Source organism: Opisthocomus hoazin, chromosome 5 (genome assembly GCF_030867145.1).
Source record: "Opisthocomus hoazin isolate bOpiHoa1 chromosome 5, bOpiHoa1.hap1, whole genome shotgun sequence".
Taxonomy (NCBI): Eukaryota; Metazoa; Chordata; class Aves; order Opisthocomiformes; family Opisthocomidae; genus Opisthocomus; species Opisthocomus hoazin.
Window position 1 is genome coordinate 15356714 of NC_134418.1, and position 248469 is coordinate 15605182.

At 41.1% G+C, this 248469-nt stretch overlaps 7 protein-coding genes across 12 annotated transcripts; 5 read left to right on the top strand and 2 right to left on the bottom strand.

Moving 5' to 3' along the window:
- The first annotated feature begins 19827 nt into the window (after window positions 1-19827).
- STX18 (syntaxin 18) lies at window positions 19828-88550 on the top strand. 2 transcript variants are annotated; one of them, XM_075420524.1, is made up of 11 exons: window positions 19828-20270; window positions 55560-55627; window positions 63953-64068; window positions 65184-65261; window positions 65363-65429; window positions 69591-69706; window positions 74161-74249; window positions 84107-84165; window positions 84928-84997; window positions 85566-85646; window positions 87295-88550. In XM_075420524.1, the coding sequence occupies exons 1-11, from the start codon at window positions 20109-20111 to the stop codon at window positions 87388-87390; spliced, it is 1002 nt and encodes a 333-aa protein (XP_075276639.1). In that variant the 5' UTR covers window positions 19828-20108; the 3' UTR covers window positions 87391-88550. The 2 variants fall into 2 exon arrangements, with proteins under 2 accessions (XP_075276639.1, XP_075276640.1); XM_075420525.1 differs by having other exon boundaries at window positions 19841-20270; window positions 74140-74249.
- A 1057-nt stretch (window positions 88551-89607) lies between these two features.
- Window positions 89608-111282, bottom strand: NSG1 (neuronal vesicle trafficking associated 1). The gene is made up of 5 exons (XM_075420526.1): window positions 111032-111282; window positions 110410-110560; window positions 106843-106959; window positions 95618-95728; window positions 89608-90438 (listed from the first exon to the last, which is right to left on the bottom strand). The coding sequence occupies exons 2-5, from the start codon at window positions 110536-110538 to the stop codon at window positions 90238-90240; spliced, it is 558 nt and encodes a 185-aa protein (XP_075276641.1). The 5' UTR covers window positions 110539-110560; window positions 111032-111282; the 3' UTR covers window positions 89608-90237.
- A 19765-nt stretch (window positions 111283-131047) lies between these two features.
- On the bottom strand, window positions 131048-150811 carry ZBTB49 (zinc finger and BTB domain containing 49). 2 transcript variants are annotated; one of them, XM_075420522.1, is made up of 8 exons: window positions 150726-150811; window positions 149246-149419; window positions 145799-146904; window positions 139335-139381; window positions 135482-135555; window positions 134641-134723; window positions 134389-134550; window positions 131048-132398 (listed from the first exon to the last, which is right to left on the bottom strand). In XM_075420522.1, the coding sequence occupies exons 2-8, from the start codon at window positions 149395-149397 to the stop codon at window positions 131725-131727; spliced, it is 2298 nt and encodes a 765-aa protein (XP_075276637.1). In that variant the 5' UTR covers window positions 149398-149419; window positions 150726-150811; the 3' UTR covers window positions 131048-131724. The 2 variants fall into 2 exon arrangements, with proteins under 2 accessions (XP_075276637.1, XP_075276638.1); XM_075420523.1 differs by lacking the exon at window positions 149246-149419 and having other exon boundaries at window positions 150726-150809.
- A 34-nt stretch (window positions 150812-150845) lies between these two features.
- LYAR (Ly1 antibody reactive) lies at window positions 150846-160689 on the top strand. Of its 2 annotated transcripts, none has more exons than XM_075420528.1 (9): window positions 150846-150930; window positions 151345-151533; window positions 152462-152576; window positions 154932-155039; window positions 156438-156521; window positions 157405-157741; window positions 158012-158116; window positions 159005-159090; window positions 159405-160689. In XM_075420528.1, exons 2-9 carry the CDS (start codon window positions 151412-151414, stop codon window positions 159537-159539), a joined length of 1092 nt encoding a protein of 363 aa, XP_075276643.1. In that variant the 5' UTR covers window positions 150846-150930; window positions 151345-151411; the 3' UTR covers window positions 159540-160689. The 2 variants fall into 2 exon arrangements, with proteins under 2 accessions (XP_075276643.1, XP_075276644.1); XM_075420529.1 differs by having other exon boundaries at window positions 150915-150976.
- An 11706-nt stretch (window positions 160690-172395) lies between these two features.
- On the top strand, window positions 172396-180193 carry TMEM128 (transmembrane protein 128). 3 transcript variants are annotated; one of them, XR_012763965.1, is made up of 6 exons: window positions 172396-172533; window positions 173599-173740; window positions 175442-175603; window positions 176789-176897; window positions 177526-177599; window positions 178495-180193. XR_012763965.1 is itself a non-coding variant. In XM_075420530.1 (5 exons), exons 1-4 carry the CDS (start codon window positions 172413-172415, stop codon window positions 176886-176888), a joined length of 525 nt encoding a protein of 174 aa, XP_075276645.1. In that variant the 5' UTR covers window positions 172396-172412; the 3' UTR covers window positions 176889-176897; window positions 178495-180193. The 3 variants fall into 3 exon arrangements, 2 of the variants coding, with proteins under 2 accessions (XP_075276645.1, XP_075276646.1); XM_075420530.1 differs by lacking the exon at window positions 177526-177599; XM_075420531.1 differs by lacking the exons at window positions 172396-172533; window positions 177526-177599 and adding an exon at window positions 172687-172843.
- Window positions 180194-182583: 2390 nt separating this feature from the next.
- OTOP1 (otopetrin 1) lies at window positions 182584-195933 on the top strand. Its single transcript, XM_009936364.2, has 6 exons — window positions 182584-182869; window positions 188105-188241; window positions 190131-190189; window positions 191736-191866; window positions 194211-195157; window positions 195546-195933. Exons 1-6 carry the CDS (start codon window positions 182584-182586, stop codon window positions 195714-195716), a joined length of 1731 nt encoding a protein of 576 aa, XP_009934666.2. The 3' UTR covers window positions 195717-195933.
- A 12986-nt stretch (window positions 195934-208919) lies between these two features.
- DRD5 (dopamine receptor D5) lies at window positions 208920-211003 on the top strand. The gene has a single exon (XM_009936363.2). The coding sequence runs from the start codon at window positions 208920-208922 to the stop codon at window positions 210396-210398; it is 1479 nt and encodes a 492-aa protein (XP_009934665.2). The 3' UTR covers window positions 210399-211003.
- The last annotated feature ends 37466 nt before the right edge of the window (window positions 211004-248469 follow it).

A 248469-nucleotide genomic window follows, 5' to 3' on the forward strand; every position in this document is an offset into this window, starting at 1 on the left:
TGAAGTTTTTCTTTCCTCCCGGCTGACTTTTCTGTGTACTTTCTGCAAGAGGGTAGCTATAACAGCATGTCCAAAGGAAATTCTTTAAGTCTTGTGAATTTGAAATATCTCTTTTTGTTATAATGTAAGAAAATGTCTTGGGGAAAAATAAAAAGAATCTAGCACAATCAAAGCTAACATAGTTAGCCCCCTTTGTCACACTGTTGCCTGCTGACAATGCTTCCAGTGGCTGCTATTGCTTTCTGCTCTACTATGCATTTCTCATACTGATTTGTTTTAACGGTTGTATCTGTGCAAGTCTTTGAAACTGATCCTACATTTCTCGCAAGAAGACGCCGAGGCCTGACTGGGAAGTGATTTGGAAGGGAGAAGCTAACCATGTTAAAGCCCTTTGTTGTTGCTCTGGTTTTGTGTTGCAGCAATACCTGTATCTGAGATTTGTACTCTGTTTTGTCCAGAAACAGCGCTATCTTATGACTTTATTTCAAGTAGATAAAGTAATCAAAGGATGCCTGGGGAATTAAAAAACTTGCAGGACATCATGACTTGCCAAAGGCACAGCAGGCCAGCAGCAGCAGGGCCAGGATTCTGGAGATCTGTTGTGCTTCAGCAGCATCAAATGCAGAGGAAAAACTACAGTTATCAAGTCAATGGCCTACAAGGTGGAAAATTCTTTTATGGCATCCTTCTTCCATTCCTTCTGGCCTATTTTTTAATTAAGACAGGTTTATTGATTTAAAACCAGAAAGAAAGCCACAACATCCTTGTGTAACCTCGCACCCTTGAATAACCTCTTCCAACGGTTCATGGCTCCCAGTTTCTAAAATGCATGATTTATTTTTATTTTGAGTCTGTCAGGTTTCAATTTCCAGATGTTGAGCCTTGCTAAGTATTTGTCTGACAGATTAATATCTCCCAGCTAAATGGATGGTTTTGAATGGTCTTCAGGTTCTTATAGATAAATTCAATAGATTAGGATTTTCAGTCTTTCTTTGTAAATATTTTGTACATTTCTTCTACTTGTCAGTATTTTCTCTTGGGAGAATGAATATCCAAACTTGGTACAATATTCTGCTTCTGCAGCAGTTTCAGAAAGACCATGTACAGTTGTAGCATTTTCCTTGTGTTTGGCCAGTCCTAAGCTGACACAGTCAGAGATCTTCTTGCCGTACCACATTCAGTTCATTATTTACTGTGACAACTGAAAGTAGATAACCTGTACATGCCTCAGACGTCTGTCCACACAGTCTTGCTGGTCTCCCACTGCCACAAGTGTCTCCCACTGCCACAAGATACTGATATTGCTTGATTATTCAACCACCACATTTAACTGAATCCCCTGCTCCATCAAGTTACCTTGCTTCCCAGTACCTAACCTCACAGCTCCATAAGTGCTCCTAATTCTTTCCTTGCTTGGGCCTTCACTGAACCCCACCAACTCCACAGAAGATTTTTCACCCCTGTTGTGAGCACGTCCAACAAGATGTGATCAGTGCTAGCAGTAGGGAAATGATTTACCTCGGAGACAGTTCAAAATGAAAAGTCCCAGACATCTGTTCGGAGTCCCCAAAGTCTTTCTCTGTTGTATGGAACAGGTCAATGGGAAGTCAACAGAAGAGGAGAGGAAAGCAAAACATGTAGCACTGATCTTTCAACAAGCTACCTAGTCTACATTCATATGCTGTATGTGCATATACTTTTAAAAATTTGCAGGGCTGACGCGCTTCCAATTCTTTGCCCATCTCATGGAGACATTCTCAGGCTTATTTAGCCTGCCACGCTCTTCGAGCTCCTCAGGTCACAAAGAAACTCGAAGCATTACTTTCTCACTGACAATTCACGCAAAATTGCAAGAGAAGTCTCCACACTCCCAGGGTGACGAAATCACAAGTAACATTAAACAGCCCTCAGCCCACCAGGACTCTGCAGGGACCTCCTCTGAAGCTCCATGGCAGCTGCTAGACTGACCTGTCCCATCAGCGCACCCTGACCATCTCTCAGGCTTCGGTGGCTCCCAGCCGGCTCATTCCTCTGATCACTCTCCTGCTTTCCGAACTTTCAACGCCAGCGCTCTCTCCGGCGGGCGTTCGGGAAGACGACGGGCTGTACGCCCTTTGCCGAAACGGCACGGCTCACATCGGAGCGGGAATTTGACTTTCTCTTCCCTGTTGGCCGCGACCCCGCTGCGGAGGGTTTGGAAGCGCGGCCAGGCGGGCTGTTCCCCCGGGGAGCCCCTCGCCGCGGGAGAGCGTGTTGGCGGCGAGCGGCTCACGGACGGCGGGGCCCGGCCGGCCGGCTCTGGCGGGGCCCTGTGCCACGGCACACCCTCGGCTGGGCAGGGTTCCTGCGTGGGACCGCGCCACGCGTGGACCCCGGCCAGGGCGGGCCCGCTTTGCGCGGGCCGGGCTGCGGCCCCCCCCCGCCAGCCCCGGGCAGCGGAGGGGCCCGCGCCGCCCCCCACGGCCACAGCGGGCGGCTGCCGGGGGGCTCCCCCGCTCCCCCCGTCCCTGAAACCGGCCGGGCTGGCACAGACAAACAAATATTGCGTGTAGCTGTTATGATTATTGTCAGTAACTGTCCCCATTGTTCAGGCGCAGGAATTCCTTTGGTCTCGCAAAGGCTAAGCCGAGTCCTCCCCTCCCCCCTGAACTGTCAGATAATTACACAGTTGGCTTTAGAGTTTAACTTGTCAAAGGAGTTTCATTACTTTGTTCCTTTTGGGCAGCGTCCACTATTGTGCTTTCTGAACACTAAACAGAACCTATATTAACTGTCAGTTAATTACACACCGTTTTTCTTCAGTATTTACCAGTCAAAGGGGCAGGTAGGCTGCAATCCTATCATCTCAATCACTGTCTCTGCTCACAAAAGAATCAATAAAGATGAGTCACTTAGTGTCACCCAGTGTCTGATACTCAAAGCCACCCATTCCTAATTGCCTTTAGAGATGGATGATAATACAAACTTTGAAGTGATAATCAGCCTAATGAGTGGCCTTGCTGAGAGGGTAGATCATGTGTCAGAACAGTTTGCAGATGCTTACAGGCAAACAAAGCCAGCTTTCCTTTTGGGGCTGAGAGGACCACGGCGAGTCTGGTACCCAGAGCCCAGCACAATGGCAGAGACTGGAGCACAGCAGGACGCTGCAGCCTGCTGATCGCAACTGACTCCATCCATCTTGCTCTTTGCCTTTAATCAGCGCAGTCAGAACAAGTCCTCCAGATCTCTGCATGTTTATGCTGGATGTTTAGGCAATAACTGTGTAAAAGATAAATTCTCCTATTCTGAGTCATTGGATTTAAATAATAGTGATTGGACTTGATAGGTAACGGCCGGGGATCCCGGCTAGAACTACTGAGTAAATGTAATTAAATACAATCGGGTGCAGCCAGCCAGGCAAAGGCAGAGACCATAAAAGGCTCATTCAGACAGCAATGAAAACAAACAACGTCAGCAACAAAAACAAAACCGGTGTTTGGTTTGCTAATAAGAGCACGATCTGAGGCCTGATCTACACTCCTTTTTTGCACCCAACAATTTGACCAAATCAATAATTTGGAAAAAAACCAGCAACAAACAAACAAACAACGAAAAGACAAATTAAATTGTTTTAATCCCTTAGGCTGGATGCAGTTATATTATCATAAAGACATTTTCTTTTCAAAACAGTTAAGCTGTCATAACTCGGTCAAGTGTGAACAAATAGGCTATGACCATGTTTGTACTAACACGACTGTCTCAATGTAAAAGGGTTGTTTTGATTTAACAATCCTTTACCAATTTAGCTGAATTTTGACAGGAGCTGACTGTGGACATGGCTTCAAAATCATCACACACAAAAACTGAGAATCTATAGGATTACACCAATTTGATTTCAAAGTGTAAATGAAATATATGAATGTGCATAAACGGATGGTTTAACGTGTTTAGCAATTTGGATATAACAATTTAAAACTATTTTTGGGGACAAACGCTAAACCCTGTATTCACTTTCTTAGCAATAGTTTTCAGCGATCCACTGATTCAGGGAGAAAAATGTGGTCAAAAAGTTGAACAAGTGGGTTCAGGATTTGACACTGTTTTAACAAGAAACTGTCAGAGGTTTTAATATTTTGTAGTCAACTATTTTGCTTGTAAAGCCTGTCATGCAAATAAGGAATTTTTGCAATAAGCAAATGAGAAACAGAAATTGTCCCAAAAGCAGACTAACCCTTTGAAATAAAAAGCAAGATTACTGCTGCCTTTTGAAAAACTACAGAATGAGGACTTTTTCAGACCAAAACCAATCACATTTACATATTTTTTCCAGCTTTACATCTGCCTTGCTTCCTATTTTCAAGTCAGTGAGAAGAGTGCGCTCTTTGGGATGTGAATGGACAGAAAAGATTGCTTTTTTTTTTTTTTTGTAGTTCATGTATGAATATAACAGAAGTGCCAGTGGAAAGGTTTTAGAGCTGTCTGATTGTACTGGAGTTTTCATTTTGAGGCAGCGTTCTCTAGTAAGTGATATCTTGCTGTATGTTCATACGGGAACCTATGTCTTCAAGCTCTCTGCTATAATTAACGTTAGTAATTAGGCCAACCTATCACTGTCTGAATTCAGAAGAAGGAGGTAGTTTAATTCTTCTGGTAAAGAAAGAACATTAGAAAGAAGATACTTTACTGAATTCATAAGTGGGCCCCAGAGACATGTGTCCACCAGCGGTAATAGGCTACCAGTGATCACACAGGATACCTAAGGTTCCTGAATTCACAAAGCTGGAAACACAAATGCCTATCTGCCAGCGCTGTGCTCTCGGTCTTGTCATAGCCAGGCTAACTCAGCTCTGCCGAGTTCCCTCCATGGCAGCTGTGAATGACACCAGAGTTTTCCACGTGTTGAGGCTTGCTCCCTACAGACTGACAGAATCACAGAATCACAGAATCACAGAATAGTAGGGGTTGGAAGGGACCTCTGTGGGTCATCTAGTCCAAGCCCCCTGCCGAAGCAGGGTCACCTACAGCAGGCCGCACAGGACCCTGTCCAGGCGGGTCTTGAATATCTCCAGAGAAGGAGACTCCACAACCTCCCTGGGCAGCCTGTTCCAGGGCTCCGTCACCCTCAGAGGGAAGAAGTTCCTCCTCATGTTCAGACGGAACTTCCTGTGCCTCAGTTTGTGCCCATTGCCCCTTGTCCTGTCACTGGGCACCACTGAAAAGAGCTTGGCCCCATCCTCCTGACACCCACCCTTCAGATATTTGTAGGCATTTATAAGGTCCCCTCGCAGCCTTCTCTTCTTCAGGCTGAACAAGCCCAGTTCCCTCAACCTCTCCTCGTAGGGTAGATGTTCCAGTCCCCTCACCATCCTCGTAGCCCTCCGCTGGACTCTCTCCAGTAGCTCTTCATCTTTCTTGAACTGGGGAGCCCAGAACTGGACACAGTACTCCAGATGAGGCCTCACCAGGGCAGTGTAGAGGGGAAGGAGAAACTCCCTCCTCCTGCTAGCCACACTCTTCTTGATGCACCCCAGGATCCCATTGGCTTTCTTGGCAGCCAGGGCACACTGCTGGCTCATGGCTAACCTGTCGTCCACCAGGACACCCAGGTCCCTCTCCGCAGAGCTGCTCTCCAGCAGGTCCACCCCAAGCCTGTACTGGTGCATGAGGTTGTTCCTCCCCAGGTGCAGGACCCTGCACTTGCCCTTGTTGAACCTCATTAGGTTCCTCTCTGCCCAGCTTTCCAGCCTATCCAGGTCACGCTGAATGGCAGCACAGCCTTCTGGTGTATCTACCACACCTCCCAGTTTGGTGTCGTCAGCAAACTTGCTGAGGGTACATTCTAACTCTTCATCCAGGTCGTTGATGAAGAAGTTAAACAAGACTGGGCCCAGTACTGACCCCTGGGGGACACCACTTGTCACCAGCCTCCAACTAGACTCAGCGCCGCTGATGACAACCCTCTGAGTTCTGCCATTCAGCCAGTTCTCTATCCACTTCACCGACCACTCATCCAGCCCACACTTCCTCAGCTTCCCTAGGAGGATATCATGGCAGACTGTGTCGAAAGCCTTGCTGAAGTCAAGGTAGACAACATCCACGGCTCTCCCTTCGTCTACCCAGCCAGTCATGCCATCGTAGAAAGCTATCAGATTGGTCAGGCATGATTTCCCTTTGGTGAATCCATGCTGACTACTCCTGATGACCTTCTTTTCTTCCACTTGCTTGATGATGGCCTCCAGGATAAGCTGCTCCATCACCTTTCCCGGGATGGAGGTGAGGCTGACCGGCCTGTAGTTCCCTGGGTCCTCCTTCTTGCCCTTTTTGAAGATTGGAGTGACATTGGCCTTTCTCCAGTCCTCGGGCACCTCTCCTGTCCTCCAGGACCTCTCAAAGATGATGGAGAGTGGCTCAGCAATGACATCCGCCAGCTCCCTCAGCACTCGTGGGTGCATTCCATCGGGGCCCATGGATTTGTGGACATCCAGATCACTTAAGCGATCCCTCACACAGTCCTCCTCAACCAGGGGAAAGTCGTCCTCTTTGTAGGCTTCTTCGTTTACCTCCGGGGCTTGGGATTCCTGAGGGCCAGTCTTAGCACTGAAGACTGAAGCAAAGAAGGCATTCAGTAGCTCTGCCTTCTCCGTATCCTCCGTCACCAGGACACCCGCCTCATTCAGCAGCGGCCCCACGTTGTCTCTAGCCTTCCTTTTGCTGCTGATGTAGTTGAAGAAGCCCTTCTTGTTGTTTTTGACATCCCTTGCCAGCTTCAATTCCAGGTGAGCCTTGGTCTTCCTCGTCGCATCCCTGCATGCTCTCACCACGTTTCTGTACTCTTCCCAAGTGGCCTGTCCCTCTTTCCACATTCCATGGACCTTTCTCTTCTGCCTGATCTCCGCTAGAAGCTCCTTATTTAACCATGCAGGTCTCCTGCCTCCTTTGCTCGATTTCTTTCTCAGGGGGATGCATTGCTCCTGTGCATGGAAGAAGTGTTGTTTAAAGAGTGACCAGCACTCATGGACCCCCCTTCCTTCGAGAGCCCTGGCCCACGGGATTCCTGCCAGTAGCTCCTTGAAGAGGGCAAAGTCAGCCCTCCTGAGGTCCAGGGTTTTGATCCTGCTTATCGCCCTGCTTCCTCCACGCAGGATCCTGAACTCGACCATTTCATGGTCACTGCAGCCGAGTCCACCTCCAACCTTCACATCCTCCACCAGTCCCTCCTTGTTTGTTAACACGAGGTCCAGCAGCGCACCTTTCCTTGTTGGTTCCTCCACCACTTGCATCAGAAAGTTATCATCGATGCTCTGTAGGAACCTCCTGGATTGCGCCTGCCTAGCTGTATGGTCTTCCCAGCTGATGTCAGGGTGGTTGAAGTCCCCCATGAGAACCAGGGCCTGTGACTGTGAGGCTGCTTGCAGCTGCCTGTAGAAGGCCTCATCAACCTCCTCCTCCTGGTCAGGTGGCCTGTAGTATACACCCACCGTAATGCCACCTGTGTGAGCCTGTCCCTTAATTCTAACCCACAAGCTTTCAACTCCTTCTTCACTTGCCCCCAGGCCAAGCTCAATGCATTCCAGTTGCTCCCTCACATATAGAGCAACTCCCCCTCCTCTCCTTGTTGGTCTGTCTTTCCTAAAGAGTCTGTAGCCATCCATGACAGCATGCCAGTCATGCGAGTTGTCCCACCACGTTTCTGTGATGGCGACCAAGTCGTAGCCGTCCTGTTGTATAATGGCTTCCAGCTCCTCCTGTTTATTGCCCATGCTACGTGCATTGGTGTAGACACACTTGAGCTGGGCTGTCAATCTCACCCCTGGCCTTGGCATTCCAAGCCTAGGCTCATCCCTAGTGAGCTGGGCAATATCCCCTTCCCCCTTCGAACCTAGTTTAAAGCCCTCTCAATGAGCCCCACCAGCTCGTGGCCAAGAATTCTTTTTCCCCTTTGTGATAGCTGAGCTCCACTTGTTGCCAGCAGGCCCGGTGCTGTGTACACCTCCCCATGATCAAAGAAGCCAAAATTTGACCGATGGCACCAGTCCCTGAGCCACCTGTTAACCAGGTGAGTTTTCCTGCCCCTTTCAGTGCTGTTCCCTGCCACTGATGGGATGGAGGAAAACACCACCTGCGCCCCTGATCCCTCAACCAGTCGCCCCAGTGCCCTGAAGTCCCTTTTGATGGCCTTGGGACTTCTTTCTGCTACCTCGTCCCCGCCAACCTGCATTACCAAGAGGGGGTAGTAATCAGAAGGCCGCACCAGACCAGGGAGTTTCTTCGCAACATCCCTAACCCGGGCCCCAGGGAGGCAGCAGACTTCCCTGTGGGATGGGTCCGGTCGGCAGATCGGGCCCTCTGTTCCCCTCAGAAGGGAATCACCTATGACAATTACCCTCCGTTTTTTCTTAGTTGAGGCAGTTGTAATACGTGGGGCTGTCTGACTCGTTCTAGGCAACCCCCTGGATGGAGCCTCACCTTCACCCACATCCTCTGTGGGCAGTCCCTCACATTCCAGAGCCCCATACCTGTTGCTTAAGGGGAACTGGGCAGGTGAGGGAGGCCGGGGGGAGATTCGCCTGCCCCCCCGAGCTGGGACCCGCTTCCATTCCCCCCCATCTCTCAGGCCCCCTCTTTCTGCTCGGTGGCAAGAGGGTTGGGGGTTCTCTGCTTTCTGTGGAGCCGCCTCCTGCTGCCTCTGCCTCAGGGAGGGCAGGGTGCGGCTCCTTCCGGGGGGTGACTGCCCCTTCGTCTCTGCCCACGAAGCACCACAGAGAACTGGACTTCTCTAACAATGCTACCACAGAACTTTGGGAAGTGGTTTTGAGCTTTGAAGGCAGTTGACCTTCCTTCTTACCTGGGGAATCAGCTGGGAAAATCACCCCAGCCATACTAACATAATATTCTTCTCCAAGGCAAATTCTAACCCACAGTTATATTTCTCCTACAGATAATATTCCTTTAAAATCCTCTTAACTCAGACATTTATAGCTCATATGATTAAAATTAATTTTTAAGTAATAAAGTTGCTAAACATTTTTTTTAAATCACTGAATAACCCCACATGCATATGCATTGGACTATGTGCACACCATAGAGAGCTTCATGCTAATTTAGTTAAACACAAACGTATTCACAAGCACACGAATCTAAAAATGCCTTTTCAAGCAGAAAATATTGCTATCATTACATATTTTGTCACTTATAATCACATTGAAATCTCCATCTGAGCTCTAAAGTGTGTTGGAGAAAGGGAAAACTTACCTGTGGCCAGACCTACAGAACTGAAGTTGATAATTTATGATTAGTTAATGGAAATGTGTTGACACACGAATTACAGTTGCAAGTTTAAGCATGTATGTTGCAGGCAGCTATGGGTGGGAAATGAAAGGGGACAATGAATTGAATAAATGGGTTTGGCAGTACATGACAGCTGACACCCACTCAAGTAATCTTGATTAGAAATTTGGATTGTAGGTGGAGATGTTAAAATCTATGTGACATGATACACTGCAAGGAATTTACTAACTTTTTTTTTAACCAAAACAAATAGGACTTTTAACGTGTCTTTGAAATCTACTCAGTTAATACCAATCTTAAGATATGAGTTTACTTTTATTTTGACAGCTCCTGTTTGTATTATTGTACCTCATAGTCATAAAGAAGGGTTTTCTGATGCTCAGTTCTGTACAGATACCAACCAAATAATCTATGTCTGTAAGATTCTCCTAGATACAAACGCATAATAAAGGAAATTATAAATATGATTTTCAGAAATTGTTTAATTTTTGGATGAGCTCAACCTGAGCACCTGGTTATCAAAGAATTTTGAATTTCAAACATTCTGAAAATATCTTAAATTGGATACCCAGAAATAGAGGCAGCCATAATCACTAGTGATCTTTAAAAATCACAGTTGTGGTTTCTCCATCCATTTATGCCACTCTTACACTGGGCCATTGCTGAGAAAGGATGTCCTAACCTCCCAGTTGCCTCTAGTTATGTACTCTCACTGCATTAAATGTGCTGGCACTCATGGTCATAAGCAAGCCAATCTGATGGAAATATAAGCCTACAGAAACTGTCAGGTGATCTGGTTGACTGGGCAGCCACACAAGTGGTAATGACAGCACATGGGCACAGGCTGCCAGGGCCGGCAACAGGCAGGATGCGTCTTTCAGCACCAGCGTGCACTCACATTACCTGAAAGAGACGATGTAACTGCGCCCGGAGTCTGCGTGCATCTGCTTTTTGTACTGTGCAAGGAATCTGCTGGTGCTTTGCCAATAAGCAAAGAAACACAAACAATGCAATAAACATTAACCTTTAATAATAAAAGTACTTTAACTTCATCTTAGAGTGAGAAGAGCAGAAGAGAAAAAGACTGGAAAACTTACAAAAGAATATAAATGAAGTCTGCCCTTGCTTTAAGCTTTTGATTTAGATATTGAGATTTACAGCGATCAGTTTAAACCAGCATCTCCAAGCTTTTTTACCAATAAGTAGCTCCAAGTGTTTCACAAATTCCTATAGAATTCCATAAAACTTTCCATGAGGCAGTGAAAGTTTACCAGGAGCTAGTCACCTGCCAGCGGAAGGCAAGTACATCTTGAGGAAAACACAGCAGGGACAGTAAAACCTACCAACATTATAAATAATGGAAACCACAGGAAGAATTCAAGGTGGTTAAAAATACTTACTGGAGATGAAATTTGGCCAAGACATGATTGTGTACAATCCTTTTTCCACTCTCAATCCTATTAAAAAGTGCCACGGAACTGCTAATGACAAACAGGAACTGGAATCTCCTTTTGTCTCATCTGAGACATATCTTCAGAGCAAGTCAGAAACTTGTTTTCTAAATGGCTAGCCCTGTATTTATTTCCACTGAGCCAGTGTAAATTTTACCATGATTTTATTTGGACCAGATCCTTGGTGTGTTACTGAATAAATTACCAAACCCACTTCCTACTTTTCTTGGAAATGTCTCCATTTCCCATATGCATCCAGTCCAGCTCTTCTCTAAGCTGCAACTCTTTCAAGTCTTAGAAACTATGAGGGCAGGAGAGAACTGTAACTGTGGAACTCTTCAGCAAATTTCAAACATTGTCTTTAACACATGCTGTACGGTAGTATAATTTTAAGCAGATAAGCTGTGTGGCAAAAGCCACACTCTCAAAATCAAACGTGGCTTTTGTGAAGTATTTTCATGTTTAAAAAAAAAAATGCAGTATCTGATCAGTGGTATGTTAAAACACAGCCTGATTCAGCGCTGGACTGTATTGCCTTCCCTCCCATTGACTTCAAAATGAATAAGCTCAGCCTGGGTGTTTGAGAATTCATTGCTGCTAAGACATATTCTGGCAGGTCAACACAAGCATTATTCATAGGCCTCAATTCAGCCTGTCATCTGAAATGAAAGGGACCCTTTCTTTAAAAAGCTAAAATCCTTCTTTAATTTGTTATCCTAGTAACAGTACCAAAAACTGCTTAAAAATAAATATTAAAAATGAAAGCAAGCTGATGAGCAATTGAAAGAGAGTGAAATAGATTTGGAAGTGACTGCAGGGCCACCAAGTCCATCCGCCAGATATTGCAGGCAACCAGCTCATATAATCCTTTTCATAAATATATTAAGCTCTGTCTCAAAAGCAACTAGTTTTATTTCTTCAGTTACTGCTATTGTGCAGTTATTTGTATTTCTTCCAGTTTGAGTTACAGATTCATAGATTATACGCCAGAGGGGACCGCTGTGATCATCAGGTTTGACCTCCTTATAACATAATCTGTAGGATTGCCCTGAATTCATTTAAGAGGCCATTGATTTGGTAGCTATGAGTTTATTGGGGAAAGGGCACAAGAGCCATGGTACCGGCGTTAGACTGATGGGATTAATCCGCTCATGTTAACACACTGATTTTCATATAGTAAAGGGAAATGTTTCAAAAGAACACTCCAGTCTGAAATGTAAAGTGAAATTATTTGGACTTCCAGAGAGGTCATGGTTGAAATATCACAAAACTCTCTTTACTCAAAGCAGATGCTTATTAAGATTAATTTAGTGTGAAAAGTGAACCAGAATGCATATAAAAGACAATGCCTCCTCAATTATGTAATAGGACACCTCCTCATTACATTGTATTCACTGAAGATGATGGTATTTTCCTAAGGGATGTATAACTACAGTTTGCCAAAGTCTCTCTCCCTCATTTTAGATTAAATATCAAACTGCAGAGCATGAAGCCAAGTGAAGAGAAACAAGAGAACTCCAATAAACATCATCAATTTAAATGTAAAAGAAAAGGCCTGTTATATGTGTTTTGTAAATATACATTTTTCAAAATAGGAAGTTACAATGATGCCAGGATACAAAGAAAAATTACTAGCATTTAATATAAGCAAAAATACCTCTTTGTTACATTTGTACATGGATTGAAATGAGAGGCAGTCTATAGGTGTAAATATTCACATAAATTTTCATGTAACTGAAAAAACTTTCACGCCACCTTTTCTCTTTTCTTCCTGTCTCTTTCTGTGAGCTCCCTCCAGTGTCCTCAAGGAAGTATTGAATCATTTCATTTTGCTATATTCCATTTTTACCACGTGATACTTCATGATAAGAAAGATTGCGTTCATCCAACCTAGAATCATCTGCCTCGAAACTAGATGCCCCGTCTAACTGAAAGTCTAGTCTAAACTAGACTGTGACAATAGGCACTGCAAGAAGAAGATGCATCCCACCCACCACAAGTGTCCCTTCAAACGAATGGCACACTTTGCCGAAAGGACCACTGGCTGTAAAGATGGCTAGAGAATGAGCTGAGACTGTGTACCAGCTCTGAGATGATTTAGAGTTAAGGCAAAGTCTCCCTCTTTCCCCTTAGGGACTGACAGGAAGAATTTCTGCTCCAAACTGGAGGTTCATCAGTTGGAAAAGACAGACAACCAGGAAAGCCCAGACACTGACTCTCAGTCATCGGCATGAAAAGAACAAGCTGGCTCTAAGACGCTAGCAGGTAAGGTACATTCTGTATAGCAATAATAATGCCTTTGTACAAGTCTAAGCTAAAAGGCCAAGGGGATACGATTACAGTCTGGCAGAAAATGTTCAGGGCACTGAATCCCATACGCTGTGGACATGCTAGCCTGCTTGGACCCAGCTCAGGGATCTCCACACAGTGCTGCTATGCAGGCTGCAAACGTGCCGTAAGTGCTCTGACGCCTATTTACAACAAGTTGAACTCCTGTGTCTACTGAGACAAGCAGCAACACAGTCAGACAGTATATTTTCTATGCCTCTTCCACCGGCTTTGTGGAATTGCTAAATTGAGCTGATACAAAGGAGAATAAAATTATTCTCTGTAAAGCTAGTCTGCCTGGTTCGTTTCTGCCGGTTCATTTTTTGGGTCTGTTCGCTGACAGAATAAAGTAATGTAAGGTGGGGCTGTTGCAGTCCCTTTCTACCCTTTCTTCCCCAAGCTGTTTATTCTCATCCCTTCCCTTGTACCCACACCAGCGCTTTGCGCAACTGGGCCATGAAAAGTGCAGGGAGCTTAGCTGTAATAAAACTAGGCAAATATTGTGAGAACATACATAAGCTTAAAGTCATAAGCAATAGAACTAAAGAGAACTTAATTTTGAGTACTGCAATGTCAATTAATTTGGTGTCTTTACTAGTGCTCTATTTATTGTGAAAGCCACTATGACAAGCCACCGTACTGCTAATCTGGATGATATTCAGCAGATACTGAGCCATGGCCTAACCTCAGAAATGTCAGAATGCAGCTATGGAATTACTCCAGTCCTTTGTGGGTTTGGCAAATACTTTGTAGGATCTCTAATGACGTACGCTGGTCTTGATTCAAATCCCAACAACGGAAATGTCTTTGATTTGGCTTATTGTTATTTCTGACCCTATAAATGTGGGGACCACTCGGGCATTAAGAAAGAGACTGTTCCTCTGACATATCAGTTGGCCATTGCAGTTAGCATCAAACAAAACAATGAAAATCCCAGTCTGTTTTATCCCTCTTTTACTTTTAAAGCACTCATAATAACATAAATTCGATGCCCATCCAACCAGCGTGGTTTGTCATATACACACTGGGATTTCAGTTTCTTGTGAGAAAATTGAACAAATTGGTCCATATTTCACAATTCCCTTTCTTATACCATTGTCTGTAAATAACTTCAGAGAAGCTCCTTTTTTTTCCTCCCCTCCTCTCCTTTAAAATAATTATTTAAACAGATTCTTTTCACATTTTAATTTTTCTACCCTTTTTGCATTTTCATTCTACCTGTCCTCTTGCAAGAGCCACTCCATCATCACTTCTGCATGTTGTTAACATGGAATCAATGGAAGACCACATTTAAATACAGTTCCTCTTTAATGCAAGACATCAGCGTGCTCTTCACCGTGTTCTATGACTGAAGTTCATCTTCATATTTCATAACAGATTTTTTTCTTGTTTGTTTTTATTAACGGGTTTGAATTTTAGAGACTAGATAGGTTGGTTTCACTCCTAAACACATGAATCTTGAGAAATAAATTGGATCTGGACTATGTTATGGGGAACTGCTGCGTCTGTGCTGCTTTTCAGTCTTCATAGTATAACGGTTCCTGAAACTTTCAGCTTCCCTCCCACTCTTTTCACAGCAGTCATATCAACATTATTTTTCTTGGGGAATTTCTAAAGGATCTCTTGCATATATGCTTCTAGCTCTGTTCACTGCCAGTAACTCAGAGCATGTGGGACAATGTAAGCATCCCACATATACGATATTTATTGCATACATGTTTTCAAGCCGTATCCTCTTGTGTCCAATATGGTGGGCAGTGGTGCGCAAAATCCAGGCCTGTCTGGTTTGTGCTCATTGTATCCCATTTCTAAGGCCCCATAGGCTGACAGCCACATATGTAGTTGTTAGGGATATTTATTCTCTTCACTACCTATATTAAATTATATTTGTAAGAACTCTGCACTGAGATTCCTTTGTGTTGGCTGCTGCTCAGTTTACAAGGGTTCATCTACTCAGGGAAGCTTATGATCAGCAAACTAGGCTATGAATGCACTAGGCACTAAACCAAGCTCTACCTAAAACATTTGGACATTCCTATGCTTAACCAAAGTTGCCTAACATTCACCAGTGCCACTTAGAGAGTGTTCAAAGGGTTCACTTTGTCTCAAGCGGGTTATTGCCACATATATCTCCATAATTCTTAAAATTCAGCTGCATGGAGTTGTCTGTGCTCTGCCCTGAGACCTTCCAGTCCCATATTTATTTTACAAACTCCTAATTGCTTTTTGCATTACATTTTGCTCCCAGCTTGAATTTATTGTAAGGTTTGAATTGGTATAGACCTCATGTGCATCTCTTCATCTTTCCTCTAAGCTCATCATATTTCTTTCTCATTCTTTAATTCCCATTCTTCTAACTGCCATCATTTTTCCAGTGAAGAAGTTCTTCAGATAGCAGTATGTTAAACCATGGAATATGAAAATCTGCATATGTTGCAGGTCTGGTAGCAAAGAGATGTGTGGGATTCTTGTATATGGAACATAGAATTGGTCTGAGTATATGCTCAACAATTTTTTTCAGGATTTTCACAATCAGTGGTTTTGCAAGGTCTGAATACATTTTTCATTCACAAAATGCTTTTCTTAAAAATACATGTAATGTGCCTGCTACTCCTGGAGACCAAAATATAATGTTTTCAATGCACATGAAAGATAACACCTTGGGGTAGTGACAGTGCAAGCTCTCCTGTAATATCTTGCTAATGTTTTAGTGACTGTTCTCAAAAGTGGCTTCACTGATGAAAATTAGAAGGTAATCCAGCTGTTTCATCAACTATCTGCTAAGATTATCCAAGCACATGGGAAACAATGCCTGTTTCTATTGTGTGTATATTTTTTGTTGTTGAAAAAATATCTCCATTTTTATTGCTCTTTCTTTTTGTCTGGTAGACAACACATGGCCTTGTTCATATATGTAAAGACCAAGCTTCTTTTTCAACTTCTCAGACAAATGTTGACTGACGTTGTTGAAGAACCGAGAAAGAACAGAGTTTGACTTTGTGAGTCTTTGCGGTAGTGTCACTACAGAATTCATCAGCCTGAACATCTTTGTGTAAGTGCCAGCTGTACTCTTTTCCTGCAGAGCTTCGTAGAAGAAACCATTCAGTCTGCAGGAGTCTAGGAGGGTATGGGAAGTTCCCAAAAGAGCGAGGCTTTGAACAAGCTAAAATCTCTTCAGCAAAATGAACGTTGTCTCTATTGACTCTTTCCAGGTTTGTATGCTGGTTGTGGGAAATGATGGCCATAGGTATTACCGACCTTCTTTGTTCTATTTGTGACAGTCATAATGACGATTTTTAGGTGTCCAATGTCAGGGCAGAGTAAGGACCAGCGGCTCCATCAGGGATGAGGTGCTGGTTGCAATACCACAGCCAGCAGACCAGGGCCTTGCCTGTTCTGCTGCCCCAGAGTGAGGGCAGCTAGGGGCACCCCCAGCTTCTCCTTTTGATTTGTCTTGATTACAAACATGCACTGTAAGAAAATTGCCTTCCTTGCGATATTTTGTTCAGTTTGTAACATTGCCATCACATGAAGAAAGTTACTGGTTTTATGCCAGAAAAAATATAAACTGTCTAAAATGAACCACAGATAGCTTTTTATTGTCCATGCCAAATTAGGACCTTTGTAGCTGGAGTGCATTGGAAGGGAAGAAGTTCAGGAGATTTATCTCTTCCATTTACCTCTCACACAAAAGGAACTTAAAAGGTGAGGAGTTACCTGTCTGTAAGTGGAGGTGAATCCCACCAGCCTCTTTTTAATGTGCACATTGATTGATAACCACAGGGAAGCATTGACTCCTCTGACTGGCACGTTTGCCCAGGACAGTTTACTGGACATGCCTGTTAAGACCTGAAGATCAGCATGCTGTCCTCACACTGCACACAAAACTGTTGTAGTTTGCAGACTCCTAATTCCTCCTCTTCCAGACACGCTCCTGCTGAAGTACGACTGAGTGCACAGCGCATGCCTTCTATGCAGATTTATCTGCATTGCTCTTGGTGAGACTGTAGTCCTTTGTGTGTGTGTTTTGGAAATTTACTCCAACCTTAAAATCTTAAATTTCAAGGTTAGCCTTTTTAGCAATTACAGGAAGCTGCAGCATGCACTATTGAAACCTATCTGCTCCAAAGTAAGCTTTAAACTTTCAAAACAAGGTGGCTGTGGAAGTGCAAAAAACTACCCAGTAGATGCAGTTACTGTATACAGGAAGCTAGGATCAAGTTCAAATAAAAGCTCTGGGCACCAGTTCTTAGCGACTGATTTTAAAGCAGTTGTAATCTTCAAAGCTATCTATTCATCTCTGCAGCAGAGGCCCTAGGTATTATGTACCTAATGAGTTAGACCATTTGAGCAACCTCCTTTCACGTTAAAAAGGTACTTTAACTTTTTCCTTTGCCAGATTAACTGTCCAGCCCATTTCTGACAGATGAGATCAGCTATACGGAATTTTAATACCGTGTTTCTTTTAAAATGTGTCTCTGTTTATTTCCTTGTGCCCGAATGGAAGTTTTAAGACTGTGGAGGTTCAAAATCCGTTGAGCAATATCACTATTACTGTTTAGGGGCATTTTTCAGTAACTACTGGTCACATACATAAAGCACAAATAAATAACTAAAAGCAGAAATAAAGACACAATCTTGTTCCCAAACAATTTCCACCTAAGGTCCAGATCTGGTAAAAGGGTTATGTCCTTAACTGTATGTGCCATGTGTGGTTCCATTGACCTCAACGGCAGTATTCACAGTATTCATAGTGGTTTACTAAGTGTGTAAGTCTTTGCAAAGGTAGCAGGTAAACTATAGTATGTCTGTTAAAACTCACTTTGCTTTAACAAACTGTAGTTTCTTTTTTTCATCCAAAAATGTATAGAGTATTCTACTCAAAGTACCTAAATTTCACTAGAAAATGCGTAAACTATAACATGACATAGGGACCAATAAGCTGTTTTTTTCTAAAAGCAGGAAGGGAAGGTGGTATTCAACATTTCAAAACAACTTTCATATTCCTACAGTTTAAATGTAAAGAAGCAGCACTCTAATAGCAAAAATCTATAGATGCCCACTTACATGTGAGCACTTCAAGAGAGTGTAAACGTTAGCTTCATTAAATGTCGGAACAAACTATGCAGCTGAATGTGCACAAAAGCAGAGGTTAATTCTATCACCTATATTTTCAGGAGTGTACGACTGTGGGCCACGCTGTGAATCTCTTATTCCTATTGGCAAGAAGTTACCTGTGCAAGTGCTGGCGACGTCACGTGTTTGTGGAGTGAGGCATTAGTTACCGTAAGGGTGGTAGAACCACAGTGCGTGAAAACTACCGTAACGCTTCGCATTGTCAGAAGTGTCTTCAGGGAGTTTCAGATCGATGGGTGTCAGTGGGATCAATAAGGCATTCCTGGAATTTTATTACCTGTGCTTACTTCGGTTTTGGTAATGCAAAGAAAAGGAAAATATCCAATTTTAGGAAACGTGCCTGAAAGTGTCTCATTTACTACGAGTGAATTCCACACGGCTTTATTCAATATGTCCTTTGTTAAAGTGTCCTTACACGGAATTTCTTGATCTTGAGAGAGCAAAGGCATTTGGCTCGAGGTTCAGTCAAAAACCGCTGGCATTCCTGGAATGAAAAGTTTAATCTCCTTTGTTGTCCACTTTTTTAAATACCTGACACGTATTTCCATGGTAAATCCAGCACCGAGGACAGGGACGTAGAACTGTCTGTCCCTGTCACTGGGACCGTAGAGCCAAACCACAGCAAAAACACAACTTAAAACAGAACCATAACAAGGAGGTAGGAATGAACACTGATCACAACATAGCTATGAGGGAACAACTGATCTGTAACTAAGGCTGAACTGATGAGAGCTGAACTGAAAGCAGAGTCACAATCATAAACGGGAGAACGCCTGATACTCTGGAGCGGGCAGCAAAAACAGTCGCGGCTGATGAAGTTCCAGTCCCCCGGGGGAAGGCAGGATTTTAGAATTGGGTTCTTTGGAGGCTGTCTCAGGGAGAACGCTTCTCATTGGTGAGGTCACAGTCAAGAACTACACGGCATCTGCTGGATCCCAGAGTGTTATATGGCATATTTTGTGTGTGTGTGTGCGTGTGTGTATATATACATATATATATATACCAAACAACCAGTGGCAGTGGGGTGTGTATACATGTATATAACCACCGCCACTGGGTATTTGGCCAGACGTTTTCCCCTCTGTGGCACGCGGCTCCATGTCTGCTGCACCGAGCGTGGCACCGAAGTCGCCTCAGCAGCACAGGTTACGTCACGAAGCTTCCTCCGGACGGGTGAGACAGCCAGCAGTGCTGTGCGGCACCCGGCTGCGTGGCTCAGCTCCCGGTGCCGGATGGCAGCAGGCCGGCGGGCCTCAGAGGTCCGCGACATGGCGGGACGCAGCCAGGGGCCGTACCCGCAGCACACACGTAACGCGGGGTGCGCAGCCGGGGCCGTACACGCGTGAACACTTCCCAGGGGAACCCCACGCCGGCGCCGACCCCAGGCCCCAGCACGGACCCGCAGACGCGCACTAACGGACTCCGTCAGCCGAACTCCGTCAGCCAGTCCGCCCGGGACTGAGCCGCCACCTGCCCCGCCGCCATGGCGAAAGGTGGGGGGGATGACGTCACGGCCCTGCCGGAAGATGGCGTTCCCCGCGCCAGGCCGGCGGGAGGAGGCGCGGGGCGGCGGGCACGTGCAGGGGAGCCGCGCGCCGCCCTGCCCCGCGCCCGCCCCAGGTGGCGTGAGGGGAGCCGCGGCGGCGGGAGGCGAACGCCGCTCCCGAGGCCGAGCGCCGGCTGTCCGGGCTCGGCGCCGCTCCCCAGGCGGGCTCCGCGGAGGCTGGCGGGCAGCTCGGCCCCCCCGGCGCAGGACGGCGGCAACGGCTTAGGCTGGGAGCGCAGAAACGGGCGGCGGCGTGGGGACCGGGCGCGCCCCGCACCCCTCCCACGGCCCCACCCGGGGCGGAACGCGCTGCGCGGGGCCGCGTTGCGCGGGGAAGAGTGCGCGGCGGCACCGGCCGGCGGCTGAGGGGGCGGATCGCCATGGCGGTGGACATCACCCTGCTCTTCAAGGCCAGCGTGAAGACGGTGAAGACCCGCAACAAGGCGCTGGGGGTGGCGGCGGGGGACAGCGCCAGGGACGAGCTGCTCAAGCGGAGCGCCGCCCGCTCCAAGAGCGATTTCACCAGCCGGGCCCGGGAGGTGGTGAGTGCGGCGGCGGGCACCCGGGCCCTGGCGTGGCGGGGGGGGGAAAGACGGGCGGCAGCCGGGCCCGCCGGCGGCCTGCGCTTGGCGGGCGCCCCGTCAGCGGCTCCGCCCGGGCGCCGCCGCGGGCAGCCCGCCCCCCTCACCCCCGCCTCGGAGCGGGCCGCCGCCTCCAGCTCTCCCCGGGGCGGGCGAGCGGGCCCCGGCGTCGCCCGCAGGCAGCCCCGGGGCAGCTCTTTCCCACACGGGTGTGGGCTGGAGCGCAGCGTGGGAGCCGGGAGCCCGGCGGCCGACGTGGCGGCCGGGGAAGGCTGCGAGCCCGCCTGTCGCCCGCGCTGCCCCCGCCGCGGCTCCTCCCGGGCGGGGACCGGCAGGGCCGTCCCGGGGGGCTCTGCCGGCCGCGTCCCCTTCCCGCGGGGGCCGGCGCGTCTGACCGCGATAACCCGGCTTCCCTCCAGCCCCCGCCGCCCTGCGTGCGGTCGCACCAGCGTTTCCTCATGCCGGTTGCCACGTAAGAGATCTCTTCCGTAAGAAATAAGAGCGCAAGTGTCTGTGATGGTGCACCGTATACGCTGTCTGTGGTATTGACAGTGTGGCTGTGAAGTGCAAGTTCTGTGCAACTTACACGTACAAAGGTAGTCAGAACGTTTTAAGGCTTGAAAAGACAAACACCGAGAAGTTAAGGAATCACAGAGCTGAAGGCTGACCATTATCAATTATAGTCCCCAGTCCATGGTCGTGCTGTAATAACGAATTTGTGGCAGGTTATTTTCCTCCATACCGAGTAAAAGGTAGGAAAAAAAGTCTGATACCAAAGCAAGGTTTGATTAACTCGTGTTTAGTAAGGCACTGGACCATATTTTGAAAAAAATAAGAAGACTGCTCAGTATACTTTCTGAGGAGATAGGCTTACAGAACGCATATGCAAGTTTAGGACTAAATAAAGAATGCACAGGTAACCTTTGTTCTGTCATTTTCTAGCACGAATAATGTAGTTTGCAAGCACAAACACTAATGTCACGTTTCTGTGCTCGTGATACTTTTCACAATTCAGAGAGAAAGTACTTAAAAACTGATGTGTTCTGTAACACTTGATGTTTGATGTTCAGTAGCTCAGTGATTGCTTTGAGGCCTAAGCAGAGGGTGCCCAGTTAGGTACCTGTTAAATGAACATATAATTATTAACCATTACAAAAAGTTGATTTAAGTGACTTGTTAACCGTGAGTTCTGTGGTAATGATAAGACCAGTCCAGAAAACTACATTCAGGATCTTTGGCCATGAGATATACTTTTCTTCTCCTGATTTTAACTGAAGATATTCCGAATTGTGCAGTGTTAGAGAGAACAGGCTCCTTCAGTCTTGCCCCAGAACAGGGCGGTCTTTTTAATTTTTAGCACAATTTATATGTGTGTGTTGGTGTGTAAATTCCTAGAATTCTAAAAAGGGTTGCAGATTTATCACAGGGCATCATATTGACATTTATCTGCGTCATCAGCAGGGCTGCAACTTTTAAATCTGCCATTCAGAACTCCAGCACCTGGGCTGATGCTGAGGGCAGGTTGTTACCCTCTCAGGGTTTGGCACTAGATGCTAACGTGTTTCAGTTATTTGCAGCAGCAGAGGAAGCAAGAGGAAATCTGAGGTTTTCAGGTTCTGTTCTGGATATTCTTGTGTTCATTCCCTCCAAAGCTTTTTGCCTTCTGCCCCATTGACTCCATTACTTTCTCTGTCTGTGTTTCCTTCTGCGTTTCAGTGTCTGTATTCCAAAAGAATTCATAGCCTCAGACTAGGCTCACACCCACACACCCATGAATGCTCCCCCTTGCTTTAGCTGCCTCCCAGTTTTGGTTTTCTTTCTGAAGTTCTGTTCATGCTCAAGCCTAGCCTCACCTTTGCCCTGTTCTCAGTGCCGCAGCTACAGTCCTGTGCAGTGATGGCAGGCTATAGCTATGGCCTTCTCCTCCTACCTTAGTCCTTCTTTTCCGCCTATTCACAGCTGCTATTTCCTGCTGGCCCCAGTCTTCTCTCTGAGCGACTTGTCCTTTCTGAGCACTGTCCAGGCAACAGAAAGAAGGGCAGAGATGCAGATAAAAATATCTTAATGACAAGAACTTGAAGTGAAGTAAACAGCGAATGCCACAGTGACTGAGCTGAATGGTCGGCCTGAGGGAGCGAATGGGATTAGGTAATGGTTCTTACATAAACAGTGACTGTGGAGAAGGAGCCAAGGCTAGCAGTGTGTTGCTGAAACATGTCTGAACATGACTTCTGTCAGCACGCTGATCAGTGAGTAGGGGTGAAATGGACTGGGCTTGTTCTGTCTCTGCTCCTGTAACTCGTTTACATTTGTGACAGTGGAACCTGCAAGACCAGAGAAGGCTTTATAACATTTTTTAGGCCTTCTTTAAGAAGGTCTGGTTTGAATGTGTGAATAAAACATTGAAACTGCAGCTAGAAGAGAAAGCTTTGTAGTAAAATAAATGATTGTTTTAATTGCTTACTTCAGCCCAATACAACTTGATTTGATCGTGTGTGTCAAACTCTCTTTCAAATACTTTGTTGTAGCCTCGCAATTAAAAAATTAGCTGCTTCTGCCAAGGCTATGCAACTTAATTTGCAAATCTCACCTTTGATAGATGCATTAATTCTTTAATGTATTTCTGTTTTTAAAAAGCCACCCAAAAGCCAGTGAATTCTTCCATATCTATGTATAGATTTTCTTTGTTTATTTTTTAATTTGAGGAACATATCAAATGGTTAACTACTATTGTGTTGTCATGAAAGATGCTGGTCAGAATCCATGTAGGGTAATGATGGAGACCCTGAGTAGTCTAGACCCAGTCACCACTTTTATTATGCCTTGTTTGGTTGCGTAATAGTTGAAGATCTCCATTTGACATGCAAATACAGAAATGTTGAAATACTTACACGGACTCAGTGCGCAGACATACTCCTTGCAGTGTTGTATTCTGGGTGGGTTTGCCTGGCTTCTTAAGTGGTGCTTGAGAAGGAAGATTGAAGGTGCTTAGCATTTGGAGAAAAAGCTGGCAAAGTTGTAATAGTTCCTTATTTTCTGTTGAATTTCATTTTTTCTTTCTTAAGCTCTGTGTCTGCACAGTGGGCGTCTGTATTTACAGTAAAGTTTCACTGCACCTGGGAGGTACAGTTATACAGTCCTGTTTTACATTGTCAAACTTAACGTGTTTTTTTTAGGTGTATTGAAGTGGAGACAGAGAATGTGCTATAGAAGAGCTTTGACTTGAATCAATGGTGTGTGGGGAAACCAGTTTAAGGATGAGAGGATACATTTTGTGTGCTCTTGGTATTTTGCGTTAGTCACAAAAAACACTTCAACGTTCTGTATTAATTTGTATTTTTTCAAAGCTGTTTTATGCTCAGGTATACTGTATTGCTGCAGTCTGTGGGGAGCTGGTGAACGTTTTTGTAGTTGAGACTGAGTTGGTAACACAAGGATGTTACAAAGCTGTCTAAAACCAGTGTAATGTTAGATGAGAGACTGCTGTTGATGGTGATGTTGTTAAACTGTGACAAAACTGGTCCATTTGCCTATGGATGCTTTTCTGTATCCAAGGTGACTGCTACAGCCATGAACTTCTGAAAGGATTTTCTTTGCCCCAGCATTGAGCCATCCCTGGGGTTTTTTGTTTGGTTTGAGTTTGTTTTGGTTTGTCAGCTGCGTTGTAGGACTATTGGATTGTCTGATATGTAATGAAAGATGATGAATGCTGTACGCATGGTGAATGTTTTTGGCATCTCTCCACCTGTTCACCAGTTGCAGATGGGCTAGGACCAAGTAAGAAATGATCGTTGAGGGATTCCCTACAAGAAAGTTACAGTAACAGTGACAAGACTTTCTATTGCTTGCAATTTATAAAAGACTGTTAGAATTCATAATGTGTATGTTAGTGATTTTTTGGTCAACTACAACAAAAGCAGCGGTTTTTTTTTTCTTCCTTTTGGTCCTTAGACTTTTACAGTGACACAGCTATTTAAAATGTAGTATGCAGGGACATTAAAGTTTGCATTTCATCATACTTTTACAGGCTTATGTAGTTCCTTGGTATGGTGTCAGATTTGAGATTCACAGAATGGTAGGGGTTGGAAGGGACCTCTGTGGGTCATCTAGTCCAACCCTTCTGCCGAAGCAGGGTCACCTACAGTAGGTTGTAGAGGATCTTGTCTAGGCAGGTCTTGAATATCTCCAGAGAAGGAGACTCCACAACCTCCCTGGGCAGCCTGTTCCAGGGCTCCGTCACCCTCAGAGGGAAGAAGTTCTTCCTCATGTTTAGACGGAACTTCCTGTGCTTCAGTTTGTGCCCATTGCCCCTTGTCCTGTCACTGGACACCACTGAAAAGAGTTTGGCCCCATCCTCCTGACACCCACCCTTCAAATATTTGTAAGCATTTAGAAGGTCCCCTCTCAGCCTTCTCTTCTTCAGGCTGAACAAGCCCAGCTCCCTCAGCCTCTCCTTGTAGGAGAGATGCTCCAGTCCCCTCACCATCCTCGTAGCCCTCTGCTGGACTCTCTCCAGTAGCTCTTCATCTTTCTTGATTTGGGGAGCCCAGAACTGGACACAGTACTCCAGATGAGGCCTCACTAGGGCAGTGTAGAGGGGAAGAAGAACCTCCCTCGTCCTGCTGGCCACACTCTTCTTGATGCACCCCAGGATGCCATTGGCCTTCTTGGCAGCCAGGGCACACTGCTGGCTCATGGTTAACCTGTCGTCCACCAGGACACCCAGGTCCCTCTCCGCAGAGCTGCTCTCCAGCAGGTCCACCCCAAGCCTGTACTGATGCATGAGGTTGTTCCTCCCCAGGTGCAGGACTCTGCATTTGCCTTTGTTGAACCTCATCAGGTTCCTCTCTGCCCAACTTTCCAGCCTGTCCAGGTCACGCTGAATGGCAGCACAGCCTTCTGGTGTATCCCCCACACCTCCCAGTTTGGTGTCATCAGCAAACTTGCTGAGGGTACATTCTAACTCTTCATCCAGGTCGTTGATGAAGAAGTTAAACAAGGCTGGGCCCAGTACTGACCCCTGGGGGACACCACTGGTTACCGGCCTCCAACTAGACTGCGCTACTGACGACAACCCTCTGAGGTTGAGTTAATGTGCTAAGTGATTGAGGAATTTTAAGGATTAGAGAAAAAGTAATGAAAAAGTAGTGAAAAAATTAAGATTGAAGTAAGTGCTCAGTGACAAACATAAGCAGTTCAGATACAGCATAGGCCCAGTTCTGTGACACTTGTTTTCAGCTTTACCATGATCTTAAACCTTCAAGTCTGGATATTTTAAAAGACTGTCAGTTTTGGAAGGTGTTTAGTGCTCGAAGTTCTGGATTAGGGCATATTTTAGGAAATTATTTAAGCCTTTCCTGTTATTCTTTTTTTGTGGCAAGTATGAGCTATTGGTAATATCATCTGTCAAATACGCTTCTTTTTTAGTTATTTGAAAAAATTGAAGGAATGAGGACTGCTGACTGTTAAATATGTGTTGAGGAAATGGTGTCAGGGCTGATACAACCTATTAATAGAAATAAAATAGATTAACAGTCAAGCCGAATTTCATGGTGGACTTGATTGCAGCCATGAATCAAATCTTGTGATTTGCTAGGGAGATTCTCTTTAAGTTTTTGTGAAAAGCTGAAAAATGAAGTGCTGGAGCATGAATTCTTCAAAAGCAATACCAGGCGTATCTGAAAACAGATCCTAGAGAAAGAAACAGTTAACCTTTCAGATTTTCCAAAGTCTTTAAATGCAAAATTTCAGAATGATCAAATATCTGTGTTTCAAGCTGTTGAACGCATAAGGATGCCAGATTCATGAGGCTACAACATCTGTTATTCGTAGAACTTCTGTGTATGGATTCTATAGGATGATTAAATGATTATTCAAAAAAATTGGTACGATAGGCCAATCTTCACATCAGGAATGTGTTTGGCTGCTCTGTACAAATGTGTAATGAGGAAGAAAAATTCCCACATAAAACTCGCCTCCAAAACTACTTCTTGTGAAAGCCAGAGCAAATGACATTGAATATCAATTTTGAGCAAACCTTTTAGTTTTAAGGCCACCTGACTTTCGTAGTGTACTGCTCTGGCTACACGTAGATCAGTGGTGACTTGTTTATTTGTTTTAATTTTACATAGTCTGAATAAAACAGCCTTTTCATGCATACCTGCACAAGTTCAACGTATCTTATTGTTTGGATGCAGCCCATGGGACAATTCAAAATAGCATTGCTATTAGAAGAGGTGGAGAGCTGATGTTTTGTCCTTCGTCCCAAACATGGGATCTTCCTGTGCATCGTTGCACAATTTGGTATTTCAAGCATTCTCATAGCAGAAAAAAGGGTTCAGGGTGCTTGTATATGGTGTTTACAATGGCTTAATCTTTGCCACTGTCACTGTATTAATAAAGCCTAAAAAAGTATGGGGAATGCCCAAACCAGTAGCTGGTCCCCCAGATTGACTGCATAGGACCACCTTGAATAGCATGGCATGTTTATTGACAGACCATAATTAAAAGTGACTGTTTTTAAACATATATACTTTCTGATCCTTTTCAGACTATGCAGGATTGTTTGAAGAGGTACCAAGAATAAAATTCAGCCACTGAAATTGTGTAATGGGTCTGGTTATAGTATATAGTCAGTAGCCAGTATGTGGCACTAATAGAGAAAGACAAGTCTGCACTCTCACTGGAAAATTTCTAGAGGTTTACGAATCAAAAAAAGTCTGAAAAACATTAGGAGATTATTAGATCTAGAGTTCAAACAAAGGACTCCTTGTGCTTAATACCATTTTAGTATCATAAGACAAGAGTTGACTTGTGAATAGGGAAGTCCACAGGCTTTTCCACTGCCTACTGTCGCATATATAGTCGCTTCAGTGGTAGGCATATACCAATCTCCTGATGCAGTGAGTAACACCATCCCTGTTCTAAAAGTAAAAGGTATAAAAAAATAAAAATGCAAAGTATCAAATGTTTTATTGGAACATGGCAATAATTATTATGCCGCTGATTCTGAGTCAAGTTCAGGCTGATGTCTGCAGAACGTATCAAATTACATCTAAACATTTTAAAAGGCCAAGAAATATCCAAAATAATAAAATAAACAGCACGTTGTATTAACTTTTTACAGGATGGGACATGTATTTGCCAGGTCTAGAATAGACCTGAATGGGGCTTAATCCTGAAAACTTCCTTATCCTAAGTGGTACCATGAAAGTCCATGGCAGAACACAAGCAGTGCATCAAAGACTGCGTGGTCATGTGAACTACTTCTGTTGTAGTTGAATAGTTCATGCTACCCAGTGCCATGCGGGAAATGGCCAAGAATGGTTAAAGTAGTGTGCTTTAATTTTTTGAATTTTATACTCAAATGAAAAAGTTCTGACCTGATTTACTAAGCTTAATTTGTACGATCATTTTGACCTTAATGATTGCATAAGAATAACTCCCATGAGAGAATATTTGGATGCAAGGGAAATATATACTGCTTATGGTACAGCCAATTACGGTCTTTATTAGAAATTAATGACTGTGTGAAATTTTGGACAGCAAGTGATATTTCAGCTCACTTTTTAACTTTTAATGGGCGGTAAATTTGAATAAATTGGAACCATAGCTGAGGTCATCAGAATTAAGTCTGACTTCTCCCATGTACAGTTACGAACAGTCACTTTTTTCCTCAAAGTTCTCTGATTGTGCTGCATTTTGTACTTGTCTATGTGCATGTGGGTTTCCCTTCCCCATTTTCTAGGCAGAAAAATACAATTCTAAGTCACACTTTTTCAAATGGGGAGTTAACACTGTACTGCTTTCTCATATTTCAGGTTTATCTCTTTGCCTCTGCAAATTATGGTTAATGTTAGTTTTTTAATAACACCATTTATTGTTTTTATCTCTCATTTCCTTCAGCCTTGTTAGAGAAGAAATTCAGCCTAAGAGGTGGAAGCGAAAGAAGTTGATAATTAGTGGAGGAGAAGCACATAAAAAGCTGGTTAAGGAAATAGCAGAGGAAAGATTTTTTTTTTTTTTTTTTTTTTAAATTTTGGAGAGGAATGAAATGCTGACCATGTTTAATACAATAGGATTAAATGCCAGATCACTAATGTTCCCCATGTGATGCTTCTGGTTTTAGCAAAACTCACATCAGTAACAGTGGTGAGGGTGTAGGTTGGCCTTGGGGGAAGAATTGTGAACTCTTGTACTTTGGGAAATGTCTGTGCAAAAGTCTGTCATTGTCCTCCCCTGCTTTGTTTGTTTTTAAGTACATTCTTAACTCCATGGGAATTATTTTCTGAACGTAATTGAACAGCAGGATTGAAAGTTGGCTTGGGAGACAACTTTCCTTAGTTGCCTATTAGTTTTGTTTTGACTAACTGGACCTCATGTGGTTCTGAGGAGTCCAGAAGTATCTAAGGCTGCAGCTCCCATTTTGAGGGTGTTGTCTTTGTCCTCAGCTCCTTTCAGGTTGTTTGTGGGAGGTTCTTTCCTGACTTAACAGTTGTTGGAGGAATTGTTATATCAGGTAGCTGGTCAAGACCACTTTCCCGACTATGATTGTCCGTTAAACTGATGCATCCTGTAAGTTCTTGATTTGTCATCTTGCCACAGATAAGGATAAAATTTATGGAAGTTTGTAGTGTATATGGAAGTGGAAGAAAGCTGAGGTTTGTCATACGTAGCCGCCGCCTTTTCTCAAACATAGGTTCCATTAGCACGACATCTGAAGGAGGAGAAAGGTGGGCTAGGGGCAGGGTGGTGGGTCCTGTGGGATCTGAAAAGCTGGAGAGATACAATGGAAAGTGAGCAGGCTTAACTTGAAGAAAATAGGATTATATGGGTTGGAGAACAAACATCCTAACATCAGAGGGTGGAAATACGGGTAAAAAAGAAAAAGAATGAAAACTGGGAAATTATGTGGAGAATATTTTAGAATACGTGTAAACAGGAAAGAAAGGAAGGGAAATGGAAGAAGGAAGAGTGACAATGAAATGCAGTACTTACTGGTTGGTGAGTTTAATAGATGTGGTTATGCTTTTCAATGCTGAGTTCTTTATCAAAGTTTTTTGGAGCAAGTACAACACACTAAGCACTTAGATACACTGGGGTTGCTAGAAGATTTGGGCTTTCTATTAATATTTTAAAATCTATAATCTCTTTTCAGGGCAGAAATGAACTTAAACATAAGCAGACCCGAAAGAATATGTGTGATTTGTCAGATATTTAACTGTAGGGATTTATTTTTCCAGGTATTAGCAGTGAGGCCAAAATAAAGCTAATTTCTCTGGAAGTTAGTAACTTTAAGGGTCTGATTCCCCCTTCTCCTCTTTAAAATAGGACATGTTTGGTGGATAGTAGTTCAGAGATGAGCTTGCCGTTGCATCCTGTAGTTCTCAGTTTCTGTATGCCTGGTATATCCTGCTTGTTAAGTTACGTAGAGATGGGTGTTCCTTGTATCTTGGACGTTTGAAAACTACTACTTTCGTTAGCTTCTGCTACATCTAGAATTGGACTAAGGAGTTTTCTTCTCTGTGACAACTGACGAACAGAATTTGAGTCATCGCACATGTTAATTGCTTTGAACTCTGAAGTGTATTGAAATATTAATAAAATGGGGAGGTATTGTAATTTAGGATGCTGCCTATGCTTCGTGTGATCAGCAAAACAAGTTTAAACCCTCCTAATGTCAGGGAACAGCTATTTGAAAGCACAAAGATTTTGCAGCTTCTCATAAAAAACAGTAATGAATCATTGCTTTCAAGGTGTAGCAGTGATACTTGTGTTTTGCTAATTTGGACTGGTTTGGTCATTAGGATTAGTTATTGCTGTAATGCTGAGCTGATTTCTTGTGACTTTTGGTAATGAGTGGATTAAGTTTTTGCTTGTTTTACCATAGACAAGAGGATATAATTTTTCAGTGAAAGACTATGTAATTATATGCTCTGTCTTTGAAACTTCAGACCACTATACTTGAAAATATTTTTCAGACTGGCAAATATTAAAGTCTGGTACGATAGCTTTGGTAGTAAATGCAATTAAAGGGTGAAAATGGGAGGTATGAATAATTTCCAGCAATTTTGGGAAAATGTTCTTTAATGTTGAAAGTATTACAGTGTGATATGATTGTGTAGAATTCTAAATGGTGGATACTGTATTGAAAATGTAACTTTCCTGACTTCAGGGTGATGTGTCAAAGCTTTGTCTGCCAAAAAATGATGTTTTATAGTGATCGGGTACCAGCCTCAAGGTGTTTGTTGTCTCTTTTTACCCTTTCGTTCTGACTCTGCCTTCCCTTTTGACAGAGGGTGGTGAGAGTGGTAGAAAAGCAGATGTACTGCATCTGGTCAAGTTTATATCCGTTCTGTTTCCATAGGTATTGCCCAGTATTTGAAAAACAAACAAACAAACAAAACAAAAGCCAGACACAGTTAAATGTAATCCAGCTTCCCTTCAACCTTGCTTTTCCACTATTAATAGATTGCTTAATGTTTCCCACTGGATATTTCCTTTTTTGGTTGACTTTTAAATGGTTTTGAATGTGGGTGCAATCTCACTGATTCTGAATTGAATATCTAATTTCTGTAGTGCAAGATGTAACTGACTCGTGTTTCCCACCTCTCCACGTCTCAGTTGGATAGCAGGTATGAAATGGGTTTCACGTGAATGTTGGCCGAGGTTCTGTGAGGGCATCCAGCAGCTCTTAAATGTTATGTTGGTCTGTGGTTGAAAAGAAGAGAAGGGGTCCTGGTTTGTGACTCATTGGAAAAAAAAAAAATGGAATTGCAGTAAGTGTATTGAAGTATGGAGTAATGTTCTGATATTCTAGCTAGAATTCTAATATGGTTGTACCCAGATTTCTTTTTTTATGGAGAAAAAATTAAATCCTCTCGTGTTTAGTACAGGTGAAACGTTAGTGATACTTTACTTTAGAAGACCAGGAATAATCTTGCTGTGGGACTCTTGGGGGTTTCTGGAACAAAATACACACCCGAGGCTTGGCAGGTAAAAGAGGAACTGAGAACAGAGTGCGTCGTTGTACAGCAGCCCACCATGAGTGCAGTGGGGACTCTCTGCACCAGCTCCGGGGAGCACAAGACACCCAGAGTCCTCAGTCTCCCAAGAAGGGGAAAGTTGATTAAAGGGGCAGGAAGGGCAGGGGAGTTCGTCAGCGATGTGTTGAAACCAAGGTGTTCTACAAAGCATTGGTATTTTGAGTAGGAAAAGCATGCTTCTGGAGTTTGAAGTTGTTCTAGAAGTATTGTATCATCTGCTGTTTTTCAGACTGACGTGTAAATTACAGACGTAATTGCATTATGGGATATTTTTTTTGCCTCTTTTCAGGCAGTTTGGATGTTCTTACAGAGTAGAAACTATTTTGCATTCCCAGGCTTTTTGAGATTTCTCATTCTTAAAGAAATTCTACCTTTCTTTTGAGAGATTTTGGCTGAGCTAAGGGTCTCGTTTCCCCCCCTACATTACCTCCAGTTCAGCAGGTTTTTTTTCTTGCTTTTACTCGTGCCCTTTCCTGGAAAAGGAGTAAAACATGGTATGAGCTGCAGAGGAACATACTGCTTAGTCTAATGACACTTTAAGTATAACATAAGGCATGTTCACAGAATCACAGAATCACAGAATAGTAGGGGTTGGAAGGGACCTCTGTGGGTCATCTAGTCCAACCCCGCTGCCGAAGCAGGGTCACCTACAGCAGGCTGCACAGGACCTTGTCCAGGCGGGTCTTGAATATCTCCAGAGAAGGAGACTCCACAACCTCCCTGGGCAGCCTGTTCCAGTGCTCCGTCACCCTCAGAGGGAAGAAGTTCTTCCTCATGTTCAGACGGAAATATATGTTATATATTATATCTGTCTTTTTTATAACTAGTTCATTTCTTTTGAAAATAAATGGTGATAGCAAGCTGACATGTGAGAGAGAAACATGTAATGGTGATGAAAACCATTTAGTGATTAGTAGGGAAACAAATATTTATTGAAAATAAAAACCATGTCTAAAGGCTTTCTAATGCTGACTTTTGGAAACACAACCATGTTGTGGTATTTGTAATACCGTATGTCCTGTACAGTAGATATTGTTTAAAATTGCTTGGGAACTGGAGCTTGCAATTGTGAGCTTGGAATGTCCTGCAGATAATTAAGTTGTGGTCAGGCTTTAGAAAAATAGAAAGTTCTCGAACTATGATTTTATAAACATGCTACAATAACATTTCTTTATATTTAACAGTTTCTTATAGAAAGCTGATACTCTCACAAGGCATTGACTAAAGGTAAAACATCAAGTAAGAAAAAATATTAAATTAAAACTTCACTTAGGATGTTGACAATTGGCTTGTAATATTAAACAGATGTGCATGTTCTTGGGCTATTCTTTCAGAACCTTGTTGCATACCCATTTTCAAGGGACAGCTACAAATTTATGATTAATTTAGAATTCTTCTTTTTTCAGTTGTCTTTGTTATATATTATTTGGGTGGATTCAGGTGGACAGTGTGATGCATACTGTAGTTTCTGCTGTGTTATTCAAAGGACAGGGTTCCTTTATGTAGGCTGAAATTGAGGCATGGGTCATTCAACGGTATAGAAAAATTATTACCTGTATTCAAACATTCTTGAGCATGATACTACCTTTGCATGTGTAAGTAGGGTATTTGTTGGTTCTGGCTGTGGATATGGTTGGGCATAATTTGGTCACCTTGGCTCCTAGTCAATACTGCACACAGGAGTCAATACAAAAATAAAGAGACTGAAGTTTTTAAAAGATGTGGGTTTAATGAAACGCAGAGGGAATTATCAGTTGGAAAAGAGCATATCACTGCTAAAATGACAGAATGTTGTGTCCAGTTCTAATGTCAACCTTTATCAGAAGTGTGGTGGTGGCAGATAGTTTGTTTGGTTTTGCTTTTTATGTAAGGGAAGTACAAAAATGATCTAAAGTCTGAAAAATCTACCTTGTGGTAAGAAACTTTCTCATCTTATTTTGTTAGGGGTCATGATCACAGGGAAAAGTCTCCGATTGTTCATGGATCTTATGAAAAAGCAAAAGTAAGATACAATGCTTAAAAAAGTACACGTTATTTGCGGTGTGGTTCAGCTGACTCTTGATTTGGTAGATTCTGTATCACTTGAAATGTCTAAGTCAAGTGCATATATTGCAAAATACATACGGTGCACCGCAAGTAATGCAGGAGTTAACGCATAGGGATGGCTCAGGAATTCCTTTTTACACATGGGACACTGCTTCGTACCAAAGGAAAGAATTAGATACCGGTTTCCCAAATCCCAGACTACTGCTCCAGTGACCTATGACTCTGATCAGTCTGACCTTAGACTGTGCGAATGTATGAATGTTCTGTCTTCATTTTTAACAATAAATTAACTTACAGGAAACAACGTGTTAATGTATTTCTAAGATAATAGCCATGTTAGACTTAACAGGGTGCTTAATCTAGTTACCTACTACAGAAGTTACTGCAAAGTAAACAATTTTTTAATCATTTTTTCTGTATTTACAAAGACAGCTAAATGATTTTATTTTTTTTTAAGAATAAAGGAAACATTAACGAGTGTGAGGTATTCAGTGGTTAAACTACAGGAATGTAGTATTCTTTTTATACCAAATCAGTTTCGTGTATATGAATTGGATATTACCTGCCTTTGTTTTTTTAAAGATTTGTGTAAAGGCACAATGATACACCATAATGTGAGTGAGATTAGCTTACTGTAAGAATACACTTGATTTGTCTTCATGATGTTCTTTCCAATTCCAAAGATTTTTAGTTTACTGTGGAACCCATTAAAGTATAGATACTGTTTCTTATGTTTTTGAATATGATGTAAAGGAGTGTACATCAAAGACAGAAAAATAAATTTTAGAGATAATCAAAATGTGAGGGAGAAGGAAAAAATATCAGAGTTAATTAGTTGGTCTAAAGTGTGACCTAGTATAACTTATATTTATATTTTCTTCTGTGTTATGTCATAGAGAATATAAGGTGCTATGGTCTGGCTGTTACTTTATCATTGCTTCACAATTTATTGTCTGAAAAATTACAGTAGTTTCAGGAGTGGTTTGTGGGTTCACAAAATACACTTGAAATACTTATGATAATCTTGTTTTGTAGGGAAAATAAGGCATGTGCGTTTTTTTTGAAGGAAATTTTTTTGCTTACAATGAATGAAAAGAAGCCTTTTCTACATAGTTCTTAAAGATCAATTCTTATTTTATTGATCTAAGCATATGTGTCCTATGTAAATTCCAATCTGAATATTATTCCAGTTTTAAAGAAAAAATGTAAAAGCATCCGTTAGAGATGTGGGAAGGAAGATAATGCAAATATTACGTGGATTTTATCTTTTGAATGAATTTACATGCTTGTTTTTGACACTAATAAGAATTTTTACTTCAAGGATTTTTTTTATTATTTGCTTATGCATCGTTATTACTAATGCTTCTACATTTAAAAAAGAACTACTATTACAAAACCCCATAATTTGTGTGCAGGCATTTTATGAATTGAACTGTTTTGAGCAAATGGATTTGCATCAGTCGGTTCGTCAAATATAGTGGAAGAAATATCTTCTTTCAGTGAGACTTGTGAGTTGTAGTGGGAATTCTGCACAGCCTGATGATGATAGGCACCGTCTTCTGTCTGAGCAGGCATATGAATAACTCCGTGATTATCCTGCATCTCTCTGCTGGGGCTTTGTGGTGGTTGGTTCTGACGACAGGTTTTGTCCCTTATGTAGAAGGCTTTGAAATAATATGAATAAAATGTTAATCATGGAAATCACATGAAATAACTTGCTACGCTCTTAAACCTTTTTCCTTACTGCACTTGGAGACAGAGGGAGATCATATTAACGTATTTCCTATTATCCTACTTACTGGTGCTTAATACTAAATCTCTGGCAGAGCAACTCTGTAGGTGTGTGATCCTATAAAGATAACTGAGGCTGTTGCCAGTGAGATATTGTTGTTGACTAAACACAAATGTATGTTGTAACAAAGATACTTTCTTATTGGAATTTTATAAGCAAAAAGACTGTTGTGATGCAAATAAACTGAAACTCCTGAATAGTAAGTTGTTTGGAATGAAGTTGCTTACGTCTTCTAAGACTATGAACCGAACTATTATATTGCCTTCTGTTTTCATGGTGTGTTTTCTGCTTTAAATTGCCATTACGGTAGCTCTGAGAGTCGCTAAGTGAGAACAGAGCTAGATACCCTTTGTGGAGCATTTGAACTTGTAACTAAGCAAGACATTTAAGGGTGCAAGATTATATCCTAGTTGTAGTGAAACAGGCTGCAGAGTTATGGTTGATTTAAATGAAGAAAAGATTTTTGCAAAAAAATCTTAGCAGAGTGAAAGTTCCACATTTTATCTTGTGAGTGAGAGTGAGGATGAAGGCTCAAGTAAGAGAGTGCTAAAAGAGAAGTTCTCTGAAATGCTTTTTAGGATTTTTTGTTCAGGTACGTTCCTCACTTTTTTGGTTTGTAAGAAGTAAACTGAATTCCTTGGGACTATTCTTATGTCCCAATTCAATGTATGAAAGTGTTCTCGGAAACTTCTGAGAAATGGGAAGGAATTAAGAGTGAGGACATTTCTAACTTGTGTTATATCTTCATATTTCCAGAGATATTCTGTACCCTAAACCAAAATAATTCTACAAATATTTATGTATATCAGTTGTTGGGTAAACCTTGCAATTTTTCAAAAAAAAAGTGTAGTTTTGAAAATATGTAAGAGTTGTAGCAATTAACCTACATGCACATTTATAATTCTAGAAAATGGACAGCGTATTACATTCAAAGAGTGGATCTGATAGACCCAAATTGCTTAAAACATCAGTTATTGAAGATGTCCCCCTGGGACTTTGAGAAACCATTTAACAGATGAAAGTACATTTTGAAAAGTTTGACCTTACAGGCAATCATAAAGTGAATCAAAACAGTTCTTTCCTCCCTGAAATGTACAGAGCCCATCTGTATCTAATCCAGTAATTATAGACTGAGTTCAATTACCTTTTCAAACTTGGAGCAGACTGGAGACTAGGCAGTGAACAAACATAGGGTTTTGTCTAGACCTCAATTGACCACAGTCTAAAACTTGATTTTATATCTCATTTTATTTTTAGCTTTGTTTGATAGTTTTTAAAGGATTTATTTTGCTACCTAGTTGCTAGATCATGAAAGTTTTTACTTCTTGACCTAGTGTTTGTGGCTACATTTTTATCCCAGAGAAGCTGATAAAATGACACCGAGTCCTAAGAGTTTACTGGATAAATAATTTTAAATGTAACAAAAGTGGATTAACCAGCTCTTTTGAGTTTTTAGTATTGCTACAATGAAATTACAAAAGAATCTGAACAAAATTATGTAGTTTATTCTCCGTGCCTGTATCTGTAGATTTAATGTTCAGGTTAAAAAAAAAAAAAAAATTGTGTTCTTTTTTGCTCTTTCACAAAAATGAATTGAAAACCTACCTGACAGCAATATTGCCAGTAGTTGACACAGATTAGAAACTGTGCTGAAAATATATTTTTTTAGTTTATTTCAGTTAGAGCAAACAGACTGTCCCTTCAGCCATAGAGTGTTAAAGAACGCATACACAGCTACAAGTTGCAGCAGCCTAGTACAGGTTATCCATTTGACTGCCAAGTTGAAGCCCAGGCATCTTTTGATATTATCCCACAAACGAAACAAACCACATAATATATGTCTGGTTGGGTAGTATCCTGTGCTGTGTTCAGTGTCTGACAGAGTAACATTGCCAACGTGATGTTCTCGTTCCTTGTACGACGGTTTATGTGCAGCCTTCGTTTGAAAGGCATTCTTTGCATTGAAGATGTGCGTAGTTTGCAGAAAGCCACCGCAGTGTGCAAGGATTTTGTTGTTACAATAGTACATTTCCTGTCTCTTGGGTAGCAGTGGAGGAGCAATGATTAAGGACAGAATAAACACGATATTTTTAACTTTGGTTTGTGTGGTGAGCTTTTGATAGGCTGGTGTCTCTTGGCAAGTGAAGGCTATGATAATTGGTGTCTTTAGTTTAACTTACTGATTCTTAATAGTAATCAGTATTTTGTAGCAGTTGCTGTGATTAGTTAAGAATGTGGTTCATCGTGACTTCCAAGTCAACACTTACTTAGCTAATAAGGCATACTCTTCCAATGAATAATAAATTTGATATGACAAGCAGGAATCTTTTGATGCTTAATTGGTTTTCCTTGTAACACTTGAGAAGAAACTGATCTAATGAAATGTTGCGTAACTGAAGCTGAAAGGCCTAAGAGATTGCATTGATTATTCTGAATGTATTTTGTCCCTATATTTTATAAGCATGGGAAAAGTTCTCTAGTACTCGTTTTGTTTTTTTTGTGGTGTATATTAGTTTTCTGGATGAATGAGAGTGTTCTGAAAAGGTAGTATGGAAATGTATCAAACTATTTTCATAATCATAATTGTAAAGCAAAGTTTGTAATAGTACATGATGAGGAAATGTAGTAGTACTTGGTACGTGGCATCCATATTTTTTTTTTCTTTCAAAAAAGAACTGTCATTCACTCAGAAGTTGGGAAATCCAAGTCTTCAGTTTCAGTGCTTAAAAAATTGTATTTACAAAAGCACAGAGAGCTTGTTGTTTGCTCCCTGCCTTAACTCCGCATCATGAGCTAGTAAGACCTTTCAACTATTGCTAATGGCAAATGTCCGAACCTGTTGTACAATCATATTTGTATTAGTAGATTTACCATAGAAGATAGGACCATATGCTGTCTAAGAACAGTGAGCTCTTCCAATAAGCCCATAGCAATTTTTTTCTTCTCTTTACCATAATGGCCATAGGAAATAAACAATTCACCTGGAAATTCTGGTGAAGTTTATGCTGCCATTCAACATACCACCAGACTTTGCAGTTGAACATCAAGAATGGTTGATAGAAACTTCTGAATTTTTTCGTTTGGGTAATAGAATTCTGTTATAGCTTCATAGGAGTTAGAAAAAGGCTACTACACCCAGGATGCTGAATCTGTTCCTTATGCTCCATTTCATTTTGTAGGGCTTCAGTGTTGCACAGCACTTCACAAACTGAAGCATTTTAGACCAACATCTGAAATGAGTATGTTCTGAGAGTAAACTAAGGCAATGCCTTTAGTCTGTGTGTTACTTGAAATGAGAAGTCTAGATTTTGCACTGGGTTTAGTCTGATCTAGGTAATTTGAATTCTGAGGTTTAGTGATGCTTCTTTCATGCCAAATGCTAGGGCTACTAATAGTAATTGTTAAAAGAGTAGTGCCTGCTACAATAGACAAAAACAGCATTACAGTAAAAGTGGAAAAATGACTTTCATAGTCTCTCAAGATTTTTCATTATCTCATCAACTCTGTTTGTCCCAAGTGAGGGTTGGTTGGTATAGTTCTACCTCTACTCACTAGCAAACTCAAAAAGGAGTTTGTTTTGTGACTGTTGCAAGAAAATACTGGATTTCAACTGACACTGCCTAATAGGTTTTCTGCTATGTGCATTGTGTAAACTATATGTTTGTAATGTAATAGAAAAACAGTCAGTATTATTTTTTTAAAAAACAACTGTTTTCTCAGCTGAAAGGAAGGGAAAATTTTAAAAGTGAAAGTATTTGTCCTTTGTGCTTCAGTGGATATTTTTTGTGTTAACTATTTTCAAATCGGATTACTTAAGTCAACTTTTACAATTGCATGTACATCCTCTGCCCTGGAGCACACACTCCAAACTGGGTGGAGAGCACAAGTCTCTTAACTGCCTCTGTTCAAGTAAATGTATTTACATTCCTTGTCGGATCATCCTTAAATCTAAAGGGCATAGTAACAATGTTATAGTCCCTGGAACTGACTTTGGCAAAAAATAGTGGCTCTGCAGGAGTTGCCCTGTTTTCTCCCGTTTCACTCATTTAAAGGAGTAGCTTTCTTTTGCCCTCATATGTTACTTCGAACTCCTCTTTTTTTTTTTTTTTTTTTTTTAATGTGTGCTTTTATTTCTGGCTCTACGTGTCATATTTCATCATAGCTCTTTGCTGAAATCTGTCACAATTTTAGTGTCACTGGTTTCTTATTGTTGTTATTTTCTTCTTCGTTTGTACTCCATTTGATTTCTTTGTTACTGTACTTGTTTCCTGATTTTTCTACCAGCACCTATTACAGAATTAATAGTTGCTTGTTTATTTAAATGGTAAGAAAATTTTAGCTGCAGGAAGGATAACTTGATTGCCACAAAGTTGTTTTACTTTTTTCCTGTAGCAGAAGGTAGACAGATTCTTTTGATTGCCGTCTAATTTGTTTTATAAGACAGAGAAATGAAAAGGGCAGTCCATGTGAAGCTCTAATCTATAAAACTTATTTTTCCTTGGTCTTTTTTCCCTTTCTTGTTCAGCTCTTGTTCTTTGGACTTTTTCTTGACTCCATATCGTTAATTAGTATTAATAATGGCTACTAATTAAGCAATAAAAAGATGCACGCAGTCATTACAGCTATGCTTTTTTATTTTCTAAAGTGCAAATTCCTCAAATCAGTTTAAAGAAAAGAAAAATTATATTGTTACCTAGACTTTATAGAGTCACAGTTCAGTTAATCTGATACAGTGCAACTAAATACAAGGTTGCATTAGTAAAACTTTCTATTTAGACAAGGCTTTTTTATCTTCCTTCTCTATTTTTCTATCATTAGTCATATTTGTCTGTCTCTTCCATGCTTATTGATGCTGTAGTCATGTCAGGCAGGCACTTGAGTTGCTTATTGCAGAAACAGTGTTTAAATCATTATGAAGGGGACTGGAGAACATTCAGGATAAAAATGAGAAAAAAATACCTTCAAATTGGTTTAGATAGCTTTCAGTATCTGCTGCTGTACAGTTATACAGCTATGCAGTGCATTCAACAATATGCTTTTCCATTGGTATAATATTAGAGCTTCAGGCATTTGAAATTGTTGTATGTTTCTGTGGGGGGAAAAATGATAGTTTTGAGATGTTCTGGTTCTAGTGTTGATTTGTCGAGGAATGAAACATGCTGTTAAAATCATGAGGTCACCTTAACCCTCTCTTTGCTTTCATTTAAGTAGCATACAGTGTTTTGTTTAGGCTGTTTCAGACACTTTCAAGGAGAATATTTTGCATCATAATAGATTTTTTTATAGGTTTGGGGGGCTTGTTTTTTCCCGCTATTAAGTGTGAGGGTTTTTTTGTGTTATTACTGTAAATAAGGGCCCCATTCTTCCCAAGTACATGCTAGCTCTTGTGTCTCTGGTATCTGTCTCTGTTTGCACTGAAAATGTAATTATTGTTTTAGCCACAATGTGTCTTACGATGTTTTGGGTTTTTTCATTCTTTACCTCAGACCATGCCCTTCTGCTGCTGTTTTTAATCTGTCTTCCATCTTCTGTTCTTCCCTTCCTTCACTTTTCAGTGTCGCTCTTATTTTTTCATCTCTATGCCACAGTGAGCTTTACCAACTCCTGTTCTGTCTGCTCATGTAGTCTAATATCTGCTTGACATTTACCACATAATCCTGACCAGTCTCCTTATGGTAAATTCTCTTCCCAGTATTAAGCTTTCATGTTTGAATTCTGATCCCTAGCCTTACAACTTTTATCTTGAAGTTGCTAGTGAGATAGCTCCCCAGTAGAGAGGTACCTCATGTTACCTTACTCTCTTCCTAAGTACATCATGCCTGTGCCTGGGCAGAATACTGAAATACTGATGAAACATATTTCAGTAATACTGACTCATCTGTAGCGCAGAGCTGACTGGGGAGCAGTGGTATGACATCTGTAAATCAGGTGTTTGTAGTGCAAATAAAAATTGGAAAATGTAGTGTCACCTCTGCCCTTGACATGAGAGGCTGTTCACAGAATTCATGTAAGAGCTGTAAAACATTGGTGCGGCAAACTGCAGTAGCATTTTAATCTAACCTTCAGTGAAAATTGTATGCAAACCACTGTCCATCTTGAACAGACAGTCCTGTTTCCTGGGCAATCTAGTTGTTATGGCAAAAGACACAGAGGTAACATTGATTTATTCACTGTGTACAGCTTGGTAAGACACAATGAAACTGCTTGATAGACACTGAAGCTTAATGCAAAACTTCTTAGTAACTCTTGTGGCTTCATCTATAAACGTAGTGCCTTTCCTCCGACTGGACGTTAACATGCTCTTATCTTGGTGTACTTAGGTGCTGGATATCTGCAATGTGCTCTCACTGCAAAGTGCTTGTGAACATAAATCTGTCAATAGATATAAGATGTGTCAGTGTGTGTTTCACCATCTTGCTTTTTGACATGGTCTCACCCCTGGCTGGGTGCTCAATTGTACTTACAGTCACTTAGTAATTTCAGAATGGAGACTGTGTTGCTTTCCTGAGCACCATGAATATAACTTGGTAGTTTACAGCCCTTTCTTCTTGGAAGCCGTTTGGCATTGACGACTGGCTGAAACCTCAGACTCGATGTGGCAGTGTACAGTGGTGGTATGTCTCAGTGCAGATGCTGTTTCCTTTTTTCAGCCAACCCTTTTCTCTCCTCTTCTTGTGTGTCTGTGCTAAGTTCTTACCTTAGCATTTTTGGGCTTGTTTTTGTGTTGTATCCCTATTTGCACATTGTGTATTTTCTTTTCTGTGGATGCATACCATCAAAAAGCTACTTACTACGTTAAGTTGTGGGTTCCTATGAGTTTGAGGCTTTGTAGAGATAGACATAATGCTTTCAGAATTGGGAGAGGTAGCCTATTACAGTAAACAAGCGAGTCAGCCAGAAGATGGGAATGGACTGTTGTATTGTCGTGTCTTGAACAGCCTTGCAAAGTTCATTTCATTGAGTCTCTTCGTTCCCCTTTGTATTGCAGTCCAAGTGTTCTGTGTGTCCATGTGAGCCTTGAGTTTGTCTGAGTCTCCTAGATCATTATCCATTGTGGGCTGGGGTAGGAGAAGGAGACCAGGAGCTTTTATCTCCCATGTTAGCATTGATTAGAATGATGCATATTCATGTGTCTTATTACACAGTTGCTTAGCTCACCCCGATCACATCCAAGTTTATTTTCTGCTGACTAATGATAGGGACATTGCAAGCGCAAGCATTGCTTTGGGCCAGCATGCTCCAGGCACTAAATGTGTGCAATTTAGACATATTTTTGCTATTGCTGCTAAGGAGCATTGCTAGATACAGAGGTTTTCATAAATCTCTCTGAGGTGCTGGTAGGAGGAGCATGTGGTACGTTGAATGTCATCGGGCTTTGGATGCAGTGGGAAGAAATAGAGTTTTTTTTCTTGTGAGGGTGCATGAGTGTAAAGGCAAGAGTTGGGGGGAGGATAACGGGAGCACACCATTTACCTTTTCTGCAAGACAGGGGAAGGTTACTTTGCCGGGAAAAGTCACCTACGTTCTCTGAGAAAGATGACTTTGGAGGGAACTCATGTAAAATGTTGTCAGTGTGCCGTTGGATTACCTCTGTTTTCTTTCTGGTAATAGTTAAAGCTGTTGTGAGTGACACTTTGGTTTCTGGCTGTGAATGAAGAGCCAGGTTCAGGTTTTGCTCAGATGAGGTTTTACAGGTGGACCTACAGACAGAAGCTTGCTGGTTTTCAGATTGTGAAGCTAGACAGTAGAGGGGCTTCATGAGGACTTCAGAGTTGTTACTGTTGGATATGAACAGTTACTGTCTCTTTACAAACTTCTGGCTTTTAAGCAGCTTAATTTTGTTTCTTCTTCAGTTAGATATCTGTCATTGTACAATAGACAGAATAATTGAGTTTAGAGTTCAGAGTTTAGCTTTCTAGTTGTATATAAGGCTGATTTTTTTTTTTCTGATATGGTCTGATAATATCCTATTGATAGAATTGAGGGAGGCTTAGGAGAATGCTTTATATACAGGAAATGTAACAGCTGGAAGTGCCACATAGTATTTTATCATAATACATATGGGAATTAGAGAAATGATCTGGTAGTTTGTATTTCTCTTGATAAAGATTCCTTCTGTTGTATACTTTTTCACAAAATCTGTTAGATTTTTGTGGCTGTTATGGGTGTTACCACAGGAAACTATTTCAATCTATTGTGATGTGAAAAATTTTTCTAGATTTTGGGCTACAATTTCTTGTTTTGATGGTATATTGTGAAGCATATCAATGTTTCCTCATGTGAACTTCAAGTTCTTTTCTTTTTGAAAGTACAGCAAATACTGATGATCTTTTAGCTTTTACTGAACTGAGCTTTAAATATTTTAAACTAGAAGTTCTTTATGCATTATCATTGGTTTTGAGGGTCTGCATGCTCAAATGTTTCATGCAACTTTGTAAATAGTCTATAGGAAACACTGTTTTTTCTGGACAGAATGTAATTTTTTTTAACTATGTTGATGTATAAAAATGGTTTCTCAGTTTGTGCTTTTTTTAATTCTCTGCTATTCCTAAACTTTTATATGAAAAACTCATAAGAATTCTTGTGCTGTCATCTTGTTGGCTTCACAATGTCATGGCAGATTGCTCTTATCATTAAATATGTTTCTTGCATTTAACTTCAACTCTTTTTTTTTAATCTGAAAAGTCTTTAACTCTTTTCTAACTGATTGACGTCTATCCCAAGTAAAATTAAAATACTCAGAAATCTGAATGCATTGTTCAAATTGGTTGAGTATGATTAAGTTGTAAGAAGTAGCCCATCAAGTAAAATCTTACGACTGCATACAAAGCTCTCTGTTGAATTAAAAAACCAGAAACCCAACTTTCATTTGCAATAGCAGTGTTCTGATTTTCATTAAATAAATTATGTTTTACTCTATTTTGTTTAAACTCAAGATTAATTTCTTTGGTTACAGAGGATATAAATCTCTAGATTGCTTTTAAAAGGGATTGTTTATTCAGAATAGGGCTGACAGTCTCTCCTTAAGAGAAGCTATTACTTAATTTTATTTTTCTAAGTTTAAATGCTTAAAAAATATTTGTAATGATACCCCAAAGGCGTCATAAAAATGTAAAAATAATTATACTCTAAAATTACCAAAATTACAGGAAATAGACATTTAAAAAATCTTACTGAGGTTCATGGCTGAGAAAAAGTGAGAAAGGAAAAGTGCCTTACTTCACAACTTAAATTCTTGTCAGGAGTTTCTGCTTTCAGTGATTAAAAATATACTTTTGAACTGTCAGCATTACTCAGGTGCAAAAGAATAGCATTGATTTCCCTTTTAATTACAGCTGAAGCCTATTGGTCCCAAATTCTGCAAGCACTTTCTCAGGAGAAATTTCTACGTGACTATCTACTGGAATTTTTCCAAGTAGAAGTTATACTCCCCCATGCGGGGGGGGGCACATTTGTTTTCATAGGCCAAACCAGTTGGCAAATACCCTTAGGGAGATCAAAACCAACACGAGTAGCATTTTGTGGTGAACAAATGCAGGGGTCTAGAGACAGTTTTTTGTGCCACACCATACATTACCTTGGGAAGTTGGTGGTCATTTGGCAGTGAACTTAACAGAAATACAACAGAGTGATGAACTGTGAAGGGAGAGATTTTTCTCAGGCATTACAGCTGGATTGCGGTCATGTCAGAAGATTCTTGAGTGGGGACAAAGTAAGGTGCCTTTGTTCTCAGTGATGTTTTTAGGCCAGCTTGTGCTCTGATAAACTTCTAGCCCTTGCTGTAGAGTTGAGAACCTGTCATAGTTGGCCTTAATTACCATTTTATAAGGCATTTCTATTTCTTAGAAAGTGGCTGGGTGGAGGGAACAGGATAATATTAGCAGACTGGATTTCAGACTGTTAGTATCCCTGTTAGGTCCCCAACGTTTATTAAAAGGATTATCCTGGATTGTCCTTTTTTTTTTTTTTTTTTCCCTTGCTACTGTTTTTTTCCTCATCTCCGTTTAGCTGATATTCTTCCCATTATAAGGACTAGTGGAGAAGAGTTATTTTCCCCCAGGGATGGAGGAAGAATTTTGTTTGTTTGTTTGTTTGTGATTCCTAGGTGCTACCACAGAGGAATAGTAGCTTGCTCAGAAAATGCAGCAAAGCAGTCCATTTGAAGGGGGGGGGGAGCTCAGAAGGGATCTGCGTGCCTGATTGAGAAGCATTGTCTAGATTTACTGAAGATACAAATAGCCTGTATCAGTGCGTCACTCCGCATCAGCCACGTAAGGACTTACAATGACCAGGGCCCAGTAAGTTCCTAAGATTTAGAGCAGATGGTCCAGGTCCTGGGGTTTCCTGTTACATGGGGTGGGGGGTGCGGGGAAGCACCCTTTGTCTTAATTTTTCTGCTGATACCACCATAAAGCACTTTGATCAAAATCTTAATGTGTACAGAATTAGCTCCTTTCCAGTGTATTTATTTATTTGCTTTTGTGCCTGATCTATATGTGTTATTAGATAAAGAATCATAAACTTCTTGTTTTCAACTGGGTATTTTTTTGATCCGGTCCAGTGTTGTAATGGGGGAGAAACTTACTATTTGGCATAAATGTTAGAGCAACCACTAAAGGAATGTTTCATCTGCATAATACAAATGAAGGTGTTGGAACATAACAAAAGGATTTTTGCAGTAACAACACTATTGTACTGATGATGAAAATCCATAAAAATACTTGAACTCTGAAACAGAATGGTGCTTGTCCCCCTGAATCATGTTTGACACAGTGGTAGGATTCTGAGACGGAGTAAGGGCCGTGTCAGTTCGTGCTGCATCACTGTATAGGTATGTTAGTGTAAATACACCAAAAATGTAGAACTCTGAATGAAAAGGGCCTGGCAGAGGAGCGTGGGACTGCAGCGTGTGTAAGGGAGGCCACAGCTTCAGCAGAGAGCGTGTCGGCACAGCTGGTGCCGTGGGCTGAACTGCTCTGGTGCCCTGGGATGGCTTCTGCTGAAGTGGGTTCTGTTTAGTCCCAAAGTGAAGCACATGCATGTGTAACTGTGAATTGCGCTGCAAAAACTTGGATTCTGAATTCCATAATGATGATCAGACAGAGTGACTTTGTATTACTGTATGTCTGTTAAATGAGACTGGAAATACTTTTATATAGTAAAACATCTATGAGTCAAGAAAACATAGCACTAAACGAGTTCAGACTGTGAGAACAAGGGACAAGAGAAATATCTCACAGAAAGACACAAAGTTGAATGTAGTTACTGAAAGATTGTAAATGGAGCGTTTTGAACAGCAATGGTAAAGGCCAATTATTGCAAATATGTATTTTGACCAATTTACTTTTATCTCTCAACCAAAACATTCCCCACAATTGTTGTGGGGTTTATATTTTAGTCAATGAGGTTTTGGATGATTGTGTAAAAAATATAAATGTTAAAGAAAGTTATGATTATACTTGGACAATAAACAAGAAAAAGGGAAATAGTGTTTTATTAAAATCAGATGTTGCTTTTTTCTTTTTTTTTTTTTCCCCCTCCGTTTGAAGTATTTGCTGCCACAGAGAATAAATGAAGACTGGTTAGACATTTAGCATGATGTTACATTTAAGAAAGCCTACCGTTATTTTTTTCTGGAGGTCACGTTATGTTCCAGTTGACCCTCTACAGACCATTTTCAGAATCTTTAGATGTGCTTCTGTACATGCAGGTTATCAAACCATTGTGTTTCCACAAGACCTAAGAAAACAGCGACAAAATTAACACAGATCTCTTTGTCTTAAACTCTACATGTATTGCAGTTTTCTAGTTCAGAAATGAAATGCACTGTTTATAAGTAATTATCCAATAATTTTTTTTTCTGTATTTGTAAATACCTGAAATACAAAGAATTGAAATGGTTTTAAGAATATACAACATGCTTTAGGGTAATTTCAGTCTTAAAAAAAAAAAAATTATGTGGCTTCAAAATAATTTTTCTATACAGCTGGAGTTTGCTGTAGGTCCCATACACATTTTTAAAACATAGAGCAACCCCACCCCTGAATAACACACCAGTAAAACCTAAATCCAGTGGTAAATACTGGATACTTTCAGTCTTTACTGTGATCAGTGGGGAACTGGAGTTTTTGAACTGTTATGTCTTAATTTTGCTTTACTCTTATTAGAAGAGTCTTGAATGAAAAATGGTTTGCAATTGTGTCACAAAATTCCAAAAATAACCTCTTCATCATGCACTTGACCAAATTTTATACAAACTCTGGACTATTTTTAAAGAAATCATGTTAAGGTGAAATGTGAGGCTTTTAGGCTGATCATGAGTTATTTACTACCAAATTTTCCACTTTGTATAATAAACTGTCAATAAAAAAAGATCAGAATAACCAAGTGCAAATCTGAAGTGCACTTTAGAGACTAAGTATTTCAGATGTGAACTGATAGTAGCAAAAATCAAGAAGAGGAAAGTTTTGAACCATAGGCGGTATTTATAAATATATGCGAAGTAAATAAGGAATTAAAAAACAAAAAATATTTCCTTTAGAAGCAAGCTGATTTTTTTTCCTTACTGTGCAAGGTAGTGCTTTTTTACTTTTTCCTTTTTGCCAGTTTGATGTTAAGCAAAAGGAAGCATTTTCTGCTCCAGACCATGTGGTAGGAAGTTGGCTTTACTTCTCACTGCAGTTTGGAGCTTTCTTAATTGGTTTGTTAATGATCAATGAATACTGCCTGCGATATTCTGCAAACAGATTTTATCTTCCAATATCCCACAATGGCTAACGGAATTTTTTTGCAGTGATTTCTTCAAACTTTACTTTGGTTTTACAAAACAATATTGTGTTATTTTAAATTAGAATAATACTGATAACGTTACATGTTTTTAAAATATTTTAAAATTTTATACCATCTTTACCTTGAAGAGTCAAAATGCCTCAATCTTCACTTTCATGGCTCTTAGTTAATTAAATTTTGAGTGTTCTTATCCCATGTACCCCACATTTTATTGATACAACACCCCCATTCTTGGTTGTGTTAATTCCTTTGCTCTGAAAGCAAGACTACTAATAAAATGCAATTAAAATGTTTCCCTGCCCGTTGCTGCTGCTGTAACGTATGTGCTGATGTAAAGCAGAAACTGAACAAAGTCACAATTTTCCCGAGATTAGAGGTAGCCAGGCTGGCTGTCTCCTCGCCTCCTGGTCCCCGCTTCCAGCGACGGGCCACCCCCACGCCGCAGTTTAGATATTATTTGCTCTTTCGGGTTTCAAATTACGAGAGCAATTGATCTGCATGACCTATTTTAGAAACTTTCACGTTTGCTGGGGAAACCTAAACCAAATGTATCCCCCCAAGAGACAAATCAGCTGAAAACCGGCCAGCTGACGCTTGGAGGCAGCCAGTGCTTCTCGGCGGTGAATTTTGGTAGGACAGCTCCACCTCATGGCCTGCGAATAATTCACCATCCAACCCCCTCTAAATAACAGTTTTCCCGCTTTTAAATTCAGAGCTAAAGCTTCAGCTCTGGATGTAATCTTTGGTTTAATTCAATTGGTTTAATCTTTGTTGCATGGCACCGTATCAGGGAACTGTATCATTTCGCCTTTTGAAGGTTCCAGGTTTTGAAGTGTAGAATCCAGGCTGATAATATTTTAAAAACAAAAGCTTATCTCTTCTTACGCAATATCCTGCAGGAGCCTGGGTGAATTCAATGGGCTGACAGTGCTTAAAATATAACCTAGAAGGAAGCTGTGTGGGATCTGGCCTTTCATGTGTTGTGTTTTTTTTTTTTTTTTTTTTAAAAAGTTCATAACTCTTGTCTAATCAAAGGTAGTTTGTAGTGGAAAACTTCTCCATAGGAGTAATTTATGCACCAAAACTTTTCTAACTGGTCTTTCCCAACTGCAATAGTTTACGTAAGAGTCCACGATGTTAATTTTATTTAAAATAAATCGGGTTTCTGTTTATAGTATCTGTTCTGTTTGGGTTTTATTCCAGATTTCTGAAAATGCTTGCCTTCATTACATGCAGCAACCATGGAAAATTTCCTCTTTTTTTTTAATATAGTTTAGATATTGGAAACAATTTTTTTTTGTAATAAAACCAAGCTTATGTTCTTACACCAATTACTCTGTCTCCTAGTACTGAAACTGTACTTTTTTTGGTCGGAAACATGCAGTCCCTGTATATCACCTAATGTCTGATTGAAAATCTTAATTTCTTCCAGAATAGGCAGTTAGTGTGTTTAGGTTGACTGCACGTTTAGAATTAAAAATGTCATAAGTGTCCAGATATCAACATTACAACAATCCTAAATTTTCTGCTCATTGCAGAGGAGATTGTAGAATGTCACCTTTTAATGAATCTGTAGATGGGATTTATGTAGGTCTATTTAGGTAAGACATTTGAACATCAGGCCTTTGGAGATACTGAAAAATTAAATATATGATTTTTTTTTTTTAATTTTTGTGGTTAATAAGACACTTCCATCAACAGTGCTTGTCAGTGCTGCTGAATCAACAGTAAATGCTGTGTCTCTTATGACTTTTGCAAGAGCCTTTCCACTGTGTTTTGATTTTGAGTATTTTTTTAAACTTCCTTTAACAAAGTACATCTTTTAAAAATTCAGAGTGGCAATTTAGTGTGAAGTGTAACAATCAGTTTTATATTGTAATAAATAGTTGCTTATTGTTCTAATGGAAGAGTAAACTTGATAAAATGCTGGTTTTGTTCAATGAAAATGACTATTCAGTGCTGTCGAATTCTCCCTACAATAAGTCACGGGAACTTACTCCAATCACTTTAATCGTAAACAATGCTGCTGCTTCTTGCAGTGGGTTAAACGTATGCAAATTGGAACCTACTGTTTCATGAGTGATCAATTCTTTGTTGGGAGTGGAGAGAAATGTTGTACGTATTGCTAAGATACTGAAGGAAGCAGAGTCAGCGTCTGTGTTATAAAGTATATGCGTCTTTTGAAGATGTGCTTTGGAGGCAATGCTTTCCTGTTTCTCTGCTTGCTCAAAAATATACCATGCTCTAAAATCATAAGAACATCTACCATTTCTAGTGAAGGCCCCAAGTAATAAACAGAGCTGTGCATGCCACCTGTGGTAGCAGATGGCAGCCATTCACAGCTTCCTTTTGTGTTCGACCTCCATTATATGCAATATTTGCTTTTATGTTTTAATAAGAGTTGTTTAAAAAAACCTACAGTGGCAACAAAACATGAATATGTGCCTTAAAGAGGTAGTTTACAATGAAGATAAACTTTTTAAAGTGCAAACTGGAACGTGAAGTAACTATTAAAAAGTTACATTACAGGCTTTAACGTGAATTTATAGAGCTTTTTTTACTTGCGTGATGCTGATGCTTTTGTTGCCACCCAGTGGAAAACGGCTGTTGCTTCACTGTGGAGAATCAATTGGGTTTTCATGATCAGAACTACACTTGGAAGTTTGTGAATAACACCTGGAGTCTCTAGCTTTGGTATCTGAGCTCAGGAGGTTATCCTGTAAAGTTTCTTAAGTTGTATTTAAATATACCTCCTTTCGTGGCAGATGAGTCTTTTGGGAAGTTCCTTACTGGTGCTCTCCAGCTTCTGCTCTTCCATGTGCTGATGCAGGTATTTGTGGAGCTGAAATAAAAGAAAACAATTCTTTATATTTGGTCTTAAACAGTATTATCCCCCATTTCCAGAAGAGTAACTTTAAAAAAGCCATTTTGGTGTGTGGTATTGACCCTCAAGGCAATGCCAGTGGGAATGGGAAGAGAAGAGGAAGAGCTTGCAGTTTTGTAAGCGATCTTCATTGTCAGAAAGAACATAACCCTCCATGGTAGTGAACAGAAGCTCGAGAACGTGCTGTTAGTATGGCAATATAACTGGTGCTGGCAATACTGGGAGGAAATGTATTTTTTTTTTCCCCATGATTCTTATAAAAATGTAATTTCTGGAAATTCAGTAGTATTCTTCCCCATAAGATAAGTTTAGTCTGCATGTAGTGCAAGAGTGCTGCAACTATGAAGGACATTTCTCTTAAGTCGTCCTATCCCTTCAGGGGAAAAAAAGGAATTATTTCAAGGTTTATTTCAAGGTTGAAGGAGAGGCTTATTTCTCTGTTCCAGACTCTCGGAGAAGAAAGCTAATTTCCAGAGGCAAAGAATGGGAACCATGACAGAAGGCCAATACTCAGATGTGCTTGTGCTTCATCTCAGATTGCTTTCATCTGTCCTTTCAAAGGCTATGTCAACTGGTGGTGTAATTGTTTTGAAAACGGGCATATACAGCAAATAAGAAGTTGCAGTTATGATGGATAGGTAAATGGAGTGGGAAAAAATAGATATGCTGAAATGAAAGTGGGATTTAAAATTGTTCTAAGTGTACTTGATGATTAATTAGAAAAGATACAAAAAATCAGCCTGGAGCAATATGAAGCAGGGGAGGAAAGACAAAGAGAGACTGACCAGCCAAGAAAACTTTTGCAGAAAGGAAGGCTTTCTAGAAATAAAATCAAGTTTGGCAAAATTAACAATGAGTTAACGCTGTTAAAATATTCTTTAGCTATGTAAATAAAAAGAGAATTAGCTAAAAAGGGGATTCGTCATGCAGCTGGAGTATAAATTAAGAATAGTTTAGGCATGGTCTCCAGACTAAATTAATAAGGAAAAAGCCAGCAGGGTAAAAAGCAAGATAGGTGCTTGGAACCAGAGCATGGAACTGGAAATTGGTACAAAAATCTCAGAACTTTAATGCAGTCAAATTGTGGTTATCGGATAATCTCTGGGTTGAGTTCAGACACAGTAGATTTGAGAAATCCCAGGTTCTGAAGGCAGCTATTTTTAATGAGAATACATTGAACTGAAGATGGTACCATTTGATCAGAGGGCAGAAAACTTAATGCCTGTAATTAAGTCAGCAGAGGGGACCTAATAACAGTATCAGCAGGGTCCGACCCAGAAGTGGTCCAAGCTTCAGAAAAGTTTTTAAGGAGAAAAAGATAAATAGAAAGCAAGATACAATGCAGTATAATTTACGTTGTACTAAAAAATAAGATGTGCCTAACCAACTTGATGCTGCTTTTGCTTTGTTAAGAAGGCCTGGTGTCTGATGGTAAAGTGTTTGCTAAAGTGCTGAAAGGAAGTCTGGAGGAGATGAGCAGAGACAGTATTGACTGAATAACATGAATAAGCAGAAGCAATGCTTCGGTGTTGAAGGAAGTGTTGGCTGAAGAGAGGTTAGTAGTGGAATTACTTTGGGATTGATTTAAAAACTCCTCTTGTTTAGTATTGTTCGTATTTTGGAGAATGCAAAAGGTAAGATGAATTGGTAAAATTTACTGATGAGGGAATGCTGAAAGCAAGGAGCGTGATATGTTATGGCAAGTGCTGAATGACTTTGGAGTTGTGGGGAGAAGAATGAAATTCAGCAGTAGAATATGCGTTTGGAAACCGAAACAAAGAATAAGCTCCAAACTAATCAGTGGAAATGGTGGAGAAAAGAGATTTCCAGCTGAGTTAAAACAGCTGATGCCAGTGAATGCCTTTCTAGTCATCTGCAGTAGAAAAGGATGGATGTAAACTGGGGCAAATGCAAAGGAAAGTTATGGGTTAGGCAACTTCAGAACTGTCTTGTGAGAAGAAGCTGAAAGCTTGGGATCGTTTGTCTGGGGCTACAGAAGGTAGAGGGAGATAGGATTATTGACAATAAACTCACGCATGCAGGGAAGCAGAGCTTTTAAGGGAAAGCACTGTTTTGAAGCAGGAACAGATAGACAGAAGTTGGTAATCAGCAAACCTGGAAATTCGACGGTTCTTATTCGTTATAAGAGCAGCAGGATTCTAATAAAGCTATCCAGTTGGAGTAGGGAGATGCTTTATTACCTTTGGGATGGAGCTTGGTAACTTTGTAAAAAGCATACAGTGCGCCTCTGATAACCCCAGAACAACTGTAGGTTGACCCTGGAGATATCTTCAAGATTTATATTTGTGTAATCAGGGTATTTTGTGTCTGCAGAAGATTAACCATTGTACAAAAAAAAATACCTTTTTTTATAAAATTCACGTTCCCTTTAATGCTAGTGAGACCTTTTTTGTAAAAATTATTTCATTTTGTTGATACGGTAATGACAAATCAAATTCAAAACTATGCGAGCAGTACACAGTAAGAAAAGGCAAGAGAGAAACAGCAGCAGTGCAGGGTCGCAGAAGATGCTGTTAGAATTTGAGGGAAAGTAGAACAAGAAGTCTCACTTCTGATGCAAATCTTGGGAACTAGGAGCTTGATACAAGTATGGGCATAATGGTGTCATTCTAAATTCATGAAAATAGCTTTACAAATGAAGGAGAGGCAAAGTGGGGTCAGTGCAATTCAAACACACGATGACAATTTTAGCCTAAATAGAATGCTCTTTGTGACTAGATGAATTAATTACTGTAAGACAGTGTTCTTGCTTGTCATTCTGATTCTTTCTGCTTGTTAATCACTCCTAAATTGTATCTATTGCAATAATATTAAGATTTATTACTTACAAAATTTTGCTAATCTATTTTCTGGTTTAGCATTTGTTCACATATTAATGTAAATGTTTTTAAATGTGTTTCTTATTTTACATTTCTACTCTTTGTCCTCTGTAGTACTTTCTTTCTGCCTATTAAGTATTATTGTTCTACTGAAACACTGTATGACTGTTTTAAATTTTTGCTTTCATAGTCAAGCTTAATTTACCTATTCAGCAAATTTCATGACATACCAAGTCTGAGCTGAGAAAGAGATCAGTACACAAAAAATAAATTCCAGTGGCCATGAGAAGGAACATCTGTAGAATGGTTTAGCCTATTCTTTGTGCCTCCTTGATCTTGCAGAGATATCAGTATTTCCCTTATTGCTTATGACAGTGCTAACAGACTTTAGGAAACTTTGGATCTACTGGAGGTACTAACAGGACTTAGATTGCTGTGAATGGTGTGAAATTTTCTATGATCTTAATCGCATGGAAAACTTTAAACATGAAAACTGGGAAAATTCTTGTCCAATACAGTGAGTTGTAGTAACGATGTAACGGAGCAAATAATAATAGGGAAATGTATGCGTATTTATTTGCACAAGGAAACACTTATTTCTGGTTTTACAAATCACTGCAGTCTTACTAAGTCTATTTTTTTCCTCCTACTTTTTTTCAAAGAGCTGCTGATCTTTTGAAAAAAAAAATAATTGGGGGAATTAATCTTCTATTTATCCAAACTATTCTGTGTTCTTTGTCTGTGGTTTTTTTGTTTGTTTAATTACAAGGAACATTTGCATGAAAATAGGATTTTAAGACTTGAACAGCTTCTGATGCTTTTTCCCATATACATGGAGTAAACTGCATTTATTGTATTTGTAAACTCAAACAACTATTGTTTTGTAAAATTCCTTGCATGCATTTTACACTGAATTACTAATGAATATTTGAGAATATGCTTTAGAAAGGTTCCCCCTGCCTCCCTCTTGAAAATGTATACCACTAATGTATAGAATTCACCCCTTTCTCCACTCCATCATGTCTCCTTCAAGACCTGCCAAAGAAGTCATATTGGTAGTCATCTCATTTCTGTGGCCAGTTAAACTAGATTTCTGTAGTTCCTCCATTCTCTAGAATAAGCAGTGTTTTGTGCTACACCAAATCTTTTAAATCAGACTAAAGTTTGCAAAGTTCTTTCAGATTTTTAGGAGGTTTTTTTGCATATTTTCAAAGGATCTTTGTAAAGACGTTTGATAAAGCAAATTAAATGGATTTATAGTAAAATGTGTCCACAGTGAAGTGGAAATCCAGAAATAGAAATTTGGTAGGAATGTATACTCTGTCAAAACTTACGATAAAAATCTGACTATCAGATGATAGAGATACTACTTTAGTTTGAGCACAAACTGGTCACTCTGTTATGGCAAAAATAGAAAGAAGAGGGATAGCACCTTACTCTACAAGTTCTAATAATTGAACTTGAATATTTGTATCATATCTCATCAGTGAAATGTTTAAAACTTTCTTGTGTGATCTTCTGTAATGAATTTATATTCTAAATGTTTAATATTGTAGTTGTATTTAATGTATTTAGTAGTCTTTAGTGTTTAGCTTACGCTTTTTGGATAGAAAACATGTATTTTTGCTACTTTTCTGAGTTATACTTTCATACAACAGATATTTTTAAGATTATTTTTATGTATTGCTTGCAAAATGTGGAAATTCTGATATAAAAGAATAAATTTTATGATTCTGTTTAATGACAGAACAAGTAATTTTACAAATTCATGTTTGAAGTGTGGAATACTGAACTTTAAATGTAAAAGTAATCAGTTATCTAACTGAAGTTTAATTATTGTTTCTGTTCATTTAGATTTCTCATATTGGAAAGCTGAAAGATTTTCTTCTGCAGCACAGAAAAGATTACATTAATGCTTATAGGTAAGTGTGTGTTGTGTTTAAATAGATTTATGTATTTTCAGCTTTATGAAGTGAACTGCTAAAAGATCTATAGGCATAATGTCTAAAGCCAGAATGTAGATTGCTTATTAAACGGCTTACTGTAATTTACTTAAGTTGAAGAATAAAATAATCTTAAAAAATAACTTGTGTTTTGGTGAACTGAGTACAAATGATCATATCATTTGAGAAACGGAAAACTTGCTTTTTAATGAAACTCATTATGTGCAGATTTAGTAGTCATATTATAGGTTGCACATTATTTCATTCCAGAAATAGAAAGTACTTCATAGGTATCTCCACTTAACTAATTTTGCTTTTGTAAATAGAAGTTTAACAGTTCCAGCTGAACTAATCACCAGTTTATTTTATTTCGTATTGTAGAAATGGCTTTGTGACACAGTTATGATGGCTATAAATATTTGTTTGAAAAAAAGTAGATATTCTCTGCATGTTTTCATAGCGCAGACTCCACATTATCTAACTAATGATTCCTTTCCTCCCTTCTCAGTCTATAGGTACGTCCAAGATAAAAAATAAGCAGTATAACATAACAGACAGTGAGTGCTGTCTTTCGGAGAAATATATTTGTGTGGGGAAAAATGCTCACCAAAACTGCCTGGTGTTCGTCACACTGTCTTTTAAAGCGGATTGATCTGCCATCCTGGTTATGCATAGGGAAAGAGGTGTTCTCCAGGGTTCCGGGACACCATTTTATTTTGAGATTTGTGGGTCAAAACCAAACTTTTAAAATTCCAACCTTATGCAAAATTGGAAGAATGTACAGTGTGTGCAATACAGAATGCATCCCAAATAGGATACATTAAAAAACTGGGATGCACTCTTTATAAAGATGCCATGATGAATTTCTACCAAGTGAAGTTTCCACTTTAAGGAGGAATATCAGCAAGTTGTTCTTGTGGTGGCAAAGGTGGAGCATTGTGGCAATGACCTTCTTGGAGAAGAGGAATATCACTTAAAACAACTAAACATCTTTTTTTTCAGTCAGCTGAGAAACACACAACCCACTTAGTTGTTTTTTTTTGTGGGTGGGGTGTATAACCAAATGAAACACTGGGTAAGCTTTTGCTTTAAAGGATCTTCTGAAACTTCACAATTTGCTGTGTTGTGTTTCTTCAGTCCCTCAACATAGCTGCAGTATTGCATGAGGTGAGTCAGCGCTGTCTGCATTCTGATTGTGCCACAACCCTTGACTAAAGCTGAGCTGTTGCTGTGATCAAGGTAGAGAAAACGCAGTCTGAAGTCATCTTGGGTTGAAGACACTGAGTCCCAAGTCAGTTTAACACCCTTCTCCAAAAGGCATCACAGATAGCAAATAGGAACGTTATCCAGACAGATATCCATCCCCCAGGAGAAGACAGTAGGAATAGATGAGCCATCTGCTGTTCCTTGGGCTCGGTCCATGTTGGAGGAACAGTCTTTCTGAGTAAAAATTTCTAGGCCTGAAAGGGTCTGTCACAGTAATAACAATACTATACAATCAGCAGTATCAAACTGTGGGCCTAAGGAAGTTGCCAGAAGAATGCTGGCACCTCTTTTTGTCTCCTTGAGACTTTAAAAGCAGTATTTTGTTGTTTCAGAAATGGAGCAACAACAACAAAACAATATTTTGGCATATTTTAGAAGTGTAACACCATGAGAGCTGTTCATGGTCAGTGCCGGTGAAAATGAAGCTCAGGAGTGTGGGTGTCAGTTCTGTGTGCAAGGTGAACATGGAACTGCTTTTCCAAGCAGCAAGCAAAAGTAGCATACAGCTCTGTGTTATGACTATCTCTGTGCTTTTCAATTCCTGTTGGAATAGGCCGTGAACAACACTAGGTGGAGCTCCCAATTTAATACTGAAATAACTGTTTTTACTGTGTGAAAACTTCATGTGGATGCACAGGCTGAGAAACTGCAAATAACTGCAATAAGAGCAAACAGTCAGTAGCAGTTAAATTTTGGGTACTACTTGTATTTTATTAGCAGTAAATTGTGCATAAAATTGAAGTGATAAGAGGAGTAAAAATCTGGTTTTGGTTTCTAAAAGTTTTAAATGTTCTTTTTGTAAACTCTCTTAACCAGTTATCATGGTAGTTCTCAGTGATTTTCACTACACCCCCCCCCGAGGTATTAACTAAGAGGAGGGAAAAAGAAGTGCCATTTCTGTTATTAAACTGTAAAATAATCCTCTAAATATCATCTGTGATTGCAATTGATCCTGTCCTTAATGGTCAAACTTAAAAGAGATAGTACTGTCAAATTCCATGCTAGATTGCTTATGCTGTTCTACTTTGTGGATGCAAGGAGAATCGTAGCATCCGTGCTGTCTGTCTTACAATCTTAGCAAGCACCTTATTCAAGACAGCAGTTTTAAAAACTCTTCAATACTTAAGCTATGGGGAAAATTTTTTAAAAACTTAATGCTAAAGGGCTGTCCTGGAATTTATGTAGGAGGCTTAATTTTCTTCATTAAATTTGACTACTCTGTATTTTGTTGATCTTGCTATTTGTTTTTCCAACTATAGCACGATGTGTTGGTGAAATTCAGCTTTTGAATTACCAAGTTGGATTATTGTATGCCTTTTAAAACTTCTTCATAATGTGTTACATCCAGGTTCTTCTTTACTTCTTTGACCTTACTTTTGTAGACTATAATTTTTTTAATAATATAGCTTTTATTTTGGCATACAGAAAATATCCTGCTGCGGAGGGGATGTCTTTAATTCATATTTAGAGGAAGATTTTTAGCAGTGAGAAAGACGACTGAAAGAAGGGTTAATTGAAACTAAGGCCCTGACCCATTTTATCAAACTTGAAAGATTTAACTCAGATACCTAAATTGAGTCCAAAAAGCTCAAGCATTAATAATTGCTTATTCACCTTTTTTCTTCCTGATTTGACTGTTAGCTATAAGATGTGCGAATAGCAAAACATATGAAACTAGTGATGCAGTGATCTAAGCTTCCTGACTTACAAGCAATTGCATCTTTATCCTCTCCTGTTTATCAGGATGCATTTGCTTTCTCTTCCACCTTGGTTTTCAGCTTTCTGTGATAAGGAACTTTTCTGTTTTGCCGCCTTGCCTGTTTTATCCTGTCTACTGTGATTCTGTCCTCTGGATAGAACTTCTGAGAGCCTCAGCAGTACTGGAGATTGTGGCATCCTCATCCACTGACAGCATGAGTTACGATGGAAAGAAACTTGAAATGGGCCCATCAGGAAACTCTGATTTACAGAGGGGCACATATAGAAGCTCCTTCTTCAAGCTTCTCTCCAAGTGTGTGGTTATGTCTTGTCATTTGCCTTAAAAATTGGGTATTGTATTCCTCTCAAAATCTATGGCAAAGATAGAAAAAACTTGGCCTTTCTCTACAACGCACATTTTAAGGAAAAATAATAAATAATGAAAACACTGAGTAGCAAATGGTGTGAGTGACTCATTATTATTGGTTAGACCTACTAAGGCAAGGACCAGTAGCTTTATATGTACCATTGCTTTTGTTTAACATTAGAGCCCTGTCTTAAAGAAAAAGAACTTAAATAACTTTAATTACTTTCTTGCTGGCTTCATATACACATTTCAAACCTAATGCAGCCCTTTGGGTATCATACTCATGATCAGTGAACACATTCAGCGGCAGGGTGTTTTATAAGAAACATGTAGGTAAATCGTGGGACATTGCGTCGTCGCTGTTCCTGCTAATAGAAGCTGTCTCTGAGCTGTCACTTGTGATGTTATTAGCTGCAGTCTCTCTCTGAGAATCTTTGGAAAGAAGTGAAACTCAACAATCAAGAAATACTTTAGGACATCTCAGAATACTTGAAAATTAATTAGTTCCTATTGGAAAATGCTCTGACAATACTGTTTACCATTGCTGTTTTTAAGTATTTGGATATTTGTTCATATCCAGTTTATGGTTTATCTCAAGGACTTCAGCACAGCTTTTTAAAGTAGGCTTATTAAGCTTCAGAGTGGTGTTTAGAAAGCACATATGGAGTGTAGTCCTTGAGGCAATGTATAAGAAAAAGAACCAAGGACTCTTCCTTAAAACAGAATCAATTAACTTATTGTTTAAGTTTACTTGATAATCACAAAAGTAATTTTCAATTGATCAGTAAATCTGGTAAATACCAGACATTTACATATTAGAAAATCATCCCTGCTAAATTGGAGGACTCTGAGGAAGAATACTTAAGGACTTTGCCAGCAATGTTGCATTTGGCTAACGTGTATCTTTGATTAGTGATGAACAACACCTTAAAAAAACCAAACCAAAACAAAAAAACACACACCAGAAAACCCCACTTGCAGCCCCTTCCTGACTCTCTGAGGTCTGAATACTGGATTCTTCTCTCATAAGTGATATGCTGATAAGACTTTATTGACTTTAGTGGAATAATTTCTCATTTGTGTTGCCATAACAGAAAAATGAATAGTACCTTTCCTTTTTTCAGTTCTGTAGAGAATTAGCTGTAAGGGTAGGTGGCTGTTTCTTTCATCTCCCTTTGGTCATAAACTGTTTCCAGCAGAACAAGTTGGTTGCTCTTCCTGGAGAGCAGAAGGCAGGAACTTTTGGTTCCTGGAGATGTTAGTAGTGTGTGGGTGCTTTTTTTTTTTTGCTGATGAAGCAAACTGTGATCATTCCTTTAGATGAGGATTGTTACTTACCTTCCCATTTTTAGCGTAAGAGTGCTATACGTTCTATGTGTTCTTCCTCTCCATTTGCTACGTGCATTCCTACGTTGCTTTCTGCACTGTGCTGTGTGAGATCCTGTCTTCAGTCTTTGCTAAATTGTCTGTTTCATCTGTGAACACCTTGTGCATTTGCTTTTCATCATCGACTCTTGCCTGGTTTTGGTCATTGAACCACCAAGACAGTTTGTATGTTTGTGTTAAATATAGTCAAGGAACTAGCTGTAGTTCCCTAACGCTTGGAAGCTTGAAATGGTCCTCTTGGGATTCCTCCACAGCCTCCAGTTTACCTGAAGGATCTTTCAAGGTTTAGACAGTTTAAAGACCAGTAGTTATTCCTACTGTTTTAATCAGACATTGGAAATTGGAGACTTCTAGATTTTTAACCACAGAACACCTCATACTTAAAAGGAAAATCTTTGAGAGAAGAGCTTTCCATCTGGGATCTTCACACATCAAATTTATTTTCTTTTGGAACTGCAGAGATTCTTATGTAGTTCATCAGTGTAGTGTAGATTGGGTCTGAGTAGAAAGGATGCTTTTTCCACAGGAAAGGCTGGATGGGTGGCATCTGTTGTGTCTTCATCACATGTTTCTGTGGTCCTTCTGTACAGTTAAGTGTTTGAACATTTCATATGTTGTTTATTGCAAATAATATACTTTGAAAAAATTCTTAACAAACTATCTTTGTCTTAATAATGTTGGTGGCCAGTAATTATGCCTCTTGACCTAGCATTCATCTCTCCAGGAAAGCTGGGGCAATAGATCAATTACATGTTTGCCACCTAATAGAATATCACTGAGTGCTACCTCTGTGTTTCGTGGAGAGTGTTGCTTTGGCTTAACCATAAAAGAAGTCGCCGTTAAAGGACTCTAAAAATAGTGTCTTACTGGTTTCCGTACAATGCCAGACTGCTTTCTTGTTTTGACTTAACCACGTTTATACAAAAGGCAAGGCTTTGTGTGTTATACTAAGATAGTAAAAGATGTAGCTGATATGTAAGAACTTTCTTCATGGAAGAGCATGTAGTACTTTCTTGTTCTCCAGGGAATTACTTTCAAATTATTTATCTTCTCTTTTGAGTGTACAAAGCTCATATATCACATTTTAGAAATAATAATTTTTCGTAGCAGTATTCTGGAATTTCTCAGCAATATTTTGCAAAACTGAAAATATTGTTTTGGGTATGCTTGTACTGCCTGTTCTAGTAGCTGAAGCTTCCCCATAGACTTAAAAAAAAAAAAAAAGTTCTAAATATGTTGCTGTGGAATGTTTTGTCATTTGAGTAGACGGGTTTTTAATTTGGATTTATGTCAGACAGCATTTGGATGGAAAAAGGCAGTAAATAAAAGTACGTGAAACATAGTAAATGATGTTTAAATTTAGTAGTTAAACATAAAATAATTTAAAACATACTAGATGCCCAAAGGGAAGAAATTTTAAAATGTCTACTGTATTTACAACTAAAGTTATACATACATGTACATATGTGCATATACCTACACACTTACATGTGTGTGTGTGACCATTTATGTATATATTAGTAATGCAATAGCTGCAGGTAATAAGTTGCGTATATCTCTACTAAAACAGTACATATCAGTATTTTAGAACTGATTAATTTCAGCTTATTGCTTCTTTCTCTCTCTTGTAATATGTTGTTGGAGAAAAATCAAGTTTTTCTGCTTGATTTGGTGTCTTTATTGAATCAGTAAGCAGAAAATATTTTATGCACCAGCAGAAAGAGTTACTAATTTCAAAAGCTGGTGTAATGCCTGCATCAGCTCTGGTTCCTTGTGCTTTGCCAGCAAAATAGGATCATAGAAATGATAGGCTGGAAGGAGTGTGGCTGACACGTTCAGAAAGAGAATGACTAGGTCATTCTACCACCGTATTTTGCTTGCTTTTAAGTATTTCTTTCAATGGAGATTCCATATTCTCCCTCCTGCTTTTTCCTGTTTCCTTATCCATGCTACTAGAATTTTTTTTTTACATTAACTTATTTTGTTTTTTCTCAGTCTCTTCTAGATCAACAATTACAGTGTATTTGGTTTTTCATATGAGTTCTCTTTGATCATACTTTTTCCTTTCCTTTGGACACTGTCCCAGTTGGTGTTGCAGTGAGGTGCTGAAATGAAACAAAACTCTGGCTGAGGCCTTGCCCAAAGCTAGGCATAGCAGAGACTGCCTTTCATTCGTAATGGATTATACAGTATTGACGCCTTCCGTTGTAATGATGACTTTTTTTAAATGCAACAACATGTTGTTGTTATGTTTGGTTTATGATCCAGTATGATCCCAGATGGCTTTCTGAAGAACTGTTCCCTCATCAGCTGTTCCCCATGCTCTGTGGGTTCAGATAATTGTTCCTGCTGCAACAAAGAGCTTCTGACCATTCCTTACTCAAATTCTTCATGTAATTTCTCCAAGTTGGCAGTGTTGAAACTCCGAGTGGCTTGACGAGCTTTTATTCAAAAGTGCTGGTACCAGGCACTACGTAAGCTGTAAGCAGTTATAAAAAGAAAAGTATTCTCTTTTTTTTTAAACTGGATTAAGCTGCATTTTGCTACCTCTGAAGCTGCGAAATCCCTATTTAAGAACTTAATCTACGGTATTTTTGTGTTAGCAACTATGAAAAGTAACTGAACAACTTGTTTCCCAGTGTTGAAAGTGTTACAATTATCCTCAGTATATCACCATATCACTACTAGTTACACTGTTAGTAAAAAATCAAACGTGTTTGAGGCAGCTTTTTTCATATGTGTTTATAAGTCTGATTTAAAATTGATGACTATCACCAGGAAACCCAGGATGAGCATAGGATGAGCTGCTGTAGCAAAGTTTTATCATCCTGTCACCTGTGGCTGTGGAAACTGTTAAATATCTTTATATGGTATGCTTTTCTGGTGATTATCTACAGTGTGTTAATATTTTACTGACAGGCCTCCATTTTTATTAATTCTGTAACAAAAAGATATATTCATCGTATTAGAAAACATTAAATACATAATGTGTCATCTAAAATAGAAATAAAAAATGGAAAGAGATTTTAATAAATCTTATAATTGACTTGATATTAAATATGTACATTATTTTCCAGTATTATTCTTTAGTCTGGTTTGAATTCACAGATCTCATAGTACAGCTACTTTAAAAATGAAGGTCTGTGTTTAGGATAATGAAGACATACATTTAAGTAAAATAAGTTCCAATTTTTTGTACTACTTTCAACACTTGAGCTGTTCCTTTATCCTACTTGTTTTCATGTTTTTAGAATTGAAACATGCTTCACTGGAAGACGTACTGAGGTTAATGATATATTTTTCTAGTATTTTCTTATCTGCTCAGTATTTGGTTATGTAGAAGATGATAGGATATATTGCTTTTTCTACATCTTTTACTAGTCAAAAAAGTTTTAAAAAACTCCACAGTTTTATAGAAGTGGCATTTGTATCAGAGATGGTTATTGTACTTTTTACTACTTTTTCTGTGAAAATCAGAATTGCAGAAAAGCTTCTGTGGAGATGGTGAGTGGGAAGAAGGTCTAAGTTGTGTAATTGTTGACTTTATGTTGGGGATTTCTTAAGTGATAGTTTGTCTTGTTTCTCAGCCATATTATGTCTGAGTATGTGAGGATGACAGATACAGAGCGCGATCAGATAGATCAAGATGCTCAGATATTTATGAGGACATGTGCCGATGCCATTCATCAGCTGAGAACAGAAGGTAAACTGAGCAATTCTTAAATGTCTTTTCTTAGTCATTGATAAAGGCTAATAGAATACTGAATATTGGATGGTGAACATGAAATGCTTTTTGCAAGAGAGATTGGTGAAGTCTCATTGCCTTGCTGTTTGCACCTGTGTAATTCCATTGACTGATTAGTACTGTAAATTTTCTTTAATGTTAGTGGAAGGAGAAGCAAGAGCATAGAATTTTATTTATTTGTTCAAATGCACAAATTAGCAAGTGTAAAAAAAGATAGTCTTAAATATTTACTACTTGAATAGTAATTTAACACTGTGGCACAGACGCCTGAACCAAAGCTCACTAAATTCAATGACTGTGTCTTTCTAGCTCATCCACCTGTAAGGTATTACAAGTATAATCTTTCCACATTTGAGATAATTAATTAACTTTAATAGAGTCCTGGTAAAGTAACAGCATTTTTGATGACTTGAGTATGGAATCATATCTTTCCAACACTATTTTATGAGAGTTGTAGAGATAACTTCTGTTTTGCCATTTTTAAGTTGACTTTCTGTATATGTGTATGTGTTATCAATATACCAAACATTTTCATCAGCTTTGAAATGCCATCTAAACACAGTTATAGCATTATTCAGAGTCACTGAAAGTCAGTCATGCATGAGAACTTCATAGTATCAAAATAAGAAATATTAATATATGTGAATTAAAACAATGCGTGACAATAAATCCTAAAGATTTCTACATAGTTTGTACACTGGAGAATTTAAAGTGTTAGAAGTTCAATATTCTAAGCAAGTTAAGTGTCAAGATCTGTTTTGCTGTGCTTAGCTTGGTTACATCTATTTTTGTTTAGAAATTTAAATGATGTAATATTACTCAGTGGCATATATAACGAATCAATAATATAAGTATCATAAAACAATAGCTGCTTTCAGCTTTTGCTTTGTTGTAATGATTTGCTGTTTTACAGAAGCTATATTCAAATATCGCTTAGTTTGAAATAAATACTAATATATATAAAACGTTAATAGGCTTTTGAATATAACTTGCATATCAACTGAAAATGGAACTTTCTGTGTAACTAAGTAAAAAGTTAAAAGATTGTCTTTTATCTTTCTTCTGTATTTCAGCACACAGCGGTGTCCAGTCTGCTCAGGTAAAGGAGCACAGAACAGCTGTCTTGGACTTCATTGAAGATTACTTAAAAAGTACTTAGTATTTATTGAATGGCTAAAATGGAATGATTGTATTTTCCAAGAAAGAAATCATGCTCTTCTAACCTGAAATTTTGTTTACTTGTCTTGAACAGGAGTCTGTAAGCTATATTCTGAACAAAGAGCCATCCGAGTTAAGCGAGTGATAGATAAGAAGAGACTGTGAGTATCATCAAACAGTAGTTTAACTGTGCCTTTTGTTTGTAGGACATTCAACAAAACCATTATTCCTGTTTAGATTCTAAGGAGTTTGTTTTAATAGAAATCTGTAGTTGGATGAGCAACTTCTGCTGTCAGCAGGCGCATTCTAGGGCATGTCAAGTCTGTAAATGGCAGAGTGCAAATAAAGTGTTGTACGTTCCATTTATGTAAATAATTAAAGCACCAAATCAATAACATGGGGGTTAGTAAATCTTTTGGACTTCTACAAATGCAACAAAATATTTTTATGTGTTCCATTAAGTAATATTCTGCACAAAATAATTTACGGTGAAATCCTGCACATCGGTAATATGTCTCAAAGATGCTATTGAGAATACTGTCTGTTTAGGTACAAGAGATGTTCTGTTTTCTCTCCTGTTCTCTTTCTTTTTGCCTTTTTTTTTTCCTTACTTTTTAAGCCACTGTCTGCTAAAGCCAAGTGATTATGTTGTACATAAATGCTACTTGAGATGGCGAATCTTCATGGCAAGTAGAAACATGATTAAAATAAAAATCTTACACGTAGCTTTTTAATTGAAACAAAAGAGTTTCTGCTTCCTATCGTGGCATACGTTCAGGCTGCTAACAGAGGTAAAAATGTCTAGAAGTTAATGATGATGTATGTGTTGGCTTTTTGGTGTGGGGTTTTTTTTTTTTTTCAGTCAAGTATCAAAAGTTTTACTCTTTCAGGTTTTTTTCTGCATGCTCCCAGGTGTAAGAATGACAGGGAGATTGAACAGGTTTGCAATTTATTTAATACCTGAAAGAGTTTCCATGTATTCTCAATTTGCGTTATTTGAATTCTAACTTTAGGTTTGCTATGTACATTTTAATTTAAAAATAACAAATTCTATAACATACACATCAATAAATAAATTGAGTGTTCTTCCATGACTTGATGCTACTTCATCTGTTTGGTGTTTGGCTCGATCAGCTATTTACATTGAAACTAGAGAGGTGTTTTCAAAAGTCTGTAAGTACGTTTTATTCAGAGGGATTCAGTGTGATTAAACACAATTAGATTCACTGAAATATGTGCTCCTGAGACATAAATAGTAGTACAAGCTAAAGCCAAGTAAAGAAAATACCCAAACCAGTTCTGAACTATGGTAAAGAAGTAAGGAGAGAAAAGTAAGGCATTGGTATTTTTGTAACTCCCATAACTTTTCAGTAAAAACATACAGAAACAATCTGTGTGATATTTTTCGTGTGTAAAAAATACATAACCTTGTCAGTATTCTTCACACTAAAGAACTTCAAAGAAAGAAATCATAGTTTCTGCAGTTGTAGAATTGGCTAACAAATACCACCTCTTGTGTTTGTTGTACTCTTATGTTATTGTTTCCATGTGAAATCCCAGGTTCAAGATTTCTCAGATGACTGAAAACAACCCAGTTAGGTGTATGCTAAGCATGGATCAATGAAGGAGCTATTTCAGAAGTTAGAATACCGCTTAATTAAAGAGCAAGAAGGCATTTAAAAAATAACCCAGAAGATGCAGTCCTTTTATATAATATTGGAGGATACCTCTCTGCCTCTTTTTATGAATGTAAGAACTAGAAAACAGATGTTGACTAAGTGGAGCCTGTATTGCAGATGTGATGTAATGGCTAAATTGTCATTTAAATTAAAATTCAATTTAAATAAATCATAGGGCAGAAACCAATCTTTATGATGACTTGAAGGAAAATTGTCTCTTTTCATATGCCTTCAACTAATGGATTCATAGTATCACTAAAGATTTCAGCAGATGCTTTATGTGATAATGAGAACGTTGCATCACTTAAAAGAACTGGGGGTTCTTTAAATAGTGCATCTTAGGTATTTTGTTCGTTTTTAGTTGAAAACTTCGTATATTAGCATGCTGTGCAAAGTAAGGACAACAAACAATAAAGGCATACTTTTCTTTAAAATTAAATTAATCCTACTACAGATCTTCTTTCCTGCGATTTAATGAACTTAATATATGTGCTTGTCAGACAATACTGAAAGGTTTGCAGTAGAAATATACTTTATCATGTTTCCTTTTGTATTGATAAACACCCTAAGCTCTTCAACAAATTGCCTGAGTGTTACAATTTTCTACATAAATTGTGTTTATGCATTAACTCATATTTTTGATTAAAAAGTTCTACTGATTACGTAGGACTAGTTCCCTAGAATGAAAAGCTGAGAAATAGAAACACAAGCAGCTTTCTCTGTAGAGGTACTTGGTTGTGATTTTCAGTTTTTATGTTCAGTGGTATTCAAAATTGGTTTTAATTTCAATTTTAAATTTATTTTTCCATTAGAATATCTTGTGAATTATGTATGCAGTTATTCAAATCAAGCTGATATTTTTATCATCTGGGAAATTGGTTTTATTAATACCAGAACTATTATTTGAACTGCATGGACATCCAGTTAAGTCTTTTTTTCCTCATTGTTAGGCAAATTTGGCACTTGAGAGGGAGGAGACGAGAGAAGAGTTCTTTTTTGTAAAATTACCAAAAGCCCAGTACTTGCAGAGTTTTTAGAACTAAGAAAGGTTCCCTGTTACTGTTTTTTCTTGTTTAAATAACGTAGTCACTCAGTGATGACTAATGCATTATACTCTGTTTTTCTCAGAATTTTATAATTATGGGTTAGAATTTAGACACAATACAAAGAAGGAAAGGAACACAAAATGTAACACCTTCTGTTAAGCAGCAGGGGTAGATTGCAGATCATAATGAGATTAACTGTTGATTATATTTGAGAGGGGAGGAAGTGATGAAGGCAGCACAGCAAGTGAATCAGCCTGTTCCTTTTAGGCTTTTTGTTCTTTAGCTTCTGTAACAGCATAATTGCTAAGCATTTAACCATCTACTACATAGCAGTTACAGAATTCATTGTGGACAACAATAAACCATAGAAGTTTGCTGGAAAAAATGTGCTGCCACTAATTTTAAACTTTTTTTGGTGACACAGTGAAACATACTTGACAAGTACTTAATATATAATCACTGAATATGCTTCTCATTTTTTGCATTGCTTTTGTATTAAAATTACATAGCAGGGACTTAGATGTAGTATGTGTCTGTCCACTGCATACAGTTTTTTCTTTTGCTTGCTTCTAAATGGTCTATTTTGTCTCTTGGTAGACAAGGTAAGGATCACTTTCTTCCTCGTTAAACTATTCTTTAAAGCTAGTTAAATGAAAATACTTGTTTCAGGAAAAAGCTAATTCTGTTGGGGTTTTTTCTTACTTTTCCTTTATGATAATTCATAAATGGATTGGGTTGGAAGGGACACTATAGATCATTGAGTTCCAACCCCCCTGCCATGGGCAGGGACACCTTCCACTAGACCAGGTTGCTCAAAGCCCCGTCCAACCTGGCCTTGAACACTGCCAGGGAGGGGGCAGCCACAGCTTCTCTGGGCAGCCTGTGCCAGTGCCTCACCACCCTCATAGTGAAGAATTTCTTCATTGTATCCAATCTAAATCTACCCTCTTTCAGCTTAAAGCCATTACGCCTTGTCTGGTCACTACGTGCCCTTGTAAGAAGTCCCATTCCAGCTTTCTTGTAGGCCCCCTTCAGATACTTGGAAGGCTGCAAAAAGGTCTTCCTGGAGCCTTCTCTTCTCCAGACTGCCCTTCAGGTGCTCTCCTGCTGACCTGTGATCCTTCTCCAGGCTCTGCGCATCTACTGTTGGCACTGGCATGACTGACAATATAAAGTAAAATTGTAATTATTACTTGAAAGAAAATAAAGTAGTGGTGTTGGCTGTTGCTACTGAAAAGAATTTTCAGTATGACCAAAGTGGTGGTTGGCTGGGGTTTTTTTAAATATATATATCTTAATACTCTGGCTTTTTGAAAGAACATTTAATAAAATGACTGTATTTTCATGCTATAGACTTCAAAATTCTCCTCAACTCTGAGCGTGTAAAGTGTTTTGTTCAGGAATGCTATCCATGCTTTCTTTGCTTTTGTAATAATATTTCAGTAAAAGTTGCTAAGTACATTTTGTATCTTGCCTGGGAAATCTTTAATGTGAAGTTTGCAAGACTTTGTGTCGAATTTAATAATCTGTGGTTGTTCTCATTTTAGAGAAATTCAGTTGTGTCATATCAGTTAAATATAGGCTCTTGTGCTTCTAGGTCCAGACTTGAACCTGAGCAGAGCAACGTGTCCAAATCACCTCTTTCCCCTGAAAAAGCTTCACAGACTCCTTTAGACGATTCTGAAGAAAAACTTTCTGCTGAGGAAAGCAAAGGTAAGAATAAAACGCAGTTATATTTTACTTTTTGTGGCAAGGCCTGTCTGGTCAATAGTGCTTCCTTCACATTACAAGGGCCTATTCCTGCATCTTGCAGCTTTTCTATTCTCATTTTCCTGAGCTAATCAGGCTTTTGTGAAGCACATTGTGAGACCAAGGAAGCAAAATCTTGGACTTTTTGGCATGCTTTTTCCAGCTAGCTAAAAAAAGTCTTATGCCTTGCTGCATTCCTCATCCTCTCAGTAAATTCTGCGTGAACTCTTTCCTTTTTATTTATTTTCTTCAATATTCATCTACTTGCATACCTTCTGAGATCTGTCTGATTTTTCCACATTCTTTTTACTGATGGCAAGGTATTGGAAAGTAGCTCCACGACTTTCTGGGAACATGTTCTAGTTTTTAAGCACAGAGACCTTGAGTTGGACACCTCTGCAGCAGGAATTCGAAGGTGGAATATGCTCAGGGAGGGGAGGTGACTTGTTGGCAAGATCTTGTCATTCTGGGGATGTTCTTCTCCATAGCGTTGAGTTTCCCTGCTGGAAGGATTGCATCTCATCTTTTGGTGGACAGCAGATAGCCAGCAGTCCAAAGCAGTATCTCTGACCCCAGGATCGTTTCAGCTGGTGCTATTCTTGACAGGACTTGTGAACATTGCTTCTGATTGTTTGGTGGCCTGTTTCTGAGGCCAGGGGATGCCAGGTCTCTTGTCTGAGCCGTTTTGGTCTGTCCTGGGAGGTATACACGGGCAGAACTTCACTGCAGAGTGCCTCTCGGAGTACCACTGCTATACAGATAATTTCAGGTTGCATACCTAAAGAGAAATCTGTTTCTGTGATTCTGGAGTTGCTTTCTCTGGCTTGAGTTCTCCTGCTCATGCCGTCTAGAGGAGTCCCAAGGTACCCTGTGATTTACAGTATGAAAATTAATTTTGAAAGAAGCAGAAACCATGAAATGTGAGATTACCTTAGGATAATACTTCATCAAGATAGAAGAAATGCACTGGATGGCGATATTATTCTGATAATCAGTTATTGTTTCTTTGGTGATTTTTATTAAAAGAGTGAAGTTCCTCTGGTTGGTGACTTTGGGGCCATACAAAGAGTGGATTCATGTGCAGTGGGTACTCCATTTCTGGATGAAGACTTTAATACTGAAATACCTCACAGCGTGTGACGGTTTCATTTTCTGATACGGCATTGCTTATCTTCCTAACCAGTTTGTACTTGAGCAGCCCTATCAGTATGATTTCCACACCCCCCCCCCCCGCCGACACTGAATTTATTGTAAGAAGTAAAGGTTTTGATTATGTGTCATTTCTAGTGCTTACTGTGTTTTTTTGTAGTATGTCTTAAGTCATGCACACACAGGCACGTAGATGAGTTTCACCTTAACGCGTTATCAGCGTTTGGCAGCTGTGAGCTCATGCCAGCAGAGAAGCGGCAGCGTAGTAGCATCTTTGTTGCCCTGTGCCCTTTCCTTGCTGCTGAATGTCTCCGCAATCTCTGAAAGCGTGCACTCCCACCACAAAGTGTCATTACAATTTTTAGCTCCAAAAATCTGTGTCACACTGCGGAAAATGCTGCGCTTCGGTTGCCTTGGACACTGCAATAAACAGAAATGAAGCTTTGTTTCTTGCATTAATTTTCATTACTCCAGTTTTCACTTTTATTAGTTTATGCTTTAATTTCTTGTGAGAAAGTAGGGTTCCTGTCACAGAAGTGATGCTGATGCAGTACTTATGAGGGATTGCTTACTAGTCTTTGAGAAAACTATGAAACTTGTGTATCAAAATACATCTGTCTGAAAGTTTGTAAATGCACACAGCCTCACATAAGTGCTGGTTGCTGCTGCTTGTAGAAATCAGCCTTGTAACTTTGCTGGTAGGTGGTTGTCGAAGCAAGGGAATAGCATGAATAAAGTGACTAGGAAACAAGAAGCTTGGTTTAAATCTTGTAGCCTTTGATAATTGTTTTTTTTTCTTACAAGTAACTTTTGAAATTTTTCAGAAACTGGAGAAATTACCATGTTTAGAAGTAAACTATTTTGTCCTCAGGACGTTGGTAGTTTAGAGGATGGTGATCACTTGTATTTATAAATTAGCCATTGTCAGCGTGCCTGGGTCCCTTGCGTAAATATCTCATCTGTAAGGATAGTTCTGAGAGCAGCTTGTGGTCCTGTCCTTAAAATGAACGTTATGATGGACAGCTGAATGTCCTACTTGGCGTGCTGAGGCAGAAACCAAAGCAAAATGTGATTACTTCTGTTTTGAGGCAAAGCACCTGTTACATTAGAATTATACTGGACATGCCTCATGGTAGGAAAATAGCCTTTCTGGAGATTGCTTTTTATATGTTGGCAGTATTTATTTGCATATTATAAATTTGACATTTAGGTTATGGAAATAAATGTAAATAATTAGTAGCTTTTGAACTGGTCCACAAGCTTAGCAGCTGTCTCCTTTCAGCATGGAAGAGGGTTCAGAGGATATGATCATTACTTTGTATCTCCATCGTGCATTAACTACTTCTCTTTCTGCAGAAGAAACATAGTTTGGCTTTTGCTGGATGAATTGTAGAAAAGCATTAATGTCAGCTCCATGAAAGCTGCAGAACAACTTTCCCAGTAGCCAGAAACGTACCGCAGTGACAGGAGGAGCCCTGGGGAGATACACGTTTCTCACTTACCTCTTACCATAAGTGTATTTGCTTATTAGCAATCACATTGGATACAGGTGCTGTTTTTTAACAGTGCTGACAATGCCTGAAAGTAATTGGTTCCTCTGGGATAAAATAGAAATATATGTTATTTCTTGGCTTCATAAACTAATTATTATCTTTTCTTTGAATTCAGTAAATAATTCATTAGAATTTTGATACAATGTAAATACATTGATTACCTAAACAATGAAGTTTTGTGTTTCTGTGAAATAGACTTGAAATACTGATGATACCCCGTGGAAAACATAGAGTTTAATTCTTTCTAAATAACCTTTAAAGATATTTTTATTTCTTATTACTTGTAACAAATAACAGATCTTATTTTATTTTTAAAAATTTACTGTATTGCTTATCCACATCCCCCATTTGTAACATTGTCATTGTCTGTACATCCTAGTTTGGTTGTTGGGAAGCAAAATATAAATATATAAAGGAGACATACACAACAATACTCTTATTTATTTTTCAAGAGTTTTCACAAATATTATAATGAAGGATAAAGGGGAAAATTTCTGCTTATCTTTTTCATACATTTGTTTATGAATAGGACTATTCCTTTCAGAGGCTTCCCAAGAGAAGCCACTATCTGAATGAGGATGTGTCAGTGCTGCTTATGCAATTGAAAAAAATTAGGTTTAGAAGATTGTAACAAAATTAACAAATATTTATGAATGCCTGAAAAAATAGACTGGGGTAAATAGGAAGTCTGAAATCTATGAAAAAGTAAAAACTAGATCTTTCTGTATTTTAGTCTGCAGCCTGCACCTGAGAAATCAAAGCAGGTTCAGCTTTGATCATTGTGGGGTGGTGCAAATCTGTCTTCTGGGTTTTGTAAAAATGTCGCAGCCAGTGGGGAAAAGAGAGGCCTTCTCAAGAGTGCAGGCTTACTGTTCGGGTTTGAAATACTGATGCTAGAACAGCTTCAGAAACAGTAGGTTCCTGGAGCGTAGTTTCTTTTCTTTCCCGTTCTCACTTCTTTGTCTATAATCAGAAGATTCTAATTAAGCCTAAAAATAAATCTTCCGGAAGGGAATATCCCAGAAATAGCTGTTCAAGATCTTTTGTGCCCAGCTCCTGCTAAGATTTATGCAGATGATTAGCTTTAATCAAAGGGGGAGTACTACTGAAATGAGTGAAGCAGCTATGATGTGTAAGGGTTAGTTTGTGGGCTCGGATCTGATTCCTCTTACACGCAGGAAGACCCCTTGCACAGCGTGCTGTAGGATTTGGACTGTAATATACAGTTTGAACAGTGTGAGGAAACCCAGTTTGTCCTGTGAACTTTGATCAAAATGTCTCTGAGATTTTGTTTTTACATTTTGGAATGAGGAGCTGGTGGTTCTGTCAGTTCTCATTGGAAGAGAATAGTTTGCATATAGACAGTTGCTTTGAAAATTGTATGTTTTTCTTCTATTAAAAGACAAATGCTACAGTATTTTGTGCCCTAACAAGTCTTAGTGCATTATGAGTTGTTTTACATCCTTCACTGTCAATATATTAGTGCAACTCCTCGTACTTAATAAAATGAAACATATGCATAGACTTCTGTCCCACTTCAGAAGTTAAAGGTTTATTGGTGTAATTTTGTGCTGTAAATGTAGGGTGAATCTCAGTTAATGACAAATGAGATATAACAATTTCATCAGCATTCTGAAATGCATGAAAAAATTATTTTCACTCTACTATTCAGTGGCATGCATTGTCTCTCTCAAGTGTTTGGTGGTTCTTTTACAGACAGGAATCTACCTGATGCCCAAAGTAACCTTGGATTATGGGGGGATGGCAAAGGTGAAGATGAGCTGTCACCTGAAGAAATACAGATGGTAAGTGTATCTTGTGTCTTATTGTCCATTTTATTATATTTTCTGCTGTATTCCTATGTGTTAAAGTACAGATTCACCCAAATTAATTTTCAACTTTCATTTTATGCAGAATAATGTCATAACAAAATACACCTTTTGCACATGGCTTCCTGGTTCTTCTGGTAGAAGCTAATATTTAAAATTCCTACAAAATACTTACATGGAGCCATGAAATCAGTAACAACTATTTTTCAATTATTAAAATAAGAATTGTTTTTAAAACTACAATTATTAATTGCCTTTTTAGTCAGGAAACAGTAGAAGTCAAGGCAACATCAGAAAAAGCTTTATGAAACTTCTGAAAGAATAAAGTGTTGGCCCTTTTTTACTTGGACTAGTTCTAGAACACACCTTAAATAGTTACAGTATTTAAGTAGAACTATGAAGTTATACTTCATTTTATTTCTTTTTATTTTTTTGGCTTACCAAAATCAGATTGATTTACTAGAAAGAGTAGCTACAAGCTTTCTTTCACAACAGAATCTCATTAATTTTACCTTTTCTGCATTTCACCATTATCAACCTGTTTATGTATTGTTTGATCCAATTCTGCTTACAGTTGAACTGATACAGTACAAAGTTTCTGACGTAGACATGGTTGCTGACAGTCTATCTGTTAGACCTTTTGATATTCCTAAAACGTATCTGTTTGAATATGGCTCAAAATTAAAAATTCTTAAAAAAACCTCTCTACATTAGCAGACATTGCCTTGTTTTATATAAAGAAAGAAAAACTGATTTATAAGTAGCCAGTAGATGTGCAGTTTTCAGAATGGTGAGCTTTACTAAGGCAAAGGGCTGCTGCAGTATGAATACGTGAAGCTTCTTTCGCAGTGACGAGAGATGTTCCCAAACACAGTACGCATCATTCTCCCCATCAGAGATGACTAAGGTGCACATCATTGTGGTATGGCTTGTCAAGGAGAAAAGGTTCTTCAGAGGCTGCTCTTGATTCTCTTCTGTTGTTCTTGGGTGCCAGCCTGAAATCTAAAGGTTTACTCCTGCTTTCTGTTTTATTTTTAAGAGGAATTCTTTATATATTTTCACTCTTCTGTGTTTAGGCACAGTATTATTAGCTCCCTTGCTGTAAGCTTCCAGAGGACCAGGAGGAAACAAGCATCAGAGGTGATGGCTCTGACAGGGCATACTAATAACTGACCACTAAATGTTGGATTGCTTTTTGTAGGCCTCACGCTGTAATTAAGTTTTGAACGTTAGATCCCTTGCCATAGTACTTTGGGAATAAATACATTTCTTTTTCATGAAATCCTTTTATCCTTTTTAGAGTAAGGCCCCAGATACCTCACAACTTAAATGAGTTGCTGGAGTCTGTGAGTTTTCTTCTATTTCTGCCACCAAGACTGAGAAAGCTAAACAGCTTAAAATGTTGAGTTTTACCCACTGAGGATTTGAATTTTTACCTGGAGTTAAGTTCTCCCTATTGACTTGTGAGGGGGAGTGATTCCAGGCCTAAGTAAGAGAAAAATCTGTGTTCGTAGTTTAATGCTTTGAAAGATTTCTAGACTCCTAAATCTCCAGTCCTAAACTGCTTCTTATCAGGCATTTGGACAGCTCTTCCTAGAGGAGAACTAACAGCTGTTTCTTAAAAATCTGTTAGTATTCTCCTGTGCTATGCTTTTTATTTGTACTTTTTCTTTTTAAACTTTTACTGGTTGTTTTGCACTTACTTCTGTTGTGTTTTCAGGAGTTGCAATTCCTGTGAAAAGCGGTATAAAAATAACACTGATGCTCCAAATTAAATAAACTTCTAGCTCAGACAGACAATAATGTGGCCTTCTTCTTAGCTTACACGGTTCTGCCTATAGTTTGCAAGAAAGTTTATAGTATATGACAGTGCCTTGATGTTAGTGCCATGATTAAGCCTAGAAAAATGACTTGTGCTGGAAACTTTAGCTCTCAGCTTGAAGTTTATCAGTCTGCTCCACCGGAAGAGACAAATGTACTCGTCTGTTGAGAGAAGCAGAAGATCAAAATGCTACCAAAATAAAAATACAGGACTTCAAAGTCTGTTATATATTAATACACTGAAATAGTATTACTGCTCTTGTGGCATAGTTTATTGTAAAATTTTCACATGTGAATTTATATTTAAATTTTATTGTTGTTACGTACTCTCAGTTCTTGTGTTTTAGTACTGGTACAAGGGAACTAGAACTGAAAAAAGCATACAAAGGGAAGTTACTGGTAGAACAGCCTCCTCTGCTTATAATTTATTCTGAGTTTTGCAGAAAGCTGATTCTGAGCTGGATGTCTGAATCTCCTGTTGCATCTTGCTGTGGTTCTGATCTTGCCCAGAGCTGTTCTCTCCTGCTGTAGCTCACGGCAGGCTGACAGGATGAGCACCAGTACCTGGGGTTGGCTATATCTCAGCTGCTTCTCACACTGACTATGAGCCTATGCTTCTGGCACCGTTGCACAGAAATAGAGGCTTGCTTTCTGCCTCTCTTAAAAATTAACAAGCGTCAGTTACTCCCACCTTATGCCTTGGAAAGAGTCTACATTTATTACGATTTAAATGAAAAGTGAGTCAGCATTCATGGCAGTGTTAATACTGACTCTTTTTCTTTCTCCACCAGCTGTCAAATAGAAAGCCAGCTGATTGTTTCTAGGTACAGTTAATGCCCCCTGATGAGGGTCATATCTTGTCAGATAATTTTTTTACCATTGGATTGCTTATTATTGGAGTTGTCAAACTGTAAACAGAGTTGTATGTTTGTGTAATATGTAGATGTGCACAGCAGGGTTTCAAATCTAAACGTTGCCACTAACATGTTGATGCTCAGAGCTGAGCAAGCCATCGCTCTGTTCTGTGGACCTCAAGTGATTTTTTTTTTTTTTTTTTTTTTTTTTTTTGGTTTGAGGGTTTTTTTGTTTGTTTTCTGAACACTATAATTAGGAAATTTACAAAGGATAGGGAGGTATGTGGTGACTATTCCACAGCGAAACTGCTCTTCCAGTGCATTTTTGAGGAAATTTGTAGCTAAGAGTTGGTCCTTGCTAATAAAAGTTGGATACTGCATAGTTTCACTCCTAGCTGACTTTAAAGTCACTGGATCCACTATTCTAATTTCAGGTAAATTTGGGTCCAAGGTGTAAATATAGGTGTAACTGGGAAATAATTTGAGTATTTCAATGTGCATTGCTTTTTTCATTGCTCATAAATCCTTCATACTAACTTGGCAATATTTAATGACTTCATTGTGCTTTGGCGCAGGAATCAAAGCATCTGTACAAAGATGTAACAAACCCTCACAGCTTTAGTTAATTTATTCACTCTAATGACAGTTAATTATTTCTCCTCTACGTTATGTTTGCTGTTAGAGAAGTTAATTTCTACTTTTTGAACATTTGATTTGTGAAGAGTGGACCAGCTGCATTTAAGTTACTCAGAACGTCCAGCAGTTGTCAGAAGATGGTAGGTTACAGTGTAGCAACTGCTGCGATGGTTTGAAATTGGATGGTTTGAAATTCTCAGTCATGGCTCCGTGATCCTTCCTGTGGGTAAAATAATAAATTAAAGCCCTATCATATTGCTACAGCAGCAATTTCTATCACTATTTTACCCACAGGAGAGAGCTGTACATTGTTCGAAATGGTTGCAGGCTATTGTATGATTTGCACAATAAATTTCAGTTTATAACCCTGAGTACAGGTATATTAATGGTTTTTATAGTTATTGTGAGCAGATGTCTTGTGGTTGCGTTGAGTGGGAAAAAAAATCTGGCTGTGCTGTTTGAGTTGTGAAAATATCTTATTTTCCATTACTTGATCTTTTGTTTTGGTTTGGTTTTGTCTCAAATTGGAGTACAGTACATACAGTCACTTCTCTCACGGGATAACAAAAAAGAACTGTGATGATTTCTTCAATTATACCAGCGACAGGACAAGGGGCAATGGGCACAAACTGAAGCACAGGAAGTTCCGTCTGAACATGAGGAAGAACTTCTTCCCTCTGAGGGTGACGGAGCCCTGGAACAGGCTGCCCAGGGAGGTTGTGGAGTCGTCTTCTCTGGAGATATTCAAGACCCGCCTGGACAAGGTCCTGTGCAGCCTGCTGTAGGTGACCCTGCTTCAGCAGGGGGGTTGGACTAGATGACCCACAGAGGTCCCTTCCAACCCCTACTATTCTGTGATTCTGTGATTCTGTGATTTTTAGACGTATCATAAGCAGTCTTCTCACTTTATGCCATACTTCAGTAACAGAGCATTTCACTGTCGTAAAAGAGGCCACTTTAATAAGCTGTAAATCATTGAGCCGTACTGATCGCTAGAGTGTGGTTTGTTCCCATCATGTAAATCCCTTTGTGACACACTAGTATGTGATGTGTTCTGTGCTCTAACCTTTGGTTCAACTGACTTTTTTAGCGTATCTTGCTGCTGTCTGCGTCAAGCCGTCCATCAGGCATGATTTCAAATTAAAAAAAATTTCATTTAGCAGTCTAAAAGGCAATCTGTGCCAGTGGAGGGTTTTAAATATCAAAGGGACTTTTTAAAGAATGCTTTCTCAAGTGGATTGTGCTATTTGTAAGGGATTAAAATCATTCACTGTTTCTTTATTGAAAATTTGCCTTCTAAATTAGTTATTAGCTCAGTTTTATTAAGGCAGCAAAATAGGGAATGTCTGATGTTGAATGTTTGTGCAGAAATACTTACCCTTACAGAAGTCAGAAAAACAATTAGAGCTTGGTGGCCCTAGTCAGTCACTTAAGGACCATCCAGTCAACTCGGTGCTAAATCTCGTGGTTCTGTTTCATTGCTCTGTTCCTTGGCTTTGTTCTGAGCTGACTCCCCTAAAACCGGGCACATACAGTGGTGTGAACGTGAGGGAGTGCAATGGTGAAACACCTTTAACATCCACCGCTGTGAAATAAATATCGCTGTATTGGTTGATTGTATTTCAACAAATGCTTCCCCTGTAGGAAGAGACACTACAGACAGCAGTGACAGCGGCATTTGGATGTACTGCAACACTGACAGGATTTTTTTTATTTAACAAAACCATTGGATCTTTAGAGTGGAAATCAGTGGGGCTTCAGGGAGCTGTGCAGTATGTTCCTCTCTGTTCTGCCTCGACCCCTGGGGCTGGGTTCCTTTCCCGAGGTCTCTGCCCCACAGTGAAGGTGACAGTGCCCGACAGCATTCCTCCTCATCTGTGATCTGGGACTCTCTGAAGTCCTTTAACCAAGGACAGAAAGCTGTTCTTGCCCATCAGGTAGATGGTGAACCTCTAGCACAGAACGAAATTTGCATTTTAAAAGAAATAAAAAATCATTTTTCATTATTCTTCATGACATAAATTGCCTATGTCAGAAGACTAAACCTTCTTCTGTGAGATTACTGTTACTCTTCTTTGAACACACCTATCATTTCACACTCACGTCAGCCAAATTAAACCTACACACTTCAGATTTTTAATACAGTAACCATTTCCCCCTAAGTCATGCCGGTTGACATTTAATTTGCTGTTCACAAAGAGTCAGGTACTGTTTCTCTGAGGTCCTGATGGGCCTGAACCAAGATGAAGAATGTTGCAGCACAAAGCGTGGGGGACAGCGGCGATGGTGTGGGGTCTGGAAGGAGGGAATGAAGGTGAAGGGTGTGAAGGTGGCTTGCCTTGTCTCGTTTTCTTGCTCTTCAGTGTTGCTCTGTGGTAGTGCAGAAGTCATGCTCAGCTCCTGCAATCCACTCTCCCTTCGTCTGGGCCTGTGGTGGGATTCAGTGTAGGAATCTACCAGAAATCTCAGGAGCAAGTAGTCAGTGAGCCAAAATGTCATACCATGACATCAGACGAGCAGCAGTGCTTGCTTAGGACTGCGTATGTGGGGAGAGGGGAGCAGGACAAATTCCTCAGTTGGCTGCACTAGATCTTTTTCACTGCACCCCAAGTAGTGTACAGACTTTATTTCTTCTCTGTGTTAGAAAAATGTATTTGATATGGTGGAAGTTTCAGAGTGATCCTGGGTCATTACAAGGGATGCGTCCATCAGCATCTGAAGCAATGCGCACGAGTCGTTGCACAAGCTGGATAAGGAAGATCTGAAAGAACCTGGGATAGAGACACTGGTGGCATGACTGGGGTGAGGGAGAGGTCACAACAGTGAGCCAAAGATTGTCACCCCAGGTAGCAGTACAGTAATGTTAAATGGCAGATGGAAAGCTGCCCCGGGGAAAAGGACCTGGGGGTGTTGGTTGACAGCCGGCTGAACATGAGCCAGCCGTGTGCCCAGGTGGCCAAGAAGGCCAACGGCATCCTGGCTTGTATCAGGAGTAGTGTGACCAGCAGGAGTAGGGAAGTGATCGTGCCCCTGCACTTGGCACGGGTGAGGCCGCATCTCAAATAATGTGCTCAGTTTTGGGCCACTCACTACAAGGACATTGAGTTGCTGGAGTGTGTCCAGAGAAGGGCAACAAGGCTGTTGAAGGGTCTAGAGAACAAGTCTTAAGAGGAGTGGCTGAGGGAGCTGGGGCTGTTTAGTCTGGAGAAGAGGAGGATGAGGGGGGACCTTATCGCTCTCTACAGCTACTTGAAAGGAGGTTGTAGTAAGGCAGGCATTGGTCTCTTCTCACAGGTAACTAGCGATAGGACGAGAGGCAATGGCCTCAGGTTGCGTCAGGGGAAATTTAGGTTGGATATTGGGAAGAATTTCTTTACTGAAAGAGTGGTCAGGCATTGGAACAGGCTGCCAGGGAAGTGGTGGAGTCCCCATCCCTGGAGGTGTTCAAAAAATGTGTAGATGTGGCACTTTGGGACATGGTTTAGTAGGCATGGTGGTGTTGGATTGATGGTTGAACTTGATCATCTTAGAGGTCTTTTCCAACTTTAATGATTCTATAAATTTACATGCTGCTACAGACTGGCTCTGTGAAAGAACCTATCAGTCGGATGAAGTGTATGTCATATTATAGCCACTAACTTTCATGTTGCATCTTAGTGACAAACTGCGTTGTTTAAACTACTCTGAAATACAAAGTGCTTCATTATCAGCTATTTTGGTAGCACTGCTCTAAGAGCAAAATGCCCGTTTGCCTTTCACTGATGTCACACGACCCTTGCTGTTACTGTAATTCTCTGTGATTCAGACCTTTTCCTCCTCCTTCCTTCCTTTTGCTTTTTGCACAAGATTGTGGTTGTTCTCAGATATTTGCTATCTTCTCTGGGCAACACCTCCTTTTCTTGCGAGCTTAAGCATTGAGCATTTGCTCAGGGAGCAATTCCTATTGCACCGACTGAATCACAGAATGTTCAGGGTTGGAAGGGACCTCTGTGGGTCATCCAGTCCAACCCTCCTACCGAAGCAGGGTCACCTACAGGAGGCTGCACAGGACCTTGTCCAGGCGGGTCTTGAATATCTCCAGAGGAGGAGACTCCACAACCTCCCTGGGCAGCCTGTTCCAGGGCTCCGTCACCCTCAGAGGGAAGAAGTTCTTCCTCATGTTCAGACGGAACTTCCTGTGCTTCAGTTTGTGCCCATTGCCCCTTGTCCTGTCGCTGGGCACCACTGAAAAGAGTTTGGCCCCATCCTCCTGACACCCACCCTTCAGATATTTGTAAACATATATTAGGTCCCCTCGCAGCCTTCTCTTCTTCAGGCTGAACAAGCCCAGGTCCCTCAGCCTCTCCTTGTAGGAGAGATGCTCCAGTCCCCTCACCATGCTCGTAGCCCTCCGCTGGACTCTCTCCAGCAACTCCTCGTCTTTCTTGAACCGGGGAGCCCAGAACTGGACAGAGTACTCCAGATGGGGCCTCACTAGGGCAGTGTAGAGGGGAAGAAGAACCTCCCTTGACCTGCTGGCCACACTCTTCTTGATGCACCCCAGGATCCCATTAGTTTTCTTGGCAGCCAGGGCACACTGCTGGCTCATAGTCAACCTGTCATCCACCAGGACACCCAGGTCCCTCTGTGCAGAGCTGCTCTCCAGCAGGTCCACCCCGAGCCTGTACTGATGCATGGGGTTGTTCCTCCCCAGGTGCAGGAACCTGCATTTGCCCCTGAAGACCAAGTCGGACCTATAAGTAGTGCTGCCCTGTTGGCGTTTGCGTATTTGCGTCTTTGACAATGTGCTGCTCTGGCTTGAAAAGGGTAACGAGGCCTTGCAAGGTGGCCGAGAAGACTGCTGCACTTTTACTGCTAATGGAATTGTAACGGGATTGAATTATACCAAAATCCCAGCATGTTACGTAGGCTAGTTCAAAATACGGAGATAACTGGACTAGAGCAGGGCTCGCTGTCTTGCACAGCTCCCCTGGCAAATTCTTTGCATTCCGAATCCTTGTTTCTGGTATTCTGCATGTATCGCTCGGGTCTGTCAGAGGTCCGTAGCAGGGGATGTTTTTAGCAGAAATGTATGTCCTGTGTGCTATTTCTGTGTAGCTGCGTGGACCAGGTCCTTCCCAGCCTTGCGAGAAAAGTGCAAAGATCTGTAGTCAGTTGTGTCCACGCCGCAAAGGTCCTGCTGCTCCCGCAGGTGTTTAACCGGCTCCGGCTGGCTGCTGGCCTGCAGGGCCGCACTCGCACGGGCACCTCGCAAATCCCAGCTCAGCATGTCCTAGCAGGTTCTTCCTGAAACATAGCCCTTCGCTGCGGTTCCCAATGAACTCCACTGCCCCAAGGGATACGAGGATGATGAGGGGGCTGGAGCATCTCTCCTACGAGGAAAGGCTGAGGGACCTGGGCTTGTTCAGCCTGAAGAAGAGAAGGCTGCGAGGGGACCTTCTAAATGATTATAAATATCTCAAGGGTGGGTGTCAGGAGTATGGGGCCAGACTCTTTTCAGTGGTGCCCAGCGACAGGACAAGGGGCAACAGGCACAAACTGAGGCACAGGAAGTTCCGTCTGAACATGAGGAAGAACTTCTTCCCTCTGAGGGTGACGGAGCCCTGGAACAGGCTGCCCAGGGAGGTTGTGGAGTCTCCTCCTCTGGAGATATTCAAGACCTGCCTGGACAAGGCCCTGTGCAGCCTCCTGTAGGTGACCCTGCTTCGGTAGGAGGGCTGGACTAGATGACCCACAGAGGTCCCTTCCAACCCCCACCATTCTGTGATTCTGTGAGACCTTTCTCAGCTGTGTTTCGGCTGTGCAGATTTTGTTTCGGCAACTCGTGTCATCATACTTGCTGCACGGTCACCTCTTCTGTAACGAATCCCAAATGAGCTGACAGTCAAGCACATCTGAAAAGGCAAAGCTTATTCTCCTGTATAAAGTCTTCCATTTATGGTTGTATTTTGAAAAATGTGGTGCTAAAAGTATCCTGAAGTGTTTCATTGAGTTTTAAATGGAAGAGGTCTGCTGGAATAACTAAAGCCAATGCACTTGTAAAGTATGAAGTACAACATGTCAGAATATTTCATACTGCAACAGCATCTAAAAGCTCGTCACTCCATGCCATGGGCAGTACATGAATCATGTGAATGACAGCGCAAAGATACCATGAAGAAAATCACATGCTTTCACGAGCATGAAAGGCATCCCCACTCAGATGTCTAAAATAATAGTACAGATTTCATCAGCTATATTTTTCTTACTGCAAAGTAACTTGAGCAAAATCTTCCAGTTATTTTGGGGCTTGTTTCGTTCATTAATGGGAGGAGAATGACAAGTGTCGCAGTGACTGGTGACGAGTAAGGAGGCGCATATTGTTTGTTTAGGCCAGTACTGGTAACTGTTGAAGGTCTCTAAAGGAGACGTACTGCAGGTAGACTGCAAGGAAGGGGGGAGGTTGGCTGATTGGGGAGGGGGTTGAAAAAGGTTCCCTGGGTCCAAGCGTGCGAACTCATGTGTGTGATTTCCTTCTTCCAGTTCGAACAGGAGAACCAGAGGCTTGTTGGTGAAATGAACAATCTCGTTGATGAAGTCAGGTACTACTTTCTGTTACTTGACCGGTGGCTGCGCAGGCCGCTCCCGCAACCCGGAGAGCTCCCCCCCGACAGAGAATTTGCTGCTGTGCACCCAGCTGCGTGAATTGTGGTGGTGTGGTAGGAGAATGGGTGAAACAGGAGCGCCCCGGAAATTAACTGCATGGGTTTACACACTGTGCTGTCCCACAGTCCCAAGAACGGTTCCGAGTGACACACAAGCAACCCAGACTAGCACTGGTTAAATTTGGGAAGGTTTACGGTCTATCTGATGTATCTCAGTTGTAAAACAGTAAGTTCTCCACTCATCTCGGGTTGTCCGCTGCGTACAGACAGCAGCAGGGGAGGTGCCACCACCAACCCCCGTGCAGGGACCTGTTGTTACGGCAGAGCAGCGGTGCCGTCTGTGCTCCTCCACTTGCTCTGCAGACAACCTGAGCAGCTAAGGCAGGCTAGAGCTTTACTCTGGGATTACTAGTGCTAGGCAAGGTGAATGCCACGCTTCACAGCAGCACAGAGAAAGCGTATATCAAAATTAACTGCTTGGGGCCCACCATTAGGGGAAGGAAGATGGGTGAAGCTCTCACCGTGACAGCCGCTTCTCCCCACGCTTCGATTCACATCGCAGTGGGCCGGTGCTTTTCCCGCCCGCGGCTGTCGGAGCACTCAGCACGGGTGTTGCACAGCCCGCCTGCTCACCAGGGTCTGCGGCAGCACGAGGCGTTCGCGCTCGCTTCTCATGGAGTATTTCTGTTCTTTGCCAAGGCAAATTGAAGGAAAAGTGGTGGAAATCTCCAGATTACAAGAGATATTCACTGAAAAGGTCTTGCAGCAGGTTAGTGTGTAATTTAATACTACAGTAGCAAACACAGCTTGAAGGTTTTCTTGGGGCTATTTTGGTCTTGGTTGCATGCAAGATGTAGACATTAAGACTAATGAATCTTTGCAAGTGTGAAGGAAGATTCTTTTTTATGTTTTTCAAATGCAGAATCAAGTTATTTACTGTTGTTACTTATCAGTATGTGCTGGGAATGGAAAATGCAACATACGTGTTAGAATGATCCCGCTGTCTCAGAATTAGTGCCCAGTTAAATGTGTTGAGAGCATCTTTTCTGGAAATGGTGGCACCTCTTCCAAAAGGGCTGGCAAAAATTAGACGGGTTAGATTTGATTCTAGATAAATGGGAGACTTCCGGTTGATCTTGGGGTTCTCCATCATAGCTCGTATAACCAGAGGTAAAGAAACCACAATTAATTGCCCCTATACCTTTGCATCACTGCAACTAAGATGTTAAAAACACCAGGTTTTATTTAATGTTTGAGTTCTGCTTGTTCCCCCAATCCTTAGAAGTGTGTTTTTCTTAAAATTCATCACGGTGTCTCAGTTTTCTTTTTTTTAACAGGAAACTGATATTGACAATATCCATCAACTAGTTGTGGGCGCAACGGAGAATATCAAAGAAGGCAACGAAGACATAAGAGAGGTAACAGCTCGAAGCTGTGTTTTAAACTTTCTCTTAACTTTCAGTTTTGCCCAAGTGTGGCTTTGAACAGCAGGGACCAGCTCACCCAGAGCACGCTGCAGCGTGTGCTGGGGGTCAGGACATGGGTGTGGAGAAGTGGCAGGAGTTAGCTGAGGTTTGCAGCGCTGCTCTTGTCCTGCTAACAGCAAGCTGCCTGGCCTTGCCCCTCTGTTAAGCACAAAGGGCACTTGGCATGCACTGAAGCACCTGTGAAGTTCATTTAAAAACGGAGGAGGAGGGGAGAAAGGGCAGACTGCAAATAAGAGACAGTGCTGGGATTGTTGAAACTGGAGCTAAATGCTGTGCATTAGCAGAAGAGTCTCTTTACCATGCTGGAGGCAGTAATAAATCTATCCTATCGTCTTCCTAATTACAATGAAATTATGTTTTCTCTCGGGAACTGAGATCTCAATAAAAACAGAGCTCCTAAGTCAGGCTACTGAGTAAATGGGTCAGGGTTTTTTTGTTCGTTGCGTGTTTGTTCCCCCCCCCGCCCCCACCCCCACAAGCACCCAGAATATGTAACTCAAGGGTGAGTTCTCTACTGCTCAGCTCTCCTGAAAAGTGCATCAAACATACATTAGCAAGCATAACTTGGGGACTTAAAATTTCTGATTTGGAACTCATTTCCACATTTCTTCAAACTGAGTATCTGGAGGATTCTCTTCAGTAGCTGTCCAGTAGGCGTGGTGGTACAGCATGTGGTAAGGAAGATGTCTGGGGTTTTTTAGAGACTCACAGATTTACCAACACTTAGCACGCAGTTACTGTGCCTTTCAGTCATGATTCTTAGGCACTTTAGACAGGACGCCTGGAGGTACAAAGATGTCAGCCGACAGCCCCAGCACTTGTAGGGAGAGACCAGTGTTCAACACCACTGCGCGAACTGAAGTTGTTTGGGCTTCATTGTTTTTCACATTTGTAGGGAGCACTGTTTCCTAAACCACACTGAGAAACAGTAGAGAAAGGTGACAAATGCAAAACTTTGTCACTCACATTAATGTTTGTATCACATTTACAAATGGAAGAGGTTTTTTTTTTTAATCTGCAATGTCAAAGAGGTCCCTGACTATTTGCTGGTCTCAGTTGGGGGGCGGAGAACACAAGAAAAACACTTGCTGTACCTGCTCCTTGCTCTGCTTGTTCTGGGACTGAAACACGTGCTTGACAGCACTAGATCAACCTCCAGAAATCGTTGTCAGGTTTTGGGTTTGGTTTGGTTTTTTAGTCATGTTTATTAGAACGATGAAGGCCTGATTATTTCTAATCGGAGAATTTCACTTTTGGAACTTAAAACTCATCTTCAAGCACGTACATTTTTATGTAGTTCTTAATGTTTTGAGTGTATGCCCACTGTGTGGGATCTTGGGATTTTTTTTTTTTTTTTCCAAAATGACCAATTTTAAGGTTTTGAGAGAAACTTCAGTGTGATAAAACTAAAGAGATACAGCCAACCTGACTTCTGTTCACCTGGAATTAATGGCAAGTTCTGTCCTTTCTGCTGCGGGAGGGAAGAGCGAGGCCCCTAACAGTCACCCTGGGTTGCCATGGCTGGAATTCTCCTGTACGTTCCCTGCTGATGGTAATGGGGATAACCTTTTCCTTACAGGCAATCAAAAACAATGCTGGATTTAGAGTATGGATCCTGTTCTTCCTCGTGATGTGTTCATTTTCCTTGCTTTTCCTGGACTGGTATGATAATTAATCAAAAATATAATATTGTCTACATGCTTTGTTTGTAAGACTTCTGACTTTTTTTTTCTAGGGAGCAGGGTGCATGGCATACCTGGGTATTTTATGCATTTTTTCATACAGCTACAATGGAAATAATCTTCCAATAAATAAGCACGTGTACATATCCATTAGTGCAGAGGGAGCTGATAGCCTTCGTTTTAAATCCCTTTATCAAACATAAAACCACACCTAATCCTGAAGAGAACACAGAAACCTCTGAACGAGCTGGTAAGAAAGCTACAAGCCGGCGCCCAGCTAACAGGAGAAAGCTCATGGTTTTATCCCCATCGCCCATGCGTCTGCGATGCTGCAAGTCCGGCTCCCCGCCTGCCGCCCAGAGCAAGAGAACACTGTTACTGCGCAAAAGCAGCTACACTGTCTCAGGCGTTTATTGAGTCATACCACGGCAGTACACAGCGATGATCAGGTTGCACATGTATGGCCTCTACTTCTAATCCTCTGAAACTACCGGAGTCGGAGATCAGGCTCATTTAGTAATAATGATGGTAAAATGTCAACTGAAGAGCTTTCCTGCTAGGTGCAAAGAGAGAGAATACAACACAAACGGACTGTGCAATGCACCAGGACAAAGCCCAAGGACAGACAGTGTTAAAGCCAGACTCTTCAAAGTGCTACAACTGGGAGCAGTTTGTTAACTGAAAAAAAAAAAGTCTCAAAACCCACTGCTGAATTGATAACCTCCCTCCTGTGACATTAAGAGGAAAAAATGGTTTTGACTTCAAGAAGCATAAGCAATCTGCTTCTAGATCGTAAAGCTTAGTATGTACTGTTTTGAGAGAGAGAAGTTAGTTTCTCATCAGTACTTACTTGTGCATTAAAGTTTTTATTGTCCTAAATTTGCGGGGAGGAAATGTATCATGAATCATTTCTATGTACGACGTTCTTGGGGAACAGGTCTTTACGTCTCGTAAAATCTGAATGTCCTCTGTAAATATGTTGACATGAAATGTGTGTTTTGCCATCTCCCTTCTGAAATATATATTTCTATACATCATATGCAACAACCAGCAGCAGCCTTCATCTTTACTCTGCACAGAGTGAAAATGTCAAAAGTTACATGTGAATTAATTGCATTCAATAAAGCCTATAATGCCTGTTAGAAAACATAAACGTGGCGTGTTTTTAGTATATTAACATAAGCTTGAAATTTTTAAATGCAAAGAAAAATTTGGCACATAATTTATTGCTTTTTATGCATTCTGCATACCATAATGAATTAATAAAAAGCCTTTTACAGATATTACTGTAATGCACATTTTGTGTCAAACCTAAAGAATTAAGTAATAGCAGTTATTTTTACTGCATTGTTGATAAAGCAGTTCTACTGGAGGAAATAGAGCTGACCATGTTTGTTCTGCTACAGCTCTGGAGGAACAGCCCCTACTGCTGTTTTCCCTTCATTGTTGTATAGTCGCTACCAAAAAAAGAATGGAACTTTTGACATGTCCACTACACCTGGTCCCAGTCAAGTTGCACGACCACAAAGGTGACGTGCTTGCCCAGATGCTTCACACATTTTGTCTAACTTAAATTAGTAAGATGTCTTTTTTTGTAACAGATATCTAAGATCTATAATAAAAATGAAAACATGGTTTCACATAGAGAATAGATAAGTTGTAATTAAAATGGAACTTCCCTGTGCACCCACAACACCGTGTCCTGCTACATCTGCTGCCCCCAAGCCCCCCACGAACAGTTCTACTCTCCGCTCGGTTTCACACGCAGCTTTACAACAGCCAGTCGTGTTTCTAACACAGATTGTGTTTCACTTGTGATGCTCTGTGTATGGTTTGCAGTTTGCTACTTTTTAAAACATAAACTGAAAGCTCTTTCTAATTCATAAAAATGGAAGATGTTAATGTAAGAAAGAGAAATTTTAGACAGATTACTCCCTCTGTCGTACCCAACAAATTACATAGTGGACAACATCTACTGTGAATAGGCTTTCTGCCTCGCAAGTATGATGAGAAGATGTCGCTTCTCCTTGGAACATCCCGAACTGTGTATTTTTCACACTATCCTCAACATCCATCACTACGACTGTCTGTGGTTTCCCATCACGTCTACCTAGTTTGTGTTTCAGTGCACATCCTTACCAAGATGCTAAAGCCACAGTGGAAATGCAGTTAAATCCTGTTGACAGCAATAATAAAACATTGAGCATGCCTCGTTGCAGAGAACTTCATTATCACTTACAAATAAACAACAGTAAAGAAAACGTAAGAAAAACACTACCTGCCAGTTTCTTTCCCATACAAGTCATTACGTTATGCTCTTGACCCCAATGCTGACTCTCATTCTTGCTTGAGCCAAAACTAAATATTAAATACAGCTTTCAGCTAAACAAGAGATCACTCTAGTTATGGCTGGGGTGTTTCAGTTTGCAAAATGACAAAGAATAAAAAAATTAATAAATAAAGTATCAGTTCAGACAACAGAACGCATGATTTATCCAAGGTCCAAGCCCTGAAAATCCAGCGAAGTATCCAATAAACTGCAAGAACATATCTAACATTGGAATTTTTTTTTTAAACATTGCAAATGGTGTCCAAGCTCTAAAGCAATGCTGATATGCACCTTGTCTTGTGCCCATGAATGTTCTGCAGCAAGATTTTGAGTTTTTTGTTTTGTGGTTTGGTTTGGTGTTTTTTTTTGCAAAGCAGTATCAGCAAACAGAAGCAATTGCACCATAAACATGAGTAACCTCTAAATTATCCGTAATTATATTTAATGAAAAGTTCCTTAAAGTCCCTTAGTTACCTTCAAATGACATCGTGTTAATAATTGACTTATCATACTAAGCTGACTTCTCAGCAGCTTCAGTCTCCTGTTCAGACAGTTTCTCTTCTGACAGTACTGTCATCCACGGGGACACGGAGCGCGTGATGGTTTGCTTGGCCAGATTGTAGTGGTTTATGACCGTGTAAAACTTCCCTCGAGCGCTGGAGTCTTGTTCAGAGTAGTAGTTTTCCAACCCAGCTGGAATGCATTGATTATTCTGGGGAAAAGAAAAAACAAAAAGAGAAAGCCATCCCTTAGCTTACCGATACGGTCCCATACACACCCGCAGTGGGTTAGGGTTTTGTCCTGCTCTGTTGAAGCCAACACGCCCTTTCTGTGCGTCAAGATGCAGCAATTAACCACCATGTAGCCCTGCTGGGTTCAAAATGTTCCTCCCTGCAAGCCTGAAACTACTCGTGTATTAGCCAGGAAGACCAGCCTGGGTTTATATGCCAGAATAATTAACACACAGGAAACATCGTTCCCTAACATCATTTGTGGAAGTACTCGGTCGCTAGTTCCAGCCATATTTTGCTGGTTTTGCCTCCCTTGCTAGTTCCAGCTGTTTGGGCTGCAGTTACAGATGTTTGCAGCCCACTGCTAGATGAGCTTCGGGCACTTCAATACCGTGGTTTAGGTCTGAGGGACAGAAATTAACACAGCCACGTACTGCCGAGGTACGAACAGTTTTAGGGCCCAGTAAATAAGACATACACAGGGAAAACATTGTGGGTGGCCAAGCTTATGTGCAAGTGTGCACACAGTTACAAAATATTTCTCTCATGATTGTCAGAAAGACGTAGCCAACAGCAGGCTTTTAAAAAGCGATCGTCAGCTGTGGGAGGACAGGATTTCATTTCCTGGAAGGGTAAGAGCACTACACAGAAACTGCGAGATGCTCAGAGCTTTGGAAACACCTCATCTACAGAGTCAGAGACTGAGCTGGATCCAAACTTTGCTGTCATCTTAGAAAACTTCGGTGAACGTATGCGTGCCGTGCCGTGCCTCCGTCAGGAGCGATCACCTAGCAACTGCTGCAGTAACAGTCTGGGAAGGAAAATGTGACGGAGACACAGCCCGTGACACACCCCCCCCCCCCCCCCCCCCCCCAACTCTGGAGGGCCAGGGGTCTCGCCGCAGCCCTTCTGCCCTGCTGCTGGTGCAGGCAGTCCTGCCTGATGCCCCTCAGAGGGTTGGGGCAGCCGCTGGGCAACTTAACTGACCTCTCAAGTACAAGCTATGAGCAGCTGCAGCTCCAGCAAAAAGACATTTAGAATCGCAGAATCATTCAGGTTGGAAACGACCTCTCAGATCATCAGGTCCAACCGTCAACCCATCGCCACCATGCCCGCTAAACCATGTCCTGAAGTGCCACATCTACACGTTTTCTGAACACCTACATGTTTTTTGAGCACCTTTTCACCATTTCTACTCTGACTGTTTTAAAAAGAAATAGCCTGTTTGGTCTTCCTGCTTCCAGCACCAGGAGGCTAAAGTTTATAATATTACAGCACGGCAACTTTGAAATGCTACTGTTCTCATCGAACTTGGCCAGCAAAACCTAATATTGGAAATTTCTGAGTGCAAAAACACATGCAAAAATGTTACCGTTTTTAGGACCAGATGCTATCTCAAATGTGTCCACATTTACTTTTGGGTTGACTCTTGTCTGGGGCTGGGAGTGAACTGGCATAAAGAAGCACCAGTAACAACAGTTTCAAATGGCTTAAACCATAAAGCACCGAACGACTGGGGGAAAGATGCGGCAGTCAGTCCTGGCTTAATAGTCGTCTGGCAACCTCAGAATGTTAAAAGTCAAAAAAACCATCAAAAGGTACAAAATTAAAAAAGCAGGGCATGCCAAAGCACGAGGCCCAGACGCAGTCCGGGCCAGTGCGCGGGTGCAGGGCCGGGAGCCCTCCCCGGTACCTGCGGGGCTCTGACCGGCCGGCGCGACGGCAGTCCCCATGCCGTCAGCCGCCCCGGCTCAGCCTGCGCGTTTGCCCAGGGCAAATCCTCCCTCCCAGCGCTGTGCGACGTAGCACTGCGCAGCACACGGGATTTCACCCCGCCTAAGCAGACGCCTGTGCCTGTTCAGCACTGTTTAAATCAACGGAGGTTTCCCAACGGTCATAATCATCGTACCTGCCAGCTGCAAGACTGGGACCTGGATTTAAAAAAAACAGAAGTCCAGGACAACTCTGGAATAGAGCTATCTGGTACGCATGTTCGCCTACATCCTCTGGAAGTATTATCCATGCTTTATCTGGGATAACTGACGCTACTTCTGATGTGATATAATGACTAAGAAGTACATGGACACAGACATCTTTGTACTGATTATTTCACCCAGATATGGGATGCAGTCACAATTCCAAATATTTAAAATGAGGGAAGGAACGCAATCCACTGATCTAATGAAATCTGCCAAGGAAATTCAAGCAAATATAATTATTAGTGCTGAAGACAAGCCAAGATTACTGCCAGTCCAAAAAAATGCCACAGAATCTTGTGTTGCTTTGAGAAGCACTTTGCTTTGTAACAGGCAAAATGACTCAGTAATGTTCTTCTTTGTAGTCACAAACGTGCACAACATCTGACAGAGGAGGCTGAAGAAACACACAGCAGAGTTTCCATCGTGACTGCATTTTTGCTACTGAGATTTCATGCTTTTCTAGAAAAGATGGGAAAACCCCCCCCTTTCACTCACTGCTCCTTGTGCACTGCCCCAGGACAGCCCCTCTGCTGAGCTCCTCATCGGGGCAAGCCACGCGGCACTCAGAGTGACAGAGCAATGGGAACTGCCGCTGACTCTCATCCTGCCGCCTGCCTGAGACCTTCAGCTCACGCAGAACATTTCTCCCTGTCTTTTTTATTTGTTTCCATGGTTCCCAGGTGAGAGAAGTAATAAGGAAGGCCACGAGGAGAAACTGGGGTGCTTCAGAGTGAGTTGCCAGTTTCTGGCTTCTTCTGTAACATGAACTTTGCTGGGTCACTAATTCCAAACTTCATAGATGATGGTGGTGTCTTTAATGCTTTGAGATTACTTTGTCATGCTGTGCCTGAGCCTGACGGAACACAGGTGCCTCAGCAACCAAAGCTGAAGGTAACAGATGCGGTGTGGAGTACACTGAAGCCCTGGAGAAACTCCTCCAGGATATAAGTGCATGCAGGTCTTTGAGGAAAACTCCAGTGAGTCACCAAAACCCAGTAGGGAGTGCTTCAGAGGAGTGATCTACACAACAGCAGTACTTGGGCTGTGTCAGAAAGCTTGGGCAAGCACAAAACTGAGGCTCAAGCAGTTTAAGATTGCAGTACAAAGGACAGTGAGCACCTTTTTAAGGACACCTTCAAGCCCTGGACACATAGGACAGCAGAAAGGCTGAAAACACCGAAACCTCTGGAACTGCTCCATGTCCGAGAATATCAAAGCAGAGGAGTGAGTCTGACTCAGAGCTGCGGCAGCTCGGCCTTCATGCAGAGACTCCCATGGTACCGGGCGTCCTGAGGCAGGGGACACCTTTGCCCTTTGCCAGGGAATCGCATCAGCATCCGAAGCCTGGGGACATCCAGGCCAGAGAATGTTGTTGGGTCCACCTGGAGCATGAAGCCAGCCCACAGAGACACCGGTCACCAGGGGACAGCCGACTTCTGTGCCAAGCTGTGCCATGACGTATTACAGACTCTCCCCAAAAATGATGTGAAGGCAACAAATACAAATTCATGTCAGCACTGGTAGTTTCAGGCTTTGTGTCATTTGCTAACGTGTTTACCCTGTAAAACTCTTTTAAGAGTTACACCACAAGATGCTGTGTCTCCTGGCATCATGCCATCCAGCAGCTGGGAAACAGCCTCCAGAAAACCCAGCACTGGGAGAGTAACAGTAACGCGGCCCTGGTGTGTGCCGCACCTCAAAAACAAAGCATGAGCTGTGGGACGTTCTGAACCCCTGTTTCAAACACAGGGCCCTACACCCAGCCAGACTCTGTTCACAGTACCACTGAAACACAGCTGAGCAGCTCTTCTCCCCTTAAATATCTGCAACACTAGGAAGAAAAGACAAAAGACGCCAGAAGGCTGCAACTCACAGGAGAGGACAATGCGGTAAGAAAGGAACCAGAAGCAGCAGACTGTTACAAGACTTACGACAGGAGTGCGTAACTGGCCATTCCTGTCAAGTCAGGATCACGTCAACATCGGCTCCGTAGGAACAGACACGCCGTCTTCCAAACAGCTCAAAGCCACGAGAAAGCTTAGAATGAAAAGGCTATCGTCCCGTGAGACGTGAGCACAGAGGGGTTTCAGCGCTTGTCCGAGACAACACAAAAAATCAGCAGCAGAACCAAAAGCTGGATCTCCTGAGTTACAGCCAAATATTCTAACCACGCTATCTTTTGCTCCTGAACCAAGGGAAAGCAGTAACCTAAAACTGAACGCCTGGAGCTAAGTTAATTCATCAGGGCACTGTCATTTCGGACTAGATTCCTGTAAGATATTTACGTGCCTGAAGTGACAGAATCAAAAGTCCTGAACAGGATCGTGATGAAGAGCAGAGGCCACCATTCCTTCTTAAATCCTTCTGAAGATCATGCTAGGTACCTATTTGATTCATTACATGACTAAATACTCTTAAAAAATCTGGGGCAAGAATGCCATCATCACTGCCACTTTTCTTATTTCATTACAGCCAAGTTCAACCCCACTAAATTTACAACTGAGAAATCAATGCTACCTTTCTGACTTTCAGCCCAGGTCGCAGCTGAGGAGCCAGCCCTACCATCTCGCATGAACGAAGGGAGCCCCAGCCTTCCTTTTGGTTAGAACCAATATTTTTTCCAATAAATGTATTTTCCCTTTTTTGGCATCGCTTTTGGCCTGTGGCCGTAGGGCTTGGAGGTCACTGTTCTAGAACAAGAAGTTCTTTCTACAAAAATAACCCTAAGGTAACTCTGCCCCTCTTAATGAGAACATCACTCTGCAGTTTCTTTGACACATATTCAAGAGTCATTTTTTTCCTCCAGGTTTTATCATTCTCTTCTTTTCTAAGACACATGAATTTGGAGGAACGCGCAACATTAAACCATTATGACCCAATAAATGAGAGCTTTGTCCAGACAACTGCAGATGAAGTAAGTTTGAAGGACACTGGTGTGGGGACTTGTGCTATGTTTTCAATGTTAAAAGCATTAGCAAAATAACAATGTTATGAAAATTGTGCAATAGTACCACCTCAATTATAAATTAAGCAGAAAGAAACATAGCAGGAAGCACACTGACCTATGAAAACAAACACAAATTGCCATGCAATACAGCGTGACTTAATCAAGGTTACGCAGAAAACAACACAGAGAATATTACATACTCTCCTGCTTTTCTAGAATGTGTATGCAATTTACCTTGAAAACAAATCCTTCTGGACAGGTATGATCATACTTGTAAACCTTGTAGACTACCAGAAATACAACACACGTTAGGAACGCAAGAGCGAAAAGGACCAGCACAGTCACCTGTAAAGAAAAATAAAACATGCTTATGTTAGTAATGCACTGCTTATTTTATTGCTGTTTGCTACTGCAGGCAGCAGAAGCCAGCTATGAACGCCCTTTACAGTAAAATCAAGCAAAGGATAAAAACAGCTTCTTAATTATGGAGGGAGAATAGTGAGGCAGCGCGGAAGTGCGTCTGCCTCCCCTTTTCAGAGCAGACAGCAGATCCTCTGGTCAGTGGCCCACTGCCTCTGCACCGCAAGGCTTTTGTGGCTGCATTTCTGTTCAGTGCACACCTGAGGCCAGAAGGACGCGTTGAGGTAGCCTGGGTCTGTTGCCTTTTCAGTATGAGTCTAGTTTATGTCAGCTGGTAAGCATGTTTGTGCTCCCTGTGCCTGTCCAAGAGTGGAGTCAGGTGACGGCGAGTGAGCCCAGGTGTCATCCAGGTAACATGAAGGTGACTCTAGGAGGGCCCGGAGACAGTAACGTCTGCCCTCTCTTGTTGGGGTGAGACTTTGCTGCGCCTGCTGTGGACCTACGGATAGTTACACCAGTAGTCCGCATGCTTCGTTTCTCAATGCTCCTCAGTTTTATAGGTCGGAACAGTACTACTTCGTCACACAGAGACTGTACAGCAGTAGTTCACTGCCAGAGCCATACCGGACTGCGCCATGTTCAGCACACTCCTAGCCTCGAGGAGTTTCAATGTTAAAAGCATTAGCAAAATAACAACGTTATGAAAACTGTGCAATAGTTGTTGCCCCTGTGTCCACAGCGCCCACAGAGAAGCTGTTATGGACTGATCACATGGCACTGACTTCTCACCATGTCCTTAAGTACCTCTCAGTCCTGAACTTAGGCTGGAGGAAAAGCCAAGACACCCCTTACACTGAATCTGAAATCCGTGTCAGTATCAAACTAACCTTTCCCAAGAACGAACTCCGAGCAGCTGGAGACCGGCAGTCTTTTAGGGGAGACAGGAGACAGAACCACCTCTAGAATTACCTCACCCCCTGACAAGAGAAAGCGCAAGATTTTGGCCTAGCAGTCACGCTGCAAAGCTCCCTAATTCAGACCTGGTTTTGTGGAAGGTGAGCCGAGCGAATGGCATTCATTACCTGGGAGAGTGTCCCAGATGTGTGTTTTCATTATTCTAATGCTTCTGCTGACAGACAAATGAGTAGCTCAAGGAGATTACAGAGTGAGAGTGGTTGAGCTTTTTTTTTGGGGGGGGGGCAAGTTAGGAAGAAGCCAGCATGTGCAGCAGCATTAGAAACGGTAATAAACAGAAACAAACAAGATTATGTGATTAATTAATTAAAACAAAGTATAATATGATCTAAATTTTAAAGGAAGACGAGTAAGCCAGCTACATACACCTCCTAAAAAGAGAACTTAGGCACATCAGAGTCACTTATGTGAATACCAGAATAAACTGGTATCTGAGAAAGCAACAAAACAAACTGTAGCTTTGCCTCTGGGTAAAGAAACCCACCACACACTCCCTTTATGACAAACCCCAGAACTAAACAGGATTTGCCACACTGCAAACTGTGGGTGGCAGTGGGACTGGTACACTGCAGGACTGAGATGAACTTTTAGGGACTTTCCATGCTGGGGAAGTGAACTTCACCATGGGCAGACAACAGCGAGTGCTGAATTTCCTGGAGAAAACAAGGTTGAGGAGCAGCTTGTGCTGCTGAAGCCAAGGATTTTATAAGGATTTTCAATACACAGAAAATAGCAAAAAAAAGGAGGGCTGGAGGAGAGGCAGGGAGAACTGCAGATCAGAAAGTAATTTAGCAGAAGAAATGTAGATGTTAATGTAACAATGGCAATCGAAATCAGACATGGAGCAAAGGACCTTTCTGGTTAATAGCAACATTTTCAGTTTCTCAGAACAGCCACTGGATTACAAAAAAAAAAACAAACAAACATATTCTTAATCACTCTCCAAAAACCTCACAGTGACATCAATTTTCAAATCCAATTAGTCTCTCCCCAAGTTTATTACTCGCTTGCATACACAAAGGTTAACACGAATAGATGACTCTGCCTTGCCAGCCTCGTATTTTCTGCTCACACATCCCACATCTCAGTATGTCCTGCACGAACCCAAGAGAGAAAGCACATTTTCCTTTCTGGTCATTCCCTGTGGCCCGGTTTAATAACGAACAACATAATCCGCCCCCATTCCCAGCCGAGCCATGCCCTAGCTCAGCCCTTCTCCAGTGTTTTTCATCAGGCGTCTCCCTTTTCTTTTCCATGGTTGTTGGGGGCCCCTCCCTGTGTTTCCTCAGCCATCCCACCCACACACATGTGCAAGGTCCTTCACCCTCTGGCTGGGCCCAAACCTTGCAGTGTTCCCCCCTCCCCACAACTGTATCGAGCCTTAGTCTCTATTCTCCACGAAAAATTCTCCTTGCACTCCAGGCTCTAGAAAAATCAACCTTTCTCCCCTAAGTTCCCACCTCCATAACACCTCGCTCGTGTCTCTAAGCCCTGTTCCTTCTGCTCTGACAGTCACTGCTCTTTCCCTTGGAGAAGAAATGGGAAAGAGAGACTAGAAAGTGGGGACAGAAAGATAAAATCCAGGTGGGATTATTGCTGAGCCTTCCCATGCCCTACGAGACACATTCCAGACAGCCTTCGAGAAAGGCTGCTCTCTGTAGGAGCACAGGCCCGTGACATGGGACACGGACACCAAGCAGGACATTTGCTATGGTACGGATCGAATCAGCTCACATCTGTCTTCTCCACAGATAGGTGTAAACAGCTTAAAATGCTTTGAAAAATAGTCTCAAATCTCGAAGCGTTTTAACCATATTCCCTGGCCAGCCTACGAGCAAGGAACGGTAGAACTGGAACGTTATTTCCCAGTCGTAACCATTCTGACATACAGATGATGACTCAAGAACATACTGTAAAGCTAACAAGCTATTTTGTAGTTGAGACCAAATATTAAACAACAGAAAAAAAATTGTATTTCCACAATCGCTGCAGAATCACTCTCTCCAAGGCTCTGAAACTATGTTGGAAAGCAACTGTGTTTTTTGAAATGGGTCAAAAGCCCAGTGTTGTGCAGGCTGCTGGAGCCCGACAAGTTGCAGAGCCACAGCCTCAGGGCTGCCATGCTGAAACATGGAGTGTTTACCTCTTCCACCGACCTACGTGGAGCTGCGAGTTCTCACTGCTCGTACAAGTCACGTCCAGCATGGTTCTTCCATTGCCACACAGTAAGCCACAGGGAAGAGCTCTCAGGGCTCCTGGTTCATAATTCTCACAGGATCTTTCTCTCTCTCACTTACTGTATTTCCTAATGTTATAAATTTTGTTATTAACATGTAAATCTTTACTCTCATTATCTCCAATAATTTGCAATCACACTCCATTTGCAAATCCCTAACCAATCAGCTCTTTACTCCTTCCTATGAGAAGAGACGCTCTCTTCTCTCACCATCCTTCAGGACACGAGTAACTTTAAGTAAAGGACAGTCACAGATGAAAACAGCACAATAATAACCTGTTAAGCAAATCCTTCTCCCTTATAAACTGAAAATCCTTCTCTTCCTTCTAATACCCATTTTCCTTCACTCTCATAATAACCCACCACCGATGGTCCCCAATTGCCAGATCCCCACGTTCACTTCTGAACCTGAAGCAGTCAGCTTCTCTCCTCTGCCAGCAACACAGCACGACCCTACCTCTCTGCCTCACCTTCTGAGCCCTCTCCTCCCAAATGCCTTTCAGACAGAAAAGCATGGACAGAGGGAAGGGACAAGCTGCTCTTTAGACCACAAGCGCTACCAAAGCTGTCACCTGATTGCTTTCTTCCAGAGCAACTCTGCGCACTCACTATGAACTAAAGGAAGGTTATTCTTCCTACCGAGGCACAAGCGGCACCTTGCCCTCTTGCTCTCTTCAGGGCAGGAGAGGATGCAATGCCTGCGCAGGCACCACTCGCTCTCTTCTAGAAGGAAATCTTAAATCTCTTCTCCTCGTGGTAGCCAGCTGGCTGAGTGCAGCACCCCACGCAGTGGGAGCAGAAGTCTTCAGAATTACTATGATCATTCACTGCCATGTGCATTCTGCAGAACTCCAAGGTGCCTGTCACACCACACAAGTGATGGGCTTTAAAAATACCTTTTATGAAATAACTACAAGATAGCACAAACAGCTGTTTCTTTTAACTAGGAACTCAAAGTGTGGTCTTGTTTTCATCTTGGGAGTGTTCTTTACAGTTGGTTTTAAGGGGATCTGGCAGCAAAACTAAGTGAGCAGAAAAGATGAGCAGAAAAGATGACAAGACACCATGTATGTGGCAGATTTTTGAATAGATTGTAAATGAAGAACAGAAGGACAATGTCTAGCCAGAAGTCATTACAGTAATTGAAATGAGAGGTGACTAATGAATGAACTAAGTATACCCACAGCAAAAAAAAAATGTTCTCAGTCTCTGTAAGCATTTAGCCGCACACAGGAAACTCACCCGATCTGACAACTCCACTAACATGTAAACAGCTGCTGTAAGGCCTGACCATCAAGACCTGCTGGATCTTCCCAATCAGTCCGTCCTACTTCGCTACAGCTGCAAAACACTGCAACCTGTATGTTCTCTGCCTGGCTGCTGCAGTCTCCTCCTTCCTCACTTTGCTAACATTTACTGCACTCCCTTTTTAATCAAGCCAGAATATTACAGCAAAATTAATCAATTGCACCAACTATGCCTGCTTCTCTTCACACGCTTTCCTGGCTCCTGTCCCTTTCTGAACAAATTACAAGCCATGTTTCAAGGCATGCACAAGTCCACCCCTTTTGCTCCTCTTAGCTCTTATCTCCTTCCATTTTGCCTGTACCTCACTGTCCCACTAAAGCCTGGCTGCCACCTGTTTTTCCTCTTGCCTGAGATTCTTTCATTAACCCACCCTTACTGTGCTGGTTTGCATCGCCTGCCTTCATGCTTCTCCTTCCATCATGTACCTTTCAGCACACAAACCCACCTAGGAGCATTCCTGTTATTACAAGAAGTGGAACTGAAGTGGAACTAACAAGACATGCAGTAATTTTCACTGCTCAGTCACTGCCACTTGGTCACATCTCATCTCTGCTTTACATCTGTGCATTATCTATTTCAACTGTAGCCTCTTGGGAACACAACTTTCATTTCTGATTTGTCTGTAAAGGGCAAGGCGCAGACTTGGTGCTAGCACCGGATGAAAAGAGTGAAGATGTACATTTGTAGAGCACCTTTCATATGAAGTGATTTACAACCAATTTATGCTTTGCTCACCAGTGAAATGCAGAGCCCTCTGGGATGAAATACAGCAACTCTGTACAACCATTTAGGGCAGGAAATTAAGATTATTGCTATCCAATTTAAACTACAAGAGAATTTTAGGCAGGCAGACTGTAATTACAATAGATTGTGTCTGGCTGCATCCCACAGACTAAAATTCGTAAAACATCACATTGACTTCCCTGCAAATGGCCGTGACCTCCATTTCACCTCTCTCCACTAAAATCCTGCTTCTCCAGCTGCACAATGCCCTCTACCAGCATGTCAGAGAACACTGAAAGCAGCTTTCCACTTCGCCTAGCATCCCTGCTTTTCCAAAATTACACTCTTGTTTGCTGTTACCTGCATCTGTCCCTAGTATACATGAAAAATGTGTCTGAAACAACGCACTTAAGAATTAAGAAAAGTTCAGTTTGAAGTAAATGGCAACATACCTATCTATACATGCAACATTTGACTCATATTAATTGACAGAGCAATCCACACTATACAGAACACCTTGGTACGGTTTCCCATATTTGCTATGGGAATATACACACAAACATCAGATGACCAGTGACTCAAAAGAAAACCAGGTGCCTCGTTTCAGAAGAGTATTTCTGACATCATTGTCATGTTTGGCTGTATGACTGGTATCTAGCTATTAAACTCAACTTCTTCACCAGAACATTCCCATCAAACCTTTGTGCTCAAAAAAGATGATACTTTTGGGGTAGGCTGTACAGAAAAAGCAGGAGAAATCACAAGACTGTCCTTCTCAAACACAATGACAAAGAGGAAGAGAGAAGTGGCTAGGATTCTTACCTGGAGATGACTGTGAGTAGCAGCCAGAAAGGCAGATAGATTCATGAGGGACAGTAACTGAAAAGCAGCTACAGACCCAGTGCTTATTAACAGCAACGGTGCAAGACAACAGAACCAGCCTGCAAGGGAGGCAATTAATGAAACCTGAGGGAGATCCTGTTAGACAAAAACAGGTTGACAAGGCAGTGGCCTTCAGAGTCTAGCACCATGGTTTAACAGAAACAGGTAACAAGGCAGTGGCCTTGAGAGTCCAGCACTGTGGCTTAACATCATCTTCCATCACACGGCACCATGTATTAGTTTCTTAACCACAGAGACCTGAGGAAGCAGTTCAAGAAATACTGTGGCCCTGAGATAAGAACCTTGTTACCTTCCCATACAATCCCAGAAGATATTACTGAGGCCAAGAGAAAGGCTGGAAAAAGTTACTACAGAAGAGGAAAGGCTATATAAGTGTTACATCTGGAGAGACCTAAAACATCTTCTGTGTCACCAGTGTCGCTGGTTCTGCTCCAAGAAAAGGATTTCTAAGTGGTACAATGGCAGAGGTCACCTGACTGAGAGCAGCAGAGCTGCTGTTAGGCATCCACTTTATTTAAGTCTTCCAGCTCTGACTGTAAAAAAACTCCCTTTAGCCACAAATTTAGCAGGAGGATTGTCAATGTCATATCAGACAATTATCAAACATTTAAAAAAATGGAAAATGCCAGCTGCCATGCAGTGCCTTTACTTACATCAATTGTTTTAAAATAGCAGTTACATGGAAAGAAGAATCTCTTTTATTTTTCTTGCTTGAAGTAATAACGTAAAAACTCAAAGCCTGCCAAATGCTTATACTTGTGAGCAACTTTAATCCTATGAGTAATTCTACTGAAGAAAACGGAACAACTCACGGCAGTCAGTACCTGTCATTCTTCTGGCACTAAGTGACAGACACAGAATATACTTAAGGAAGTGATATCCTGTACAGGAATCAGCTGACATCTCCATGCACCTAAGATTTTCTAAGTGGGAGCAAAGAGCTACTCAACACACAGCGTAATCACACAGAAACAGAGAGAAGTATTTTCCTTGTCTCTGATTATTTTTGCAGCAATAATAATCATTGGTATTACTAAGAACAGGTAAAAAAGTCTTGAGGCAGAAATGTTATAAAGGATGCCCCTTTAAGACAGATCAAAAATGGGAGTATTTAAATACACGCTGCATACATTTTTTCAGTCTTCAAATGACCAGGTAAAAAAAGCTGCAAGAACCGATTTGAAAGGAAGTCTCGACTCCTCTTCCATAACCTCATGCAGACATTTCAACAACTGCTCGCCACTTGTAGTCCATGGCTCGCACCATATGGTCTTGCCACTGAAATAAGCTTGAGGCTTTGGCTCTGCAGTCAGATGTACGTAGACGTGCCCAGGCTGAAGTCTGAAGAATGAACTGCCTTTGAATAGAACCAAATGGTGGAAGGCACACCACAGCTTGGGCTTATTTGAGGGCTTGAAATTTATTGGGAAACATAAGTGTTTGCTTTCAAAATACTTCTGAATGTTCTTTATTCGGGTTTCCCCAAAGACATGGAAAAAAACTCTTGCTTTGATACAACAGACATTTTTTTAAACTGGTGTGTTTCTGCACAACTGTCAATTGTAGCCCAACTCAACGGGTGCCACAACAGACATCCCACTGCAAAATCCAACCGGAGTCTGTAAAAATACTGCGCCGTCAGTGGGGGAGGCAGAGGTTTGGCCTTGGGTGACTGTTATCATCAATCTTCTCCTGCAACAGCTTCCTCCTATGTCCTGATTCATAAGACTCCTTTTAAATGACAATTCCAGCCTTCTTGTGTTAATCTGTACAGTGGACTATTCACAGGAGAGAAAAATCTGCCTCATTCAAAGTTGTTATCCAGATGTGAAGGACCAACTGCCCCCACCTTTAGCCTACACTGTTCACAGAACAAAGGCAAGACTTCTATTTCTCAATGAAAAATAATCTTCAGTGAAAAATCACATCCTCCTTGGTGTGGTTAGTGTCATAAAACTAAACTAAGACAACAGGGTTCTCAGAATCAGGAAGTCTTCACATTCGTACGACAGATTCTGATTTGAATTCAGAATATGGCTTCATACAGGAAAATTATACTTGCAGTTTTCTTTGTAAACATTCTCATCTCTGTTGTAATAACTGTGGTAATGTGGATTATATGCAGCGAATACATTTTATAATTTCTTATTCACCCAGCTGCTAAAACCCCAAATGATATACATGACATATGCACGTGCTGGAGCCGCTTCATTTGTTATAATGTATAATTTCTCAGGAAGAACAGCTTTAGCTGACATGCACTGCTGAATCCCAAAAATGCAATCTGCTTTGTCCTTATTTAAGAAGTACGTCTTAGAATACACATGTGAATTATTTGTAAATATGACTGACTGATTTTATTTTTAGCACAACGTTTGGGCTGTGTCTTCTGGCAAGCTTATGCATCCGTGATACACAATATTAAAGTCATTAAAACAGCATCTGAAGCTTTTTTCATGAACACAAGCCAAAGTCAATATCCCACCAGTTAAATAATGCATTTCATAATTATAGCAAATATTTAATTTTCAAACAAATATCCTTTTGCTCTCTCAGAATCAACAGCAGCAGTTAACACGATGGTTTGCAATTAATAAGGACCCAGGAGAAAACCTCACACAATCAGTACTTTTCATCTACATATTCATGAAATTTCATCAATTATTCATGTAATATTTACTACTGGGAGTGGTGAATATGACAATCATCCCTGCTGGAGAACCAGTCAGTTCTCTTTAAAATGTTGGAAGCAGCATAATTCAATTCTAAAACTGTTATATAGAGATTAAGGGACATTTTTAGGACCTGAATGTTCTGCATGAAACTACTGTTTTCAATTAACTGAACCACAATTTTCCTAATTGGTCAACCCCCACTCTTCTCTAGCAGCCTAGACTTACAGCCACAGTGTGAATCACCCTGCAATTCCCAAGAGATACCAAATCTTGGTGAAACCTCTCTCTGATGCAGTAGTTACCTAGCAGCAAAACCTAGCAACCCTGTAGTATGAGATTAATCCCAGAGTGATCATCATAAAGCAATATCTAAAAGATATTTTATTTAAGCATGCCATCCAAAGGTATATAAAAATGCAGTGCAAAAATGCGCAGGCTTCTCACTGTTCAGCGACACAAATTAGAAAAGCCTACCCAACAGCATGGCAAGCTGTTTGTTTGTTGCTCAGCGAGGTCTCATTTGCTCAGCTCTCCCAACAAAGACGGAAAGAACACACCTCTACAGAGGAACACGCAAAACATTTAGATGCAACTAAGATATTCAAAACCCTTCCTGATCTACAATTTAATGTTTGAGCGATGAAACCCCTTAGTCCCTACAGCTAGTGGGTAAGGGCAAAATTCCTCAGGTATAGCCCTTTCTCTTCTACAACGCAGTAAGCATTTTCAGATCACCTTAGTGTGACCAGGACACGCATAAAAAACAGCCAGATGCAAGTCCTCCTTGTTCTGAGCTGTCCACCTGCATTTTACCCAACAATACAGTGCATGCAACCCTCACCTGAGAGGAAGGGGGCTACTCTCAAGGACTGGTACGGTGGCCCCAGGAAGAGAGAATGTTAGTCAGAATGTAGCATCTTCCCTAAGAGATGGGATGTCCTTGCTCCAAATCAGGGAATAGAAAAACTGGAAGTAGGTTTCTTACCTCCTTAGTCAATCCCTACCACACCCCGTAAGACCTCTTCTTAGCTTACTGGGAACCTACATGCTTCACTGTATGGCTAAAAATCCACCAGGTGACCTGCGCTTAAAACACCTGTCCTGGCAACACTCTGCAAAGTTTCTTTGCAAATGTAGTCTGAAGTGTCTAACCCCTCCTTAAGCCTTCACTTGGTTGTCTAGCATGCTCCGATTCCGCAGAGAGCTGTACGTGCACTTCTGAAGGTAGGCTTGGGCCTGGCCAGCTTTTAGAACCACTGGTCAAGCACAACAGAACTAGAATCTCTGGGTATGCCCTAAAATTCCTACCATGCAAACACAGGTTAGAAATGGGCAATATAAAGAGAATCCACACCCTAACCGAAACTCTGTATTTTTTCCCTCATACTGAACGTGAGCCTTTCCAAATCTATCTGCACTTGTGCACTGACCAGTGCGGCTGCCCACTGTCTAAAAATGCTTTGGCGTCCTTGGGTACGGTGCCAAATTAACATCACTGAAAAGTTGTCATCTTCCTTTGTCAAGGGAATAGGTAGGAAAGTACAAGCTGAAGGGCCGACTTTCCTGCTTTGCTTTGCTTACACAGAGCAAGCAAACACACCCTCCAGCGAGCAGGGGGAACGGTAATTCAGTCCTTGCACCGGTTAAGCTCTCGGTTTTCCTCTGGGACTACCGAAGGGAGCAACAGCGGTGCAGACGCTAAAGAGTCAGATTCTTGCTGAACTGCCAGCTGCCAGTAACGGTTGTCACCCAGCTGTAAGGTACAATTGGACCAGGAAAACTGATAGCGAAGAGCTCTGGTATACATCTCTGAGCTGCCAAGTCATACATTTAACAATAAAAAAATACATAATAGACTATGACAATGCTTTTAAGAGAATGGTTTGGCGACAGTAAAAAACAAGAAGCCAAAAAGAAAACAAATGCTCTTGTGGTTCTTGTCCCCCAACACCAACAGGAGCTTTATCCATGCCGTGAGAGCTACCTGCATGCAGCCCACAGACACCCTGGCCAGCCACATTCCGACACCCAGACGCTGACAGAAGTGCCTTCCGAATTCATCTGCCAGGGAGGGACTGCAAGTAGTAATGCTGCAAGATTTGCTTCTGATTGCTAAATACTGAACTATTTTAACATTTCATTTATTGTTCTCATACCCAGCTACACCCACAGCAGCCACTCTGTTAGTCATAGCCAGTTTTGACTACAATCAGCAACCGATTTTAAGCACTTCTGTGAGCACAACTGAGCAATTAACACCTTCAGACAGCACTGCTTACCTTAAATCTTTCTGAAACCCCTTCAGTGATGCTGATTGTGAATTCAGCTATTTTAGGAGTACGGAACTTTCCCTTCTTGCGATCAGGTTCATATTCTGTTTTCGTTTTGACCACCACCTGTATTAAAAAAAAATAAATAAATCAGAAAGCTGTCAGCTGAAACTAGCCACAGAAATCTTATTTATTCATTAACTCTTTTTTTACCTGCTTACAAGCCCATCTAGCACAATGGGTTTTCCACCTCCCACTTTGTGCAATTCTCCTTTGGAAGCTGGAAGTTGTTAGTTATTTTTCCTGTCACAGCAATCATCGACAAAATCATCTCTCCAAGTGGTTTTGATGGACCTCCAAGAAGACTTGTTATGCAACAGTTTCACAAACGTTTGGGTTTTTTCAGCTGTGGTACTACTGTGCTGCTATACTAGGCAAGCATCTACTTAGTTCAAATCCAAATCATCAAGCTTCCCACTTTGTATAGTTTGAAAATAGTCACCTCCATTTGCTTCAGGAGATTCCATTAATGGGACTTCAAACTGGAGACCAACAGGATGAGACGGTTATTGAAGCGTGCCCAAAGAAATCTAGCAGATCATGATGCTGCCAGTAGCCACGTTCTTTCATGGCAGGATTTTGAGTTTAAAAGAAGTGAAATGACCCAGCTAGCTGCTATTCACCATGTGCGAGACTATCACGCTTCGCACTCTTTATTTATAACGTCTAACTTTTACACTGTCAACTGCAAGCAGCAAAATGCACGCAAACCTTTTGTGTTAATGAGATTTAGTGAAACCCAAGGCTCTTTAATGTCAGCTTATTCCTTGCTATGAGCTACTGCCCCAAGCTACACAATTTAGTATCCTTCCTGTATTCCTAAAATATTCATTACGTCAGTCATCTCTCTAGTGCTCCCCTAGGCATTCTAATTGTGCAAAATTTTCACACACCTATTTGCCTCATTTTTGTCTTCTGCAATTTTTCAGGATCTTTTTCAAAGTATCACTCTCAAGATAGGGTGCAGTTCATCGTACTCACAGTGCTATTAAGTTTTGCTCAATTTTCTGTTGTTCCAAAGAATAAATATCTAGTCTTTTACATTTTTAGAATCAGATTCTGTCTTTATAGCAGCCCGTGTTAGCAACAGCAACTACATTATTCTGAAATTAAGATTCTGACAGGTAGCCAGGCACTGAAACTAAAGCCTTGGATTCTCCTCACTTCCCCAAAATGGTATCTAGAACGTGTAACTGTACCTAGACTGAGTACCACAAAGCTTATTAGACACTTTTACAGCTATAATTAGTAAGAGAATAATTATCAAGTATTTAACTTTACAACTGCCCAACAGCATCATGGAAGTAAACTGTCTGAAGATTTCTGGAATGCTTTTTAACATTTCACTTCCCTTCTTCTCCCCTTTATGTTGCATAATCCCAGGCAACTCAAATCACATTCAGCTGACACTGAACGTACAGTTCTATCTGCTCGGTTATGTAATGTCTTCTTTTGTTTAACATACCTAAATATGAATTTAAATCAGTTCATCCCTTTAATTTAGAAGCTGTCAAATTAATCAAATCCTTAGAACTGTAGTCACTACTGTTCAAGAAGTCATGCTTCACTGCCATACCGGAGCCTTGTAAGTGAATAATAAGCATAGATATATGAAGTATGTACTCCTATTCATTATACATGAGTGTCTTTGTACTTCAGAATTTGATCTGTGTGTCAATCTTGACTTAATACTGTTTCTTTTTTTTGACATCAGTTGCTCTGCTGCTGCCTTTTGAGTCTGTAGCAACCAGTGAAGACACACTGACATGACTAACCAGACAGTTACAGAAGGAAACCAGTAGGACCAACAAATACATGGTTTTATTTTTCCCCTTTATATTTGCAAAAAGAAAGGAAATGTAATATACAAATAGGCAGTGGAAAGAGTGGAAGAGCCAGTCAAATATTCCTTTATTTAACCTTCTAGCCTAGTGGTGCATTTGCTTTCGTTTGAGGCAAAAGTTGTGAAGGTGGGAGGAGTTCCGCCACATCCTAGGAACGGCAGTCGGGCTGGCACAGAACCTCCGGGGTTCACCACAGAGGCTCTGCTCAGGTTAAACCAATTACCACGCAGGTCCCTGGCTCAGACTTCCGCTCAGCAGTGCGGTAACACAACGAATTCCTTCGGATGTTGGTCCTTGGTGATCGGTTACATCCAGTCACCAGCTGGCAGGCGTATCAGACACTGTAAGACTTCACTTGTTTTAAAGCCTTAGGGTGCAATTTTGTCCTCAGTTATAAGATTTACACCTGTGTAACCGAGGGCAGAAAATGGACCCTCAGGCTCTCTAACAGCTGTTATGGCTTATTGCATTTATGCCTGCCAACTGGTCACCACACACAACAAGGGATGATGTCGATAGCAATTAAAATGGAGGTCAAAAATTTATTTGTATTGCTTGCAAGCAACACTCTACCGAGGCAAATTTCTCAAGCTAAAATTCTTTACCCCAATATAAGATTATGTGAATTTTTTTGAGCTATGAGGAACATACAGGAATCAGTTTATGTAGAACTAAGCTTGTGGAAAACACAGTATCAAAAATAAAAATCAGCACGAAGTTATTAGTGACCTTTTCCCAGTTAAGTTTTGTATTTTTCAAAGACCGCAAAGCTTTTCTGCCAGATGCATATGCGACAAATGTGCAAGTATCCTAGTAAAACAGGATACTAAAAAACAGAATACTGAAATATCTGAAAAAGTATCCTACTACTGTATGCCTTACCTGTAGTAATGCTGAACTGATTCTTTATAGTGAGGAGAATAAACATATTTACAGGCTATTACATACCTTCCTAAATCCTTAAAATTACATCCTTAGTAATCAAGCTACGCAATGAGGAATCCAGGATGCACACTTCCCTTCCAACCTGTGAGCAGCACATTGGACTTCTCCCTTCCAGCTACGGAGCATCTGAATCACTTATCTGGAGGGTTTTGAACGAAATAAATTGCCCAGGAGAAAACTCAGTGTCCTGTTCTCATCATTTCAGCTTGTCTGGGGCTAGCACTAATTTCCTACTGAAGCGCAGAAGGAACATGGAAGTTCTTTCTCTCCTTGGCCAGTCTGCCCCCACGTACATCTTGCGGAGACACAAAGCAGTGCTTTATCCCCCATTAGTGTGGCTTGTTCTGGACAGAGAAAATTCACATCCTTCGCAGAGAACACACAGTACCTTCCAGGTACAAAAACCAGATAGGCACACAATAGGAGGGGCTATGACAATACAGCACCCAGCAAGTTGCATTTGTAGGTTTACACTTTTCACACAGCAGCACTGAAATCTACGTATACTCATCGCTAACATTTCCCACCGCTTTTTAATGCTAATCACTGCTACTGGATTTTCATTAGCTTAACTGTCAGGCTTCTTCCCCCACAGGGAACCAGCACGCCCTAAGCCGCTCCGTACTCCCTGACATTTCCGAGCTGCTCCTACACGTAACCTGTTCTTTTGTTGTTTGCCTGAGACTCGGGTGTGACTCTACAGGGTGGAAACCGAAGCCCACTGTACCTTGTCAGGAGGTGGGAACTGGAGCTGATTGACATCCAGGGGTGTGATCAGGGGGATGGTGTCGAACCCATCCTCCAGAAGGGGCTGCTTTGTGCTCTTCTCGCTGAAATTGTTCCCCAGTTTCACCATTCTTCCAGGAGAGAGGGATGCTCTGCGGGCACACACAGGCACAGACGCACGGAGACGCAGAATGTCAGCAACCGGTGATGCGCCAGACCCTTCCCCGGCCCCCAGGGAACCCGAAACATCTCACGGCAGGGAATGAATGAATAAATAAATAAATAAATAAATAAAACCCACGCGTTGGTCGCTGTGACTCGGTTACGCTCTGGCGTTTTGGGAAGCAAGAACGATCGCCAGCGCTTCTGTCGCCAAAGTTAAACAAAAAAAAAAACAACCCAAAGACAAAAAAAACACGAAAAAAACCAAGAGCCCCCCAAACCCCCGACGCGAGCGGTGCCTCCCGGCGCGGCACGGCCCCCCAGCCCCCCTCGCTGCCCGCCGCGCCCCGCCATGGCGCCCCCCGCCTCCCCCCGCAAGGCCAGGGCCGACGGCCGCGGCGGGCGGCTCCCGGCCCCTCCGCAGGGACGGCGAGGCGCGGGGCAGCGGCCCCGCCACTCACCGCCGCGGCTCCGGGCCCTTCCTCGGGGGGCGGCGAGGCGTCGTTCCGCCGCGGCCCGCGCAGCAATGGCGGAGCGGGGGGCGGGGGCGAGGCGGCGGCTCTCCCTCCGCGGGGTGGCTCTGGGCGGCCGCAGCGCCTGGGCCGTGAGGCAGCCGCCGCCGGGCTGAGGGCAGCGCTGGAGCAGCGGCACAAAGCGGCCCCGCGGGGACGAGGCGGGCGGCTCCCCCCAGCCGGCGACTGGCGCAGCGGCCGCAGGTGGAGGGGGCGGCGGCGGGCGGGCGGGAGCGGGCGGGGCGCGTCGCCCTCCGCGCCCCTCCCCGGGCGGAGCCGCGCGGCGCGGGGGGCGGCGGCTGGTGGCAGCGCCCGGTCCCTGAGGTAGGGGCCTGCCGGCCGGGCGCGCCGGCACCGCGGGCGGGGCAGCCGCACCGAGCGAGGCGGCGGCGCGGAGGGGGGCTGTGGCGGGCTGGTCGGCGTTGTCCTTAGCGCGTCTCTTCTTCTCCCCCCGGTGGTTCCTGCCCGGAGGGAGAGGGGCATGGCGGGGGTGGGATGCGAACGCCGGCGCCACCTGGAGGTGGACGCGTGCGGCAGAGCGGTGCGGCCCGACGGGGAGAGGACATCTTACGGCCTGCTCTGCCTTGGGGGGGGGAAGCGCTTGGCGGTCGCTGCGCTGTCCCCGTAGCCCAGCCGGGCCCGCAGCCGGCTCCGTGCGGCAGGACCAGCCGGCCCCTGCTCGCAGGCGGTGCCGGCAGCCGCCCAGCCCCCGTTTCCCTGGCGCGCCCGCGGGCGCTGGTCGTGTTATGAGGCGTTAAAGATCAGGCTGCAGCACTCGAAAGCGACCGCAGTTCTTCTTTCAGATTTTCTCGCTCCGGGAGCGTCACCGTGCTAGTTCATTCTGCCGCCCAGACGAGACCGTTCTGGGTTCCACGGCGGGCAGGGGCTGCAGGTTTGCTCGGGATTCAGCCCGCAGAAATACTCGAGAGTGCGGACGCGACTGCGAAGCGCAGATGGAAGTCAGACAGGGCTGATGGCCGCCTGCCTCAGCCCGGGCACCGACACGCTGCAGACGCGGCCTTCCCGCTCCGCGTTTAAAAGCTCCAGGCGCTGGTCACCGGCGGCTGAATTTGGGCTAATTCTAAAACGGGCAAGGCGGTGATGGGTGTAGACAGAGAATGCCAGAGTGATCGCAGCAGCGAGCCCTTCCGTCTGCAAGTCACAATTTCGTGTCTTGCATGGGAATTCAGGCTTTTCTATGCGTAGCGTAGCGAAACTATGGGGTTAGGGTTTTTTTCCCAAATCTCAAAAAACTCTTATTTGTGTGAGTATTGTTTTTAATCTAAGAATTTTACTTTGTCTGAAAGTCATCATAGCTATCTACATCCTTTTTTGGCTCTTGTGCAAGCTCTTCAGTGGGTGTTACGAGTGCAAATAAAACCCGAGTTCAGTTACAGTCACTGGAGAAAGTCCTGTGGACTTCACTGGAGCCATGGTTGCACTTGCTTCACGTAAGAATAATCTCGGCGAATCTGGTGCAGAGTTAACGAAAAAAATTGACTCAAGACTATTTAACATCCTATTACTATAAAAATAAATCTAAATCTCACAGTTTAAAACAGTAATATGATTATTTTTGTTGCTCTCTTAAAGAAAGATGCTCTGGTTCCTGTTATCTCTTTTTTCTCTTTGGCAAATAATTGCATTTTTTTCTCCTTTCTTTCTCAGAGGGCATAGAACAATGGATTTTCCTTCATTGGCTTTGAGGGGTTTTTTTTGTCATAAACATCACTGATAATGCGAATGTCGTCAGCACTCTTCTGGGAAGTACAACCTAATTAGTTAAACTGCTGGCTGGACGACTACTTTTGCAAGCAGCCAAACAAACATACTGGAAGATGGGAATGATCAGTGGGCTAATACTTTTTTTTTAAAACACTCTCAGCGCAATAGTTTACTTCAGATGTAGAACAGAATACTCCCAAACCAACACAAAACATTTTCAAGGTAGAAATTGATTGTTGTGCCTCTCAGTGCCTGATCAAGCAGTTCTGATTTTGTTGTTGTTGCTGTTGATCATACCAAATAGAGAAGAGGATGACTCTGAAATAGTGAATTTGCCTGTGAGCGTTATAAGGGCAGCAGCAGCATTTATACATGCCTCGATGCCTTATTTTTGCAGCCTTACGTGTCCAGAGCATCTTGACTCCTGTGTCTGGCAGATACGGCGGGCATGCAGCCATTAGCTCGCAGTACGTCCTGATTTCTTTCGTGGTTTGTTCCATGTGTCCAGTCCAAAGTGCATTCTGTGTCTCTTCTTCCGAGGTCAGCGGTCTGCGATGTGAGAGGCCCAGATTCCCTCCCTGGCTGTGGCGTAAAGCAAGTCATGTCTCCAACCATGGATCATCGTGTCTGTCTCGTTTGTTTCTCCCACCAGTGTTCTGTTCTGAGTAAATAAAGTGTAAAATAAGCTTGTCTTACTTGAGTAACATTTCATAAATCATACTTGGATAAGTAGCAAAAAATATGTTATTCATTTTCTCTAGAAAATTGCACCTGTAAGTGGAAATGAAAGGGTTTCTCAAAAAACCAGAAGCACTTTAATTATTTAATTTTGGCAATACCCTTGTCTTGTACAAGCAAGTGCTCTTGAGCACAACAGATGAATAACCCACGGATGGATGAGCGTAATCCATTCATTTGTGCGTGAAGCCAAAGTCATTCAAAATCCAAATGACATCAAAAGTCCAAGTGATGATCAGAAGTATATCTGACAGTATACTATAGGGAGCCAAAATAACACAGCAAATGCTTTAACAAATTGACTGACTCAGTCCTTTCATCTCCAGCTTCTGTGATTTTATATTTGAGCCCTCCTGTTGGCTGAAAATGGTCAAAAGCAATGGGCAATTGTGTATTAAGTGTGTGCCTGAGGAAGTATCAGATGAAGATGAATGGATGTAAATTCCCCAGTTGACTAGCGAGGCTTTTTTTTTTTTTTGCAGTTATTTGAGCATTTTCACGGGGTGCTCTGTTTAGTGTCTCTTGTAGAAAAAAGGAGAATTTTGGGTAGCCTGTCTGTGGTGCAAGTTATTCTACTCTTTGGCACTGTGCATTTCTTTAATAGTAATCTGCCTTTTATGAATTTAAGCTAACTAGGCATAGTCTTATGCAGTTCTCTAGGTTTACAGAAAAATCCTTACATCGCATTTTTGCTAACCAAGTAGACACTGCACTGTTGCCACTTGGTATTACTACAAATACTTGGCTTACCGTTTTTCATTTTAAGCGCATTTCACCCCACATACTGTGATATTACAGAAAAAAGATAACGTGTTTGTATACATACACATGCACAAATGTCTATGACTAATAAGTGTCTTTATTTGCCAGGTATGTGAAATGAGCAGCGAAGAGGGTTTCGTTTCTGATATCAAATAACCAACTACAGTTTGCTGCTGATGGTTTTAGAAGAAAGAATGAAGTAACTTACTAAGAAAACTGACGTGTTTCCTAGTCAGAAGTTGCTGCCTTAAGGATGCAGAAAGGTTAATGTTAACGTAAAGAATATTTGAAAAGAAATGTGTCTTCAAAACTAGCACACCCCTTTCCTCCAGGGCTCCTCCTCTAGGTGATTTTGCAGTGGTTCTTCAGGGGGTTGTAAATTTTGGGAAAGGAGCGTCCTCCTCTGTGCCTTCTACAGAGTAACTCGAGTTCAGGTGCTTAACAAATAACGCACATTCTTGCTGAGGCACTTGAGTGTCATGGCCAGCAATCTTTATCTAACGTTAGTGATCTCCGAGGAAACACGATAGCTCCTCATGGGTTTTGGCGGGTACGTAGGCAACAGAAAAAGCAGCCAATGCACAGAATTGATGACCGAGCGGCTGGTCTCATTAAGTCAGATTGTACCCTGATTTACTTACTCTGAAACCTTAATGGTCTCAGTGAGGTTAGAATTCACTGTGTGTACCATCAGCCTAACTCTGAAAGCAGAAAATTTGCACTGCCATCAAGCAGATGTAGTTCTTCCTAATGAACTAACTAATGGAGGAAAAAAATAGAAAGTAATGCTAAGCTTGTGTCTGCTGGCACTTGGTTCAGGAAATGATACAGAAGTCTTCCTGAAGTAACAGTAGGCCTGTGTCTCACAAAAGCTGGAGAAAGACCAATTGCACGGGACAGCCTGCGTTTTGACCTGCACCAAGAACACGTGCCAAGTCCTCGTTATGTAGCAGAAGTATGAAGAGTAAAGTCTCACACACTCTACATATGGAAATGAAGGCAATACTGTAAACTGGTAAGTGCCATAGGGCTGGACTTCTGATTCACCACAGCCAAAAACTCTAGAAAATATGGGGGGGTTTTTCCCTGCAAAAATACTTCTTCTGAAAAAGAGGACAAAAATTGTGACCGTTAACCTATTATTTGTGATTTGATGATGCTTTATTCAGGTTGGCCACATGTCTTTGTGGATTGTAGTTTATTGACACAATCAACTGAAATGGCTCTTCTGGAGCCATTACAATTTGTTGTGTTAGTGCAGCTGAAAACACTTCAGCGTACCACGTGTCACGCTTTGTCAAGTTAACAGTTGATGTTTCCAAATCAGGATTAGGAACAGTGCTGATGCAGTGCAATGCAGCAATTGCTTGTGCAACATAAGCATTCATGAAAAGGGACACGCTCTGCTGAAGTAAAGCAGCACTACGTATTGTTATTTGTCAGGTGTCCCAGCAGTTTATTTACCCTAAAGCGTCAAGTGGTCCATCCCTTTGGTATCGGAGGTCACTTACAAATAAAGGAAGAACGGCGCGCTCATAGAAATGCTCACGAAACACCAGTCTGTTTTAACAAGCCAATAATCTTCAGAAACTATATTAAACTCTTAGCAAGAGGGAAACAGATTAAGAGACATATCAAAGGAGATGCAAGAAATGCATGGCAAATCAGAGAGGTAGAGCCAGCTGCATGGCTGCTGGCAGTGACACAACCAGGAGTTCACCTCACCAGACAGCCGCTTTGGTCCCTCCCTCTACCCAGTAAATTCACACTGGGACAGCAAGCAAGCTGAAACTGAGCTTTACGGTCTTATTCTCTGATTTGTGTATGTGATAGGCCTGGGTGTGAACAACTCCAGAATTGTTACATCCATGCTGGAATGGACAAATGGATAGTGAACCTGTGCATGAACAAAAGGGACACCTTGTTGAGGACAGAAAACAGCAATATGAAGAAACTGTGATTTTCAATTACTGCCAGTTACTGTCAGATTTGTAGAACTGCCGAATGGATATAAAGATACTGATATGGAAGAATGCATATCTGTTATTTCCAAAATCGCTGAAAAGGAGGAGACTGAATTTTTCTTTGACTGAGGAAAATTGAGAAATGCTCACTGGAAAGCTGTGAAAATTCTTTAAAACATCAAATAATTCTTCAAGCCTGGCTTCCTAATGTTAATCATCCTGAATTCATGTGTAGACATCTAAATAGAATTTTTCAGAAGGAAAAGAAAGCTGGTGAAGGGTCTACACAACAAGTCTTTTGAGGAGCGGCTGAGGGCACTCCAGTTGTTTGATCTGGACAAAAGGAGGCCGAGGGGAGACCTTCTTGCTCTCTACAACTGCCTGAAAGGAGGTTGTAGAGAGGTGGGCATCTGTCTCTTTTCCCAAGTAAGGACCAGAGGAAACAGCCTCAAGTTGCACCGGGGGATGTTTAGCTTGTGTATTAGGAAAAACATCTTCACCGGAAGGGTTATCGAGCACTGGAACAGGCTGCCCAGGGAAGCGGTGGAGTCACCGTCCCCGGAGGTATTTAAGAGACGGGTAGAGGCGGCACTTAGGGACATGGTTTGGTGGTGGACTTGGCAGTGTAAGCCTTACAGTTGGGCTCAGTGATCTGGAAGGTCGTTTCCAACCTAAATGATTCTATGAAAATAGTCCACACATTGGAATAACACTGAGCCAGAGAAGCAGCAGCATTTCTTAAATGGTGAAGCAAATGTCAGTGATATATCCTTATAAAATACAGCACAGTAAAAGCCAGGAGGATTGCTCTGAGAGTCCATACTCTGAGCTTGCAGGTGCAGCAGGAGGGAGGAATTGTGCAGCAAGGCTGATTATGTACCGTACCTCCTCCCAGCGTCAGCAGACCTGCAGATTCATCTCCGAGTAAAGACAAGGTGCCAAACACACAGCAGGGGAGATGCGTGCTCCGGGTCTGGGGGAGAAAGGGAGAGGCAGCACCGAGAGACAAGGTGCTCTCCAGGCCTCATGCTAGTCCCAGCTACCAGGCCCACCACTTTGCTAAGCTGGGACAGAGAGGTGACAGTGCCGGCGATGAGGAGGCAGACCTCTGGCAGAGGGATTTGGGGAGACAGCGGTGATGGGATATACTTAACAGCAAAGAAGCACCGCTTTAGGGGTAAAGCAAGGCTGATCTTTCACTGATCTCTTCCCAGGTTAATCCTGCTTATGATTTAAACAGTCATTTAAATGGCTAAGGTTATCAGATTTAGGAAAGCACAATAATGTTCTGGCTATTATACAAATGGATTTTAAGCAGCATCTAAGTAACACAAGGTCATGCAGATATCCAAATGATCCTCTGTTAATTTAGAGTATTACGTGAACTTAAAGGATAAGATTAATCTCAACAGGAGACTGACTTAAACCAAAAAGTATACAAACAAACCTTTCATCAGCAATGCGAGGATGCGATCCTAGACTTCTCTTTGGCCTTGAACCACTTCAGATTAATTGGTTTGGAGCCAAAGGAGGTGCATAATATAACATCACAATTTATATTTAGGAAAACTCATTAGAAATGAAAAAGTTATGTAACTCCTCAGAGAAACCAAAAGAAATATAGGACAAATTATACTCAAACACTGCAGTTAGGTTTTTTTTTAAAGCTACCCTGCTGTTAAAATAATTTGTTAGGACAAAACCCTACATAGCATGGGGAAAAAAAAAAGCTTTTACTGTAATTAGAAACTCATCAGGTTAATGGGGCAATTTTTCAAAGGCTGTCATTCAAGTTTTTGCACATGGCATTGATCTTGCTGTATTTCCGTTTCCAAACAGAACTTGTCCAGAGAGGAAAAAAAAGCAGTAGGGTATTTTCTAATGTACATGTAAATTTAGACCTGTGTATCTTCATGTCTGTGCTTTTGCATTCAATTTGTACTTGTGACAGAATTCCAAGAAGATTGCACTTTCACTCCAATATCCACTGACCAAAATCACCAAAAGCAGCAAGTGATTCTGGGGTATCTCAGTCTTCAGAAGGGAAAGTGAAACCAAAGGGAAGGGAGCCAGCTCCTCCAGACCCACTCTTAACCTGAGCATTTAAAATCTGAGGCATGGGAAATTAATGATCACTTTTGATAATTTAGGTCAGCACTTTAAAAAGGTGTTCACTATTTATATATATGATGAGAAGAAATGCTGAAATGAATGGAAAAGGAAGCAGCATAATGGGAAAAGTTTTCCAAAACAGCCTAAACCTGCAGGGCTTTCGTTTATTGATTATGGCAATTTTCATATGTGTTGTTTTGTGGCTCCTAAATATGCTTCTTATTTACAAATATATCTAAATGTTGAAAGACAAAGAGAGGGGGATGCACAAAACATCTGCTCGCTCCAGATGACTAACAAGTGAAAAATCAGAGGGAGCCTGCAAAGCAAGTCATGAATGAGCCAGCTACCGTTACTGAAAGGATGAATTATTCCTTTTAAGAAGTAATGAATTGTTAGAATTAGGCACCTAGACTGCAGCAGCTCTCCACTGTAAGTTTGGGGTGTTTTTTTTTAATAAAGCTTTAAATACAGTACACTGAAAAGCAGCTGCAAACAGATGTTAGTAAACAGCAAGCTGTGGTGCTTACTATTATATTCCTATTTTTCAGGGTGGGTGGAGCAAGGAAATTAAGTGAATGGAATCGTTTCAGTAGGGAGGGACCTACAACGAGCATCCAGTTCAGCTGCCTGACCAGAAGCTAAAGCATGTTATGAAGGGCATTGTCCAAATGCCTCTTAAACGCTGATAGGCCTGGGGCATCGACCCCCTCTCTGGGAAGCCTGTCCCAGGGTTTGACCAACCTCTCGGTACAGAAGTGCCTCTTGGTGTCCAGTCTGAAGCTCCCTTGGCACAGCTCTGAACCATTCCCACAAGAAACAGAGTAGCTCAATGAATGAAGAAAACCTGTGTAACTAATTAACTGATATCAGAAAGGTACTTGACTTAAAAATGTATTGCTATGAACATATAATATTATTAGGTTTATATCCTGGATGGAAAGGGGTTTACGCGTGCAAGTCTTGCCTGTTACTAAGACCCGTAAAAGCAAAACCTCATTCACAGCTTTCGTGCACTGCATATCACAAGCATTTGTAAGATCAGAGCTTTATCACGGCTTTAAAAGAGCAGAGTTTTTCCTATCCTGGTAACGCATTTTGCATTGCTTTAAACTGACAATCCATGCAAAAGAAGATACTTTGAAAAACGATGACAAAAAGATGTAGCAAGCAGTATCAGTAGTAACTTCAAAGAAATAGTATTAACCCTGCAGGGTCTGGTTGCCACGGGAATAATTCCTGCTCTACTAGCTGAAAAAATGAAAACCAAAAGCAGCTATATCCAAGATGGCACAGATGTTGACTCGCACAGGATTACTGGTACTTTACAGCAAGAGATCTAAGAACTTAAAAAACCCTAATTGTATTATGTAAAATATGCAGCATTGTCACCACTATATTTGAATTACTTATTTTCTGTTACTTTAGGAAACTGCAACCGAGAGCATTAAGCACCCTGGATGCCAAGAAATCCAAACCCAGTACTTACAAATTTTAAATCAATCAAATCTCTAAGCGTAGTGCGCATTTGAAAAACAATCAGTCAAAATGCAAATGCAGCGAGAAACAAAATAAAAATGGCAAGTGAGAAACAATTCCAGAAAGACAGGGTTCCCACTGAGTGCTGAAGTACAGCAGCTGAGATGTGCCAAACACACTCAGGACTCTCCATAAATCGGGTTCTTGAATCAGCGTCTTCAATCAGAACGGGCAGTAAAGACAACCAGCTGCCTTGTGGGAACAGAAGGGGAGCAAGGGCTCCTTGAATGCTCGGCTAAGGGCAGGCTTTGGAGAGCAAATGTTAGATTCCTTTGCCTGAGGAGAATATAAGCAACTGTACCAAGCAGCTTCCAAAAATACTTTACATCTTCAGAGCACTGGACAAAGATGAACTAACAATTCCTTGCTCCATTTCACATTATAGGCAAAGCTGAATTCCAGAAGAAAAGCAAGTCAAGCCTGAGGCTTGAGAGAGAGAGAAAAGCATGATTTTCAAGAGTGTTGGGATGGCCAAGTTAATTCACAGTAGTAGTTCAGTGACAATCTCCAGGTTATAATCCCTTCAAAGCAGTCCATAGTAGTGCATTTTAATACCTTCCCAACTGCCTGACTGCATTTTGCTCAGCTGAACTTGATCCAGCTGGCTCTTAACAAAAAAAGAATTTGCAGATAGTCATCAGATCATAAAGCAACAGCTCACCGGACACAGAGAGGAGCAGATGGATATTTTTGTCGTTTCCCAGTAGTCTGTTCTTGTTTTTGTCTATCTCCAATTATCGTACATAGATGTCGACTACTAGAAGGTCAAAAATAAGCGTTGCATAAGGAAATATTCGGCAAAGACAAGGAAGTATCTCTCACCTCTACTAAAGGAGGACATCAGCCATTCAAGAGCTGTCCTGTCGGCTCTGCCAATCTAGCCCTCCTGTGCAGCTACGGATATTATGAAACATCCCAGAAGTAGCAGCAGCAGGGACTGGTTGCCTTCTCCCCACTGCAGGGGAATAACTTTTCATCTGTATAGACATCTTTTCTTAAACTATATCATATTAAGCTTCAGTAAGTCTAAGCCTCTAATACGTGCTTTTGGGGAAAAAAAAGTCATCTTAATTTGCAGGGGCTTTTAATTACTTTCTTACTCATGACATTTTTCTAGAGGACCAGCATATTAACTCATGGAATTTCAGGGAAAGTTTAAGTCTTTTTTTAACAGATCTTAATTACAAAACTGCCTATTAGTAAAGCAACTGACAGTCATTTCTGGTAGAGACAAGTACTTAAAATACTTACAATAAACAAGCGTAGTACTTGCGGTTATCAGCAGCTGCGTGCTCAGGATCCTAACATAGAAAGCAATATGCTCCGAGAGCAACTGACACGTGAATGAACACATTGACATTTAGTAAGATTCGCTTGGAAGAATACTACTGAACAGAGCTGAAAATGCCATAGCAGCAAAACCCCCGTGGAAGCCCGAGGGAGGTGCACAGCCTCTTTCAGTTCGGGCAGTCTGGTGTTTTTCTGGCAGAGGCACAGGTAGTAACGACATGGCAGTACCTGCGATAGTGAGAACAGCCCTCACCACAAATGGTAAAGCCATGAAATGTGGTTGGGTACTAAAGCTAAAGTACTGAAAAGGTCATACTATTTGACTCATAACACTTTATAGATACTTTTATTGCTGCCAGACCTGTAAGCAGGTTTAAAACCAATGGTAGTCTTTGATCTACATCTATTAGCAACCTGTACAGCGAAAATCACAAAGCCAAATATTACAAATCCGTATCAAGACATCCTTGGAAATTACATGGATGGACTAAAATCCATACTTTTCAATTTACTATTAGATTTTAGGTTTTGTACATTTTTTTTTTAAGAGAATATTTACTTCCTCATAAAGGAACCACTTTGTATTCTTTTTTCTTGATTTTTGACCTATTTTCCTCCCATTTTGAGAAGAGTACAGCTAAGCAACTTCAGTCTTGCAGTTCCCAAACACTCATACTTTAATTATTCTGAACACAGACAACTTTTCACTGTTTATGCTTTGACCGGTTCCTCTGCTCCCTGCCCTTTCAGTTTGATTACGTGGAGCTGTGAAACATCTTCGGGTCCTTGCCAGAAGAAGCCGAGATGTTTGTTCTGCAGGGAGAATTAGTGGGAAACGGCTTCCTCAGTCAGCAGGCGAGTCGGCAGGTGGGCATCGTACAATCGAAGGAACACGGAATCATTCAGGTTGGAAGGGACCTCTCAGATCATCAGGTCCAACCGTCAACCCAATGCCACCGTGCCCGCTAAACCATGTCCCGACGTGCAATATCTACAGGGTTTTTGAATGTCTCCAGGGATGGTGATCCAACCACCTCCCTGGGAAGCCTGTTCCAGCGCTTGATAACCCTTTCGGTGAAGACAATTTTCCTGATATCCGGGCTAAACCTCCCCTGGCGCAGCTTGCGGACGGCAACAGGCGGTTACCGGCGAGTTTGAAGCGGCGTAGCGTTGACTACGCAGCGTGCCGAGCATCCTTTGCCGTTACGTGGGAGAACTAAGGCTGCGTTTCGGAAACGGCCTCCGGCAGCGGCCGAGGCCCCCGGGGCAACCCCGCTGGCGCGCCCCGGCGGCCAAGGAGCCCGGCCCGGCCCGGCCCCGCCGGTAACGGCCCGGCGCGTGCCCCCAGTGCCCCCCGGCGGCCCCCGCTCGCCGCTGCGCCGGTCGCTGTGCAGGGAGGGGCGAGGGGCGGGCGAAGGCGCCTATACACCGGCACAAACCGCGCCCTCAGAGACCATCCCGAATGTGACTGACAGATAACGGCGACCGGTATTTCGAAGCTGTTCCGGTTTCGAGGCGCTCGCAGCGTGTCAGGATTTTCCTGCGGTACCGAGGGGGGGGTGGCCCCTTTTAACGGTCGTTTTCACCTACTCACATCTTCAGCAGGAGGAACTTCTGGCAGCAGCCAACAGCCCAAGTCTCGTAATTCAGCTGCTGAATGGTGGCGACGTGAACGGCGGCTGACAAAGCGTCCTTGTTTCAAACAAAGCTTTCAGAAGGGGAACCTGTTAAGGACTCCACCCCAGCCAGGTTACCAACAAAGCCCAAGGGCATCTGCACAACTGTCAGAGCGCTCAACATGCTCATCCATATCGCAATCCACCTATGAGAGCACTCTTTATCAGAAATACAGCACGCACTTATCATTTTCTGCCCTAGGTTTCGATGGTTATGTAGTATTTTGTCACAATAAGGCTCTTCTCAGCACTTAAAAAATACAAAGGGATGCGACATCAAGGCAACAAGGAAGAAAAGCAGAAGTGCCAGACGCAAATGCAGAGTGGAAGTACATGGCTCATAAATACTGTTTGTATAACGCCTGCGTTAGCACTTCAGTCAAAAGCATCCTTCAGCATTATCACGTCTCGGCTTTGGAAAAATCAAAACTAACTTGGTCCTAGGTATTTAAAAGCCACATTTTATTTGGAAAGAGAAAGTTCTTTCCAGCTGGGCACGATCAGGATTCCCCATGTGCCAATGTAATCATTTGGATCCGGAGCTCAAAACCTTGTATTCCTGACAAATATTAGAATTACCAGAAAAGTCACTTACTAGCCAGCGGGAAAAGAACAAAATACACTTTTCTTCCTAGTTGACTCGTTACTGGATGATTCCAAAGGCCTTCCAGGCACGTAGCGAAGATCTTTGGTGCCTTAAGGCCCCAGTGGGCATCTTTCTGCCAGAGGAGGGATGAGAAAAGCAGAAAAGCCTTTAAGATCAAAGCCTTTTTTTGGTCAATGTCCTTTTTCGGGTAGCTCTGAAACTCATGATTACAAGACAAATAATTTATCAGGCTCCATGATTATCTTCTCCATTTCAGGCTGTAAAATCACTGCTCTGAAGCAAACATGGCATAATCTAATCTAATTTACCGTAACAGCAGCTGAACGAAGATCTGACAGTGATTTTCTTTCTGTATGCTTAGTTCCTAAACTCAAACCGAAGTTTGAGCTTGAGAGGGTGCAGACTACAATGAGTGAAACCAAAGGCAACATTCATATGAATCTTAATGAGGTGAAACTCTCCAGCTTCAGGCAACTTCAAGCCTTCTGCAAGTCAGACAGATCTGCATTACATGAGAACTTGATGTAACATTATGATACTCTCACAAATAGAAAAGGTTGTATTTTCCAGTACCTGATTCCCCTGTGACCCAGCTTTTAAAATCATGATTATGAAAGGTGTTGGGAAATGAAGAGAGTGTATGAAAAAACAGTGCAAATTGTTTGCTTAACAGCATTTGCTTTTAGAGCACGTCCAGAAGTGTTAAAAATATGCTGCAGATGACAGGAGTGATTCATGACTAGACAGCTGCTGAGAGAGACATCACCGACATGAGAGAGAGGGAAAGAGAGAGATTTGACATGCAAATTACTTGGAGAAAAAAAAATTAAATACCTTTTCTTCTCAGCTTTAGAATTTAGGAATGATTTTAATGACTTTTGAATTGAAACGAAGTTGTTGCATCTCCTGAAGCTGTCAGAACTTCAGCGCCCTGAAGCCTGCTTCACAGGCTGCAGTCGTTACCCAGCTGATGTGATGACTGTCTGCCATCGCTTTCTCGGTAGGAAAAGGCGATATTCTTTTGTCTGTTTGGCGTTTTGCAATATTAAGAGACAGGTTGCCGAATTTCCTGTGAAGGCCTACCGTCATAAATAATGCAGTTCTTAACACAGGTGTCAATCTTCAGACAAAACGTTTAGTAAAGCTGGTTGAAGGTAAGTCCCTGCTCAAGAAGCAGACGGGATCCTTTACCTATTCCGGATCCATGGAACAAATTCAGAAAGTGACTGACTGAAATCCAAATCTGAAAGTAATGACAAAACCATTTAACACTTGACTTTGAACTTTGATATTCTAGGGATTTCTGGCATTCCCCATCTGAAAAAACACTACGGCAGAAGTGCTCACCTCTGGTCTATGCCTACAGTCGCACTGCTCTTCCCTGTCCATTTCACATGGATCTGGTAGCACAGCCCTCAACCTGCGGACACAGGACTTCACTGTAACAGCCTACCTCGAAACAGCAATCTTCACTGATTTTCTGTTTTGGTATTGCTAATTCCATATGTACGTACAGTGGTAAGTTACTGGAAGCCCAAGCTTAAATTTCAGTGTTTGTCAAAACTAGTCAGCCTTAATCTTCGCCTTTTCATGACGCCACATATGCATGCCTCCTGCATGATTTAATGCTTATGATTGTTCTGGATAGTTTTTCCCTGAAATACTGTGCCTTACCTTTTATACATATACCGAAGTGGAAGTAACACAGTAAAATTTGTACCTAAAGTTACAAATTTTCAGCCACTTCTAAAATAAGCATGTCATACATTCATACATTTGCATTGAAAAAGCTAAGCTGATTTTAGAAAGCCAGTATGATTAAATCATAGGCAAATTTGTATCAACCACCGCCTTTTTAGAAGGGGCTTTTTTAGCTTTCTTTGTTTCACCAGAATACAGATTACCTATTTGAAATACACAAACTGAATGGACTTCCCATTGAGGTTAGTGTATTCTAGCATTGTAATAAAGGTTATGAAAAGATGTCCGAGCACCAGCTGGCCTTCCTTTGATCCTCTCCATTCTTGTCATGATACATGTTCACACTTAAGATGATTCCCTTCTACCTCAAAGGCTGAGAGCTGCTTTGGTCCTTACAAATATTAACTGCAATCACAATGACCTATCTTTCTGGTTCCAGTCATCTGTTTAATATAGAGTGGAAGGTCAGAACTACGTTAAAAGGGCCTGAAAGGCTTTATTTCAGTATAGTGCCCCCTGCAGAGCTTCACAAAAAGCTGGCAGACTTGTAGTTCATGCATGCACGCTCCTCAGCGCTGCATTGTGCGGTTGTATTAATGGGCTTTTGTAACCTTCCAGGCAAAATTCCCTCACCGAGAGAACAAAACTGTTGTCAGATCTGAACACACATGTGAATATCAACTACCAAAAAAAAAAAAAAATTATATTTAAGCAGTAGGGATACTGTCTTTAGAAAAAAGAATGTCTGAGTCGCTAGCTTGTGTCTTCACTAGGCTGTGTTTTAAAGGTAATTTTTATCTATTTGCTAGGATGGAGATTTAATAACAGAGATGGAAACCAACTGTTTAGAGAAGGCAAATTCAATAATAGATGTCAGTAAGGATTAATGAATAAGGCTACAGACCAGAAAGCACAAGCCTGTGTGTACCAATACAAAGAAATCTATTTGCAGCACAGTGGAGCACAGGTCAGTTTGAAGTCATTAGCATGCTGAATTACAAAATAGCTGCATCTAAGGCCCTTCAGTTGTCACTCGAATGCACCTACCAAGCTATCACATTTTTCTCCTTCAAATATGCCTGTAAAGCTCACATTTGCTTGGTTTCCATTAAGTCTTCTGTACAAGCAGGACCATCTACTTTTCTTGTGTTTTACGTTTCACTTCTGAAACATGTTCTTTAGCAAGAAAGCTAAATATCCAAAATCCCAGCACACATCTCAAAACATGAAGACTCGAGATTTTTATAGTTTCACAACTATGTGGGCCTCTGTTTACCTGTATGCCTCTACATTTTTCCTCAGAGCTTGAATATGTTAACCTCTGGTGGGTAAGTGGCATGAAGTGAGCAGCAAGCATTGAATGCAGCTGCCCACGTATGAATGGAGCTACCCACAGTGGGGAAGACAATGGAAAGGCAAGAAAAAAGTGGATTCCAGAAGCAAATGGCCTATAGGGCTAGTTCCACTTGCTTCACACTGATTTTGTCTTAAATTTGGCTTGCTCTTGTATATGCCACTTAGATGTTTTGGGAAGACTTCATGTGTAGCAATTACTTCCCTATAAATTTATCAACAGGAGTTTAAGCCTATTTGGACTTGCTGAAGCAGCCATGGAAACAAAGCGTAAGTGCTCTCTTCTAAAGCCCAGTCTCTGAATTCAAGAAACTGCAAAGCGTCTAGTAGGCCAGGTTTAAAAAGAGTATGAGAGAATGCAGATAAAGTCTCAGACGACAAAGACACTACACGTCCTCAATGGCAGCAGGTAATAAACAAGTGGTAAGTCCTTCCTAGTGAAGTTCTCCTTCCTTATACAACTTTATATTTTCAGTTCTAAGCTAGACTGTAAGTCTCAAGATAAGCAGATTTTTTTTTTTTTGGAGGGGGAGTAATTTGAACTTAAGACTTAATTATATGACATATCATTTTCCTACGTACACACAGAAAACATACCCACATAAAAATGGCAGGTTAAATTTTGTGTAGGTTTAATGCACTTAAATCATCCAGAAAACACAGTAAAGCCTTCAGAAGTTTAAACACTGTTATCACTTAATTTTTTTATATCGTGCAATATAATATACTTAGGAGTCAAATGACAGAGATATCTCTGCACTGAACAAACCCAAACTAAGCCCTGAGCAGTTACCTGCATCTTCTGGAAATAAAAGTGATTCAACTTCGCAAGATGAACTGAACAGCAGCTCTGAACTGCGCGATAGTTATTCTAATAAATAACAATTAGCAGTCCTTCGATTTTCCTATGTCAGGTTCATTAACTTTTTTTTTTTTTTAAATAGCATGCCATTTCCATCCATTATAATGGCACTTCAGCAGTGCCTGCTACTAGCCAACTGACTGAAGCTTATTCATAGCCCTCAGCACGCTGGCTATGGATATTTATGAGCAATAGTTATGGCTGGGCATCTGCTGCTTGTGAAATACTCTAATTCTGTCACGGTTTCCACCTGTTTTTCAAAGTCACAGGGTAGCTGCTGGTTTTCAGCTGCGCCAGCTCTACAGCAGCATTAGGACTACCAGACCACATTTGCTATTCCTACTTGAACATCCCCCTCATTATGGACCTACAGGTTGGCACAGGAAATTCTTCGGATACGGAAAAAGACGCTCTTTGAAGGTAATTTTCTACAGAGGTCTCACTGAGAACAGCGCAGACAATACTAAACTGACATGACATAGTGTATTTGAAGGACATGGATGTGTTGGAGCGGGTCCAGAGGAGGGCCACAAAGACGATCAGAGGGTTGGAGTACCTCTCCTATGAGCACAGGCTGAGAGAGTTGGGGCTGTTCACCCTGGAGAAGAGAAGGCTCCGGGGTGACCTTCTAGCAGCCTTCCGGTCCCTGAAGGGGGCCTACAGGAAGGATGGAGAGGGACTTTCCACAAGGGTGTGTAGTGATAGGACAAGTGGGAATGGCTCTAAACTAAAAGAGGGCAGATTTAGATTAGATATTAGGAAGAAATTCTTACCATGAGGGTGATGAAGCCCTGGCACAGGTTGCCCAGAGAAGTTGTGGATGCCCCCTCCCTGGAAGTGTTCAAGGCCGGGTTGGATGGAGCTCTGAGCAACCTGGTCTAGTGGAAGGTGTCCCTGCTTGTGGCAGGGGGGTTGGAACCAGATGATCTTTAAGGTCCCTTCCAACCCAAACCATTCTATGATTCTATGATTTTGGAAACACAAAAGCAAAATACATCTGCTTGCAGTCTGGCAGTGATATTCTCACGGCAAAGTGGCTGCACAGACAGGGCTGCTTAATCCAAAACTTCTTACTCCATACATAAAAATTCATTCTTACTCCATACATAAAAATTCATTCTCTTCCATCTGCCTCCATCCATCTACTCATCTTTTGAATTTTCTCTCTTGCTCAGCTTTTCCTTCAAGCTAGCTAGAAATAACAGTTCTTAGTGCTCCTGCCTGGTGCCACAACTCTTGCTTTTTCTGGTTCCAGCTGTGCAAGCTCAGATGGACTGCTTTCTCTGACCAGCGTTTTCTCTCCTTCCTTCCCAAAGATGCCACACTGCAACATGGTGTTTTATCAGACTCCCCAAACTGCAAACAATATTCACAATCTGGTGGCAGCTTTGAGAACCTTCATGTTTTTGGTGTGAAACACAGAAAGAAGTACTGCCAAGCAAGGGAAACTGTCCTTTGTGCAACACGCCTGTCCTCTCGGCGCAAAGCACTCGATACCTCGCAATCTCATCTCTATGCTTACAAGCATCTCCAGATGCCACTTTGACTCTAAGGCAGTCTTCAGCAATCACACATTCCTCCAAAACAAAGCGCACAGACCTCCAATACCCTGTTAGAAGAGCACAAAGGTTGCAACGTGGTCTGTTTTAAACCTATCCTGTACTGACTCCACCAAAACACCACAGAGAAAGCAAAACCATTGCAGAATCAGAGGCAACTGAAAAGTTAGGAGGTTCACAAATTGCAGATTTGTCCTTTCCAAGCAACAGAATCCTCATGGGAACAGAATCAAATTTCTATTTTCTCTTGGGATATGTAAATCTAAAAACAGTTTCTGACAAGGGGAAAGCTACAGAGCTAGTGACTGGCAGAGATCTGCATTTTGCCTTAGGCACCAGTGCAAGGAAAGCACAGTGACAGTGAGTGCACACGGTCAGGGCCAGAACCATAATACATGGACTGTTGAATAGCATGTGGACAATTTCCACAAAGATGTGCACCAGCAAATAATGTAAAAGAAAAAGAATAAGAGAAGAGCTCAGGGTTCAAATACGCAAAGCGTTCCCCACTTAAACCTGTGTGGGACCGTGTTCTGCTAGCCTACATGCTATTTTTACAATTAGGCACAACAAAAAGCTTCTTTATTTTTAATTCACTGGCTGGAAAAATACAGATGTTTTAGAGTCTCCTAGTATATGTGCACTACAAGAAAATAAAGGTGAAAAATTCCTAATTTTCTCTGGAGTGCATGAGTGTTTTTTTTTTTTTTTCCTAACTGCTCTGTTGATGTAGTTAAAAAAAAGTTTTTCATAACATTAAATGACGATTTAGAGAAATCTGTAGGTTTCAAGACTTACACACACAGTGTAATGTTCTGTCCCTTTTGTTTTAACAAGTGCTGTGCTCTGGTCAGCAATATTCCTCGTTTCAACTCAGGTTGAAAGCAGTTAAAAAAAAAAAAAAAAAAAGGAGGTACAGGACCCAAGTAAAGGAAGGGAAGCCACAAATTGCAATGTGTGGTGTTAACACAATATGAAGCTGAATAGCTAGTTTTGAATTCCTGGAGGGGGGAAAAAGTGGTGAGCACTTTAAAAATATGAAAAATACTGTATTTTCTAGGCTCTGAACTTCCACAGATTGCAAGCAGTGGACTATAAGTCACCTGTGGTCTACATTACTGTTCTAGCAAAACTAATTCTTGGTCTATCAAGAACTAGCCAATTATAACAGATACGAATTTTTGTGCTTTAGTGGGATACAAGTGACAATATATTTCCTAATACCAAGAAAATGTGACATTACATACAAATTACTAGACAGTTCCAGCCATTAGCTTTACACAAACACGATTTTTTCAGCAGAGGAATTGCAGTGTTATTAAAGCAGCGGTGATACCAGATCTTGTTAGCTGTTGCAAAACACCGAAATTTACTTCTCAGCCTACAAACTTCTTCTTTTCACAATCAAAATTTTTATATAACAGATGTTTGGGGTTTTTACGTGATTTTGTAGCCCCAAATAAATGTTGAACTCTTTTTCATGCAGGTGCAACTCTGAAGTCTTGCAGTCTTACCATATAATACTAGAGGTACTCATAGCTGTCTTGCTAGTGGTGAACATTGAGACTCTTTACAGGAAATAAGTATGAACTTCAAACAGACTTTCCAGCCTGTGAATGGGGTTCAGAAAAGTTAATAAAGGATATTTTCACTTCAGAAACTACAGTATCTAAGGAATGTTTTAGCACAAAGCTTGACAATGCACTGCTAAAACTTCTTGATGGGTTGGAAAAAGTTAGGCCCATAAAACTCACGTAGCAAGCAGTTTGGAATGCAGCAACAGATCTATACTGAAAATGAACACAACCACCCAAAGCACCAAAGCCGAAAAAGGCCTCTAAGCAAAATTTCCATCCTGTAAGAGTCTGTTCATTCCATTAATTAGCCGATGTTTTTACACTAACTCACTGAAATGCAAGACAATCTAATGGTGTATTGATTGCACTTGTTTTATAGTGCAGCTCTTCTTGAAGTGGTATCCCCATTAACATTGTAAAGATACCTGGAACAGATGGAATTATGTTATTGAAAATCTTTCATAAAAAGATGAAACACGTTGAGCAATTAAGACACAATGTAAACCAGCTTCTCTTTATTCGCATTTACTGATCCTGGTCTTCATTGTACAAATAATCTGCTGTGCAAAATAGCTTATAAAATACTAAAAAAACCTTTTATTGTAAAAAAATAAAGTTTCTAGATAGACAGTTACTTTGCACTATCACAAATATTGTCCAGTATTTAACATTTAAATTTAATATCACAATACTCAAGTCATGTAAACCACTGATGCTACTGGTAAGAAAGCCGCTACTGAAACTCAGGTTCACTAGGGATTTGTTAAATATTTTCCTCTGTTCCTATCTACACCCTTACAGAACTCAGATGACCCATACTTGAATTGCACCCATATCACAAAATTAGACATTGGGCCATCCTTTCCTCCATTATCAGGCAAAAAATACCAAGTTAAATGGTAAATTTAGTAAACGGCAAATTTTAGTAAATCCTGGCAACACAAGCTACACAGTGCAGTCACAGAACAACAAAGGTCCTCAAAACTAGATTTGAACTTTGCTGAGAAGCAGCGTAAAGTCAGCCTACACTGGGTTCTGGGCATGCGTATCTTGATTTCTACCAGTATCCACATGAGTTGGCTTAAAAACTAGCTCTGATCTCTCTATGCTGCAGTGCAATTGCAATCACTTTAGCATGAAACACGTCTAAGAAGTTTCGATACTGTCACCTGAGCCCTCATTGTTCCAGTTCGCTTTCATTCTGCAAGGTCTTCATAGCTAAACCCCAGAGGGTCATGCTGGAGAAGAAGGGTCCTTCATTATTCTTGTACACAGCAGACGGTGTTCGACTGCCCAGTGGATCATTACAATGACTGTCCAAGCTACCCACAGAGGAACGAATCATGGGAATATTCTCAGACTGTAAGGGTTCTTCTACAGAAGATACATCTACATCTGTATAAGCGTATGGTGGTGGTGGTGGAGTTTGTTGCGTCTGAGCTTTTGGGGGTTTAGCAGAATCCACATTCAGTTTCTGTTGGTTTGCTGAGTCATGGTGTTGAATCATTGATCGTAACTTACAGTAAGAATCTGCAGAACTATCAAATTCAGTTGAATTTGCAGTGGGACGAATGGGAAATTTAACCGACACTGGTAACAATGTAACAGGCATTTCTTGGCCAAAGGAGTCAGAACTCTGAGATTTGTCAAGATCAGAAGTTTCAATCCCTTGAGTAAATTCATCTAGTGTGTTTGAACCCTCATCAGTGGCTTTACAATGCATTTTCTTGTGCCGCCGCAGAACAGCAGAGCGAGTGAAGCATTTGTTACAAGTTTCACAGGTATAGGGTTTTTCTCCTGTATGAGTCCTCACATGTCTACGCAGGTCACCAGAGCCTGCAAAACATTTCCCTACAAGACAGAAGTGATATGTTAAGATTTTGTTCTTAACACTAGTGCATAAACACATTTTAATTAGAGAAAATACCAAGTGAAAAAGTATAGTATGCCCGAACCATGGTACTTTGTTTATCTAAAACAGTTTCATCTATTTTTACAATTCAATGATTTGTTTCTTCTTTTTGATCTGATTTTCTAACTCATGTTTCCCAGTGCTTTACTTTGTCTCCAGAAACAGGAATATCTACTAGTATTTGAAAGCTGCGAGTGCTTGCAGTTTGTATCAAACTTTGTGGAGGAAAAAGAAAGAAAAAAAAAAAAATCAATTTAGTACCTCTGTCTGGAAAACCAGTGTGCTGATAAGCTTCTAAATATATTCTTCCAGTGAGAACTGCATCACAGAAAGTAATGGTTTGTTCATTACCAAGCAACTATTCTTAAAGTGCTGACAAAGTTAGCTTTTTTGTTAACTTTGAGCTAACGTAATGCAGCAGGTCATTTTTATATTCTAGCCAGAGAATGTGTGAAAACTGTGATTTTTTTTTATTGCTGTAAATATCAGAATACAGTAAAATAGTCAACTGCTTGCCTATTTTCAGAACCACAGGCTCAAATAAGCTCGATTAACACACTGCAAAGAAAACGGTGTCTGAGGCTGAACCAAAGCAAAGCGTAGAGCAGCAAACAGCACAAGACAGCATTAACTTCCAGAATTGCTACGTGATGCAGACACCTCACGTTCTTTAGGATAGCGGAAATAAGCTATCCTAAAGGCATATAGGCACCTATCTACAATTTTATCTCATGTTACCTAGGTTAAAGATTATTTTGCTTTGTGTGGACAGATACCAACTAAAACGAACTGTGTTATCTGAAAGCCCAGTAAAACTGCAGTCTCAATTTTTGGCATCATACTTGTCATTCTACTGCCCAGACTTCTCTTCAGAAAAGACTGGAATAATACATGTGGATTTTCTGCATAATGTGAATGATTCTTAACAATTGATCAGATCCTTTTTGCACAATTTTTGCCTTCTCAGTACAAGATGACCGGGCTAAAATGAAAAATAATCAAAAGACCACTACAAGATGAGATGAAAATAAGCTTATTTTAATGACAGCAACACAACTGTTATTTATATTTCTTCCCTCTGATGCAAGACCTCCTGATAATTTTAGCTTTTCTTGTGCCTCAAGACATTATGAATAAAACATACTGCAGTTGGACATTATCATATGGAGCTACCCTCCTCCAAAGATGATTCCTCAGAACATGAATGAAATTAAACCAAAATGGCACTTAAGGGCAGAAAAGTAAGCAGTATGCAGGATGCTAAGCAACATATGAGAGAAGGATAGACAATACAATTTCTGAAAACTATGTTATACAAGGATGAATGATTGATTGCAGAGCAATTTTCAGACCACCTGGAAGTATGACCTACCTAGCAGATTCTGAAAACAGGTTTCTCTGGTATGAAGCATTGATCAAGGTTTGATTTTATTCCAGAGGTTGAAGCAAAGTAGCAAAAAGTTGTTATTATCAACTTTATGGTTGAATGCAGTTGAATACGAACAGTATTCAAGCGGGGGGGAAAAAAAAAAAGAAAGAAAGGGAAAAAAATTTTCCATCAATAGCCAAGTGATGCTAAATCCAGCTTTCCATCAGAAAGGACCATACTGAAAATAAACCAATTTCTGAAGCAGCTACTATCAGTACTTCTCTAGTAGACATGTACATACACATTCAATGTTGATTCCTCTTATTTTCTTTCTCTATTCTTCAACTGAAATTCACTTTTGAACTTATATGTAACAGCTAAAGGCGTTTCAGAATGAAAGACTATGACATATGTAAGACAGAAGATTTTGTGAAAAACTTTCACAACATGGTATTTCAATTTAAAATCGTTTTGGTTAAGTGTTATTCTGCTGACAAAGGAACTTTTACTTATAATTTAAAAAGCAAAGACACAACCAAGCTGTGCACAGTAAATCTTACCACATGCTGAACAGCTGTATGGTCTCTCTCCAGTATGCCTAATTCTGTGCTTTACTAATTTTCGTTGCATGTTGAATGACTTCCCACATTCATCACAGGTGAATACTTTATCTGCTGTATGAGTCTTTTTGTGCTCCTTTAAATTACTGAAGTTACTGAATCCTATAAAAATATGACAGACACTGAGATTAAAATGACTCCTCGTATTTCAATCAAAAAACTTCACAGGCAGAAGCTTTGGTTCTTGCATACCTCTGCCACAGATATCACACAGGTGAGGCTTTTCTCCAGAATGAATAATAATATGACGCTGAACATCACCAGAAGCAGCAAATCTGTAACAGAATACGGAAACCGAATCACTGTGTTTACAGTCCCTTATTCTCATAAACTGAGTATCATGTGGAAATGAACTATAATGAATGCCTATGTTCTGAAGAAAGATTAAAATCTAAAACACAGATAAATGGATGCAGTTAAGAATAACTTTTTCAAGCTGGCAATGTCCAAGTAAATTTATGCTAGGAAAAAAACTCCACAAAAACCCTTTTCACCATTAATGTTGCTAATTTATTCTGCATTTAATTTAGTTTAAGTACGAATGTTGGTCCTAAATTAGTGTATTTTCTGTCACCTGTTCGCAGACAGCAGGAATATTTAATGCTTTGCTTTCATTTGTCAAGTTTCCCATAATTAATAATTTCCATAAAGTCTAACCAAAATTGTATGACCAAATAATAAAAAAAAAAAAAGTGAGGGAAGGTACAAAACTGCATGATTTATGCATATGACTCACACTGGCACTGTTCAAAATACACACAACAGTATATCCTTAACTAAAGATACCAATATACAAAAAATTAAGTAAGACCACAGACTATATATGTGGTGACATTATTGAGATTTGCAATAAGACACTTGCAGACAGTTATGTATTTTAATCCCATCAGTACACATTTAAACCCAATGTCTTCTAAACAAAATCGAGCAGCATGCTGCCTTAGCTCTTGGCCTTTAGTTTATGACGAAGATTAAAGAAAACATGAACAAGTTTTATCATGTTAACTTTACTAAGATGAACAATTCTACTCACCTTTTCCCGCAGATTTCACAGATGTATGGTTTTTCACCAGAATGTCGACGTAAATGTGTCTGGAGATTACCTGCCTGAAGTGACAGTAATTTAAACATTTAAATTCAGCTAGCCTGTTGCTGTATACAGATAAAAAACCCAACAATAGGGACTATGAGACTGGATTTTTATTCCTAATTCTAAGGCAGTGAAGACTACAAAGCATGTATGAACTCAAGCATTCTTATCTAGTAAAGGCAGACTACCATGTACTTCAAGATCAAATTGCTTACGTATGCAATTATACATCGCCAAGAACAAAGGGGGGAAAAAACCCAAGGAGCCTGGAATCAAACACTAAGGAAAAAGATAGACCTATATTTGGAAATAGATCCAATTATAAATGAAAATTACACTATCTAGAATGCAGTGAAGAAAACTTATTAGTAATATACTTCATGTTAGTCTCATTTTCCCTGTCCTACAAATAAAATACTGTTACATCAGGATGTCTGAATTCACCTACCAGGAGGTTAAAAAGAACAGAATAGGGTAAACATTTTTCAATCCATAAAATACTCAGAGCCAAGTGCTCCAAACTTATAAATATTTACTCGTATCAAAAGAAAATAGAACAGGAAGTAAAGAAATGAACACATGGGATTACTGGGAACTCAGTTTTATTACATATCCTTCCTCTCCCAGTCCTGTAAAAACCATGCTAGTCTAGCAGGCAAACCAGTTAGTGACTAAACAAAACCATCTTACTCATTACAACTTTTTTTATTACTATTTGTTAAAAGCCGTTGGTGCTTCTGAATGGATAATCCACTGAGAGTCCAGTTCTCAAAGCACAAGATACAGCTAGTCTGGATAGAAGAGCTGCAGATGTTCCATACATTGTGCATACTTCCACGGTCATTTTTAACCCTTCTGTTCTCTTTGATGTATAATTGCCTGGTTTTATCGAAGTGCACTAAAGGAACATTAAGTCCTTTCAGTCAGGAAAGAAAACTGAGGATGTAAAGATTATTGTGTCTTCCTTAGTCACAGTACGACAACAAAAATAACACTCATCAGTAATTTCTTCCGACTCCTTTAAATAATAAATTACCTGTGACAATCAATCACTGTAATCAGATCTTATAATATAGCAGAACTACAGTACTGCAGACACACACAGACAGACACAGAGGACAATACTAAATGGAACACCACCTGAACCCTGGGAGAGCTTCCTCTAACCCCTGTAAAGTTTTTCAGACAACAGTATGACTGAACCACTGTTCTCTCAGGCCAAACTTTATAATACTCAAATCCATTCAAAGAGAGACATTTCTGAGGAAGGAGAAGACTAAACTGACTTCTCCACGGAGCAAGCTGTGCTTTGGAAAGACAGAAGATTTTATGCAGAGGTGCATTTGGGAGAAACATACAAAAGGCAGAACCTTTACCTCTACCCACGTCACAAAACAAACCGTATCGCAGGCATTTAAAATTATTCTGGATAAAGGCAGAATCTGAAGTGCAACAATTATTCTGAAATAGTTCCCATACAGGCATTTTTAGGTAGAGTAAAAACATTTTACAGAGAGTAGCAAGTAGATCCATTTCTTTATTACAACCCCATGTCAATTCCTCCTACTGAGGGTAAAAGCTTGCTATTAACTGTGCTGAGACAAAAAAAGGTAAAAACATCAGAAACTCATATTCTTCCCAAGCTTTTAAGGTGGTACACAACCTTGGTTAAGACACAGTCTGCCAACCCAATGAAAAAGCATAAAAGGACTTTTGCTAGCATTTCAGTGAAAGAAAAAAAAAATGCTCAGAAGAATCCTCTTACTGATACTGGTTGCATACCACTCCTCACAAATTTGGAGACTAGAGAGATATGCTAGACTTACTCTGTTTGTAACTGACACGCTTTTAAAGTGAAGGAACTAATGCATACATTTCCCCAAAAGCAGCTCTGCAGAAGGAGGTAAAACATGGTATCCTGGATCACCAGCCAGAAAAGGGCCACATAACAACAGGCTGTGTACTTGTAGTAAGGGAAGATGCAGGCTTGGCAGTACAAAAGGCACCTCTTTCTCCAAATATCAAAGATATTTACTTGTTCCAGACGATGAGTTCCGATGTCAATTTGCCCTACTTTCTTCATTTTCTGTTTCACATTCCAACACATGGAACATCAGTGACATTCAGCAAGAGCAGGCATACTACTAGACACAACTGCACTGTCTCAAAAGCACAGAACATGAAGGCTTAAGTAAGAACAACGTTACTATTTCTGTGCCTGCAGACTGAGATGATCAAGATCAGAGATGGTCTTTAAAGAAAAACAGTAGATCGTAATTATCCTTGCATCTTACTTTGTGGCAGGTGGAGTCTTACTTATTTGTGCAATTCAAAAGCAAGAACCTCAGAAGTATGCAAGTTCACTTTCATGGCCAGAGAAAGCACGGCAGCACAGAAGCTGAAAGCTATGGCTCGTATTCTGGACGTGTAGGTACTGTCCATCAATATGCATCTACCTATACCTTCAGGCAAAGGAGGTAATGGGGAGAGAAGGGAAGCTGCTTAGGAGTGTTTAATTTCCAGTTTTGTTGGGAGTTTTGTTTGTTTGTTTTTATTAAAGAGCAGCAATGCATGTTGCATGAGGAGTCTGTCATGCCTGTCATACACCCTAAGTGTGTGAAGCTTTTTTATTCCCTCTTCCCCCACAATAATGGTACAGAATACCCCTCCATTTGCCAAAAGTACCTTTAATGGAATTTGGAAAAAATCCACTTTTTTCTTTCAATAACTAGAAGTTCAGCCATCAAAATGAATGCAAATACGCTTTCTTTGCCTAACACACAGACCCAGTTTTGCTCAAGTGGCTTGATAAGCATGATGAAACCGTATTGCTCACTGGATGCAGTGTTCTATTCGTGTTCAGTAACACAGTGGAGGATGCAACTGCATCAGGTTCATTGGTCAAAGAAGCCCCACTGGCGGACTACAAAACTGGAGCAAGAGAAGTGCAAGCACTGGTAGGTGGTTTGACAAACACCACATAATTCTAATCCTTAAACCATAAGACCAAAATTATTCAACAATAATTATTATTTCATCTCAGTATAAAAGTATGCACCAGTCTATTGTCTCCTGTACTTAGGTGCACATATTCCAACCAAGAAAATAGAAAAGAAATAGACATTTTGTAAATGTGAGAAAACTAAGCACCAAATTTATAGAAATATAAATGAACTGTTGTACCCAGAACAGTAAGCAAGCGTTGGAGGGCAAACTGAGACAGCTAAAGCCTAGGCCCTGTATCTACGCAGGGAACTTCAAGAGTTTTTTTAAAAAAATCATAGTTGAATTTTGTCACTTCAGACAAAATGTGCTGTTCTTCATAGAATGAAACAGACTCCAAAAAATGTGCTTAATAATTTATGCCATTTAGGAAGATGAAACTGTATTGCGAATACATCATCATACAAAACGCTAACCTGCATTTTTTTCAGACACTGTAAAAATGCTATTCACAACATATCCCTAAGCACAAGGCAAAAGCACAGTCTGAGAACGAATGTTCTCTGTACTTCAAATACAGTTGTGGCTCTGTATAGTTAAACATTCATTTAAGGGTAAAATACATAACACCTCTATTGAGAGCAGAATCAAAGGTACAAATGTATCAAAGAAATCTAAAACAATTAACATGTTCTTTTCAAATAAAACATTTTAATATTTTACCCCTAAAGTCAAGTCTGCCTTTGAACAAAAAATGTCTAATCTATCAACTTAAAACCGTTTATTTTTTAGAATCAACACATAGATGCATTTCATTTTCAAGTGTAAGTACCATAATATAAAATATTCCCACCTGTGAGAAGTGTTTCCCACAAATGTTACATTCAAAAGGTTTCTCACCTAAAAGGAGAAGAAACAGAACATAGAACGTCTAATAGTTGCAATGAAATACAAATGTTTTAAATTGGTACGCTTCCTTTTAAAACATGTAATGCAAGAGTAGAAGTATCCTCAAAAGGACATTTACCCATATATTTAAGGGGAAATTCAAAAGGGAAGTACAGCACTAACCATTAAGCATTACGGAAGACTTGCTCAGAAATTGAATTTATCTTTCAAAACAAGTAGGTAGAAGAGTTTTGATATGAATGGGAGTGTTTTGTAATATTTTTTTTAAATACTTTTTTTTTTAAAATACTTTTTTTCCAAATGAAAGGGGTACCATACCTTCAGGAAGAACAGGTGACAAGGTCTTACAACAACAACAGGAGCAGCTATGGGAAGTGCACCAGCTTTTCCACTTGTACACACAAAGGCAATTCTTAGAATAATGAATGCAGAGAAGCTAATTTGGAAGGGTTCTGTTTTTTCTGTTCAATGTGTACCACACATCTCTGATCAGCACGTAGCTATTCACTTCCAGCAAATACATATTTGCCCTTAAATTCTTATCCTATACAGTAGTATCTGATAATTAACCCAAGTATTTGATCCATAATTCTGAATTTTTATATATAAAACTGGTATTCTTGAATTTCCAAAAATACGAGCAGCTTTAGTAAAAAACTAGTGCAGCCCACTTTAGCTTTTCAAAATGTGACTGCACGATAATTCAATTCTCTAGCTGTCAATTTGAGACAAATATCTTTTTCTAATTACTTTTTCTCCTCTACAATACTTCATACAGATAATTTTCCCCCCCGCTTAGTTCTTGGTTTCCTAGTTTGCACATTGCTGATAAAAATCTCTGTGCATCTTCCACAATTTTTAAAACAATAATAATGCTCAAATACCACTGAGTTCAATGTCAGTCAGATTTCTAATGATATTTTTGTGTTCCAACTGCACATTAACAGGACATCTTTAACCTGGCCCATAGGTACAAGGAAGCAAAACTAGCGTAAATCCTTGTGATTTTGAATGCAGATATTTCTAGCAGGAAAGAGATCTTAGACTGTTTCATCTTGGTGCTGATTCAAAATCTGTCTAAAGATTTTTATTTACTTAATAATTATAGTTTTCCTGATTTTACAGAACACCTCTTGGCTATTTGTAGCCTCTTCCAGCAAGTATTCTACATCAGTATTCTTCTTCCATCCTTGGAAGTGTTATGAGCACCATCTACAACATGCAAGTGTCGAGGTTCCATTTTCCTTGCCTGCTGCCAAATACAGGCAATGTTATTTCAACATATTTCAGGATCAAGGACTAAATGCAATTCTCTTAGATTTTAAGGCACAGAGTAAACATATGCAGTTACGCAGCCTCACAGATAGCAATCTTGCAGTTAGTCTGACAACCTGAGGGTGTATCTACTCTGACTACTTAATGAAGAATGGAAATCTTACAGCAGTTTCAAGAAAGCTTTTATTCAATTAAAGATAAAAATTCAGAAACCAATAACTATGAAAAGCACTGAGGTTTGATTTCATTATGGCTCTAAATTTGCAAAACACTAAAAATTCTGGTACTAACAACACAAATATAAATGAAACCAACAGGGAGCCAGATCTGTGACAACTGGGAAGGCTTCTGACAACCATAAAAACAACAAGGTAATTTGAAATGAAGGATAAAAAACACTAGTAGCAATTTCTGCAGAAATTACCTACACCAAAAAAAGAAGTTATTGTTGACACAAAGGCTATTATCTGAACAGATATCCACCCTGCAATAACCAGAGGGGGAAGAAGGGAATTGGAGGCTCAAATTTCTCAAAACTATTGTTGTAGGCTGCATGCAGCCTCATTATAACTGTACTGATGTACAAAGAGTTAGAGTTTCTTTCCCCATGATAAAGATAGAATAAAAAAGTTTTGGTTGAAAAGAAACATCAAATTAGTTCTTGGGAGAACAACTCTGCACCTGCATAAAACTCCAAATCACCGGGCATATCAAGTAGCCTATTCCAAGAATGAATCCTAGCAGAAATACTAAATTACTCAATAGTGTTGTAGCATCCCTCAGGTAAAGTGAGGATAATTGCTTCCAAGGGCGTACTAGTAAGAGTGCAGCTCTCAGTAAGCTGAAGATGGTTCTTCTCTAACTATCACTGGTGAGACCTTATCTGGAGCTTTAAGAAGAGAAGGCAGACAGGAGATCTTACTTTTATCTACGTGCAATGGGAAGACAGATGCAACCAGGTTGTTCTTGGAGGTACACAGTGATAGGACAAGGAGGTGACAGACACAAGTTAGATCATGAGAAATTCCAATTAGATGCAAGAAAAGAATCTTCTACCCCATGAGGGTGGTCAAACGCTGGAACTGGTTGCCTGGGGCAGTTGTGCAATCTCTGTCCTTGGATATCCAAAATTTGACTACACAAGATCATCAGCAAAACAACCTAATCTAATTTGACCTGCCTTGAGCAAAGCATTGGACTAGATGACCTCTAGAGATCCATTCTAATCTAAATTATTCTATGATTGTCATTAAATTCCAAACCAAAAACCTTATCTGAGAACGCTACTCAAAGACCATGGCTGGATCAACACCAATAGAGAAAATTTGGGGAAAAGTAGTAACTGAACTACAATTAAGACAATGCTTAAATAAACATCCAGGGAACTTTGCTCTTGAACCCTTGGACTGCCTTGTGTCTTCTATCTTCTGTTGCATCCTTCTTGTTCAACACTGCAAGAAGAGATGAAGTAGTACACAGCAGTGGCATCAAAGCAGTGGTGTGTCAGCTCCAAAGGAATCATAGGTTGGAAAAGACCTCTAAGATCATCAAGTCCAGCCATCCACTCAACGCCACCATTCCTACTGGCTCATGTTCAGCTGGCTGTCAACCAACACCCCAAGGTCCTTTTCTGCCGAGCAGCTTTCCAGCCACTCCTCCCCAAGCCTGTAGCGTTGCATGGGGTTGTTGTGACCAAAGTGCATGACCCAGCATTTGGCTGTGTTAAACCTCATACAGTTGGCCTCGGCCCATTGATCCAGTCTGTCCAGCTCCCTCTGCAGAGCCTTCCTACCCTCAAGGCAGATCGACACTCCCGCCCAGCTTGTTGTCATCTGCAAACTTACTGACGGAGCACTCAACCATGAAGGCAGAAGCAGTGTTCCTGAAGAGATCACAAAGGTGAGGAGCAGGACCCACTAAGGCATGGAAAGCTGGCAACTTGCTCAAAGCTCAGAATGAAAAGGTTGAGGATCAACAGCGTATTACATGACAGTGCAACTCTGCTGTTGTTGTACTCCATCCTGCCAAGAGTTCTTTCCACAGGCTTGGGTTTTTTTTGTTTGTGGGGTTTTTTTTTTTTGGTTTTTTTTTTTTGAGATGTTTCCTGAACATATATTTAAAAAAAACCCAAAACACTGGACGTTCCTTGACAGGTAAGGACTGCATAAGAGAGATATACTTGTTTCTTTTTCTTCAGACAGGTCAATCTAATAAAAACCAGATTATAACATTCAGTCAAAATCAATCTTAAAGTCAATGCAATATGCTCTATCTAGAGATTCCTTTAAATATCTGCTAGCAATACAATTAAAACAGCTATACAATCCAATACAATGACTTGTGCTGAACACAGTATGCCTGTCCTTCACATAGACAACTCATCAATGCAACCATGTGAACCTGTAAATTCTTTAGCAGTTCCTAGAGTTCAGGCATAAAGAATTTCAACCGTGCTTTTTCTTGATGACCAGGCTGCCACAGCACTCATGCTCAGAGAACTGTCATTTGTGGGTAAAAAAATGACTTGCCAGTGTGAAAGGTCCATTTTAGTAACTTGCTTCCTTCATCTCTTCAGCAAAGCCAGATTTGGAGGACTTTCAGTAAGCACTGTAACATTTAAATGCTTGCTAACCCTTTCACTCAGTTCCAGAAAATGAATGTTTTTAAATAAAATTGATTATGTAGCAATTTGCTGTGCTTTCTGAAGTGGCACATGAACGGAAATGGCTTTTAAGCCAAGTGATTTACATCACTTAACTACCACTATACCTAATAGTAATGATACAGATGTGCCCTGTACCTTCAGCTACAGATCCTTCCTGTATTAACATCCTAGTCACTATCCACTGCAATTTTCTAAGTACGCTTTTTGCAGTAGTTGGATATTTAAAAACAAATTAACATGACCCAAAACCAAAGGGCAAGCAAACAGGCCTATCTAGTCATATTCTTGCCTCAGCTTTTCCCATCCTTCTCTGATGTGCTTATTATTCATTAAATTTATGCTCTTAAACTTTTTCAGTTTTCCTCATCTATAGAAGAACGTTAATGCCACACTAAGTAGCATTCAAGTCTGGAATTCGTTGAAGCCCATTGGAAGAACATGGTGTATGAAAAGCAGCATGGGATTCCTGAATCCAATGTATACTCAGACTAGTAGAGAAGGACAGCAACAACAATAAAATCAAGTCTAGGATCACTTTTCTTACACAATGTATAAAGCTACTTCATATCAGGCAGTGTTGTGGAACGTGAAACAACATCTACCAGAGCTTAAGTGGAAGCATGTGTAGATATTCAGACCTCAAATAAGAAGAAATAAATGAACTGCAACACATAAATCACCTTGCAAAGCTACTGCACACCTTTTCCTTTTTTTCCACTTCCTACACTTGTAAGCGTTTGCTGACCATGCTGTGTCTAAAAAAAGAAAAAAAATTCATAAAACACCTGTGTCAGGGGCAATAGTCTCTTCTGTAAAGCTCAGTACCCAGTCCACTTCCCTGACCTTTAAGTTACAATACATTAGAAGGGGTAAACTAAACTTTGAACCTCATGTTTTAACAGTTCCGCAGACTCAGAAATATATGGTAATTAAATCTATCACTCAAGTCTATCACTGTCTTAAAAAAACAAGTATTTTAATGGGCACCAGAACTCACAAAATCCCGATTTCTTCCAGTGATTGAGATGTCTAAGGAATGGCAAATTCTAACAGGTTTCTCATAGTTGAGATCTCTTTCACATAGTTTCTCTAGAACAAACTCACATGTTACTGACTTCAGAGTCTCTCACTCCGTGGGGACTTGTCTAGATGCTGTCTTCTATCTGATCACCTGTTGTCCTGAAATTTCTAAGATATTAAATACCTGATGTCTGCTCAAATTAGATAACAGATTCAAAAAAATACAAGGCAAAGAGAGGATCTAGGTAAGAGACATATGCAACTCTTTAACAGGGGAACAAACGAAAAAAAAGAAAAATAGTATTAGTAACGTGAACATACAGCAGTAGTCAAAGATACTGAGTGAAAACTTCAGGAGGATAATGAAAATGTTTGTATTTTCAGGTCTGGAAATATTTTTCTACTAATAGCATGCAAAAATAAATTCTTAATACTAAAGATCAATTAACACAAGAAATTAATGTCTGCTAAGAGAGATTCATATTTACTGTCAAAGTACCAATACATGTATGCTCATTTACAAAGTGATGTTTATTTGACAAGATTGAGAGAGATGCATTCGTATATTTAATGTAGGGAAAAAGAAAGGCAAAAAATATTCAACAGCTTAATCAGGAATAATACCATCTCCAGGACTTGGAATGAATGGCATTACTTGACTAGATATGTCTTAAAAACCCTTTAAAAAAAACCACTAAAGTTCTAGAAATACAAAAGAACATGCTGGTTAAATTGAACAGACAAATTAGTTAATTCAAAGTTAGACTGGGTCTCATTTTTCACTAGAATAAAAAGATACTTGGAAATAAATCTATGCTAGGTTTAAAAATAATACTACTTGTGAGTTTTTAAAACAGAGTAAATTAATTCAAACTTCCCATTCACTCTGCAGCCTACTAGTCTGCAAGAGCACTACTCTCTAGGTAAACACAACGACAGTTGTTCACACTAGCAAAAAAATTATTAATTATAGAGCATGTTTCTACATGTTAAGAAGAAATGACCACCAAGCCCTAATCACTTGTATCTTACAATGAATATATGATCAGAGACACCTGAGGTCATCTAGAACACTTGTAGTATATTGTCTTCTATCCATTTACACTTTCATTGTTATCTGACTCTGACTCCCGGGCCATGTGCAAACTGACTAGAAATACCTCTTGTAAATGCAAGACAAAAATAAAATTGTCATTGAAATATCACACCACATTCTTTGAAAGAGAACCATACAAAAACAAATATAAAGGAGAAATCTTTACTACAACTCTCAGCTAAACTCAGTCTTACAGTCCTTATTCCTGTATGATTACACATTTTTAAAAAAACCAAAACCCCAGCCATTTGAAGGTAGACCCTTAACCAGCATCTCTGAATCAAGAGATACTGCAATACATCCTTTTTCACTGAAATACTTGGTCTGCAGACCAAGTTATTGACAACTGTACCTGTATGAGACCTTTTATGGAGCTCCAGATTGCTTGGATGCTTGAAAGCCTTCCCACATAAATCACAAGTATATTGCCTCTGTGACTGCAGAGTCTGCGATTGCCCTTCTTGTTCTGAAGGACCTTGAGATCTTTCAATTTCAACAGTTTGTTCAAAATTCTCAGAATTCACTAAATCTTCAGCTTCTTTTTCATCAGTAACTCTAGCATTTGTCATGTCCATGGTACTTTCAGTTACAGATTCAATTACTCCTGGTACTCCACTGTCATCTCTTTTTGGCTCAGGCGGCTGCTCTGCAGATTTCTGAGACCTTAGAAAATTTAGCTTTTTGAGGTGTATTGCCTTTTTCAGACGCATCTGTTTGGTGGGCTGCATAAGCGTGCTTTCTGCATCTTGGTCTGGAGCAGCTTCATTCACGGGCTGAACCAGAAAGTTTGATGGTAAATGATCAGAGGTTTCCAGAAGACACTCAGAGTGATTGACAGTACAAGCATTATTCTCTACTGTATTTATTTCTGTAGACGTGTTGTAAGAAAAGGATTGTTCTGCTACTCTCTCATGATTAGAGCAAGCATTTTGCTTATAGAACTGTTTACTGTAAAAGTTGCGTAGTTTGTAATAGTAATTTGGTTGTTTAAATGGAAGCTCTGTGCAGTTGGCATCTAAGGAGTCTTGTGGTTGTTTCTGTACATCACCTGAGGGTGCGTGAAGATTGACAGACTGCAATGCGTGAGAATGGTGGTCAGCCAAGACTTTGGTAGCTCGGGTGTCAGATGAGCATTCATGCAACAGGTTTGTTCCATAACTGTCATTGGCACAGCTAGTGTCTGCAGTCAAAGTGTTCTGCAGCGAAAATACGCTATTACAAGGCATGCTGGTTGCTTGCTCTACAGCTGTCGAAGATTTTAGAAAGGTGTGGCAAATGTTCAGCACATTTTGCACTTGGAGACACTGCGCAATATCCAACATAGCCTGTACGTTGTCCTGGCTAAGATCCAGGTGAGAAGTGTACATGAAGTCCAAGATCTGGCCTATGCCACCTACATTTTTAATGTCCAAGTGAAAGACATCATTCTTCTGGCCTGAAGAATTCTGGAAAAGGGTCCTAATAAAATAAGGCAAATATTCAAACACAAATAATTCACAAACACTTTTATAAAAAAAATACATATACACGTCAAACAGACTGCCTGGTATAAAACAATTTACACTACATGGTCTTATCTAGATTGCTGTGTTTTTGCAGGTGAACATCTCAAAACTGCTTAATTGTCTTATATATTAGTCCTACGCTAGTACACTTAAAGTATAAGTCAAAGGAAATGATCCTTTATAAAACTTCAATTTTCTATTTTTAATGTTTTGAAATCACACTCTATCCTTGCGGTTTCCTATCCAATGTTCTTAATATATTAAGTGTAGTGGTGTATTTATGGACTGTTTGCAAAAGTTGGAAGAATCAGAAAGGTGTTTGTCCTTCCCTTATGGCAAATAAAACCGGACATGAGAAATTTTCTAGTAAAAAGGAGAATATAGATCTCAAAGGCAGCTAAACCATCCTTTTCTGGCAACTGAGCTTGTCCATCAATTAAAGGACTTATCATTAGTTCTCTCTTTTTTACTGGTACTGGATGAGAACCAAGTAAAAGAATAATGAAGAGTATAGGTACATGAGCCTAAAACAGCCATCCAACCAATACCCACTGAATTGTCATTGAATCCTTGAAATGTCTGAATTCACATGACTTCTTACTATTTGACGTTAAGTATTCTTAGCATCAGAGCTGTAGTTCTTCATATGCATAACCAGTCCTAGATTAAGTGGGTTTGTACTCTGCCTCAGTCAGGAATTTCACACCCTTCCAATAAAACCCCCAATCTCTAACCTGATACTGTCACAGTAAATGATGATATATAGACAGGGTCAGGTCACTCCTCTGTAGATCTTTTCCTACACTAGGAAATGCCCTGAACTTGATGATTTCTTTCCGTGGGTTAACTCTCAAATTAGGTTTTGTTTAAAGGTGGGCATAGTATCAATGAGCTCTGAATCTTAAGCAAATGAGAGTCTAGGCTTAAACTCAGAAATGCAGAGCTTCAGAAGCATCCTCATACTAAAGCTGTCCTATCCTCAAATTTCTAAGCTACTCTAAAGCCAATGCCCACATCCAAATTCCTTCATAAATCCAGCCCATACTATCTAACTTAAAACCAGAACTATAACGAACAGATCTTGGGTTGAGAGTCTAATTAATTAGTCACTTCTACCCTATTGGATTTTAATAAGAGTTGAGCGCCTAGCTAACTACTTCAAAAATTTAATCTTTGAGCATAACTTTATTTCTTCATCAGGATTACAAGACTAGAAGAGAAAAAGGAAAAACAACCTCTCATCTTTTTTCCCTGGTCATAATAAAAAAAAATAATTTTCTTACATAAGAATTGGTAGTCAAGCTTTAGAGATGTTTCAAGAAGCAAAGACTAAAAACTGCCAGACTTAACAGCTTACTCACAACTAACATGAAACACTAAATTGGATGATCCAGCATCCTCCAAAATTTGGAGAATAAATGAGGGCTACACAGAGCGGAACAAAACCAGTGATGTGGCTTCCTGGGCCACATGTATACTTTAAAAGATAGATGTTGTCTCTCTGAGAATCTATTCTAAATAGAGATTCAATAATAACCTATATACTGAAATTTTATTTTGAATATATAATTGATTAAACAACTCACATTATCCATTTCCAGATATGCATTTGTGTATTTAATACAGCTAAAAGGCAAAAAATATTCAACAGCTTAATCAGGAATAATGCCATCTCAAGGACTTGGAATGAATGGCGTTACTTGACTAGATAAGGTAATTCTTAAAAACTCTTTTAAAAACCATATCTAAAGTTGTAGAAATACAATAAAACATGCTGGTCAAATCAAACAAATTAGTTAATTCAAAGTTAGACTGGGTCTTGTTTTCCACTAGAATAAAAAGATACTTGGAAATAAATCTATGTTAGGTTTAAAAATAGTATCACCTGTGAGTTTTTAAAACAAAGTAAAATAATGAATAACCCTTATCTAGCTCTGTTCATGTACTCTGATATGCTTCTTGTAAACAGTTATCTTTCCATAATGAAATACTGAACGCAGGTGCATGCCAGAATCCATTATATGAGGTACTGTACGCAAGTAAGGATCAAGAAAATGCCGAACTCAAACAGTGCAGTAGTTAACTATGTATATCTAGAAAACAAATTAGGACAGCCACAGTTTTTAGTTAAATACCTGATACAGATTTATTTCTGGACAAATAATTTTACTTCCTCTTACACTCCAACACTTACTCAGTCTGCAATTACCAGAAAAAAAATGCCCTTCTCAGAGAAAACCTCAACAAACAGTATTTAGTTCACTTTATTATTAGAAGAATTTTCTATCACATACCTGAAGTATTGACTGAAAGCAGCTAATACATTTTTGTGTGCTTTGAAGCAGACACCTTTTACGACCAGCATGCAGTCACAGAGAAGACCCTGAATGCGCTGTTCATGCAGCTGCTGGAGAAGATGACAACTATGGCTAGCAACAGTGTCCATGCTAGAAAATCACTTAAATTACCTACAATGAAATAAAATGCTAAGATGAATTTTAAGTATTAAATTGCAAAATTAATTTAGAATAACATTTTCACAATTTGTTTTAGCTCCCAAGGGAAAGAGACTTCAGTTTATGCCTGCAACATGAGTTCTAATGACATTTTTCTGATTAAAGATGAGTCACAGTATTGCCCACTAGCAAAAATACAGCAATATACATAGGAAATATTAATTTTAATGAAGCTTTGATTACAACAAAGAGTTTCCACACAAATGTGCTAATGGCACTGCCAATAAACTGAATTCCATAACAACAAAAACCAATTTAGACAACTTTGACAAGAATTAGATTCTAAGACAAAAACACATCACACCTACAAAATCAACAGCATTTGTACAGGAAAACCTCAGCCTCCAAATTGAAAATAGACAACACTGTAGTAGCATTATCTGTGCCATATTTGTTGCTGTTGTAGCTAAGCACATTTCCCATGTGGACCTGATTCATAAGATAAGGTAGTATGGTATTTTTTTTTTTTACTTAATACAATGTAAAGTCTCTTTTAAAAATCACTTCTTTGAACAGGTTGAAGGGAAGACAAGTAACATTCCCACACAACACGTTTACATTCAATTCCAGGCTTCCTTTTTTTGAAGAAAGGTGAAATTCCTGCCCTGCACACTTGCAAATAAGAAAGGAAAATTACAACTATTAGGGCAATCAGAACTTCTGGTCTTCTAACTATGCCTTCCAATGAGGCAGAAAAACCACCCTGGGCTAAACATGAGAAGAAATTGGTTGCCCCCATTCTCAATTCTCACGAGCGCTAAAGGCTCCGCATTTTAATTTGTTCTGTCACTCTGTGATTCACTGCCTCCTGCTGTAATGAGGTAGGCTATTATTTTGTCTTTTTCTTCTGTTCATTCTCATCATGTCTTTCACCAGGCTTTAAAATAAAGAGACCACGTCTGTTTGCCAGGTAACCGCTTTCTTCCCGCCCGTCTCCCACCACAGCACGTCCCGTAGCAGCCGGTGAGCTCGGGCCCTCCCGGCCCTCAGGCGCCTGCCTCCCGACGACGAGACAGGCAGGGCCCCCAGCCCCGGCACCAGGCCCTCTCTACGCCCCAGCTGCCGCTTGGAGCTCCCCTCCGCCTCGCCGCGCTGAAGCCCCGTAGACCGGGGGCCGAAGGCAGGGTTCGCCTCACAGGAGCGGGCCGGGCACCGAGGGGAGGGCGGGCTCTGCCCCGAGGGCGGGCGGAGGGCCGAGCAGCCGCTGCCGCAGGGGACGGGGGCTGAAAGGAAGGAGCCGGCCCGGCCCGGCACTCACCGGCTCCAGCCGCCTCCCAGTTCCATCTCCGCGCGGCCGCCCGCCGGCACCCCGACCCCCACCATTGATCCCAGCCGCCGCTTCCGCCGCCGCTCCTTCCGCTTCCGCTGTGGGGCGGGGCCGAGGGCCGCGCGGGCGCAGAGCAGCGGAGGCAGGGAGGGGCCGGCGGGCGGACGGACCGACGGACGGACGGACGGAGGGACGGGTGGGGGAGGGGGCGGCACGTGCCGCGCGGGGCGGCGGCGGCTGAGGTGCGGGGAAGGAGGGTTGGCGGGTGGCGGGAGCGGGGTGAGGCGGCCCGGCCCGGCCCGGCAGGGCCGCAGCCTGGGCCGCCGAGGAGCGGGGCGGTCGGGCTGGCCTTCCCGCCCGTGTGGCCGGGCCCCCCCTCAGGCGGCTCCCGCGCAGCAGCGGCGGTCGCCTGGAGCCGAGCCTGCTGCGGGAGCGGGACGGGGGCGCACGGGTTCGGGCGAAGCGAGTTTTTCCTGCTGGAGTTCTGCGCGTTGGAAGCCGGCCCGCTGCGGCTCTCTGTTGGCGGGCGCGCAGCGAGTGGCGTTTCCGTTCGGCCATCCAAGTGCTGCTTTCCAGCCCTAAGCGTGAGACCTCCTCCCGGTGTTCCTAGGGCTGTGCTCGTGCGGGGAGGAGGACGGCCGGACCCGCGTCGTGGAAGCTGCTGAGCGCTCGCCGACATGGTGGTTTTCGCGTGCAACGCGTGCGGAGAGTCTGTGAAGAAAGCGCAAGTGGAGAAACACGTGAACGTCTGCAGGAACTGTCAGTGCCTTTCCTGCATGGATTGCGGCAAGGATTTCTGGTAGGCAAAGGAGGGGAAATGGTCCTGCTCACTCTGCAGTGGTTGTCGCAAATACGAGGTTTACCTGTGGTGTGTTAGAATTAAATTTGGCAGTTTCTGAATAATTCATATTTGTATTTAAAAATTATGCATGTTTTTATATCATGTCAAGCTTAATCATCCAAGTTTGAACCACAGGGACAACTAAACCACACAGTAAACAGTTGTAGTTTCTTTTACAGTTATAAGTGACAGTGCTTTCAGCTTCTGATCATTAACAACTGCTACCTATTCTGTTCCTGCAGAGAGCGTGAGATTGGCACTAACATAAAAAATTCTGAATTTGATTGTCACTTCTCAGAAGAAAGCAGTGTTACTGTCTGCTTTCAAAATATAAATACATGAATTTGTGTAAGAAAGTAAGATTATCCTCAAATAATGATTATATTTCTCAATGCTTCACTGACAAAAATTAAGTTCTATGTTTTTTATTTCTTTTGGGGGCACTTACACGTTGGTCAAAACTACACTACCACATTAGTGTATCTATATTTAGGAATTAGGGTTTTGCAAACATTTTTTACCCGTTTTTCTAATTTTAACGTGTCAATGTAAGTAGTACAGCACAGATATGCATTTATAGCTGCGCTTGTGTTACATGTACAAATGTGCGTTAGTTGTAGAGTCATTATAAAATCAGCAGTATACTGAAGACTGGTTTTACAGATCAGGATTTTCCACTGGAGGCTGTAGCATGACAAATGTCAGCAGTCTTATAAGCACGTACGTTAGGCATGACAAACTTTACGCGTATGAGCATTGACAGTATGAAGGTTTAAATGTTCAATGTCATCATCTGTTACTTCAGTTTGTCGATTACATGAGTCTTACGTAGTTCGAAGGACTGAAACACTTTAGTGAACTACAGTTAAAAATCTCCTATTTTCAGGGGTGATGATTACAAGGAGCACGTGAAGTGCATAAGTGAAGACCAGAAATATGGTGGAAAAGATTTTGAAGCCAAAACTAACAAAGGAGATGCTAAACAGCAGGAATGGATTCAGGTAAGGTTTGTACTGTATACTGATATGATAAATAACTGTTGTTTATAGTCACTAAAGACACACAAGAGAGGCTGTGCTGGATCAAACCAGAGATATCTTCTACCCAATATCCACAGCTGTCTTTTGGCAATTCCTTGGTAGGTCTATTGCTTATCCTGGCAAGAAACACACCTTTTGTTTGTTTTGATCTGTCTCCTACCAGTTTGATTTGGTGTTCTCTAGGTCTTGCATATAAAGAGGCATTGATCATTGTCCGCCCTCTTCACGCCACATACGCTTTTGTAGACCTCTGTCAGGCATCCCTCGCCATCTCATCGTCTCTATTCCAGGCTGAAAAGTCCTATCCTGCTTAGTTGTTCTTCGTATGTAAATTATATCTTTGGTCCTCTGAAGTCTTCCCAGTTCTATTGTATCCTTGTGAAATGAGATTACAAGAGCTACATAAGCTGTTCAAGATACGGATGAACCATAGGTTTACTTGTTGTCGTAATGATGTTTTCTGTGTCCTTCTTTATTCCTTTCTTACAAGTTTTTGTCAGTTGATCTACTTTCTTTTTCACTGCTGCTGATTGTTGTGCTGGCATTTTCATGGAACTGGCTATGTTAACCCCAAGATCTTGTGTCTAAGCTCCAGTGATCAACTTAAAGCCTGCCAGATGTGAAGTGAGGATTGCTTTTCCTGTGCCTGCTGCTTTACACGAATTTGTGGTGAATTCAACGCAACTTTTTATTCTTTCTGGTATAATTCATAGTCCTCATCCTGAATAGCTTCCTATCATCAGGAAAATTTTCTTGCGCTCTTTTCAGATATTTTGTAAATATGTTGAACAGCACAGGGTGTAGCATGGATCACAGGAAATGTCTCCTACCCTTTCTGTCTTCATGTAGTTATTTATCGTGTGCAAGAACCTGCCCTCTTATGGCTGTTAGTTTCCGTTAAAGGTTTTAGGAAGGAACTCTGAAACATGTTTTTAAAACCGCATTAGGTGTAATTAGTCAGATCACCTGCATCCACGCATTTGTTGATTTCTATCTCATGTAGAACACAATCTTAACAAAGTACTAAGCTACATGCACACTCAAGGCATATGAATAATATGATTGAAGTCCACAGATTAGTGCCATTGTTGAGATTAAACATTGTCTGAGTACATTGTTCAAAGGGAGTATAATGTGACACTATTCTTATGAAAATTGTTAGCCTTCCTCAATAGAGTACTTTCTACACAGAAAGGTGAGGGATTATTACAGAGCGTCCTTTTCTGGTAGCCTGAACACATCCACAAAACCTTTCAGTAAACAGATTTTCAGAAGCATGGGAAGGCTCTCCAGTGGCTACATCTTTGAATAATGGGAAGCTCGTAGCTTTTTTTCCCTGTGAGCAGCGGTGCTGTTCAAGTAACTGCCACAAGGCCCTGGCCTGACCCCCTCTGTTCTCTTGTGCTGGCACCCGTAGCATGGGAATATGCCTGAGCTGTCTTATGGGGGGGTTAATGGTTGTTTAAGCTGGCACTGCTGCCAGAAGAAATGCATGTCAAACTGTGGCCTCAAAGTTAGCCTGATTTTTCACAATTAAGTCCAGAAGTTTGCAAAAACCAATCAGTTGACAGTTGCTTTTCTTAATGCAGGTCTTTTTCACACTGTAAGAATCCGCTACGTTATAGAGTTACTTTACTTTTAAATGTATTTATTACAGGTTGTAACTCATAAACCAGAAAGCATTGGTGAGCAGTCCTGCTTTCCTCTGCTTACTATAAAGGTACAAATATTTATATAGATAACTTTGAGGCATCGTATGATCTGTGATACACAGAATCACAGAATGTTCAGGGTTGGAAGGGACCTCTGTGGGTCATCTAGTCCAACCTCCCTGCCGAAGCAGGGTCACCTACAGCAGGCTGCACAGGACCTTGTCCAGGCGGGTCTTGAATATCTCCAGAGAAGGAGACTCCACAACCTCCCTGGGCAGCCTGTTCCAGGGCTCCGTCACCCTCAGAGGGAAGAAGTTCTTCCTCATGTTCAGACGGAACTTCCTGTGCCTCAGTTTGTGCCCATTGCCCCTTGTCCTGTCGTTGGGCACTACTGAAAAGAGTCTGGCCCCATACTCCTGACACCCACCCTTCAGATATTTGTAAACATATATTAGGTCCCCTCTCAGCCTTCTCTTCTTCAGGCTGAACAATACCAACAGTTAGTGTTCTTTCCCATGTGCACTGAACAGTTCTTTCGAGCAGGCTATACAGTGTGTGGGTACTAGGTGATTTCTGTCCAGTGTGTTTCCGACTTGCATACCTTGTCTGTATCATTTGATCATTATGCTTCTTTGCCTACTTAATTCTGGTTTTCTTCATTCAGAAAGTTCATGAAGTAATGAAGAAGCCAAACATTAGCCCTAAAGTGCGGAATGTCCTGCAGCAAATGCGTGTCTTTGATAATATTCCAAGAAAAAAAGTAAAGTTTCAGGTATGTTTTAATAGAGATTTGTAGTAATCCATGCAGTGATCTTAAAAATAGGTTTTAACGAGTGCCACTCTCTTTTAACAAAAGGTGGGACAAACTGCTGGTTTGGGCATTGGGAAACAGATGGTGTAATAGCTGAGTTTCAAATAGGCGATGTTTGTAAAATACATCTTGCTTAAAAAGACTCTTCTGTGTGCCATTTTAATTAGGTATTAAGCCAGACTCACTATTACAAGCTTAATCTCCATATGTAGGCTTGCTGTTTTTCTAATACCTTTCTTTTTTTCTATTTGCAATTTCTATTGAATGTCCAAATTCTTAGTTGTACTTTTAAAGGATTCTTATTTCTGTGGCTTTGTTTTGTTCCTGGTAAAAGCAAGATACTGTTTCGAGAGTTTTCCTGTTGCTCAGTATCCTGACAGATTCTCCCACACTGGATGCTTCACTAAACTTTGCATCACAGCTAAAGCAAATTCCAAATGTTTTGTGGGATCCGTAAAGAATTACTGTCAAGATGGGCTTTCTCCCCCGTCCCTCTTTCTGTGCCTCAGTTTGTGAGGTCAAGAGATCACGATTACTTCCAGAGCACGCAGGTGAAATTGCTCTATAAATAGAGCTGCGGTGAAATTGCTGCTAGTGAGCTGAAGGTTAGAATACTTTTCTACAAAATTAATGTTCTAAGCTTGGAAAGTGATACTGTCAAGAAGCCTCTTTCTTTTTGGTAAGATGTTGCAGTGGAAGATCGAAAGTTTTTGCAGTTTGTTGTTCCAGTTTACTAATTCAGCTTTCCTGTTTTTTTTATTGCAATGTAAAAATCTTTATGTTAGGTTTTACTTCCTGAAAGTTGATCTTTTGCTGATAGTGTGAGCGTGTTATAAGTAGAAATTTACTGCTTTGTTCTCATTTTCAGCAGGAACTCCTGCAATAGCCCCAAGAACTTTGAAATTTTTACATTGAGATATTTGCTTAAATTTTACTTTTCTGTAATAAACTCAGGTGGCCATTTAGGAGCATGACCATCTGTCCAGTACACAAATAAATAAGATTGGATCCTTAATGATTCAACTTATGAGAACAGTCATAACGTTTGATAGGACATTGCTATAACCAGCTGTACTCAAAAGCTTGAGGATAATCTTTTCTATATATTTACCTCTTCCGGATTACTGTTGGTGAGGCAATTGAGAGGCATGGTATAGCCTTGTAACAGTACAGTGGTATTATGCAAAACAATTTAGCATGGAGGTTTAAGAGATTCATGGAGAGTAAACATCTAACCAGATGTTAATCAGAAAAAATTATTAGATTCTTAAATGAAAAATAAAAACAAGAACCAAATACATGGTAATCAAGAAAAAAAAAGAGTTGCACTTTTTCAGTTGTTGTTTTTTTCCTGCACAGAATTGGATGAAGAACAGTTTGAGAATTACTGACAGCACTTTGCAAGACCAAGTGTGGGATGTTTTCTCTGATGCAACCAGAAATGTAAGTTAAGTTAAAGGTAGAACATCGTAGAACAGGAATGCAGTCAAAAATGCTGGAAGGAAAAACCTTTCAGACACCTTTTGCAGATGTTAGAAGAAATACTGCCTCTCATTGTTACAATGGATTATGTTATAATGTAACTGTAATGCTAATTTGTGGAACAAATTGTTGGTGAAGTAGTGCATACTGGGCAGGTTGTGATTGAAAACTTGGACACAGTGACATGTTGTACTAATCAGAAGGCTACTTTAACTTTATTCTATGGTTTTAGTACGTAAGGAAAGGGAAAAACACTACTATTATCTTTGGTTCCAATCTCTTATAAAGCACTAAGAAGGAATACAAAAGGTCTTTTCAGAACTTTTATTGGCCTCAAATTAATGTATATGGGAGTGGGAAATGAACAGCACTTAGTTTACCTATCTTATTAGTGGAGAGAGATGAGATCTTCCAGTTTGTAGTGCAGATTCCTCCCACTGACTTTTTTCTCAGCACCCAGTTCTTTGCTTTTTCAGTACTAGTTTAGCACATTTAGGTAGGGTGTTGTTTTGGTTGTTTGCTTACATCTATTACTGCTACCAGAAAGCGGTTGCAGAAGCTTACTTCTCTGTTGATGTAAAGATTGCTCTCCTCTTCCCCCCAGCTTCTTTGGAGGAAAAGTGCAGGCATAGCTTTGATATTAATGTTAATAAAAAAGGCTGTTAAGTCAACAGAAGAATCAGCCACACTATTTAGTGCTGTTTCTCAGGTAACTGGTGTCACTATGTGTAAGCAATTTAATTTAATACAGGATATTTGTGCTCTTCATGAATGGTGTAGTAGAGAAAAGTTGCAATGTCAAAAAGGCATGTAAAAATTGTAATAATCTGTCTTTCAACAACAGATTTCAAGTGAAAAAGAACAAGACAAACCACAACAGAAGAAAGAGGGGCAGTCTGCTGAAACTGGGGAAAAAACAACAGCAGAAGAAAATGGAATTACAGATGATAAAATTGAGAGGAAAAAGAGTAAAAGAGAACGAAAAGAAGAGAGACAAAAGAACAAAAAGAAGGAGAAAAAAGACTTGAAATTAGAAAACCAGTCAGAAGTAAAAAAGAGTAAAAAGTCAAAAAAAGGAAAGGAGAGCTTGGAGAATGAATTTGAAGTCAATGGAAATGGCCATCAGAGTGAAATAGAAGAAGAAAGAAATGTAAAGAAACGCAAACATAAACACGCAGAAGGTATCCATCCTACACCTTATATTCTTGTTTTCAGGATGCTTTTTCTCAGTGCTGTAAAGCTCAATAATCTACTTCAGTAGAATTTTTTTAGTAAGTTACATATACAAATTAGATTATTTTTTAACACTGTGGATGCACAGTCCTTTTATAAAATCTGAACTTCCTAGCAAATATAAACGCGTGTTACAAGAACAGAAACTTCAGGTCACGTCAGAACTTTTCTTCTAGTTTTACAATTTTTTGTGTATGTTTATGCAATTCCATCTCTAGAGGAACCTCACATCACAACGAAGAGAATGAAAACTGAAAACGTTTCTGAAGACGTGGAAACAGAAAACACCAATGGCAACGAAGAAAATGTGGGAACAGATAAAGGTATTCTTAAAGGGGGAGTTTAGATAGTTACAAAACTATTCTGCAGAAGGCTTAGCGCAGAATATAAGATGGCGCTTTTGCAGCAAGCCATGAAATAAATGGTCCCTCAGTACATGTACATGTGTGTATTCAGTATACGTATCTGTTCCAGAGTAAGTAGCCTGTGCTACACGTAACACCAGATGCTGAATGACTTCCCTCATTTGTTGCTTCTGCTGTGCTGGCAGCCTCTGCCTGTGCTTGCTTTCACTGGGCACTGAGGATTTTGGCATGTTTGTTTCACCACAGCAGGTCTCTTCCCTGCTGCCGTGCACGCTAGCCAACATAGAGGAAAAAGGGTAACAGCTCTCTTACATCTCTTACATCCCCATGTTTGCTCAGTGAATTGTAAATTGGACTTCAGTTGACCTTAGTTTATGCTTAGATAAACTTACTTATGCCTATCGTCCAACACACTAGTACTGTTGGGGAATGTCTGTACTTGAACATACAGATTGTGTATTTGGAAACTACCCATTAATGATCCCTGAAGTGGGTCCTGTGTGAAATTCGCTACCTGTGCTCTAAGGATGAGGAGACGGGATCTTCTCAACTCTTCCTGTGTTACGGAAGAGCTGCTGCTTAACAGCTGAAGCACTCAAGTTAAGTAAAAGCAGTCCTGGTTGTTCAAGTAGTATGTTGGTTCTTCAAGTGTATCCCATTACAATCTCCAGAAACAGCCTACCTGACTTTATGCTTAAGACACCCTGCTGTTGTAGGGTCAGTAAGATAACAATGAACTGTTGTGATAGCTGAACTGGTTCCAAAATTAGGCTGGCTCCTACTAGAGAGGAAGACCTGGAAATACCTAATTTTACTAATGATGTTGTACACCTAATTATTTTCTAGGTAAATTCAACTGGAAGGGAACCATCAAAGCTGTTCTGAAACAGGCTCCAGACAATGAAATTTCAATTAAAAAACTCAGAAAAAAGGTACTGTATAACATTTGTTTTTTAATCTCCTTTGGTCTTGTGAATTTCTTCCTGTAATGCTCAAGTTACAAAATCTGCCCCACATAAGCAAAAAAGTTTGCCATTATTTAATAGAATATCAATTGCCAGAATGTCAACTGAAGGACATGTTCTTTATTGCTTACTGGACTACAGAAGAAATTCAGTGCTAATTCTGCAAAGGAGTAATAGCATAATGGATTCCATGCTACTTTTGATACAGTAACATGAATGTATTATTGCTTAAAGTAGAATCATCTTTACTAACTCAAAACCATTCCTCTGTCTTTGTGCAGGTTATAGCTCAGTATTATGCAGTAGCTGGTGAACATCACAGATCAGAAGAGGATATGCTAGTCATATTTAATAAGAAAGTGAATAACAATCCCAAATTTAAAGTTCTAAAGGACAAAGTTAAACTCCTGAAATAAGAGTTTGCATACTTTTCATAACCTTTGCATTTTAATCTTGCAAGCTGAGTCAAATTCTTCTGTCAGCTGTACAAATACCATGCGGTGATCTCAATTTAAATTGTGTATGTGACAGCAGAATTTAACTTTTAAGACTGGATTCCTCCTCTTTTTCTAGATATATCACAGAACATTTTCAGATATTTTATTTTTTGATTTTATGGAAAATGTATATTTTTTGGTACAAGCCTACTGTATTAAAATTCTTCCAGTAATTGATATAATTTATAGGCATGAATGTTTATCAGGACTTTGGCTGTGTGGCTTTTTGCAGAAACTATTGCAAGAGCAAAGATGATTTTCATATTCAAAAACCCACCATGGAATAAATGTTACGCTAAAATTCAAAATAGTATGACCAGTACCCCCCTTACACGTTGTATCTAGTATACGCAGGCTTTAATAACCTCTTAATTTTCTGTTATAAAATGCACAACTAAAGTGTCTGTCAAGATTGTGTATGTAATATTGCACATTCAGGGAAAATCTAAAGACTTAAGTCACCTGTATATGCATAGCTACTGAATGTTTTAATTAGTAATGCAACTGGCTTCAGTATAAGTGGTCACATGGACTAAAAATTGACTGATGAAATGAATTACTTAAAACACCACTTTAAAAGTAATAAATCTTGCCACTTTGTGTAATACATCCACAAATTATACAAAATTTGAAGAGGCTGTTATATTGCAGTCACTTAAAACAATATAGGCAGGCCAGAAGTATAACATGCATGTAAGAGACAGAGTTGCCTTGGGAAAGTTACTTTAAGTTTACAGGGTTTTAATCGAATGCATAATAATTCCAAATAGGGAGTTTCCTACCATGAAGTAATCTGTTAAAAACAGTGGTGGAAAGCCAGTGAAAATTCCTTGCAGTAGATACTGTGGTGTTTTGGAAAAGTGCATAGTGATCTGAAGCAGATACACTTTTATAAAACTCCATAATTAACATACCTGAATTTATAGAAATACTGAATATATTAAAAGTATAAATATGAAAAAAATAACTGTTTGATACACTGGGTCCAGTTTTTCTGAGTACATATTTGTCTTGTTTGTTATAAACGTTGTAATAAAAATACCTAATAAATTTAAGATCTCTTCAATAAGTGTTTGTTGTTAATTCATGAAAATGGCTTTGGAAATAAATAGAATGAAATTTATTTACAGACATGGTGAAACTTTGAGAAGTTGTTTGAACACATTTCAAAAGGTTAAGATTTCTTTTCTTTTGTTCTTAATGTAGGAAAGGACATATAAAATAGTAAGTCCTTGTCAGTTGAAACAAATTAATGCAGTGCTTTTAATCTTTTCACTGTGTTTATTTTACAACGTATATTGTTACATGAAGAACCTGAATAGTTTTGCTACAGTAATTGTCACAGGTTTTCATTTTTTTAGTTTAAGAGTTCATTCCAAATTACGCCATTTCCTTGCACTTTTCATCTTCCATTGTTGTTGACAACAACACGTGTTTGAGACGTGTGTAGAAACTCCGTTCGCTGAACTTCCGCCGATGACACCTTCAGTTCTTGCGATGACAGCAGCAGTTACGGGTGCAGTCAGCTGCTGCCGCCGTTGTGGCAGCTAATTCTGTGCTGTGCCTCCATCCTTTTCTCCCTACCCTCAACCTCTCTCTCTATCCTACCCTTGACAGTGCTGGTCCCGTGCCCAGCGCCCAGGACCGCCTTCCCGCTGCCTGCCTGGGCGCCCGTCACCCAGCCTCGCTGGGGGAGCGTGTCTCCTAGCTCAGCTCCGACTCCGGGCACTCTGCCCCGTGAGCTGTGCAGCAGCAACGCTGGCCGCACCACTGCTGGCAACCGGCGCTACCTGCACGTTTTTTCAATAAAGGCCTACTATTCCTTTGCCATGCTCATGAACTCATCAGCTGCATCTTTTTTCCTTTTCCAGACTGGTAAGGGCAGTTTGAATTGTTTACGCTATGCATTTAAAAATAAATATTCACAGCAACTTCTTACTTTGGAGTGTTGCAAGTTACCTTTCATGGCTTGGGAGAATGACAGTTTGTGCTCATGAAAGCAATCAGCATTTTCTAATCTGCAGACAAAGAAGCTGATCTGTATCAGATGGAAACAAGAGCGTAAAAGAACCTCTGAAGTTATACAACAGTTCTTTTTATTCAGTCTAATAGATAACCAGATACTTAACTTGGTTCATGTCGTTGCAAAGTTCTGGTGTCTGAATGCTCAGGGTTTACTTCGGTGATCACTACAGGCATCTCTGAAGCAAAGCAACAGAGTAAATGTTTAGGAACACCACACATCAGCTGAAAGCTGAAAATAGGGAATATCAAATCCTCAGTACGCAGATGAGCTATCTGACATTTTTTCCTACAGTAACTGCTGGGAGTCTGTGGTTCAAGCGCCCGACTTCCCTGTGCAAGGCCACGGTAGTGCTAGTAGTGCCCACGTGGGGTAGTAAGTGGGACTTCTGCATCTTATTCTCCCCTTCTCTGGGAAAAGGGCAAAGCAGCACCAGCTGCTACTGTTTTTTCCGAATGATAGGGCAGATATAGAGCAAATTAATGCCTCTCTATTGATGGTCACTAACGGGAGTACTGCGAGCAAGTCCTGTTATAATTACAGTAGCATTACCTCATTGTACATCATTGCAGTAGTATTCCCTTTTCCTGCTTTGTTGGCAGAAAGGAGGAGCGGGGACAGCAATATGCTTTGTAGGTATGTTTGTCCTGGATGTTCATGGCAGTACTGTGGTACGGTAGAGCAGTCGATGCCTCTGACAGATGGCTTTGAGTGCTGCTGAAGTCCATGCACAGTAGAGTTATTGACATGCAGCTCTCCGGTTTAAAAAAAAAAAAAGATGACTTCTGCATATTTTCATTAGACAATTAATAGATTCCTCAGAGGACTAAAATTGGCTTTTCCACTTACAGCAGATTTGAGGTTTAATTTACTGCTTGCAATTAATGATGTCGCGATCAGATTGAAGTTACCCCGTTCTTTAAAACCACCAGTTTACTGGTAATCATTTCAGAGGGAGGCATAATTCTTTGCAGATCATTCAGAATACTTCATGAAGACAGAAAAAGAGTAAGACTTCTCTAATTTCTCTTCAGTGATTAATCAGCATATTTACCAGTATTTTTTTAAATCCTATGGATCTGTTGCAATGAAGTTTAGTACCTTGGATGCTCTTTTTTTTTTAAGTGAGGGGGCAGGGTGTACAACCTTAAGATTTATCAAATGCAAGAGGGCAACAGTGTCAATTTGCCTGATTGCCTTCAGAGACCATGTAATGTTTAAAAATTATTATTCCAGACAGTATAAGAGAACCGCAAGGCACAACCCACAGTGGTAATGTGGGAACTTGCTGAGCACCTGCTTGCAGTTTAATTAATACGTTCATTAAGCCTTATTATCCGATCCCAGCTTCTGGGTCAGCTGATTTATTCAAATGAACAGCTCTTAAGTCCTCATCTGAGTGACTTTGGGGTCTGTGCCCTTCAAGAGCAAACGGCAGGACTGACATCCATCCGTGCACGCACGTACTCGAAGGAGGAAGCTCTAGCTCACAGTAACTGCAGGGGTTCTGGCTGTTGTGTGCTGAGCGCACGACTGCCATCCCTCCCTTTTTTGCCAACGATGCCAAGTTTGACGCCCACGGAAATTCAGCTAACATGACCCACAACTGACATTTTCAAAACATTTGACAACAGGCACATGATGAACCAGAAAGTTCATCATCTTTGATCGAGGTTCTCAGCAGCAAGGTCAACTGATGAGGGTCATGCACAGACAGGAAAGATGCGGGTGCCTTCATCAAGCACACTACTGACATATAAAGTACAGAATATTTAAAAGAGTGTCATGACGGTCTAAGTAGTGCTTTATTTTATCCTTTTATCTGACGGAACAGCTGTGGTATTGGACTTTCTTTTAACAGCATGCCAGCATATTGGGTTTGTGTTGCCACAGAGGACTTAATCTGCTGAACCACTGAGTTCATTTCTTGTAGCATTTGGTCATGGAGCGATCAAAACCACATCTGAGTAATCAGTTCAGCTCTGTACCTGGGGAGATCCAGGAAAATCTAGCACACAATGCAGTCATATCATAAAAAAACCCACAGAAACAAAGCAAACAGTAAATCAGAGACCACTGATCTGCTGCAGACCCTCAAAATCAACATGACTGGCTTACAACCTTTCCGTTTTTCACTCTGATATATTTCTAACTCTAACAGATCTTACCTTTTGGTACGTGAATTGCTGGACAGTTCAGATAACATCAGTGTTATGCAGGTCATTAAAATAAGCCTTCAGTGTTAAGTGTTTGAACATTAAATAAAAAAAAACAAACAAACAACTGACAAGTTCTTTAGACCAGGTATTTTTAAAGCATCATCGCCTTTCCCACTGTTTCTTTTCATTGCTTTCAGGTCAAAGGGGCATTGCTTAATGCTGATTCTGCAGTGCGGCAGAATCACGCAGCTCATGGACTCCACCTTTTGGTGTGTTTTTCTCATTTGCAATTAACCAAAAGTAATACTCAGAAAGGGACTTTCCTGTCTTGCAGCTGCCACTCCAGATTCTGAGGAAAAGAGAGGCCCCTGCCAAACTTTTGCAGAGGCAGAAAAGTTACTGTGAAATCACGTAACTTAAAAAAAGGAGATGAGGTAGCACAAGTGTGAATTCTATCTTTGTGCATTTCCTAGTTTAGTTGCATGAATTTATACCATTAAAGCTAGTATTTTAATGTAGTTTGTACAGATCTTAATGAGAATGTAAACAGAATTTTGATTTTACTAGCAAAAGCTGGACATTTAAGTGCTATAGTATGAAAAAATGTAATATTAAATATTTACTTTGTAGCTACATATTTTACACTTGTTCTGTTTCAAATTGAGATGTGAAAACAGACAAAATCAATGTTAATAAGGTACCGAATTTTCCAGTATTCACTCAGTACTGTAACCACAGGAAATTTCTTTGTTGTAACATGAGTCAGGGTACTGAAAAATTAGTGCAAGAGAATGCTTGTATAAAGCTCCGCGTAGTATTTAATACAAATTGACAAAATTGTGCAGAATTTATTTTTTTTATTTTCCACAAATAGTATGTTTAGCAGTCATGTTAATGTCAACAGTCACAATAAATTGATGAGAAACCACCAGATAATAGTAACATAGCGTGACAAAATGTTCCAGAACATGTTTGTTTTGTTGATTTTCTAAACAGCATAACATATCTCCGTAATAAAATATACCTTATTGCTAAAATTTTCCTTTCTAAAATAGTGTCTTGGAGATTGAGTGTCTTGGTGGCAAGGGCGAGGAAGGAAGTAGTCTTGTAAATGAGAAAACTGTTTAAAGTTAGTGGCTTTCTTGATAAGTACAGCATAAGCATTTTAGCAGGGAGTTTAATCACTGAAAGAAAAAGCTTCAAAGGACAGCTACTTATTTGTTGTGCTCAGCCCTCCGCTGTGCTGGTGCCTTAGAGTAGTTCATTCTTCTTTCTCCCAGTGAAAACTGATCCTCCCACCTGGTGCTATAATCCGATTGCACCAGTACAATGTAGTCAGGCCCTGCCATGCGTAGTGGCTTACAGCTGACGGCCACAGGATACAGAGACCCAATACCTGACTTCATTCGGAAACTTTTAACACTGTAACACTCACCCTTCCAGCAAATATTAAACTTTTTGTGTGAGATAAGAAAAAAAAAAGGCATATTGTTCTGTACATTGACCTGTATTCACAGGTTACAAGATATCTCAGTCAATATATTCAACATTTATCCCTTTCTTCTCCCAATTTAGCTTTTAAGAAAAAACAAGAATAAGTCCTCTAAGCTTTTTTTCTGCTCTGTCAGCCAAGAAAAGTAGCATATCATGTTTCCCATTAGTATTTGTACAGGAAGTGTTATTTTATATTGAATTCTAAATTTCCCTTGGACTAGAGGAAGTTTTAATAGTAACTTTTCTTTGCACCTGTTAAGATACAATTCCTTTTGCATCTGCAACCTACTGCTTTTCTTTGCACTTGTTGAGAGATAATTCCTTTTGCATCTGAATCCTCATGCTATTACGCTCTCACAGGGTAAGGACTGAAAAACCTCCAAGTTTTTGCTTAGATTGGACTTTTTTTTAGCAAGACTGCAGATCACAGCGCCTAGTCCTTTCTCAGACATATCCTCATTTTATTTTTTATTTATCCCTCCTTTTTTAATTTATTCTAGAAGACTTAGAATTGACCAGTCTTCAAATAGAGGCTGTGTTCTGCCCTTCTCGAAGTGTATCTTTTGTACAGACACCACTCTTGCTACTCAACTCTGTATCTGAGTTACAGCAGAAGTAAAATAACTGACTTCCTACAGAAGTACTTTTATAGTTCCTGAAATTACTTGGAAGTAACAGAAAAACAGAAATTGTGTCTCTGCATGCCTATCCATTAAACTACTATTCTCAGACTTTTAGGTGGAAGGCATTACTACTAAATTTGTATTAAAATCCTAATCGAGGCCTGATTACAGAGTGAAGCTCAACTCTCACATATATTTGTTTTATTAGAAAAAAGGTGCTTTTAAGCATACTGAGGTCTTCCTCTCAGGCAGCATGAAATCCATCTGAAAGTATTCATGTCACTGCATCTCATTTCAGTGACAAATGGAATGAAAAATAACAGCAGAGTTCTGCCTGCATTGCAGATGGCACAAAACATGTGATTTTTACTCCTTCATTCTGTTCTCTGCAGCAGCCATGTAATGAACTCTCGCAATCCAGCCATTAATGCTTAAATAGAAAGCACGAAGTGCACTTTTATACATTTGATTTTCTGCCCTTCTGCTGGCCTTTGATTCTTGATGATGAGAAGGAATTGAAGAAGGAATACACAGCTGTTGACACTGCATACTATCCATGTGTGACAAAAGCTAATGTTTTTCACAGGTGATACAGGACCAGGAATTTCTCCTAGACTTTTCTTTCTTACCATTAAAGCAAGTGCTTCAATTACTGAAGCCAATACTTTGTGCCTGCATTTCTGCCTTGCAGTTCTAAATCAACTGCCAGCATAAAAGCTTTTACTGAATTGTACAGACATTTCTTATGCTTAGAGCGCTTTATTGATTTTTTTTTTCCATCTATCCATTCTACGATTTACTAGAAGACATTTTATGGACTGTTTGTTCCTAAAGTTTCCTGTCTTACGCCATGAAATATGCTTCACCTTCCTTTCTTGCTGCCACAACTCTGTCTCACCTATTCTACCTTTGAAAGTTCAGCTTTTTTGGTGAACTTTCAGAATTTAAGTGGTTCCAAAGGTTAGCACTGGGTAAGTTTTCTATGAAAAGAAAGAATAGGACTCACCATTAGTTCTATGTTCTTAAAGACCTGTCCATGTTCTTAAAGACCTGTCCATGCTAAGCAGATTACCCAAAACAGGAACAGGAATTGCACAACCATTCTCCAGCTAAAATTTCAAATTGAAGTATTGTTGAATTTAGTCTTCATACCACCCAAACATCTTTCTCTCTTCCTTTCTCTGACAATATAGCACTCGTTAAGTGTTCCCTCTAATTCTGTTCTCCAATTAAAATACCAGATCAAAATATATGAAAAATTGACCCTGCAGGCTACATAAGTGGTAATGGACTGTGAAGGACAATAGTAAAGAAACCCTCCTTATAAACCTGAATGAAGTGTGTAAGAGCTTTGTTTTGTGTTTATTTTTTCAAGACTCCACAGAAAAATTTCTCCAGGCAAACAGCATGAGCTGAATCCCACACTATATACATCAGTGAAATGTTCCTATGCTGAACACATTGTGAAAATTATCTGTACTTTCCAATCTTGTAACAGTAAGGTCCCCGTGCCCAAGAAGCTTTGTCCCTGCTTCATTACAGCAGTCAAATCACAGCCAGGGGGGACACTAGACCATTTCAAAAACAATAGCTAATTTGCTACCACAGCCTAAAAAAATGCTAACCTCTATCAATACAGAAATAAAGTGTCATGCCTAAAGAGAGCAATACTCCTGCAGCGCAAATGTTCAATGAATAATAAACTTGAACGCCCATTCCCACAACTGATAAGTCTTTTCTGTGTGAAGTAGATCTGTGATTGTCATCACACCATAAAACAAAAAAATACCTTAGGATGTCCCTAAATGCCCTAAGTATGACATTCGTGTCATATTGTTACAGATGCATGGTTGCACAGACTTTTTCCTCAGCGAGGAATTCAGTTTCAGTAATTCGCAAGTGTTCCCTTTCCCACCCTCCCACATCTGGCCATTTGTTTTTGCCTCTCCATACTCCCTTGCATTTTTGCAGGCTTTTAAAACCAGATCAAATCCTTGAACTGAGAGGTATTATATACCACTACTGCGGACTGAGTAGTCAAGAACAATTATAGCTGGAGTATTGCTGCCAAATGCTTTGTATCATTAAACTGTAGCCTTAGGAAAACGTTTTGAGAGTCATTGTCCTCCCTAAGAAAGCACGCATAGTTAAGTGAAACTAAACTCAAGAAATTATTTAGGAGAGAGAGTAGGCAGATTTACTTAGCAACTTCTAGGAGAACAGTTTATCCAGATTTATCTCATGGGTTTTGTTTACAAGTTTGAAGATCTGAGCTGGAATGAACAGTCTTCTCATTTTATATTCTTAATGCCGATTATAGCAAAAGGCAAATATTGAAACTACCTAACACTTCTAATCAGGACAATTGAGGGTGTTGAAATGGTCTTCCATCAAATAGATACTTCAAATTAAAGAAATGTTCTGGACCAGCTACTTTTTTGTAATTTGCAGACAACTTTCGAGGTGAAGAATAGCATATCTACATTAATCAGATAACATTATGTGGCGCATTCTTTTTCTGTTCTCCTAGATGCCCTCTCCACCTTTTTAGCTGCCTTTATATTTTCTGCTTTATTTTCAAATGCTTGCATGCTTATACATAGTGCATTCTTGGTATCAAACACACTATTACATGTATTGTTTCCTTCCTAAAGGACCAATTCAGGGCTGCACTGTAATTTAATACTCGCAAGAGAAATCAACTTGAGTTCAATAGTTTGTATACATACCACATTCAGAGTTGATTGAGTTTTAACCTTTAGTTGTTTTTCAGATCTGCCTTAATTTATTCATACCAAGTGCTTTTAAGTCCTTTGCTGTTTTCTTTCATTGTACTGAATTTGAAATAATTAAAAGAATGCTAGATGAAAGCAAGAGAACTGTAGTACTGTTTGAAAGCTTTTTTCTTACCTGCATGAGCTAGATAATGTATTTACTTTTTCACTCCATGTAAGAGAGGATATGCAATGCTTTACTCCCAGAACAACATTCAGAAAGGACTGAGAATCTCTACCCATCCAATCCTTTTACTCCTGATAGTGGAAGATAAGCAGCAGATTACTAATTTCAGCTGAAAATGAACATATGGAGAGAGAAGCCAGCCCTACTTAGACAAGAAATGAAGAAAATTCCAATCAGGTCTTTTGTGAACAGATAACCCTTGGGCTAGTTTAGATATTGACTTCTGTAATGGGGAAAAAGTTACAAATATTTGCTAGAATACTAGAAGACTATTTTGACTTTCTAAATGTGAGAATTTAACTGGGAAGTCTAAAATTTATATGTACCCAGTCAAGGAACATAAAAATCTACCACTTGTGTGTGTCATTAAGAGTTACCTGTAAATCAACAAAAACAAACAACTCATCAGTAAATAGCAAATACTCAGCAAGCAACAAGAAAATGAATTTCAAAATATCCAACCAGATTGCAAAATTCAGCTTTCACTTATAACTGCAAAACCTGTATATTTAAAAACATTCAAATTCTATTTCTATTTAAAAGGAAAGAATGCGAAGGTGTTGAAGTCAGTTTCCAAAAATGTTGGAAGAATTTACATTATGCAAGAGACCAGGTGTACAGTTAACAAAAAAAATGCTGCATTTCCTTCACAGAATCTTCAAATTCACAAATTCCTTTTGCATACTGTTAACTAAATGTATCAGATCAAGCATGACATTTTAAAATGCTCCCTAACATTTCTGCAGGGATTCTTAAACTTTAACTTGCAAGAATTAATTACCCATAACAGGCCTGTTGTTTCGATGCTTTCTTAATTATATTGTTCATCTTATAACAGTTCAGCTCCTGAGTGCTAGCTACTCTTTAACAGCTTAATAATTTCTGAATCAGAGAAGCTCTGTGAAAAGATCACAGAAAACATCTCAGCTCTACAAACACTGAACATGAGCGGTCTCGGTTAAGGTCAACAGTGAGTCAGGGAAGGGAAGCTCTTCTTTCAGCTCTTTGCACAATACCTACTCTGTAGGTAAACAGGAGTCTTCAGTCTAAGAACACTAACAGATCTTAATCTTTTCCAGCATACATATTTATTTAATTGCTATGTTTAAATCAGAGATACTTCCTATGAATAGCTTTTGCAAATACAGTACAGGAAGATTTCCTTTGTTTCTTATTTGAATCACTAGCATGAAAGCAAAGGCTGAGGTAATCATTTCAGTCAAAGGAAATAAAACAAAGAAACCTCTATTTCATGGCTAAGAAAGCAGAGCTCAGAGGCTCCCACGAGCTGTTAACTTCAAAATGTTCACCCAAACTAAATAAAAAATAATCCCTGTAGTCACTAAGGACTATGATGTGGTTGGCCTTTATGTGAGACAATTTCTACTCCCTATAACATGGCTCACATGAAATTCACATGTAAATGAAGGCCTGGCTTTCTGCAGAGAAAAAAAAAAAACCCAGTATAAAAAATTGTTCCATTCTTGTTATCTTTTAGGCTGAATTTACTCCAAACTCAACGCACAGTAATGAAGAGTAACCAGAACCCTTGCTTCCATTGTCCCTAGAACCTCACTAATCTATAAAACAGATGATAGGATATTTAGGAAAATATAGTAATTTTTTTCCTGATAAATTTTTTCCTACTATTGTTAGCAGCCCCTTTGCTGAAAAGACAATGTCTCCAGGTAGATCATACGACATACGGTATCTACGTATCAGTTCACACAACAGATGAAGAGCCAGTGCTGTTTTTCTTCCACCCGTAGAATGCACAGATTAACTCAAATTGTCCATTACTTCAGCACCTACAATTCAAATCAAATCTAAGAAAAAGTTGTGATAAATACATTGAAAAAACTTAGTCCTGTGTACTTTCAGGCTTCAGCATTACACTAGTTAAATTGATGTAAGTCTACTGAGTTAGACCTGCTGTAACACTGTATGAATTAGGTTATATGTGCAAAAGATCTATTATTTTATTAATACTTATCCCAGTTTTTTTCCACTCATTTCAAAGGGCATTTGATAAGGTCATTCCTTACCCAACAGGTTTAGAACAGCTTAAAAACAGTGCAGGTCAGAACAAGTCTAGCTTGTACCCTTAGTTTCTACCCTTACGATGGTCTGACATTTTTTAAGGTTTACTGATGAAATACATAATTATTTATCCATAGCCTATATTCCATTCTTTTTGCTTTTCCTGTTTTCTCAACATGAAACTACAGAGGAAGTGTCTGCAAGGCTTTTACGCTGATAAATGCTGCACAGTATGCAAAGAATGCACATGCTAAGTGAAAACTGACATATTTCTCATACTCACTGTTTTCATGCAAATAGTTTGCCTTCTAAAAGGAAAAGTATGCTGAGGTTATTAAACATTTGGTTTTTTGAACTTTGTATACAGCTAGGAGGACTATTAATTTGATTTTGGCAACCAAAAGTCACATGCTGAAATTATTTTTTTCTTCAATCTACCTTATAATAATCTGCGCTTTTATTGAATATTTCTATGTTTAATTACACCGTAAAGAAAAGCTGTCTGCAACGGGTGCCATATCGAACAGGTCCTTCCATTCTGTAGCCAGTGGGATTCTTGCCTTAGTAGGAACATTATGCCACACATGACTTTGTATAAGAAAGCACAGGATTTGTAAGTACCACACATATAATCTGATTAGCCTAATAAATCATTACCATTGGAAACAAATTTCAATTTTAAAAGCCACGTTACTTGTTCAATGAACACACCCCAAAAGATACAGTACATAGATTCGTAGTATTCTTGTAATGACCAGACCTAAATCTGTCCACCTAATTTAGTAGCTTTGCGTTTGCCCATGTGAATAAAGAAGCAAGCAACAGTAATCTGAGGAGTTTCAATGTTCTGTTTGCTGACACAGGCTGATGTGACTGCCTATGTAGCTGTGCAGGGGAAGTCAGCTACAGAACTGAAACCATTTATTTTACCATTTTATTATTTAACTTGCATTTGGTTTCTCTTGTAAATATGGTTATTATTTTTAGCTATGAGTCGCAGTATCCAGTGTTACAGGATTCCTGCAGTTCTCGAAACCTCTCAGAGCTTTGCATTTTACTCCTGCTCCACCTAAACCACTGCTCTGTGTCACCGAAATTGGGATTTTCCTACATCTGTCCTCAAGAGCACCTGGTTTGCAAAATGTGATGAGGAAAATCTTTACAGGCACCCATTTTTTCCCCATTTTCTTGACAGAACAGTCGCTGCTCCGGCACTTGGATTTACATCACCCTGTCCACTGTTCTCAATGGGGATCCGTGCCACTCTGATACTGCTGATGGATAACGCATTCTTAGGCCGTCACCCGGGCCATCACTGGCTCCAGCCGTGCCGACCGACCGACCGCGGCCCTCGCACGGTTGCTACCAGCCAGCGCGACCCTGAGGGAGCCCGCTCCGGCCGCCCTTCCGCCCGCCGCCTCCCCCTGCCCTCCCGCCAACGGCCGCCGCGCTTCCCGCCCCCGCCCTGGCGTCACTGCCGGAGCGGCCCAAGATGGAGGCCGGCGACGGCGGTGGGGACGCGGCGCTGAGGTTCAGGCGCCCTGCGCGGCGAGGGGCCGAGCCCCGGGAGCCGCTGCAGCCGCAGCCGCCTTTCGGGGTCGGCCGGACGGCCGGTGGGTGGCGGCGGGGACGCGGGCCTGGGGCGCGGAGCCCGGCCCGACGGGCGGTGTGACGGGAGCGGCCGGGCGGGGAGCGGCGGGAGAGAGAGAGGGAGGGAGGGGCTGCTTGGGGAAGGGGCGCGTTGCCCGGCCGGTGCCGCTCGCTGGCAGCCGGCGCGTCTTCCCTCAGGGGCCTGGCCGGAGCGGCGAGCTGCGAGGGAGAAGGCTTGCAGCCGCGGAGTTCTTGGGGATGAAGCGCTTCAGTGCTCCAGACCCGAGCTGGAGCAGATGAGGAGGAATCTGGGAAACACCCGTGGCTTCTGGGGTAACGTCCAGAGTCACCCGTCGAACGTCACAGGCACCCTTGGCACCTCTTTTTGGCAGCGTGTATAAGTGTTGACCGTGTTAGTTGGTTACTGTCGTGCACAGGAATAAGCTTTCAGATCTGCTCGTTTTATCGCCTCGCTGTCTCTAAAACAACGTGTGGTGATGAGGGGGGGAGAAAGAAAAGATACTTCACTGCGTAACGACCGTTTTGGTCTACCTGCTGGAGGTGTGCAGCGTGAATCAAGCCATCTCCTGAAACTGAAGTTGAAAATCTCTTGTGAAGTAACTGCAGTTGAATACAAGAAAATTGCTTACGCCTGAAATCAGTTTGCAAATATCAAAAGTAACAAAAAAGGATACAAATTAATTAGTAATTAGAAATACCAACCTAACTTTCTATATGATAGATCAATAAAAAGGCTTTAATAACACCAGGAGGTTTTTAATTAGTTAAATAACCCTTTCCTAATCTAGTCAGCTGTTAATTTCTTTAAAAGATACACAGACACAGTATGTACTGATTGTTACTGCTCGATCGTTTTACCAAAGGGTACCTTGCTTAGTCTGTTTCATTTCAGGAAGTGTGCAGAGCTTTTCAGAATGCTTCCTCTGTAATATAAAGTGTATTATTCTGAGCATAATAATCTCCAAATGTAAATGATTTAAAAAGATAGAGCATCATGTTTTACGTAACTATAATCATACCCCATTTAATGACTGGCTTTAGTGCTATAATTATGTTCTTATTTACAGAAGAGTCTGCAGCTGTAGAGAAGAAGAGGAAGCCTCTTAACAGACTGAACATTCATTCTGCATTCTGGATTTTGGCATCAATTGCCGTGACATACTACTTTGACTTTTTAAAAACTGTTAAAGAAACTATTCAAGCACATAGGTAAGGTGCCTCTTCTTACAAAGGAAGTTGTGTTTTCATCTTACAATCGTACTCAGTTTGTTACATCTGAAACACTGTGTTTGAAGTCTTGGATAAACAAGATCTACAACAGGAATAGAGAGCTCGGACTGTTCTGCTTGGAGAAGAGAAGGCTCGGGGGGGATCTTATCAATGCATATCAATACCTGAAGGGAGGGTGCAAAGAGGATGGAGCTGGGCTCTTTGCAGTGGTGCCCAGTGACAGGACCAGGGGCAGTGGGCACAAACTGAAATACGGGAGGCTCCATCTGAATGTCAGGAAACACGTTTTCACTGTGAGGGTGACCACGCGCTGGCACAGGTTGCCCAGGGAGGTCGTGGAGTCTCCATGCTTGGAGATACTCAGAACCTGTCTGGACACGGTCCTGGGCAATCATCTCTAGGTGACCCTGCTTGAGCAGGGGTGGTTGGACCAGGTGACCACCTAAGTCATTATTATTAAACTAATTCTGAAGTATATACAACACTTACATTTTTTCTATAATTATATTTTTTCTTTAGGCTCTACTGAGCCATCTGTGTACGTGCAAAACTTGAATAGCAGGATGTTTTGATACTGTACCTTCAAGTTTACACTTAAATACAAGAAATCACTGCCTGTTTTGGTGGAAGTGTTGGGGGGTTGATTTTATTTTAATCAGAAAAAGCTGAAATTCATCTTTAAACATCAAAATTAATTCCTCTAGAAGTTCTCTAGACTTGAGTAGACCAGTGCAAGATTAGTGAAATAATTTTTATGAAATAATTTATATTTCTGTTCCTTTTCTATTAAGTTATTTTAAATGATATTGATGGATGTTAAATATTTTTAGATAGCTTCACCTGGAAGTGCTTTTAAAACTCTCTCATTGTCATTGTCATTATTATTGTATCAATATGTGGAAGCTGAACAGGGCTTGTTCTGTACTGTGATGTTCTCTGGAGCTGCTCTTCCAGACTGATCTAGATACACCCTACATCCATTTGGCTGTGGATACAAACTAGTGACTCCAAGATGAAGCTGAGGTCAGTTGTGTGAGGTTCAACAAGGCCAAGTGCTGGGTCCTGCACTTGGGTCATAACAACCCTATGCAATGCCACAGGCTTGGGGAGGAGTGGCTGGAGAGCTGCATGGAGGAAACGGACCTGGGGGTGTTGGTTGACAGCCGGCTGAACATGAGCCAGCTGTGTGCCCAGGTGGCCAAGAAGGCCAGCGGCATCCTGGCTTGTATCAGGAATAGTGTGGCCAGCAGGAGCAGGGCAGTGATGGTGCCTCTGTACTCGGCACTGGTGAGGCTGCATCTCAAATAATGTGGTCAGTATTGGGCCCCTGACTACAGGAAAGACATTGAGGTGCTGGAGTGTGTCCAGAGAAGGGCAACAAGGCCCTTTGTGGTGTGGTAGTACAGTGTATCACTCACAAGGTCTGTTGCAGTGCATTTCTAAAATATTTGGAGGAAAAATAAATGACAGGAATGATGCATTGCAAAATTAAACTCAGTTAGTTGTGTATATTAGACAGCTTTAGAAGGGCAAAAATGTTTTGTAAAAGTAATTTAAGAAAACAAAAAGATAGGATGTCTAGGCCGATCTGTATAATTAACAGGTTCTGTCTCTAGCCTAGAATGAAGATTAATGTGCAAACTGCAGTGTGACTGTGCTGAACATCCTTTCTCCCCACAGCTGGTGGTTTGCCTCTGGCAGTTGTTTATTGGCTGCATGTTTATCTGTTGCCTTTTACTGCATACTGTATCTTGAGTGGTATCGTGGAATTGAGGACTACGATGCACAGTATCCAGCACTGATACCTATCACAACGGCTACCTTTATTGCAGCAGCAGTTTGGTAAGTTTGAAGGCTGTGTACAGGCTTGTGCTAAACCTGTGCAAATCTAACTATGTTAATGGGCTCATTTTATAAAAAGTATAATTTCTGTAATTTTACTAAATGTATTGGTGACAGTTCTGCGTGGCTTTTCTTCCACTTTCAACATTCATCCACAAAGCAAGAGCTGCAACTGTCGAAACTGTATATTAAGTGTACTTCAAGATGTACTGGATCTTTTCTGTCTTGAAAATTTATGGGAAAGCCGAAGACCTCAGCTTTGTTAGTGTAAATTGCTCACTTCTGACAACTACTTGTGAGTCTTACCTTTGTCTTAATTTGTGTATTCTGCAGCTGAGACAAAAATAGGTCTGATCAGTTTCTAATACAGAGTTCTTCATTATGAAACAATCTATAAATAGCAAACATATACTGAAATTTATACTTCTAACTATTGTTATATGAGTTTTAAGGGTTTATACGTTGTCAGAGAACGGTACTTCTAGTAAGAGCTACTTTCATTATGAGATTATAGGAGTCAGAATTGAGCAAATGTGCATGTGAATGAAAAAATCGTGTATGTATATGCCACTATATTTATTTGCTCTCTGCACAAAAGCTGGTTCTCTCTTGAAGTTTAGATGTTGTGTCTGAATAACATCAGTCAGTATTTTTGTTGCAGTGCTGGGAAAAAAAAGGAAGGCTGAAGAAGAGAAAGGTTCCCTATAGCTTAGAATTAGTCAAATCTATAATCCTTTTAATTCAGTTGTAAAGTAAGTTGGTTTTCCCCCTTTCTCTTCAGTTAACTCAAATCTACTTGTCTTGGAAGTAAAAATTAAGGTTTTTCTCAGCCACCATGTATGCCCGTGGAAGAATCAAGAGTAGTTCATTTTCAGGTGCTTCATGTGCAAGGGTTCTGAAAGTAAAAAGTATATTTACCCTTGGTGGGACTGAGTGGCCTTGCTCGGTGTGAAGTCTGAAGTTACGTGATGAATTGTCAGTAAATAAACAGTAAACTAAACGACCAATTTAATAAGTAGATGCTGGGGTCTTTTCATTTTGTTTTCTCTCAAGTCAGAAAGAAACAAGTATTTTTTCCAGGCTGAGTAAATCTCATTTCCTCTTGCACCATGTTTTCTTTGTGTGGCTGGTATTTCCATAGCATGAGAATTGAACTCACCAGTAACTTCCTGCTTTTATTCCCAGTTTCAACATTGCCTTGTGGCCTGTCTGGTCATTTATGACACCTTTGTTGCTCTTCATTCAGTTTATGGGTGTTGTGATGCTTGTGTCACTCCTGGGATAAATCCTTCAGGTAAATAAATGAATTGTTTAAGCACATAAAATTACTTGTCTGCAAAAAAAGTTGCATGAACTGCTTTGTTAGACATTTAAGGATTATAAGACCATTTAAGGATTCCTTCTCTATATTTTGTGTACACTTTTAGAATACTGACATTTTGTGGCATATAGAGTCACCGATGAACATGCAAGTATCCTAAGCGGAAGAATATCCTTTCTCTCTTCTCTAAGATTCCGTTTTAGCCAGTGAAAAGAAGTGATTAATGAGAATGGATGGTTGGGGAGAGTAAAGGCCAAATACCTGCAGCTTTTAGCCAGACTGGGAGAACTTCTTAGTGAGGTTGCTTGACCTGACAGTAAAAGGGAGAAGCTGTTAACATCCATATGCAACTGTCTTCTCTCTCTCTTTTTTTTTTTTTTTAATTCAAATTCTTTGTCTTATCTTTGTCTTTAAGTATGCTGGCTTCATTTTCTGAAAATGTCCGGATCAACCTGCTATCTGGAAAACTGCCATATATCAGGAGTTTTTTGTTCTCCCTAAAAAACAACCTTTCAAAGGCAAAATCAGATATTTTGTTGACTTGAAAAATTTGTTCTCAATAACTGCCACATTTAAAAGGGGTTCTTGCATCTTTTGGTAGGATATGCTATTCAAATGAATCCTGTGAATTTGAAAAAGCTTAAGGAAGACATCAAAGACTGCTCAGTTAATAGGGTAAGGGATGTCCCCTATATCACGGGCGTCTACATCATCCGGTGAAGTGACTCCTTCAGCAGGTCTTGTTTGCTGTACTTCTCAAGGGAATGTGGGGAAGCCTCTTTGGTTTTGCCGTCACAAATCCTTCCCAGTGAAGAGGTCCCCCGGCATTTTTAAGAGTGCAGCAAGAAGAATGAGACAGTTCTGGATTTTGAGTGTAGCCTCTTGTAGTGCCAGAGTCACAGGCAAAAAATATTTAATGGCTGGGACAGTGAAACACAGCTTGTGTTTGCATAAGCAAAATGAAACTAGTGTTGCATTTTTTTCTCTATTTTCTATATATGAAGTAACCTGATTTTTTAAGGAGGTAATTAGCTTAGGTCGTACTCACGACAATACCTATAGACTTCTGAAAAATACAGTACTTACTTCAGAACCTCCTTACTGTATTGTGGGAGCTTCAGTCACACTGGTTAATGCAAGCTTCTTCAGATCCTGTTTGTTCGTTTTGTCATTAGCTATGTTCTGTCTGAGCACTGGAAGGATGTGGGGAAAGGACGCTTTTCAGTGTGTTAGAGCTACCGGTATTAACAAACTAAAGCAACTATTCTGCATTAATTTGTACTTAGAAAGTAACAAGTACAAGTGAATTACAGATATCCTGAACAGATGAAGCTTATGAAAACATTCTGGTTTTCTATATTAACAGCCAAGTAAATTCTGTTATACAGAATTTATTAATTCTGTATTAGGCCAAATAATTATTGGCTGAATAATTAAGGCCAAATTACTACTTGCTGATGCAAAATCATTAACTAATCAATATCGTATTAGGACAAGGTACAGCTTGTGTAGTACATACAACCTTACAGCATTTTTGTTAAAGCTGGATTTGTTTTTTCTTTTCTTTCAGCTTCATGTGAAAGACTCAAGTAACTGTTATCCTGGAAAGTGGATGTCACTTCTGTTACATTCCAGTACTTTTATTGTTTCTAATACTGCTTGTTTGCTCTAACAGATACCATAATTCTTAGACTACCTGATTTATAAATCAAATGGACGTAACCATAGGTCAGCCAGTGGCTGGGAAAAAACAACTGACTAGTGAATAATTGAAAGGTGGATAGGTTTTACCTCTCTTAGTAACACAAAGTATTTAATCACTGCTTTGTAAAGCTTTTATTCATATTTCAATATTAAGCAGATGGGTAATAAGTCAGTTATATAGTCCAAAATCCTATCTGGGTACTCCAGAGGTCACCTAGTCCAACTTCCAGCTCAAAGCAGGTTTGTTGTTTCAAAAGTAATTGACACTTAATAGAAGTGTTGTGGGTTTTTAATGCTATATTCTTTACGTTTGAATTACAGCTAAAATGTTGTTATCTGAAATGTATGTTTGTACTTGTAAATTTACTCATAGACAGCACAGGAGACATTTCTTGATCTATTGAATTTCTAATCATATGTGTGTTTTCATGTAGGAAATATTTTATTACCTAATCTCTTGACTTCAGATCTGCTAGTGTTTGGAAAAAAAAAAAGGAATGGATAGGAGTAAGGGCCTAGAAAGCTGGTTGATGTTTACATCACTGTTAATTTGGCAGTGCCATCAGTGAAATAAGTAGATTCTATTTGTGCTGATACAGTTTGTCCACAGCCAAAGATGGATAATCAAGCTGTGAATAACCAGCAATATAGTGAACAATATGAACACTACACAAGAAATTAGGAGCGCGAAGTAAATTCTTTTGATATATGCACTATTTTTCAGTATTCAGGATGTTTTTCTTCTGTAAATTAACTTTTCATTCTTAGCAGTGCCTGTTAATGAAGTTGCCATTTTTATTCCTCAGCAATAAAGAGGCTGATATTAACTTAAATGCTATTAGTCATACACAGTTGGGAAAATTAAAACATTGTCTGTTCACCTTGGCTGAGATACTGAAGTGTCTGGAAACCTGGGCACCATCTGGTTGCTAGACCATTTTATATAGGTCTTTGTGTTAAATACTTTCACACCCACACCTTTTGGAAAATAGGGAGAATGTAGGAGCTGGATATTGAAAGTTGTTAACATTTACTCCTTGTGACTGTTGCTTGAAGTGTGGACTGTTAGAGGAGACTCTGTTCTTCATTCTGACTTTCAGAGAGTTGCTGAACACACAATACATGAAATGTTTAGTAATGAGAAAGATAGATGTTGTCTTAAGCTGCTACTGTTTCATTAAGGAAAAAAGTTGCTGTTGGTATGCAATACAAAGGATCAGTCATGCCAAAATAAAATATGTTTAGAACTACTGTTAAGTAGGTTGTAGATTAACTACTTGATTTGTTTAAATGTAATACTTTGTGTTTTCCAGAACCAATTGTACTTCATGTCTTTGAAAGGCAATTTAACATTGCTTATCTTCAGGTCTTCATGTTTTAACAGATTTTAAAAATTTTACGTCTGCATACACAGGTACATTTGAGTAACTTTGTTTGTTGTGGTATTTAAAATGCACTGTTGCTCAGGGATGGTAATTATCACTATATTTTTATTTGTCAACTATAGAAATGCTCTAGGTGTTTTAAGTTGCCTTGTACTCTTGAATTAAAATTACTATTTGCTACATGGGTTTTCAGATTTATTCTTCGGGCCATCTTAATAAACTTCATATAAAAGTGATCAAGTATTGTTCAATACTTAGTTGTTTAACTAATTCCACTGTTCTTGGGGGCTACCAAACCATCATTTTGCCTATAAAATAGATATTTGTGTAGATTCTAAATGCTTTATTTGACTTGGGTATGTTTGTCTTTCATGACCTCTCAGCTGGGTTTATTGAAGGTGTAATACCATTCTGTATGCCTTTGAGAGCTAAAATCCCAAGTAGGTATGGTCATTGTACAAAAGTCCAGCAAAGTCTTTCAGTAACAGTTTTGAGTATCCAATGCCATACTCACTCACTTACTTGCTCAAAAGGAAGTAGTGGCGAATCTGGAAAGAATTTTAAAACAGTGTTTTCTGTAATTAGCAGCCTGACAAAATGGTGCTGCTGCTTCCAGTTCTGTGAACTCCTTGCTTTTGTTAATTTCCTTACCATCAAATAAATAATTTAGAGCAAGGGATTAGAAAGAGTTATCTTAATAGTTTCTGAAAACCATTATTAGGCGGTCAAAATCTCTGCCTCTGCCCAGGCTTGAATATATTAGCTGCCTATAGACCACCATTTACATTAATTTCGTCTGAGGATGAGAGTGTGTGCCAGCACCAAAGAGCTTTTCTTCACAGGTGACAAGGGATGCTCTAGAATGATCTTAAAATAACACAGAAATAAAGTAGTCCAGACAGTGAGGATTATTTATCAGTTATCCATACAAACTGTAAAATGAAAGCATCTTCCATAGTTTTTCTTTAAAGGTTACGTTACGTAAGAGAAAAGTAGGACTTGGCATTTTCGTAAGCTTCAGATGCTGTTGGATGTAGCTCTGAGCTAGAGGTGGTTGAGGCCTTAAGTGTTTGTCTAGTTATGCTTTCTATTTATACTGCTGCTATGGGCCAGACAGAAACGCAGCTTTCAGTTAAGGACATTTTTCAAAAGGAAAATTTGTATTATGGCTTAAAATACCTGCCTCTTGAAAACAGGCCAGAGTGAATAAAAGACAGGAGCTAGTACTTCCTTATGCTTACCTAAATAGGGTATTGTACAGAATTTATTCATTCATCCTTCTGCAAGTTTGTTCTCCTTTCCTGTTCTTTAAGAGGAATGCAAATGCCAGAAATCTACAAGTTCAGAAATGTCCTTTGTTACTTCAGAAGAAAATCCCATTTACTCATTCCTGGCTTCAGAAGAGAAAAAGCTGAAAACCTCTATAAGTTTTGCCAGTGGAAGCGGAGTCAAATAGATGCTGCCTTTCTATTTCTCCCATTTTTAAATGTAGCTGTATTAGTGACTTAATTTCATGCGAGACGTAGGTTGCTCACTGTAAAAAAACAATGCTTTGGATATTCGATATGTGATACCGACAGATACAGGGTAAAAATGTAAGACCTGCCTGGCCAGAACAAGGACCAGTCCATCTGGGTATTTGGCCCCCAGGCTATGGCTAGGTACCTCCATGCCTAAAATTACGAGAAAATCTGTATTGTATGCAAACAAAATACCGTTTAAAATATGTGGTGTTTGGCACTGGGCTGAATTCCTGTCAGCCCGTATAGGCGATCAGCTGGTGCTCCAGATCTTGAGGTCTGAACATGTTAATTATGACCATGGGTCATAGTTACAATGAAGCAGTTTAAATAAGAAAAGGTGAACACTTAAAATGCGTGTAAAAATTGGGCAGATGAACGAATAAGAAATGGGCCAAATCCCGCTGAAGTGTTGCCGCTTTGAGTGCAGTTGTCGCCACTCCAGCCAGCAACGGCTCCACCACGCTGTTGTCGGAACTGGACTTGCCAAGAAAAGCAGAGAGAAAACTGCCGCCTTTGAAAGGTCTGGAAAATCCCTGGAAGTGCCGACCGCCAGACGGAGGGTGGGCCCGGGGCGGGGGACTGCACGGCAGTCCCCGAGTCTCCCGCGCGCTGGCCAGCCGTTGACGGCCGCGGGTGCGTCGCTCGCCGCACGCTCTCTTTACTAATCTCCCCGTCTGGACAACACGTCAACCGCGCTCGTCTCCGCACGGGCGTCAGCGCCGTGCCGCGGGGCTCACCGGCCCCCCCGCGCGGGACGCGGCCCCCTCACGCCGCACCTGCCCCCGAGTGATCCCCCCCCTTGCCCCTGATCTCGGCCCCCGCGCCCCGCAACGCCTCGGCAGCCCTCCCCCCGTCAGCCTGCCCTCCCCGGGGCAGCCCGCCGCTCCCCCTCGGTCGGCGGCCGGCCCGCGGGCCCTCGCCGGGCGGGCAGTGGCTGCGGGGAGGCCGCGGGGAGGGCCCCGCTCCGCCCCCGGCCGCCGACGGGGGCCGGGCCAGGCGACGTCCGCGGGGCTGCCCGCTCGCAGCGCCCGGCCGGCGGCGTGGGAGATGGAGAAAGGCGGCGGTTCCCCCGCGGCGGGCGGCAGCTACCCGCAGAAAAACGCCGAGATCCTCAGCAGCCAGTACGGCATCAACCTCTTCCTGGCCGGGCTGCTGCTCACCTTCGCCTGGGCCGTGCACGCCGTGGGCATCAGCAAGAGCCACCTGCTCTCCTACCTGATCACGCTGATGCTCATCCAGCTGCTGTGGATGCTGTGGTACCTCTGCAGGAGCTGCACGCAGAGGAGGCTGATCCGGGACAAGGACACGCACGCCGGAGCCCGCTGGCTGAGGTGTAAGTACTGGCTGGTGGCACCACGCGCGGGACGTCCGTGCTGTCGCCCGTCTCTGGTGCCGTTGGCTTACCCTCTCCATCCCTACCAGGAGGCACCCTGGTATGCCTGAATTTAACGCACACGCTCTAAAGTAAATATATGCCTAAGCTGAATGTGCTAGGAGATTGTGTGGGGAAGCTGTTTGCTGAACATCCTCACCTTCCAGCCTACCATTTACAGTTCTGAAAGCTCCAGCGCCTTTTTTCCCGTACCAGGCTGGCTTGGCATCACTTGAAAAATAAAATATAGCTAATGGAAGAGGCAGTTATGTTGCTATCATGCAATTCTCTTGGAGGAATTACCACTTTTTCCAAGCAATATAATGCAACTTACTTTAGGCTAGTACCAGTTAGAAAGGTCCTCATGTGCTCTCTAACCAATGTATATCTGAGATTCCCATTTATATGTATACCATGATGCCTTAGAAACATCTGGAGTTAGACAGATGAGGACAAAACCCCTGGCCAGATCAGTTTGTAGATGAGCACGTAAAACATCTAAGCAAGGAACCTAAAGCTAGCATTAGCTTGCAGGAAAAGTATACAAGTTGGCAAGCATAGCGGTGGGATGTGATATCCCTTATTTCATCTTATTTCCTTATTATGTTGCGTACTGGGGTGGGGATATAAAGGTTTACTGAGAGAAGGTGGTGGGGGGAGCAAGTCACAGAGTCACGGTGACGGGAATGCTGCGATTCTGGGTCCCGAGAAAAAGCAACAACCCGCATCCACCGTGTAGAGTCATAGGCAAGCCCAGTTTTGCCGACCACTTTTCCAGTCTCGACACTGTAAATGATAGGTTGGAAAGTAAGTATGTAAAGTGGAATGTTATAAGACAGCTTTTCCATAAGATATTTCTGTCTTGCTAGCAGTGAGACAACAGTTAATTACAACAGCAGCAGCTAATGAAATACCTACAGGAAAATCCCAAGAACATCTAAAACCTGATTATTTTGAAAAGTAAGGTTGTGTTGTGGAAGTTTAGTTTGTTCTGAGGGCTTAACTCTCTTCTGTTTTTCTTTGCAGCTGCTAACAATGATGCTGTATAAATTGCTCAGGGAAAATATTTTTTTTAATGTCTAACATTTTACAGCCACAGTCTGCAGACTGTTTCCTGAAATGTATGCAGTTCATGTACCAACTGTTGAGTTGTTCTCCTTGATTATTCAATGTTTGCCAAAACAATATTCAGCTCTCGGGCTTTTTTCATATATTAGCTTATGTGGCTTACAACCTCCTGCAATTCATTAATGCAAGGCTTAATTTGATCCTGTTTTGGACCAAGCTATGCTTTTGTTACTTGAAGGGTAGCTTTCTTCTCCTAAGTATGGAATAAATACGGCTTAACATGGGTAAGTACACCAGGACCCCCTGCCCTTTTTCTTTTGGCGCAGTGATCACAGCATTTCATTTGTCCTACAGGATATAAGGAGTCACAGAAACTTAGGAATAAGATACTGGAATGAACTACTAGGTTACCTTCTCCATTTCTTTTACCAGCACAGGATGGCCCTTTGTACTAGCTTCTCAAGCGGTGCGGCTTCCACGGCTTCTCTTGGTTGTCTAGGCTGCAATTCAACAACTTCGCCCTTAGGGAAGGCCCTACACTTTCCTATTCTTAGGAGTTTCTTGTAGTTACAACAAGCCTGTAGAAGTTCTTTATACTCTGTTGGTAAAAGAAAACTTATCTGAGCAAAGGAAAATCTCAGGTGGCAACCCCTCTGCCAAGATCTCCCTTGCCCTCCTCCGCATCAATGGTTCTGTCGTATACATCTTCTATCTGAAAGACTGGAAGTCTGAAAAGGAGGAAGACAAATCTTCATCCAGTCTTTCCACAGAAAGCTCTCTGCAATTTTTGACTAGCTCCATCAGCTGTTTTTGAAGAATATCTCCTTACTCTCATCGTTAGAGAGATGTCCATGGACTAACCAGTAGAAAATGAGTATATTTTCATCATTCCCTTCAAACTGTGAATATAATTTTAGTGAAAGTGGTGGTAGCGGTCTACTTAGAGCATTTTGCTCTGACAAATGTTGAAAAAGAGTGACTTAACGCAAACTTCCTGTAACTGAGTCCTTGCACAGGGTGAACAATGCTAGAAGGACAGCTAGTTCACAAGAATTGTGCACAGAAAGCTTGCCTTGAGCATTTTTGCAGCTGTGTGAGCCCTAGGGCACAGCTGTCTTCCCACTTCTGTGGTAGACCCAAGAACCGCTCTTATGGTGTGAATGTGGGACAAGTTTCAAGGAGAGCTTTGTCTTTAGTGAGGTACAATTATCCTGACCCAAATAACCATAGGGATGCTTAGGAAGTCCTTTCCTTAACTTACTCCAAATGTTATTCCCCTGAGTACACTCTCCTGTTAGGAAAAGGTCTCCGACCATTATTTGGAGGTTCAACCAAGTGAGGCAGAGAACTCCAAAGAAAATCAATTGACTTCACAAATGTCTTCATTTTATTATGTTCTCCAGCAGCAAAGCTTCTGTTTAAAGGATGAACAGCTAGTCAGCTTGCAAAGCTCTTGGCAGACTTCATACACTGTGTATGCTTGCAGTGCGGTCACCTGAGCGATTGCCAGAAACATTTAGATTATCATTTGAATAAGTGAAATAATTGAACATTAAAAGAAATGAACCTTATAAAATCTTCGAATCTCTGGAGGACAATGGCAAAACTATTGATTTCTGTGGGAACAGACTGAGGCCCATGAAATCTCTGATGAAAGTAAAGGAAACAAGAAGGGAGATACTAAGGCATAAATCAAAATGCTTGATGTGAAAGAAACTTTGTGGGGCTTTTTTTGTTGGTTGGGGTTTTTTTTGTGTCCTCACCCCCTCCCCCCCACCCCAGTGGCCTGCTGGACATTGATGTGAAAGTGTAAAACTACGCAGCTGAAACAGTGACCTTGTGAAATGCAAGCAAGACCCAGTGGAACTACAATACAGGTCATCCCTGAAAAGGCAAGGTGCACGTATGGTGCAGGATACAGATCAATAATCTAAGACGCATTTTCGTTTTATTTTAGTGAATTTAAACCTGAGCCCCTTGCTTTGCCTTGCCTTGCCTTCGCTCTTCCAGTTTCCTCTAGTTGACAACTCCCTTATGGTCCTATTCTGCTGAGCCACACTCATGAGTAAGGGAACCAAGGATGCAGAACTTTTACATTATAAATTACATTTCCACTCATTTTGCTCTGACATTACTACTTCACTAAAGCAATTCCTCAGGGCTTGATCACGCACCATGAATTAATTGGAAAAGTACCTTACTGGTTTCATGAATGGGGAAAGAAAGACCTTTCTAAAATTCTCTGTGAAGTTAACATAGGCATAACAATTCACTGTAGAGTAGGTGTGGAAGATTTTTATAATCTTTTTGCTTCAGGAGATAGCATTTTCCTTGTTATTGAAACACAATACACAGTAAGTCATCTTTGACATCTTTCAGAGAACGAGTGAAACAGGCTGAGTTTCCTGCATACTTTCTAAATAAACCATGGATCGCAGAACCAATCAGAGAATAATTTGGGTAGGAAGGGACTTCTGGAGGTCATCTAGTCCAACACCGTGCTGACAGGAGGTCAAATTACCTCAGGTAATTTCAGAAGAACTAACAATTCTGTTTTATTTTAGAATTATTGAAAAGATTTAAATAAAGAAGGAAACATATCACTCGATCTCAAGAGTAGCCTAGAATTTTGAATTTTGTGATGCCATTTACATTTATACGTAATGAAGATGGCATACCTATTTAAATGTGGGCTCCAGTCCTCTCACATGTGTTAGAAATAACACAAATTAGCTGACATAATAAACATAAATAAAAAGATGTACAGGATTATACACATCCATGAAATACAAAGCAGATGTTTTAGTTTTTGAAATATGAGGGCGAAAGTTGAGGGGGAAGCAAACTGTCTGTGGTTAAAAAATTTTCTGAAATATTTTTTTTGTTTAATTTTAAAGGATCAGTGAAATAATAAACAAAAATACACTGTATTTTTATAATTTATACTTTATTTTTAACAACACAGCTTTTATAATAAATGTATTATTAGTTAAATATACTATTAAATTAGCTTTATTTTATTAACAGAAGTCAGTTGGAACATGTGGTGCTTATAAGGGAGTTAGGTGGGCCCTTATAAAAGATAAACATTCATCAAAGTCAACACTAGTGATATTTGCTCCGTGAGGAATTACAAAGCAAGATGAAGATACTGATGCTGATCTATATCTTATGGTCTAGTTAAGGTCCATGGATAGATTTTTATCTAGTCCTAATTCAGATAAACCCAAACTAAATCCAGTGGTAACTTGCTTGAATAACAGCCTAGAGAGCAAAAAACCAAAGCAAATGAAGACTGTAGAGTTTGGTTCAATAATTTTATTTCCAGTTGTGCTTAGTCATACAGGTATAAACCCAATAATTAATAATATATGTTGTGTTACCATATAGCTTTCCAGACTAGGTTTGTAGCAAACATTTATATTCCTGAAAGGAAAATAAAAAATTAAAGAAGGGGAAACATGGTATTTGAAAGTCCTTTAGGATACAAATACATATTTAGAGAAACATATTAAGGCTTTTTTGTGTGTGTGTGTGTGAAAATAATGGATACTGAAATTAAATCTTTGGTTCCTTTCTAGGAAAACAAACCCTGCAGCTCATCTCTGAGTCCAAGCGTGACCTCATGAAGCCGTGGAAGGGATACCGAGTGATTGTGTTACTTCCCACTGCCGAGCTCTTGGACCTGGAGACTGTAACATGATTGTTCAGCTCCCTGGAATTGTATAGTTTGCTGTGTGGCTGTGCAGAGCATTAATTCATGTACTGTATAGCCATTTCAGTGCTACCGTTACTTGAGAGGCTGACCTTGCAAGGAGCCGTCCGCACGGTGCCGAGCATCTCCGGGTCCCAGCCACTGCTGGGCTGGCTCCTCCGCACTGACCGGGCAAGGCGTGTACGGGGATGTCCTTTACCAGTACATGGGGCAGAGACTTTCACAAATTAGAAGGACTTACTGCATAGAGTCAATTATCTTCATGAACATCGGTTTACTTTTATTTCCATAAACAGGAACACGGATATTCGTCAACTTATATTTCCCTAAGCAGATTTTAGCATAGTGGTACAAATCGTCTCTAGACACTATAACTGTACACTGATGTTTTCTAATATCTTTTTCATTTGTAGGTGGGATTACATTATTTGCAGTGATTACTTTAATTCTGGACTCTTTTAAAATGGGATATTATATTGATTTTTCAAACTGCTTATCACCTACTGAAGGCATTTTTCCTGTTACACATGCTGTGCACACCATCTTACAGGTAAAAGTCACTGGCTGCAGTTTTGTTATATCTGCATTTTTTACTAAATATATCTTTCATCTTCTCACAATCAGAGAATTTTACACTAATTTAATTTCTAAGCATATCACAGGATACTTTTGAGGGCTAAATTCTTGTGCAGGTATATCATTTTTATGTGAAAATTCAGGCTTTGCGGACTGAAATTGCTCAGCCGTAAGACTCATGTGGGTTCAGAAAACCTAAGATGAAGCTTCTCATGTCCTTGAAACACAGGATGAAATTACAGCAGACAGCATTCCTAATTATGTGTCATCTAAAAACCTAAGGATTTGTTTTCTACAGAATATGTGTCAGATTCTGTTGTATTTTACTCTAACGAAGCATCCTCATATGTGCCATTAAATTAATAAATATATACATACTGCACCTGTGTGAGCAATGAACTAACAGGTAGCTGCCCTTCCAAGACAGGCTGTGCATTATGCTCTTTCACAGGCAGAAGTGCCTTTGGGGCAACGAGTACTCTGTGAGCAAAAATTGGATTTTATGCTATTTCTTTAACTTACTGACTTTTCTCTTCCTATTCCCCCCACTTTCTTGACTCTAGTGTCTGAATAGATCTTCAAAACTTATGATTTTTTAAGTTTTGAAGAATACTTTCACATCTGCTGCTATATTTTACTGCATCTATCCCAGAATGGAATATTGAACATGGCATTAGATGAGACTAAGGTGCTAATTTAAATTTGTTTGATTGAATTTGAAACCTCCCTGATATCTTGTAGTATCTACACCTGGGGTTTTGCAGTGGCCACACCTCCCTATGATAAACACTTCATTAGAGGGATGAGTGAACATGTTATTGCTGGGCGGTGTAGGCGACCCGCAAAGAACTGCATTTTCCTCGTTTATTAAAAAATCAGATACTGAGTGTCTCGGACACCACCAGCTATGGTGTAGGGTACCCACCTTAATAGGCACAGTGGTAAAATGGACTTCCACTTACTGTAATTGCTGAAGAAGAACCCAGAGTTCTTTGCACTTTTCAGACCGTTTATGGAACATCAAACCAGACAGGTTTCTAAGAGAAATCTTTGGGAGCATTTCTCTCCTGACAGTTCACCTACTGTCAAGTTCAGTATCCTAGGAGCTATTCTGAGTAAACAGGACTCCTGGTTTCATGCTAACATGCCTGAGGATATTGATATCATTCTACTTGCACTTACCAGCACTTGGAACTGGTTTTGTATCAGCAAGAATCTGTATCCTGAGGTTTCCATTATCCTCCCACAAACAGAGATGCCCACTTTTAAATACTTCTTTCCCCTTTACTTGCTAACTCAACACTGTTATCTGTCTTATTCTCCAGCTTGTGCTTTCTGCACCATACTTGAGTTCAACTGCATGTGTTCCTAATGCGCTTGTCCCTCAGGCTGAAGGTACAACCTTGTCTCTTGCTTTCTGAGTGTCTGTTGTTGGTTTTATTAATCAAGTCTGGCATCCTTTCACTTAGCTCTCTCCCTCCCTGGAATTTCATAAATTTAATAAATTATTCAAACTTCACATCACCACGGCCTGCAGCAGTCATACTGCTGTCCACAGCTGGTAGTTTTATTTCCTTTGAAATAAAAGTCTCTCCAGATACAGCCACGAGATATGTTTTGGTGAGTCATACAGAGACTTTCTACTGCTGAGCCACTGCCTCTGCGTATAAGAAATCTTAGGTTCATCACGCCAGAGAGGTTCTGGATGAGCATCAGAGCAGATCGTAAGTTGTTTCACATGGGTGGAGATGGAGTTACCCCAGTTTAAATCATCAGAATTTCCATCTGCAGATGCACTTTCCTTTTTGAGTGTCACACATGCTTATTAGTGTAATGATGTTTCTCTGTATTCCTTTCATTTAGGTGTACTTTCTTTGGTGCCATGCAAAGGATATTATCCAGTCTTTCAAAACACTTGAAAGGTAAAGTGGATGTGATCCTCATCTGGAATGCTAATAGGTGTAGGTCTACAAGTGCTTTAACCTACAGGTTTACTGTTTGAGGGGCACTGAAAACTTACAGAGTTTGATTCTCCTCTTAATTGTGTTAATATAAATAAAAAGTAACATCGTTTACCCAAGTAAGAAGATAATCATTAGTCTGAATTATTGTTTTCTCATTTAAACTATGCTTATATTTTATAATTTTCAACAGTCACAGAATAAGTATATTTTTAACATGAGAGGTATGATACCGCAGTGTCACTTCTTTTTTTGAAGGAAGGAAGCCCCATGTATATGTCTTAGGACTGTGTACTATGTTGTGTTTTCTTTATTTAGCTACTGAAAGGGAATCTGTGTTAGCAACGTGCAGTCGGTACAATATACCTGCAGTATTTTATATTGATTTTTATGGAAAGCACCTTTTGCAGCTAGATGCAGACATGCAAATTCTCTGGGAAATATAATATCCCATATACCCAAATCAGTAAGAGTTGTGCACATTTCTGACACCAGAACTTGGTTCTGGCAGCTTAACTGATGTGCCCTCTGAACACCTGAACACACACATTTCTCATAGAACTGAGGGCTGGTCTTTGAGGCAGCAGAGCCAGTTCTGATGTATTTTTGGTTTTGTGAGAAGGTGAATTAATGTAGATTATCTGTACATAGAAGGTAAATAAACAAACATGGTGACTTAAAGGACTCAAATTATCAATGAGCTGACCAGTTTCTATAGGAAGTAAAACACATTTACTCCGAAACATCATTTATGGAGAAGGTTCTCGTTTTGTTTTGCTCTCTTGGGCAAGTGTTCAAGCCTCACATCAATGAGGAGAGAGATCACAGAAGGCTTTGCAGTGTCAGCTGGTGAAATCAGGTCTGTTTATAAGCAGAATTTAAAAAATGCCTAACTGCAAGTCTGTCAGTGAGAACGGTGCAGTAATGAAGAACTGTTTCTTGGTGAAGGAATATTACCAGACTCAGGTGCAGGAGAAAAATGCCTGGCTTGTCAGAAACCAGAGGTCTCAAAAACACGTGGAGACCTGCCCTCACTGTACCAGTAGTCTGAATGGGATAAAGCCCTCTGTTGGCTTCAGCTCTCTCCAGGAGACAAAAATGCATGGACTAGAAGTTAGAGAATGTGGTGGCATCTGTGAAGAAAGACCAGCCACAATGAGTCAGAAGGAGCCCCGCAGAAGGCTGTGAAATGCAGTTTGCAAAACGATTAAATGAGCATAACAAATAACAACAGTATGCTATTAATAGTTGTTAATGCTATTAAGCATTAAACAATGGTTATTAATGCTATTAAGCCATCATGATTCTGTAAAACTTTTGAAGTCTAACACCCGTTGTGCTCCACTGAGGAACATCTTTAGAGAGATCGGTTATGATTTTATTTTCCCTGCGGAGACAACTAAATAGTGCCACGTTGCATGTCTACAGAAAGCTAATCCATTTTATTTAACATATATGGAGGTATATACTCTGTTCAGATTCCTTCAATAATTACTTTATGTTGTAGGTTTGGAGTTATCCATTCTGTGTTCACAAATTTACTCCTGTGGACAAACGGAGTGCTGACCGAGTCAAAACATCAACTGAATGAACATAAGGAAAGGCTAATCACGCTTGGTTTTGGGAACATAACAATAGGTAAGCAAACGGGTGGGTACCTTTTGAAATTCCTTCTGTAACACGCTCTTATACAAGATACTGCACCTCTGTAGGACAGAGGTGGGTCATTCAGGGCTACTCAGTCATTCTAGAGCACATGGCAGTGAGCTGACACATAATCAGGTCACAACTAAAATGTTGTATGGTCATTGTCGTTATCATGTATGGGATTCAGGCCATAGTTTTCTGTTTACTCACCTCCCCTTTGGATGAGATCCAGAGAAAAATAAATGTTGGAAGTTCCGAACAAACATATTTAAAAAAACATTTTGTTTGAGGAGTAACATCACTGAGGAACCCCTTTGTTAGTAAATCTTAGAAGTAAATTGAACATAGCAGTGTTAAAAACAGAGTTTGCTATTTTGTAAGTTGTTTGTAGCAAAACAAGCATGGATAATCCTGCAGATCCTTCCCAGGAGGATGGTTACAGGTGGTGTGTGGTCCTATGGGATTCAGTGGAATGGCTCAGAGGGATGGGGGTTATCCATTAGTGTTGCTTTACAAGACAAGGATTTTGCTCTGGGTGGTTCTTTTTTTATAATGAACCATTTTCTCCATTGGTAAGATGATGCAAGTTATAGTCAACAAACATTGAGTATAACTGCTGGGGATGCCTTCTGCTTTCAAGCGCCACTGAAGCATGGGGAAATTAGGAGTGCTTAACTTTAAAGAGGAAATAAAAGTTCTCAGTAGCTGTAAGTAATTATCTTCCCATGCAAATTTGTCGGTACAGCTCGTAAGTTTTGATTGTGTTTATGAGGGAAAAGACAGACAGCTTTTGAAGAGGAAAATGTATGTTTTCCCACCCAGTGAATTCAATAGTGCCTGTATCCAGAAAACTCCTGATTTTGCATCTACAAAGCCAAAGCCTGAACTGATTTCTTTTTTTGCCTATTTATAGTTTATATAAATTTAAAAATGTTAGACATTTTTAATTCCTGTCAAAGCTCCCATAGAAGTGAAAACTTCATTTTAAAATTTGTAAAATAGCATTTTCAGTATAACTGTGTCTAAAATTATGCCCCAAATTTTACATCTATTTGCAACTGTTACCTTTTAGATGTATCTATGGAAACTGTCTAGTTTCCATTAATAATGAGGTAGCTGAATTGATAGTTCAGAGATTTTGTAATCATGGAGCGTTAGTAGAGGGTAGGCAAATTACAAGTTAGTGGCTCTTCTTCATGTTTCTACTTGTCAAATAGAAGCAGTTTCTTTGTATTATTTCCTATTATTCTGCTGCCAGAATTGTTACACAATTATGAATAGTCAGAAATAGCATCTGAAACAGGGGGCAGTGAAGTCGTGATCCCCAAGACAAGTTTGGCATTAACATTCAATCCACTGCAAGAGCAATTTTTTTTCTTCTTTTAACAGTTTGTGATTGAGACAAAAAAATACCAACTTTCTTCTCTCCTCTTCTCTTCTAAAATTGTGGAAAACAAAAGAAAAAACTTCCAGGCACATATCTAAGATCAGCACCTAAAAATGTGCTCTTCAGCATGTATGTTTATATATTTATAAATAAACACATTGTAAAAATAAGGATCTTTTTTTTCTGCCACCGTGGAAATTTCTGATTTCTGAAATTATTTGCTTAGGTTATAAATGCACATTAAATAGATTTATCTTACAAATATGAGCAATTGCTCATTGAGATGCCTTAGGAGGTTACAATGCAGGTAACTGCACTGCAGAGAGAGAATGATTTCATAGGTTCCTCTCAAAAGGAGAAGATTGATTTTAAATATTTTTTAACCTTAAAACTATACTGGGACATTGAGTGAAAGTATCTGTAGTTTACCTCTTTCCTAGACATAAACAGCTTTTTAATAGTTTTGGTATCAGAAACCACACTAGTGTAAACAACTGATAAAAATGAGAGTAGAACTGAGTTCTTTCCTTGTTAAGCTTGTTCTTGATCTGATCCACAGATCCCCAGGCTTCTATAAAACCCTCCTAAGCCGAGTGGCTGAGGCCTCAAAGCCCTTGGAATCTTGGATATTCACATTATAAAGAAGTATTTTTACCAAGACCATGCAGAAGTTGAGTGCATTTTGGTGCAGCATTTGTTCATGATGTGATTATTGCTCAGCAGCTGAGCAGCGAAGTCAGAGATCATGCTTCAGTGCATGGGCAAAAGCTTTGTTAGGTTAATGACTTCACCGATGAGACTGTTTCGTAGGTGGCTAACTGGTGGCATGATGTGTTGTTTGACTGAAACCTTACCTTTCATGTTTTATTATTTTATTTATGGTTTATTTATTCACTTTAAACAAGAAATCCTTCTAATGCACATAACTAATCTCTCCCTCTCCTTTAGTTTTAGATGATCATGCACCTCAATGCAATTGCACAACAACAACTCTCTGTTCAATATTTTCTCAAGGAATATATTATCTATACCCCTTTAATATAGAGTACCACATCCTAGCATCCACGATGCTCTATGTCCTGTGGAAGAACATTGGCCGCAAAGTCGAGCACCACCAGCAACACAAAACTCCATTCAAATTCCATGGCATAACTGTTGGAATGATTTTTGGACTAATCGTGTTAACTAGCACCATAGCCATAGTTGTTGTGTATTTAATTCAGATTGGACGTTCAAAAATCAAAAGCGAGTTAGCACTTACCATGTTTTACTTGCATGCGATCTTTGTGTTGGCTCTCATGTGTACAGCTGGAATTGTTGCCCTGCTCATCTACAGACTGGAAGATAGATCGTTAGATAATTCAAAAAATCCTGCTCGAAAACTTGATGCGGAGCTGCTGGTGGGCACAGCTGCAGGGTCTTGGCTCCTCTCCTGGGGCTCGATCCTCGCCATTATCTGTGCCCAGGCTCATCCAAAATACACGTGGTATAACCTGCCCTACTCCGTCCTGGTTATCATTGAGAAATATATTCAGAACCTCTTTATCATTGAATCCGTACATCGTGAGCAGGAAAAGGTGAACGACAACATTAAAACTCTTCGCATAGTGACTATATCTCGGGGGAGCACTTTGTCACTTGCCCCCTCATACAAAGAGATTTACAATGGCAGAGCCGCTCGTGACAGCGGAGAGGTGCCCTGCCTGTTTAAGGGCAGTGTCTGCAGGAGAGAAAATGATGGTCATGGCAGTGCCAAAGAAGAAATGAATCAGGAAAATAATTCAGTCATACATTCAGCCTCAGATTTCTCATTTTACAGTAGAACCTCAGTTACTAGCAGCAAGAGGAGAGTTCTGAAGAACATTGCTGTGTTTTTATTCCTATGCAATCTTTCGGTAAGACATTTTGAACATAATTCACAAGTTAATATCCAAAAGTTTCCCAGCCTTTCAAGCCTGATAAGTGTATTAAAATTACATGGTTCTGTGGTTTGTAGGAAGTAAATTTTACTTCTTCTGGAAGAATAAGTGAATGTGCCTTTGGGGAATGAAATTTATTTAATCATGAAATCTGGGAGCCGAGGCTTGTTTTAGTCACAGTACAAAAACTGTAGCAGCAGCAGAAAGCTGAAACTCTCTTCCACCAGTGTGCCCCAGTAGCAACAGGGAGGGTTTTCCTAGGGATTTCTGAAACCAAATTGCAGTTTGGTGGGGTCCCGGTCATTAAGGGCTCGTCCCTCATATCGCTGGTGATTAATGCTGGCCTTGCGTTCTTTTCTTGCAGCTTTGGATACCACCGGCATTCGGGTGCCGCCCGGAATATGACAATGGACTAGAAGAAATAGTTTTTGGCTTTGAACCCTGGATAATTGTTGTGAACCTTGCAATGCCTTTTTCTATTTTCTACCGGATGCATTCAGCTGCCTCACTTTTTGAGGTCAATTGTAAAACATAGGTCATACACGGTCATTCAGTGAACAATTGATTGAATAATTAATCAAACAAATAACAACTGAATGAGTGGATGAATGAATGAGTGAATATAGCCACAGCTGCTCAATAAATAGAAGATTCAATAATTTTTTTTAAAAAGAAGGGACCATAGCTAATAGCATGTAATTTTTTAAAATTTTTCTTACACATATTTTTGTATATATGTGGTGTTATTGTATAGGTACACTTTTCAGAATCATATTAGTGTTAATATGATTAGCACTACATAGTAAAAATTCGATTTCATTAATCTTTGTTTTAGTCATCTGGGATTTGTCCTCTATATAATTTGTATTGCTTTGTTTTCATTCATTGTGGCTTGTGAAAGGGGTTTAAAAAGAAAAATCTGTGTGACTTAGGAGGGAAAATCCCAGGAACAGCTAAACTGAGTGATGCTCCTGAATCACAGAGACACTAGGAAAACCCCAACTCTTAATTCCTAGCTATGTTTTTATAGTAAAACCTGAAAACATTTGCTGTGTAGTTGGGATGTAGGAATCATTTTAAACTTCCTGAATACTGATAAAAAAATCGATATATAATTACTATTTTCTTAACTATATAGCAAGAAATCCAGGTAAATAACATGTATGGTTAGGTATCATGCTGTATATAATTTCTTCTGATGAAATACATTTATATTAATGCATCCCCTTGTATTTACTGCATGACATAACTGAGGAATAAAGTTAATCCTTTTACTTAATACTTTATTCACACTTCCCTGAAATGTTTTGAGAGAGTAAACTAGTCTTATAGCTTACGTTTAAGTATATATGTTCTTTTGCTAGAATGGTATATATTCGCTGCACAATTTTTTATGAGTTGCTAATTTCTTTGTAGTTCAGTCTCCTGGCTGGAAGATAATCACATGTCTTCATACAGGGATGCTGTGAAGCATAGCTGATGTCTCTAGAAATCTGGAGAGCCCTTGGCTGAGGGTCTTACAAGCATGGTTTACAAGCTGTTAGACCATAATCTCAGATCCCTACAATATTTCGTTGCTGAAAGATCAAAAGACTGGAGCAATGACCAGAATACTAAAAGGGAAGGACAGATCAATTATTGAATAATCCTTGTTAACTCATTAATGATCTAGTCCTAAGGCTGATGGGTCAAGGGCTGCAAAATTTCTGCCCCTAGTTCCCCTGTCACCACCATCTGCCAGAAAGCAGTCACATTTCTGCGTGGGAGAGGTCTGCTCCTGAGGCAGAAGGTTTCAGCTCTTGTCTGCTCTCACGCATCAGAACAAAAATTCTGGCTGTGTGCTACCACTAGATGGCAAGCACAGACCAGTCAATAAATTACCTGAGTCCTCCCAGGAGCTGCTTCACATCATAACTAATCTTCAGTTCTATTTTGCGGTGCACACAGCCTTCACCTGCCTAGGAATTGCAAAACCCAGATCAAATAAAGCAACTTTCATCTGAAGTCTCAGGTGAAGCCTGAATTAGATGAATCATCAGCGAGGCTGAGCGTAACTCCTGTGTTCCTGCAAAGCAATTCCAGTTGTTCGATTTTAAGTGGTTTTAAAGGAGTCACCATCTAAGCACATCACTGTGATCTCTGCCTTTCTCTAGGGCTGTTTGTCGTGCTCTTTTGTCACGTCTCTGTTAGTTCTTACATTCATTCTAGACTATGTTACTACATTTTCTATCTTTCCCCTCGAACAGAGTAGCTTTATCTCACCTTCTTCCATGCAAATACCAGCTCTGACCACTTCATTGTCTCTCGGACTGGTTTCATTTTAAGTAGAGTGAATAGGGCCATCCAGATCATCAAATAAAGCTTTAATCTTCCTTCCAGATCAACTCTCCAGCTAATTCTGGTATCAGAAAAAATCCATTTCACTAGGTAAGCTCACAAATTCCACTTCATCTTTTAAGGGCTTATAAAGATGGCTAAAGGAAGCCTGTTTCTTCTTCCTCTGCTTCTGTGGGATGGGTTCCATGTCATTCTTCAGCTAGAACTGGTGCTCTTTGGCTGATTCCCAGCATTTGTATTCAACTAAAGCAGAGCTAGCTGATATCTAGTGCCAAGAAGGGGCCATATGCTCCATTACAAACAGTTAGCACACATTTGGAAGTTTAAAAAATAAATAATAGCCTTATTTAGTTATATTTAATCAGCACTTACTTAGCCCTTTCTGTTTCTTAACATTGCTATTGAAATAATTTAATTTGGCTGCAACATTAAATTGATTTTGAGTATTGAAATTGAAGTTTATTCATAAAAGTGAATTAAGGCAGCACTCTGGCAGGGAGCAAAAGCTTTAAACATGCTAATGGACAGATTCTATTCCCAGCAGCACTGATGAAACCCCACTGACTTAAATGGTTCTGTTTCAGGACCAGAGACTTGATTTTGGTCTGAGAAGCTTAAGAGGTTTTCACAACAGGACTTCTCTCAAAAAATACTGTTTCATCCAAATGCAGAATATTTTATGGAAGCAGGTCTTAGTTTAACCACTCTTGAAGCAATGGTGAGTCACAAAGTTCTGAACATTTTAGAAACATAAATTTTTAAGAAACGTAGATTTTTGGACCAGGAATGAAAATCAGATTGTTTAACATAGTGTGACCTCTAATTCTCTGATCAATGCTAAACCTGGCCTTTCTCAAACAACTGCTTTCAAACTTCTCTTTCTTGTTTTTCTCTAGCATATATTGACAATACTACATCATCACAGGTTTTAAAATACAAGAAAAAGCATGAAGTTACCCTCTTTCTGCCTACCTATCTGCTCAAGCTTGTGACAGGAGGTAGGAGAGCCGGCTTACCCAGGAGAGAGGTCTAACAGCTGCTCATTGCTGTGTTCCTGAGGTGCCTCTAAGGGACAGCTTCTCTACTTTGAGATCTCTGGGGAATGTCTTTGAGACCAATTTAATATTACTTACAAAGATATTATTTTTTTAAGGGAATTTTAGTTAACTCCAAAATGAACTTGATACATAAGAGATTCTAAATTTTTGCTGCATAATCTTAATCAGAAAGCTATACTCTGATGTCCATCATACTCTTCTGTTAGACCCTTCCACTCCCTCCCTTCCTCCCTAGATAATTTTATTTATTCAAAATATAAGCTTGGGTAGCATTTAAACTCATATATGTACAGGAATAAAGGCCACCAAGGTGCAAAAAAGATGCCTACAATCCTCAAGCATTTTCCTGAAGAGTCAAACTTGCATGACCAGAGATTTTTCCAAGTGTTTTTTAGTGTCAGTGACACCAGCTCTAAGATGGAAGAAGGTGGAAGTGTCATGGTCAAGTCTTTCTGAAAGAACTGAATTCCCTTTAGTATTATTTCTCAACACTTCGAATTTCTTCTTTTAATCACTTTAAAAAAATTCCAAGGACCATGTTAATTATTTTGGAAATATTCCTGTGTTGTATGGCCCACTTGTGGTCCACAGACTTTGAGCGGACTGTATCAGTGCAAAGAAGTAGATGGCTCCAGAGAGCAGCAGAGAGGGAAAATATCCAAGTAATTGAAGTACATGCTTCTTTCCACTGACTAGGGAATTTAAGGTCCTTATGAGGATAATTAGTTAACTTAAAAGAAAAAAAAAGCTGACTGTCTTGTCTCTTCCATTGAGCAGCATGTAATAAATCCTTCAAGATCTAATCTGCTCTTTCCTAAGTAGGGGCACATAGTATATTCTGCTTGTGTTATTCTGCCTTTTCCTGCAAAAGCTCTGAACAAAGCAGGATTTACTTAAAAAGAAAATAAAGTTATAGTAGTTTTGTTAAATTGTAGGCTTTGTTTGCTGGAGTTGTTTCTAGCTGAAAATGAAGTGCAAATTTTAATCATCATAATAATGTGACCAGGGTAATTTATTTGTAAATTTGATCACAATGTTTTGTGTAGCCACTATTAGTTTTAATTTAATTTATTACTTAATAAGATTAAGAAATGCTTAGAAATCACAGTTGCAAGAATAAAGAGAAAAAGGCTTTTTGAAAGGATAGTTCTTCAGAGCTTTCTCGAAGGTGAGGTTTCCGGACACTAGTAGACTCTGGATTCACAAGCAGGCCTTTCATTTCTGCAGTTAACACCACTTCTTCGCTTGTGTCTGGGTAGGCCTGTGGTGGCCCTATTGAAGTTTTAGCAAGGCAGGTTGGAAAGCAGCCTGCCAAAAACAATGAATGTTACTTGAGTGTTATTTATTCTCTGTGTGACCTGACAGTACACAAAATGCAGGCTGAATGGAGATAGGAGTATCTGTGCATAGTGATGTGCAAATAACCTTAAATGATTAATTTCTGCATCCTGAAAAAAGAGTCTGTGGAGAGCACTGGCTGTACTTTGTATGAAGTATTATCAAAACCAAATGCATGCCCATTAAATTGCACCTAAGATCCATGAAATAAAAAAGGTCCCCAAACTTCAAGATTTTAATACAAACATTCATTTTTTAATTTTCCTACCCTGCTCTGTCTGATTAGAGATGATGTATGTACAACTGGGTCATTGGATCACTTCTGCCCTGGGAACTCTTGTCCCTGAGGATTTGGCCTTATTCTGTGCATGCATGAATAAAATGAGATCTGGATTTAAACAGAATTGAGGCAGCTGCAGTTGTTAATAGGAGACTTAGAAACCAGGGTTGGCTCTTTTAGCTTTAAAGGACAAATTTGATCTTGAAGTTAATGATAGTGGGAAATCTCACTTTAATGTCAACAGTCAATGGTTAGAGGTTTGGGGCTTTTTTTTTAATTGGGAGTTGTGTTGTGTCCTATAATACTCATTTGGCTGAGATTTAAAGCAAAACTTGCAGTTCTCTACAGCATGTAGCAAATGGACCACAATTCAGGTCTACGAATATGTTATCAAATAAAGATAGATGCAGTAGGTGGAAATTTGTTGAACAGGGATGGCAGGAAAACCAGTTGCCATTGCTCTCCTTCACTTGCAGCAAACACAATTTGTTATCTTTACACAACATTTTCTGTCAAAACTTGCACAAACAGTGGGTGCTTCATGTTTATTTTCCGATAAATCTTTGCTTGAATGTCACTGCAACATACCTGGAACTAAAAACCAGTTTGTGAAAAGCACACATAAATCCATTAATTCCAGAGAACCACATCAGCATTTTAATCAAAGCAGAGCAAAGAACAGCTCCTGTCCACACAGCCAGGATTACCAAGGATACTGTAACGTCTTTATTCTAATTTATTCTGCAATCAAATATTTACCAGGCTTAACTGAAGATCAGAATGCTTTTTAAAAATGCACAGAAACAATCCATAACATATCTAGGGCTAAATCTCCACTTAGTGTTTGGTTCAGACTTGAGCCCATTACCTTCTGAATTTAGTAATTTTGCCTCTAACAGGCAGTGACATTTGTAGGAAGGCAGCAACTAACTGCTATGAAGTAGCAAGCAACAGCTTCGTAACAATGTCTTACAGGTAGCTGGTTACATGAGGCCCCCTGCTCCTTCCCCCCATCGCTCCTCTCCCAGGTGTGAGGAGCGCTCCTGCAGTGCTCCCCCAGTGGGATTTTCCAGCACTGCCTGCTTGAATCAAACAGCTTCATTACCAAGAAATATGTCAATAAGACAAAACACCAGTCAAACATACTTTTGAAAACATTCTCGAGTCCTTTGCCAAGTGTCAGAGTGTCTTTCTGCTCTCTAAACCTTTAATTTTCTTTTCTTTGCTCATCATTTTGGAAAACCTTTCCAGTGCAATAAGAATCAAGAACCCAGACCTCACTATATCAAGAAGAGATGACTGTGACATGGCTTTTGACATCAGCTCTGCGGCACCAGCACCGAACCTGTGGGGTGTGGCCATCACATGTGGGTAGGACCTGACAGGGACAAGCCAGTCCCCGTGCTGCTAGATGGGGACCTGACACTGCGACAACATAAATTAGTGGGACATAATTAATAGATTTAACCACCCAAGGAAGGAAACTGCCTCATGGTCTGTCCAAGCAAAAACTGATGTTAAGTTTTTGTGCAACTATAATTCTCAAGATTATCTTGTATGTTTGGATAGAGCTACAGCTAAAATAAAATAGACCATCCCTCTTCAGGCCACAGATCTCGGTCAATAGTACTAAAAAGAATTGCATTGGCTAGTTATCTTTAACTATGAAGGCCACAGCAGCAACAAGAAGTAGTTGAAAATTATTCCAAAATTAAAATTCAGGTCCGGAGCTGGGTATCGTTATTGCAGGTAATTAGTGTAATCAGTACAGCCTATGTGCAACAAACAATTCAGAAATACCAGATAATTTGATGTGCAATATTTTCTTTGATGAAAGCAGCGAGACAATCTTACAATTGATAGTTTCTATCCTTGGCTTTGTTTTCTGCTCTGACATTTGGGAACCCACTGCTCCCTACGGCAACTCTTTTTGTCTCAGATCAATACACATTTTATGTTTCATGAAGACTGGCCTGTATACAGTTACCTCTGCTGAATCCCCAAGGAAAAAATAGTCTTTTAACGTGTCTTGAAAGTTAGTCTTCTGATTGACCAACCCTGCCAAAATAATATACAGAAATTCTCACTGGGTGGAGTTACTGGTTTACCAACACAAGGACCACTGGGACAAACTGTTGGCTCCCAGTAAGTATCCCAGCCACTGCTTAGTCCTCACTGTGACTTTTAACACAAGCTCTCCCTGAGAGGGGTCCAGAGCTGTGCTGTTCCCCAGACGAACCCCAGACTGACCGGTTCGCCAGGACTGATCAGATCCTGGGCCTGCCCCGTGCGAAGCTGTCAGGGTCCTATCCCCTTCCTTTTCACAGGCGATTTTTGTTGCACGGCTGCACGCTGCGCCAATCCACTGTGGCTATGACCTTTTGCTGAATTTGGGGTATTTGCCTTGATTTATTGGAGCGTATACTTTTTGATCTGTATGTTCCCTCCTTTGATTTGCAGTGTTTCAGCCAGAAGAATGGGGGTCATAAAGACATTACAGGGGGTGCTTGATGCTCTCCGGACTTGAAAAAGTGCATATTTCTTCTTTGACCCTCCTTAAGTGTGTTGGAGAAGGAGAATCCAAGAGGATGATAAATCTAGACACACTGTGGAATGAAATGCCGCTGCTCAGCATGTAGATGGCTACTCACAGTTCAGAATAAATAGCTATTGCTGTCTCACGGTGGACAGAAGAATACACTTCAGTTTTTCTTTGTCAGCTCCAGTACAACTCTTGTGTCAGCAGACTGATGTCTTCATCAGCTGTTCCTCTGTGCTCTGTAATAGCACTAATAGCCCTAAGGATTATTGCAATAGGTATTTAATAAAGAATGGTCTAATCTCTATTGTTGATGCTCTGCTACAGAGACGAATGAGACCTGTTAATTCTAAAGGAGCATTTTATTTTAAGTCTTACTTAAGGCAAAAAAAAAGAGAGCAGAACTAAGTAAAAGCAGTAATTTACTGCTGTTTATCTCAAAGTGAGAAAGTTGCTCATTCTTACCACTAATGTTTAAAAATTTGAAACTGGAATTCTTTCCCCAAATAAATCCAGAGCTACAAAATCTAGCCCTGGTCCTACACAACTCTTAAAAACACAGCTCAAAAAGCCTGTCAGCTCTAACTGTTGACACACTTCTAAAATCACCTTGCATTGAAGTTTTCTGTTTTGACATTTGCAGCAGGCTGTCCTGCAAGGATACAGCTGACCCACCGTGCCAGCGAAGCAGCCGAGGTTTGGGGGTCCTACTTCCCAAGCCCGTTCCCTTCCATCCAGCTGCTCTCCTTTGGGAGGAGGGAAGCCCAACGACGAGTTACTGTCCGACCCTCTGAGACATCAGCTGCCTTCCTTGAGAGGCCGAGACCCAGCCGCTGACTTCTGAGTCCCCTTTTTCTATCACACTTAAAGGTCTTCACAGTAGCATCTGTTTTCATTACGGAAATTACTGTTTGTTTGATTCCATGAAGGATTTGGTTTTCTTGCCCATTTTGTGGAAGACAATCATCTCACGCTAAGTTAATGAACACGGTAAAATCCTAAGATAAATGATGTTGATTGCAAATGTTTCAATAAAAACTATTAACTAAAACCGCCTGTAATTGACACACTCAATATAAAATTCATAGGTCCTAGTACTATACAGTGGGTTAGAGAAACAGAGAAACAAGATCACCAAAAAGAAATTTGCTTTCAAATTACTCCATAGAGCAAATTGTAATACTGTTTAAGCCAGAGACAAAATTACAGTGGCTTCTTTGGGAATTAAGCCCACCTGATTTTTATTTGCAGTTTGGTAATACAGTTGACAAAAGACAAAATAAAAACCTTGAAATGTTTAATATTAGAAAATTAAGATTGCTTTTTTCATCTTGATAATTTTCTCAGGACAGATGTTCACCTGGGATGTAGCTGTGCACACTCAGAGAATACAAATAATATACCCAAATTGTGCCATTGTCTAAATCAGGGTTATTTTTTCTTTTTTGTTCTTTATCTTGCTTCAGATGTCACTGAACTTTAGTAGTTTTTCATCATGGGAGCTCTTGCTGTATTAAAAATAATGATACTAAATTTTAGTATATAACTATGAATATCTGAAAATATAAGATAATATTTTATAAGATAAAAGCCACAAAATGAACAAAGACAGTCCACCAGGAAATCATATTTACAAAAATCCTATTCCCTTTGCTTTTGGTCTTCGCTAGAATTCATCTTTCATCTTTTACCACTGGTTTAAATGAAGTCAGGCTCAGTATGAATAATGAAAATAAAAAAAGGAAAATTTGTGGAAATGTCTTCTGGTAGCATCAATTACTTCGTAATTTCACCCAGAGAGTGATCAATGGCTGATGTAGGAACCATATCGCACTCATTACAGAGAAAAAAGCAACAGAGATGCTGGGAGCACTGTTCGTTCTGTTATAGATGGTTAATTAATACCATCCATCACAGTCCCAAGTCAACAAAAACTTAACTAGGTTTTAAGGCCAGCGGGGATAACTGTAACCGTCTAAAATGGCTTTTCCCACAGCGCAGCCTACAGAATGCTCTTTGGTGCCATCTGAATCAAGACAGAGCTGGGGATGAGCGGAGGCACAGTCTTTAAGAAATGCATTCAGCCTTGGCTTCAGACTGCAAATGATGGCAAATCTATTACAACCCAAAATCAATTGCATCAGGCATTAATCATCCTCACTGTTAAAAATGTGCACCTTACCTCTACCCTGATTTCTCATAGACTCAGTTTCCAGCCACTGTGGTTTTTATAACCTTACCTGAAAGATTAAAAGCTATCTATTATCAGAAAACTTTTCCTCCTGTAAGACATCGCCAGCTGTTTCTAACCCTCCTGTTGCCTTCTGCCCAGCTTAAGAAAGTTTCCCAGACGTAATTCCTGTATTGCTTTTCTAATAATTTTCCAGTTGCTCATATTTTTTTTTATTTGAAATGCAAACAGCACAACCCAGCCTAGTCTGCAAGGATTTTTCTGTGCTGGATAAATCGATTATACCAGTTCTCTCCCTTGCTTCCTCAGTATATCTATGTATATACAGCCGCACCTTTGTCCATCCCTGTGCAGTAAAGCATTTTGGCTTTGGCAGGGGGGTTGGACTAGATGACCCACAGAGGTCCCTTCCAACCCCTAACATTCTGTGATTCTGTGAATACAACTGATGGACCTTAAGCATACGTTCAGCCCTGCTCCTAAATATAGCTCCACTTGAGCATACTTCTACAGTTAAGAACATATCCAGCTACTTCGCTAAATTGGCCTAATGCACAGTGACTTCCAGCCTCCTCCACCTCTATCGCTACCTCTTGTCGCCTGTTTTAGAGCCCAGCCATAATGGGAGGGTTTTGCTGGGGTGGGTTTATAACCCAAACCTCTGCGGTACATCTGTGTCTATATTTTTTTACTTCCTTTTGGTGTTAATTATATTTTATCTCTTTATGTCAAGTATCTCTTAGATGAGAGAATCTGTGAATGCCTGAGTGACGTCTATTTTTAAATAAATATCATTCGGCAGAACGGTGGGTCCGTGTATTTTGAAAAGGAAATAGAGTGCACGGCAATGAAAGGAAAGAGCTAGTAAAACATACATTTCTAAAATCAGGAACTGCAAAGATTTTTTTCACTTAAATTCCATTACTTCCAATCTGCCAGTGGTGAGAGAGAAGTGCAATTTTAACAGGTGAATAAAAAAAAGAAAAATGATACAAAGCTCTGAAGGAAAAGCACAAAAGCCATTACAAAGATGATTTCAGAATGAAAAAAATCCTCCCCAAATCTCTCAGCAAGTGACAGTTGTGGTTTTAATGGACTATTCTTGAAATGAGATTTATATGCAAACTGCCTACAGAAAGTAAAAAAAGGATGCTAATAACCTATAAATGTTAAAGGTTTTTATCTCAGGCTCAAAAAATGTTGATGGCAGTGGATGGAATTTTATAACATACCATGAACGTCCCCATTACATGATTGCTGCTCTGGCCTGGTGCTGCTATGAATGACCTGCTCCACGCGCCGCAGCAAAGCAGTCATCCCGTTGCCCGCTCCTGCCCCACCTCTTCCCAGCCCACTGGAGTCTACTAGCGTGGGGGTTTCAGTCTCACATGCCACCCCACCACAGAACGATATTATTTTTACTACCATTGAAAATGTTCCTGATCTCCTAATGCATTCCTTTGATTTGAAAGGAAGTTGTAAGCATGCACGAAATGTTGGATCAACATTGAAGACTGTATCACCAGTGCACCTATAGGTACAGGTGCATCTTTGGCTGATGAAACTTCCCCCAGCTCAGTGATAGGTCTTTTTCCACACAGATCTCTGGTGAGCAACTTCAGTTCACACCAGATGAAATTCAAGAACATTTGCTAAAGATGTAATAGCTGGGAGAGGATATTATATCCTCTAAATCCTGAGTTACGCAGGAGCCAGACAGCCAAATGCAACTCCTGGCCGATAAACAAGATACTCTGGAAACTCCTCTCTGCTTTGGGTCTGCCTATTGCAGGCAGTAGTGTAGAAAGCATAGTAAAATTTCATTCTTTTGAATTTAAAATAGTAAAATCTCAAGTGAGCTCTGACAATTTCTGTTTCAATGGGTTAAGGCGTCTTTCCCGGCTGCTCGCACCTCCTCCCTGCCTGACTCCACCACGCACAGCAGAGCTGGCGGGAGATAACGCCCACCCGCCCCTCCGCTGCTCCCAGCCACAGCCCGACGTCTTCCCGTTCCAGCACCGGTGCTGCTCTGTGCCAAGCCCCCAGCGCCTGCGTGGTGCCGCGGAGTTGTGGGCAGCTGATGGTGGTTTTGGGCTGCTGTGATTATTATGCAGATACCTGCACATATGTTTACTTAAATAGCTAATGCGTACGGACTGCATGCACGTAAATACATACATGCACATCGATACCATATTATACATATAATTTGTGCTGATGGATTTGCACGTATATGCACACACCCCTATGTCGGTGAAGCAATGAGCATAAGCTAAACAAGCAAATCAGATAACTGCTTTTTTTCACAGAAAATATCCGCATTTCTGGACCAGCAGCTTCAACAGGCACGTGTACAAGTACTTGTGCAACTTGGTCCTTCGTTTATACAAATTGTAGGAGGCATTGCTTAGGAAAGCAGAGTTTGTGCAAGCAACACATTGCCTCAGCATCACAGCTTTAGTCATGCTGTTTAGAATTCAGTGGTGACAAAAGCTAAATTCTCCCTCCAATATTAAATATAACTTAGCTTAAATGTGGAAAAGTAGTGCCAATTTCTTAAGCAAGAGCTAAAGCGAAGCTCCAGGTTTTCTTGTGACAATTTTAGAAAATTGCCTAAAAGGTTGCAGAGTTTATTTATTTAATTTTTTTTTTACTCTGTATTTAGTAGCTCTAACACTTAATCTTCCTTCGTGTCACTGCAGATCCAGCAAGGTATAGTGAGTTTTGTCCTTTCCCATCCGTCTGCAGAAGCAGCAGAAGGCCCCTGGAGAGTGGCTTTCTCAGCCCTCCCAGTGCCAAAAGAGGCTGTTGAGTCAACAACGGGTTTGATCTCTGTCAACGGTTTTTAAAAAGAATTAAAAGTTTTGGAGAAACTAAATCCGTAGTATTTTGAACAAAAATCACTAAAGCACGTTCTCCGCCACCCAGGCATGACGCTAGTGTGCGGCGAGTCCAACAGCACAGCGTTCACACCTGCGCTGCTCAGGGTTGTAGCTCCGCTTGCCAGCTGCGCTGGAGCCCCACCGAGAGGAATGATTCATCCCGCGAAAAGAGCTGAGAAGGGAGAAAATCGGATTTCGGGTGCCAGGTTCTGCTTGCCGGCCGCACATCTCAGCCGCCCAGCAGAACCTGACGGAACCATTCCCGATGGAGGCTACGTTTTCCCACCCCGACGGAAGAAACCCTGTCCGTCCCGCTCCCCCCGCGGCAAGTCTCAGCCGCGCCGGCTCCCAGCGAGAGGCCGACCTGCGGCCGTGGCCGTCCCCGACAGCCCCGCGTCTCCCGGGGATGCTGCGGGGGGGGGGGGGGGGGGGGTGTGTGTGTGTCATTTCCCCGTTCCCCGCGGCGGGACCGCGCTCTTCCCTCCAGCCGCGCAGAACCACCGCGCAAAGCCCGTGTCGGCTGCAAGAAATTGCGGGGACGGCTCGGTTTCGGGAGGGAGGGAAGGAGCGGGGCAGCGCGTCCGCCCCGGTCTCGTCCGGTCCCGTCGCACCCGCTCCCCCGCCGGCCCCGACGGGGCGTCCCCGGCGGCCGAGCATGCTCAGAGGGCGGGGGGGGCGGGCGGGCCGGCCCGGGGAGCGGGCGGCGGGCAGCTGGGAGCCGGCAGCGGGGACTCGTCTCCGCCGTGCTGGGAGCCCCGGGCGGGCGCGGGGCGGGCGGAGCCGGCAGCCCGGGCGGGAGCCGCGGAGCAGCCGCGGAGCAGCCCCCTTGGGCAGGGGGCGCGGAGCGGGGGGAGAGGAGCGCGCTGAGCCGCGGAGCGCAGACCCCGAGCCGCGCTGAGCCGCGGAGCGCAGGCGAGAGGACGCGGGGCGGGTACGCGGAGCGGGGTCCGCGGGGCAGAGACCCCGGACAGGGGCCGCGGCGAGCGGCGGGGCGCGGAGCGGGGCCGCCGGCGGGAGCGGGGCGGGGGGGGGGGGGGCGGGCAGCGGCCCCATGGGGCCGGGCGGCGCTGGCTGCTCGGCGCGTCCCGGCCGCCGCCGCGGGAGCCTCCAGCCATGCTGCGGGGCGGCCGGAGCCCGGTGCCGCCGGCGGAGGGGGGCCACGGCGGGGCGGGGGGGGGCCCCGGCGGGGCGGGGGGCGCGGCGGGCGGCCCCGGGGCGGCGCGGGTGGCGGCGGGTGGGCTGCTGGCCCTGCTCATCCTCTGGACGCTCTTCGGGAACGTGCTGGTGTGCGCGGCCATCGTCCGCTACCGGCACCTGAGGAGCAAGGTCACCAACATCTTCATCGTCTCCCTGGCCGTCTCGGACCTGCTGGTGGCTCTGCTGGTCATGCCCTGGAAGGCGGTGGCCGAGGTGGCCGGGTACTGGCCCTTTGGGGCTTTCTGCAACGTCTGGGTGGCCTTTGATATCATGTGCTCCACGGCCTCCATCCTGAACCTGTGCGTGATTAGCGTGGACAGGTACTGGGCTATCTCCAGCCCTTTCCGCTATGAGAGGAAGATGACCCAGCGTTTGGCTATGGTGATGATCAGCGTGGCGTGGGCTCTGTCTGTGCTCATCTCCTTCATCCCTGTCCAGCTCAACTGGCACAAAGGTGGAGATGTTGTTGCTGCTGGTGATATTGGAGATGGATTTGGCGCCGGCTGGGCAGCAGCAGGTGCTGTCACCACCTGGGCGGAAGACATGAGCACCACGTGGGTGGCATTGGCAGCAATGAGACCCTCTGATGGGACCTCTGGCAGCAATGATACCCTCACTGGACCGTCCGAGAGCTGTGACTCCAGCCTCAACAGGACTTACGCTATTTCCTCCTCCTTGATCAGTTTTTATATCCCAGTGGCTATCATGATAGTTACCTACACTCGAATCTACCGCATTGCTCAAGTGCAGATTCGTCGTATCTCGTCCCTGGAGAGGGCAGCCGAGCATGCGCAGAGCTGCCGGAGCAGCCACATTGACTGCCACCATCACACAAGCCTCAAGTCCTCCATCAGGAAAGAGACCAAGGTGTTGAAGACTCTCTCCGTCATCATGGGTGTCTTTGTCTGCTGCTGGCTGCCGTTCTTCATCTTGAACTGCATGGTTCCCTTCTGCGAGAGCCCACCCAGTGACCCCCACGCTGGCCTTCCCTGCGTCAGTGAGACCACCTTTAATATCTTCGTCTGGTTTGGTTGGGCCAACTCCTCTCTCAACCCCATCATCTATGCCTTCAATGCTGACTTTAGAAAGGTCTTCTCCAACCTCCTGGGGTGCGGTCAGTTTTGCTCTAGTACTCCGGTGGAGACTGTTAATATAAGCAACGAGCTTATCTCTTACAACCAGGACACCCTTTTCCATAAGGAGATAGTGACTGCTTATGTTAACATGATCCCAAATGTGATTGACTGTGAGGAAAACCGCGAGGACCCTTTTGATAGGATGACCCAGCCCTCCCCTGAGCACGAGATTGCCACTGACTCTGTCTGTGAGCTGGACTGCGAGGGGGAGGTTTCACTCGGCAAAATAACACCTTTCACTCCAAATGGTTTACATTAAGTTGCACCCTGTCCTGGTCAGTTCTTCTTGGATTATACAACAAAATACTAGCACTGAGTGGAAGAACCTGCTTGATTTTATGCTGTAGTTTGGTCAGTCACTTCATGCAAAACTCCTGTGTGTAGCACTCTGCAGGTTGTAGACACTGTCGTGCAGGGAGCTGGCAGCACAAACTTCATTCAGCGCTTCCCCGGGCTGAGAGAGGATCAGGTGGTCGCGTTGATTAGCTGTGGTGAGGTGTTGTGGTATAATTGCGGTCAGTTCTTGTTTATGATGTGTTTGCAAATGAAAGGTGCCGTTGTCAGTGCTAAGTATTGCAACTTCTAAAATCAGGGACAGATGTGGCCGGCATAGACATTAAATAGAAAAAAATTCTAGGCTGTTCATTTGTTCAGATCTTATGTTTCTTTTTCTCTGTTGTTTTTTGCTTCTTTGGTTGGGTTTTTTGTTGTTGTTATTTTTTTTTTAAAGATAGCAATAGTGAGGTGGTGATTTGGATGATTATTTAAATGCGTGTTTCTGCCAAAGCAGTTTATGTGAAATCCATGTTCTCCTAGGCGGCGTTGTTGCCTATGATATCCTTGCTGTGTTCCCAGATGAATAAATAAAAGTTACACTGATCAAGGGGTTATTATCTTTCATTTATCACCCTGAAAGGTTTACAAGTATTCAAACTTTAGCATTCCTGTTTGAATGGTTAGAGTGACTAACGACTAAACCCTATTATTTTAAAAGCAAAGTAGTCTGCATAGAAAATACCGTTTTTGAATAAAAGCGAGGCTCATAGGAATGATTGACTGACACAAACTCTTTTATATGGCTCTGCTTACAGTTAGATTTATGTCTGTTTTTCTTCTTAGTATTGTAACTGATACTATCCCTCTCTGCTGCTAAGAACATCAAATATACATATCTACAAGCTATTAAAGCTTTCTACTTAATTCTATACTTGAACTTACTTTTTAAAGATACTATTGGTGAGAAGAGTTTGGTGATAAAATTGGAAGCTGAATGTGTCTAAACAGTAATTGCGTTTGAAAGTGATGTTAGTAATCAGCATTTCCCAGTGTAGACATTAGAGAACTCATTCAAAGCAAGAGAAGAAAAAACGCTGTTGATGTTTGAAACATTTACATCAAATGAAATAATGTATTTAGAAATGTTTGCAAGCTTTCAGCTCAGAAATCAGAAGTGAGCTTGTTTCCAAGACAAATGATCAAAGGCAGTAAAAGCAATACCAGTATTTATTTAAAGTATTTATTTAAAGTTTTGGCTCACAAAATGACCAGCATTTGAGTTCATTTACCCTTTAAAATTGCCCATGCGGTGAGCTGAGGAGGTTTAAACTGAACTGTGGCTGCGGATTCAGTAGCGCTCCCTCCTGATGGCCCTGACCTGGGGCCTCCCCTCTCCTGCCCACCTGGGAGCTGAAGGCCCCTATGTGATGTGTGGGGGAAAAGTAGGACCTGCATTTGCCAGCATGCTTCAGGGGAAGTCGTTTACCCAAATGCTTAGGATTGAGTCTCTCTGGAAGTCAAGTCCCTAATACTGGTTTGGGGGTTGCCTTACCTCCCCTTGGGATATGGGGTGGAAGAAACGCAGGAGGCGTGATTGAAATACCTTTGTGGTCGCATCTGCTGCAGTCTGGCTTTCTCTGCAAGCAATGTTTTGCCTGTGTAGTCTTTGATATTAATGGGTTATATAATCATTTTGGATTATCTTTTCAACTGCTTGTCACTGAAGATTGACATCTACCTGAGCGTTTTCTTTGCTGTTGATATGAAATCGCGGTGTAATATCCCTTTACAGCTGGCCTCAGAAAAGGGTATTGTGTGGCTTAGGGAAGCTTGAAAAACAGAGACCCATGCCCAGAACCAGGTTCAGTCTACTAAGGGCTTGACATTGAGGGTGAGTATGCTGTCATTTCTCTACTAAAGGAATCATGTGTTGCCAGGAGTTAACCGTAGTTCTAGCCCTGCTGATCAGAGAAACTTGCCCAGAATAAAATAATTTTCCCAAATAGAAATGAAGGAAATTGCTTCTGGTGGTGCAGTGGTGAATTATCTAAACCAGAAGTTAGTTATTTTGCATTTTCTAGTTACTGCTCAAATTCTGAGACTAGTACAGCATGTTAAACTTTCTGGATCTGTGCAAAAAACCTGTGATACCCAGATGCAAGAGGTGCAGGCACCTGGTGCTGATTCCAGCTCCCAGGGCAGCGCCTATATTTTACGCAATTTTGTCCACATTAAATCAGAAACAGCCCAGGGAAATGGGGAAGGGAAAACATGATGTCTTCCTGAACACCTGCGTGCCAACAGGCTGCGCAGCCCGGTGCTGCGTGTTACACCCTGCTCCAGCAGCAGTACAGAGCAGCAGAACAGCTTCATTAGGAACAGTGACGAGGGTGTCCCCCCACCTGCCCACAGTGAAACCTGTCCTCCTCAGAATAATCCCCGTGCTGGTGGTGTGACAGTTCCCTTGGATCCAGTTCCCTGGGGGTCTGGTGGAGAGCCAGATGTGTACAAGAAGATGCTAGTGCATCCCCTTTGACAGGTGTTTTTCTCCTTGTTGAGGCTTTACCCACCCGGATTTCTGAAGTAAGTGGATGGGCTAACACTGAGATGCAAGAAGATGCCCCCTCCATCAGTGGGTTTATAGAACAGCTTTGCACAGAATATTAAAAACAGTCTTAGATCTGAAGGGAGGCAATTTTTAGCCTGCCCCCAGAATTTGGGAGCATGATTAGGACAATATAGAAAACAGGTCAAATTACCACTTTTCTTTATTGATTTTAATTTATGACTTCAGCTGGTAAATGATTTCTGATGGTGGCTCTGCGATGTAATCTCTCTCCTTGGAATATATACCTCTCAGGGGGCTTCATCCTTTGGAGCCCCAGGAGCATCAGAAAAGGAATATTTCTGCTTCAGAATTCAGAGAGAAGGTAGTCTTTTTTTGCTGGAAGCACAGACTGACCTTATGGATCTAAAAGAAAACCTTTTTCTTCACTTGTAACATAGGGACAATTTGTTGCTTTTTAATGTGTCTTAATTACGTACCACTGACAAAGCTGGAGTATGCAGAATTAGTAAGATAAACTTTTAAAAGAAATGTGTATCTTGCCTTGAACTATAAAAAGGGGCAGACCGTTTTAGTGAAAACATCCCCAAAAAGGATTTTTTTAACTTGTTTCTCTCAGATGAAACTGCTGCCCTACTTTTTTAATGGTTTCCCTCATAAGGACTAATGCGTCTGCCCAGCCATAGAGCAGAGTTCACTGGAAGTGCAAGGAGGTTTTTATAAGCCTCATATCCTTGTGGTGTCACTCCGGAGTTCTTCTGTGCCAGTGGTTTTGTGGCTCCCATCAACATGTTTTCTTCTGTGAAAGTCACCTTGCTCCTGTCATGCATTTTACTCTCAAATTAAGTGTGATCACTTATTGCTAGCTCAGTTTTGGGTTTTTTTTTTTTTCTGTTTTATCCTTTGTACTTAAATGATTTGAATGTACAATGCAGTTTGTCTTTGGGTCATCACTACTTAATCTAGTCCTGAGTGATGGCTGACCTTCAAGGTCCCAGGTTATTTTCAGTTTCTATTTTGTGTTGCTGTTTAGAAATCTTACCTTGCAATATGTGTCACTGTTAAATTACCTCTTAGCCAGCCAAAGCTTCTGCCACGGCTTGTTCTGTTAGTCATGGATAGCTTCACACCGAAGGAGGGTCAGTATACCAGTAGTCTGTATGTTTTCCGTCTGAGTTAACTAATGACAGAGGAGTTCATTTTTGTAGAAGAACAGAACATGTGAAGGCATCTTAGTTAATTTTTAAGAAGCTAGGACATGTAGGACGTGAAAGTACAGTGTTTTATGTAAAATGCTGCAGACACCATGAAGAGTCTTTTCAGTATTCAACCCCCAAAGAGCTTTTGCTTTTAACAGCTCTGGGTTTAACAAGGGGTGTTGGGTTGTGTAGTGGTTTTTTCCGTCCAACCTGAAGAAATGTAGATGACTTTCTTAGAGGTGAACACAAACAAAATGCTTTCCAAGGGGAGAAAAATCACTGCAGTATTTTTTGGTAAGCTTGTTACTTTATCCCCTTGCTTTCATTGTGTTTTTTACTTGTGCCAGCCACATCTGATGTGTGTCTGCAGGGAGGTTCCTTACTGAGAACTCCTGTATTTTTGTAACATATAACAAAAGGGCTTCAAAATTAGGAAGGCTTCTTGTAGAAATAACATTAAGCACAATCTTACGTCATTTAGGAGTCAATCATGTATAAACTCAGCATTCAAGAGACCGACAAGACTGGAGGCAACGTTCAGAATGTGCATCAGACTGGAGGTTTGCGAGGTCATAGGTCCCTCAGCTGTTTGTGTGTGCCAAAATTGCCGGTCTTAACAGGGAGGGCATTTTTGTCACTGTTACACAGAAGGCAGGGTATACACCTATGTCGGTGTTCATAATTATGCTGAGATTTTTCTTTCCTCTGAGGCCATCTTCACTTCTGTTTAATTGGATTCATCACATCTTTAAAATTGCTCAGTGCCTATTTAAATCAGTAGAAGACCTCAGTGATGGATGTGGGCTTGGGTCACAGAGAAATGAAATTATTTTTGCTGGCTTCTTATGAATATTACTACGGGTATTCTCTGCTAGTGGATGATGACATGTTCAAGTTGGCATGTTGAACAGAATATTTCACCAGCTGATACGCAGAAATAATTCTTTTATTTGGATTTACTTATTTGTTTTCAGACTTTGGAGGACTTTTCAAGCTTTCCAGTAGCTTCAGAAAGTCCACACAGAGCATCTCCACATTGATCGTATCTCAGATCGACAGCTGGTTGCATTTTTAGTGCCCTGGTTACTGTATAGTGCACTATGCTTTTATGAACAGAATTATGTCCCTCGGTTTAAGCTGGTGTTTTCAAAGGTAAGGGTATGCTTTTGGTCTAAAAGCGCTGATGTCCACAAAAATGCCAAGAATACCAATGGTATCCTGGCTTGTATCGGGAATAGTGTGGCCAGGAGGACTACGGAAGTGATTGTCCCGCTCTGCTCGGCACTGGTGAGGCCGCACCTTGAGTACTGTGTTCAGTTTTGGGCCCCTCACTACAAGAAGGACACTGAGGTGCTGGAGCGTGTCCAGAGAAGGGCAGCGAGGCTGGTGAGGGGTCTAGAGAACAAATCTTATGAGGAGTGGCTGAGGGAGCTGGAGCTGTTTAGTCTGGAGAAGAGGAGGCTGAGGGGAGACCTTATCGCTCTCTACAACTACCTGAAAGGAGATTGTAGTGAGGCAGGTGTTGGTCTCTTCTCCCAAGAAACTAGCGATAGGACGAGAGGCAAAGGCCTCAGGTTGCATCAGGGGAGGTTTAGGTTGGATATTAGGAAGAATTTCTTTACTGAAAGAGTGGTCAGGCATTGGTACAGGCTGCCAGGGAAGTGGTGGAGTCCCCATCCCTGGAGGTGTTCAAAAAATGTATAGATGTGGCACTTTGGGACATGGTTTAGTAGGCATGGTGGTGTTGGGTTGTCAGTTGGACTTGATGATCTTAGAGGTCTTTTCCAGCATTAATGATTCTATGATTCTATGAAATAAGTACATTTCCATTATTAATGGGGCACCAAAGATGTACCTCTTTCTTCAGCCTTTTGTTTATTGTAGCAGTGGTAAGACTGCAGTAAGCAATAGTGGGATTAGGGGTGTGAAGAGTGGAAGTACAAATAATATTATCATCTGAAGCAGGTGATGGATTGTTTCTTTCAGGGAGCCTGCTGGCTCTCCCAGGATAGTTATGTTTAATAGAAAATTTACAAGATGATTTTATCTTGCTTTGTGTGTAAATCCATTCTCAGTTGTGGAGATAACATTCAATAATATTTATAGTGGACAGATAGCTATTTAAGGAGGACAAACATTTTTATGTACTTAATAATTTATATTGCAGCCATTGTAGTCATGTTTGGGAGGTTTGCAATATACAATGTGGTAATCATAAAATAATAATTAAAAAATCCTGTCCATGAAAAAAATTTCTTCCTGTAAATTATCCTCCACTGTCAACAACAAATGCTTGTTTGTATCTTGTACTGCACTCTCATTGGTACCAGAAGAAGCTGGAATGCTCAGAACCTGCTACTAATAATCTGCTGATTCACGTTAGGATGAAGGTCTGAAAAATAAGGAAAGAAGTGGCCGCACCATGTACAAATCGGTTCAGTTTGCATGAAATTGGTCTAGCGGTGGCCAGCCCATGCAGGGGACTGCATAGCAGTGGGCCGTTCCTGATGCACAAGCACCTCGGCCTTGGCCACAGAGTCCCCAGACCTTGGCTGTGTGGTAGACCCCTTGCTTCCAAGGCGGATGCTGAAAATCTGCATGTAATGCGTAGGAAATCTGAACTTTTTAACAACTGCTCTGACTTTTGTTTACTATGTAAAAGAGAAACCACAAAAAGTGGTTGCAAATGACATCTGGTTGGTGTAGCCTCTCTGGTTTAGCTGCTGCCTGACTACTGTTTGAACGGATGTGGCTATGGTAGCTGCTTGGGGTTCTGATATCTGAACTGCACGTATGTCATAGTTTAAGGGCCTAATATTGAGCAGGAGAAATCCTAAATTCATGCAGTTTTTCCAGAACCCTTGAGGAGCACTACAGAACACACTCTGGTGATTGCAGAGCAGAGATGAGCTTGGTTACTTCCAAGGACATCGGAGAAGTCTAGTCCACAGCTCACCTACTGCAGTTTTGAAAATGTCCTATGAGTAATATATTAACAAGGAAGTTCTGTGTGCCCTTTGTTACCCTTTGACCTCATTACTAAAAACCACTGAAAGGTTTTTAGTAAGGTTTTTAGTAAGATTAAAAATCTACGTTTCTAAGCCTTTGGCCTTGACCTTTTTCTTTCTCTGTTAACTTCATATAATTAGTCTCCTTCAGTGAACAGAAGCTCCTGGCATGGAGTTAGCTACTTGGGTACCTCATCGTAACCAAATCTGGAACTACCTCAAGCTACACTTAAATTATATTATGTCTCCAGCCCAAAGGGAATCTTTTAGATCTTTTTTTTCTTTTTCAAGTGACAACATTTCCCTCCTCAACACAAGATTATTCACCAGAAACATAATTTAGAGGACAAGCGTAAATAGACTGTTTTTAAAGCTCTTAGGGATTTTGCTTGATTATACAAAATGAGAATGGATTGGTATTAGGCATAGAGATAAACAGAGTTTTTTCTACAAGAGGTTTAATTTTTGGCTTTTTATAGAAATAAAGGCTGGAAGTTTTCATTGTGAAGAGTGTATGCATTTGATTTTATACACTTACATGCATGCATATGTTCTTATATATATATATGTATATACACACAAAAATATATTTCATCCATCATATTTACAGGGTAATGAAATATATTTTTCTCTCTATAAATAGAAAATGTGCAAATTCAGAAGGAAGCAATTCAGATCTTAAAATTTTGCAATTATTCTTTCATCACAACCATCAAATACAAGTACATAGTCTTCACAGATTTTCAAAAGGCATTTTGGCTGTTTAGAGTTGAGAATCTTTGAAAATACAGACTTGAATTATGCAGCGTGAGGGAGTGTACAAAATTCTTTCTCTCAACTATTTTATATTCAAAGGCTTTTTATAATGATTTTGCTAATTGATCTTCATTTATAGGCGTTTTGAGACAGCAAGAAGGAGAGACAATTTAGAAGTACCTCTTGTATGTCTGTCAACGAAAGGTATTAAACAATGCTTTTGTCTTTTGGATTTGGTGAAACAAAGGGGCAAACTTCTTGACAGCATACAAAGAGTTTTTGCTTCATCAGAAGATAAAATGTGTTGCATAACCTTTCACAACATCCAATTTCGGTAACACAATGTCCAAATTTTAAATGGCATCTTAGGTAGAAGTGTTTTCTGTCTTAAACAACTACTTTGATAATTGAAATAATGCCCTTCTCTTAAAAATAGTATTTGCAGAGGGTCAGGGTTTCGTAGGTCAAATGGGATAGAAAAGTGCAAATTTGAGGACCGGCTCAGCAGCACTGAACAAACTAGGCAAGACTGAACAACCTGGCAATAGCAGAGCCATATCTGAGAAAGAAAATAGTTGGGTAGGAGGCAGGGAGAGAATTTTAAGGAGGAATGAGAGAAACCAGCTGGGGGTCCAGGAAGCCAGAAATTTGGTGGCAGTTGAAGAAGGCAAGGGACCAGGAGGAATCAATATGGTCCTAGGTGGCTGAGGCAGAGGTGATAACAGAGGTCAGAAGGTTTTGGAGCAAGTGGATGGAAGGGGACTGGAAGGGGTGAGGGTGGGGTCTGGGCAGTGAGCATCGCTAAGGGCTTGTGGGGCTCTGGAAAGCCATAGAGAGATGGGGGAGATTTCCATGGGGAAGCCAACAGAGGAAGGCTGAGAGTGGGCAACTCACCCACCCGTTCCCCTCCCAGGATCCACAGACTCTCCTGTTCTGTGCAATCCTTTCCTACCACTTCTGAGTAACTTCAATATTGCCACTTCATTTTATCATTGAACAGGTACAACTGAAGTGTCAGTCTACTATGCAGCAGATGAAAAGCTGTCATATTTATTCCACTATGTTAAATCTTGGAAAATAACTTCCACAGCAACACCGTACATCATACTGCAAGAAATACTTAGTCAAGGAGTAGAGAGAAAAGAGGGATTTGAGATCATCTCCCCACTGTTCTGTATAGTGCTGTTTTCACTGTGGGATGGTAGGGCATTTTAGAGGTTTGTCCTAGCTGTGCTGGATTGCTAGAAGAAAGTCTGTCTTCCAGAAACTTTCTGAAGGTGCCTAGTCACATTTGAAATCTCTGGTAGAATGGTCCTCAGTATGTCAGTACTATGATTTCTTTAGTCTGTGCAAATGAGATATTGAACATAGTGAAAAACTTCTGCCGTATATTGAATGCATGTATTCATTGTGAGAAGCTGATCTCCAGTGGGGAATTGTAGCATGATGTTATGAAGTTGACTCTTAGTGACTCAAACCCAAATCTGCTGATGTGTAAGTACAAATGATGTGGGGGTTCTGCTTTCTGCTAAATACAAGTATTAGCAATATTTCTTTCAAATACAAAGGTACCATCTTCTACTGTTGGTTTGCCTATTGAGTACAAATACTTTTGTACAGTGATGGGACAGTTGGAAATAAGCTTGAGACGGAAAGCTTAACTTAATAAATAAATATTTATATATCATGTAGTATCTAGTAGGAAAATATTCTATTCTATACTATCCCAGGCTCACACTGGTTTACATCTTTGCAGAATGCTTCTCTGTGTTTTTTTAATCTTTTAGTGGCTTCTGTCAGAATACCCAGGTGATCGTAACAGCCTGCAGAGATCTGCAGAGTAAACCCCAAAATTTAAATGTTTTGCTGATGTACTGTTTGGATGAGAAGTGACAATACCTCTGCTTGAATGTATTCACCATGTTAGCACAAAGACCTGCACCAGGTAAAGCTCAACATCTCATACCTGCACTCCCTCTAGATCCATGCACGCCAGTCTTGGCCCAGTAGTGCCCCAGGTTTGAGAAGGGGAGACGGTACCCCTGGCCACACTGCAGCTCAGCAACTCTCTTGGAGGTTGCAGAGGCTTCATCTCTGTTTTCAGCGTTTTTTTAACCACCAAACTACGATACACATTGCAAATATTGTCCTTATTGGCTACACTTCTGAGTCAAGATAAATGGCAGACTCTGAGCGTGCTCAGTAAATCAAGCAAGTGGCAGCAATGCACGAACACCTAGTCTCCAGGTGCCAACCCTTCATAGTTGTTGGGAAGGTGTCTCATCAAAAGTGAAGGCCAATGGAGTGTATTTGATGGCACAGCTTTAGGCACTTGGAGATAATATTGCCTTAAAAATCAGCTGGGTGTGGAAATGGGATTTTTTTCAAGACTGTTGTCCTAAATTTAGGCACGTAAATTCCATGTGGATGGAAATGCAAGCATTTTAATACCTTCTAGGTTACAGAGATATTTACTCAAGTATGTCTGTACATGTTGCAAATGAATCTGGATCCCAGCTGGACAGGCTTTGAAATGCAGCATGAAAGTGTGTAAACTGAGTGACTTTGCAAGCACAGATTGAACGGGATCACTCCTTCTCACTTATGAACATCACCTGCTTCAGTGTCTGCTTTGTATTCTCACTGGGAGCAGAAGCAAACCGCTGTCCTCTGTGTACATCTATTCATGTAGATGGGCTATTAAAACACCCTGGAGCAGGGTTTTGCAGCACTGAGACCAGTGGATGTAAAATGAGGACCATCCTATGCGATGTGCCCCCCAGCTCGGGCTGGGCAGAGAACGGCTTGTGCTACATCTGTGCCTCTTTGCACGTTTCAGCAGCCTCAGGGAGGCTAAAAGACGTCCTTAACTTCACCTTTCTGGGCCGAGAGCTTTATTTTGTGGCTCGAAAAGGCACAGCCCACTTTCAGTTGCTTTTTAAAAAGATGCTATGCTTCAGTGCCTTGTGTATAAAAGCAAATGTCATGAATTCAGTGATGGCAGCAATACAAACTTTATAATTTTAATCTACTAGGACAGATCATTCAGTGGTGAAGATGATTTAAAAGAGAAGACTTTGCCATTCCAAAATTGTCTTTTTTGTCCTCTCCCCTCCCCTCCCCTCCCCTCCCCTCCCCTCCCCTCCCCTCCCCTCCCCTCCCCTCCCCTCCCCTCCCCTCCCCTCCCCTCCCCTCCCCTCCCAGAGGGTCTGGTCCTGCTGTAAATAATGTGCTTTGAAAGCTTAGCCTGGATACAGCTCCCACCTGTTCAAAGGCCCAGTCCAGATTAAAAGTCCTTGATGAAATTAGTTGGCTGGCATTCCCATTCCATAGCTTCCACTTGTTTTGGATTTTCCAAAACTGAGAGCTAAATGGACGTTGGAAATACTTTTCCACCCTTTTGGCTTTTGTGCTGTGTAGCCCATGTTGTGCCACACCACTGGCTTAATTTGTTCCCCTCTGGTAAACCTATGAATTTGATTAGAAGGAAAGATGAGATGTCCATACTGACAAGCCTATGCTTCGAAAGATCAAGAGAAAAAAAAACCAAACAACAAAAAACTTTCTGTGGTTAGCAAGCAGTAGTTGGATTGCTTTATGGCTTCATTTCAGCCTCAGTTGCTTCCTCCCACTTCTACCTCAGCAAATATTTGATACAGCAGCAGAAGATAACCTAGAAGGTGACTTACACAGACTGTCTCTGTATTTGGTCTCTGGTTGGAATCCAGATCGGGTTAGTAATTATAGGATCAGTGAAGTCCATTGAGCGACCTATGCAAGATAAACCGTCGTACTCTCACAAAGTACTTTGTGTGGGAAGAAGTGGAGGAAGAGCACTGAAAAATTACTTAAATTCCTCTTGTCAAACTTTTTATAAGCCCTAATGTGGTTATGACAAAGTGTTAGATTTAACTTCTTCCACAGTTAAGAAAGTGTATGTCCTATTTACTGGTCAGGTCTTGAAAGTATTTGAAAATGAGCTGATAACTCTTTCCTGGAGCAGGGAGGGACGTTGCTGAGGTATTCAGTCTTGTTATTGACTACTATAAATCCCAAGAAAATGATAATATCTTATATTTGACTGATACAATAAACAGTCAAACTTCCGGGAACAAAAGCCCTTCTTCAGGTGTGAAGTATTTTGCCTCTGTATCTGATGAAGCACAGTTCATGTGCTTCAAAGTCTCTTTGTTTGTCATAGCGGATAATGAAGGATACTATCACCTGCTACAAATCGTGCTGTCCTTGTAGCCTTGATGAGCAGTGATTCCTCTACAATTTTAACTAACTTCAGATACTACTGAAGATTGTGTAAATATCCAGTGTGGTCTTAGAAGTTCACTACAGCTTCACTTCCAAATCTGAAGATGTCAAGTAGTGTTTGAAAAATTGGTTCCTGTGATCAGCTTTTGATTTGCTGCATCTGTTTCATCTAATGCCTCCTTATTTCTTGTGTCACATAGCAAAGAGAACAAAAACTCCCACTCTGTTTGTGAGCTTATGTGCTTTCAAGGTAAATGGTTCCAAACTTTTCAGTTACACTTTGCAGGGGAGTTGTTTATGACCCTTACAGTTCTTGTGCAAAATCTCTTCCTAATTACAGTTCTGCCTCCCTAGTTTATGTAAAGTATCCCATAACCACTGTAGGCCTGATTCGGAGCTGAATTATGGCACTTTTACACCACCTTAATGCACTGTCTCAGTAAGAGCATGAGTATGAATTTGCAGTAGATTGGTAGGAATCATTATTTGATAACAAAACAGCAGGAAGAAAAGCAAAACAAAAAAAAACAAAGCAGGGAGTGTGATTCAGTCGAAGAATTTGACTCACTGATGCAAATCAGAGAGACATTTGACAGAGAATCGTCTTTTTCTTCCATGTATTTTCAGTCTTACAGAGAAGTTTTGAGAGTAACTATCTTGCCCTATGTAGACCTGGGAAAACGTTGAAGTTATTTTTTAAATTATACATCTAAGGAGTGGCGGGCCTGATGAAAGAAAATGACTCAAGTTTTACTTAACATTCCCGTACATCATTAACCATTTGAGTCAGCACTGTGCAGATAATGTGGCATTAAAAAAATCTTTTTCAGCTAGTGTTTTTTCCTTGCCTGGAGAATTATAGCTATTTTCATATGCAGGGTTTAGCAGAAAAAAAAAAAAAGTATTAGACTGAGGAAGCAAATCAAGTGCTTTTAAGTGAGAGAACGTGCTGTAGACAGTGTCATACGGGAGCCCCAGGCCTGCCTTTGTGGGTGTGTGAGTGGCAGTAGTGGCAGGAGCCATATGTGTATGGCAAGAGAGAAGGAGTGGGGCTGCATGCAAAGCCCAACTGTTGTTTTCCTTCCCACAATTAAAATGCAGAAGCCTATTTATTTCGATATTAAAACGTGGAGGGAACTACAACAACAAAAGAATAACTGCAGCATCCTGCACTAGTAGGAGTAACTGAATAGTTTTGTAACAGAGTGGGTTTGTCATTTTTGTATCCTTCTTAGGACAAATCTGATTCTAAAGCTGATGACGTGTAATGGCAGTGGACTTGTCATGCATCAACAGCTTTTGAGGTGCAGCTGACAGTTCAAGATCTGATGAGTCTAGAAGTTCACTAAGCTTGATTCTCCCGCTTCCCAACCTAAAACATAATAACTCCGACTCCAAACAAGAAATTGGAGCATGTGGATTAAAGTCAAAATATCTCAGTCAGATGCATTTAAAGTAATTTGTATTTCTCCCATTGATTGCCAAATTGTTAGGAAATTCTATCAGCAATAGTTTATTTCCCCCAGCTCTTTTCCTCCCCCACAACAAACGTAAGTTAAAGACAAGGCTGCTAGGTGCAATTTAAGAGGAATATTGTTACATTCTCTGTAGAAAGCAAACAAACCCACATCCATATTAAAACTCTGCAACTTGTGCTACATAAACAGTTCTAACATCAAATTTAGTATTGTGTTGGTAAGATTTTCAGTGGTCAGCTCATCCAACTACATTAAATCTGCCTTTGAAGATGCAGAGGCAATTTCAATAAATGTAACAAAAATATGATCAGCTTCTGGCTATGAATTCTGTATTGTTAATGTAGCTATTAGGAACCAGAGCCACACATCTCGTCTGGAAATCCGCTCTTCTGTACTGGCTCTGGCTGGGATGGAGTTAATTTTCTTCACAGCCTGTATGGTTCTGTGTCTTAGGTTTGTGACCAGAACAATGCTGACAGAACAATACTGTTTTAGCTTTTCCTGAAGAGTGTTTGCACAGCACCAGGGCCTTCTCTGCTTCTCGCTCTGTTCCCTCAATTAATAGATTGAGGATGTGCAAGAGGTTGGGAGGGGACGCAACCAGGCAAATGACCTGAACTAACCAAGGAGATATTTCCTGCCGTATAATGTAGTGCTCAGCAATAAAACAGAGAGGAGTGAGGTTAGGTAGGTTAGTCATCTTTTGGTTGGGAACTGGCTGGACATCCATCTACAGAAGGCAGATGGTGAGTGATTGCCTTTGCATCACTTGTTTTGTTTTTTCTTCCTTTCATCCTTCCATCCTTTGCTCAATGAACTATATTTATCTTGTCCCATGAGTTTTCTCACTGTTACTCTTCATTTTCTCTTTCCCCATCCCACTGGGGAACAGTTTTCTTTCTGCTTCTAGATTATTGTGTGACCTGTTAGTGTAAAAATCATCCCAGTGTCTCATCCACTTCAGTGTAAGGTCACCAAAAACAACACCGTGTTCATGGACCTTGTTATTTCTCTGCGCTGGCCAGTGTAACCTTGGTACCGGGGATGCTTTCAAATACAAAGGAGGAATTACCCTAGCAGAGGAAAAGACAAAGTTCTTGCTTGCAAAACTGAGAAAAGTTACAATGAAAGCAATAGTAATAGAAGGCAGTTGCAATATACCTTTGCTGACAGTCTAAATCAAAGAAGAAAGCTGAAAGAAAATCCGTCAGGGCTGGACTAGAGCTGCAATTGCTGCTGGGCGGGATGGTCCCAAGCCCAGGGAGCTCTGTGATATTGGTGGGGCTTGCAGGACCCTGCGCCCCGACCCCAAGTGCAGGCAGCCGGAGCAGGGACTGGCAGGGCATGGGGGCAGTTGGAACTTATTCCCTGCCGGTTCTTTGTGAGCCATAATGGCCCCCACCACTTTCCTGCTTATACCACAGCGTATCTAACATTAGCCCAGTGGCCTGCCACACCTGGAAACTTGCCTTAAACAGAGGGAAAAAAATGAGACGGTGAAGAGCTGATGGCTGGCTGGTGCCTTCTGTAGGTGGAAGATGAAGGTAGACTGATGGAAGAATTTGATGTTTGCATGGATGATCTGATGATATTCAATTTTTTTAATACGCCCCAAATTTATGGGTGATTTTTATCTCTCTAACGATGCAGACATTTGTCTGAGTATTGCCTTCAATCATGCATTGAAAGATACTTATGCCAGTGGAATTATCATTACTGTTATAAAAAGAAATCTCTGTTTTTCTTCCAACAACTTGACTCACCACTCTATTAAGCTACAATTGTTCTTACTTAGAAGCTATTTTTCAAATATCCATTTTCAATCCAAGCCAATAATTTTTCTCATAATTTTCTTTCCAATTCAGCTAAAAATGACACAAGCTGACAAAAGCAGTTAAATTTCCAGGTAATGTTTGTCTTTCCACTTTTGCTGATCCCCTGATGATACCCTTTTGTTCCCCTGCCTGTTGGTCACTCTGTAGCCATCATTGTGGGTGAGTTTACAGAGCAGTAGAGGAGATAAAGCACATGTATTTTAGTGTAGTACGAGAGGCAGAGGTGACCTGGTCTGAGCAGGGTCAGGCATCCTGTGCAATCATTCAGCTTCACAGTGAAGTGCAAACAGGGGGTGGACTACACACACCATATGTATAACTGGTAAATCCCACCCTAGTTCTCAATAAAGAACTGAGAAGCAGCAGCCAGGTTAGAAAAACTGATTGATTTTTCATTTACATGAACTTTTTGAGGATTCTACAGGAAAAAAAAAAGGTCATATTCCATGACGGGAACTTCTAAAAAATGGAAGCGATTGCAGGGTGCCACCCTAAAGTTGAGGTTGACGAACACTCCTGAACATCGCTCATTTTACATGAACGCCATCACACTGACTTTGGTCCTATGGCTGCAGGCATGGAGATGGCTGCTGTTTGCAACAGCAAAGGACTGTCTGTGGCTTGGGGGATCAGTATGATTCTTCTTCCCTAATGTATCTTCAACGTAAATTGGTGATGTACCCATAGACAGGGAGGGTTGGCAAAGCAGGGTTGGCAGCAGGAGGGAGGAGTGGGAGAGAAGCAGAGCGTGGCCCTCAGCTGAAGGACTCACCACTGGATTGGCGTTGAGAGGGGGCTTGCCTGCAGGCGAGGAAGAGTATGAAGGAAGAAAGGGAGATATCTGCAGAGGATGTTTACACACTGGAGGAGGGAACTAAGCAAGTAAGTAATCAAAAATCAGTATTATTTTCCTTTGAAGAGAATAAAAGTAAACTCTCCCTTTGTGCAATTAGCAAGGAAATACGTTAACAGTTATCACAGCTGTGTGGGAATGGGAGGTAAGGTAGAAAGCTATGAAGACTAGTGATGAAATCTGATTTTTTTTCCCCTCCCGGCTCCCTGTAGACTAGAAGGTGATTTCTCTGTCTCGTGATTGTCAGGTTTGAGTCATGATCTGAACTGCAGTGCTGGCAACAGCAATTCCTAGTTAGGGCTAGAGAGGCAGACAATTTTTCCTTTAATTTGAAGAGGTAAAGATCACAAAAACACCTGGGGGATGTCCCCAGAAGCCTAAGCAATGTTGTAGAAAGGCTTAGCTGCTTTGTCTAAACTTGTTCTGGGAAGCTGGAGTTTGAATATCCCATCCCATTCAAAAATAAAGCAATAAATCCGGGTCTGTTACTTGCCATGCTTTAACCACCAGGCTACTGTATGTCAGGTGTCTTCCCTATATCACAGAGGTTTGATGGTATTTGGGAAAAAATACACCTGTGTATCAAGTTGTCCTCATGCCATTCATTCATTTGCTGTGAAGCCATTCTCGTTCATGCATAACTTTCATTAGCTTTAATGAAGCTCTCTGCGCATTCTCTGGCCATGGTCTCTTATTCACTGCTACGCCTCCAGCAGAAAGGGAAGTCCCTCAGCTTGACTTTGCTAGCCTGGACAGCCATCCTTAATCTTCAGTGAGCCTTCCTGAGATGGTTCCTTTAAAATAAAATAAACTAAAAATACACTAGTATTTACACCTCATCAGCATGTAGCATGAACTACTGCAATAGCAGTGCATTACTAATGACCTGTAGGGAAGACAATATTTTTTTGAAGCTACTCACTTTAAAAGACACAATGGTTCTTTGAAAGCTGCTGACATATTTGAAACATCAGTAATGTTCCCTTTGGAAGATAGATTAGTAGGTGAAGATGAAAATGCCCAGAGAGCAAGTAAATGGTATTTATTATATAGTTATAGTTACAGCTTTTTACCTGCATGCTGTTAGCTTCTTTTAAGATACTACAGATAACTCCCTAAATTCTTCCACATCTTGTTCTTTTGGGCTTGTTGTGGTACAGAAAGCGCATGCCTACTATGTTGTAATTCTGTTCTAAAGCTGCAGTTGCTTCTGCCCAAAAGGTGGCTGCTTTTTTTACAGCACGCCGTAGTAATGCAGCCCTCTCCAAGAGTGCAAACTGGCTGACTTTTCTAGAAAAGTTGATTTTTCTTTACCAAGGTCTTGGTAATGCTCTGAGAAGTGTGATGAATCCATGCCACGGCTTTCAGAAACATGTGAATGTAATGATTTGATTAAGGGCTTGAGCATATACTGCATCTTACAAGCTGTAGAAAACTTTACTGTCACAAGACAGTATCTTTAGCTGGTGATGGGTTACTTAGAATCCGTTTCTTTTGATCACCTTCAGGGGTTTAACTGGTTACTCTGTGTTGCTCTCGGCAAGATGGGTGCCCATCTGAGAGATGAATCATCTCCTTTTGCTTTCAGGCTTTTGATTTATGCCCCATTGGAGATTCTCTGGAGAATGGAAACAGCTTTATTCCTAGGGAGCAGCCTGAACTGTGTACTTGTGAAATCCCCAGGGAACTTCTTTAATAATATTGTAGTTGCTTTAGTGTTTCATGTTTCCATGTACAGGTCCTCTAAGAGTCTTCCAGATTCTTCTCCTGGGGCTCTGCACCTTTTTTTTAATAATTATATCCACCCCTCTTTTATTCCAGTTAAGAACAAAATGTCAGAATGATTCTTCTCCTTTTCTTCTGTGAAGGCAAATGCCTTGTCAGTATTCTCTGTTTTGTTCTCCGTTGCATATCTCAGTGGCCTGACCTGTGCTTTGCAGCTCCTGAGCTAAGCAGAGCTGCAGTTCAGGGTCTGGTGAAGAGCTCTTTCCACTCATGCTTGTCAAACTGAAAGTCAGTTTTGGAGTGCTGAACTTGGGAACTTTGGCATTTTATTTCTCTCTCGGTTTTTTGCTAGTTCAAAATGGGTCATCTCCTGCCACTTCACGATCACAAAGAATTAAGGCAGCCATTTTCTTTTAGGGAGCTTAAGTACAGTCTGAAAAACACAGCGAACTGAAGGGTGCCTCTCCTCCGCCTAGAAGTGCAGCACTGGGCTTGGACAAACGGCTTTGCCCTGTGGCTGGTCACCGGGGCAGTGGCTGGTCTTGTGGAAGGTACATGGAAGTGTCTAAGAAAACTAGTTTTATTGTCAGTGGGCTTTGTCTCATACAGGAATCTGCGTAGTCAGTGGACACTTTTTAGGGGCCAGCAAATAGGAAAACACTGACAACTGTGAACCTGGAAACACTATTTCTGTTTTCCTACTCCATATTTGAGAAAAATATAACCAGAAAGTTTTGCATAACATTTTACTGAGAGATAGTGGTAAGTGCTACACACAAGCATTGTCTCCAGAAAGTAGGGAAATCAGACCTATTATCAAGATGCATGAACACATGACAGAACACATGACAGTGCTCTGCACAAAGAAATGACAGAGAAATGAGAAACTGCTTATCAGGAATGGTGCTTGGCTTGTTCCAGCTCCCAGAATCTGACTGAGAAGTTTTTGGGAGGCTGCCAGTTGTCATGGGCCAAAACCGAGCCAGGGACCTCTATAGTGATATAACACTATAGCCAGCTGTGAGGGTAGAGTGCCCAGGCATGTTCGCTTTTGATTTGCAGGCTCAGACTTAACCATCAGAGATCATAAAGAATATTACTATTTTTTGGACCATCTGGTCTCACCGAGACGGGCTCCATTCCTCTCTGCACTTCTGTTGCCACCTCTGGCCCCCGGACCCGTGTGGGATTTGCAGGGGGATCATCTCCAAAAGCGGCACATGGCTGTTTCCACCAGGATGTGTGCATGGGGGCTGTGCAGCTGGGAGGCTTCCCCACTACAGACCAGGAGGACAGGCAGCGGTGGCAGAGGGAGCAGCTCTGGCCACTCCCTTGGTCCCACCAGGAGCTATGTTGTGGAACCGTGTGGAGGAGCAGCCAGTTTGCTGTGATGTGTGGCAGGAGGTTTCCATTAGAGATTAGGCAGCTGGTACGAACATCACCTATTAGAATTTCAGTTGAAACACCACTTCTGGCTCTGCAACACGGGTGTGAATTAGAGAGTTATACAGGACTTGCATGCAGAGCTTCATGAACGTCAGACTTTGGACAAGAGCCTAATAAATACTGACTTCTTTAAGAACAAATATAGTGGCTAAAGTCTTTACCAACAAGAGGGGCAAAGTGATGGTGTCCTCTAGAGCTTAAATATAACCTGCTACTCAGCTGGAGTGAAAAGAGAGGTATACAGTAAGGGAGACATTTATCTCCTTTGCTGGCGCAACAGACTTGCATCCTCTCTGGAGTGATCTGAAAGGTAGTTTCCAATACATAATAAATTTTTCTTTGGTTTATTATTTTAACAGCAGTCTTGGGACAAATTGCAGCATTTCCCATCTTTTACACAGTTTTTGTTTCAAAGCATATAAGGTATGTACTAACATTGAATTTAACCCTAAAGGACAGGAGAGTGATTCCAGGAATGACTTATGCCACATTATGTATTAATGGGTGTGCTTTGAGAGTTGAATTCAAGCCTTTGTAGGTAAGAAATTGTGGAACTTAATGCACATTGATTATATGCTATAAAATGCCTTATGAACTGATAGAAAAATATGTTTTTCTCTGCCAGCTGTAATATTACAATTAAATCAGTTCCAGATACCTGGCTGTTACATCTGAAGTAGCTTGGAAATGGAGGGATGTCAGTTTATTCCAGGTGGTTCAAAGCCTGTGTGTACATTAATCCAATGCATACCTTAATTTTTCAAAAGGCTCTAGCTCTGAAATAGTTAAACGCTGGCTTTCCCGGAACATGGGAGCAGCATTCAGGACCAGAGTCCCATAGTTTGGCATGGTGCTGTGTGGATTTAAATAGGGGTCAAGACTTAGGTTGACTTAGGTTACTCCCGGGAATACCAGTAAAACAAACAGCTTCTGCCACTCCTGTCCTCCCAGATAAAGTATTTACAAATAGCACACGCAGTCCTCTGCAGCTGGAGCCCGAGACATGATTGTTGCTGAAAGCACTTGCAAATAAGAAAGTTTTGCAATGACTAACTGCATCTTCTGCAGCAAAATGTTGTCTTTTGTTCTGGGCTTACAATCTTAAAATAGATTAAAGATATTGGATTTTTCTCAACTTTGAAGAGATTATTAGGAAAAATTTACAAGTCATTTTCTCCGGAGACAGAAGAGGGAAGGAAAAGGGATATAGCAAACACAGGTTTATAAGGCCCGATCCCACAAATTTCAACTCTATTAACTAGACATGTGTCACACCCCAATAATGAGAGTGATTAAATATCTCACTCCATCAATGAAAGTGACTCAGATTCACTGATCCCCTCGGTTGGATTAAGGTGAAACGACATCAGAGATCCTGTGTTACTTTGCAATGTTTATTTACAATTATGATCAACAAACTAGTGTGGCACGGTTATGATAAGCCTTGCTTTTATAGCTTCAAAGGAGAAGGAAAACAGCATAGGGGAGACGGGAAAGAAAAGATAGAGAGGAAAAAAGGAAAAGGGAGAAGTAAGAAGATATCCCCAGTCCTGGGTCCCACATTGATCCAGCCAGCGGACTGGGGGTCCAGGTCCTGGGCGACGCTGCCTGACCAGTCGGGTGGTCTTTCTTTTAAGGCCCCTGTTTCCCGCCCCTAGGCTGGCTTATTCTCTTTTGATGCTGATTAGATGCTTTGCACAGTTTGGGCCCCTCGAGTCTTCCAGAAATGGGTCTGGGGGATGTTAAGCCTTCTAGCAATGAGCCAATGATCTCCTGGTGGTCTCGCTCCCCTACTATTGACTTCTTGCTTAACTGACTCAACGCGTTTAGCCACATGCCGGGTCTGTGGTCTTGTTTCCAGGCTGTAGAGATAAGGAAGTTGGCTCCAAAGGAGTGCTGCCCCACCTTAGCAGAGCCCCCTACTTCAGTTAACAACTGCATTGGTGTGGTAACAGCTGTATTTTGTTGGAGAAGATGTTTGAGACATCTGCTGCTGACTCTTACAACATGTCCACATATTCAAATGTACTACACTCAAATATTTCATTTACTTTATTCTTATGTATTTATTGGTGCTCACTGGAAATCACAGTGATAGTAGAAAATGGATTTTGCTAGCTGTGAAAACAACACTAATTATTCCATTGCCAAATTGTTTTAAAAGCACATTTAGGTAAATGTCATAAGTAGAAGGAGTGATTTTTTTTCTAAAAAGCACAAAACATGTGCACTGAATAGTCTGATCATCTGTGCTTTTAATGGCAATAATTACCATTACACTTTAGTGGCTGCCTTTGACAGAATCAACAGGGAGTTATTAAGATTAAGAATCAACAGAAAGATCAAGGAAGAAAAAGATTGAGTCCAGATAAAATCTATATTTATTTGGAGAAAACAGCACATGGAAACAATAATTTATAGTTATTCCATCTTTTCTGACTGGAAGGATCTGCAGACACCATACAAATTAAGTCAAGTGATTTTCAAAGCATAAGACATGCTATTTGTACATTACCATCAGAGAAACCATATATGTAGATTGATTGTGTACTATGAATAGCAGTAATAAGGTTTACATAGAATCTCTAGCCATGAAACCAGTACTAATTAAAGTAAATTGCAAAGGGGAAAAATGGAGTAATGGCTGTGTTTTCATCACCATAGCCTTTCACACTATTAGCTATGCTTGAAAATAAAACTTTGGTTAGCTGCCCCTAGAGTAGCTTTAGGCAATGCACTGAAGGTACAGTATCTTGATCCTGCATGTATGTAATATGAAATAATACAAAAATATTTATAGAAAGCACTTCTGATAGTCTGCACTGCTGACAATGTGTGACAGCTAAAATCTGCTGCTGTGCTCTGCGCAGCTCCTGTGCTTCCACCTCCATCCCCTGCTTACGCCTTCCTGGGGGCTGCCGGAGCATGCGAGGAGAAGCTGGAGCTGGGCATCCCCTCTCCCAGCTCACCTGGCTGTGGCTGGGCTGAAGTTGTCAGGTCACGGGGAAAGCTCCAGCTCGGATTGGGATGGTATGGGAGCTCCTACAGGGCCTGCTGAAGAATGGCAATGGCTGTAGCTCACGCGAGATCTAGCGAGCAGTAATCAGTTGGTCTGAGTAGGTTTGATCTTATGACACCAATATTTTGACACCAATATGCATTTCAGTGCAAATTCCTGAAAAGAGGTTGTACCTCTTCAGGTGTATGGTTGCCTACACTTACTACACAACGAGTATCCCATTGCCAGGCAGTTTTAGAAAAAAAAGGCTCACTTTCACCTAATGGGGCTCATCTTCTTGGCTTCCCTATAGCCATGGGATGGAAGGACTCCCCAGGACACAGTCTGGGAGCAGGCAGTAGGCAGGCAGCCCCAGGATGATGGGCAGCCTCTGTGGATGTCTCTCAGTGCCTCGGCAAGCCTGCAAGTCTCTTCCTCCTGTGAGCATCCTTTATCATCAGGAGAGTTTCCATATTTCACATCTCATCGTAGCATAAAATTTACATTTCTTCTTGGGAGTGTAAAGGAGCAGGATTTTATCACCATTATAGTGACATAAACCCAGGGCCAATGTATGCAAACTTACACAGGCACAATAGCAGTCACAGTCTCACCAGAATTTAGACGATTATTTTTATTTTTGGAAAATACTATTTTTTCAGCTTGTTGAGCTGAAATTTAGTTATGTGACTGTGGAAACAAAACCCTGCATCCAGCTCTGGCTATAGCTGGGGCAATACTTTTGGTGGGAAGCACTATAATGCTATCATTCACTTATCACCATGGTATCCAGGTATTACTCATTTTTCTCAGTCTTCCTGCAAACTGCACACGCTCCTCAGCTGTGCAGCCTGATATTCCTGGCAAAAAGTAATTATAAGTGTGACTCCAGCAACCCTGGTATCTCTGACAAAACAGGCAATGTCAAGATAGACAGAGAAAGAATAATTTAGATAATTCATAGGTTCATTTCTCCCCCTGCCTGTCATATCTTTCTATTTAAAATTAATTTGTGTAACCTGTAAAATAAGAAGGTGATCACTAGATTACCGAGCAGTTGGACAGGAATTTGACTGAGGCAGATTTGATCTCTGTATGAACCTTGTTGCAAAAAGCTGGCGCTTGATTTCATTTCCTTAAAGACCAGCTCAAACCATAACATTTTTAAACTATTTTGGATAATTCGAAAGAGCCATATTTCAAAATCTCTCTGGGGCTGGACCTTTTCTCAGTGCTCAGGTGCTGATGGAAGAGTGCTTTTTCAAAGATGCTCATGGCCCAACTCATTTAGTGTCAAAATTTAACCGCTTCTGTTATTGCTTAAACGCATCTCAAGTTCTCTTGAAAAGTCTGTCCTTTATCACCAGTATTTTAAAAAAGAAAAATCCAACAAACTAAACATTGCCCATTGCTAGTGTCAGTCTGTGAGCAGTGGATGCAGTGGGCACAAGAAGTGTGTGTCCAGCAGTGGGATGGGGGCTCTGGGGTAGAACAATTTTAAAACTAGCTCTTAGTTTTCTTATACCGGTAGAAGAAAGCTTTACAATTTATGAGCACTAGAACTCAGGGCACTGCCCTAATTTTAGGGGTACATTTCTTTCCTCTGTTTTCATTATACTGTGAAAGTTTTTTCAGTCATTCAGATTTTTTAACAGCTGACAAAGTGCTACTGCTGAGTGAAGACAATTCTTCACATTCACCAGTTCTTCACCACATTCACCAACAAGAGGGCCCTTTAGACTGTCCTCTCATAGGTGAAGAAGAATCCTATGGATAAGATGATATTACTGGCTAGCAGGCTGGTATATAATAAAGGTACTGTATTAGGAGGTTTCTATACTTGTGATAGCTGACACCACCACCACCCTTCTCATCCCCTGATATGCCCCCAGTGTTCACTGGTATTTCCAGGACTCTTTGCTTGCCATGCGTACGATGTTCTTGTTCCACCTCTGGGCTGCGGATGCTGCCAGCGGGACCAGGTGCCATGGTGTTCGGTATGTCTCTTCCCCTAGCTGTAAGAGTTTGTTTAGAGTCTGTTGCAGAAGTACTTCTGAATGCCTAAACCCCAGCTAAGCTCTCTGTGGCAAGGGTCAGTAGCTCCATTGACCTCAGAAACATTGTAGATGCTTCTAAATGGTCAAAACTATGGGCATAAATCAGGTACTCCAGGAAGAGTACCATGTTTGACAAGCAAGAGATCATAGAATCATAGAATGGTTTGGGTTGGAAGGGACCTTTAAAGGTCATTTAGTCCAACACCCTTGCAATGAGCAGGGACATCTTCAACTACACCAGGTTGCTCAGAGCTCTGTCCAGCCTGACCCTGACCGCTTCCAGGGATGGGGCATCTACCACCTCTCGGGGCAACCTGTGCCAGTGTTTCATCACCCTCATTGGAAAAAATTTCTTCCTTATATCCAGTCTAAATCTACCTTCTTTTAGTTTAAAACCATTACCCCTTGGCCTATCGCAACAGGCCCTGCTAAAAGGTTTGTCCCCATCTTTCTTATAAAGCCTCTTTAAGTACTGAAAGGCTGCAGTAAGGCCTCCCCAGAGCCTCCTCTTCTCCAGGCTGAACAGCCCCAACTCTCTCAGCCTGTCCTCATAGGAGAGGTGTTCCGTCCCTCTGATCATTTTCATGGCCCTCCTCTGGACCTCCTTCAACAGGTCCATGTCTGTCCTGTGCTGAGGGCTCCAGAGCTGGATGCAGGACTCCAGGTGGGGTCTCACCAGAGCAGAGCAGAGGGGCAGAATCCCCTCCCTTGACCTGCTGGCCACGCTGCTTTTGAGGCAGCCCAGGATGCGGTTGGCCTTCTGGGCTGTGAGCACACATTGTTGGCTCATGTCCAGCTTTTCATCCACCAGTACCCCCAAGTCCTTCTCGGCAGGACTGCTCTCAACCCCTTCATCCCCCCAGCCTGTATTGGCACTGGGGGTTGCCCAGACCCAGGTGGAGGACCCTGAACTTGGCCTTGTTGAACCTCATGAGGTTCACACAGGCCCACTTCTCCAGCTTATCCAGGTCCCACTGGATGGCATCCCACCCCTCCGGCGTGTCAACCACACCACTCAGCTTGGTGTCATCTGCGAACTCGCTGAGGGTGCACTTCATCTCCCTGTCTAGGTCATTGATGAAGATATTAAAGAGCACTGGTCCCAGTACGGACCCCTGAGGGACACCACTTGTCACCGATCTCCATCTGGACATTAAGCCGTTGACCACTACCCTCTGGATGCGACCATCCAACTGATTCCTCATCCACCAAACAGTCCACCTATCTAATCCGTATCTCTCCAATTCAGAGAAAAGGATGTTGTGGTTGTGGGGGACCATTTCAGAGGCCTTACAGAAATCCAGACTGATGTCATCCATAGCTCTTCCCTTGTGCACTGATGCAGTCACTCCATCATAGAAGGCCACTATATTGGTCAGGCAGGACTTGCCCTTGGTAGAGCCATGCTGGCTGTCTTGAATCACCTCCCTGCCCTCCATATGCTTTAGCAGAGCTGCTAGGAGGATCTGTTCCATGATCTTCACAGGCACAGAGATGATGGCAGCTACCCAGGGCTCCTGCAGCTGCTGTGGAGATTGAGTTTGGTGTGTGATGTGGTTGGCTGTAGGATGAACCAGGTAGGAGGATCCCATAGGAGACATTTCCTGGCTGGCTTTGTCACGTACTTGTGAGCTCCTGAGCTAGCACTGCCTTGCTGCCATTGAGGTGACATAGCCCAAGGACAGGAGATAAGTTTTAACTGCCCAGGAGTAAGACACAGGCCATGAAGTGTGGATTGGCCACAGCTGCAATGCAAATGACAATACGTAGAAAGAAGGCCCCTTCCATCCCCAGGGTCACTGGTACTGGAGTGGGTTCTGGCTCTGAATATCATTAACAAATTGGCATGTAATAATGTACCTTCATCAGCAGTTTCTAGAGCCTGAGAGCAGTTTATGGTGGGATTAACGGGGCAAAAAGTAGGTTAGGGATGTTAGAGATCTCCTCTCTCCCTGTTTGTCTGTCCTAGTGAGGTGCTACTCTCCCAGTTAAGAGTGGGGGCAGAACCATGCATAGCCCTTTCTGCCTCAGGCCGCTACTGCCACAGAGCAGACTGTGTTGCATGTGGTTGCATCTGGCTTCTCAGAAGCAATGTGATTTGCTTTGGCAGTGATAGGGATGGCCGGCTTCCCTGCCTCCTCTCAGCCTCATCTGACAATCTTTGAAAGGGAAAGAGTCATCAAATGCCCCTGTGCCTCTAAATGCCCTCTCTGACAGGAGAAAAAGACGTTGAGAAGATGATGAGCAGAGATGAGAGTAGCTCCTCAGTAGTCCTGCTGCTCTGCTCTCAGAGGAAGATGAGCAGGCTCTGCAGATGGGTCCCTGAGTTTTCCCAGCCTCCCTGCAGGCACATTTCATCTTTTCCCATCACGCCAGCTCTCGTTCAAGCACAACTCCAGTGTTTGTTGTGTGGTGGTAGCCAGCGCCACAGTGATGCCGGAGATGCTGAGAGAGGTCTTGGCCATAGCTCCCTCCTGCTGCAGACATTATTATTAAGTTGATGTAAGCATGCTGTTGTAAGGTGATCTTTAAAATATTACAGGATGTCTCTTTTCCGAAAGATAGCTATTCAAGGTAAAGCACTATGTAAGTACTGGAAGTAGATCTTCAGCTATTCAAAGTTGATTACCTCTGCTAATGAAAGGACTAATATTTCACAACGGTGCAGTGTATGTTTATTGTAGAACAGATGCTGGGATTTGGAATACATATTGAAGACACTCCATCTTCTGTTTATTTTGAGCATGATATTTGTTGCTCGAGTGTATATTATCATGATTATTTGGAAAGATTACACTTGCACTTACCATGTTCCTAGCACACAGCAAGGTGCCTTTAAAGTTCTTGATGCTTGATGGTAGAGTTTGCTCCCTCATTTAGCCACACTGCCTTAAAGAAGAGCACATTTGCAGCACCCACTCGTTCTGTCCAGATGACACAGATTGGAGTCTCCCACTCCAGCGTATCAACACACATTGCTGCTGCCACTAATGCTGAGCCAAGAGAATAACATTATTCAGCAGTAATTTTTTTTTTGGCCACATGGCCTTAAAACATGGTGTGCTTGAGTGTTGTGGCATTGCTGTGTTGTTGGGTTCAGACATAATTACCAGAGACTTTCCAGATCGATATGTTTAGCATTTTAAATTTTAGATGCTAATTAAAACGTTTTTCCTATTCACATTGATTTCCTTTTTTTTTGACTTTTTCCATCACAGTCAAGAGGAACACTGTTAACAAACCCTGTCTCTTCAGCTAATGTACGGATGAGAGCAGCTGGCCGTATTCGAAGCCCTGTTAGCTAGAAGTGATGCAATCAGTATGGCTACGGCTAACTTTTCCTCTGACGCACTGTAAAACAATTTCAGGGTAAAATAAGTTCTGAGCAAGTAAAAAAATGATCATCACTACAGCCTGCTCCTGCTGGAGACAGAAATATATGGATTAACAAGACGGAGGCTTTTCTGGGTGAAGTCACTCAAAAATTCAACAGTTATCTCTTACATCCTGTCAGTTAAGAAAAATACGCTGAAAAACTTTGATTATAGTGTGGAAAAAGAGAAAAGGATGAAAGATTAAAGGAGCTGAAACACGGGTTATTCCACATGGAGTTAGAAACATCTGTTTCTTAACTGTGTCTGGAGGGTTGCCTGTTTGCAGCGCTCTCCCGGCCAGGGCCGTAGGAATTCAGAGGCACTTCAAAGAGCCAGAGAAATCGTCATTGTGTTCCTGCTCACTACGTGGTTTCTGGCTCTTCACAGTCTTGTTGTGATACTGTTGGCTTTATCCTGCCGTGTACCACATTGCCATGATTTACTCCAGAAGTCTGAACCTGTGAGACCTAGAAGTGTTGCACAAGGCTGGGGGAGATCCATGCCAGCCACTTAGTGCCTCGTCAGAGAGGGATTAATTGCATCTAAACCATCTTTGTACAATTTATTCCTTAGCATAACCCAGAGAAGAACCTTCCCCAGCTCCCGAGTTAGGGTTTAACTTTACTGTCATGCTACCTTTACTGCTGTAATAACAATTTGAATTACAGTTGCACCCCGCTCATTCTTGTTGCATCCAGCAAGAGCACAGCTTATGCCCTCCCTTTACTCTTTATGCTGAGCTCTGGTTCTTTCGTTCTTTCTTCAGAGGCTGATGCCTGCTAGCACCACAAAACCTTGTTTCTCAAAACCTATGTATCGGTTTCATTTCGTGTCAGCGCAGCTTTGTTTTGTGACCTGCCAGACTGAACTGTATCTCGTTGTGAACCCTGAGTAGCGGCTCAAACACGCCTGGTGGGCTTGAAGTCTGATTTACTTGAATTGTAAATCACAATTCTCATCAAAAGCCTGCAGGACTGCAGTCTTGAAAAACACTGTCTGCGCCAACGATGCTAACAGAAAGCAGAAAATGGTGTGAGTGAGTGATAGCACGAGGAGAGGGCTGGAATTGTGTGAGGAGGGAAGGTGCCTTGGGAATTATGATTAAAAGAAGAAGCTGAGACTAAGGAAAAGGATGCTTTCAGTGGGTTGGTGTCATTTTGAAATGGAGTCAACAGGTAGCTGAATAATGTGATTTTCGCCTCCATATCCTTAGTAGTTTCGCTGAAAACATCCATCAGGAGCAGGGACGTTGACCTGGTCAGGCAGGCTGTGAACACCCCCCGAGCACTGGTAAATGGAATACACCCACGAGTGCTGAGGGAGCTGGCGGATGTCATTGCTGAGCCACTCTCCATCATCTTTGAGAGGTCCTGGAGGACAGGAGAGGTGCCCGAGGACTGGAGAAAGGCCAATGTCACTCCAATCTTCAAAAAGGGCAAGAAGGAGGACCCAGGGAACTACAGGCCGGTCAGCCTCACCTCCATCCCGGGAAAGGTGATGGAGCAGCTTATCCTGGAGGCCATCATGAAGCAGGTGGAAGAAAAGAAGGTTATCAGGAGTAGTCAGCATGGATTCACCAAGGGGAAATCATGCCTGACCAATCTGATAGCTTTCTACGATGACATGACTGGCTGGGTAGACGAAGGGAGAGCCGTGGATGTTGTCTACCTTGACTTCAGCAAGGCTTTCGACACAGTCTCCCATGATATCCTCCTGGGGAAGCTGAGGAAGTGTGGGCTGGATGAGTGGTCGGTGAAGTGGATAGAGAACTGGCTGAATGGCAGAACTTAGAGGGTTGTCATCAGCGGCGCTGAGTCTAGTTGGAGGCTGGTGACAAGTGGTGTCCCTCAGGGGTCAGTACTGGGCCCAGTCTTGTTTAACTTCTTCATCAACGACCTGGATGAAGAGTTAGAATGTACCCTCAGCAAGTTTGCTGATGACACCAAACTGGGAGGTGTGGTAGATACACCAGAAGGCTGTGCTGCCATTCAGCGTGACCTGGATAGGCTGGAAAGCTGGGCAGAGAGGAACCTGATGAGGTTCAACAAGGGCAAGTGCAGGGTCCTGCACCTGGGGAGGAACAACCTCATGCACCAGTACAGGCTTGGGGTGGACCTGCTGGAGAGCAGCTCTGCGGAGAGGGACCTGGGTGTCCTGGTGGACGACAGATTAACCATGAGCCAGCAGTGTGCCCTGGCTGCCAAGAAAGCTAATGGGATCCTGGGGTGCATCAAGAAGAGTGTGGCCAGCAGGAGGAGGGAGGTTCTCCTTCCCCTCTACACTGCCCTGGTGAGGCCTCATCTGGAGTACTGTGTCCAGTTCTGGGCTCCCCAGTTCAAGAAGGATGAAGAGCTACTGGAGAGAGTCCAGCGGAGGGCTACAAGGATGGTGAGGGGACTGGAGCATCTCCCCTACGAGGAGAGGTTGAGGGAACTGGGCTTGTTCAGCCTGAAGAAGAGAAGGCTGCGAGGGGACCTTATAAATGCCTACAAATATCTGAAGGGTGGGTGTCAGGAGGATGGGGCCAAGCTCTTTTCAGTGGTGCCCAGTGACAGGACAAGGGGCAATGGGCACAAACTGAGGCACAGGAAGTTCCGTCTGAACATGAGGAGGAACTTCTTCCCTCTGAGGGTGACGGAGCACTGGAACAGGCTGCCCAGGGAGGTTGTGGAGTCTCCTTCTCTGGAGATATTCAAGACCCGCCTGGACAAGGTCCTGTGCAGCCTACTGTAGGTGACCCTGCTTCGGCAGGGGGGGTTGGACTAGATGACCCACGGAGGTCCCTTCCAACCCCTACTATTCTGTGATTCTGTGATTCTGTGATTCTGTAAAGCTCTTTGGCCGGTTCATACATGGAGGATAGTTGCAGTTTGTGTAAAAAACCGTGGATTTTTCTTTGGAGGACTAAATTGCAAATTATTTTATGGTACCTGAGCCATCTAGTCATGTGTAAACCTAGGCTTTAGCTGTCAAACTCCAAAGACTCTGAGCCTATGTTATCACACACATTTTTTTCTATAAACACTGTGCTAGAGTATATAAAAAGATGCAGGCATTGACAGATTAATATAACTCCCCATTGTACTGCCAATATAAACCAAGTGATACAGAAAAAACTTCACTGTTTCAGTATTAACAAGATCATAAAAAATCATGAGGCATTCAAAGCTGCTAGTTAAGCTGTGTGAGAATTTCTGAATACACTTTATATAGGACTAGACTGAAAATAACTCATGAAAACTTATTTTCAGTGGCTTTTTAATCTGCTCTACGTTTGGAAAGAGCTATGAACTGCAGCTTATTTTTATTTAGCTCTGGATTTGCACAGACAGCTCACATGGAAGTACGCTGGTAGTTATTACAAGCTTTGCATAAATAACTGGGAATAAATGTAGAAAAATCCAAACCACCAGGGACCTGCAATCCGTCTTTGCTAATTGTGCACAGTTGCATTTATATTTCAAAGACTAGAACTATTCCAGTGATGATTTATAGAATTTCTCCTTTCTAACTAAAGAAAGCAAATCACTAAACTCTTGACAGATACATAAATAATTAAATTTAAAAATCTGTGAACTGGTCTTGAGAAGTGCTTCAGTTTGTGCAATTTAATAAAGTCATACTTAATCCAACATGTGCAAGGAGATACAGTTTATTGCATTTTATGGATGACTGCTTTTAGAATACAGATTTATATTTTATTAAAATCTTGTAGGGCACATAAAGTTGTATTTATATATGTATAAAACATATATGAATAAAGAACTCTGCACATGAAAATATATATATAATTATTCCCCTAGTGTGCATATGATTTCCCTTATTCTGGGAATGGATCTGGTAACTGAATACAATTATTACAATGACAGGCCATTTTTGTACACATTCTCTGTTTTGAATAGAAAGATCTCTGCACTTGTAATTTTGGAAGAGAATCACATAGCTGCACTATTAGCCCAAGCACAAGACTTTTCTTGAGTCCGAGGTGCACATTTCTCTGTGCACAACTACTATTTGAATATATTGTAGAAGAAACATATGGAAACAGCAATTATCTGAAAATAACTATTAAAAAAAATCAGCTACCATCATAACAACAGAAGGCATTTAAAATTCATGAGCATTCTTCATACTCTACTGAATGTATACAAGGAATAATTGACTCATATTTTGCTGTCTAATGTATGTTTTGCCTTCTGTTTTGCATCGGGAAACATCTGATGCAGAGCCATTAGTCACTACAGTGACAGGACTGTATTTGCTCCACCAAATATAGGTGAGGTCCAAAAAAACTGGCGTATGATCGCAGTGTCTTTGTCAGTGGACTATCACACCTGAAGATATGTAAACTTTTGACCATTACACATCTCTTTTTTTTTTGAAGTAGTGATTTTTCCTTGAGCTAGAAATGTTTGTAGGCATTTGTGTTATGTGTTAAGTCTAATATGCTAAGGATGAACCTTAGGTCAGAAGGTCAGCGGGCAGAACCTGGCTGGTCAGAACTTGGCATTTATCTGCTATTTCTGCTTCTCACATCCCCTTCACAGTTTGGTTCTCGTCTGGGAAGCTGTTGGAAACAAAAGCAAAATGCAGCGAGGTAGAGAGGTGCCACTCCTTCTCCTGACACGTGGTAGAGGCTTCACAGCCCCCAAAGCTGGCCTGCAGGTGAGAGGTGAGCTGGCTCCTTCCAGGACAGATGCAGCTGGAGGAAGAAGGACTCCTCCAGCCTCAACACCTTCATGGATCTTTATGACATTTGTTCTTGTGCTGCTTTGTCCTTGTTCTCTTATAGCCCCCAGGTAAATCCAGCTGACAAAAACATAGGCTTTGAAAGGGGTTGTGAAGATGTTGTTTGATAAGGTATTAAAAAAATACAATGCAAGGTTATTTTTTGGTTCTATAATGCAAGAGAATCTGATCTTCCAGGTGTCTGCAGCTTAGAGAGGCAAGGGCTGGACTCCTTTGCTATGAAAGAAAGACATATGTACAAACAAAAAGACCACGAAAAAATACAGAATAAAGCAACTCTTGAGTTTCACAATATGAAGCACAAAAGGTTATAGAGCAGATTAAGCATTTATCATGTATCATCTCAGGAAGTTGTAGGGTTTTTGTCCTTTCAGTAACAAAGGACTAAACCGAGCACTTCAGCCAGGCTGAGGGAGGGAGACTGGATCTCAGATCTACTGCCAGCAGTGGCAATGTGCAGGAACTCAGTCCAACCCGAGCAGTTCTCAGGAGGGCAGATCGTGCGCTGGTCGAGTTGTCTATGTAGGTCAGATGAAATGTTACAGATAGATGCCTAGGGCAAATCCGTTCATTGTACTAATTCTGACAGAGCAGTTTCTCAAAGCAGAAAGCAAATTGTAGAGGTGGTTTTAATTTCACTCTTCTTAGGTGGTGGTGGTAGTATTCTGGATAGCTCCATAATAAATCTATAGGACCACAGAAGGGAGAGATTGATAAAATCTGTTCTGTCTGCTGTTTACTGAACAAGGACCCAGTCCACCTACTTTTTAACCTTCTGACTAGCCCTCACTTATGTTGGTAACCAACCACTTTCACACAACTGCAAGCATTTATGTGAATATTCAATGCTGTACAAAAGTTTTGAATGAAATCCTGACTTGCAATGGAACGGAAAGGTAAAATGCCAATTAGCTGCCTTCAGGGTAACGCTCACTGGTACCTACCTCAGATCCTATCTACAATATTTAATGGTAAAACCTCCCCAGGAACTACGGCCTGGAACTCTAGAGTTGTATGGCTTTTATATTTGACTATTTCATCATTTTTGTTTTGATCATGAAGTAGGTGCAACCTAAAAGACATCTCATTATCATGTGGGGCTGTTGGTCTGGTGGAGCTGTTCATGGTATAATTGATCATAAATGGCCATCAGATAGGCATCGATGAGCTAATATTGCATACAGAAGAAGTATTGTCAACATCTTTCATTTGAGAGAAAAAAGAAATGGTTTTTCCTTAAAAATCTTATTTTTGAAGTAGTCTTGAGTAGCTTAATGACAGCGAAAGCATGTATGATGTGTTACAATTTTCTGTCACTTCTACATTTAGAAAAAAAAAAGTCTTAGAATTGTGAACAATTTTGCATTCCGGAGTGATCATGTCTTCAGCACCACCTACATCCCGTGTGCCAACATCACCCACTTCATTTGGACTCCATTTCTTCAAGTCGTTAGTTTGAACTGCAAAGCTGACCCCATTGAGCAATATAGTTTGTGAATATCTAAAAAACCTACTTATTAGGCTTTTTAAACTTTAAATAATCAAAGCCAGCTGTCCTAGTTCATAGAAAATACACAAGCTTGCCAGACATGCTGATTCTCCTCCTACTCTTGCTGAATCGTTACCATTTTTATCTGTTTCATTAACACTCATTTCCAATGCTTATTAGCAAAGTCTGTGAGCAATCATAAGAGGCTGAAACTTGTACCATGTAACAGCTTTGTAAAATTGAGTTAATAAAATGTGGCAAAGCTCTTAAAAGAGCAAAGACAGTTCACCGCACAATTTCCCAATGATTATCACTAGACATAATGTTCCAATTTTCATCTGAAAAGCTCCCTTGTATGGAGAAAAAATAGAGTTTGGGTTTTTTTTTGAAACAATTATGAGCCTTAGACTCTGATTTATTTATTTGTTGGATAGTGCCCAGATTTCCCCACTTGTATTCGGTGTCAGCTCATAGTGCTCACTGCAACCTGTAAGAATTATGACAGCATGTCTGAGCAATGATCCAGATAGAGCATTGTCTTGTCTCCATAAATCATCTGTACATCTCAAAAGAAGGTGGAAGAATGATCTAATGGCCAATTATAGGCTACTCAATTCCTTAGAGAAATTTCTTATCTTCTGTTGCCTAATTTAAATTTGAAAGTTATCATAAATTTAAATAGCTAATCCTATAAAAATTCATTAATTCTAATTTGTGCCAATGAATTCTACAGCTTTAATTATGCATTTTTGAAATTTTTTATTACTTTAAAGCTTTTTTTTAGTTGCTCATCAAATAAGTCCTGTCATGTATTGTAAAACAAGCCATCCACCTGTCTTGGATCCTGTTTTCCTCAGACATGTTCCTTCTTTTCTAACTCTCATTTTCCATTAGAAAACTTCAAATAATTATCACCGGCCTCTGCGTATGCCCCTTTTTAGAAAGGGGGCCAGAATTGTAATACTACATTTTTCTTGCGATGTCCTTTGCTATCCCTTTGGCCCTTTGTTTCTTTGATTACTGTTCCAAAGTGAGCAGTGCTTTTATCTTTAGCTCAGAGTGATACCTGAGATGACTTTCTATATGTTTTATATGAATTAAATCAACAGCAGCAATGTCTAAGCCACTTGGATGATTTCTTGGACAGGGATTTCATCTGTTGGCAGCTGCTCGGTCACAAACTCCAAGTCTCTTCCACCTCCCTCATGGTTGCAGCGTTGATGTCCTCTAAAGTCTACAAAAAAAGTTTAATAGTGAAGCCATAACTGTCTGCAAGAGGGCCATGGGTGGCACAGCGTCATCCTTTTGTCCCACTGAGAGGTGATCCCCCTTTCTGCCTCTTAATACTCTTTCACTTCTCAGTTGCTGAAAATGTCATTTCTGATGACGAGCTGGTGCATTCCATCCTGGAGTGTGCTGGCACGGGAGGCAGAGCACAGCCCGTGGCGGAAAGAGGTGGGGATGGAGGAGGGAAGTGAGGGTGGCAATGAGATGTCCCCACCAAAATGTTGAGAACTTCTGGTGTACAAAATACATCTGGGTTTGACTAGATACTAGAAGACTATATTTGACTTAGCCCAGACTAAGCACTAAGTTAATACAGCCTGCTTCTTGAGGGTCTTCAGTACAAATTTGTTCTCTAGTTGAATGAAAAGAGTTTTAATGCTTTCTTTTGATGCCTCAAAAGAAAACCCAAAAGTTGCCATTAAGGATAACTCTTCTATTCATAAATTCCTCTTGAAGCCTATCTGACAAAAGGAAATTGACTCTCTTACTACATGTTGGCAATTATTTTAGCGTCAACGTCCAGAACTGGAGCTACCCTGAGAAGGATTTCCCCCAGCTTTGCGTCAAGGTGATTCTTGTGCTGTGCAACAAGCACGTGAAAATCTCTTGTTGACTTAGTTATCCGGATGATCAGTCTATCACAGCTCAGCAAGTGTAGGAAGATAAGGCTTCAACAAGTCAGTGGCAGAATATAAATTGTCTAACCTTGGTTTATTGCAGTGTTGTGTTAAAGCAGTATGTAATTTCTTATATTAGCTATTTACCTCACATTTTCTTAACAAAATATAGTTCCACAGAACTTAGAGCTCCATTCTTTGTCCTTTGAGGAAAGTAAATTATAAATTATACTACTATATATATATCAAAATGTTATGTGTTTTAATATATATTATAATACACACACAAATAAAAATAAATTATATATATATATATTAAAAAATGTATTAGCATGCTAGTCTCCACCTAGCAGTTTAGAAAATTGCAAAAAAAAAAATCTAAGGCTGGTCAAAAGGAGACAGCCTTGCTAGACAACTTTTACAAACCTAAGATCATGTAAACTTTAGCTAAGCTTGTTAATGCAAGTATCTGAGCCCCACCAGAGCCTAGTTCACAAACTGACATAATATCCAAATGGCCCAATTTCTTTTAGGTTATGAAAATGAAAGCTGCTGAACTTTTTCCATGGGATAACATAAAAATCTCTCTCTGTATACTTATACATATGCATATATATGTAGTCTGTAGAGTTTAATTCAAAGGGATGAAACCATATGAAATTTGGATATAAGTGATTACCTCTTGAACTCAGCTTTGAAAATTTCAGCCTCTAGAGAAAATTATGTTTCTCTTTTTTATAATCTTTGGCATGTTTGCTTTTCCTATGTAACTATTGCTTTCCTGTTTTCAAATCTGAGCTGTAAAAATATTTATATAATTGGGTGGAAGAAATCAGAAACAACATGTGGAACAAATGTAAAGAGGTGAGCATTGCATTTAGCTTGACTGATTTTTTTAACTGAGAGAAACAAGAGAAAATGAAACAAAAATCAATGTCGCTGCGTGGCAGCAAACATAGCAGCAGACAAATGATCTCCTACCCTTACAAGATCATGGTCAGAATGTATCATGTTTCAGGGGTCTGATAGCGTTATATTTTCCTTTTTACCTTTAGGGGTATTATCTTAAGACAACCAGCAACTCCAGCAGTGTCATGCTCGGTACTCTTTGGCGTACGAAGCAGACTACTACTGCTCCCACTTAAATAACAAAACCCAAAAAATCACCAACCACCCAGCCACTCCCGGCCCCCAAATTCAGAAGAAAAGCATCAGATCAGTGCTTTTGCAGCATCTGAATAATTACATCGTTTTCCCAAACTAAGAATGCAAGCCATCGGTTTACTATGTAAAGAGATAAAAATGTGCAGGGTTTCCTAAACTTAGAACTCCTCGATGTATACCATGCCTTTCTTTGGTGCACTTGTACAGCTGAAGCCACTGGAGGAGATTTCTATTGACTTCATTAATCACTGGATAAAAGTCTCCTGAAAGCTTTTCTTCTATGTTTTTTAAAAATCAAAATTCTAGGTTTAAAAGAATTTGACTGTAGCGCAGCTCTAGTGGGAACATCTCAAGAAAGAGCTCGACCATCCACTGCCTGTGTTTCTCTTAGGTCATGTAAAAAGCAAGGTTAATGCAGCTTATCTTGCAAGGAAGAGGGTTGTAGTGACTCAGGTTATGCGTGATTGCTTATTGAGCTGTGATAACTTGATTAGGAGTCGAAGTACCAAGCTTTTGCCATGAAATTCACCTTTTCACAGGGCTCACTCCCAAATAAAATCAATTGGAGAGAGAATTACATACGGACCCAAACTTGAATTTTTTAACAGCTTGAATATTTGCATTAGCAAACCGACTTCATAGTTTGGTTCTCTGTAGTTCAGGATTTTAGGTTGTGTCTGAACTCTGTATTCTGGAGTCAGGCTGAAAGGAGAAGACCACAGGCATTTCCTAAGAGTGCTTTACTCAGATTTATTCTTCCTGCTGTGTGAGGTGATGGGAGCTCTAATAGTTGATACTATGATTTCTGTACGGAAAAGCACATAAAAACAGTCAAAGGGAAGAAAGTACATTTCAAAGAGTTGTTTTTCGTGTGATATTTTTCTTTTTTTTCCTTTTTTCTTTCATTTTACTCTGAAGATGAAAATTGTCCCATATGGCTGAACTACTCGCATCTTCCCCCACTAGAAAGCAGATCCTTGTGGAGTGAAAACGGGCTTCAGAAGCCGAAGTATGAAATTCAATTTTTTATACATATTTCAGATCTCAGGTTTTGCATATCTTTGTAGCAGAAATAGTAATTTGAATTTCTTATAAGAAAGTAGAGGTTTAGCAACTCAAAGTCATCCATTGCAAATGACAACTTTCTGCAAAAAAGCCTCACCAGATTGAACAATTCTTATACACAGTTA

Excerpts from the sequence above, each read along its gene's own strand:
- ZBTB49 (XM_075420522.1), bottom strand. The coding sequence starts at position 149,397 with ATGGACACTGTTGCTAGCCATAGTTGTCATCTTCTCCAGCAGCTGCAT. Across the intron at positions 134,724-135,481 it reads TGTGAAATCTGCGGGAAAAG|ATTTGCTGCTTCTGGTGATG; the intron begins GTGAGTAGAATT and ends ATTCTGTTACAG. Across the intron at positions 132,399-134,388 it reads ATACAGCTGTTCAGCATGTG|GGAAATGTTTTGCAGGCTCT; the intron begins GTAAGATTTACT and ends TCTGTCTTGTAG.
- TMEM128 (XM_075420530.1), top strand. The coding sequence starts at position 172,413 with ATGGAGGCCGGCGACGGCGGTGGGGACGCGGCGCTGAGGTTCAGGCGC. Across the intron at positions 172,534-173,598 it reads CGGGGTCGGCCGGACGGCCG|AAGAGTCTGCAGCTGTAGAG; the intron begins GTGGGTGGCGGC and ends TCTTATTTACAG. Across the intron at positions 175,604-176,788 it reads TTTATTGCAGCAGCAGTTTG|TTTCAACATTGCCTTGTGGC; the intron begins GTAAGTTTGAAG and ends TTTTATTCCCAG.
- OTOP1 (XM_009936364.2), top strand. The coding sequence starts at position 182,584 with ATGGAGAAAGGCGGCGGTTCCCCCGCGGCGGGCGGCAGCTACCCGCAG. Across the intron at positions 190,190-191,735 it reads TCTTTCAAAACACTTGAAAG|GTTTGGAGTTATCCATTCTG; the intron begins GTAAAGTGGATG and ends TTTATGTTGTAG. Across the intron at positions 195,158-195,545 it reads TATTCCTATGCAATCTTTCG|CTTTGGATACCACCGGCATT; the intron begins GTAAGACATTTT and ends CTTTTCTTGCAG.
- STX18 (XM_075420525.1), top strand. The coding sequence starts at position 20,109 with ATGGCGGTGGACATCACCCTGCTCTTCAAGGCCAGCGTGAAGACGGTG. Across the intron at positions 69,707-74,139 it reads TTCTGCTGAGGAAAGCAAAG|TGTTTGGTGGTTCTTTTACA; the intron begins GTAAGAATAAAA and ends GTCTCTCTCAAG. Across the intron at positions 74,250-84,106 it reads CACCTGAAGAAATACAGATG|TTCGAACAGGAGAACCAGAG; the intron begins GTAAGTGTATCT and ends TCCTTCTTCCAG.
- DRD5 (XM_009936363.2), top strand. The coding sequence starts at position 208,920 with ATGCTGCGGGGCGGCCGGAGCCCGGTGCCGCCGGCGGAGGGGGGCCAC.
- LYAR (XM_075420528.1), top strand. The coding sequence starts at position 151,412 with ATGGTGGTTTTCGCGTGCAACGCGTGCGGAGAGTCTGTGAAGAAAGCG. Across the intron at positions 151,534-152,461 it reads GATTGCGGCAAGGATTTCTG|GGGTGATGATTACAAGGAGC; the intron begins GTAGGCAAAGGA and ends TCCTATTTTCAG. Across the intron at positions 156,522-157,404 it reads TCTCTGATGCAACCAGAAAT|ATTTCAAGTGAAAAAGAACA; the intron begins GTAAGTTAAGTT and ends TTTCAACAACAG.
- NSG1 (XM_075420526.1), bottom strand. The coding sequence starts at position 110,538 with ATGGTGAAACTGGGGAACAATTTCAGCGAGAAGAGCACAAAGCAGCCC. Across the intron at positions 106,960-110,409 it reads AGTTCCCACCTCCTGACAAG|GTGGTGGTCAAAACGAAAAC; the intron begins GTACAGTGGGCT and ends TTTTTAATACAG. Across the intron at positions 90,439-95,617 it reads CAGAAGGATTTGTTTTCAAG|AATAATCAATGCATTCCAGC; the intron begins GTAAATTGCATA and ends TCTTTTCCCCAG.